This window comes from Lithobates pipiens, unplaced genomic scaffold (assembly GCF_037356315.1).
Source record: "Lithobates pipiens isolate NorthernLeopardFrog02 unplaced genomic scaffold, aLitPip1_a1.2 Scaffold_16, whole genome shotgun sequence".
NCBI lineage: Eukaryota > Metazoa > Chordata > Amphibia > Anura > Ranidae > Lithobates > Lithobates pipiens.
Window position 1 is genome coordinate 241,001,159 of NW_027507748.1, and position 204,293 is coordinate 241,205,451.

The 204,293-nt window shown below is 43.5% G+C and overlaps 1 protein-coding gene across 2 annotated transcripts; it reads right to left on the reverse strand.

Moving 5' to 3' along the window:
* Positions 1-30,730: 30,730 nt before the first annotated feature.
* SLC60A1 (solute carrier family 60 member 1) lies at positions 30,731-202,607 on the reverse strand. Of its 2 annotated transcripts, XM_077481218.1 has the most exons (10): positions 201,987-202,605; positions 110,881-111,079; positions 96,613-96,852; positions 89,402-89,570; positions 80,127-80,233; positions 71,630-71,803; positions 69,668-69,815; positions 50,645-50,715; positions 41,369-41,489; positions 30,731-32,696 (listed from the first exon to the last, which is right to left on the reverse strand). In XM_077481218.1, the coding sequence occupies exons 1-10, from the start codon at positions 202,214-202,216 to the stop codon at positions 32,641-32,643; spliced, it is 1,515 nt and encodes a 504-aa protein (XP_077337344.1). In that variant the 5' UTR covers positions 202,217-202,605; the 3' UTR covers positions 30,731-32,640. The 2 variants fall into 2 exon arrangements, with proteins under 2 accessions (XP_077337344.1, XP_077337345.1); XM_077481219.1 differs by lacking the exons at positions 30,731-32,696; positions 50,645-50,715 and having other exon boundaries at positions 201,987-202,607.
* Positions 202,608-204,293: the final 1,686 nt, after the last annotated feature.

Sequence of the window (204,293 nt, forward strand, 5' to 3'; positions counted from 1 at the left end):
TGCTGACATTGCTGGATTCCAGGACCGGTAAGTGTCCTAATATTAAAAGTCAACAGCTACAATATTTGTAGCTGCTGCCTTTAATTTTTTTGCTGGAGGTGTGGGCTGGGCCTCCTCTTTAAGTCTGCATTCACATTGGTGCGATGTCAGACATCGCATGTGATTCGCACTGCTGTGCAAATCCCCTGCAATGTCTGTGTGACGTGAACTCAGCCATACATATTGTATGGTTGAATTTGCATCGCATTCGGACGAAACTTGTGCAGGACCCTTTCTTTGATGGTCCACACCAGAATAGATATGCAAACCGATCTGGGTGTGTCATTAACTTTTGTATGGACGCTCCCAGCGGTTCGCATGAGGCAGTGGGAACTGCCTGCGAGTCAGGTGCGATGCGGGAACCCAGTGGATTCGCAGGGTTTCCTGCATCGCACCAATGTGAACTGAGCCAGAATACCCTTGTGCATTGTGACTAAATGGATTGCTTAGTACTGTGCATAAACTGGTTACTTTTTGTAAAAATACAGAATGAACTGTAGATCGAGATATTGGCAATTGCATAATCAATACTCGCCCCCAAGTGTGCACTTGGGGCTGCTTTTATAAAAGTACTTTTCACTAGTCTCTCCCCCATTCTTCTATTACCTTATCTCTTTGTTTACAGTTCAAAGTATATTGTGTGAAAATGCCATTTAGAGGTGAAGTTTGCCATATGTATGACAAACATTAATTGTTCATGTAGCATGGACTGCATTTCCTCTTTATTTCACAAATACAGTACTTGTTTTTATCTGGAAGGTATTCTATAGTGAGTATGACCAGTTTGCCTCCCTTGTAACAGAGGTAGCTCATTTCGATATTTGTCATTGCATTTCTTTCTTTTTTTTTTTTTTTTATGTTTTCAGTTTTCTCTTTGGCCATTGTTATAGGAATTGGGTGCAATTGGGTTGCTACTGTATAACCGTATATTGAAAAGTTATTTTTGTGTATGAACCATTGCAGTATATTGGAAGGATCTCTTTTGTTTGTACCATTTAAACAAATGTAAAACTAAAAAAACAAAAATCTTAGCAGGTAAGGTCTTTTAGTATGAGAGAATTTATAAATCTCTTCTGCCACAAACTTTTACTTACCTGCTAGCAGTTGTTTTAACCTGTACACTGCTGCACATGCACAGTATGGTGCAACACCTACTTGATGCCGAGATTGGAGCCAGGTTTCGAGATAATGTAACTTAGCCCAAAAGGTAAAACAAGAAGATGGTGAACCCTCAAGAAGAGGACATGGAACCAGCAGGGATGTAGTGGATGTGGGGAGCTAAAACCTCATAGCGCTAGAGTAGAACACCCCTAGAAGTATGTGTGTCATCATGTGCAAGTATGCTGTGCATACTTGCACGTTATAGCAAATGTTGGCTGCCCCCACCATGCTTTACTTCTGCTTAATCTTTTATATCATTGTATTTTTATAAGAGCATGTTAAAGGGAAACCATAAGCAAGGGGTTCTTAACATTCATGTCACCATACTATCTGAAATTTGATATTTTTCTTATAGCAAACATGTTTTTAATATAATAGATACTCCTATTTTTATATAGCATTTTTATATATATATATTTGTGTAATGTTTGTGTGCAAGAGTAAAATTTCAAGGAAATGGAATTGCAAAATCATTTTATATCTAACTCATGCTTGTAAAGTTACTTTCCAGCATTTTATCCATATGGACTCGGTGACTTTTTCAGTGTTTCTATATGTGAATTACCTTTTGGATTGATCTTGCTAATACATTTTGACTGTCTATACACAGGGTATCACATGGTTGGCCAGTCTGTGACACCCCCGACACCAAGAGGGATCACAGAAAGCATACATACTAAGGTTATTATATTGCTGCCCTGTACATACTTATTTTTTTTTTTACTTGCCATCAGCAATATCTTTAGAAATTTAAGGCTGATTACAAGTGCTAAAGGTCTCTCTCTGACAAATAATTAGGTAACTGCATCCCAGGTTTTGTAACAGAGAAACTGATTGAATTATTGGAATCTTGTGTTTTAAGAGACGTAATGAGGTTTATTTTACTAAAACTGGAGAATGCAAAATCTGGTGCATCTGTGCATGGTAGCCAATCTGCTTTTAACTTCAGCTTGTACAATTAAGCTGTTACAAAAAAATAAACTGGAAGCTGATTGGTTTCTATGCAGAGCTGTGCCAGATTTAGCATTCAACAGTTTTAGTAAATAAACCCCAATACGACTACCATATGTATGGCGAAATTCTTATGGTAATAGGGCCCAGTAACTTCATAAATCCATTAATAAACCACATTATAGAATGAGATTGAGCAAGCTGTGTGTATCGTAGTAGCTGCTTAAGTGTGCGCCAGCTGCAGACCTGCCAGGAGTTACCCACTCCAGAACTTAGCAGTAAGTTTGGGTGAATCACAGAACTGTTGAACAGCAATATCTGCAATAGTTGTCTTAAGTGTAGATCTTTTTAAAGCAATTTTACTTTGTTTGCAAATCACGCATGTATTGTAAACAAACTAATCTTTTCAAACACCTTGTGTTGGTGTTTTTATTTTGTTTAATATTGTAATTTCCTTTTAAAATGGGTGGGTTTGTAGGGTTATATTATAATCAGCTAAAAGCCAAAAAATGACATTTATCTGCTTTGTTGGTAAATGTGCAGTCAGAAATGCTATTTTTTTTTCTAAATAAATGATTTTAAAGTACGTGTCTGTTGTGGTGTTACTATACAGACTTGCAAAAAAGTCTGGAAAAAAAATCAGCGCATCTAATGTCTTTCACGTTTTTATATGTATGATTTTGTTATGTGGCTGACCTGTTTCAGATATTTTGGTTCTCTGGTAATGCACGCCAATGTGTAACTCTGCACACAGTATTAAGTGCGAAATTTCTAAATACCATTGGCCATAAACTAGTGCACTGTGAAAAGCAAATGATTCAAAGTAACAAAGTGAGTCATTGGGCATTCAGTATAGTGAGTTGTAAAAACTCATATACAAAGTAACAACCCTATATAAATAATGACCAAAAAACAAAATAATTAAATAATCCAAACATATAGTGCAGTGTCCATCCCCCATCAATAAAGGTCCATCAGAGTAAAACTTTTTCAATAAAGTCTCTAGAAGTGATGATTCAAAAAGGAAAAAAACACAAATAAAAAGTGATGACCAGTGCCTCTTAGTTAGAAAAGCCCTAGTGCAAATTACAACAAAAAAAATCCATAAAATAACATTCTTGTGCTGACATGTGTATAGCATAAGACAATACCACATGCATAGATTTATGCGACAAAACAAGCGGCTATTTTTCCTACGCGTTTCGAAAAGTATGTATGAATAGTTTCTTCTTCAGGGAAGCCACTTTCTGTGAACACATAACAAACAATAAATATGTAAAAAAATACATTTACAAACAAAATAGACTTGAATCCCAACACTTGAATACTCACATGTTTATTTTTAGTACCTAGAGGACTTTTTCTCTTTTTTTGGCTCCGCCCAAAAATAAAAAAAGAAGAAAGACGAGCCAAAGAGGAAAAAATTGAACCAATGAATGAAGATGGTAATGGTCTGCTACAGTGTCACCACACTACAAAGCCCCGGAGTCAAAAAGACTCAACAATGGATGGGAATAAAGAACTCCTTTGATGATGTGTCCAATGGCTCAGCAAATGAGGAAACATCGCATTGTATGAGCCCCAATCTTATATGAAGGACCTAAGGCAAACAAAAGAGAGAGAACCAAGGAATATTTTAGTCTAACCCCTATCTTTACACTCTTCTGAGAGAGAGAGTGGTTACTGAATCTTAGCTTACCGCCGTATCAAGGTTCCATATTCATAGACCTATGTTCCCTGGTTATCCTGCCAATACAGTCAGATCTTGAGAATCCAAAGGACATGTGGAGAGTTCCCACCTAAAAGGACTTCTGGCGTCTGCCTTAAATAGCCCCTATTGAATTGATTGGCGCCAAAACAACCTCCAATATAAATGACTCCTCCTAGCTATCTATGGACTCTTTTTTTTTTTTGATAGGCGGTTTCTTTAATGAAACTCCTCCTCACCATCAAACATACTCCCTTGATAGGAGGTCTCACTTGGAGACTACTCCAATTGCATGGCCCATTGTTACCCAAACCACGGCGTCATTGCCGCTGTCCGTCGCATTTCCGGTGCGTCATCCTTAACCGGAACCGGAAGTGACGCTTCTCAGGAACTTCCGGAAGTGACGGCATCTCCTTAACAGGAAGTGACTGTATCAAACAACAAATAGTTTAAACATACACCCCCAGAAGAGCCAGTAAGAAGATGTTGGCGTCATTACCAAGGGGACGGCGCCGTCCATCTTTTTTATCCACATGAAAACTATATCCAAAAGGGCAAAAACCAAATAATAAATCCTGGATCGCTAAATATATTGCAAACCTGATGAGTTTGATCAGGTTTGCAATATATTTAGCAATCCAGGATTTATTATTTGGTTTTTGCCCTTTTGGATATAGTTTTCATGTGGATAAAAAAAGAGGGGGGGCACAGTCCCCTTGGTAACGACGCCAACATCTTACTGGCTCTTCTGGGGGTGTATACTTAAACTATTTGTTGTTTGATACAGTCACTTCCTGTTATGGAGATGTTGTCACTTCCGGAAGTTCCTGAGAAGCGTCACTTCCCGTTCCGGGTGAAAATTACATCATTTCCGGTTGAGGATGACGCACCGAAAGTGCGACGGACAGTGGCAATGACGCCGTGGTTTGGGTAACAATGGACCCTGTAATTGGAGTAGTCTCCAAGTGAGACCTCCTATCAAGGGAGTATGTTTGATGGTGAGGAGGAGTTCATTAAAGAAACCTCCTATCAAAAAGAGTCCATAGATAGCTAGGAGGAGTCATTATTTCTATTGGAGGTTGTTTTGGCCCCAATCAATTCAATAGGGGCTATTTAAGGCAGACACCAGACATCCTTTTAGGTGGGAACTCTCCACATGTCCTTTGGATTCTCAAGATCTGACTGTATTGGCAGGATAACCAGGGAACATAGGTCTATGAATATGGAACCTTGATACGGCGGTAAGCTAAGATTCAGTAACCTCTCTCTCTAGGAAGAGTGTAAAGATAGGGGTTAGACTAAAATATTCCTTGGTTCTCTCTTTTGTTTGCCTTAGGTCCTTCAGATAAGATTGGGGCTCATACAATGCGATGTTTCCTCATTTGCTGAGCCATTGGACACATCATCAAAGGAGTTCTTTATTTCCATCCATTGTTGAGTCTTTTTGACTCCGGGGCTTTGTAGTGTGGTGACACTGTTGCAGACCATTACCATCTTCATTCATTGGTTAAATTTTTTCCTCTTTGGCCCGTCTTTCTTTCTTTCTTTTTTATTTTTGGGTGGAGCCAAAAAAAGAGAAATAGTCCTCTAGGTACAAAAAATAAACATGTGAGTATTCAAGTGTTGGGATTCAAGTCTATTTTGTTTGTAAATGTATTTTTTGACATATTTATTGTTATGTGTTCACAGAAAGTGGCTTCCCTGAAGAAGAAACTATTCATACATACGTTTTGAAACGCGTAGGAAAAATAGCTGCTTGTTTTGTCACATAAATCTATGCATGTGGTATTGTCTTATGCTATACACATCAGCACAACAATGTTATTTTATGGATTTTTTTTTTTGTATTTGTAATAAAACTTATACTTTTTTTATATATATTTAGTATAATTTTTCTCTATATTGCCTTAAAAATCCCAATTAAATTTGAGGTTTGATCAATTGTATTTGGAATTTAAAAAGAATGCCCGAACTTTAAATAGATAGTTTCTCTGTAAGGAAAATCTATAGGTGACTTAGACTACTGCTAGTTTGTCCAGGTCTGTGCAGCCCAGCAAAGTCAGCCCAAGAACTAACAGGATATGCATATAACTATTGTAGATGCATGTACTTTGACACCAATCAGAAAATGCACTGATTAAACCTGAAAAAAACTTTTGATGTTCAAAAAGATCACTAAAGTAAGACTAAATTTCACCACAGAGACCAGGCTTTCTGGAAGAAAATAGTATGGACTAATGAAGCAAAGCTAGAGTCATTTGGCCCAAGCCTAAAACCGCATTTCAGAAGAGCCTCATTACAAATGAGCATTGTTCTTGAAATATTATGTTTTGGGAAGTTTTGCCACTTCAGAACTTTGGCAATCATCATGCCAACTATGAATTCTACATTATTTAAAAATGTGGTTGATGAGAATGTGAGACCATCTGTCTGAAAGCTTAATTTTAACTGGAAATTCAACACAATTGTGCATAGCACACTACCAAATCCACCAAGGAATGGCTTGGAGAAGACATTATGGGTTAATGATTCTCCTAATCAAAGCCCTGGGAGTCTTTACCCAGGCTTCTTACTGCACATGCGAGTGCCAATTTTCAGTGTGCATGCAAACCTTGCAGCCTTCCTGCCATCTTCACTGCCTATACATCATCTCCACCATCCTCCTGGATGTTTACCTGGGCTTCCTGCTGCCTTGCAGTGACCTGGTCATCGATAACCTGAACCCTTCCTGCTCAAGCATCGGATTGTGAGTACCCCATGTAGGTGACTCCTCACTGGTAGATCTAAAATGCCGGATCATAAGACCGTTAAAGAAATTAGTTTAACTTTCATAGTCAAAGATAATTGTGAGTTAGATAAAAGACTCCATAGAATATTTCTTGCTAGAAAAAAATTATTTTAAGCAATCAACCACATGGATTCATGAAAGACTGATATCAAACAAATCTGCTTCTTTTTATGCAGAAGTGAGCAAAAACTTAGTGTCTGTGGATATAGTATGTTTAGACAACACTTCCCCACACACGACCAATGTGTAGGTTAGTCTGTAGGCTACAAATTCAGTTTGTAAATGGATAGAAAACTAAAAGATTATCATCAGAGACTAGCACTGTTTGGGCAACTGTGTGGCAAGTGAGGTAGAATGTTGAGGTGTAAAGTTATGCACTTGAGGACTAAAAACATGCATGCATCATACATCCTTGGAGTACAGCTGAGAGAGTCAATTGTCGAGACGTATCTGGGTGTTCTGGTAGATCATAGACTTTATAGCATGCAATTTCAAGATGCAGTTTCTAAAGCAAGCAAAATTCTTTCTTTGGTTAAGAGTGGTATAGACTCCAGAGCGAGAGAAAAAGTGATGCCCTTACACAAATTATTAGTAAGACCTCAACTGGAATATTCAGTTAACTTTTGGGCACTAGTTCCCAAAAAAGGATATTGAGGAACTGTAGAAAGTGCAGAGAATAGGACAACCAAGCTTATAAGAGGCATGGAGGGCTATGAGGAAAGATAAACTGAACTGAATTTATTCTCTTGAGAAAATGCGATAAATGGGGGATATGATCGCCATGTAAAAAAAAATCCATAAGTGATTCAGGTGGTGAACTTAATGCTGCTATTCACTTTAACCACTTCAAGACCGCACTTTTCCACCCCCTTCCTGCCGAGGCCCTTTTTCAGATTTCAGCTCTTAAGCTTTGATAGCTACTCAGTCATGCAACACTGTATCCACATTAACACAGCATAGACATGCTTACAATTACAAATTTACACTTTATCATACATGGGCTATGTTGATGTTGTCCATATCACCCCTAATTATCCATGGGGGATTTATCCCCAGGGACAGTCGTTTCCTGTTGATTTTTCCATGGGGTTAACTACCTCAGCTCCTGGGGCTGATGATCCTCTGGCTGGTCTCCTGCTCTCTACGCTTGCGCCCAGACTCAGTTGGTCTGTAAGTAGAGTGGGTGATATACTTTTCCATCCTTCCTTTCATCCTCCTATAGACACATTGTAATTTTCAATATTTTTATAGACTCCAATCTGCATCTGCTCCTGAAGAGTAGAAGTTAGCCACAAAAAGATTGTTGCTAACATACTGATCATGTTATACTGGATTGTACCAATTCAATCATGGTTTTGTTTTTTATATTGTGGATGCACAAAATGAGCTTGGTGTTATAATGTCAATAATATGAACTAATATGTTGCTATGCCATTATGCTATCATGTTACCATATATTTAGATATGAAACAAATTTTCATTTCAAATGCATTATGCAATGTATACAGTCCTAACTTACAATACACCTGCCAAACACATTCTTGTCGTTGCCTCCCTGGTCGCATGCTTCACATAAAGTCCCAAACTCTTCCCCTATATATTATGTCCTGTGCCTCATACAAAGTCCCAAACCCCTTTTTTTTTTCTTATTTTTTTTTTTTTTTTTTTTAATATAAATTCTTTATTTGTAAAGTAATAGAAACAGCAAACATACATTGGTACAAAGGAAATAACAATTTTGTTTGTACTGTAGATAAATCTCGACTGGTCAGACCATGTTAATCAAACAATAAGGCATGACTGTTTGTAGAAACCTATATAATCATGATCTGGGTAGCCGACCCCTAGATTAAGAAGCTCGCTGCGTCCTGTATAAGAATAGATTCCAATTTGTAAATGAGTAATGTGAGGGAGAGTACAACCTATGGGTCATCAGTCCTATCGAGAAGCTAAGAGAGAATACTAGGTAAAATGAGATTAAGAAGAGAGAAGAAAAGCGGGGGAGGGGGGAGGAAGGGAAAGATTGCAGAGGAAAGGGGGGGGGGGGTACCCTTCCTCCAGTCCCTTCATCGGTTTCTCAGTTTTCATCCCGGATTTCCCAATCACTAAGTAATAATGCCAGCAGCCTTGCATACTCCTCGGAATACAATAATTTAAGCTAATAGAACCACTTGAGGAACCTCTCTCTCTGAGTCCCTTGTTTGTTGCTACAAGGTCCTCCATTTTGTGTATATCCGCTAGCCTCAACCACACTGCCACCCCCGGAGGCTCTGTCCGCTTCCAAAACAGGGGGGATACAACTTTTGGCTGCTGTGACCAGCAGGGGTAGGATTGATTTCCTGTATGCCTTCCTCGGTATTTCATGGTGATGTAATAGAACTCGGGAGTCCTGGGCAGCACCCGGTCTGTGAACTTCTGTGTGATACGGTGGACCTCTGTCCAAAAGAGGGTCAGGAACCTACAAGACCAGACCATATGAAGAAGAGTGCCCACCTCCTCTCCACATCTCCAACATAGGTCTGAACTCTGAGGGAACATCTGATGCAACCTGACTGGAGTGTAGTACCACTGTGACAACACTTTAAACCCTGCCTCCTGTTGGTTGGCACACACCGATGTTTTATACGTGAAGAGAATTATTCTCTCCACCTGTCTCTCGGTTAGCTGTATTCCCAGATTTCGTTCCCACTTGGCTATATAGGGAGGTCTGGACCCCTTGGGGAGGTGTGATAAGGAGTTGGTATGACAACATGATGGTATGACGCACTGGCTCTTGCTCTGAGCAGAGAAGCTCAAAAGATGTCAAGGCTCTTAAAAAAGGCGTCGGAGGGGGCTGTGATCTAATAAAGTGAGCTAATTGGAGCTTTTGCCAGAAGGAGAGGCTCGCTAAAAGAGGATCATGCATGTTTTCCCTGGACATCCACGTTCCATTACTAGTGAAGTGGCAAAGGTGACATCTGTCACTCCCTGTTTAGATCCTTAAATCTGGGATCACTCCGTCCCAGGCTAAAATCAGGATTCCTAGTTACTGGGGTAAGTGTTGAGGGGATGGGCACGATCCAGTGCTCGTGAAAGGTTTTTTTTTTTTTTTTTTTTGGGCCATTTGCCATGTCTCTCCTACCGTAGGATGGTTTATTCCATGGTCTGGTAGGTTCTTCTGGCACCAAGGCAATCCATCTAATTCTGCACAAGGCAGAAGCCGCTCTATTTGGATCCATTGTTTTGGTGTCCCATGGCGACATCAATCAATGATTCTCGTCAAGTGGCAAGCCTCGTGATACAAATTCGCAACCCGGGAGGGCCATTCCTCCTGGCGTTTTTGGTAAGCGTAAAATTGACTGAGCCAACCGCTGGGTTTCCGAGCCCAAATGAACATGACCATGTTTAGTTTTCTGCGCTAAGGAAAGCATTCGGGATCCTAACGGGGAGGGTCTGAAGGTGATATAATAGTCAGGGCTTAGTGTTCATTTTTTTTTTTTTATGCTACACCATCCAAACCAGGAGAACATGCCAATCTGCCACTTTTGTAGGTCTTTTTTGATATCCATTATAAGGGTGGGGGGGGTTGAGGGAAAAGATAACCTCGGTCTTACTAGGCAGGCAGATGCCCAAATATTTGATGTAGGGACCCGCCCATTTAAAGGAGATATCTGCTCACAGAAGGTTGTCCATGGAGACATTTAAAGCCTCAGATTTCTGGAAATCGACCTTGAAGAAGGACAACGTTCCCTATTTCTGCAATTCTGACGTCAGGTTTGGTATAGAAATCAGGAGATTTTAGGTGACAGGGAGTCAGGGATGAATTCTCGATTTGTTAGGGTTGTCTCTCACCGTACGGAGGAAGGGTTCCAGGGACAAAAATAAATATCAGTGGAGACAAGGGGCAGCCCTGGCTCGTCCCATTGGTTATCCCAAAGGGAGAGGAGAGTTCACCATTTACTTTTACTTGGGCTGAGGGCCTGGAATAGATGGCTCATATTCAGTTCATCATCAGCTGACCTAAACCTATGTGACGAAGGGTCTCAACCAGAAAGGGTCAGTGCACCCCGTCAAACACCTTTTCAGCGTCAGTCAAAAGAAGCAACATCGGGATTCCCTGTGTTTTGGCAGCATGGATAAGGTTAATTGCTTTTTTGGTGTTGTCCCTTGTGTCTCTCAAGGGCACAAAACCGACCTGGTCTGAATGGACGAGCAATGGAATCCACTTCAACAGCCGCATTGAAAGGACCTTGGTAAAGATCTTTAGGTCAACGTTGAGGAAGGATATTGGTCTGTAGTTTTGACAGAGTAAGGAGTCCTTGTCCTCCTTGGGTATCACAGAAATAAAGGCTCGTAGTGTGTCCTCTGAGGGAATCACCCCCTCCCCAGCATCGTTATAGGCTGCTAGAAAATGTGACCTCAGAAGATCGCCAAAAGTCTTGTAATATGCTAACGAGTACCCATCAGGGCTCGGGGCTTTGCCATTTTGCATACCGGCTATGGCTAGCGTTGCCTCCTCTCCCAATAGCGGCACCTCAAAAACCGTCAAAGCCTCGTCAGGCAGCCGAGGAAGGCCAGATTTTTGAATATACTCCAGCATGGCTTTCCGTTCTAGGGACTTCTCTCTGATGATTGACACAGCAGATTATACAATGAGGTATAGTTCTTGTGGAACTGGTCCACTATCTCCTCAGTGGTATGCACCTTGGAGTTACCTTTCCCCATAAGCTCAGGAATAAAGGTTGTGCCCGTTGGGCTCTCAAGGCCCACGCTAACAATTTACCACACTTGTTACTATGCTCATAGACGGTATGTTTGCATTTTGCAATAACCGCCTTAGCCCTGACCAAGGCCAGGGATCTCCGTTGATTTCTCAGGGTTGTGAGGTCTAGCAGCGCCCAGATGGCTAGGAATTGATTGTTTATGGGTGAACTGTAGAGCCCTAATTTAAGCGTTTTTTTTTTTAATTAAGAGTCTTCTAATGGTACACTTATGGGCTTCCCAGACCATCAGGGGAGCGCTGTCCGAATCCATATTAGAGCAGAAAATAATCCTCAATTCCTTGGAGACCTCTTCCACCACCTCAGGGGTTTGAATCAGTGTGTCATTAAGCTTTCACTGCCATTTTTTAGGCGCAGGGGGCAATATCTATATATCTATATATGTCCACAAAGACCGGGGCATGGTCTGAAAAAGTGATGGACCCTATAGAGGCTGATCTCGCCCTAGAAAATAGGGATTGGGGCAACATGAGTAGATCAATTCTAGTGTAAGAATCATGAGGGTGTGAATGTATAGTCCCTCTAAGTCGTGTTCAGACCCTCCATACGTCCACCAGATGGAAAGCATAAAGGTTCTTCAGATGTTTGAATGCTGCATAGGAAACCTGGGAGGTTTGCCTGGATGTGTCTAGGGAGGGATCCATGGTGAAGCTGAGAGCACACCCTAGGATCACTGCCCCCTCTACAAAGTCTTGCAATTCTGTCAGAGTAGACTCAAGGAATACAATCTGGCCAGTGTTGGAGAGGTACAGGTTCACCAAAGTCACCAAGGAGCTGCCCAGAGTCCCTTTCTCAAACAGGGCCCACCCCTCATTGTCACGCAGCTTCCACGGTGTCGGGATAGTATCAATATGCTTAACCCCTTTGGACTTGGGCTCGGAGGAACAAGGCAGTCGGGATGCAGCGATCATGGAGTCTGGGTGTTCTATCGGCTCAAAAATTTGTCTCCTGAAGGAAGCATATGTGGGCTTTTGCATGTCTCAAGTTGGATAACACCTTGGAGCGTTTCTTTGGGGTATTAAGTCCCTTCACATTAATAGAGATTAGTCTAAGGGTTTCCGTTGGGCTCATGGTCCAAACCGGGCTGGAGGAAGGGATGAAAATAAAGAAGAAGAAAAAAAGGGGGAGGGAGAGAGGAGTATAGGAGGAAAGTGAAAAGGGGTGCCGAAGGGGGATAGAAGGGGAGTTGGTAGAATAGAGCGGAAAATAAAAGAGCAGGTTACTGATAGGTCAGTAAACCCAGACAGCTAAAACACCTATGGCATTTGAGAGACCTGGTCTCAATACACCCTTAGGACTCTAACTCTGAGCCCCAGAGGGGTGTTATCCTATGTGGGGAAGTAGCCAGACAGGCTCCCTAACCAGATCCAAACCATTGAAAAAAAAAACAAGAAACCAAAATAACTATGAGGCAAATCACTAATTGTAATGTGTGAAATTTGTGGAGGACCTACTTCAGCTGCTGAACACAACTTTCCACGTACTGATGATCACGACCCAGGGTGGTCTCAATCGGAGCCCCCTGTGTCTGTCTGATAGAGTGGATGTGTAGCAGGCAGGAGTTAACTCCCATTTGAGCAATGGTGGAGCACAGCACTACATCACCAAGCATGACTTTGGGTATTTCTGCGCATTAGAGACCAGAAAATTAATTCAGCAACAACATTACCCTCATCACAGAACTCCATTTTCTTATAACATTGTTGGGATGAGCTCCTGTCATCCAGCCCAGCACTGGCTGCCCCTCTTCAGATGCGGTCCACCTCTCTGGATGGGTTCCCATTGGGAAGACCCATCTACAATATCAGTGGAGATGAGGAGACCACCCTGACTATAGGATGGCCTTCTGGGCCCCCTCAGCAGTACTCGCGCTAGAGTGCCGGGCGGTATGGCTACCGTGGAAGAGCACATATTAGTCCCATCTCCCTCACGTGGGCTCTCTCTGTCTGCGTCTGGAAAATCGATGAGGGAGACCAAATCGGAGTTGTCTGGGGAGCTGGACGGAGATCTCTGCTCGGTAGAGGACTCAGCCAGTCCCACGGCGGAAACTGATCCATCCCCAGGAAGGCAAATAGGTCCAGGAGTTGTAAGGTGAAGGAGGCACTCCCTTTCCGGATGGTCAGCTGGATAGGAAATCCCCATCGGCATGTTAGTTCAGCTCGGCAAAGTCTCTCCAGCAAGGGCTTTAGCATCGCTCTCCTCAGGAGGGTTGCTCAGGACACGTCCGGGTATACTGAGATTTGTGCCCCATCGACGTCCACCTGGCATTTGAGCTGTGCCGCATGCATGATCTGTTCCTTGTGGCTGTACCAGTGTACGCGACAGAGAATATTGCAGGGTTGTTCCACATCTGCATGTTTGTGGCCGAGTGCCCTGTGCACCCTATTGAACTCTAGGGAAGCAGGAAGGTTTCGGTCTAGTATTTTATGTATGATTGCCCTCACCATTTCTGTTAGATTCTCCGGGCCAGTCGCTTCGGGTATTCCCCGGAACCACAGATTTTCTCGGCGGCTCCTGTTCTCCAAATCCTCAGCGTGAAGTTGCACCTCTGCCAGCTGGTCCTGATGCGCTCTCTCCAGCTGTGCCACTCGGGTCTCTAGAGCCCCCACCGAGGGCAATGCTACTCCTCTGCTCTGAGTACTAGTGCCTCAATGTCTGCCTTGGTGGGGAGAGCCCTCAGCAGTGCTCGGATGTCTGAGTCCTCTCCCGATAGCTGCATAGTGAGGGGTTTAACAGAGCTGGGATCCCTGTCAGAGGTTGCAAGCTCGAATGCTGCGAGGACACCATACCTCCTGGAGAAGAAGAAGATGGTCGGGCCTCTCTATGTGTTTTCTTGGTGTGGGCCTCCGGGCCTCTCCTGGGCTTTTCATTGAGAAATCGGTCGATCCGGGTAGCCGGGGTAGTCTTAGCAGTTCTCTTGTATTTGCCTCTCTTGCGGTAGCTCATGGCTGGACAGAAAAAGGCTGGATAAATGGCATAACAGCCTCAATCAATGGGTCTGGAGTCGGGAGCTTAAGCACCAAGCGCCTTCACTCTGCCATGTCCAGGCCACGCCCCCCCCCTTTTTTTTTCTTAATTTACTTACAATTACAGCACACAAAAAAATTCAAGGGTCATCTTCAGGCTATCTTGGGGCATAAACTATGTATCCACTTTGCTGACTGCCTATCATATTTTGGAGGCCCTGGAGCACTAAGGCTGAGTTCACACTGGCACTAAGAGCACAATATACAATAAACAGCACTTATTGCTGTTCACACTAAACGTTAGCATCGCGTTGCTTCAAAATTGAAGCCTCGTGTCAAGCCAGGAGGCGTTTGAAGCCTTTCAACACTTCCCATTCAAGTCTATGGTAACACTTTGGAAATGCTTTGGCAGGCAGTTCCGAAGCCGTTGCGGGGCGATAACATTTGTTCATGATCTGTAATGGAATAAGGTATTTGTGGAGCAGTTTTAACGCTCGTCAAGGACTTCAAAACTGCCCATAGGGCAATTGCGAAGCATTTTTTACTCTGCATTAATGCTTGTAAGATGCCTGTCTAATGCCTATACGAAAGCTCATTGATGCCTGTCTGAAGCCCACACTAAAGCCATACAAACGCTTTAGGAGGGTTTGTTGAGCGTTAGGGCTTGTTCACACTTGACAAAATTTCTAAGACCGTGAAAACGCCTGCAAAATTTGGTATTTTCTGCGCAGTATGAATCTTTTGAAAATGTCTTTTTTTTTTGCCACGAGTTTTGTAAAATACAGAAAGAAAATGTATGTATTTTTGTTACATAGTGGTCAATTTAATAAGATATATTTCTAACACAGCACGCAGACATACTTAGAATTAAACTCCAAAACACATTCTGCTACTCCTCCTGAGTATGGGGATACTACATGTGTAAGACCTTTTCAACGTTTGTTATGTACATGACTTTGCATCTTATGTATTACAAAAATCAGCCAACACTGTACTGAATACAATGTACTGTAGTGGTTGCCTCTGTACGAGTGGTTAGGGAATATAGCATAGCTTCATCTACAGCAGTCCCTGTTCCTAAAAGCCAAGCAAACCTAATCTACTGGTATGTGCCTGCCTCCATAGTGCAATGCTATGTTCACTGACCATGGAAGTAGAGGAGGCTGATCAAAGGGTAAACACAAGTAACTGTGGTTCCAGAAGGGCATTTGTCTACAGAGGATGAGTGGAACTGGTGAAACACTCGTAGAAACACCAGGATCAGTTCAGGGGGCAGACAGAGGCATGGTCATTATTCAGGAAAGGGTTGGTCAGCAGACCGAAAAATGGTTGAGAAAACTGGCAAATGGTGCATAGGACATCAGATACAGGCAAAATGCAGGTAGTCAGAAAAAGGAAAAAACACCTTAACTAATGTTGTACTGAGTAATCGCAGAGATTGAAGCAGTCTCTTGTGCAGCGGCCAGGTTGTGTGAGACATTGGGGACAATAGTAACGTGTCGTGCCTTACTCCATCTCTGGTACATACATTTTTTTTGGGGGGGGGGGGGGTTCAGTCTGTTTTGATAGGAGGGATATCTGGGAAGAACAAAGTTTTTCAGGTGCAGGGCGTTTCTGGTAGATAAGGTCTGTTACAAGTTCCTCTTGATAGTTTAGGAAGAAACCAGGTCTTTCTGTGGATTTATAATAGATGACTTTAGCAGTTGTAAATGTCCAACTGAAATAGGTGTGTGTGTGTGTGTGTGTATTTTAAAAATGTGTGTGTGTATATTTATACAGGATTTATATAGCGCCGACAATTTATGCAGCGAGCCCTGCTCGTTAATGCTTACAATCTAGGAGCAGGATCAAGTTATACAAAAGGATAATAGCTGCGGGGGATGAGCTAATGGAGAAAATAGTGCAGTTGTTAGATGGAGGTAGGATAGGCTTCTCTGAAGAGGAAAATTTCAGGTGTCTCCTAAAAGTTGATACATTTGGAGACAGTCTGACAGATAAGGTCATGAGGGAGCTAGAGAGCAGGAGGTCTTGGGAGGAATGAAGAGGCCTATTGGGTTATTTTGAGACTAGGCTAGTGATGTGGCTGGGGGAGAGGTGAGAGGTGGATGGCTTTGTAACTTTGTTAGTATTTTGAATTTAATTTGTTGGGCAAGTGACAGCCAATGGCAGGATTGGCAGAGAGGGGTACCAGATGCTGCGTTTTGTAAGGTGGATGAGTCTGGCAGCAGCATTCATGATAGACTGAAGTGGGAGTAGTCTATTTAAAGGTAAGCCAATGAGGAGGGAGTTACAGTAGTCAACGTGAGAGATAACCAGGGAGTGAATTCGCTTTGTCGTTTCATTGGTTAGAAAGGGACGTAGTTTAGAGATGTTGCAGAGGTTGAGTCAGCAAGCTTTGGAAAGTGATTGGATGTGGGGCCGAAAGGAGAGTTCAGAGTTCAGGATAACACCTTACACGCTGGCATGTGGGTATGTGTGGATGGTTGTGCCATTGCTCTTGACAGATAAGTCAGGGGAAGAGGCATATGGGGGAGGAAATATAAGCGCGTTTTTTTTAAGTTGAGTTTGAGAAAGTGGTGTGACATCCATACAGATATGTCTGTTGGTAAGTTAGTGATGCGTGAGGAGACTGATGGAGTGAGTTGCAGGGTGGAGAGATAGATTTGTGTGTCGTCAGCATAGAAATGATATTGAAAGCCATGAGAGGCTATCGGATGACCCAGGGAAGATGTGTAGATTGAAAATAAGAGGTCCAAGAACAGAACCTTGGGAGACCCTGATAGGGAAGGGAAGAAGAGTGGAGGCAGTAGAATTGTAAGTGACACTGAAGGTGCATTGGGATCAGGGGCGGATCCGGGGGGGGCAACGGGGCAATTGCCCCCTCCGAGAATATGGCCAGTGGGTGCCAGCGCGGCCGGTTCGGTGGGTGACTGCGCTGAGTGGACGGGTGAGGGGGGGCAGCTGGGTGGCTTAGGAGGGCTGCTGGCCAATCGGGAAGCCAGCGAGCAGGGGAGCAGGGAAATTACATCATCTCTCACTGCCCTGCATCCCTCCAGGTCCGCCCTCACTGTGCGGGAAGCTGTGTGCAGCAGAGAGATTACATCATCTCTCTGCTGCCTATCTTCACTCTGGGACTCAACAAAAGAACACCTTAGCAGAAAAGTGACACAGTAGGTGACAATCCGCAATGTGTGGCAAGCTACGTGGCAAGTGGCAATCCGCAATGTGTGGCAGACTACGTGGCAATCTGCAGTGTGTGGCAGACTACGTTGCAAGTGGCAATCCGCAATGTGTGGCAGGTGACGTGGCAAGTGACAATCCGCAATGTGTGGCAGGCTATGTGGCAATCCGCATCTGGTGGTAGGTGACGTGGCAATCCGCAATGTGTGGCAGGTGACGTGGCAAGTGACAATCCGCAATGTGTGGCAGGCTACGTGGCAATCCGCATCTGGTGGCAGGTGACATGGCAAGTGCCAATCCGCAATGTGTGGCAGGTGACGTGGCAAGTGACAATCCGCAATGTTTGGCAGGCTACGTGGCAAGTGGCAATCCGCAATGTGTGGCAGGCGACGTGGCAAGTGACAGTCCGCAATGTGTGGCAGGTGACGTGGCATGTGACAATCCGCAATGTGTGGCAGGCGACGTGGCAAGTGGCAATCCGCATTTGGTGACAAGTGACGTGGCAAGTGACAATCCGCATTTGGTGGCAGGCGACATGGCAAATGACACCCTCAGGGCTCCCACTGATTCTGCATTATGGTGAGTTGAACCATTTAATTTTATATTACAATGTATTAATAGAAATAATGCGCTTCAATCATCCTGACACCATAACAGCCATGGTGCCGTAATGATTGAAGCGCCAATAACAGCCATTTCCCATATAAATTGCCCCCAACAAAACGTATTTTATAGCAGTACCCCTCCCGAGACTAGACTCTGGATCCGCCCCTGATTGGGATAGGTAGACTGAGAGCCACAGAGAACAGTCACAGAAGACCAAGGGAGTAAAGTTTGAGGAGGAGGGGGTGGTCAGCCCTGTCAGGCAGCTGAAAGGTCCAGAAGTAGGAGTACAGAATAGTGTCTGTTGGTTTTTGCAGTTAGTAGGTAATTTGTGAGTTTTAAAAGATCAGTTTCTGTGGAGTGTTGAGGACGAAATCCGGATTGAAGGGGATCAAGAAGGTTATTCTTAATGAGGTGGTCACTCGGTTATGGTGTTCAAGGAGTTTACAGGAAAAGGGGAGCAAGGAGATAGGGCGTAGGTTTTTAAGATTGGTAGGGTCCAAGGATGGCTTTTTAAGTATGGGGGTGACCAGTGCATGTTTTAGAGCATTGGGGAAAATGCCAGAGTTGAGGGAGACATTGAAGATGTGGGTTAGAGAGTGTAGGATAGAGTCAGAGAGCGACCGTAGTATTTGAGAGGGAATAGGGTCCAGGTGGTAAGGTGGGCGTTAGAAAGGAGTTTAGCAACTTTGTCTAATGGCAGATTTGAATAAGGGGAGTGTCAGTTGTACCTGTTGATATGGAGTCTTAACTGGGAGAGATACCTGTAGAGTGGAGATTTCATCACGGATTGTATCAATCTTGTTTTTGAAGTGATTAGCAATCTCCTGGGCAGTGAGTGAGTCAGTGGGTGGAGGAAGAAGTAGAGAGTTGAAGGTAGAGAAAAGTTTACGGGGACTGGATGAGAAGGTGTTAAGAGTTGTAAAATAGGTCTGCTTGGCAGTATGGAGGAAAGAGTTGTATTTTTGAACGGCAGATTTGTAGTGGTTAACACAGACGCTCAAGAGCGTGACTATGTTTTTTGAGAATTGTTGTGTCGTTTCACAGGGTTGTAGGGGTCGAGGCCTGATCCTGCGTGTAGTGAGGGGAGCTAGATTGTCCAGGGTGGAGGACAGGGATTTATTGTAGATGGAAGTGGCTTGGTTGGGGCAGGACAGGGGAGAGATTTTGTCATAGTGGCCAGTAGCAGAATAGAGGAGAGAAGAGTTGAATTTGCGAAAGTTTCTACGGGTGATGTTTAGGCGATTGGGGGGAAAGGTGGTGGAAGAAGGGAGAGAGAGAAACTAATAAGGTGATGGTTGGAGAGAGGAAAAGGATTGTTTGAGAAGTTGCACATGGCATGCATAGGTAGGAGAATACAAGGTCAAGGGTGTTGCCATCAGTGTGAGTAGAAGCCTGTACCTTTTGCTTCAGGTCAAATGAAGAGGTTAGACTAAGAATTTTAGAAGTAGCAGGATGTTTGTGTTGGCAGGGATGTTGAAATCACCAAGAAGGATTGTGGGAATTTCAGAAGAGACAAAGTAGGGTAGCCAGGCAGAAAACTCATCAAGGAAAGTCGATAATGGTTCATGGTATATAGAATTTCTTTATCATACATCACAAGACACAGACCCAAAGTAATTACTATATGGGTTATATGGCACCGTCAGGTGATGGACAGTGGAACACCCTAGACAGGAAGTTTAATTCCCCATATAACCCCTCCCCTTACTTGGAGTACCTCAGTTTTGTAGCAAAGCAACATGTGTAACCAGAACGAGGGGAGGTACCTCTGTGTCCCGTGATGTACTCCAAGAAAAGGATTTTACAGGTAAGCTGTTATAAAAATCATATTTTCTTTAACATACATCACGGGGCACAGAGCCACAATAATTACTGTATGGGATGTCCCAGAACAATATTACCTCAGTTTTTTTACCAGTGTCTTGGGTGTTGGTCACGAGTAACGATGTGCTGGGCTGAGCTCTACTGGAATCTTCCTTTGTGGCAAGCTATGCAACCGGATCCATTCAAAGTTTCTTTTCCAGGCTAAATTGAATAGTACCTGGGCCTCGTGTCGGAAGAAACAAGGTTTTGCCTGTAACGCTTCTTTTTTTAGAGAGCTGGACCCCAGGATCCAGTGCTTGGTTTTTTCAGCCATATTTCCTGCTGGGCTGCTTTACGGGTCCAAGGGTGTGGAACCCCCGATTTAAAAAGGGGCCCGGTCTTTTAAGGTTTTTTAAACAGAGCCCACCGTGAGTGGTGAACTTTGGGTCCGTATGGTTTACCACAGAACCCTGCAGCTGGATAAGGTAAGTGGAGATTCCTACGGAATTTTTCTAATTCTTGTGAGTTTTCTCCTTTAAAGTAAATGTTGTCATGCCTAAAGTCACCACAGGGGCTGTCAAGAGCACATACCTGATTCCATGCTTGTCAGTCTCGCTCAGTGTCAATACAAACTGCACGCTTCCTCCAGCCCAAGCCCAGATAAGACGTGGGAGGGTTTTTTTTTTCTTTTTAAAACGTCCCGCACCTGGACAGCTTCTCTCCAGGAGGCAAAAGGAGTATGGGTCAGTCGGCGGTATGCCGCAGCACTCCCGCTGCCCTAATGGCGGTTCTCCATCCATCAGCTCTCCACCCCGCTCCCCCCTCCACATGGGATCCGGTCAGATCAGAGGCCCGCTCGTGTGGGAAAACCAATCTGTTTTTTGGAAAAAGTGTGGGGGGGGGGGGGGGCATGGTGTGAAGATGAAGAAAGGGGGCTGGACTTAGCGCTTCGTTAACGTGCCTCAAACGTTCACAAATCCGGGGCTGTGTAAGCTATGAAGTGCACCTTTTTTCAGGTGCATTCAGCTGTCGGAAGAACACAGAGCAGATGGGGACATGTGATTGTTGGTGACATTCCCGGGGCACGTTTACTTCATCAGGCTGAGCATTACTAACAGCGGCAGTTGCTGGACTATTTCCTCAGTAGTGGATGCATTTTGCCAGTACCTCTTGCATTTGTGCTTGGCACTAAAAAAACAAGAGCACAGAGAGGTCGCCCTCAAGCTCTAAGGATCCTCCCTCTGCAACATCACCCCCCCCCCCCCCCCGAAAGGCCTAGGGAGGCTGGTCAGAGTGAGCTATCCAGGTCCCCAGGGGTTGCAATTGCTTCTGACAGTTCAGCCCCTGTCTCTATTACTGAGGAGGTTTTTTCCTCAGCCATGATTGGATTGGAGAAAAGATTAGGAGCTTTAATCGCATCTTCACATAGTGGAAGTAAAGGCATTCGGTCCCCTTCTACCACCCAGGATCCTCAAGAAGAGGAACAATGGGACCGTGAAGAGACTGATGACTCTTTTCCTGAGGGATCAAGTGGGGAAGGACCTTATTCAGCTTCACAAGCTGAGAAATTGCTGATGTATTCTCTTACTGAAATGGTTCGCTCCACATTTAATCTACCCTCAGTCAGTTGAAGAGCACTTCTTGTTTGGGTTCATTAAAACCTCCTCAGACTTTGCGTGCCTTTCCTGTCCATTCTTTGCTGAAAAAGCTTATGTAATCTGATGTGGAGTATACCAGCAATTGATGCTGCTGTATCCTCTGTGAAAAAAAAGTTTGACTTGTCTGGTTGACAATGCACAAATGCTTAGGGATCCAACTGATAACATTGGAATTCCTGTTAAAAAAAAATGTTTTCTTGGCAGGTTCAGTGGCACACACTACAGTGGCAGCAATTGGGGTATATCAATCCTTCAGGGCCGGTTCACACTATTGCGATGGCAGACATCGCTTGTAATTTGCAGCGCCACTGCTGTTTACATTACATGTCTGTGCAGTGCGATGTCAGCCATACAGATAGTATGGCTGATATCGCACCGCATTCGGTGCAAACACGCACAGGACCCTTTTTCTGTTCGGACCAGAATTGGATTGCATGTGTGCTCACACATATGCAATCCGATTCATGTCCGAACTGTCAGTTCGCAGTGCGATATGCAAGCTGAAATGGGGGTGTCATTAACATATAAATACACTCCCCAGCCGCTCTCATATGGAAGTATTAACTGCGGTGAGTGTCGGGTGTGATGCGAGATCCCGCAGTTGATTAGCAGGGTTCTCGCATCGCAATAGTGTGAACTGACCCTGAGAGACCGTTTGAAACAGCTGCTCAAGATTTTCCCTGAACAGCAGGCCCAGGATTTAGCCGAGCTGCCAGCGGCCTTGTCTCTCACCTTATGCTTGGGTTGGTGCATATGCGTAGAATCTTAAGGTTGGAAAGTTGGTCAGTTGAAGTGCCATGCAAAAAAGCTCCTGGCTGGTTTTCCTTTTTGCGGTGAAAGGCTGTTTGGGGATGATTTGGATAAATATATCCAAAAGATATCAAGTGAGAAAATAACATTTTTACCAGTTAAGAAAAGGAGTAAACGTCCCTCATTTAAACTGGCTCTTTCTCCAGTGCCAGGGGCATCAGCCTCCAGGCAGTCTCCACGACCTCCACCATCAGGTTCAAGAGGTAAACCTCAGGGTCAACCCCAGGGACAAAAGAAGTCCTGGGGGAGGAAACCTGAAAAACAGACCACTAAAGCTTCTTTATGAAGGGGTGCCCCCGCTCGTTGGAATGGGGGGAAGACTTCTGCAGTTCTCAAGGGTCTGGCAGGAGGAATTTTCGAGACAGATGGGTGGTCTCCACTGTAGTTCTGGGTTACAAACTAGACTTCAGAGAATTCCCGTTTCCTCAGGTCAAATGTTCTAAAAGACCCAGAGAAAAATAAGTCTTTCAAGCGCTAAACTGACTTTTGCCGTAAAAAGTGATCATGGTGGTCCCTGTGGAAGAGCAGGGGTTGGGGTTTTATTCAAACCTATTCACAGTGCCAAAACCAAATGGAGATGTCAGACCCATTCTAGATCGCAAAGATCTAAACTAGTTCCTGATGATCCGCTCTTTTCACATGGAATCAATCCGATCAGTAGTCTCTATCCTACAAGGAGGAGAGCTTCTGGCATCAATCGACATCAAGGATGCATACTTGCATGTGCCTATTTTCCCTGCTCATCAAAAATATCTGCTTTTTGAAGTAGAAAAACATCACTTTCAGTTTTTAGCCGTGCCTTTAGGTCTGGCTACTGTACCTCAGGTGTTTACAAAACTTCTGCCCCTTCCTCTGGCCAGATTAAGGACTCAAGGTATAACAATTATAGCATACCTAGATGACCTGCTATTGATAGACCAGGCGGTAGCCCGCTTAGAACAAAGTATGGTCTCCACAGTCAACTACCTGGAATACCTATGTTGGGTCCTTAACCTAGAGAAATCTTCTTTTAAAGCCAGTAAGAAGCTTAGAGTACTTGGGTCTGGTTATAGATACAGCCCAGAAGAGGGTGTTTTTACCCCAGACAAAGATCAGCGCTATAAAGGAGCTGGTTCAGGTTGTCAGGGCAAAGAAGGGTCCTTCTATTTGCCTTTATATGAGGTTGTTGGGGAAGATGGTGGCTTCTTTCGAAGCGGTTCCCTATGCTCAGTTTCATTCGAGACTGCTGCAAAACAGTATCCTGTCTGCCTGGAACAAGAAGGTTCAAGCACTAGATTTTCCGATGTGTTTTCCTTCTTACCAGTTACCTGGTGGTAACAGATGCCAACCTTATGGGTTGGGGAGCAGTCCTTGAAGCGTCTGTCCAAGGGAAATTGTCCAGAACCGAAAAGACCTTGCCCATTAACATTTTAGAGATTCAATCCGACAATGCCACAGCAGTGGCTTATATCAATCACTAAGGGGGCACCAGAAGTAATGCAGCCCAGGGAGAGGTAAACCATAAACTAACCTGGGCAGAAAAGCATGTGTCGTGCATATCGACAATCTTCATTCCAGGGGTAGAGAACTGGCAGGCGGACTACTTAAATCGCCAGCAGTTGTTCCCGGGTGAATGGTCCCTTCACCCCGACATCTTCCTGGCTATATGCCAAAGATGGGGGATCCCGGACGTAGATCTGTTTGCGTCCCGGTTCAACAGCAAAGTTGACAATTTTGTGTCAAGAACAAGGGATCCACTTGCATGTGGAACAGATGCGTTGGTGACCCCATGGGATCAGTTCTCACTGATTTATGCATTCCCTCCTATTCTGCTGCTACCTCGACTTCTTCGCATGATCAAGCAGGAAAGAAAGTCAGTAGTTCTTGTGGCCCAGAAGATCTTGGTATGCAGAAATGGTAAAGATGGCCATGGGGCCCCTACCGCCATGTCCAAGCCTGCTATCGCAGAGACCAATATTCCATCCTACCTTACAAACGCTAAATTTAATGGTTTGGCTATTGATGGGCTTTCAGGCTCAGTGATATCTACTTTGATTAATGCAAGGAAGCCAGCTTCCAGAGTCATTTATTATAGAGTCTGGAATGCACATGTCTCCTGGTGTGAATCCAGGGGTTGGCATCCTAGAAAGTATGTTATAGGTGGAATCCTTGCCTTTCTGCAAATGGGGTTAGAGATGAAGCTGGCCTTGAGTATCATCAAAGGCCAGGTCTGGGCCTTATCGCTTTCGCATTCTTTGGTCTGAGCCTTATACAGGGGCTAACGTGGCTTAATCCACCTGTTGGAGCACCCCTGAACCCTTGGGACTTGAATTTAGTTCTGTCGGCGTTACAGAAACAGCCTTTTGAGCCGATACAACATATTTCCTTGGTCCTATTGACAAGGAAGATAGTTTTTCTGGTAGCCATATCTTCTGCACAACTGGTATCAGAATTGGCTGCTCTTTCTTGTAAAGAGCCATACTTAATCATTCACAAAGATAGAGTAGTGTTGCGTCCTAATCCTAGCTTTCTGCCAAAGGTGGTTTCAGGTTTTCATCTAAACCAGGATATTGTTCTACCTTCATTTTTTTTCCAGAACCCTGTTCTAAGGAAGAAAAGTCACTACATTCTCTGGATGTAGTGAGGGCAGTCAACATCTATTTGAAGGCAACTGCTCAGATTCGGAAAACAGATTTTTTGTTTGTATTGCCTGAAGGTCCTAGAAAAGGACAGGCAGCGTCAAAATATACTATTACTAAATGGATTTGGCAAGTAATTATTCAAGCTTATGGTTTGAAGAGGAAAATTTCACCTTTTCAAATCAAAGCGCACTCCACTCGGACTATTAGTGCTTCATGGGCAGTGCATCACCAAGCCTCCATGGCTCAAATCTGCAAGTTCGCAACTTGGTCTTCGGGCCATACATTCACCAAATTCTATCAGGTGGATGTAAGAAGACATGAGGATATCGCCTTTGGGCGCAGTGTGCTGCAGGCAGCAGTATAGGTCCTCAGGTCTGATTGCACCCTACTTTTTCCCTCCCCTCAGCATTGCTCTGGTACATCCCATACAGTAATTATTGTGGCTCTGTGTCCCGTGATGTACGATAAAGAAAATAGCATTTCTATAACCGCTTACCTGTAAAATCATGTTCTTGGAGTACATCACGGGACACAGAGGTCCCTCCCCTCTTTCTAGTTACATGTGTATTGCTTTGCTACAAAACTGAGGTACTTCCGGTAAGGGGAGGGGTTATATAGGGAGTTGAACTTCCTGTCTAGGGAGTGCCAGTGTCCATCACCTGAAGGGGCCATATAACCCATACAGTAATTACTGTGGCTTTGTGTCCCGTGATGTACTCCAAGAAAAGGATTTTACGGTCAAGCTGTTATTAAAATCCTATTATATAGTTATATATATTGTGTGTGTGTGTGTGTGTGTGTGTATATACACATATAATTTTACTATTTACATCTATGTGCTTCATTCAAAGTCCCCCCCCCCCCCATTTTCTTCAATTAAATGGGGATTGAGGCACTGGACCTTACCAGCTCATTGCCTCATTCAAAGTCCCAAACCAACCAAGCATTTATTTTTATATCAGCTTGTGCTGAGGCAGCCTAGTGGTGCTTCTTAGCAGATGGATGCTTGTGGGGTGAGTGAGCAGGGGAAATTGCAGCTCTTACCACTGTCAGATATCTGCTCCTTGTCTGTGCCATGCCATTGTGTTGGCATGGGAAAGCAGCCATTCACCTCTGCGCCAACTTGGGTTAAATAATCTGTCAGACGACGTTGTCTCGGCGCCCAGTCATTTTGTAAAGCTGCTTCTATGCAGAGTGATATCAGGGAGGGCACAGGGAATTGTGAATAAAACGTAGAAATCTCATAATGGTTGTATAGCATGTTCTGGACATAATGGAGGAATAGTAAGTGTGGCAAATGGTGAATTGGGTGTTTGGACTAGTAGGATTGCAGTTCAGCCTTTTTTTTTTGTAGGCCTAAGAAAGTTTTTTATTCTTCAACCGTGACAGGCTTCCTCTCAAATTGATGGGTATAAAAGGATTTAGCTGAGCATGCAGATTACATTGAGCCACAATTGGTGTAAAATTTTTAGTTTCTGCCTGATTGGCTGTTTGCACTGTAAATGAGGGGATGATAGGTGCTGCTGAATTAGAGGGAATCCATAATGGATATGAAAGTGCCTCTGGGACACTAGTATAGACCCTAATCTTCTGTGAATGATGTGACACCCTGCTATGACTAAGGCTCTCGCCGCGTTAGATTTTCATTTTAATATTGCTCTAATGTAGTCAATAAACTTGCAATATGGCTCTTTCTGTTTATGTGACACCCTGCTACTTGTAATTTGACCTTTCATCTGGGTGTACCCTGCTGCTGGTGCTTGTCTGTTGCTGTTCAGATCATCTGGTTCTCTTTTCAAGTACCCTTTCCCCATCTTAATCAGTTACTTAACCGCTGCTCTCTATGGGTTCTTTTGAATCTGACATGGAGATTTCCTCCCTGCTACTTTCTTCTGTCCTGCTCAGAATCTTTAAGGTCCTCACTTTTGTACCTTTTTTTGTTCATGGGGTTAAGGTTGCACTAGCTCTTGTGCCACTGTTCTAGTATGACAGTGATCAAAAACACAGTTGCTGGTGTGTAGTGGTCTGACACTGGTACAGATGTTGCTGGCTACATTGGTGACATAGTACTGGTGTGATGTGACACTGGTACAGATGTTGATGGCTGCACTGGTGAAGCTGTACTAGTGTGATGGTGATCAGATACTGGTTTGATGGTGACAGTGGTACAGGTGTTGATGGCTGCACTGGTGATACTGTATTTGTGTGACCGTGACACTGGTACAGGTTTTGCTGGCAGCACTGGTAATCTTGAGATGGTAGTTGCTAGCAATCAGGGACACAATGGATGGCTACACTGGTGTCTGACAGGTACACAGGTATAGATGGCTGCATTGTGTGTGTGGGTGTGTGTGTGTCTGTGTTTTTGTTTTTATTTTTCTTACTTACAGTAAAATATCACTATGGACACAAAGAGAGAGTAGAGTGAGGTATAGGGTGTAGTGGGAGGACCTTAAGGTATATAAGACAGCCAATTACAGATTCTACAAGCTTCTGATGACACCCAGTGGGAGGGGCAAAACGCGTCAAGCTAGAGAGATCTGAAGGCTGTTTGGATGCCAAGGCAGCACTTTCTGCACCTTTTTAAGATGTATGTGTAATGATTTTAAACCTTTTAATAAAATCGTGCAGTATTACACTATATGTCCTTCTTTCTCCATTTTGTTCAAGCTTCGCTGACCGTGTGAAGTGTGTAGGACTCAAAACTCAGTGGAGGAGGATAGGAGAATCTATTCCCTAGAAGTGTTACACACCAACCTATCCGGCGAACGGAAGCCATTCTGACATACAGGCTTTTATATCTACTATGTATGGTGAGTGGGGACCCAGGAGGGGAGCACAAGAAGTCACCTGAGTCACATTTAATGTTATTTACTCCATATTTGATGAACTTTGCTTTTCATCTGCACAATTTCGGCACATGAAATTGCCAGCAATGCATGTTTATGCATCACCGTATTTCCTTCACCCATATTTGATGAACTTTATTGATTGCACAGTATTTGTTTATGAATTTTATTGATTGCACTTTATTTGCATTAGATTGGCACTTAGCACTTTAATTGGTTATCCTTTTTTGTGTAAGGTATCATAGTACATATGTTAATGTATGAATATTAGCGTAGTAGGCTATAGGTGCAGCGCTGAGTTTTAAATCTTTTTTCACCTGTATACACTTGTCCACAGAAGCAATCAATCAGATTCCAATCTCTCTACCATGGCCAAGACCAAAGATCTGTCCAAGGATGTCAGCGATAAGATTGTAGACCTACACAAGGCTGGAATGGGCTACAAGACCATGGTGAGAGGGTGACAACAAATGATGCGAATAATTTGCAAATGGAACAAACACAAAATAACTGTCAATCTCCCTTAATCTGGGGCTCATGGAGTTTCAATGATCATGAAAACCATGAGGAATCAGCCTAGAACTACACAGAAGAATCTTGTCAATGATCTTAAGGCAGCTGGGACCATAGTCACCAAGAAAACAACTGGTAACATGCTATGCCGTGAAGGACTGAAATCCTGCAATGCCCAAAAGGTCCTCCTGCTCATGAAAGCACATGTACAGGCCTGTCTGAAGTTTGCTAATAAACATCTGAATGATTCAGAGGAGAACTGGGTGAAAGTGTTGTGGTCAAATTAGACCAAAATCAAGCTCTTTGGCAACTCAATTCGCTGTGTTTGGAGGCGGAATGCTGCCTATGACCCCAAGAACACCATCCCCATCGTCAAACATGGAGGTGAAATCATTATGCTTTGGGGGTGCTTTTCTGCTAAGGGGACAGGACAACTTCACTGCATCAAAGGGATGATGGACGATCAAATCTTGGGTAAGAACCTCCTTCCCTCAGCCAGGGCCATAACAATGGGTAATGGATGGGTAATCCAGCATGACAGTGACCCAAAATACATGGCCAATGCAACAAAGGAGTGGCTCAAAAAGAAGCACATAAAGGTCCTGAAGTGGCCTAGCCAGTCTCCAGACCCTAATCCCATAGAAAAATCTGTGGAGGGAGCAGAAGATTCGAGTTACCAAAGGTTAGCCTTGAAACCTTAATAACTTGGAGAGGATCTGCAAAGAGGAGTGGGACAAAATACCTCCTGAGATATGTGCAAAACTGGTGGCCGAATACAAGAAATGTCTGACCTCTAATTGCCAACAAAGGTTTTGCCACCAATTACTAAGTCCATATTTTGCAAAGGGGTCCAATACTTATTTAACTTGTTTAAAATGCAAATCAATTTATAACTTTTTTGAAATGCGTTTTCTGGATTTTTTTGTTCTGTATCTCACTGTTAAAATAAAATTATAGACAGATCATATCTGTCAGTGGGCAAACATACAAAATCAGCAGTGGATCAAATACTTTTTTACCTGACTGTAGATTGTTTAAAATAAGTGGATGCATTCCTAAATGCATAAAATATAAGTGGACACTAACATTTACATAATAACAGCAGGGATAGTTGATCCAGGGAATATCTGATTGCCTCCTGCGGGATCAGGGAGGAGTTTTTTTTTTCTTTTCCACTGGAATAAATTGGACCATGCATCATATGCAACCTATCATAGATAGTTTTTTTTTTTTTTTTTTCCCATCCCTTGGATCTCAACTGTGGGCATGTGATTGTGTATATAGTTTTCTTCTTACTTATTTTTTTTCTATTCCTAGAACTAGATGGACTTCTGTGTACAGTGATATTGAAAATGTTAGTGAGATAAGCACATACACACTCAGGTTAAAGTGGATGGACCAATGTCTTTTTTTTTTCAACCTTACCACCTATGACTTTTTTTCAACCTGCTGATTAACAATGTGACTATGTAATTGTTTCTCCTCTACCCCTACCCTTTATGTGTTGTATGGTGCTTCTCGCCTTTCAGGGGCACACTGTGGGGCCCATTTTGGCTTTGGGGTTGGGAGGACTGTTCTTACTGTTTGTCTTCCAGGGGGCTGTGTGTAATTGCTGCTACCTTTTTGGGGGACTGGGGAAGAGTCCTTAGCGATGATCATGTGGGAACACAGCACTAATGGGAATCGCTACTTCTTGCTTATCTGTGCTTGTTCCATCTGAGGGCCCCTTTCTGGATCCCCTCTAATGTTGAGTATTTGCATGCAGCTGTAGTGGTTCTGCTGTAGTTTTCATGGGGAAATCTTAGCCAGTTTTCTATTTACAAACTTTTCTATAGAATTTTCTAAGCCTGTAGACTAAATTATCCATTAGCAGCGTGTGGAGAACTGTCAAATGTTTTTGCAAAGTCTGAGTATGTTATATCCACATCCACACACTTTTTTTTTTTTTTTTTTTGCTTCCCTCCTCATGAAGAGAATCCATGCTGTCTATTGCCAAAAGTATTATTTCCTGGAATGTACCCATATGTTTTGAACAAAGTCATGCTTTGGCTCCTTTATGCAGTCTTTACCGTGTCATAGATTTTTTAATACTTTATTATATATATAGATTTTGCAATACCCAGTGCTTTCTCTTTTATAAATGCAATTTATTAACCATCATTGAACAATCAGAGAAATATGTTAAAAGTGAACATATGACACAAGACTAGGTTGGGCAGTGGACTAGAACTGAAAAGAGTTGTGTGATATTGTTTCAGATCAAAGGGTGTATAAGCACAATCTGCTTTTCTGCGTTTACAGTACAAAGAAAAACCAATGAAACTTGTAAGACTTTATTAAATATTGACTTAAAAACAGAAACAGATTTTAGGTAAATTTGCCCTGCATAAAACCTGCTGCCACTAAAAGCTAGGTACAGCACCCAAATACATGAATAAGCATTAGTAGTATGAAACACATCGACTGTGTTTGCTTGCTCCTATGGTGTCTGCTGTTGCTATATATGGAGTTTTAATGATTATCATTAAATTGGATGCAGTTTTAAAGTGTGCAGCCCTTTGGATTCTTTCAAAATATTTTACTTTATTTCATTTTAATTGTACAATACAGCATCCATTGGAGAGAAGATACAAAATCCAAATGTCAGACATCAAATTAACTTTTACAGTATGGCAGGTGTTCAAGTTTCTACATCAGCTCCTTCATCTCAGTAAAAATGCTCCGGCCTGAGGAGCTTAGTAGTGAGGGACATGGAGAGGTTCCACCAGCACCCCTAGTGGGAACATGCTGTGCCTGGTTGAACCTCTGCAAGCCCCTGTATCTTCACAAAATCAATGGTCTGGCCTGGAGTCTAACAAAAACTTTAGAACTTCGGGAGCCTGATTTGGTTGCCCCAATGGGTTTGCCCTCCGGTTGATAGGACAAATGGCGCTAAAGCCAGAGGGTCTCTCCGCTTGCCTTGGAGGGCCATGTGGGGGGCGGGAGAGGAGGAGGGGAGAGGAAGAATAGATGGGAGAAAAGGGGGGTAGAGAAGAAAGATCCTATCGACAGGAGAGGATTAGGCGGCTCCGATTGGGTCGGTAATATTTATGATTGAACTCCTGGTATGAGGGACATGCCGATATGATGGGCCCAGGGTTCCCAGGTAACTTCAAACTGAGTTGTGGTGTTAAGGAGAATGCTAGTTAGTTTCTCTTGGGACATGATTCACGATATTTTACGCATAGCAGCCTTAACGGAAACCCTGGGTTGTTTCCAGGCTTTGGATATAGTCAGCTTGGCTCCCAGTAAAATGAAGTGGACTAATTTGCTATTGTGTTTCGAAGTCTTGGATAGATTTGCATTGAGCAGGGCGATGGCTGGGGTTCTAGGCAACTGGAGATCCGTTACTTTTTGGGTCAGGAGAAAATCTTGCTCTCCAGAAAGTCCTTTATTCTGGGACACTCCCACCAGATGTGGGCCATGGAGCCTGTATGTTGGCAGCCTCGGAAGCACCAGGGATCTGTTGTTGGATACATTTTGGCCAGTCTGGCTGGGTTAAGGTACCATCTGGTCATAACCTTGAGGCTGTATTCAAATAGGGAAACATTCCTAATAATCTTATAGGTTTCTAGAGTAGGAAGCCCGCCATCTCTCTATGTCCCAATTGATTGAGAAGTCGTTCTCCCAGGTGGTCATATATGGGGTCTTGCTCGACTAATGGGCAAGTGACTGGTATATAACGGAAATTCTACCTCTATGTTCTGTGGACTGCTCACACCATATTTCGTATGGTGTGAATCTAGGTGGAGAGGGTTTCTCCGGACAGATTTTGTGAAGAAAATTATGTATGTGGTGATAGCTAAAGCGTTCTGCGGTCAGAATCTCTAACTGGTGCACACAGAAATCCAGGGAAATAAGTCCCCCAGAGGTGAAGAAGTGTCCAATTCGATACAACCCCTTGTCCAACCACCATTTAAAGGCCTTGATGTCTAGGGATAGCCCTTTGGATTCTATTTCATTAATTCTACAGGCCTGTTTCCCTCTAGTTCTGCCCCAGCACCACAGTCATGGACCCTGAACTGAAAAAGCCAACCAGTGTCTACATGTGATGTTTATTGCACTGTATTGGGTGCTATATTTAGGCTTTAAATGACAGAAGATTTAGCTAAGGGTTGCAACATTTTGACACGCGAGAAATGTTTGTTTTGCAAAGCTGTTGTCTGTGCTTGTAAGCATGCCATATTTCTACCGTTGATATGGTTCTGTATCTCTGCCTTGTTCTGATGGTTTCCATGATGTATCTGTAAAGAAAAATGTAGTGAGGAAGTTGTTGCATAACTAGTATTTAAAGTATGTCAAGGGCCTTGCTCATTACAATGGCAAATGCAATCACTAGTTTAACCACTTACTCACTGGGCACTTACACCCCTCCCTAACCAGACCAATTTTCAGCTTTCGGTGCTGTCACATTTTGAACAACAATTACTCAGTCATGCAACACTGTACCCATATGAAATTTTTGTCCACCTTTTCACACAAATAGAGCTTTCTTTTGGTGGTATTCACCGCTGGGGTTTTTTTTTTATCTGCGATATATAAAGAAAGACAGAAAATTCTGTAAAAAAAAAAAAAAACATCTTTCTTTTGTTTGTTATAAAATTTTGCAAATAAGTAATTTTTCTTCATAAATTTTGGCCAACATTTATACTGCTACATATCTTTCGTAAAAAAAATAACCCAAATTGGTGTATATTATTTGGTCTTTGTGAAAGTTATAGAGTCCACAAGCTATGTTGCCAATCTCTGAAAAGTGATCATACCTGATGTACTGACAGCCATTCATTTCTTGAGACCCTGTAATGGCAGGAAAGTACAAATACCCCCCAAATAACCCCTTTTTGGAAAGTAGACATTCAAAGGTATTTAGTAAGAGGCATGGTGAGTTTTTGAAGTTGTCATTTTTGCAAAATCAAGATTTTCTTTTTCACAACATTTTTTTCATTAGCAGGTTATTTCTCACACACAACATATGCATAGCATAAACTATACCCCAAAACATATTCTACTACTATTCCTAAGTACGCGATACCACATGTGTGAGACTTTTACACAGCGTGGCCACATACAGAGGCCCAACATGCAAGGAGCACCATTAGGCATTCTAGGAGCATAAATTACACATATAATTTCTTGACTACCTATTGCACTTTGAAGGCCCTGGAGCACCAGGACAATAGAAACACCCCAAAAAATGACCCTATTTTGGAAAGAAAACACCCCAACGTATAATATGAGGCATAATGAGTCTTTTGAACATGTCATTTTTTCTACAAGTTTCTGGAAATGTGGAAATAAAATGAAAACACTTCTTTTTTTTTTTTTTTTTTTTTTACACAAAGTTGTCCATTTATACAATATTTCTAACACATAGTATGTACATACCAAAAATGACACCCCAAAATAGATTCTCCTACTCCTCCCGAGCATAATCATATAACATGTGTTAGACTTTTCCACAGCCTGGCCACATAGAGAGGCCCACATGCAGAGAGCACTGTCGGGTGTTCTAGGGGCATAAATTTAAATTATAATTTGACCTATTACACTTTGAGGCAATGTAGTAACATGGATGAGCATGAATGGGGATGGATGAGCCATGGCTGAGTATGGCTGGGTACAGCTGAGAATGCCTGGGGGTGGATGGGATGGCTGAGCATGGATGGATGAGTATTGCTGAGGATGGCTGAGCATGGATGGCTGAATATTGCTGCGTATGGATGGGATGGCTGATTATTGCTGAGTATGGATGGGATGGCTGAGCATGGATGGATGGATGAGGCTGGAATTGTCAGAGTAGCGCTGTGGGCACTACAGATCCAGCCCACAGTGCTACTGCACCCAATCTTCCCTCTCCGCTCACACTGTACTGATCAGTACATAGAGAGCAGAGAGGAACCGGACATGACCCCAGTTTGTTTACATGTGATGAAATGATGGAGCGATCACGTTGTAAACGGCCGTTTACTATGATCCGTGAGAGGACCCGGCCATCAGGGATACTCCCATGTGCACGCCGTTCTGGGAGGATGTCAATGTACGCCCTCCCAGAGTTATCGAGCCGCGCTGTTAGCCATCATTTGGCTATGGTGCAGTCATTAAGTGGTTATGGTGAAATGGCATTTAATGCAAGAATCCCAAAAAGTAGTTTACCAACTTCCTGTCATTGCTCAGAGGTACAGCTCCATACTTTGCACATTCCCATCTTATTTAGGTTGGCTAAGCCTATAGGTTGTTGGGATATTTGCCAGTTCAATTCCAAGATATACAAAGTAGAGTTTTGTGGCACAAGGCAACAAAATATGGGGCTTATGCAAACATGGAAGATGGAGTACACGTGATTATTTATGCACTTGTGTGCTGTACATGCCTTGGTGTCCATAACCATACAATGCAAACATCTTGATACTGATGATGCATGCAGTGGACACTTTATCAGGTACACCTGGTAATACAAACTGATTAAAGTGAACTGCAGTTACAATTTAATACATAAAGCATACTTGGTCAAGGGGTTGTAATATTGATTGAAAAACATAAGAAATGTACTATCTTGCATGTATTCTGGAACTGTCTTAAATTAAAACATTTCTGGACAGAGGTTGGACATATCCTTCAAAATTTTACAAACTATGTTACCAGAGGACCCAGCCTTTTTCCTCCTTCACGAGTCTAATATACCAGAGAAAAGTATATAAAGAGTGTATTATTTGTCATCTTTTAGATGCAGCCAAGGCCTGCATCCCTCTGATGTGGAAATCGCCGCTACCACCGACAGTTGGGATGTGGCTACTCAAAGTAAAACAGAATAATAGATTAGAAAACCTGGTACTCTGCACAAAATCAGCAAGAACGATATTCCAAGACTTGGTTATCTTGGAATGTCTTCTTGTCTTCAGATGAGGGAAGAGCCCTCCTTGATAGTAATTTCACCAGTTAGGGAGACATCCAAGGGTCTCACCCTACTTTTCCCTGCGTTTTGCGAGCTCACACGAGATTACCTCCATGCATGACTCCACCCTTGTTAGCTTAAAAAACCTTTAAAATTGGACAACACTGGGAATAGTGTTGCCAAAACTACAAAGCAAAGGATTGGAGAAACAATTCGTGGTCTGATATATATCAATATTTGATGACACGTGCAGACAGTAGGGTCATAATTTGATGTACACTGTATGGACCCTGTTGAATAGGGTGGAATAGGAGGTTTGCCCCATGAATATTCAATCAAAAAATATACAGTAGCCACCTGAAGCTATAAAGTTACACTGAACTGAAATTGCAAAGGATCAATGCCTACACCTTTTTTAACATATGCAATGAGGAAGGATCTCATGCTCTTCTGGTGACAAAATTGGTCCTACTTAGTAATGGATAGGTGTACATAATATAGTATTCATTAAATGCATAATGTGTGAAGTTTAACTAGGCTCACAATTATTACTACTTCCAAATTGCTGTATTCTTGTGCATCCACGGTGATAAACGACAACAATTTAGTCTTCTTAGGAGGTCACGTGATGACGAAATACATTGAGTGTTACTCCCAGGGCGTCATTTCCGGTCTAGGTGGAATGCACACACAGTATCTGGCAGCTTCCCAATAGGTCAGACACACATTGTATGCTTGTTTTTTAGCATAAGCTTTTTTTTATGTAAGCGATTTTTATATAACAAATTAGCGGTTTTCACACTGAGAGGATCCCTCGTCTCTTTTTAATTTTCCTTGCTATCCGAGCCATTGGAATATTTGTTTATCTATCAGCAAGGAGAGGACACCTATGAAAGGCATCAACTAAGTAGTATGATCCGGTCCTTTGGTGCCCACAAAGCATGGCTGACTTTTTTTTCTTTTTATTCAGATAATTTTTATTGACATTTTTTTTATCTTATACATCTTATACAAAACAATACAAAAATACATCTTACCCCTTGGAGCACATATGTTGTTAATATAAAAAAGTTTTGTAGATTAATATTATTGTTTCACATTGTTCTTACTAACAAATGCTGTCTAGTATTTCTTTCTGTAAAACTGAAAATTTGCCTGGGCAGCAAAAAGGTGAAAGTGCCCGGTATTGAAGTGGTTAAACATGAAAGCTAGAAGCTGATCCGGTGCCATGCCCAGCTGCTCCAGTTTTAGTAAATGCTTCTGTGTATTGTACTCAATAAATATATATGTGTTTTTTTTACATGTAGTCTTAAAAAATGCACTGTTATTGCCTAAAATGATTCTTAGAACTGCATAAGTGTAGTGTTAGGATATTTCATACCTGCATTTTAAATCAACCATGCTAACCCTATATTCCTGAAAGCAAAGATGCTTCTACTGTGCTACAAACCTCCATTTCTATTAACTACGCTTAACTCTAAAAATATTTAATTCCTGTGCTAAATACACATGCTCCCTGGTCAAACTTTCTTAAACTGTGTCTGTCTCAAGCCTTGTATTTTGCCTGCTTGTTGCCTCCAACCTATAGGAATATATGAGTTGCTTATAGTAAAGTGTTCCTGACCAAAGATTATGATTTTGCCTGCGGGTACAGTGGTTCTGCTACATCTTAAGAACTGTACAGTTCTGCCCTTGTTCATCTATAACAAAAAGAATTTACTTCCAAGGGATCAAGGCATTGATTTTTACTGGTTACATTATAGAAATTATTCCCTGTAAACTGGGTCAGTTAAAAGTAGCCACAACAAGGTAATGTAAGAGAATATTGCTATTGTAGCTCAAAAATATTGATGGTTGTGTGTATGATATTTTGATTCAACATTAGCTGTGAAATTTGAAGATTTGGGTAATTTGTGTGATCTTTAGATCAAGCCTTTCCAACGCTGACTGCATCTTTTGATAATTATGATCGGACATAAAAGAAATGTAAGTATCTCATTTATGGTCTCATTTATGGCTATTTTAAAACTGATGTATAAAGATATTTTGCATTTTCTTAGATTTCTCTAGTACAGTTCGTTCAGATTTAACCCCACTAGCATGCAAGAAATTTGTAGATAGTATAATTTTGCTGTATATTTGTGCTACTGTAAAGAGGTTTTTTTTTTGTTTTTTTTTAATTGAATGCTACATGTGCAAGCATTGAGAGAATAACTATGAGACTTTTTTTTCAAGCCAAAAAATGTTATTCCAAATCGGCTTCCTATTCTAAAAGGAAAATTGCGGTCATTACAACTTCAAAGCTGGTGGAAACTGAGATACAATGCACCAGAACTGCTTTAAACACATAAGTATGTTATATATACCTCAGGAGGGTAGGGAGTTTTTTTTTTAAAGGACATTTTAAGAATATATATATATTTTTTTTATTGGGTAAATATGAAATATTTCACAATAATGTTATATTTTTGTGCTAATAGGTAGAACCCTCTGCTTTTTTGTTTTTACATTTTTTATGTTTCAATGGTTTTTTAAAGTTTTTACAAAACAAGTGATAAATCTCAGCATCACATTGAGTATCATCAATGCATTATACATAAAATGCAATATACGTAAGGAATACTCCTTCAGTGTTTGAGGCCAATTATCATATCCCGATATAAACTGTACTTTGTTTGTTCTAGTATTATGGCTTATATACCATATCCTACAAACAATTCCTCAACTGTGAACATTACCTCTTTTACTGTGACATTGTGCATGCTCTATATCATAGGCCTCGGAATACGTCCCACCCATTGGGAAACCCCAGCTCCCCATCTCTCTATTGGGGGAGTCTGGTTTTCCAGTTCGCAGGGGGGGGCGCCATCCCGACCCCAATAGTTCGGTACCTTGCAGAGGGAGGAAAAGAGATCAAAGATCAAAAATAAAAGGGGGGGGGACTCCACTTTAGTAGAGGGTAGAACTTGGAATGGGAGTCGGGGAGGAGAGGGGTGGGGGGCTCCACACTCCTTGGCTTGCCCTTCAAGAAGGTTTCTGGTTTGTGATCATCCTGGGATCATTTGTTAGGTATCTGATCCATGGGTCCCATATTTTGTTAAACAACTTCATCTTATCCTGTACAATTGTTGTCGATCTTTCATTTAACATAAGCCATGACATTTTTTTGACTTGATCAAATGGCAGGGCAGCAGACCTCCAGTTTCTTGCTATCGTGATTTTGGCTGATATGAATATAAATGTAAGAAGCCTTCTATGTTTTTTTGAGGCTTCAGCTACCCTGCCACCCAGGAATGTGTGCTTTGCTGACTTTACCAAATTAATCTGGGTGAGGGTATATATAAAGTTATAGACCCTAATCCAAAATCTTCTGACCTTGGAGAATGTCCATCATATATGATATGCTGTTCCCACTTGGCCGCATCCACGAAAGCCCCCCGTGGTGGCTCCGGGTAACATTTTTTTATTCAATTTCTTTACAACCTCTTGTACAAAGCCTTGTACAAAGCCTCTTGTTCAAAGACCTTAATAGTAATGGCTCAAGGTGATCAACTCATCACAGCAGCATCTGTTTGACAGTTTCAGTCTAGACTAAACTAGACATTTTTCTGCATTAAATATTTTTTTATAAAGAAAAAGTGACACATTTAAAAAAATTCAATTTGAAAACTTATAAACTTAAAACAATAACTGACCATTATAGTTTTCATTTAACAAAGTGTTCTTTCTTGACTCTGTGGTATAAAGAGGCCCTTAATGTTTTCATGAAGGGCCTTCTATTGAGAATATTGGTAGTCCCTATCCTCAGCTCAGTGCATGCATCTGGAAGATGCTTGAATTCTCTAACGCAGGTCCTGTCTTCAACCCAGGCTCATAATTTTTTTTTTTTTTTTAAAAAGCACCGACTTGAAGTTTGGTCAGTAAAATGTTTCTTGTGAGACAGAAGCCAGTGCAGTGGATTTAGATTTTTCTGTTGAAAGTAGACTTTGACATTTTTTCATGTTAAGTGCAAGAATAATGATTATTCTGTAAGTGTAACAATTGCAGGTAGTAATAACCATGCCTTCATGTTTTATATATGGAAGAAATAGGGCCCAGGGCGCTGCCTAAAATTTTGTGAACTATATCAATATTAAAGGGGTCTCCAGAAACAACTATTCCCCAGAATCCTCTCAACCATCAGAGGAAGAAGCCCTCTGGGTGAAGCTGGGTGACAAGATCACCCTGTGTCTCCTCTAGTTTGGAAGATACAAGGAAAACATACAGTAAGTGCCCCCTTTTTTTTTATGTGTACCACAAGAAGCTTTTAAAAAATATATAAAAGATGTGCACAATCAATGTGTGTCAGTTCAGAAAAACTATAAGGTAGATCCAAGATAATAGAGCAGATTAAAGGTGACTTTAGTGCTTGATCAGAATAATCCATCGACTTCTGTGCTCACCCACTCGGGTCCCCACTCACCGAATCCTTGTACCCCAAAGGGGCTAAGTGCATGTAATCCCTCAGTATCCGACTGTTTCCGTTTGGCTCGTCCACCTCCTTTCTCTTGCCTTTATATAATAGTATGTGGCAGTGTGAATGTATAGGACGGTGTGCCTAATCGTAGCCTATTTAGAGTGTATGGTGTGCACTAATACAGGGCAGTACTTTATGTAGGCAGCACAGTGGTGTAGTGGTTAAAACTCTCACCTAGCAGTAAAAAGGGTTGCTGGTTCGAATCTCAACCACGACACTACCTGCCTGGAGTTTGCATGTTCTCCCTGTGCCTGCGTGGGTTTCCTCCGGGTACTCTGGTTTCCTCCCACACTCCAAAGACATGCAGGTAGGTTAATTGGCTTCTGTCCAAAATTGGCCCTAGTATATGAATAGGGACCGTGGATTGTGGGCTCCTTGAGGGTAGAGATTGATGTGAGTGTGCAATGTACAGGGATAGGGAAAATTGTAGACACACACTCAGGTTGAACTGGAGGGACTGGTGTCTTTATTCAACCTTATTAACTATGTAACTATGTAAATGCCTTGATATCTATATTGGACATCATAGCCTAATATATCTAATTTAGCGTAAGGGGGCACTTACTGTATGTTTTCCTTGTATCGTCAACACTAGAGGAGACACAGGGTAATCTTGTCTCCCCTTCACCCAGAGGGCTTCTTCCTCTGATTGTTGAGAGGATTCTGCGGAATAGTTGTTTCTGGAGACCCCTTTAATATTGATATAGCTCACAAAATTTAAGGTAGCGCCCTGGGCCCTATTTCTTCCATAGATAAAATGTGCATATTGGAACTTTGGAAAATTTGACATTTTGAAATGCCAACTAAAATTTTGAGCAATGTGAAATAATGGAAAAAAAGAAAAAATTAGCATTCATTGGTCTGACCTCTTGAAATCGATGGGCGATAGAATAGAGTTTGACAGGCTAGGAGCCTTCAGGCTTATTAATTCAAAGTAAAAAACAAAATAGGATTGATGATATGTACCAGTAAGTGCATCATTTTAAAAAGAAAGTAATATCCTGTCCAACTTGAATGAGGTGTATTTGATATATTTTCTATGGTAAAATAATGCTTTTACATGCACCAATTGTGCAGAGGCCTTCCTTGACTTTCTAAATGGTAGACCAACCACCATCATGCAACATGCATTGTTTATTGCTTACCACTAGACCCCAGTACCATCTTCAATTTTACCATTATAAGAATACTCTTATCTTTATTTTGTTATATTGGCCAAATGTTGCAGCCACCTTCATTGTCAACTCCATTCTCATACAAAAAAAAAAGCATCAGGTAAGTATAAATGAATGGCTGCTTTCTTCAAACAGTGCAAATGCTGTAAATACAGTGAACCCTAGTTCAGTATGTACATGGTTAAAAAAACAACTTTTCTGTCTCCCAGAACATAATAAAAATTATGAAATTTTGAGAATATCAAAGACAGATGCTGCAATGAATCTACTTTGTATGTAAAAACAATTCAAGAAACTGCCATACCTTATCAGTGCACAAACTGGTGTCCTTACCTTTTGATTCCCTTGGATGCATGTTATCAAGCAATAACAGCACAATATATAGAGTAAAGGCCAATGTGGATAGGCTGATCCCACAAACTAGGAAACTGTAACTTCCCTGAGTTTCAATCACCTGTAATACATAATATGCAAACATTATTACATGTTACATAGTAGGTGAGGTTGAAAAAAAACACAAGTCCATCAAGTCCAACCTATATGTGTGATTTTATGTCAGCATTACATTGTATATCCCTGTATGTTGTGGTCGTTCAGGTTCAGGAAGGGAATTCCACATCCTTGCCATTCTTACAGTAAAGAACCCTCTATGCAGTTTACGATTACACCTCATTTCTTCTAATTTCATTGCGTGTCTTATACGCGTCTTATTATACTCCCTTCTGCGAAAATTTTTTATCCCTATTATGGGGTGACCAGTATGGTATGTGTAAATTGAAATCATATCACCTCTCAGGTGTCTCTGCTGCAGAGGAAATAAGTTCAATGTTCATAACCTTTCTTCATAACAAATATCCTCCAGTCCCTTTATTAGTTTTGTTGCCCTTCTCTGTACTCGCTCCATTTCCAGCACATCCTTCCCTAGGACTGGTGCCCAGAACCAGACAGCATATTCCAGGTGCGGCTGGACCAGAGTCTTGTAGAGTGGGAGAATTACCGCTTTATCTCTTGAGTTATACCCTTTTTAATGCATGCCAATATTCTGTTTGCTTTGTTAGCAGCAGCTTGGCATTGCATGCCATTGCTGAGCCTATCATCTACTAGGACCCCCAGGTCCTTTTCCATCTTTGATTCCCCCAGTGGTTCTCTCCCCAGTGAGTAGATTGCATTCATATTTTTGCCACCCAAATGCATTATTTTACATTTTTACACATTAAACCTCATTTGCCATGTAGTTGCCCAACCCATTCATTTGTTCAGATCTACTTGCAAGGTTGTCACATCCTGCGGAGAAGTTATTGCCCTGCTTAGGTTGGTATCATCCGCAAATACAGAAGTTGAGCTGTTCACCACATCCTCGTTTACTGTAAACGTTTATGGGAACTGTGTCAAATGCTTTTGCAAAATCCAGATACACCGCGTCTTTGGGCCTTCCTTTATCTACATGGCAGCTCACCTCCTCATAGAAGGTTAATATATTGGTTTGGCACAAACGATTCTTCATGAATCCATGTTGATTACTGTTAATGATACCGTTTTCATTACTAAAATCTTGTATATATTTCCTTAGCATCCCCTCCAAGAGCTTGCATACTATTGATGTTAGGCTAAATGGTCTGTAATTCCCAGGGATGTATTTTGGTCCTTTTTAAAATATTGATGCTACATTGGCTTTTCTCCAATCAGCTGGTACCATTCCGGTCAGAATGTCAGTAAAAATTGGGAACAGTGGTCTGGCAATTACTTGACTGAGTTCCCTAAGGACCCTCGGGTGCAAGCCATCTGGTCCCGGGGACTCATTAATGTTAAGTTTCCCAAGTCTATTTCTTATCCTGTCCTCTGTTAACCATGAGGGTGCTTCCTGTGATGTGTCATGAGGATAAACACTGCAGTTTTGTTTACTGAAGCCCCCGGATTCCCTTGTGAAGACTGAGGAGAAGAATACATTCAATACCTTTGCCATCTCACCATCCTTTGTAACCAGATTCCCTTCCTCATACTTTATGGGGCCAATGTGGTCTCTTATTATTGTTCTCCTCCGCTATGTGTCTTTCGTTTTCTATCTTAGCCGCTCTAATTGCACCCCTACATTTCTTGCTGCATTCTTTATAAATTCTGAATGCTAATGATCCCTCAGCCTTGTATTTTTTGAAGGTCTCCTCCTTTGCTTGTATGTGCATTTTTACATTAGGAGTTAAGACACCCAGGTCTTCTGTTCGCTCTTTTAAATGTATTTCCCAATGAGATGCACTGGCTATTGCCCTTATTTAATATGCGCCTAAAGCAAACCCATCTCTCCTCTGTGTTATTTGTTCCTAAGATTTTATCCTAATTTATATATTCTAGCAATGTTCGTAGTTTAGGTAAGTTGGCTTTTTTGAAATTCAGTGTCTTTGTATGCCCCTTATTTTTACTATGTGTGTGATTTATACGGAATCTATTTGACCCGTGATCGCTGTTTCCTAAATTGCCCCTTATTTCCACATCCGTGATCGCTGTATTGTTGATAATAAGTAGGTCTAGTAATGTTTGTTTCTCGTACATACGATCAGACTTTCCGACAACAAAACCGTGGAATTTTGTTCGAAGGGTGTTGGCTCAAACTTGTCTTGCATACACACAGTCACACAAACGTTGGCCAAAAATTATGAACGTAGTGACTGCTTTTCAGTTTGTTTCTGAACGGCCGTTCATAAAACCAGACATGTTGCGGAATCGAAGGAGATAACGTGTTATTTATTAGTGGCCTTGGAGTTATTGCTTTGACATTATTTTTTGGCTTGAATAATGATTTGATTTGGTAAATTTTCTATATTTTTGGATGCATAAAATCCACTTTTTGGTTATTTTCTATTGGCAGATAGCATGTCTATTTTTTTTTAATGCACAATAAAAAAAATTGTGGAGAATAATACTTGGCTATGTGTTTTACTTCAAATGACAGTTTGGGAGTAGGCAGTTACATTTAAAAAAAATACTGGTACAATGTAAAATTGACAAGGGACACCAACATAGTTGTATCTTTGTTCTTAAAAACTACGGGATAATGATGTTGTGGTAACTTGCACAAATAAAAAAAGAAAAACATAATAATATGCTTGCTATCACTAGAAAAAAGAAGCCCTTGAAAAATTGTTTGTAAAAACTCCATCAGTATCACCAGCAAAACAACTTCATTATTATCCAATTAAAGAAGAAGAGAATTGTGCGCTGCATTTGGAGTTTAATGTTAATTCTCCATTACAAATGCTAGTTTACAAGACTGACCGCTTCTGCTTCCGAGCATGCGTGTTTGTACTTTGTCCGACGGATTTGTGTACACACGATTGGATAGTCCAACAACACACAATTGTTGACGGAAAATTTGAGAACCTGGTAGCCAACATTTGTTGGTGGAAAGTCCATCAACAAATGTCCGACCGTGTGTATGCTCCATCGGACTTGCCTCCAACAGCTCACATCCAACATTTCCTGTTGGAAAATCTGATCGCGTGTACACGGCATTAGACTAATGCGTGGTTCCTTCCACCCAGTCTATGTCTGGATAATTAAAATCTCCCATCCTTCCCGCTAATACAATTTGTGATGGTAGGTCTGTCTCCCCCCTCCTCCCTCAGTTTAGGGGGCCTATAGCATAGCAACAGTATTACTTTCCCCTTAGTTTCATCCCTTTGGAGCTCTACTCGTAAGGATTCCACCTCCTCCCTAGCCCCCCTAGTGATGTAATCTCTCACATTTACTTGTACATTGTTTATATACAGGCATAACCCTCCCCTTTTTTACCTTCCCTATCCCTGCGATAAAGGGAATACCCTTGAATGGTTGCCAGCCATGAGAGCTGTTAAACCAAGTCTCTGTAATTCCCACAAAATCTAAATCCTCCTTGAGATATAGAATATATTTAACATGAATGTACACCACCAAAAATTGCCCATACAGGGCATAGCTCCACTGGTAGCTTATATTTCCCTTCTCTATTCCCCACCACTGCTTACAGGTTGCACAAATTACAAAGTTCTAAAGACCGTCTCCCTACCCCACCTGTCACTACTGCATGGATAAACTGGGTACTGACCTTTTTTATAGGTAAAGTTGATCCAAGGAAAATCAGATTGCCTCTTGGGGGATCAGGAAGGAATTGTTTCCCTTGCTGTAGAAAATTGTAGCATGCTTTGCTGGGGTTTTTCGCCTTCCTCTGGATCAAATGTGGGTGAAGGATTGTGTGTATGGGATTGTATATTTTTTTTTTTTTTGGTTGAACTAGATGGTCGTGTGTCTTTTTCCAACCTGACTAACTATGTAACTATAAAAATAGCCAAGCACAAATGGTGTCACATCAGAAAAAGGGAGACGTGTCAAGTGCTCCTCCATGCCCGAAATGACCATAAATCTCTCTTTGCTGCCGGTGGCTGAACAAAGTGGCAAGGGATTAAGGTGTAATTATGAGCTTTTGGTGTGGTTGCCATTACAGTTAACTTTTTGTTTTTCCCTGAATAGAAAAAGCACAGGTTCACTTAAAGTCCCACTTTAATTCTCCAGAAATAGCATATCAAACCTTTTATTTTATTTTTATTTGTTTATTTTATATATATATATATAACAGAGTTAAAGTGGACCCTCTCCTATACCCAGTGAAGTGAACAGCCTTAGATGATACACAGAGATTAAACAAATCTCCCTACATAAGTTTTGTATCTCTGCTCTTCAGCTTGCTATATTCTTTAGAAGGTGAAAGTGTTACTAAACCCACAACCGTAAAATCTGTTTATGCAGAATAGCATGCTTGTTATACTCACTGTGAAAATTAATGGGTTAATCCTCTGTATTGTGTAAAAAGGCTATTTTATGCACAGATCTGCCCCCTCCCCTCTGTGGGCAAGGTCAGAATGGTCCCCCTGCACATGCTCAGTTTGGCATCTATTGCTGGAGAGAATATTTTCTTGTTGAGCTGAACTTTTCAGATCACATGATACTGACATCACACATGTAGGCGTGTATACAGATCCTGAATGACAGTCCAGTCCCTCCCTTCCCCTCCATGCCCAGTAACTAAAAAAAAAAGAACACAGTGGGTTGGATGTCACCTCCTTGATGGGTGATCCGCCTCACATAACAGCATGAACACACAGACTGTAGTGGAAATCTCTTACCCGAACACTCAGCACTCAGGCAGACCCTGCAGTTTATCACGTGACCGTGGTATACAGATCAGCCAAAAAGTATATAGTGGCAGTATTTTCATTTAAAAATTATAAGCTGTGGGCACTCTGGGGGGGATGAACTATTTTCATCTTTCATATTACTGGGTTTAGTAACACTTGAACATCGTGTTAGAGATTTTTTTATTCTTGTTCAGCAGTAGGAGTGGATTCTTGGCATACACTGTGTGACAGCTGATTGGAGGAAAGGTACACACCCCCACTCCACATATGCAGGTTGGTTTTATCTCGGTTGTCAGAGAACCTGTCAGAAGTTATCATGCTGATAACAGAAGAACGGAGCAGCAGAAAGACACAGGACTTGGGGTTTTTGAGTGAGATAAGAAAACACTACAGATATGTGCTTAGGTCAAATTTCATGAATCAGGTTTATATCCACTTTAAATATAATTTTCTGAAGAACACCACATATTAGGTTCTTGACCAAAAAATCTAGCAAGTCAACTATGTTCCGACTCTTTCCCTTACCAGGATGTGAAGCAGGTTCAGGATGGAAACTTGGAGATGGAAATTATTGAGTTTTTATGATCGTATGTCTGAGCAGCCTGATGTTAGTGGCCCAGTTTTAATGGAATAAAAGGATTAAATGAAAAGTAATACCTCCACTTTAATAGTAGATGGCAGTAATATGCTACAGTTACTGCCACATTGTGTAGTTTCTCCTATATTACCTTATTAGGAGGCAGGACATCGCAGTGAATGGTTGTTTTTCCTATTCTTTAATAAATGGAACCTTGTGCTTGACTCTTGTCAAAGCAAATTAAATTCCCATTTAAAAAAAAAAAATTGAGCCCTTATGGGTCCCATTGGTAGAAAAAATAAAAAGCAGTGGAAAAAAAAACTCCCATCCTGACAGATCTACCCTGTCCTGGCTTAGACGTATTAACTGCTTCTCTAGCATTACAGCAACAAGCGGTCTCCCTTTTTTGCAAAACTGGTGTAGAAATCTCTACAAAATGATAGTCAGTCCCATCTTAAACAAGATATAACAGAGAGCATAAATCTATCCAGCCTGGGTATACACTGTGACCAGAAGTAAGGGGGAAGCTCTCCAAAACAGATACAAATAACAGTTAAAACCCTTATTTTTTTTATCAGAGTAGGGGGAAGGGTTGAAACATTTGTAAGATTTTAATTGCTGTTAATTTATTATGATGAAGTGATAACCCACACTTCCTCTGTGGTTGCTATGAGAAGATGGGTGATGCAGTCTCTTTAAAAATGTTCCACTTTAAACAAATTCCTCTGTTGTGCACCAAACAAGTGCTCTCCACCACCGTAAGTACTAAATAAACCAGAGACCGATGCTGGTAAAATTATAAACTGGCTATTGTGCATAATTCTCTGGGAGTAATGATTGCAGCTTCACAATTCTCCACTCAAAAGAGACCTCAAGAGGATAGTTTTGTATGCTTCATAACTCAGATGGAGGAGGAAGAAAGTAAGCTCCCATCGTGTAAAACCAACTAAACCTCTGTTTAATAATATCAATCAGTACACTTCCATTTTTATGTGTCTCCACTGACACAATTTCACAGGCAAAATCCGAAAGTTGAGCTGCCTCCAGCCAAAATGCTGAGATTTGAGTGTGAATCCAGCGTGCATGGTGATGTCATGTCCAAGCCCCGCCCTACGCGTTTCATCATCTGACATCCTCTAGGGGCACTATGGAAACTTTTCCTTTTACTCTTTCTTCCTCCTCCATGTGAGTTATGAGGCATATGAAACTATCTTTTGAGGTCCCTTTTGCGTAGAGAGCTGTGAAGCTACAGATTGTTACTCCCAGAGAGTTATGTGCTGTTTTATTATTTTACCAGATTCGTTCTCTGGTGAGTTTATTTAGTGGAGAGCACTTTTTTGTATGGTGAACACCAGAGGTATTTGTGAAGGATTCACGCAAGATTTCTTTATTTTTGCATGGATATCACTTGGGACGCATATGAACTTTGTCACGTTAATTTTTTTGTATGACTTTTTTTCTTGGTAATTTTATATTATGTTTTTTCTGCATGAACTTTGCACATCTAAATAGTTATATTATTGATGTTTTTTGCACATAATCTTGTATCTCACATTGCACATAGCACTTTAGTGTATATATATATTTTTTTTTATTGCGTTAACTGATGCTTTTTGCTTTTTTTGTACATATAGCACCTTGCACTTTCATATATTGTGGCTAGTATGATTCATATATATTTTAAAGTGTTTGAGCACATATCCTAGTTTAATGGTGATAGCGCTGTCCATTTTCATACACTTTTATTGGTTTGATGGTTCACATAAAAATTGCAAAGCGACTGCATATGTATATCTGTATATTCCCTTTAAACAGCAATTAACCTCCCTAGCGGTAATCCTGAGTCTGGCTCGGGTTGGGATTTCAGCACCATAAGCGGTAACCCCGAGCCAGACTCAGGATTGCATCGCTGGATACAGGGAGAAGTTACTTACCTTGTCCCTTGGATCCAGCGATGTCCTCAGCGCTGTGTGATCGAGCTGTCCTCCGCTCGATTCACACAGTGCCCGAATGCCGCCAATTTCCGTTCCCTGCGACGTTACGGCGGACGGAAGCGGAGATCGTCGCCAAATTCAAAAAAGTAAAAACACACAAAACACACAGTACCGTCTTACAGATTACAGTACTGTATAAAAACATTACACACCCCCTTTGTCCCTAGTGGTCTGTGCAGTGCCCTGCATGCACTTTTATATTATAAATACTGTTTTTTCTGCCTGGAAAAAAGTGTCCCTTTATGTCAAAAGTGATTTTAGACCAACTAGAAAACAGCGATAATTAGAATCACTTGCAGAATTGAGCGATAGCGATTTGTGGGGAAATTCATCATCAAACACTAAATCTAATGACAGCGACAATTCTGCAAATGAGCAAATTTCAGTGTTTTTGGATTTGATTACATTATTGAATAATTTTTATTATTATTTATTATATTATAAACTTTATCATGTCTGCTAGACTCTGGTTTGAACAGATTTAAGAGAGTTATTCCTAAGAATTACAGGACTACAATATAAAACACCAAATTTCCATGAAAAATAATTTTACCGCTTTCAGCACCTAAAACCAGAACTAATCATACCGCCAGGGAGGTTAAAACCTAAAAGGGACTCTATACCTTCCCTATGCCATTCAAAACAAAACTAACTGGTCTAGAGCTGGGCTTTTAAAGTCTAATGTCCTGTACACACAAGCGGAATTTCCGCCAGCAAAAGTCTGATGTGAGCTTTTGGTCAAATTCCGACCGTGTGTATGCTCCATCGGACTTTTGCTGTCGGGATTTCCGCCAGCAAAAGATTGAGAGCAGATTCTTTATTTTTCCGATAGAAAAAGTTCAGATCGTAAATTCTGATTGTCTGTAGCAATTCCGACGCGCAAAATTCCTATGTATGCTTGGAAACAATTTGACACATGCTCGGAAGCATTGAACTTATTTTCTGGGCTCGTCGTAGTGTTGTACGTCACCGCGTTCTTGACGGTCGAAAGTTCAGAGAACTTGTATGCAAGCCAGGCTTGAGCGGAATTCCATCAGAAAAACCATTCAAGATTTTTCCAACGGAAATTCCGCTCGTGTACAGGGCATTACTGTTTTTTATGGAATTAAAGGAAATGATAAACGTCTTTTAACATGTACTAGTTTAGAATGAATTAAAAACAGGTAAACTAGGTTTAAAGCGTGTGTTCTAATCAATATTGCTTTCAGTCACAAAATGCTCCCACAGGTGGTACTTTTTTCAGTGCTGTAATACAATGTAATGGAGATGTATTGAAAATATCACAATTCTTATGCCGATAAGATTCAATGGGATTGATTTACTAAAACTTGAGAGTGTAAAATCTGGTGCAGCTGTGCATGCTAGCCAATCGGCTTCTAACTTCAGCTTGTTCATTTAAGCTTTGATAGAAAACATGCAAGCTGATTGGTTTCTATGCAGAGCTGCACCAGATTTCGCAGTTCTCTCCAGTTTTAGTAAATCAACCCCAATGTGTATACTTTAAAAATGCAGATAATTCCTATCCCTTTTGTATTGAACTGTATTGTAATTGTGCTGTCCCCCCTCCACATTGTAAAGCGCTGCGCAAACTGTTGGCGCTATATAAAGCCTGTAGAAGGATAATAATGAAACTCTTATAAAAAATATTTTTTATATGATAGAATTCTTATAGGTTGCAGTCATTATTTATCACAATTGTTTCCTATTCATAACATTTCAGCCATTACTACCAGTTAAATTAGTCCAAAAAGTGATATAGTTACATAGTTATAGTTAGTCAGGTTGAAAAAAGACACAAGTCTATCCAGTTCAACCTTAAATTAATAATAATGTTGGTTGCAACTTGCTATACTGTATATCATTTGTTGTTTCTTACCATTCCTACTAGTATCTGAAGAACCATCTCGCCTATCCCAGCAGCAGTTACAAGAACTGTGGTGGCACAGCCTGCAGGTAAAAATAGAAATCTATATTGGGTTTTGGTTTATGGCAGTAATTATTTACGTAAACAGTGGGCCAAAGGCATATCTAAATGTTTAAAAATTATATTAAAAGTAAAGTTTCCTGCGGGAGACCTCATGATCCATAATAGAGAATTTGTAGGGATACAAAGAACCAGAACAATATAGATATAAAATATATCTTTAATAGGCCAAGTAGTTATAGTATTTTAGAAAGTTCAGATGGCATCTATAGTCTGCTGATCAGGTTTTCTCAAATACTCAAGGACCCAGGGCATCACAGCATGAGAACGGTAATGTGCTGAATTGTGGATGTATCCACCTGCAGCAGAGTAATATCCTCCACACATCAGGCACCAGCAAAATATCCCTGGCTTTGTTTAATTCTTTAGTGATTAGAGGTCATTGATACCTAGATGTCCACTCCAAATTATAAAAAAAAAAAAAAAACTTTTTACATATATTTAAAGCAAAAAGTCTAGCTCAAAATACATTGGCCCCATAAAAGATGATCAGAGGAAGCTGGTCACAAGTGACAGAAGGCAGCTATGTTAAATACATTCTTCTCCCCTGTTTTATACAAATGAAAAGGAGAGGGATAATAAACAAGACAGTGATGTTAACCACTTGCCGCTTGCCCACCCACCGTCGAAGGATGGAGGGGTAGTGCTGCTCTCGTTCTGGGTGGACGTTCTATGACGGTGCACCAGATCGGCCACAATCTGGGCCTCGCCGTGTTGCTAGGACATAACCCTGATCTCTGTTAAGAGCCGCTGACGTGGCTCTTTAACCATGCGATCGGCTGTGTCCAATCACAGCCGGTCACATGTAGATGTGGAAGTGCCGTAAATCGGCTCTCCTCGCCTGACTCTGACAGAGTGTGTGGTGAGGGGAACTGATCAATGGCATCTCTTCACAGTGGAGAAACAGGAAAGGTAATCAGGGCACCGATTACAATAAGGCTGCAGCAGTGCCACCAATCAGTACCCATCAGTGATACAAATCAGTGCCCATTACTGGTGTCAGTCAGTGCCTATCATCAATTTCTATGAGTGCTGCCTATCAGTGCCCATCAGTGTGTCATAATAGTGCCGCCTCATCAGTGCCCATAAGTGCCACCTCATCAGTGCACATCAGTGAAGGAGAAAGACTACCTATGTACAAAATTGACAAACTATAAAAAGAAAAGTATTTTTTATTTATTTATTTATTTATTTTTTCGGTCTTTTTTTGTAAAAGATTAAAAAAAAAAAAACAGCAGTGATTAAATACCACCAAAAGAATACTCTATTTGTGTAAAGAAAATTATTAAAAATGAATTTGGGTACAGTGTTGCATGATTGCACAATTGTCATTCAAATTGCAATAGCTCTGAAAGCTGAAAAATGGCCTGGGCAGGAAGGGGCTGAAACTGCCCTGTGTTGAGATGGTTAAGAACAAGAACTAGAAAAACTTAATGTGAATAAATCATGTTCTAGCCAGTAATGTGTACATTTTTAAAAACAGCTTACTGATTGGAATGCTTCCAGCAGATTGGAGAAAAGCAAACGTAAAAAAATATTCAAAACAGGGCCAAGATATATACCTTGAAAGTACAAATGTCATTCTAACATCAGTAGTATGTAAACTATTGGATAGAATGATAAGGGACCGTATCCAAGCATGTTCTGTATCATTAGTGGTAACCAACATGGATTTATGAAAGGCCGTTCTTGCCAGACCAGATTTTTTTCATTCTATGAGAAGGTAAGCTGTATTTTGTATAAAGGAAGGTCTGTGAACATAATGTATCTATAGTTCACTCAGGCATTTATTACAGTACCCCACAAACACTTAATTGACAAATTTAAGTCTTTTAGCATTGATAATATTGTATATATTGTATATAATTGGATAGAAAACTGGTTGCCGGAGCGTGTCCCAAGAGTAGTGATTATAATGGCATATTTTTTGAATGGTCGAGTTGTGAAAGGGATATCCCAGGGCTTCATCCTGAAACTAACTCTTAACTCCTTAAACTGTTCCTAAACAACATAGAGGTTGATGCAAATTGTTCTATCTTAGTGTTTGCTGACGATACAAAGTTAAGTAGGGCAATAACTCAGTAATGGCATGCAATGCCAAGCTGCAGCAAGCAAGGCTGTTAGCATGCATTAAAATGGTATTTACTTAAGAGATTAAATTATAATTCTATGCCTATACGGAACTCTGGTTCAGCCACGTCTTAAATATGCCATCCAGATCTAGTTAACAATAATGAGGAAGCATGTGCTTGAACTGGAGTGAGTCCAGAGGACAACAAAGTTAATATATGGATGGAGGACCACTTTAATAAACCTATTGCTGGCTGTAAGGGGTTAAAAATTCAACCATAATTATATATCTAACCATTATACTCCACCGCCGAATGTAATTGAATGTAATTATTTTATTCTAGTATTATATGAATTCTCCAGCATTCTACTACTACTACCTTGGTGCTAGATGGGAGGATTCATGCAAACACACCTATTTGCACACTGCGGTTATTTCAATGGGAGCTGTCTAATTTCATAGCTCCAAGAATTCAGAGCGAAGGGAGGAACGTTTTAAACCTCATCTGGAATACGCAGTTCAGTTTTGGACATGAGTTCACAAAAAAGATATTGGGGAACTGGTGAAAGGTGCAGAGAAGGGCAACAAAACGGATAAGAGGCATGGAGGAGCTCAGCTATGAGGATAGATCAGAGGAACTAAATTCATTCTCTTTTGAGAAGAGGAGCTTAAAGCAGTTATAAAAGTTTGTTTTGTTTTAAATTACAAACATGTTATACTTGCCTCTTCTGTGCAAGGGGTCTTTTGGGGTCCCTCAGCTGCGCTCCTGGCTCCTCCCCCTAGGAGACCCACATATAGGCGCACTCCCAAGTCCTGCTGCTGCGTCCATTAACATAGACAACAGGACTGGGCCCCGCTCCCCCGACTCTTGTGTTACTGGATTTGATTGACAACAACGGGAGCCAATGGCTGCAGAAGCTGTGCTCGTCCCCGTCGATGCAACGATCGGATTCAGGGAGGTAAAAGAGGGGTCTGGCGGCTGCTGCACTACAGAGAAAAACCTTGAGGGTTTATAACCTCTTTAAGGAGGGTTATAATCAACATGTGTAAATAAGTGGTCCATATAGTCAGGGCCATCTTTATCGCTGGCCAAAAGGGGCAGCTGCCCTGGGCCCTGTCATTCTCGGGCGGCCTGCGCTGCCCGCAAATTGGGGTCCCGTGATAACACTGCAGAGCGGCGAGCACAGAGAAATACATCCATGTATTTCCCGGCCAGCAGGGCAGGGGTGGGCCCGGGAGCTCCACTGCCGCTCTGACCCTGCCCCATGCAGCCTGTATGCTCGGCAGCTCGGAGCTGAGATTGGAGTAGAAGCACTGAGAGCCCCGCCTCTGGACCTCTGAGAGTCCTGCCCCCAGACTTTTGCAAGCCCTGCCTCTGGACCTCTGAGAGCACCATTCCTGGACCTCCTGAAGGCCCCACACCTGGACTTATGAGAGCGAGTGGTGAGCCCAGCTGGCTAGGTAGGTCCTTCTCCCCATAGAGTGCTTGTGGACTGTTTTATCCTAACCCTGGCCTGTTTATGAACAGTATAGCTGTACACTGCTGATAGGTAAAATTTTAAAATGGTTACTTAGTTGATCACCCCCTATACTAGATCCGCAGTCTCTGGTTATCTCCTGTAATAGATCCGCAGTCTCTGGGTATCACCTTTATTGGAGCCGCAGATTCTGGTTATCACCTGTACTAGATCCGCAGTCTCTGGGATCCGCAGTCTCTGGTTACCTCCTGTATTAGATCTGCAGACTCTGGTCATCTCCTGTACTAGATAACCAGTCTCTGGTTATCACCTGTATTAGACCTGCAGTCTCTGGTTATCTCCTGTATTAGATCCGCAGTCTCTGGTTATCACCTGTATTAGATCCGCAGTCTCTGGTTATCTCCTGTATTAGACCTGCAGTCTCTGGGTATCACCTGTATTAGAGCTGCAGATTCTGGTTATCTCCTGTACTAGATAACCAGTCTCTGGTTATCACCTGTATTAGACCCGCAGTCTCTGGTTATCACCTGTATTAGACCCGCAGTCTCCGGTTATCTCCTGTATTAGATCCGCAGTCTCTGGTTATTACCTGTATTAGATCAGCAGTCTCTGGTTATCTCCTGTACTAGATAACCAGTCTCTGGTTATCACCTGTATTAGATCCGCAGTCTCTGGTCATCTCCTGTACTAGGGACGCAGTCTCTGGTCATCTCCTGTACTAGATTTGCAGTCTCTGGTTATCTCTTGTACTAGATTTGCAGTCTTTGGTTATCTCTTGTACTAGATTTGCAGTTCCTTAGACAACAATGCATTCAATTTCAAATGAGTAAAAAACTTGGAATTTTTTACTCCTGTGAGCAAGAGGCCTTAGGAGTCTGTTTGAGATTTGCTGCATGAATGTCAGAAACATTTGTACAAACTGAATGAATCATCACTGTGGGGTTGATTTACTAAAGGCAAATAGACTTTGCAAGTGCAGTTGCTCCAGAGCTTAGTAAATGAGGTAAAGATTCCCTTTACAAAGAATACCCAATCACAATCATGATTGGATGATGTAAGACAGCAGAGCTTCTGCTCACTTACTAAACTCTGCAGCAAATGCTATTTACCGTTAGTAAATCAGCCCCTTTAGGTTTACTAAGTGATTTAGTATCTATATTATCAGCTTAATCAAGTGACCAAAATGCAGTAAAGTTTTCTCATTGAGGTATTTCAAAAATTATCCAAAGTAAGGTAAACCCTGTAGTGATGTCACCACAGCAACTGTCCTCATTAAAATATTTTCCGGGGCGTGGCTTGGCGCATGAAGGAGACGGCAGCCTGAGAACTCAGTTCCCGCTCCACAGCACAATACGGCGCACAGCACGGCCAGCTATCGCTGCACAGCCTTCCCTCATGAGCAGAAGGGGGACCGGAGACACCCCCGCACATCGGGGAGTCACAAAAACGGGGAAATCGGCAGTTATTTCGCCACGAAGGGACTCGCAAACCGGACCATGCCGGCTTCCAAGATGGCGGCGACCCGTGCGGCAGCAGCACAGGCAGCCCTCACTGCCTCACAGGTACTGGCCACACAGCCTTCACCCTCCCCTCCCTCACCGCAATCCCCTGAGCCGGGAAACCAGAGCCCCCAGAGCCCGGTGCGTCCCAGGAGCCCGTCGCCTCAAACGCACAACCAGCAAGGGACATGGGATATGGAGAGTTATATTAAAGCTCTCCCCACTAAAGGGGACATTGAGGCCTGCATTAGCAGGCTGGAGCATGATCACATGATCCTAGAACATAGATCATAGAACATGATCACATATTGCAAGAGCATACAAATCAGATTCAACAGTTGTTCTATGGTCTCGACGACCAGGAGAATAGAAGTCGCCGCAACAATATTCGCATCTGTGGGGTCCCCGAGTCGGTTGAGAACAAGGACCTAGCTAAGGCAGCCACAGCAATGTTTAATCAGCTGCTGAATAAACCTAAGGAAGATCATCTGGAAATTGACAGAATCCACAGGTCTCTGGGCCCTCGCAACCCAAACCCAGCGTACCCTAGAGATATCATCTGTCGCATACATTTCTTCCACACTAAAACTGAGATCATGCAAGCTGCCCGTACCCAAGACTCCATCTTGTTTAATGGTACACCTATTATGCTTCTGACGGATCTCTCAAGGCAGACTTTACTCATGAGGAAAGCCCTGAAACCGCTCACGGATGCCCTTCACTCCAAGCAAATTAAATACAGGTGGGGCTTTCCCTTCCACTTGTTTGCATCCCACGAGGGTAAGTCGGCTACCTTTCGCACCCTCTGAGACCTGCCTAATTTCCTAGGAGCATTTGAACTGCCCCAGATTAGAATTCCGGATTGGCCATTGGAAGCGGCCACCCCAGGTTTTTCTAAAGCCCCCAGATGGGAAAAGCAGTCCAGAAAGAAGAGATCCTGATCCCAAACATCTAAATCCCCCCCGGGATGCTTTTCTGGTCCTTTTATGGGGGAATCTCCCTGTTTTTTTCTTTAGCTCTTCTTATTTTGCTGCCCCAGTTCACCTTTTGCAGTGGCCGATGATGGGTGTTCCATCCATCTCTTTCCAGAGGGACCGCCTGACTTGACTTTGAGTGCTAGCAATGCATTGACGACCATGGGGCTCTGTCCCCTTTTCAGGACTACCTCTCTACCTACTTGGTCTAACTGTTTTTGACATCTCTCCGGAGTCGCGGGACTCAGCTCAGGCCCATCTGACAGCCACCTTGAACACAGAAACATGCCTGATCTGGACACAAACCTCTGTTTATCGGCCACTCATGTTACTCATTTTGCACTGTTAATTGTTGGTTTAAGATCTCTTTATGCACTGTGCTGTGTGCTTTAGGCAAGCATCTTTTATTAGTTGTCTTACTATGTTAGGACGGAGCCCCTGAGACTCGCCCTACCACGTTCCCCACGTTAGGGTGTGCAGAGTCTTTACTGCCTCGTTTTTTTTATATATTCTTAGAACTGTGTAGTGTTCACCTCCCCCTTTCCCGCTGAACACTAGGGGGTGTAGTCTAACTGTGCCCTGCTTACCTTACTTGAGGGTGTTATAGACTAGCATATTTGCACGGGTCCACCAGGGCCCTCTTGGGGGTGACGGTGCTCCCATGTGTTCTACCTGGACATCAGTATTAAGCCCCTTCATTGGGGCTGGTAACCTTCCATTTCCTCAGCACCCTCCCCTTTCCTGAGTTTTACCCTCCATTTACCGATCCCTCACCCTCAAAGCTGGAAGCTGCCTCCTCCAGCTCCCTAGACAGGAACCCTAATACCCCCCATTTGCCCCCTCCCACTATGTCTTCCCTAGAAATCAAAATTTCCTCTCTTAACTGTAGAGGTTTTAACACACCGGAAAAACGTAGACAGATTCTACAACACTTTCACAAAGCTAAAACACAATTTTATTATTACAAGAAACTCACTTCCGGTCACATAAAACCCCCTCCATCTCCGACAAACGTTTCACGACCTGGTTCCACAGTACCAACCCCGAAGCTAGGAAAAGAGGTGCCTCCGTGGCCTTCCATAGTTCCTTTAACCCTGTAGTACTTGTTCAGGAAATAGACCCCAAAGGTAGATATGTATTTTTGAAACTACAATATCAACAAACTGTTTTAACCATTGCTAATGTTTATTTTCCAAATCAGAATCGGTATTGATTCCTTTCCTCCGTGGCATCCTGCCTACATGCCTTTGGAGCTCACAATCTGATCCTAGGAGGGGACCTGAACATACCACTTGTACCGAGACTGGACTCATCGACTGGTAAGTCAAATATACCACCATCCACGCTGACTAATATACGCATCGCTCTGAAAGACATGTCCCTAGTGGATCCATGGCGGGTACTACACCCATCTGAGAGGGATTATACTTACTACTCTCCTGCACATAACTCCTACAGTAGGCTTGATTACATCCTTATCTCCCAATCAATGTTAGACTGTGACCCTGTCAGCGAGATTGGCCTGAAAATATGGTCTGACCATGCTCCGGTGCATTTGACTCTTGGTAAACCCCCACACCTTCCTAGACGAAACTCCTGGAGACTGAATGACAACCTTTTAAATGACCCTATATGTAGTGCAGCGATAACCGCAGCGATTGTGGAATTTAATTTGACCCATGCTCATGATGATACCTCTAATCTAATCAAATGGGAGACACTGAAATGTGTGTTACGAGGAATTTTCATACAGCATGGTTCCAGATTAAAAAAAGCCCGTACAGCAGATATCAGCTGATTGTTCAAGCTGATATCTACCCTCGAAGATTCCCATAAACGTTCCCTAGATTCTAGGACATTAGCAGAACTTTCTAATGCGCGTAGGGACCTCAAACAGATATTCACAGAGCGATCTGTGAATGCCTGTATTAAAGGCAGACACCTCTTTTATGCCCACGCAAATAAATGTGGGAGACACCTCGCTCGTACTATATATCCCCAACAACGTAGACAAAATATCTCACACATCATGTCCCCCTCCCACGTGAAACATTCCAAAAACTCGGAAATAGTTTCGGATTTCTGGGACTTTTATTCATCTCTGTATAACCTCCCAGCAGCTAGCGACCCCGGCCCCTCCTCGCACTCGGACCTTTTAAAATACATACAAGACACAGCACTGCCAAGGATGGCCCCGGAAGAGGCGGCAGACCTGGAACAACCACTGGCCACCTCTGACATTTTAATCACTATAAACGGTCTTAAAAAGGGCAAAAGCCCTGGCCCAGATGGCTACACCCCTCTATTTTTTAAACAATTTGAGCAAAACTGGCCCCAATAATGGCGAAAGCATTTGAGGAGGTGGATGACCACCATCCACTGTCTCTTGCACTTCTGCAAGCCCAGATAGTGGTGATCCCTAAACCCGGGAAAGACCACACATTGTGTAGTAACTATCGCCCCATATCTTTGCTGAACGTTGATCTGAAGCTTTACTCTAAAAATCTAGCTACACGCTTAGCCCCCCTTCTTCCCTCTTTAATTCACGGTGACCAAGTGGGGTTTGTCCCTGGTCGTGAGGCCAGAGACAACACCATGAAAACGCTCCACCTAATCTCCTACGCTAAGGAACATAACATCCCCACCTGCCTCCTGGCCTGTGACGCTGAAAAAGCATTCGACAGGGTGAGCTGGCCGTTCCTAAAGGCATCCCTACAACAAATAGGCTTAGGCCCTAAACTGCTCTCGAAAATTATGGCCCTGTATTCCCAGCCCACTGCTCAGGTTACAGCCAACGGGGAATTGTCCGCACCGTTCACAATTAGAAACGGTACGAGACAAGGCTGCCCTCTTTCGCCTCTGTTGTTCGCAATAACGGTGGAACACCTAGCACAAGCCATACGCAACAATGCCTCTATACATGGTATTCCCACTCCATCAGCCCCCGCAAGCTGTCACTCTATGCCGATGATTTACTTTTGTACATCACGAGGCCCCGTACTAGCATTCCACTTATTCTAACGGAGCTGGACCGCTTTGGCAGCTATAGTCATTTTAAACTAAACATCACAAAAACAGAAGCCCTAAACATCTCGCTACCCTAGCAGGAGCTGACTGCTATCCAGGAAAAATTTCCTTTTCGGTGGCAGTCACGCTCAGTTAAGTACCTAGGGACTGAAATTCCTAGAGACATACAGGACATTTACTCCTTGAACTTTAGCTCTCTGCTGACCAACATCAGGCGTTTACTCGAGACATGGCACAAACTGAAGCTCACCTGGTGGTGGAGGATGAACGCCATTAAAATGGATATATTACCTAAAGCCTTATATTTATTTCAAACATTACCCATACTCCTCCCCAGGGCTTTCTTCCTCTCCCTCTACTCCATGATAATTAAATTTATCTGGCAAAACCACCCCTCCAGGCTAAAACACAAAGTCCTCTGTGCCCCCAAAAGCAGGGATGGTATCGGCTTACCCGACTTCCAATTATATCACACGGCGTCCTTATTATCCAGACTATTGGAATGGTTTCCGAGACCCTTGTTTAAGCCCTCAGTTACTATTGAACAAAATATGGTCCCAGTTGTCCTCAGAGCCCTTCTATGGGGATATCATGCCAGATATCGCTCGCTCCGACAGATTTCCCCGCTAACGTCGATGGTCCTTGCCAAATGGTACGGAACGTCTTGTAAACTCGGCATGTCTACGGACCCCAGTCCTCTCTCCCCCCCCTAACGCGCACCTGCCCAACTACCTCTCTGGAACACATGTTGGGGCATACCGAAGAGAGAACTGGCCTACGGCTAATCAATTTGTTCACCCTTCCACGGGACAATTGAGAGCGCTGTCAACCCCACTGTCCTCGCCCTGTTTGGACTGGCTTTCTATGCAATCCCTAAACCAATTTTGTAGGTCGTTATACACTTCGGGTCATATCCACAAACGGCTCACCATGTTTGAGGAACTCTGCACCCTCCCGCACACTCCTAAACATACCTTATCTCTTCTCTATAAAGATATTCAAACTTCCACCTACACTTCTCTTCCAACATACACTCACAAATGGTCCAGTGACGTTGGTGTAGAGATTACCCCAACACAATGGCAAACAGCCTTCATACTTACCCACCAATCGTCCAGATCAGTATTCACTCAGGAGAAGAGTTACAAATTGATCTCACGGTGTTAGAGTTCCAGTCTCGGTGCACAAGATGTTCCCCGGATCAACAGATATATGTTGGAGATGCCACGGAGGAAAAGGAACATTTCTCCACATATGGTGGGAATTGTACTAAAGTCCGTCCTTTTTGGGATAAGGTTTTTGAGACGTATAATGCTATGTATCAGACTTCCTTGTCCCCTTCGCCCTTGATTGCTCTCTTGTCCATCATACCAGGCTCCATTAAGTCGCACAAAAATTGCCTCCTCAGATTCCTTCTCTCTGCTGCCCGCCATATCATCACCCTTTACTGGAAAAAGGATAGTACCCCTTCTATAGTAGGATGGGCCGACATCCTTAATGATATGATGGTCATGGAGGAGCTACAGGCTAAGGTTGACGACAGGTATGACAAATTTGTCACATTATGGTCCATATGGCGCCACCACTCTGCCTCGGAAAGCTTCCTGGGCAGTTTGCGCCCTTGAGGCAAAGTGCGATGGGCTATTGAATACGACCTAGAGGGTTAAGCAGGCTAGTTGTCGGGCTTCCTCTGCCCCTACATACCAGAAATCTTATCAGGTTTCCTCCCTGCCCACTGGTTAGCTCCTGTCTGATGTTAGAGCGCTGCTGTGAGATTGACATTGGGGGAAGAAACGAACTGCTGATTACACACCACATGACGTTTAATATATGTTTTGCTTACTGTTAAAGGGTTATGGGCCCTAGGGCCGCTGATAATGTTATCACAAGTAATAACACAAACTACATGGCCACGGGGCCCCTGCCTTGCTCTCAATTATTTGCCTTCCTTGGGGTTTCTGTCTACCTCTACTATTCCCTTTCCCCCTCCCCACCCCCCTCCTCCCCGCCCTCCCAGTCAGCCTACCTCTTCCTACCTCTGGGATAAAAGTTAACATGTAAGGTTATACATAAGGCTTGGACATACTTTTGTATTTTTGTAATTTTGTACTATTGAACTTTAATTGACCTTGCAAATAAAATGTATATTCAACCTTAAAATATTTTCCCTATTATTCCTGTTCTAATTTTCTAATTACTAAAAAACTTAAAATTGTGTATTTTTCCTCACGGACACTAGTAGACTGTTCAATCTCCCTGTGAGGACTGAGGCAGTAATAACCTTTCTCCCCTCTACCCAAAACAAAAAACTAAAAAAAAAAAAAAAAAAAAAAAAAATGGTGGCTTTAGATATGTTGATGCTAACCTCCAGGAATTAAGCTGCTTTTTATAATGTGCAGGCATACTATTAGTTAAAGTTTTTTGTAATTGTATTGTAAAAATGTTATTTTTCTTTACCTTACTGCTTGGTATGCATTAAGGTAAAAAACCCGCAGGTCCCCAGCCCCCCCCCCCCCCCCATGGCCCCCTGTGCACTCTGCAGCAGCTCTTCACCCCTCTCCCGGGTCTTATAAACATGGCTAAGAGCCGCAAGGGCTATTGGCTTGTGCTGCTGTCAGTCAAAACCTGTGAGCAAAGAGTGAGGGGCAGGGTCCAGTTGGCTGTGGGTCTGAACAGAGTGAGCCGGCTTATTATGGGGGCAATCGTGGGGAGGGGAGTCAGGAGAACCAATGTGGAACCTAAAAAGAGGGGGGGGGGGGGGGGGTCGAAGCTGCTCTGTGCAAAACAATTGCACAAAGCAGGTCATTTTAATAAAAAAAAAAAAAAACGTTTGACAAGGAGCATGCCACCTTGTGGGCGTATCTCTTAAATTTACATCTAAAAGTTTTACAGCGCTCCTGGAGTGGCTCTGAGGAGCGACACTGTGTTCTCATACATAGCTGCTGTGCCCGCCCCTCCCCTCTGGTACCCATTTACAGATGTCTTTGTAGTTTGTGAATGAGTTTGCATAATACAAAGCGTTCTGTGATTAGACAGGAGAAGCTTCATAAAATTGTAAATTAAAGAGGGAAATACAACAAGGTGCGTGACACCTTGTGGACTTCACTAATAGTAACACATTTTACAAAGTGGCTGAGTTCCTGGAGTTCAGCTCTAAAGTACAACTAAACTGTGTGGGGCTATCGCCATAATGTACAAGTGTTTCATCATTCTTGCACATTATAGTACACTTATGTCCCAGAGTGTCCTCCTCCAGCAATGCAACATCTGCAATCCTTTTTGAATAGTTATATTAAACATATAGTATGTGGCTGCAACCTCTGGAAAGCGCCTTGTGTGGAGATGCACTGAAGTGGCTGAAAATAGACAGCGGGATCATGTGATTGGCAAAAAGCATTGGCAAAGATGAGGAACCCCTCCTCACAGGAAAAACACCCAGGGGACACCCCATAGACCTCCCTCTCTCCCACCCAACTTTGGTTGCCTCAGAGCAATCCCACTCTGCCCAGAGCCTCCCCCTTGTGACCCACTACAGTAAAAACCTGAGCCTCCCCCCCCCCTCAATAGTTGAATGGTACAATGAGTGTCCAAGATCTATGTGTTAATAATCTTGTGGTGGTTAGTAGAGTGAGAACCTATGATCGCTGTAATGTCTGCCTACTAGTTCACTTTATGAAGCTGCCTGTGGAGTTAAATGTATCAAATTAGTCTGTTATATATATATCAATGTTTGTACTGACAGAAAAGAGCATTGGCAAGGCTACATTGTAGCAGTGGCATGCCCCAGATGTGATATAGACAGGATTATAAACTGTTATATGTTCATGTATTCATATCCCGCTCATCACCTATACTAAAGCAGGTTACAGTCAAAAGGGGGGAAAATGTGTATGTCCCCACATATGTCCTTATATTGCTGAGAAAGCTGTCATTGACATGCAGGTCTTTGGTTTGATAAAAACTGAACTCACATACAGCTCGTGTTGACTCCCATCAGGCCCACATTGCCATGCACTGAAAGCTGGTGTCCACATGACACTTAGCAGCTAATAGACCACTGCTGGGAGATGGTGCTCGTGAGAGGTCTATAATCAACCGACCATCTGCATGTGTGTGTGTCATAAATGTTTCAAAATAGATATCTTGATAATTCATGTAACTGGTGACTAAGATAGTAGATAGATATTTCCTCCCACTGAAAGTGAGTTAACATAGCCAGTTAATCCAAATGAATATATCTATCTCTCTCTCTCTCTCATATATATATCTATATATCTCAACCAGCTTCTAATCCACCCCTTTTTGTCCAGCCTGATATGCAAGTATTGCTTGTGTTGTGAGAAACATTCAGCAGCTGATTAAACTCAGGTAGGGAGGTGGTGCTTGTGAGGGATCAAAATTGGCCAGCTATCTGCATGTGTATGGGTATCCTTAACTCAATCTTGCCTATACAATTGCATCAAACAGAATTAGGCAGGGATGTATTCTATCTTGACCTAGCACCATAAAAACAAATATCCTGACAGATGTTCATGCATAGAGAGAAAGTCCATTGTCTGCTCACCACTCCAAACAAACAATCATAGCTCTGGCTGAGCCTCCATGATAGTAAAGCTGACAGCTCGTAATTATATTCTAAACAGTTCTTCAGAGCCATCTGCTCTCTTGTGCTGCATACTGCTGGTTGTAATACTTGGACATTCTCTGAGGCTTAGACATATGTCTGCATAGATTTCACTAATAACGGCATTTCAGCCAACATAGCCAGTATAGACACAAGCTGTGGACCATGAGGGGGGGGCATGTGTACCCCTACGCATTTCGCCCCTTCCACTAAAGGGAGCTTTGTCTTGGCATATGAGGGTATCCAGTGGGGACTCCTTTATACAATGTTTAACCATTTCTAGTCCTATCCTTCTTCATCATGGATGTTAACCTCTTGTGTAAAGGGCAGGCATTGCTATGAAAATTGGCTTCCCTTTTTCTTTCTTTCTATTCCTGCAAGAATGATTTTGTCATTTTTACAGGAATGGTTTTCTTTCTGTTTATTTTTACAGGAATGATTGTAGAGAGAGTTCATTATTCAAACCCAGAGGTACCATCCTGTTCAGCTGGAAAATCCATCTGGATTCTTTTTGGAGTAGTATTTTATCTATGTGTGTGTATAGCTGCACATTTAATATCTTGTATTGAGGAGTTATGACATTGTTGAAAGTGCAGTGCTAGGGGAGATTCTTCATCTTCTCCTATAATCCTATAATACTACTTAAATGTTCCCCTATCTTTCTAAGTTCCCTCTGGGTTTTGCCAATGTAAATCTTTTTATTTCCCTGGGACCCCTTGGTATCAATTTGGACTCTAAAAATACTATATTTTATTTACGCTTTAGGTACTTTATAGTTAGATTGCCATGTAATCAAAATAGTCTAAAATCTTGCTTTTTACTATCAGAAACCACCTGTTCCCCTCCCGAAAAAAAAATGCTCTCATTTCCTGTTCAATGTCCTCATCTATTTGATATGCCTTATTTTGATCGTTTTATAGAATGTCCACACTGTACTTTCTAGCATGGGAAGAGGAAGTGGAAGATGGAGAAAGAAGAAGGGGAAAAAAGTTGTCGATGGAACCAGGGGGATAAGGTGCATGTGTGCCACAGCAAGAAAGGACGAGAAGACTTCAATCTCCAGAACAGTGTTCCAAGAGGGCTTTACCCTCGTCTGTTCCAGTGTGACCATGTTTTGGTATATTGCTCTCTTCTATTTTGGGCAGTCAACACCAGGTCCCCCAGAGCATTAATATTCCTTACTTTATTAAGCCGCATAGCAATAGAAGGAAGGTTAGCTTCTTTCCAGTGATACAGGCTCTTGTGGCATTAACCAAGTGACGAATAATTGATTTCTTGTGTTTTTTCAAGGGAATTTGTGAGTAGTGGAGCAAAAAGAAGGCAGGATCCCCTGGTATTGAGAAATCAGTAAATTGTTGAGTGATCTTTTTCACATTCGACCAGTACCATTTTAAGTTTTGGACAAGTCCAAAAAATGTGCTCCTCTTTGCACCTCCAACAGCGTTCTGAGGCCTCCATAAAGAATTTCCCACATCCAAGCTGGATTCAAAACTTTTACATTGTAGTGAAAAAAAAAACAAATGTATGAATCCTCGGAATGTTATGAAGTGGTGCTCATACCCTCCCATGAGGGGAGGTGTTTCCAAAATAATACATACAAAAAACAGGGATATACACCTACAAGGGCTACCAATTTCAGTACAAAATATATTTATTGTACATATATGGGGACATACACATTTTCCCCCTTTTGCCTGTAACCTGCTTCGTTATAATATTTTGTAATATTTAATAATTTAATAATAATATTTTATAATATTATAATATATTCATAGTAAAAAGGTTAAGTCTGAGCATGTAGGCCCTTTGCAAAATAATCTGGAGTGGGTGATTGGGGACAAAGAGAAGGCACACTTACTAAATACTTTCTTCAGCTCTGTGTATACAAAGGGGCATGGGGGAGCTTATGTCCATAATGGGAGTGGTAGTGACGCAGCCCCAAATCCACAATGGCTCAAAAGTGATATGGTCCAGAAATATTTGGACAGAATAAAGGACCTGGACCTGATGACATCCACCCACGGATCCTAAAAGAATTGAGCTCTGTAATTTCAAAGCCATTGTATCAAATTTTTAGGGACTCATTAATGACAGGAATAGTACCACTGGATTGGCGCAGGGCCAATGTGGTGCCTATATTTAAAAATGGAACAAAGTCTTTACCAAGTAACTATAGACCTATAACATTAGTTTAACTTCTATAGTTGGGAAGATACTGGAGAGATTAATAAAATACCACATAGACGAGTTCTTGCAGGAAAAAAATATTTTAAGCAACAGACAGCATGGATTCATGAAAGACAGAAGTTGTCAGACAAACCTGATTTTTTTATGAGGTGGTAAGTAAAACCTTGGACAGAGGGGTGGCTGTGGATGTGGTTTACTTGGATTTTGCAAAAGTGTTCGATACAGTTCCGCACACACGGCTCATGTGTAAGATAAAGTCTACAGGTTTGGAAATATCAGTTTGTAAATGGATAGAAAAAACTGTCTAAAAGACAGAATTCAGAGAGTAGTAGTTAATGATTCTTACTCTGAATGGTCTAAGGTTATCAGTGGTGTACCCCAAGGTTCAGTGTTGGGACCCTTACTTTTTAATATCTTTATAAATGATATTGGGTCTGGAATCAAAACTAACATTTCCGTCTTTGCAGATGACACGAAGCTATGCAGTGGAATAACCTCCTTACAGGAAGTCTTCAATTTACAAGCCGACCTCAATGCTCTGTCTAATTGGGCGACTATGTGGCAGATGAGGTTTAATGTTGGGAAATGTAAAGTTATGCAGTTGGGGGCTAAGAACATGCATGCATCATACACGCTAGGGGCAGTACAACTGGGGGAATCCATAGTGGAGAAGGATCTGGGGGGTTTGGTAGATCATAAGCTCAATAATAGCATGCAATGCCAAGCTGCGGTTTCCAAAGTGAGCAAAGTCCTTTCCTGTATTAAGAGAGGTATGTACTCCAGAGAGAGAGATATCATTTTGCCCCTGTACAAATAATCAGTAAGACCTCATCTGGAATATGCCATTCAGTTTTGGGCACCAGTTCTCAAAAAGGCTATCGAGGAACTGGAGAAAGTGCAGAGAAAGGCAACCAAACTGATAAGAGGCATGGAGGAGCTCAGCTATGAGGAAGGATTAGAGGAACTGAATTTATTCACTCTTGATAAGAGGAGATTAAGGGGGATATGATCAACATGTACAAATATATAAGGGGTCCATATAGGGAACTTGGTGTAGAGTTATTCACTTTATAGTCAACAAAGAGGACAAGGAGGCACTCTTTACGTCTAGAGGAAAAGAGATTTCATCTCCAAATACAAAAGGTAAGAGCTGTGAAAATGTGGAATAGACTCCCTGCAGAGGTGGTTCTGGCCAGCTCAGTGGATTGCTTTAAGAACGGCTTGGATTATTTCCTAAGTGTACATAATATAACTGGGTACTGGCATTTATAGGGAAAGTTGATCCGGGGAAAATCTGATTGCCTCTCAGGGGATCAGGAAGGAATGTTTTCCCCTGTTTTAGCAAATTGGATCATGCTCTGCTGTTTTTTTTTGCCTTCCTCTGGATCAACTATGCGTATAGAATTGGGTATATGGGCTGGTATGATATTATTATATAATTATTATTATTTTTTTTTTTTTTGTGGTTGAACTGGATGGACTTGTGTCTTTTTTCAACCTGACTAACTATGTAACTATGTTATATGTTCATGCATTCACATCCCGCTCATCACCTATACTAGTCTATAGTACTGTCTATATCACGCCTGGGGCCTTAACAATGCTCTTTTCTGTCAGTACAAATATTTGATATCTACAACCGAGCAAATTGGATACATTTAACGCCACAGACAGCTTCATAACATGAACTAACAGGCAGACTTTACAATGATCATAGGCTCTCAGTCTACTAACCACCACAAGATTATTAACCCATTAACTATCGGGGGGGGCTTAGGTTTTTACTGTAGTGGGTCACAGGGGTTTTTGGCAGAGTGGGATTGCTCTGAGGCAACCAGAGTAGGGTGGGAGAGGGGGGGAGAGTGTCGAGGTGAGGTCATTAGGGTGTCCCCCGGGTGTTTTTTATTTGTGAGGAGGGGTTCCTCACCCTTGCCAATGCTTTTTGCCTATCATATGTCCAATAAATATATTTTGTTTTGAAATTGGTAGCCCTTGTAGGTGTATATTTCGTTGGTGTTTTTTTTGTACGTATTATTTCGGAGACACCTCCCGTCACTGTATATGGTATGGTAGAGTACATCTTCATAACATTCCCAGGATTCATACATTTGATGTTTTTTTTCACTACAGAAGTGCATTACCAAATTTCACAGCTTAAAAATTGTGTAAAGAAATAAGTGCTTATGTGCATAAAGTGAAATTCATCCATGTATGAATAAATGGATTAAATCTGCAGAGACCTGCTTATGCATTTAATATGTATATGAATTTTTGTAATTTTGATTAATTTCATTTATTAATATATGGATACATTTCTCTTTGAGCTGTGAAAGTATGTAATTCACCTCTGTTTAACATTTTGAATCTTTTTTTCCAGATTCCATATTATCCCGGGTTTGCCTATGGGCAGCCATTGATTATGTGCACACAAACAGGAGCAACATCCGCCCCTGTACTCCGCTACATTCTTGGCATCTTCTAGATGCCAGGATTGAGCTGGGGTGTACATTGCCCTGTTCATGTGCCTCAGGCAGTGTACACTTTAAAAAAACCTGTTAAAAGCAAAAATACCTTTTTTTTTTTTTTTTTTTACAGAAGAGATTTTAAATGTCTCTTCTGCCACATCACTTTCTAACTTCCTTTCTTTCTTTCTTTCTTCCTTTCTTTTTTTTTTTTTTTTTTTACGTTTAGGTCCACTTTAACATACTTTAACCTTTTCATGACCGGAGGACATAGCTATGCATAGAAGTTCAGACCCGATTTAGACCTCATTCACACAGGATGTACATAAGAGGGCCTTGGAGAGCCATGTTTACCCTCATGGGAATGCACAGCTGTTTGTGCACCACTGTGCAGGCAATCCAATTGATGTCAGTTGGGACACAGCAGCTGCATGAACACATCTGTTGCTTCCAATCTGAAATCCATGCGGGGACGGGTACACGGCCTAAATGCAGTTGCGTTCCTGTCAGTGCAGCCACTCTTTCCAAGACTAAAAGTGCAAGAGTAAAACATCTAAAATCTAAAGTTTTTTTTCAATGAACACTGTTCTTACCCTTGTAGTTTAAGATATCCTCTGTGTAGGCCAACATACTGGGGAAAGCACTGCTGATAAAAAGACCAAGAAAAGCTGTTCCAATGAAGAGTCCAGGCGTGCTGTTCTGTGACAAAATCAGGAACAGAAATGCCCCTAAAACGCCAAGCTACAGAGAAAACAGAGACAAATTATATAAGGCACCAGTACATTTATTATTATTATTATTCAGGATTTCTATAGGGCCAACAGTTTGTACGGCACTTTACAATATAAAAGGGAACAGCACAATTACAACACAGTTCAATAAAGAAGGAATAGAAGGGCCCTGCTCATGGAGCTTACAATCTAAAGAGAGGTGGAGGATAATATTTTTATATAAATAATTCATCTTAAATAATTCATTTTAAATAATTCATCTTATAAATAAACATATTTAAATATGTCATATGTTCATTCAAAGGAATATTTGTTAAAACATTAATAACTGAAATGTGCAATGAACATATTTTCAAATGTTTTCCTTTTTTTTCTTTTGGTTTAATAATTCTTAACTTATTTATGGAATATTTAACCCTCCCTACCCAGAGATAACAGATATCTGCTCACTCCCCAATGATACATTAACCAGTTAAGCTCTCCCAGCTGTATACCACTGTGTTAAGCTGGCCATAGATCATTTTATTTAGATTTCTTTTTACTCAACCAACCTAATCAAAAAACAAACAGATTTCTCCATCCACACAATCAAGGTGGTTGGAGGAATCCAGTCCTCAGCGTTACTATATTCTGACAATGGGACTCATACACTGTCAAACTATACCAAACTTCGCTGCAGCCAATTGGCTGCCTGTGCTGACAGAGTGAAAGCTTTCCAACATTCCTGTTCAAAAGAAGCCGATTGTTAGATCGACTTCTTTCAAGTGGGAACAGCCATAGGTGGATCAAAATTTGTCCGGTCTTTGCTGAACTGGCCGAATTTCAAACCATCTATAGCAGGGATATGCAATTAGTGGACCTCCAGCTGTTGCAAAACTACAAGTCCCATCATGCCTCTGCCTCTGGGTGTCATGCTTGTGGCTGTCAGAATCATGGGATTTGTAGTTCTGCAACAGCTGGAGGTCCGCTAATTGCATATCCCTGATCTATGGCATTCTATAGTTTTAAAAATTAGTGTTTCAGTAGATAAAAAGTACATTTTTTTAATTATAATTTGTCCAATTTATAATGACACTTAAATTCTGGTACATAACAGAGAAAGTGGAATGGAAGAAATGGTAGTCAAAGTAGTGGATGCTAATAGGAAGTGAGGATTGGTTCTAAAACGGAGATAAAGGGCTATTTGGGTATATACCCGGTTAGTCTGTTTTCCCTTATGTGTCATGTCTGTGTGTAAATTAATTCTAGTAAGATATTTTTGATTGTAAATGGAAAACCTAATACATATTTCATAATTTAATTATTTTGCAGACTAGCACATTTTGAAATTCACAAACAATATGAATACATTTGTAAAAAAAAAAGTTTAACTGTTAATAGTTAAACATAGATTAAAACAATTAAAAAATAAATAAAATCAGAAAGAAAACAATAACTAAGAAGAGAAAGAAGGGTAAATATGGTTGATTAGGCTCAACAAACAAGTTAATAAGTGGTCAAATAAAAATACATTTTTATATATTTAATTATTTTTTTACATGTAGGGGTTGCTTCAACAGACATAATTTCCCAGATCAAAGGCTACCCCATACTGGAAACCAATAACTCCAAAAGAAAAGATGTGTTGCATATGTTTAGCTTCATATAACTTTCACCGAGGATTCAGAAATTTTTCTGCTTTCATTTAACTTGTGAATCTTGGGTGAAAGTTATGACTAGTGCTATAGCTTGAACAGCGTATTACATTTCTACCATAACATATAACATATGAGCAGCACCAGCCATGAAATATAATGGACCATCACTGGACATTGAACATCTTACCAGATTAATAAGTAGCATTGTACGAGGAGCCATTTTATAAGACGCTGGAATAGAGATAAGCCTTCCTAAAGTGATGCAAGCCCAGAGGAGGCTCGGAAGATATCCTGCTGTTTTGTGAGCTAATGACAGTGGTTCCTTCACAGCATAACTATAGACAAAACCAGAGTATTCTCCCTATAAAATATAAAGTCCTGTTTAGAAATGTGCTTATGACCCTTATGTACAAATTGTTTTCATTCTATTTCATGCTGTCTTGAGACATGTCATTTTATAAATATATGTGTATTGATTTTTTAGAAAAAACAAAAAGAGCCACAGAACCCCCGAATAAGTCACTGGCATCCATGTTTATTGTATGAGACATATTCAATCATGGCAATGGCAATTCCCACCCGCACCCCTAGCGTTTCTCACACATTAGGGCTTGGTCGTAGTCTCTACAACTGAGCCCTATTATGTGAATCACAGAGGTGGTCCTAGGGCAGGGACTGCCATTGCCATGCTAGTGGATGTTTCATACAATAAACATGGATGCCTTTGTTGATTTTAAATCTGGCATGTGGCCCTTTCATTCTGCGTTAAATCTGTGGTCATGGATGGGCTCGGCTTGCCTCCGGCTCCCAGTGTTTGAGTGGCAGTGGGGAAGACCTGCTTTGAAAGCATAACCTTTTTGTTCATAGACTTTATTTTGTTATTGAAAAATTTAAGTTGGTGATAAAACATGTTTCTCAGCAATTTAGACAAAAATAATAATCATGAGTTGTTTCAAAGGGGCAAGAACACCAAAGAAAATCAACATCAAAAACAACAATTTCCTTAACTGCTTAAGGACTGCCTCACGCCGATATACGTCGGCAGATTGGCATGGCTGGGCACAATCACGTACCTGTATGTGATTCTTTAAGTCGGGGGTCGGGGGCCAGCGGCGCACTCCCAACCCGGTCCTGAGCTCCGTGACCACGGGACCAGCGGACCCGATCACCGCTGGTGTCCCACGATCGGGTCACAGAGCTGAAGAACGAGGAGAGGTCTGTGTAAACAAACCTCTCCCCGTGCTTCCTAGTGTGGCTGTCACCGATCGTCCGTTCCCTTTCATAGGGAAGGATGATCAGTGACATCACGTGCCAGGCCACGCCCCCTACAATAAAAAAAACACATAACGTCATACATAACACCTACACTGCCCCCTAGTGGTTAACTCCTTCACTGCCAGTGTCCTTTACACAGGAATCGGTGCATTTAAATAGCACTGATTGCTGTATAAATGACAATGTTCCCAAAAATGTGTCAAAAATGTCCGATGTCGCAGTCACAATATAAATCGCTGATAGCTGCCATTACTAGTAAAAAAAAATATTAATAAAAATGCTATAAAACTATCCCCTATTTTGTAAACGCTATAACTTTTGCGGAAACCAATCAATAATCGCTAATTGTGATTTTTTTTCCCCAAAAATATGTAGAAGAATACGTATCGGCCTAAACTGAGGGAAAAAAAAGTTTTTTTTTATATATTTCTTGGGGATATTTATTATAGCAAAAAGTTAAAAATATAGAATTTTTTTTTTAAATTGTCGCTCTATTTTTGTTTATAGCGCAAAAAATAAAAACCACAGAGGTGATCATATACCACCAAAAGAAATCTCTATTTGTGGAAAAAAAAGTACGCCAATTTTGTTTGGGAGCCACGTTGCACGTCCGCGCAATTGTGAGTTAAATTGACGCAGTGCCGAATCAAAAAAAGGGGCCTGGTCCTTTGGCTGCAAATTGGTCCGGGGCTTAAGTGGTTAAACAAACTACTCATATAATCAATTGTCTTGTTCATTAGTATTAAAAATAAGGAAATGCAAAGTAGTATCAACAAAACATTTGAAGACACAGGTCTATAAAGTGCATTTCATAGTTTCATACTAGGTAAGATTGAATAAAGACAATAGTCCATCCAGTTCAACCTGTGTAGATGTATGTGTGTCAGTGTTGATGATAATTTCCCATATCCCTTTATGTTGTGTTCACTAAGATGCATGTCCAAGAGTCTTAAAATTATCAATACTCCCCGCTCCCCCCACCAATTGTGGAAGAGAGTTCCACATCCTTATCATCCTGACAGTGAAAAACACCCTACGCAGCTTAAGGTTAAAACGCTTCTCCTTCAATCTCATTGAGTGGCCCTGTGTTCTCTTACATTCCCTCAGACAGAAAAGTTTTCGATCCAGCGATATGCACGAATGCCTCGGCCATCCAGGACTCTCCCTCCTGATTGCCTGAGACAATTGGCAGTGCCATTGGCTCCTGCTGCTGTCAATCAAAGTCAGTGAGCAAACACACAGAGCTGCGGATCGGGTGCCCCCATAGCAAGCTGCTTGTAATGGGGGCACTCAACAGAAGGGGAGCACTGAAGAAGGACTCAAGAGGAGGAGAATCCAGGCTGTTCTGTGCAAAATCACTGCCCAGAGCAGGTAAAAATAACATGTTTGTTATTTTTGAAGAAAAAAAAAACGAGACTTTTGTATCACTGCCTAATAGTTCTGGTTTAAATTGTGCTTAGTTATTGTTATAATACTATACATTATGTGTACCAAAGAGAAATATCCTGCGCTTATCCCACTTTTATTGCAAATGAATCAACTGTGTGAAAAAATGAAACGTGAAAAAAATATAAATAACGACTAAGAGAGCTGCAACTTGTTGACTTCGAAAACTCAGCTTAAAAAAACTAAAACAAAATGAAACTAGTGCACTTCTTTCATTATTACCATCATATGTGTAAATGAAAAATATATATAAAAAATAAAACCAGCGAAAATGAAACAATACTACAGCACAGCAGCAGTCAGCTCCAGCCTGCTCGTGTGGGAAAATGTGTCAGAAATGGCTCCACCCGATGTGTTTCCCCCGTAATAGGTGTCAACTGGGAGAGGAGCCTCTCCCAGTTAAAGCCTATTACGGAAAAACGTATCGGGTGGAGACATTTCTGAGATGTTATCTTGCACAAGCAGGCTGGAGTTTACCGCTGCTGTGCTGTATTATTTAACCACTTGCCGACCGCCTCACGCCGATGTACGTCATCAGAATGGCACGGGCAGGCATAAGCACGTACATGTACGTGCTTTGCCTCCCGCGGGTCGGGGGCCCGATCGGGCCCCCGCCCGGTGCCTGCGGCGGTCGGTTTTCGTTCGGGAGCGATCCCGGACGAGGGGACGGCCATTCATTCATGGCCACCCCCTCGCGATCGCTCCCGACGAATGGAAATCCCCGGTGACATCACTTCCTCTCCTGTAATGTAAACACAGGAGAGGAAGTGATGTATTCTCTCCTCCGTGTCGGTATTTTTCGTTCCGACACGGAGGAGAGCGGATCAGTGAGTTGCACCAACACATCCCACACACAGTAGAACATGCCAGGCACACTCACACCCCCCCTTTACCCCCCGATCACCCCCCCAATTACCCCTGCCCCCCAGTCACAGTGACACCAATGTCATTTTTTTTTTTTTTTTTTTTTTTTTGCATTGGTGTCATTTGTGACTGTAATAACTGTTAGGGCAGTTAGGGTTAGCCCCCTTTAGTTCTAATGTACCCCCCTAACCCCCCCAATAAAGGTTTAACCCCGTGATCACCCCCCGTCGCCAGTGTCACTAAGGCTGGGTTCACATTGCAGCGGTTTATGAGAACGAATGTGATTCGCACCGCACTGCAGTGCAAATCACATCCGATCTCTGTGCGATTCGAGTTCAGCCATTCGCCGCACCCGCCGCACCCGCCACACCCGCCGCAAATTCGCACGGGACCCTTTTTTTGGCCCGCAGCAGAATCGGATCGCATGGGTGTTCACACCATGCGATCCGAGTTTGCAGATCGCACTGCGATATGCGAACTGATCTGGGGGTGTCAGTAACATTTCACTGACACTCCCAGCAGTTCGCATAGGGCAGTGTGAACTGCCGCCGGGAGGCATGCGATGCGGGAACCCGCCGCGGATTCGCGGCGTTTCCGCATCGCTCCAGTGTGAACCCAGCCTAATAAGCGATCATTTTTCTGATCGCCGTATTAGTGTCACAGGTGACGCTAGTTAGGCAGGTAGGTATTTAGGTTCGCCGCAGCTTTTTATAGCGCTAGGGACCCCCATATACTACCGCATAAAGCCCCCTGATTGCCCCCTAGTTAACCCTTTCACCAGTGATCACCATATAACTGTTACAGGTGACGCTGGTTGGTTAGTTATTTTTTTATAGTTTCAGGGCACCCGCCATTTATTACCTAATAAAGGTTTAACCCCCTGATCACCCGGCAGGTGTCATTTGTGACTAATAACTGTTAGGGCAGTTAGGGTTAGCCCCCTTTAGTTCTAAGGTACCCCCCTAACCCCCCCAATAAAGGTTTAACCCCGTGATCACCCCCCGTCGCCAGTGTCACTAAGGCTGGGTTCACATTGCAGCGGTTTATGAGAACGGATGTGATTCGCACCGCACTGCAGTGCAAATCACATCCGATCTCTGTGCGATTCGAGTTCAGCTATACAGATAGTATGGCTGAATTCGTGTCGCACCCGCCGCACCCGCCGCAAACTCGCACGGGACCCTTTTTTTGGTCCGCAGCAGAATCGGATCGCATGGGTGTTCACACCATGCGATCCAAGTTTGCAGATCGCACTGCGATATGCGAACTGATCTGGGGGTGTCATTAACATTTCACTGACACTCCCAGCAGTTCGCATAGGGCAGTGTGAACTGCCGCCGGGAGGCATGCGATGCGGGAACCCGCCGCGCATTCGTGGCGTTCCCGCATCGCTCCAGTGTGAACCCAGCCTAATAAGCGATCGTTTTTCTGATCGCTGTATTAGTGTCACAGGTGACGCTAGTTAGGCAGGTAGGTATTTAGGTTCGCCGCAGCTTTTTATAGCGCCAGGGACCCCCATATACTACCGCATAAAGCCCCCTGATTGCCCCCTAGTTAACCCTTTCACCAGTGATCACCATATAACTGTTACAGGTGACGCTGGTTGGTTAGTTATTTTTTTATAGTTTCAGGGCACCCGCCATTTATTACCTAGTCTCACTAGTGTACCCCTAAATTTAGGGGTGTCTACTTTCTAAAATGGGGTCATTTGGGGGGGGGGGTTTGTGCCATCTTGGCATTTTATGGCCTTCAAAACTGTAACGCCCTTAGAAAGCCTGAAGGCGGTGCTTGGTTTTTGGGGCCCCGTACGCGGCTAGGCTCCCAAAAAGTCCCACATATGTGGTATCCCCGTACTCAGGAGAAGCAGCAGAATTTATTTTGGGGTGTCATTTCACATATGCCCATGGCATGCGTGAGCAATATATCATTTAGTGACAACTTTGTGAAAAAAAAAAAAAGTTTGTAATTTTCCCGCAACTTGTGGCAAAATATAAAATATTCCATGGACTCAACATGCCTCTCAGCAAATAGCTTGGGGTGTCTACTTTCTAAAATGGGGTCATTTGTGGGGGTTTTGTGCCATCTTGGCATTTTATGGCCTTCAAAACTGTAATAGGTAGTGAGAAGTGAACTCAAAAAATTACGCCCTTAGAAAGCCTGAAGGCGGTGCTTGGTTTTCGGGGCCCCGTACGCGGCTAGGCTCCCAAAAAGTCCCACATATGTGGTATCCCCGTACTCAGGAGAAGCAGCAGAATTTATTTTGGGGTGTCATTTCACATATGCCCATGGCATGCATGAGCAATATATCATTTAGTGACAACTTTGTGAAAAAAAAAAAAAAAAAAAAAAAGTTTGTAATTTTCCCGCAACTTGTGGCAAAATATAAAATATTCCATGGACTCAACATGCCTCTCAGCAAATAGCTTGGGGTGTCTACTTTCTAAAATGGGGTCATTTGTGGGGGTTTTGTGCCATCTTGGCATTTTATGGCCTTCAAAACTGTAATAGGTAGTGAGGCGTGAAATCAAAAATTTACGCCCTTAGAAAGCCTGAAGGCGGTGCTTGGTTTTCGGGGCCCTGTACGCGGCTAGGCTCCCAAAAAGTCCCACATATGTGGTATCCCCGTACTCAGGAGAAGCAGCAGAATTTATTTTGGGGTGTCATTTCACATACGCCCATAGCATGTGTGAGCAATATATCATTTAGTGACAACTTTGTGTAAAAAAAAAAAAAAAATTTTTTTTTTGTCATTATTCAATCGCTTGAGGCAAAAAAATAAAATATTCAATGGGCTCAACATGCCTCTTATCAATTTCCTTAGGGGGTCTACTTTCCAAAATGGGGTCATTTGGGGGGGTTTTGTACTGCCCTGTCATTTTAGCACCTCAAGAAATGAGATAGACAGTCGTAAACTAAAAGCTGCGTAAATTCCAGAAAACGTACCTTAGTTTGTAGATGTGACAACTTTTGCGCAAACCAATAAATATACAATTATTGACTTTTTTTTTACCAAAGACATGTGGCTGAATACATTTTGGCCTAAATGTATGACTAAAATTGAGTTTATTGGATTTTTCTAATAACAAAAAGTAGAAAATATCATTTTTTTTCAAAATTTGCGGTCTTTTTACGTTTATATCGCAAAAAATAAAAATCGCAGAGGCAATCAAATACCATCAAAAGAAAGCTCTATTTGTGGGAAGAAAAGGACGCAAATTTTGTTTGGGTACAACATTGCATGACCGCGCAATTACCAGTTAAAGCAGCGCAGTGCCAAAGTGTAAAAAGACCTCTGGTCATTTACCAGCAAAATGGTCCGGTCTGAAAGTGGTTAAAGAGGAAGTAAACCCTGATGAGTTTACTTCCTCTTTTCCCTGCAAAGGTAAAGCATAATGGACTACTATGCATCGCATAGTAGCCCATTATGTGTCACTTACCTGACACAGGAGCCAGCGAAGTCGCCGCTGTCCCCTGTAGTCCGCCGCATCCATCTTGCTGGTGGCATCTCGCAGCTCCGCCGCTGTCATTCGGCGAAGCTGCGATGACGTCACTCCCGCGCATGCGCACGGGAGTCGACAAATGCGGCAGCTCCATTCTTGGAACTGCCGCGCTCAGTGCGCCTGCGCGCCGCTGTCTACGGCGCATGCGCCGCAGACAGCGGTGCCCGTTTTCGGGCAAATATCTCCTAAACCATATAGGTTTAGGAGATATTGCTTGGACCTACAGGTAAGCCTTAATCTAGGCTTACCTGTAGGTCAAAGTGGTTTGTAAGGGTTTACAACCACTTTAATTTTCACTGGTTTTAAACATCCTAATTTTAAGTGCAACTTAGTTTTAATAAATGTTTTAATTGGTTACCATTTAGCAAATTATATATATATATATATATATATATATATATATATATATATATATATATATATATATATATATAAAGAGAGAGAGAGAGGAAGACTTCATAGTGTAACTTGCTGGTCTGATAGCCTTGGATTACTACGCACACCCTGTGTACAGTAGAACAGGTCTCTCTCATTACAGCTGCAATTTTCATCTGCTTCAGCTGCATCTTCAGCATGTATGATCTCTATAATGTGAGATCTCGGAATCTAGTAAGTGGCGTGATGTGTGTGATGGAGGTTTCATCTGAGCACAGTCACTAATGTCTTTGTTTTCGGACACAGACAGACACGAGCTATCCATTAAGATCCAGTGTGTTTTTACTTTGTTTGCAGTCTGGGAAATGATACCAAGGACTATGTTTATATTATATTATAGTCCCTTTTTGTGCCCTACCTTCTGGTCACATGGTTTAAATTTATGTGTTTTTGAGCAATGCTTAAATTGGCACTGTGTATATATATATGTATGTATGTATGTATGTATGTGTGTATGTATGTATGTATGTATGTATGTATGTATGTATGTATGTATGTATGTATGTATGTATGTATGTGTGTGTGTGTGTGTGTGTGTGTGTGTATGTATGTATGTGTGTGTGTATGTATGTATGTATGTATGTATGTGTGTGTGTGTGTGTGTGTGTGTGTGTATGTATGTATGTGTGTGTGTGTATGTATGTATGTATGTATGTATGTATGTATGTATACACGTATACACACACACACACACACACACACACACACACACACACACACACACACACACACACACGTATGATGGTAATAATGAGAGAAGCGTACTAGTTTCACTTTGTTTTATATATTCTGTATCTTTGTTACACATAATATATAACTATATACACTATATTTATTTTTTTGGGGGTTAAATTATACATTTAGATTAGCACTTCTGACTACATTTTAAGTTTGGTGCTTGTATGTAACTTTGTGCTTCACTTACCATAAAAAAAACGGACAACTTTAATCTTGACCATACGTTACACAAACTGATATTGATTACCAGTTGATCTAATCTAGCATCAAAGCGGTTTTGTAGCACATGATTATCTTTGCTGTTCTTGAGCTAGTCATATCTTCAATGTCAATCTCACATTAAGCTGTGTATGCAATGTTCTTTTTTTGAATGACATGTCCAATATCCAACTTTATTAAAGAAACATGTTATGTTTTATGTCTTACCACTATCCCATCGGTCATGAATAGGATCACTGCTGAACATATATGAATTGCTAAAAATGTGTATGGAGCATCCCGAAAGGTCTTACTCTGACAACAATGAAAATGACCTGAACAAAATAATAAAAAATATATAATTGAAAACAATTATACTGAAAAGTAAACACCATAGATTTGTATAGTTTCATCAGTAGACAACGATGAGAGGAAGCTCGAATCATTGAGCTTACAACACAGTGGAGGGTTTTATTCATACAAATGCTTCTGAAAATGATTAACATTGATCACAGCTATATTTAATATTGGTGACCCAGGGGCAGTAGGGTTAGAAGGGAGGAAAAAAATAAATACTCAATACTTTTGCTTGTTTCCCTCTTCCATCCTATATTTGTGAAATCTAGGAGCAGAACCTTACGGTTAAGGGAGTGCACAGAATGTTGTGAAGTTTTAAAAAGCCTTTAAGGCCCAATTCGCATTATGATGCACAACATCGAGCTTCATTCATATGCACACATTTTTGTGTTGTCATTCTACTACACACATTGAAGTGAATGGGTTGCCCTGTGCAGATAGTGTCCTGTAAAAATGTGACAAATACAGTAGCTAATGCACCATTTTCAGCTTCAGGCTTATTTTTTAACCACACATTTTGCCTTATTTTTTGACGTTTTTACATTCACAAAGCTTAGTCATGCTTACATTGCCATTCACTGTAATTGCAAAAGTGCGGTTTGCTATACAAATTTTATTACAAGAAATGCATGTCAATCTAGACAACACAAAAAAACATGAAGCTCAAATCTCTGCCTCATTTGTTGCACATAGGGCAGCCCATTAAAATTAAAGGGCTGCCCTAGTCATGTAGCATGACAACATGCAAACAAAATGCATATAGCATGCATCATAGTGTTACATGCCCTCTCCTTTCCCTTGGTTCCCTGTCTGCACAGGGCAAATGTACCCACGCATGTAAAGCAGACAACATTCTACTTTAAATAAATAAAAACCTGTGCACTGTGCTGTGTGAAATAAGTGAAAAAACAAATGAAATTTAATGCCAGAGACCGCTTCAAGCCTCATATCCGAATACTGAACTTGTATAAAAAAAACTTCCATAATATCCTTCTGGGGATACACTCACCAAAATGCCAGAAAAAATGAGCCTTCAGTAAAACATCATTCACATGTGAACTTCTCCTTAGCCACTAGATGTCTCTGTTATTGGGATAGGCCTGCCAGTGTCCTTTTATACTTCACTCAGGATCTGTTACTGTCCTGACTACACAGCAAACTTCTGTGGCAATTTGTGTTCTGTTGTGCCCCAGTCACTGAGTAACAGAGTAACAGATCCTGAGTGAAGTATAAAAGGACACTGGCAGCCCTATCCCAATAACAGAGACATCTAGTGGCTAAGAAGAGGTTCACATGTGAATGATGTTTTGCTGAAGGCTCATTTTTTCTGGCGTTTTGGTGAGTGTATCCCCAAAGGGGGGACTCCTGAACCACGAGTGGTGAATTGTTTGGTGGAAGCTGTCTCTCTATCAACCACAATAAGAACTGTTTAATTATTATTAAGCACCACTTCTAAAAACTCAGAAAGAAAATGACAGTTTCACTTGGAGGAAAGTGATAAAGCGCTGCTATATATGAAAAGTGGACTCTTTTTATTAAGACCTATTTTTTGGATTTCTCCTTTACAGATACTTTTATATTTAAAAGCAGCAGCTATTTATAGATACATTTTTAATGGATTGATTTAATTATTGATTTCTTAAAGTGAACAGATCGATTTATTTATATATTGCACTCATATGCGCAGAGAAGTGTGCGAATAGGGTGGGTTATAATTTATCGATTTTCAGCATACTTATTGAAAGGTCTAATGAAAAACACCTATAAATGAAACACGGCTAAACATGGGATACCACGCTTAGCCGCGTTTAGTTGCATTTGGCATCTGAAACTTGGAAATCTTTGGCGTCTGAACCCATTTTTTTGCTTTTGAAGAAACGCAAACTCAACTGCCTAAAAACGGCAGTAAACGAGACTGTGTACATGGTCACATAGGATAACACTGAATCAGTTCAGGGGCAGTTGAAAAAAAGCGTCCAACTGCCTCTGAACGTATGTTTAGCAGCGTCCCGTGTACATGGGGCCTAAGAGATTACTTGTGCACCTATTTTGGAAGTTTTTTTTTTTTAAATCCTACTTTAAATTGTGAATTCTAGCACTAGTTGTTTCAAATTTAATCACATGACAACAGGGGCAAAGGGGCAGTATTATGTCTACATGCAGGCCTCACTATAATTACCAATAATCCCCCCTATCCCACACAGACATGCATTTTTTTTTTACTGCAGAATAGTGATGGACGAACTTCCGACGGGACGTTTCGCGAACGCGAAATGCGAACGGACCCAAACGTTCGCGAAACCGACCGTTCGCCGCGGGCCCCATTGACTTCAATGGGAGGCGAACTTTGCAAACCTTCATGTCGAATTTGCGGCCACGTGGTAATTATTAGGGGGTAAAACGTAGTCCCACCATCTGGACAATGACATAATACATGTATGAGGTGAATTTGGGATCGATAACTACAAGCATTTTTATTTTATTTGGGAAATTGTTCTAACAATTCAGGACTATGGAGCTAATGAAGGCAATGGAGGAGAGGGAAGGTCAGGGACCAGGGTAGGCAAAGAAGAGGGTGCAGGAGATGATCACCAGCAGCGTGACATACCGGAATGACACATGCACCGTGATAGAGGCATCTGACAGCAGCACCGTAATACAGAGCACTGACAGCAGCACCGTGACATACAGCGCTGACAGCAGCACCGTGACATACAGCGCTGACAGCAGCACCGTGACATACAGCGCTGACAGCAGCACCGTGACATACAGCGCTGACAGCAGCACCGTGACATACAGCGCTGACAGCAGCACCGTGACATACAGCGCTGACAGCAGCACCGTGACATACAGCGCTGACAGCAGCACCGTGACATACAGCGCTGACAGCAGCACCGTGACATACAGCGCTGACAGCAGCACCGTGACATACAGCGCTGACAGCAGCACCGTGACATACAGCGCTGACAGCAGCACCGTGACATACAGCGCTGACAGCAGCACCGTGACATACAGCACTGACAGCAGCACCGTAAGCAGCCCCAGGAGGAAGTCAGCACAGCACAGGGATGGTGTGATCCCCTCATAATAAGAACCCCCAGGAGGAAGTCAGCACAGCACAGGGATAGTGTGATCCCTTCATAATAAGAACCCCCAGGAGGAAGTCAGCACAGCACAGGGATATCATAAGCAGCCCCAGTAGAAATATGACACCGCTCAACCTCTTCAAAGAGGAGGGTAGGGGCATATAGTACGGTGTGCTTTTTTGGGTCAAGGAAGTGAGCCAAATGAATTAAGAAGGTCTGTGTGCTTGATTAAAAAAATAGTTTATAGACATATACATGGTCTACTGGTCACATGTGTTGAATTCCTCCGAGATCCATGCCTCATTCATTTTTAGAAATGTGAGGTAGTTAACACTGTGGTGAGCTAGGCGAGTACGCTTATCGGTCACAATCCCCCCTGCTGCGCTGAACGTCCTTTCGGACAGGACACTGGATGAGGGGCAAGCCAACAGTTCGATTGCAAATTGGGCAAGCTCTGGCCAGAGGTCAAGCCTGCCCACCCAGTAGTCTAGGGGTTCATCACTCCTCAGAGCGTCCACATCGGCCGTTAACCCAATGTAGTCGGACACCTGACGGTCTAGGCGTTCCCTGATGCTGGATCCGGATGACACCTGTCGATGGGTCGGCTGAAAGAATGACCTCATATCCGAAGTCACCAACACATCTTCAAACCGGCCTCTTCTTGCAGGCGCTGTTGGATTGGTACCCGCAAATCCTTCTCTGGGAGTGGGAATTGCTCCTCTGCCAGCGCACGCAAAAGCAGAATGCAGCATTTCTCGAAGCAAGGCCTGGAAGTGCTGCATTCTGACAGCCCTCTGCGACGGCGGTAACATTTCCGCCATTTTGTGTTTGTACCGGGGGTCTAAGTACGTTGCCACCCAGTACTGGTCCTTGACCCTCATGCTTTTTATACGGGGGTCCCTATTAAAACACTGGAGCATGAAGGCCCCCATTTGCACTAAAGTGGAAGCGGTGTGGTGGCCTGGCTCCTGCTCATCATCCAGGATAATGTCGTCCTCTTCATTCTCCTCTCCCCATCCTCGCACAACAGGGATCCCAGAAAGGTTTAAAGCATGCTCTTCTTGCTCCTGCTCATCCGCCCCGGCACCATCCTCCTCTGACTCCTCATCAGACTCCTGTTGTTGACTTGTCTCAGATAGAGTAGCCCCCCCTGGGAATTCATCCAGCATTGCGACTTCCTCATCTTCCCGCTCCTGCTCCTCCACAGCCTGATCAATGACACGACGCAATGCACGCTCCAGAAAGAAGGCATAAGGTACCATGTCACTGATGGCGCCATGGCTGCGACTGACCAGTTTGGTGATCTCCTCAAATGGCCGCAGAAGTCTGCATGTGTCGCGCATGAGCAGCCACTGGCGCGGTGAAAAAAAACCCAGCTCCCCAGAACCGTTTCTTTCGCAGAGTTCATACAGGTAGACGTTAACTGCACGTTTCTGCTGGAGCAGCCTATCAAGCATATAGAAGGTTGAGTTCCATCGCGTCGGGCAATCGCAAATAAGACGTCTGACCGGCAGATGGTGTCGCCGCTGAATGTCAGCAAGGCGAGCCATGGCCGTGTAAGATCTTCTGAAATGGGCCGAGATTTTCCTTGCCTGCCGCAAGATGTCCTGGACCCCAGGGTATTTGACAAGGAATCGCTGCACGACCAAGTTTAAGACGTGTGCCATGCACGGCACGTGCGTGATTTTGCCCTGTTTCAATGCGCTAAGCAGATTGGCACCGTTGTCACACACCACTTTACCAACTGTCAAATTGAGCGGTGTTAGCCACTCATCTGCCTGTGAACGCAAAGCTGAAAGGAGTGCCGGGCCAGTGTGGCTCTTTGCTTCCAGGCACAACAGACGCAGCACGGCATGGCAACGTCTCACCTGGCATGTGGAATAGGTTCTGGGGAGCTTGGGCGGTGCAGTGGAAGAGACGCTAGCAGCGGAAAAGGAGGAGGCAGCTGAGGAGGAGAGGGAGGAGGATGGAGTAGGAGGAGGAGAAGAAGAGTCAGGCCTGCATGCAATCCGTGGCGGTAAAACCAAATCTACACGGGTGCCACGGGTTACATGCTTGACGGCCGTCAGAAGGTTCACCCAGTGGGCAGTAAAACTGATATACCTTCCCTGCCCGTGTTTGCTAGACCACGTGTCTGTGGTCAGATGTATCTTGGCACCGACACTGTGTGCCAGAGATACATTCACTTGCCGCTGAACATGGCCATATAGCTCTGGGATGCCCTTCTCTGAGAAATACTTCCTTCCTGGGACCTTCCATTGTGGTGTTCCAATGGCCACAAATTTGCGAAAGGCCTCCGAGTCCACCAGTTTATATGGCAGTAGTTGGCGGGCTATGAGTTCTGACAAGCCAGCCGCCAACCGTTGGGCAAGAGGGTTATCCGGCATCATCATTTTTTTACGCTCAAACATTAGGCCCACGGAAGCCTGCCTTTTTGCAGAAAAATGTGAGCTTGGCGTGATGGAAGGTGGAGTGGAGGACAATTGTGAGGAGAGAGGAGAAGGAGAAGTAGAAGACGAGGCTGGACGGTGAGAGCCTGCAGTGTGGCTTTGTGTGTTCCGTTGCTCCCACTGGGCTCGGTGATGGCTGCTCATGTGCCTTCTTAAGGCGGTCGTCCCTAGGTGAGTATTGGGCTTACCGCGACTAACGCGTTGACTGCAAAGATTGCAGATGGCAACGCTATTGTCAGCAGCGGACACGTTAAAAAAAGCCCACACTGCGGAGCCATGTGCCGGTGTCCTGGGAGCGCCAGATGTGACCGTACATGGTCGATGACTCGCTCCTGATACATTTGCAGTCTGCTTTGTCCCTGCTGTGCAATGTAAGTCATTGCTGCTTCTCCTCCCTATCTGCTGGTCCATATCTCCCTCTGAACTCCCCTCCTCTTCCTCTCTTGTGGGCACCCACGTGACATCACTAGACACGTCATCATCAACGTCACCTTCCCCACCGCTATAAGTAGAGATCTCGGAGTAGGCAGCAACACCGGGGACCAACCTCCTCCTTGGGCTGATCTGGGTACTGGCGTCAGACTGCTGAGTAGCGCTTGTTGCTACCTCCTCTTCCTGATCCAATACCAAGAGTGGCTGCGCATCAGAAATGTCCTCTTGATATGGATCGGAAAATAATTCCAGTGACTCAAGCGGAAGGTATGTGGTGGTGGTGGTGGTGGTCGTGTTGTTGGTGGTAGTGTCTTTGGGGGTGCACATAGCAGAGAGTGAAGAAGAGGGTGCAGATCGAGAGGATGAGGAGGGTGCAGAAGAGTAAGGCTGAGCGAGCCACTCAACCAAGTCTGGTGCATCCTTTAAAGTAATTGAACGCACCTTCTGCAACTTCCCACTTTGGCTCAAGCCTGTTGCTCCTGCCCTACCCCTACCACCCCTGCGGAAGGGCCTGCCTCTTCCTCTGCATGTCATTTTTTAAATGACCCTGTGACAAAACTCTTAGTCCCTATACCGCTGAAGGACTGCTGCAGTATAGGTGAGCGGTCAGCAGTGGTGCACGTCAACCCTATCTATTGTGGACCGATAGCGGTCCTTACAGAACAGCAGACTGTACCGCACTCAAGCCTATGTACCGTAGCACCCTATACCAAGTTACCAGTCCTTATAAGAACTTTTGTGGAACAAGCAGGTTGTGTATTAGTGTTTAGCAGACTGTACGTCAGTCCCTATACCGCTGAAGGACTGCTGCAGTATAGGTGAGCGGTCAGCAGTGGTGCACGTCAACCCTATCTATTGTGGACCGATAGCGGTCCTTACAGAACAGCAGACTGTACCGCACTCAAGCCTATGTACCGTAGCACCCTATACCAAGTTACCAGTCCTTATAAGAACTTTTGTGGAACAAGCAGGTTGTGTGTTAGTGATTAGCAGACTGTACGTCAGTCCCTATACCGCTGAAGGACTGCTGCAGTATAGGTGAGCGGTCAGCAGTGGTGCACGTCAACCCTATCTATTGTGGACCGATAGCGGTCCTTACAGAACAGCAGACTGTACCGCACTCAAGCCTATGTACCGTAGCACCCTATACCAAGTTACCAGTCCTTATAAGAACTTTTGTGGAACAAGCAGGTTGTGTATTAGTGTTTAGCAGACTGTACGTCAGTCCCTATACCGCTGAAGGACTGCTGCAGTATAGGTGAGCGGTCAGCAGTGGTGCACGTCAACCCTATCTATTGTGGACCGATAGCGGTCCTTACAGAACAGCAGACTGTACCGCACTCAAGCCTATGTACCGTAGCACCCTATACCAAGTTACCAGTCCTTATAAGAACTTTTGTGGACCAAGCAGGTTGTGTATTAGTTTTTAGCAGACTGTACGTCAGTCCCTATACCGCTGAAGGACTGCTGCAGTATAGGTGAGCGGTCAGCAGTGGTGCACGTCAACCCTATCTATTGTGGACCGATAGCGGTCCTTACAGAACAGCAGACTGTACCGCACTCAAGCCTATGTACCGTAGCACCCTATACCAAGTTACCAGTCCTTATAAGAACTTTTGTGGAACAAGCAGGTTGTGTATTAGTGTTTAGCAGACTGTACGTCAGTCCCTATACCGCTGAAGGACTGCTGCAGTATAGGTGAGCGGTCAGCAGTGGTGCACGTCAACCCTATCTATTGTGGACCGATAGCGGTCCTTACAGAACAGCAGACTGTACCGCACTCAAGCCTATGTACCGTAGCACCCTATACCAAGTTACCAGTCCTTATAAGAACTTTTGTGGACCAAGCAGGTTGTGTATTAGTTTTTAGCAGACTGTACGTCAGTCCCTATACCGCTGAAGGACTGCTGCAGTATAGGGCAGCGGTCAGCAGTGGTGCACGTCAACCCTATCTATTGTGGACCGATAGCGGTCCTTACAGAACAGCAGACTGTACCGCACTCAAGCCTATGTACCGTAGCACCCTATACCAAGTTACCAGTCCTTATAAGAACTTTTGTGGAACAAGCAGGTTGTGTGTTAGTGATTAGCAGACTGTACGTCAGTCCCTATACCGCTGAAGGACTGCTGCAGTATAGGGCAGCGGTCAGCAGTGGTGCACGTCAACCCTATCTATTGTGGACCGATAGCGGTCCTTACAGAACAGCAGACTGTACCGCACTCAAGCCTATGTACCGTAGCACCCTATACCAAGTTACCAGTCCTTATAAGAACTTTTGTGGAACAAGTGAGTTGTGAATGTTTAGCAGACTGCAGCAGAAGGGCAGCAGTCAAGTATAATATCCTTTCTATATTTGGAAGAAAGAATATTATACATGTACAAGCCTATTACTGTACCACTGATACCAGTCCTGAAAAGAACCTTTGTGGAACTAATAATAACAGCAAGTCTTTAAAATTACCCTCACTGCCTGACAACACTGCTTCCTTCCTGTCCCTATACAAATTGGCAAAAAAAGAGAACGATTAGTGGTTACTGGAACAGCTCTTTTGTGGACCTTGATAGTAACAGCTAATGATGATGATGATGATGATGATGATGAAAGACTAATCTGGCTGTCCCTGTAGCATACACCGTCCTTTCCCTTTCTCTAAACTAACAAAAGACACTCAGGCTGCTGCAAGAATCAGCAGCACAGCAAACCTATCAACACCTAACACCTATACCAGTCCTGAAAAGAACTTTTGTGTACCAAATAGCTAGTGGTTTATCTCTCCCTACTCCACACAGGAACCTGTCCCTATCTTAACAGAAGAAAGAATGTAAAATGGCCACCGGATCGGGTGTATTTATAGGTTAGGGGGAATGTACAAGTGTCCATGTGCTGTCATGTCTCAATTGGCTGTCCTGTATCACATGATAAACGTGTCACCAAAGGTTAAAGTTCTTGTATACATTAAACACGTAAGTCCGCCGCGGCGAACGACGGAAAAAGGCGTTCGAACGTGCGGACCGCGAATGTCGGAAATTCGCCGCGAAACGACCGCCGGGCGAACCGTTCGGCCATCACTACTGCAGAATTATTTTACGTGAAGACTAATTACAAGGCCATATAAGATGGCAGTGTTATAAGCATAGGCACACTGGCTGTGCTGAATGTTAGTTTTTTACCCTTACCACTTTGGACTTCCTGTGTTCCTGTTATTTGGCCATCACTCATCTCATTCCCCTTCTTAGTTTCCATTGCTAGCTCATCTGCAGACAGTAAAGAACCTTTCCTGTGTTCACAGCCAGGCACCATGCCTTTGCTGTACATCAGAAGGAAAACTGCAAATGGTACTGGAAGCTGGAGAAAAACACAACAATATCCAGTTTGTCAGAAAAGTGGAGTTATATATTAAAATAATCAATAAGGAAACGCTTACAAACTAGTCTCACATTGGTATATGACTCCTGACCACATATCTAAATTCGTCCCTAATGTGCCCCCAACATACAATCAGGGCCGTAGAGAGCAGGGCACTCTTTTCCATATGTTGGAAATATCCTATTTCGGATACGTGTATATAGCATGATTATATCAGTCATAAATGTTAATTTTACTCGTAACCCATGGGAAGCCCTATTACACAGGCCCATCTGAGTCCTAGGTAGAAATTAAAGAAAGTTGGTGGGGTTCGTCGACTTGGAGGCCAAAGCTTGGAGACAACCATCAATCAATTTTGCTGACGTTAAACAGTAGCTCATGGGGACTATGATACATGAGAACCTTGACACCGATGCCAAATTCTTAAGGTTTGGGATTCATGACTGAACTATAATGATCACTTAAATCTGGACCGCTCCCTACTGGCCTGATGGAACACATTGATCCATGCAGATGTTGCTGTTTGGTTGGGCCTCATGGGAACGCTTTGTACCCTTGCCCTCCTTTTCCTCCCCTCTTCCCATGTGTCCCAACTTCTTTTGTGCCTGTTCTTTTCTCCTTTCCCTTCTTCTTTTCCATCTCTCTTTCTCTTTTTTTTTTTTTTTTTTTATAAAAGAACAAGTTTATTGGGAAATGGTACAGTTTACAGGGAAGAAATGAACTACAGTCAGTGGTACATTCAACAGCCAACGGCAAGAACGCCTAGATGCCGTACTATCACCACAAGATATCCAGAGCATAGCTATGTAAACAAAGTCAGATATACATGCGTCAATATTGGAGTTGCAAAATTCAGTGAATTAAATAGCAGGAGGTGGAACATAACAGCACGTAAAATCTTATCGTTTGTATATCTCCCCAAGGGGAGTCTCAACCCAGCCGTGAACTCAACTCCCACAAGTATCCGGGTCATTAAGACAGCGATCCCAAATCTTATTAAATTTGCCAGGGCACCCCCTATGTGTGTAAATAACTTTTTTCAGCGGTAAGTTAGAGTTAACCTCAGCTACCCAAGCCCCGAATGTCGGAGTCTCGGGCCGCATCCACAACCTGGCAATTAGTTTCCTCGCACTGAACAACGTTTCCTGGGTAAAAGTCGCATCGGAGGGTGCCTCCGGGGCGCCCAGCTCCAGGCCCAACAAACAAACCTTAGGGTCCATCAGAAGGGCGAGCCCATTTGGTCGTGTAGAAAACGTACCACCTGTAGCCAGAAGGCCTGGATATCGGGGCAGGACCATATTAAATGGTAGAAGGAGCAAGGGAGACACCCACAGCGTGGACACCCCGGCCCCAGGGAGGGCCTGTATCTACAGATCCTGGCAGGCGTAAGGTAGGACTTGTGGAGGATATATAATTGGGTCAACCTATCTGTCACCCTAGGGGAAACTTGCTTAACCTTATTCAAGATCTCCTCCCCCGAGATCGGGCCCACATCCTCCTCCCATCGGTATCTCGTGCTCTCCGTAATTGTAGCCACCGACCGTCTTCTAAGGAAGTTGTATAGGGTCGAAATTAATTTTGTGGGCTCCTCTCCCACTATAACACCTACTACTGATAATTCCTGTGGATCCGGGAATCCCTCCCCGAATTGAGCCCGAAGGGCATGGGATAACTGTGCATAACGAAATAGCATATGGGCGGGGAGTTCAAACTCTCTCTGCAGTGCCTGGAAACCCCCCCCCCCCCCCGTGGGGAGACGACCTGGTATAGGTATATCACCCCCCGGGAGGCCCAGAGGTCTGCACCCGGCAGCCCCCGAAGCTCCCTCAATTGGGAGTTGTACCACAGGGGTGTATGTGAATGCACCCAGTCCGCTCCCAGCATCTTTTGTGCGATACCCCAGATCCGCCTGTGCTGTAGCAGTAGCGGAGCATATTTCCTCCCCCTCCTATTAGACTCCCTCCCCCTAAACAAGACCTGTAGGGGGGAATGGGCGCAGCCAGGAGACCCCCCACAAAGCAGCGACTGGTACCTGGAAGCGCCCATCCTGTGAAGGTGAAAAAAGTGAGAGAGCTGAGCAGCTACGTAGTAGGCACGAAAGTCGGGGAGCGCAGCTCCTCCCATATCCGTAGGGTTTTTAAGAGTGTTCCAGGCTAATTTATGCCTGCCAGAGCCCCAGATAAATGAATTTAAAATTGTGTCTATAGTTTTAAAATATTTAAGGGGGATAAGGGTGGGAGCCTGCCAGAATTTGTAGAGGAATTTGGGGAGGAGAATCATCTTGATTAAATGTATCCGTCCCATGACACCTAGGGGGAGTCTAGCCCAAGACTGGGTTTTGGATTTTAAATATAAGATCAGTGGTTCTATATTAAGGGTTATATAATCGGATGGATCCCTGGTGATCTGAACCCCCAAATACTGGATAGTGGCCACTCTACATAACGGAAGGGACGACGTGTCCCTCTCCGGCGGAGAGAGGTCAATGGGGAGAATCAGCGATTTTGCCCAATTAATGGTGAGGCCCGAGTGTCTACCAAACTCTTCAATAATACCCAGGGCCGCTCTCAGGGAGGGCCCCTCATCTTCAAGGTACAGAAGCATATCATCTGCGTACATGCTTACCGTTTCCGTTATGGGCCCCGCCTTGAGACCCCCAACATGTACGCTGGACCTAAGGGAAATAGCTAGTGGTTCTACCGCTAAGGCGTACAGGAGCGGTGACAGGGGGCACCCCTGCCTGGTCCCACGTCCCAAAGGGAAAGGCTCGGACAGGCAACCATTCACCGCCACGCGCGCCTCCGGGGAAAAATACAATATCTGGACCCATTGCAGAAACTTGGCCCCAAACCCGAAACGTCGAAGGCACTCCCACAGATATCCCCACTCCACCGAGTCAAATGCCTTGGCCGCGTCCAACGCCACCACGGCCCTAGTACCTCCATTGTCATGAGTGGCTTGTAAGTTCATGTGGAGTCTGCGAATATTCATGGCCGTATTTTTACCAGGCATGAAACCGGTTTGATCCGGGTGGATAAGGGACAGAATGTGGGAGCACAATCGGGACGCGAGGATCTTGGCCAAAATCTTTATGTCCACCTGCAGCAGGGAAATCGGGCGAAACGAGTCTAGGCGGTGTAGGTCTTTACCCGGCTTTGGAATGACTATAATCGTCGCTTGGCGTAGCGTATCTGGAAGGGAAGCGGACTCAAATAAATAATTATATAAATTCAATAGCTCAGGGGCCAGAACTTCGGAGTATGTTGCGTAAAAATCCAATGGTAGACCGTCGTGTCCCGGAGCCTTGGCCGCTGCCAGGGAAGACAACGCCAACACGACCTCGTCCAGCGAGATCGGAGCCTCCAGATCAGCGATCTGGGCCACCGATAACTGAGGGAAGGGAACATCTCGTAAAAAAGTTTGGGTCTCCTGAGTCGTGACCTCCACACGAGAGGCGTAGAGGTCAGCAAAGTAAGACCGGAACATCTCGGTTACCGCTCCCGCTTCAGAGACAAGAGCGCCGCTCTCATCCATCAGCGATACCACTACAGGTGGCCTCGCATCCTGATGGGCGAGGTAAGCCAAAAGCCTACCCGCTCTCTCTCCCTGTTCAAAAATCCGCTGCCGCGTAAAAAAGTGCTTGCGTTTGGCCTGCTCAAAGTGTAGTTGGTCAAGAACACGGGTCTGGAGCCTGAGGGCCGAGGCACTCGCCTCATTGGGATGTAACGTAAACTCCCGGGTGACAACCTCCAACTGCTCCTCCGCCTGACGAAGTATCAGTTTAGAGGAACGTTTTAATCTATTTATCCGTCTTATCAACGAGGACATCTCTCTTTCTCTTTATTCTCCCCACTTCCTTTAGCCTGTAAGAAGTGTTTATGTCATGAGCAAATACATCCATCCTTTTCTTTCTTAGGCTGGATTCAACCTATGCATTTTTGTGCTTTTTGCATTTTGCAGATTTAAACTACAGAATGTGTTCCATAGGAAACCATGTCAAATGGACTGCAGTGCAAATCTGCAAAATGCAAAAAGCACTAAAACTGCATAGGTGTGAATCCAGCCTTACAGTGCATTTTAGGATTTTGCCATCAAGGAATCCCCACAGAATTTTTATCTTTACTGCTTATCTTATTTTTTCAGGACTGTTTAGACTTTGGAGATTAGATTTAATTTGCATCTGTATTTGTGTACTAGTAGGATGTTGGGTACTCTTTATGCCATACTGTTTGGTGTACTTGTGTACCCATGTCTTTTGCTACTGATTTTTCATTATTTCAAAAACTTAAAGTGGTTCTAAAGCCAAAATGTTTTTTACCTTAATGCGTTCCCTGCATTAAGGTAAAACACGTTTTACAGATTTCTGCTTTCCACCCCCTCTCTAAATACTTACTGTACCTCAATTGATCCAGCACTATGCACAGCTGCATATCTTCACTCCCTTCTCTTCCTTTTCGTGCAGGAATTTGGGCAGCAGCATTTGAGGAGGAAGTGGGGGTGGGTCCAGGCTACGCTGTGTGTCTCTATGGAGCATGGCTCCATAGACATACACTGCTTGGGAGTGAGCATGCAGACTATAAACTGGGAATCAATCATCCCGTCCCTGAGTACCCTCCATTGGCTAGCTGTGAAGGACTGAGTTACATTTAAGACCCTCTGCCTCATTCACAAATGTACACAAGGAAAAGCCCTGCAATACCTCTGCGACAAAATAAAGCACTACACCCCAGGTCACCCTCTCCGGTCAACTAACCAGAACCTCTTCCACATCCCCAAGACCTCTTATTAATTAAAAGACGAATGAAGGTTCACAGTCCAAAGACCACAGCCATGGAATGCTTTACCCGCGGACATCTGCTCGGAAGAAAACCATCTGGCCTACAGGAAGAAGCTCAAGATCCATCTCTTCTGAAGGCCCAGACAGACACCGGCGGCAAAAGCGCCCTGAGGCGATTTAGTTGGCATGTGTAGCGCTATACAAGTTATTGATTCATTCATTCAGGAAGTGACCTGCTATGGGGGCACACAGAGAAGAGGAGGAGCCAACATTGCTGGCTGGGGACCCCAGAAAAGGAAGTTCGGGGCTACTGTGTAAAACCATTGCATGGAGCAGGTGAGTCCAATGCCGCGTACACACGAGCAGAATGTCCGACAGAAAAAGTCAGACGAGAGCTTTTCATCGTATATTCCGATCGTGTGTATACCTCATCTGACTTTTTACAGTGCAAATTCTGATGGACCTAGAAATAGAACATGTTTTAAATATTTCCGATGGAACCAATTCCTATCCGGAAAACCACATGTCTGTATGCTGTTCTGATGGTCCAAAAACGACACATGCTCTGAAGCAAGTACGAGACTAAAGCTATTGGCTACTGGCTATCGAACTTCATTTTTCTAGTCCCGTTGTAAGTGTTGTATGTCACCGCGTTCTTGATGGTCGGACTTTGGTATGATCATGTGTACGCAAGACAGTTTCAGCGTAATTCGGTTGGAAAAACCTTCAGAGTGTACAGGGCATTACATGTTTATTATTTTAATTAAACATTTTTTTGTCTTTAGTAACATTTTAACCACTTCAGCCCTGTAAGGATCTGCCCCCTTAACCACTTCAGCCCCAGAAGGGTTTACCCTCTTAATGACCATGCTATTTTTTTGTGATACGGCAATGCGTCACTTTAACTGACAATTGCGTGGTCATGCGACATTGTACCCAAACAAAATTGATGTCCTTTTTTTCCCACAAATAGAGCTCTCTTTTTGTGGTATTTGATCACCCCTGCATTTTTTTGCGCTATAAACAAAGAGCAACAATTTAGAAAAAAATATTATATTTTTTTTACTTTTTGCTATAATACATATATAAAAAAAATATATTTATCAGTTTAGGCCAATATATATTCTTCTACATATTTTTGGTAAAAAGAAAATGACATTAGGCGTATATTGATTGGTTTGCGCAAAAGTTATCGCGTCTATAAAAAATGGGATAGATTTAGAGACTTTTATTTTTTTAACATTGTGGAAGACAAATCTGACCCCAAATGACCCTTTTTGGGGACCAGTCACATTATTACATTGATCAGTGCTATAAAAATGCACTGATAAATGTAAAAAATGTCACTGGCAGGGAAGGGATTAACTGCGTTCCCTCAGTATGTTCTAACTGTAGGGTGGATGGGCTACCAGGGACATGACAGAGATCATTGTTTTTTCGATGACAGGGAGCAGTAGATCTCTGACATGTCCCCGGGCAGAACGGGGAATTGCCTTGTGTACAAAGGCAGTTCCCGTTCTGCCTCTGTAATAGGCATTGCATTCTAGCTCATTATGAAATATTTACCTTAGAACAATGCCCTGCAGTGCCACCTGCACTCCGTTCCCACGGTCCACATCTTTCACCAAAGTTACTTCCGGGTTATCATGCTCCAGCGCTGTGATTATGCAGAGCCACAATGACTTCACTCTGGGGCATGCGCATGGGAGCCCCTGTTCACGGCACAAGCCATGAAAAACAACACCAGTAGGCTATTTCTTCAGTGCGCATGTGCCAATGAGGTCGGCAGCAGCATATATAGTGAATATCTCTTAAACTGTGCCAGTTTTTATTAGATATTTACAGTACCTACAGGTACTGTACAATTGGTACAAGTGGTGTAACAGAGTTTACAACCACTTGAAGGCAAGTAACTCAGAATAAGCTGCAACCAAATGGCAAGAAAACAAAGCATGCACTTTTTTTTAAAATTGTAACTAAATGCATCACAACACACAACATGTGCTTTGTGGTCTCCTGTAGTGCAGGCTTATCAGCACCTAATGTATTGTGCATTGGAGTGCCACTTTACATGAATGTTACCATATCACACTACAGAGTGCAGTATGTTACCACACATTTTACAACATTACCACAATGAATGAGTATGATTGAAGGGGACCTAAGGGAATTTGAGGGTGAGCATGCTTCTGGTTATATTATGTGGTGTATTATGCCTACATGAAGAGAGAATTATTTACTCACATTGATGACAGCCATAATCCAAAATGCATAGGCCACATTAGTTAGTGCTGGCCCATCCTGTGGAAGAACATAATGTGACACATTTCCTGGATGATGAGGTACAAATGAGTTCCTAATATGTTCCAGATTGCTACTCCCATTCAGGGTCGAGTTGGACTGAATGCAGTTGGTGTCTGAAAGGAATGGATCTGCTATCAAAGGACTCAGAAGTGCTCCAAAACCAACAAAGAAATGAAGCACCTAAAAAAAAAAACGAACAAAAAACATATGTTTACTAAGGAATGCTGATTCAACTTTTTAAGCATGATATGTTTCTACTGTTGAAGTTTAAATAGGAACGGAAATGGCAAGGAAAAAAAAGTCCTTATTATTGTACTCAATATAACTGGTTTGCTCTTTGTGTTTCTGTGGGTTGCAATTTAACAAAATGGGGGTTTTACTCGCCACTCTTCAGAGAATAAACACTTGTTTTCATTAGCCAGCATATAAGCAGGAAGCAAAATGTATGTATTTTTAAAACTGTAGTTCAAATGGTCCATTAATGTAATAGGGTCAAAGGATCAGTGTTCACTTACCATTTTTCATAAGAGACATAATTCATGAGGTTACATGTAACTAAACCCAGGACCCTGCATTCACTATATCTGGTCTCTCACAGTACACAGAACATGGAAATGCAATTATTTTAGTAAACATAAACTGCTAAATACCTTTTTTTCATCAGCAGTATAAAGCAGTCTTGTGACTTCAATAAGTGTCTGGTTAAAGCTTGTAGGAGGTGTTTTCGTTCTCCCACAATTGTGATAGATGAGAATGCAGGACCCCTGACCCTCTGTCTGGACAGTGCTGATTGGCCCTGTGCTGATCACATGCACCCTCCCAAGAAAAATAAAAAAATTCTAGCAATTCAGACCAAACTGAGCATGTGCAGCATGTCCCCTGACTCTGTAAATATCAGGAAATATATTGGGAGTCAGTGGAAGAAGGAGATCATCAGAGGAGGCAGGATCAAAAAGCCTTTTGACACAATGCAGAGGATTAACTTATAAGGTCCCACGGTGAGCATAACAAGCATGCTTTACTGCATGTACAAACCGATTTTACTGTTGTGGGTTTAGTAACACTAAACTAAGGCCTGGTTATCACTTATGCAGGTTGGAGTTTGCATATTGCAGGCGCATTTGGCATTTTTCAATACACGCTTTTCATCCATTGAAGTCTATGGAACCAAAAACCAGAAAAAAGTCCCTGGCCCTTTCCATTAAATGCACAGTTGTGAACTACATCCATGTTAAATGGACTGTAGTGTGTTTCTGCGAAAATGAAAACATGCTAAAAAATGCATAGGTATGAACCAGGCATTAGTAATGAGATATTGCTACCAAAATCATCATCGTTTCCAATTGTCTGAGGTATTACAAAGCCAAATCACAGTGCCATACTCTACCCAAGGGATTCTCTATTATGAGTTTGATGTCTATAACTGTCATAAGTAATAAAAAAAATTTTTGTTTTATGGCAGTATAAGAAGGTGAATATAGTAACAGACAATATGCAAGCTCACAAAGAAAGCTTTAGGCCCCTTTCACACTATCGGACCGTTCAGGTCTGCCTGTCAGTTTTGACGGCGGACCTGAACGGGCGCTCTATGCTAGTCTATGGATTGTCAGGCTAGGTGCAGATAACAAGTAACAGTTCAGGTGTGCTGATTATACAAAGAGTTCAAAGCACATACCATGAGCTGGTCTAAGCAGAGCAGGTCAGCTGGGACTAGTAGTACACCGCTGCAGACGAAGGTAGATGATTGCTGGACCTTGTAGTTCACTGCTGTAGGTGAGGATAGATGATTGCTGGACCTTGTAGTTCACTGCTGTAGGTGAGGATAGATGATTGCTGGACCTTGTAGTTCACTGCTGTAGATGAGGATAGATGATTGCTGGACCTTGTGGTTCACTGCTGCAGATGAGGGTACTAGTAGAATCAGGCAAAGCGTAGTCTAGGCAAGCTGGGTCATACACAGGTAGATCAGAATCCAAACGGTACAGAATCAGAAGCAAGTAAGGAGGGTCAAACAAGCCGGGTCAAACACGAAAGTCACAGAGCAAATATCAGCTGGATCAAACACGAGTGAACTCTAACACGAGCGCTGACTGAATGCTGATACAGGTGATTTAAACGTGAGCAGGCCAATCACTGTTGTTTCCCAGACACAGGCTGTGTCAGGTGAGTTGTGCTGGGTCCTAAAGGGATTCTAGTACTGACAGTACCCCCCCTTTCTCGAGGGGTTGCTCCTGCACCCCCAGGCTTACTTGGATAACGGAGATGGAACTTCTTCTTAAGTCGGTCAGCATGAAGATCACGAGCTGGTACCCAAGATCGATCCTCCTGGGGAGATGAGAGTAGACCTAAGGTGACCTCCCCGCAATCACCTAGGTCCTGGCGTTTCCCGGACGTGTAGGGCACGAACGGAGCATATGACCCTTGAGGCCACAGTATAAGCAGAGTCCCATATTACGCCTGCGTTTGTGTTCCTGGGCAGATAACCGGGTGGAGCCTAACTGCATAGGTTCTTCCTCAGATTTGGCACTGGAGATGGAATAATCAGGTGGTAAGGAAGGTATACAGTTTGCCACAGCCATTGTTTGTTCTCGCCTCCTCTCTCGCTGGCGGCGGTCAATTCTAATAGCTAGACACATAGCCTCCTCCAGTGAGGCTGGGTAGGAGAAGTTGACCAGAGCGTCTTTAATCGCATCTGAAAGGCCAATTCTAAACTGGCTGCGGAGAGCTGCATCATTCCAGCCAGATTCCGGGGCCCACCTGCGAAACTCTGAGCAATACATTTCAGCTGTGGTAGTTCCTTGTTTTAAGTTACGCAGGGTCGATTCTGCAGTAGCAGCACGATCTGGATCATCATATAGCAACCCAAGGGCTTCAAAGAAGGCATCTACTGTTAGTAAGGCTGGATGGTTAGGTTCCAGGTTAAAGGCCCAAGCCTGGGGGTCACCCTGTAGCAGAGAGATAATGATTTGAACCCTCTGAGTTTCATGGCCAGACGAGGATGGCCTCAACTTGAAATATAATTTGCAGCTGTTTTTAAAGTTGCAAAACGCTTTACGGTCACCAGAAAACCGGTCGGGCAAAGGAATTTTAGGTTCAGATGGAGTTTTAGTAATGGTGGTAGTAGAAGGAGATTGCACCTTGGTGAGCTCTGTGGCCATTTCCTGAACTTGATGTGATAAACAGCAAAGTTCTTGTGCAAACAACTGAGCCTGTTCAGGATTCATGATAGGTTTCCCTTTATGTATTGGCTCGTGTTAATGTCAGGCTAGGTGCAGATAACAAGTAACAGTTCAGGTGTGCTGATTATACAAAGAGTTCAAAGCACATACCATGAGCTGGTCTAAGCAGAGCAGGTCAGCTGGGACTAGTAGTACACCGCTGCAGACGAAGGTAGATGATTGCTGGACCTTGTAGTTCACTGCTGTAGGTGAGGATAGATGATTGCTGGACCTTGTAGTTCACTGCTGTAGGTGAGGATAGATGATTGCTGGACCTTGTAGTTCACTGCTGTAGATGAGGATAGATGATTGCTGGACCTTGTGGTTCACTGCTGCAGATGAGGGTACTAGTAGAATCAGGCAAAGCGTAGTCTAGGCAAGCTGGGTCATACACAGGTAGATCAGAATCCAAACGGTACAGAATCAGAAGCAAGTAAGGAGGGTCAAACAAGCCGGGTCAAACACGAAAGTCACAGAGCAAATATCAGCTGGATCAAACACGAGTGAACTCTAACACGAGCGCTGACTGAATGCTGATACAGGTGATTTAAACGTGAGCAGGCCAATCACTGTTGTTTCCCAGACACAGGCTGTGTCAGGTGAGTTGTGCTGGGTCCTAAAGGGATTCTAGTACTGACATGGATGACATCCGATCTGGTCCGATCCGCTAAAAGTAGATGGATGGCGCTACATTCGGATCATGCTGTCCGTTTTCATCCGATCTTTCCATAGAAACCAGCAGCACTCGACAAGCCCCTCCCCGCTCAGTGAGCAGAGAGGGACCTGTCATCTGCCAGCTCAGCAGAGACCAAAGGAAAGATCTCCCACTGAGCTGACGGACAGAGGCGGACTCTGTGGAAGCGGATCCGCCTCGTGAGAATGAGACCTTATTCTCTACTCCAGGCTTAAGCTGGTTATAAACTAGAATTCGTTTGAAATGTTTAATTTCAAGACTGTTCAATCAATTTTCTAAACATTAGTGAGGACAAATTGATATTTGTTTTTAACTGTAGTGATGAGAAAATTTGAAAGGAGTAGGATGAAAAGTTTTTCTGGAACAAACTAATTTCTAACAGTGTATGTGGTTTTGGTTCAGAAAAGTACTTTGGAATGACATTCGCCAAAATGTACTGAAATGCCAAATTGGTTATATTTTAATGAATAGCAAGTGCATTTATATTCAAAACAGCATGAAACTCACTTTTGCTTGCTTTGTTTTATTAAAATATTGTTTGTATGGCCTTTATTATTGGAGGTGTGGAGGTCCTTCTACTGAATATTTCCACCCTGCAGTAGATGGTCCATTCACACTGCTTTACAAACCCTTGTCTTGTCGTACACTGGTCGACGGTCTCTTAAAGCCCGAACATGCAGAGGCTTGATTTAGGCCTCATTCCCAAGTGGTGATTAGTTGTGTGCCTCGTGCAGGGCCATGTGTTATCGGCACAGGGATGCACAGATGATCCCTGTGTTGGCAGTCCCATAGATATGTATTGGGGCACGTAGTTGCATGGACACAGCCAATGAATGATGCATCCATGTCGGTGCAGGTGCATGACTGCACGTATTGGGACACAGCGACAGTGTCCATGCAACATTGTGTCCCAATACATATTTATGGGACTGCCAACACCGTGATGGATGCAGCACCTGTATGTACCTGGGCCGGTAACATACAGCCCTGCATGGAGCACATAGCTAATCGCCCCATGTAAAAGTGGTTCTAGTAATTTTTCCTGCTCCTAAACTGTCTCTGGCCCAAAGATGACTGCGGATCTAACTGTACATATTGTTTATCATTTTCTCTATCCTTGTGGCCTCTGTAGGAGGTGCAGAACCTTGAAAAAATCTTGTAGGTGTTGGACTAACTGCAGTATTTATAATGTTCTCATGCTTGTGGATTAGCTAAAGATAAAAACATATAGTAACAAGCAAGTTGTGAACATGTCATACAGGCAAAACCAATATGTCAAAAGCCAAGAATGATGCATCCAGTTTGCACTTTAACCACTTTCAGACCGGACCATTTTGCTGGTCATTTTGCTGGTCAATGACCAGAGGTCTTTTTACAATTTGGCACTGCGCTGCTTTAACTGGTAATTGCGCGGTCATGCAATGTTGTACCCAAACAAAATTTGCGTCCTTTTTTTCCCACAAATAGAGCTTTCTTTTAAAGGTATTTGACTGACTCTGCGATTTTTATTTTTTGCAATATAAACATAAAAAGACCGAAAATGTTGAAAAAAAATGATATTTCCTGACAGACTCCATGGCAGCCTACGTATGGGTTAATCCCGCCTCTCATACCTCATAGGACCCCACTCCCATAAATCTTTGCTTCTAGCTAGAGACTGTGTTCCTTTTTTGTCCTCCTCCTAGGACCAAGGTGTTTTCTTACCTTTCGGAAGCTTTAATCCTATCCTGGTGGTTTGCACGTTGATGATGATGGCGGTTATTCTTGGAGTTCATATTTCCCAGCTATTAGCAGGGAGGACACAGGCACTGAAGAGCGATGCTGTGAAGATCTCAAAGTCATCCATTGGTTGACAGATTGCATCATGGCCATTCGTCCTAGCTATTAGCGGGAGGCCCTTTATTATTGTGCCGATCGGGCAGAGAGTGTATCGACCCTCCCAGTCCCAGGATGGATTGTGCTGGCTTCAGTGTGGTGATGTATAACATTTTCATGGCAGCCTGTTTTTGTGTGTTTGTTTGTCCTTACCTGCTCCGGTGTAGCCATGGCGGCTGGAACGCTTTGCGTTTCAAGTCCGCCGCTATTCGCTCTCACTGCGTGGCTTCGACTGAGATTGAGGCTTGGTTAGCACGTGCGCAGTTGGGACAAGATGGTTGGGTTTCTGGAGCAAGTTAACTATTTATCCTCTTTTCTCAGCCCCTCTAGGTCTGAATCTCAAGTCTTGACACACAGTGATAGTGACAAATCTAGGTCACAATGCCATCATTCATCTTCAAGCACTAGACATACCGGATCGTCCTCCAGACATAGGAAGGAAGGCTCAAAGTCTGGTTGTGGAAAGGACTTGCTGGGGATGTAAAACTCAGGTTCCAGAGGGTAAATCTCTCTGTGAGTTATGTTACTCTCGGGCTATGAGGGAAAGAGGATCTGAGGACCAGCATGTGGAGGCTCTGGTCAGGAAGGTGATCCAAGAATCCATGAACAAGTCAGATTCCAGCCATACTTTCAATCCTCCTTCGCTTTTAGCCCTAGTTACTGATGTGGTTGATCCTGAGGCTCCAGGTCCCTCTCATCACAGTCTTTCTATTAGTGGATCCTCCGATAGCGAGGTGGAGACGGATGAACCTGGCGCAGGTTTTGATTTTTCTCAGGTTCCATTCTTGGTTAGAGCAGTCAAAGATGCTTTAAAATGGGATGAACCGGTGGAAGCTCCCTCTAAGCAGAAGAAATACTTCAAGCATCTCAAGAAAGACCGCCAAAATTTTCCTTTTTTGGAAGAACTTGGTGAAATTATTTCTGATGAGTGGAACAAGGTTGAGAGGAAAAATTCCTTGATCTCTAAGGTAGCAAAAATGTATCCTTTCAAGAGCGATGAGGTCAAACATCTTGAATCGACCCCTCTTATCGATGCCGCTTTGATGAGGTTGGTGAGGCATGTTACCCTCCCTCTGGAAGATTCCGTTTCCTTCAAAGATGGTCTGGAGAGGAAGATAGATACGGACCTCAAACGCATCTACATTACTGCAGGCATGGCTTGTAAATCAGCCCTAGCCCTCGCTGCGTTATCTAAGGCCATGGAATCATGGACTGATGATATAGGTACCACCTTAGGAAGCATTTCTGAAGAGCTGGTCAAGACCTCACCAGTGCATGAACTGAAGATGGCCTCGGCGTTCCTGGAGGAGGCAACCCTGGACATAATTCGTCTGGTAGCTCGCGTAATGCTCTCTTCGGTCACGGCTAAACATGCCCTGTGGTTGCGCCCATGGGTTGCGGATCCTGCCTCTAAGCAGGCATGGTGTAAAATTCCTTTCGAGGGATCTTCCCTCTTTGGGAACAAACTTGACTCAGCTATTACCCGTGCTACCGGGGGTAAATCGGGTTTTCTGCCCCAGGATCGCCGTCTCATGGGTCAGAGAAGAGTTCTTCCCAGACAAGAACTGGAACGTGCTAGGGATGCACGTCGTTACAGACCTGGACGCGAGTTTAGGAAAAACTGGAAAAGAAGCCAGCCTTCAGGTCAAAAGCTTCTTCCTCTGGTGGTTGGGAGGCTTCAAAGTCCTTTTGATATGGGGTCTGTCCAGACAGAGCAAGTCGGGGCTCGTTTACTCCGTTTTCAGCACGTCTGGGCAGCCTCGATTCAGGAATACTGGACCGTCAAAACGGTCTCCTCAGGACATTCTTGGGTCTTCAACAATCCACCCATTCACCAGTTTATGCCAACGGTTCTTCCCTATTCAGAAGAAAAAAGACAGATTCTCGTATCATACACAGAATCACTGATGGCTCAAGGGGCCGTTATTCCGGTTCCAGCCGAGGAAAGATTTCAAGGAGTTTACTCCCCTCTTTTCATGGTCCTCAAAAAGAATGGCTCCTGGAGACCGGTCATCGATCTGACACATCTAAACTCCTTCATAAAAAAGGAAAAATTCAAAATGGAGTCTCTGCTGACAATACGCCAGGCTATTCACCAGGCGACTGGCTTATCTCAATAGACCTCAAGGATGCCTATTTCCACGTTCCGATTGCAGAAGATTACCAGAAGTACCTCAGGTTTGCAGTAGATCAGGTGCATCTCCAGTTTACATGTCTCCCGTTCGGGCTTTCCACTTCGCCTCGATTATTTTCAAAACTCTTACTGGCGGTCGTGGCTTTAATCAGAGTCAGACGCATCCGGTTACATCACTACCTGGACGATCTGCTCCTACTTTCTCAAGACAAAGAGCAACTGTTGTCTCATCGGGAACAGGTTATTTCTACCCTAACAGAGTTTGGCTGGCTCCTGAACAAGGAGAAGAGCCATCTAGAGCCAACACAGTCTCTAATCTTCCTCGGAGCCCAGTTCAACACGGTAATGAGCACCATCTCCTTACCCCTGGAGAAAATTCCGGTGATTCAAAGCAGGATTCGGCTTGCAATGTCATCTTCTCTCCTCAGAGTCTCTCAATGTCAAAAGATTATCGGCACTATGGTAGCCACAGCCCCTATGGTGAAGTGGGCACAATGGAAGATGCGTCCCTTTCAGAAAGGGTTTCTCCAACAGTGGGATCCAAGGACTCGAGATCATCTCGTCCGGATAACCCCTTCCATGCGGGAGAGCCTCCCTTGGTGGCTACAGCGGAAAAATCTTCTTCATTGTCATTCCATAGCACCTGTTTCCTGGGTCACAGTGACAACGGATGCCAGCAGCAGAGGTTTGGGTGCTCTCTGTCTCTCGGAAGTAGCCCAAGGCAGTTGGGATTTCCCTGTCCAGAGCGTGGTATTGAACGTGCTGGAACTATGAGCCGCCTTTCAGGCGCTGCAAGCCTTTCTTCACCTGACGTCAGGAGCTTCAGTTCTTCTTCGAATGGACAATACAACAGCTGTATCCTACGTCACAAGACAGGGGGGGCACACGCAGTCTCTCTTTACTGAGGGAAGTAAGCCCGATTATGTCCTGGGCCCAGTCAAATCTGAGGGATCTGACGGCGGTTTATCTCCCAGGAGTTTAAAATGTTCAGGCAGATTTTCTTTCAAGATTCTCCCTGGACAACAACGAATGGTCTCTCCACAGCGAGGTATTCGATTGGATTCTGTCTCTGGGGATCCTACCGGAAGTGGACCTGTTTTCCTCCCCGTGCAATTTCAAACTGGAGAAATATTACACAAGGTGTCGTTGCCCTCAGGCCTTCGGAGTGGATGCCCTGATGGACCAGTGGAGATTCCACAAGGCTTATGCCTTTCCCCCGACTCCGATCATTCTCCGATTTCTGGCGAAGTTCAGGTGGGAAGAGGTCGAAGTAATAGCGGTTCTTCCGTATTGGCCCAACAGGCCGTGGTTCCCACTCTTGTTGCAGCTCAGTTTCCAGGATCCAGTTCCTCTGCCCTCCAGACCGGATCTCTTGTCACAGGGAACGACTCTTCACCCATGTCCATCCCAGCTCCATCTGATGGCATGGTTTTTGAGAGGGAAAAACTGGAGGCGTTAGGTTGTCCCGACACGGCAATCGCTACTTTACTGAATGCTAGAAGTCCAGGTACCAACAGGGTCTATCAGAGAATTTGGTCAAAATTTGCAGACTATGTGTCCACAACCAACGGTTCGTGTAAAGACCCGAAGATAAGGGATGTTATTGGCTTTCTTCAGACAGGCCTGGACTTGTCCTTATCGGTGAGCTCCTTGCGGGTCCAGGTTTCCGCAATATCTGCATTTTCAGGTGTCTCCTGGGCCAAGCACCCTCTCACAAAACAGTTCTTCAAGGGAGCGAGGTTTTCTAAGTGGGATCTTCCCCTTGTCCTGGATTACTTTTCAGAGAAAGATTTACATCATGGGAATCAAGTATCTATTAAAGAACTTTCTTGTAAAACTGCCTTCCTAGTAGCCATTACGTCAGCCAAGAGGGTTTCGGAGATCAGTTCTCTGGGCTGCAAAGAGCCGTTTCTCACTTTCTTCCCTGATCGTGCAGTTTTGATCCCTATGTTAGAAGGTGTCATCCGTTTTCCATGAAAATCAGGAGATTGTGCTTCCAATCTTTCAGGCCTCTGAAGATTCTGGTATTCATCCTTTGGACGTTGGAGACGTTTTGAAACAATATTTGAAAGCCACAGCTCCTTTCCGGAAATCTGATCATCTGTTCATCCTTTTCTACGGAAAGAATAAGGGTTTACGTGCTTCTTCCCGAACTATTGCAGCCTGGATCATCCAAGCCATCCAAGGGGCTTATAAGGCTAGGGGTTTGGCTCCTCCGGAAGCGGTGACAGCTCAATCTACTAGGAGCGTTTTCTACATCTTGGGCGGCTGCCCGTCACGTTTCTCCGGAAGTGATTTGTAAGGCGGCTTCATGGTCGTTAATCAATACATTTATGATGCACTATTGTGTAGAACCAGCGTCCTTGTGTTCGGTTAATTTTGGTTTGAATGTCTTATCTGTTGACGGTGCCAATATAACCTTTTTTCTTTATCCAGCACTACTTTTTGTTATTAGAAAAATCCAATAAACTCAATTTTAGTCATACATTTAGGCAAAAATGTATTCAGCCACATGTCTTTGGTAAAAAAAAAAGTCAATAAGTGTATATTTATTGGTTTGCGCAAAAGTTGTCACGTCTACAAACTAAGATACATTTTCTGGAATTTACGCAGCTTTTAGTTTATGACTGCCTATCTCATTTCTTGAGGTGCTAAAATGGCAGGGCAGTACATTTTGCAAAGTAGACACCCTAAGGAAATTGATAAGAGGCATGTTGAGCCCATTGAATATTTAATTTTTTTGCCTCAAGCGATTGAATAATGACAAAAAAACAAAACATTTTTTTTTTTTTACACAAAGTTGTCACTAAATGATATATTGCTCACACATGCCATGGTTATATGTGGAATTGTACCCCAAAATACATTCTGCTGCTTCTCCTGAGTACGGGGATACCACATGTGTGGGACTTTTTGGAAGCCTAGCCACGTACGGGGCCCGAAAGCCAAGCACCGCCTTCAGGATTTCTAAGGGCATACATTTGTAATTTCACTCCTCACTACCTATCACAGTTTTGAAGGCCATAAAATGCCAAGATGGCACAAAACCCCCACAAATGACCCCATTTTAGAAAGTAGACACCCCAAGCTATTTGCTGAGAGGCATGTTGAGTCCATGGAATATTTTATATTTTGCCACAAGTTGCGGGAAAATTACAAACTTTATTTGTTTTTATTTATTTTTCACAAAGTTGTCACTAAATGATATATTGCTCACACATGCTATGGGCATATGTGAAATTACACCACAAAATAAATTCTGCTGCTTCTCCTGAGTACGGGGATACCACATGTGTGGGATTTTTTGGGAGCCTAGCTGCGTACGGGGCCCCGAAAGCCAAGCAACGCCTTCAGGCTTTCTAAGGTCGTATGCACGGTCTCCACGAGGACGACAGAGTTCATTGTCGCTGAAGTGCATGAACCGCAAAATCTGCTCGTATCGTGCCCTGGACATGGAAGCAGAGAACACGTGCATATGGTGAATTGGGTCAGTGGACCAATATGACCGCAACTCACTCTTTTTGGTTATGCCCATGTTGAGGGAGAGGCCCAGAAAGATCTTAAATTCGGAAACCGTAATTGGTTTCCAATGTCTGGCAAGGGCGGACCGGGGAATAGTGGCGATGTGTTGACCAGCGTACAAATTGCTTTGGTCCACAATAGATCTATAGAGATCTTCGAGTAAAAATCAAGTAGCGTAAAATCAACTGTTTCCACGTTAATGCCAGGTTGGCCAGTGAATGGGGGAAGTACGGGTTCTGCAGAAGTGGTGGGCACCCAATCAGCATTGGCGAATTCTACAGGAAGGGCACTATGGGTACGACAGTCCTGCCTTTGTCTTCGTCTTGGTGGCAGCGGGACACTACTTGTGCTTGCCACCTCGCCAGCTTGAACTGCACTTATGGGACTCGCCACGTCACCACGTGATACTGCAGTGCTGGATGTACGTCCAGGGTGTACTAGGCCGCTGGTGCTTGCCAGTTCACCAGAAGGATGAGCGGCTCTAGTACGTCTCTGCTCCATACGAGGGACCTGCGATTCTTGCACCTCAACAACAGAAGAAGTTCGGGATCGGGTACGCCTGCCCTTAACAGGGACCTCATCTCCGTCGTCAGAGCATTCTGTCATTGAGCCGCTGTCCTCTACAGGATCGTATTCTGAGCCTGAATCTGACAGATGAGTGACTTCCTCTTCACTATCTGTCATGTTCAGAAATGTGTAGGCCTCTTCACTAGTGTACCTTCGCTTTGCCATTTTGGGCTCTAAATTTAGGGGTACACTAGTGAGACTCACAGGTAAAAAAGCACCTAGGCTGTCAGCGACTGTATCAAAACGCTACAAAAAAAACTGTTAGCGATTGCAGGGATCAAGCCTGACACTGTGAATGCTGCAGTTATGTGTGTTGTGTTTTGTAAGTGACAGTGATCGATCGATACTGCACTTGGGTGGGCTGGGCTTGGCGGAGGGGCTAAACGCAGGTGCTAGCAGGTATCTGGGCTGATCCCGCTAACAATGCGTTTTTGGGAAACCTAAACTGCTGGCGATGCTAATATAGATCTGATCAGATCAGATATTGATCTGTTCAGATACTATATTACTAAGGGAGGCATATGCGTTGCGCGTGGGTGTTAGCGGTACTGGCACTAACCTGACGCTGCCTGGGGCGACGCAGACCCTATCTGACCCTCAAACTTATATCACCAGCCGGGTGATCAGGGGGTTAAACCTTTATTAGGTAATCAATGGCGGGTGCCCTGAAACTATAAAAAAATAACTAACCAACCAGCGTCACCTGTAACAGTTATATGCTGATCACTGGTGAAAGGGTTAACTAGGGGGCAATCAGGGGGCTTTATGCGGTAGTATATGGGGGTCCCTGACGCTATAAAAAGCTGCGGTGAACCTAAATACCTACCTGCCTAACTAGCGTCACCTGTGACACCAATACAGCGATCAGAAAAGCGATCGCTTATTAGGGACACTGGCGACGGGGGGTGATCACGGGGTTAAACCTTTATTGGGGGGTTAGGGGGGTACCCTAGACCTAAAGGGGGCTAACTCTAACTGCCCTAACAGTTATTGCAGTCACAAATGACACCAATGCAATAAGAATAAAATAAAAAATGCAATTGGTGTCACTGTGACTGGGGGTGCAGGGGTGATTGGGGGGGGGGGTGAAAAAGACTGACACAAGGAGAGATTACATCACTTCCTCTGCCTGTGGTTACAATACAGGAGAGGAAGTGATGTAGTGCTAGCATTTCATTCATCAGGAGCGATCGCGAGGGGGTGGCCATGAATGAATGGCCGCCCCCTCATCCCGGATCGCTCCTGCACGGAATCCGACCGCCGCTGGCACCGGGGGGGGGCCCGATTGGGCTCCCCACCCGCAGGAAGGCATGGACGTACCTGTACGCCAATATGCCTGCCCGTGCCATTCTGTCTACGTACATCGGCGTGCGGCGGTCGGCAACTGTTTAACATAATACTATAAGTGAATACTATTCCCAGCTTTTGTTTGTTTATTTGACCACTTGCCGACTGCAATATATATATATATATATATATATATATATATATATATATATATATATATATATAAAATATGGGGTTATGGCTGAAGCTATCCGCTATAACCCCGGTATTTTTTTCAGCTGCTGGATCGCTTTCAGAAACTCATCTGTGTTTCTTGGGCTTACAGTTTTACCGTGAAATGATCCGATGGTGCGGACTAGTTTGTCTTTTATTGCTTCTATGGCCTTGGAGGACCAGAGCGATGTCATGACATATTTACGGCCCAGGTTGGAAGTAAACCAATTTTTTTATTTATTTTTTTTAAAGCAAAAGATTAAAAAAAAATGTTTTTTGTTTTTTTTGATCTTTTGGTTTTAAAGGTAAAGGAGAGATTTGGGGTCTTTTTGACCCCAGATCTCTCCATAAAGAGGACCTGTTATCCTTATTTCTATTAAAAGGGATGTTTATATTCCTTGTAATAGAAATAAAAGTGATAAAAAAAATTAAAGGGAGAGTGTAAAAATAGAAACGTGTTGGAGTTATAAAGGTGATGATACAACAGATGCTTAAGAGATCTGTTGGCATTATGTTTCCTAATTATGTAATCATTTTCATTATATATTTTATATGTGGCTGTGAACTAAAGTGATTAAAACATTTTTTTTCTTTCTAAAACATAAGTGCTAACTGCATCAAAAAGCATAGAAAAAAAACATTAATAATAATCATAAAATTATATTTTACTGTTTACAGATAGACTACACAACTCTTACCTGTAGGAAAACAGCTGCGTCCTGCTTGTATATTTTTACCAGTTGGATATTGGAGATTGTGTCAATGCACCCCATGGAAAGACCAGCCACTGCCATTACCACTGCAAGCACACCAACATGTCGGCAAAATGGAATTATAACAAACACCATGGAGATGATCAGAGAAGATGTGAAAAGGACAGACAAACACAGCTTCAACCTGTAGATAGTAGAAGGGGTAAAAGTATTCAGAAGAAAAACAGGAGTAACTACAGATGTATGTTTAGTTTATAAAGGTATCCATGGGTTAGCGCTACACCTATCCTTAAAGAATACCTTCCATATATTTGAACATTTTGAATTGACCTTGTAACTTTAAAAAAAAAAACTCATACAAAAATGTTGCCTTCTGTGAAAACCAAATGTTAAAATTATCAGTAAGTTCATGCAAATTTGGACAATGTAGGGTTTGAAAATGTATGCAAACCTCTTCCCATCTTTTTTTGTTGTTAATTGGGTTGCTCATTATTATTAAAGTATGTAAAGTGGTTTGTACAAATGTTTTTTTTGTCCTAGTCAGGACAAAAAAAATATTCTTAGTCATGGAATATTGAAAAATTGCAAGTCTGGAGCTGAAAGTAAAAAGTGAGTAAAAAAAAAGAAATTGTTGACTTTTTAACATACTTCAACAGGCAAACATTAGATCTTGAGCCAAATAGTGCCTACAGATAAAAGTGATATTCTAGAACAAATGGCATTAAACATTTACATAGTGTATTCATTTTCCTGATTTATATTAAAACTGTTGTAAAGGCATTAGGATTTTTACCTTCATGCATTATCTTCCCCAATACTTACCTGGGCTCCCTTTCAATCTAGCGATGTCCACAAGAGCCTTGCCTCTCCGGGAACTCACGCACCTGATTGGCTCACTGGCTGTGATGGCTCCCGCTGCTGGAAAAAGCCAATGAGGAGACGGTAGGGGCGGGGGCCCAGTCATGGCTCTGTGTATGAATGGACACACAAATCTGGGGTCAGAGCTCGCCTGCTTGGGTACTCCTAGGGCAAGTTGCTTGATGTGTGGGCGCTCAGCAAAAGGGAGAAGCCAGGAGTGCCAGCGAGGGACCCGAGAAGAGGAGGATCGGGGCTGCTTTGTGAAAAAACTCTGCACAGAGCAGGTAAGTATGACATGTTAGTTATTTTTTAAATAACAATTACTTTAACCACTTGCTGCCCTTCCTATAGTAAAATGACGTCCCGTTCTGGGACAAAGTCATAATATTGCCCCCAGGAATTTCCAGCAGCATGGCAACAGCCGCCACTCCGCGTGCCCAGGACACGGCATGCCCCTGATCTCAGTAAACAGCCGATAATGTGGCTCTTTACCTATGTGATCGGTTGTATCCAATCACGGCTGGTCACATGTAAACAAGAAAGTGATGTTTATTTGTTTGGCTTTTCTACACTGTAGTCATGGTGTTCGCGTGTTTGAACAAATTTTTTGCTGAACCGGGGGATGTTTGGCTCATCACTAATTGTAAGTTGATGTTATGCCACTACATAGCTTGGTATCATCTACAAACAATGAAATGGTACTTTTAATCCAAATCTTTTATCGTTTATAAATGAAAAGCAAAGGGTCCCAACATTGAACTTTGGGGTGCACGACTAATAACCTTAGACCATTTAGAGTATGAATCACTAATCACTACTCTATGGTCTTTTAGCCAGTTTTCTACCCATTTATAAAAGGTATCAAATAGACGGACTGATGGGGCAATGCCGCATTTCGCCCTCCCACAGGGCTTCATCAGAGGACCCGCATATGCACTTTTTATGCGCAATAAATATCTGTTCTTAGCATCCTTCACTATCAGTCTCTTCTTTTCCTTTTGGGTACCTGGTTTTTATGGCTGAGAAATCATTTTGAAGGATTATTTATCATCAAGTCACACCACTGAATCTGCCATCCTGTTGACGTCCTTTGGATATCGCTATAAGTCTGTATTGACCCCCAGACTGAAAAGCTGTGTGTCGTTGTGATCTGGTGAGTGGGGACACATGTGGGGGTGTCTTGATATGCCTCAAAAAGTTTTTTCTGCAACAGTTTCTCTGTGCTTTTTGCACACCAGATGTGAAGCATTCTCTGTTTTTTATGGACTTCTTTTTTTGTTGTTTTCACTCATGATTGGTCTATGTGTGTGAGTGCTGTATTTATGTATCTTTATTTGCATGGTGACCTCATATTTTACAGGTTTCGAAAGATTCGTTTACAGCTACAGCATTAAACTTGCTCAGGTCATGGCGTGTTTTTCCTGTGGCGGTAAGATAGTTAACCTCTATTGACTGGGGCTACGCCAGTCTGTAAATTACTTACTACTCATAGTAAATTAACTTGTTATCATAAATGCCTTCAGCATTAAGCACAAGGTGACCTCTTATATAAACAGGCAGGTAGAGAAAAACAAAACCTGTCAGAAATGACTACAATGTCAGAAAACTGAAAGCAAAAGCCACGTTTATTATTATCTTAAAACATTCATTTTGAAGTTGTTTTAAAATGGCATCACGATATATCAGACAAATGTAACTCTCTTTTTGGGAAAGTGTACCTGTTATGGCGTCTTTGTGTTTTATGTATATTTTCACATATTAGACTTTACTCTGTCATGCTTAGTCAAAGTTTGCACAGAGAATATGCTATACAATGAACATTTTGTAAACTATTATCGTTAATGGTCTGAATTTTTGCATAGAGAGACATGAGATCTGACATGCAGGAAAATCCTGAGTCGTTTTTTTTTTTTTTTTTTTTACATTTCATTCTAGTTGTAGGCAAATTACAAATGGGAAAAACATAGAAAAAAATGTATATCCGTCATACGTAAGCCTAAATAAATATTATCTAAATACAATAACTCTGTGTATACATACTTGGATTGTAGCATCCTATGTGTATTTCTTTTTGAAAGTAATCCAGCATGCAGTAATCCAGCATGAAACCTACCCCCTGTAGTATCCCGCAGGACCTGCTAGGCCCCCCTCTATGAGCAGCATAGTAATGATGACACTGCTACTTTTACAAGGGTGTTTGGTGCACATCAATTGTTTTTTGTTTTCCTTGGTAGCTATTGTGAAAGGTTTATGTGCCTGGAATTCAACTTTAAAGTGTTACTAAACCCACAACAGTAACACCAATCTGTATATACTGTAAAGCATACTTGTTATACTCACTGTGGAACCTAAGGGGTTAATCTTGTGTATTGTGTAAAAAGGTTGTTTAATCCTGTTTTCACTGATCATCCCCTTCTGTTACTGTCCCCAATCCATCTCCTGCTAGTACTGAGCCTTAGGGGCATTTTGCACATGCTCAGTTTCATGTAATAGCTAGAGAGTTTTTTATTTTCTTGAGAGAGTGCATGTGATCAGCACAGGGCCAATCAGCACTGTCCAGACAGAGGGTCAGGTGTACTGCAGCCTTATAGGAAATTCAGAAGCGAATGAAAACTCCTCCTACAAGCTTGAACCAGACACAAACACAAGTCACACGACTGCTACATACTGCTGATGAGAAGGTATTTAGCAGTTTATATTAACTAATATAATTGCATTTCCACACTCTGTGTAGTGTGGGAGACCAGATTTAGTGAATGCAGGGTCCTGGGTGTAGTAACACTTTCAGTTCTGTGGAAACATCAAAAACTTTTGCACTTTAAATTGAGCATGATATTAACCACTTGCCGACTAGCTGTCGCAGTTTAACTGCGGCTGAATGGCACGGCTGGGCAGAAACAACATTATATAACGTCGCTTCAACCTGTGGCCACTAGGGGCACTGCGAGTGTCCAGCAGGCACGATGACCGCCAGGCACCCACGACACACCGAGAACTAGGATCCCGATTCTCTGAGGGGAGAAGAGAGTGGTGTGTTCATACAAAGTATGAACAGCAATCTGTCATCTCCCACAAACACAGTCCCATCCCCCCTTCAGTTAGAACACAGAGCGGGAACACAGTTCACCCCTTGATCGCCTCCTAGTGTTTAACCACTTCCCTGTCAGTGACATTTTTACAGTAATAAGTGCATTTTTATAGAACGATGCAGGCAGCTTACACTGACAGAGAAAATATATATTTTTTTGTTTTTTCTTTTCTTTTCTTCTTTTGTTTTTGGTATATGTGTATCTCAGAGAAAAGATATACCTGTGCTCAAATCCCAACAACTTGTCAATGTATTTACCCCTTTAAAATGCTCAAGGCACCCCATTCTAAAATGTAAAAAAGTAAACAAATAGTTTTACATAATGCAGCAACACGTAGGACACCCAACGGAGGTCATCCAATGTTAGAGACGATTCATTCTTCCACAGAAAACACGTTTGCACACCAGTAATGACTACAATTCCAATGTTTCTCTTCTTCCTAAGTTTCTTTACCTCACTCAACTAATGTGACCCCCGAGCTGATGGAGAGGGACAGGAGAGGGTCAAACAAGAATGCTGTGCAGTTGTCCATTGTCCTTATCAACCGATGATGTCTGTTAAGGTTGCAATGACGCACAATGAAAACTTGTTCCTTTTATGTAACTAAATGCAAGCTTTATCCACCTTGTTGGCTTTTATAAAGAAACCTGAAGGTACCTTGGTTGAAAAAGGCTGATTTAACCACTCATCGACCAGACGCCACAGTTTTACTGCGGTAGAATGGCACGGCTGGGCGAAATGACGTTCTGTAATGTTGCTTCTCCCTGTGGCCACTAGGGACGCGCACCCGCTGCTCGCCCCCGGAGTCGATGCGAGCGCCTGGCAGTCGCAATCACTGACACCCCGAGAACTGGGATCTGTGTGTGTAAACACAGTTTCCAGTTCTCTGAGGGGAGAAGTGACTGATCGTCTGTTCATACACAATATGAACAGCGATCTGTCATCTCTCCTAGACAGTCCCCTCCCCCTTCAGATAGAACACAGAGAGGGAACACAATTAACCTCTTGATCGCCCCCTAGTGGTTAACCCCTTCCCTGCCAGTGAAATTTTTACAGTAATCAGTGCATTTTTATAACACTAATTGCTGTATAAATGCCAATGGTCCCAAAAATGTGTCCGATGTGTCCGCCATAATGTCGCAGTCCCGATAAAATCGCAGATTGCCGCCATTACTAGTAAAAAATAATAATAAAAAAAAATGCTTTACATCTATCCCCTATTTTGTAAAACAATCAAATATACGCTTATTGAGATTTTTATTACCAAAAATATGTAGAAGAATACATATCGGCCTAAACTGAGAAAAAATTGCTTTTAAAAAAAAATGGGGATATTTATTATACCAAAAAGTACAAAATATTGTGTTTTTTTTCAAAATTGTCGCTCTTTTTTTGTTTATAGCGCAAAAAATAAAAACCGCAGAGATGATCAAATGCCCCCAAAAGAAAGCTCTATTTGAGGGAAATAAAGGACATAAATTTTCTTTGGGTGCAGTACCACACGCCCGCACACTTGTCAGTTAATGTGACGCAGTGCCAGATTGCAAAAAAATGGCCTGGTCATTCAGCAGCCAAATCTTCCGGGGCTGAATCGGTTAAAGCAGAACTGAACTGTATCTGATCACCACAAACTGAAAATCCTATTTAATTCATTTTTAATATTCAAAGCAAATTCTTCCATTCATTCATGGCTCTATAGTTTATTTTGTTGAAAAATCACTTCAGTACGGCGGGTTTGTGAACCTTTTCTGTATGCTTCTTTGATTCTATTACCTCAGCTACATTGTCCTTAATTATAAGGGTTGTTCTTATATAGTAGGTGAGGTTGAAAAAAGACACAAGTCCATCAAGTCCATCCAACCTATGTGTGTGATTATGTCAGTATTACATTGTATATCCCTGTATGTTGTGGTCGTTCATGTGCTTAGCTAATAGTTTTGCTATTTTTCATTTATTCACACTTTTTTATATTTCAAATTTTCATCACACCATTTTATTACTTTTATTTTGTTTTCATCTTCCGGGGCTGAAGTGGTTAAGCTGGGCAAGACAAGTCCCTCTCAGGCTCTCATGTTTCATACAACTTGTGATGTGTGACAGTGTACTTAAAGTACTCGGATTCGGACAATGCTACTATGGGGAACTCACTGATGGCAGAATAGAAAGGGTAAGGGTCAAGGCCGAGCCTCCAGAACATGGACACAACAGCAGGTAGATTGCAACACCTCAGGCAGTGGCAGGTGCTGTGCAGGTTGACTGTGGGCAGCTGATCAGCTCACACTCAGGCACAGGCAGCTCTCTTCAGACATGCTCCCTTCCCTCAGGCTCTGAGCCACGCTGAAGAGGTGGGTGGGTGGAGGCGGAGCTAATTGACTAGGCACGGAGGCTGAGCGCTGTGAATGCTGGGGTGGCTACGGCCTCTGACATCACTGGTTGATAGACGCCAGGCACAGGTGATCCTAGCAACCAGTGCAGCAGACAGCCAATCAGGATCAGCCCTGCTCCTGCTGACTGATCCGACCTCCTCCTGACAGGTAGGGTAAGGCCGGTCGGCTTGTAAGGTACGGGCATAGGCGTGCGCACCCCAAAGCTTAACCACTAGCCTACCACCCACCGTCATATGACGGCGGGACGATAAGGCTCTTGTTCTGGGCAGACGTCATATGAGGCGAGCCCATTAAAACAGGGCATGCGCGCAATCGTGTGCACGCAGCCCTGTACTGTCATGGTGGAGTGTCACCTAGACCCCGCTCGTCACCGACAGGGGTGAACAGCCACTGGGCGTGGCTGTTTACCATGTGACCGGCCATGTGACCGGCCATGATGAAGTCACAGAGGCGATTCAGTTCGTATGTGCGCTATACAAGTATTTCATTCATTCATTCATTCATAGGTGGTACCGCCCCACTTTGCACAGCGCATGGGCGTGATCGGGAGCTCGCTGCGCATGCACGTCGGCGGCGTGTTCCTGGAAACACTGCTAGTCACCGACAGTGGTAAACAGCCATTGGCTGGAGGCTGTTTACCACATGATCAGCTGTGATCCTTTCACAGCCAATCACTAAATGTAAACCGCGGTAAAGAGATGTTACCGGGTTCTCCTCCTCACACACCGATCGTGTGTGAGAAGGAGATTGCAGTAACATCTTGTTACCGCCTACAGTGTACACCAACACACACTGATTGCCCCCCCAATAAAGAGGATCTGTCACCACCCATCAAAGTATCTGTCACCACCTATCAAAGTACCTGTCACAGTTCATCTGAGTACCTGTCACAGTCCATCTGAGTACACGAGTACCTGTCATACCCCTCAGAGCACCCGAGTACCTGTTACAATCCATCAGAATACCCGAATACCTGTCACAGTCCATCAGAGTACTCAAGTACCTGTCACAGTCCATCAGAGTACCCGAATACCTGTCACAGTCCATCAGAGTACCCGAGTACCTGTCACAGTCCATCTGCTTACTCGAGTACCTGTCAGTCCATCTGAGTACCCGAGTACCTGTCACTGTGCATCTGAGTACCCGAATAGCTGGCAGTCCATCTGAGTACCTGTCACGGTCCATCAGATTACCCGAGTACCTGTCAAAGCCCATCAGAGTACCTGAGTACCTGTCACAGTCCATATGAGTACCTGAGTATCTGTCACAGTCCATATGAGTACCTGTCACCACCCTTCATAGTACCTGAATACCAGTCACCAGCCGATTAGAGTACCCGAGTACCTATCTGTAGCCCATCAGAGTACCCGAGTACCTGTCACCAGGCCATCAGAGTACCCGAGTACCTGTCACCAGGCCATCAGAGTACCCGAGTACCTGTCACCAGGCCATCAGATTACCCGAGTACCTGTCACCAGGCCATCAGAGTACCCGAGTACCTGTCACCAGCCCATCAGAGTAACCGAGTACCTGTCACCAGCCCGTCAGAGTACCCGAGTACCTGTCTGCAGCTCATCAAGTTACCTGAGTACCTGTCTCCAGCCCATCAGAGTATTCAAGTACCTATCTGCAGCCCATGCCTCATAGAATATGCATTGGGGTGTTTGCTTTCCAAAATGGGGTCATTTTGTGGGTAATTCCACTGGGCTGGTGCTCAAGGACCTTCAAAAGTGTGATGGGTAGGAATGAAATGAGATGTGCTCCTAGAACGCCTGAAGGTACTACTTCAATGTTGGTCCTCTGTATGTGGCCAGGCTGTGTAAAAGTCTCACACATGTGGTATTGCCATACTCAGGAAGAGTAGCAGAATGTGTTTTGGGGTGTGATTTTTGCTATATACATGCTATGTGTTGGAAATATCTTATAAACAGACAACTTTGTGTAAAAAAAAATGTGTTTTCATTTTTTTCCACGTTTTCCAAAAACTTCTGGAAAAAAATGAACCGTTCAAAAGACTTATTATGCCTCAAAGATTATACGTCGGGGTGTTTTCTTTCCAAAATGGGGTAATTTTGTGGGCAATTCAATTGTCCTGGTGCTCCAGAGCCTTCAACATTGTAATAGGTGGTTGAGAAATGAGATGTGTCATTTATGCCTGTAGAACGCCTGAAGGTGCCACTTCAATGTTGGGCCTTTGTATGTGGCCAAGCTGTGTAAAAGTCTCACACATGTGGTATCGCCATACTCGGGAAGAGTAGCCAAATCTATTTTAGGGTGTAATTTGTTGTATGCATATGTTATGTGTGAGAAATAACCTGATAATATGACAATTTTGTAAAAAAAAAAAAAAAAATCTTCAAATTGCAAAGGATTGTGGGAAAAAATTACAACTTAAAAAAACTCACCATGCTACTTACTTAGTCTACTTTCTAAAAAGGGGTCATTTGGGGGGTATTTGTATTTTTCTGACTTGTTAGTGTCTCTAGAAATGAGATGCACCTGATGTACTGAAGGCCTGATCATATGTGATCTATTTTCAGTGATTGGCACCATAGTTTGTAGACTCTATAACTTTCACAAAGACCAAATAATATATACTAATGTGGGTTATTTTTACCAAAGATATGTAGCAGTATAAATTTTGACCCAAATTTATGAAGAAAAAATACTAATTAGAAGAATTTTATGACAGAAACAAAGAAAAATGCATTGTTTTCACAAAATTTACGGCCTTTTTTTAATTTATAGCACAAAAAATAAAAAACCCACTAGTGATTAAATACAACCAAAAAAAACTCTATTTGTGTGAAAAAAGACACAAGTAATTGTCATTCAAACTGTAAGAGCGCTGAAAGCTGAAAATTTGTCTGGGCAGTGCACTGTATTGAGGTGGTTAAACACACATGCTTGTCTGTGTATATATGTGTATATATATATATATATATATATATATATATATATATATATATATATATATATATATGTATATATATACTATGATGTCAAAAGTATTGGGCCACCTGCCTTTACATGCACACTAACTTTTTAATGACATCCCAGTCTTAGTCCGTAGGGATCAATATTGAGTTGGCCTACCCTTTGCAGCTATAACAGCTTGAACTCTTCTAGGCTGTCAACACTAGGAGTGTGTCTATGGAAATGTTTGACCATTCTTTCAGAAGTGCATTTGTGAGGTCAGGAACTGATGTTAGACGAGAAGGCTTGGCTCGCAGTCTGCACTGTAATTCCCCCCAAAGATGTTCTATCAGGTTCAGGTCAGGACTGTGCAGGTCAGTTAAGTTCCTCCACCCCAAACTCTTTCAAACTCTTTCATACATGTCTTTATGGACCTTGCTTTGTGCACTGGTCCAAATCATTTGGTGGAAGGGGGATTATGGTGTGGGGTTGTTTTTCAGTGGTTGAGCTTGTCCCTTTAGTTTCAGTGAAGGGAACACTAAAGGCATCAGGATACCAAGACATTTTGGACAATTTCATGCTCCAACTTAGTTGGAAGTTTGGGGATGGCCCCTTCCTGTTCCAACATGACTGCACACCAGTGCACAAACAACGTCCATAAAGACAAGGACTTAGCAAGGGTGGTGAAAAATGTAATTATAGTGCAAAAATTCACATTATAATAGCAACAAAAACATATAAAATTAAGTGTAACAATCTAAAAAAATAAGTGCTATAATGGTGTGAACCTCCCAACTAAAAAGTTGTTGCACTTAAGGTTAATCTGTATAGCCAATATCTATAGAAGGGGTTTCCACCATCCCTGCTAAGTTTCATTTTATACAGTATGTCTTATTTTCAGTTTGTGTATTATATGTGAATGGCTATCAGAGACCGGTATTGTCGTAATATTGAAGCCTATTGAAATTCCCATACATTAGAGAATTCCACCATAAATGTTAAGTTACTGATCAGTAAGTTAGTGCTGCACTTTTATTTTTTTTGTGGTGTGGGAACACATAACAGTGCTTAGCAGCAAGCTTTATACCTCTAGTAGTTTATTGTAAATAGTAGTGTGGTGATTACCTATTATTCTAAAGATCGGCATTTGGAATTATTAAAGATCAACAGATTTCAGTTGTGCCCCACCAGGCCGGCCCCCCATGGACAATGTGCTGGCTGCTGAGTTCATCATCCCATCCCTGCACTCAGTGCACTGATTGGCAGCACTGATAGGCAGCTATGATTGGCACTAATAGGCAGCACTGATTGACACTAATAGAAAGTACTGATTGGCATTGATGGGCCCTGATAGGTGGCACTTATTGGCAGCAGTAATGGCACTGATAGTCAGCACTGATAGGCAGCATTTAGTGGCACTGATTGGCAGCACTGGGCACTAATTGGCAGCACTGATGGACACTGATAGGTGGCACTCATGGGCATTGATTGCCAGCACTGATGGGCACTGATTGGAAACACTGGCACTGAATGGCACTGGTAGGTGGCACTGATTGGAAAAACGGATTGGCACTGATAACTGTTGCATAGGTTGGCACTGATATTAGGCGGCCCTGATTGGCACTGATTGGAAGCACTGACAAGTGGCACTGATTGGAAGCACTGATTGGCACTGACAGATGCCACTTAGAGAGACCTTGTACTCCTCCACCTTCCATATGAAGATGCCCCACAGATGCTCAATAGGGTTTAGGTCTGTAGACATGCTTAGCCAGTCCATCACCTTTACCCTCAGCTTCTTTACCAAGGCAGTGGTTGTTTCAGAGGTGCGTTTGGGGTCGTTATGTTGGAATACTGCCCCGCGGCCCAGTCTCTGAAGGGAGGGGGTCATGCTTTGCTTCAGTATATCACAGTACATGTTGACATTCATGGTTCCCTCAATGAACTGTATCTCCACAGTGCCGGCAGCACTCATGCAGCCCCAGACCATGACACTCCCACCACCATGCGTGACTGAAGACAAGACAAACTTGTCTTTGTACTCCTCACCTGGTTGCTGCCACACACGCTTCACACCATCTGATCCAAATACGTTTATCTCGTCTTGTCTAATCTGACCACAGGACATGGTTCCATTAATCCATGTTCTTAGTCTGCATGTCTTCAGCAAACTGTTTGCAGGCTTTCTTGTGCATCATCTTTAGAAGAGGCTTCCTTCTGGGATGACAGCCATGTAGACCAATTTGATGCAGTGTGCAGTCTGAGCATTGACAGGCTGACCCCCACCCCTTCAACCTTTGCAGCAATGCTGGCAGTATTTATATGTCCATTTCCCAAAGACAACCTCTGGATATGACGCTGAGCATGTGCACTCAACTTCTTTGGTCGATCATGGTAAGGCCTTCTGAGTGGAACCTGTCCTGTTAAACCGTTGTATGGTTTTGGCCACCGTGCTGCAGCTCAGTTTCAGGGCATTGGCAATCTTCTTATAGCCTAGGCCATCTGTATGTAGAGCAACAATTCTTTTTTGTTCAGATCCTCAGAGTTCTTTGCCATGAGGTGCCATGTTGAACTTGCAGTGATATATACAGTTGTGCTCATAAGTTTACATACCCTGGCAGAATTTATGTTTTCATGGCCATTTTTCAGAGAATATGAATGATAACACAAAAACTTTCCTTTCACTCATGGTTAGGGTTTGGCTGAAGCCATTTATTAGCAATCAACTGTGTTTACTCTTTTTAAATCATAATCACAACAAAATCTATCCAAATGACCCTGATCAAAAGTTTACATACCCTAGTTCTTAATACCGTGTATTGCCCCCTTTTACATCAATGAAGCATTTTGTGGTATTTGTGGATGGGGCTCTTTATCTTCTCAGATGGTAAAGCTGCCCATTCCTCTTGCCAAAAAGATCTCCCACAGTGGCTGAGTGATATTGAGGTCAGGAGACTGAGATGGCCACTCCAGAACCTTTACTTTATTCTGCTATAGCCAATGGCAGGTTGACTTGGCCTTGTGTTCTGGATCATTGTCATGTTGGAATGTCCAAGTACGTCCTATGCGCAGTTTCCTGGCTGATGAATGAAAATGTTCCTTCAGTATTTTTTGATAACATACTGCATTCATCTTGCCATCAATTTTGAAAACATTTCCTGCTCCTTTGTAGCTCACACATTCCTAAAACATCAGCAATCCACCTCCGTGTTTCACAGTAGGAATGGTGTACCTTTCATCATAGGCCTTGTTGGCTCCTCTCCAAATGAAGCGTTTATGGTTGTGGCCAAAAAGCTCAACTTTGGTCTTATCACTCCAAATTACTTTGTATCAGAACGTTTGAGGCTTGTCTCTGTGCTGTTTGGCGTATTGTAAACGGGATACTTTGTGGCATTTGCATAGTAATGGCTTTCTTTTGGCGACTCAATAATGCAGCCCATCTTTCTTCAAGTGCCTCCTTATTGTGCATCTTGAAACAGCCACACCACGTTTTCAGAGAGTCCTGTATTTCACTTGACGTTATTAGTGGGTTTTTCTTTGCATCCTGAACAATTTTCCTGGCATTTGTGGCTGAAATTTTAGTTCTACCTGATCTTGGTTTGGTTTCAACAGAACCCCTCATCTTTCACTTTTTGATTAAAGTTTGAACACTGCTGATTGGCATTCTCAATTCCTTGAATATCTTTTTATATCACTTTCCTGTTTTATACAGTTCAACTACATAGTTACATAATTAGTAAGGTTGAATAAAGACACCAGTCCATCCAGTTCAACCTGAGTGAGTGTCTACAAATGTCCCTATCCCTGTACATTGCACAATCACATCGGTCCCTACCCTCAAGGAGCCCACAATCCAAGGTCCCCCATTCATATACTAGGGCCAATTTTGGACAGAAGCCAATTAACCTACCTGCATGTCTTTGGAAAACGACCTTTTCCCACAGATCCTTTGACAGTCATTTGGGTCGTTTTTGTTGTGATTATGATTTAAAAAGAGGAACACAGTTGATTGATAATAAATGGCTTCAGCCAAAGACCACACGTGAATGATAACGCAAAAACTTTTCTTTCATAGTCTCTGAAAATTGGCCAAGAAATCATAAATTCTGCCAGGGTATGTAAACTTATGAGCACAACTGTATATAGCAGCTACTGACAATTCATTGCCTCTGACTTACAATCATGTGCAAAAGGATGTATGCCCCACGAAAATTGTAGATTTTGCAACATATTTGAACAGACAAACATTGCCTACAGATAAAGGCGATATACTTAAATAAAACACATGAAGTTTGCATAAAAAGAAAGAATCACGACACCCCCAACCAGCGCAGGTAAATAAACAATAAGGAGCGGTCTCAGCCTATACCACCACACCATACACCCTGCATCCACCTCCACCACACACCCTGATGCATTTTGTCCACTGAGACTTAGTTGTAGGGTCTTTTTTTTTAGGCCGCGTACACACGGGCGGACTGTTCGCCCAACTTTGTCAGCTGAACAGTGTTTGGGCGGACAGTCCGCTCGTGTGTGGGCTTTCAGCGGACAGTTTCAGCGGACAGTTTGACGAACAAGGTTTTTCGGAAATTCCGTAAAACTGTCCGCTGAAACCTTGTTTGAGCGAACAGTCCGCCCGTGTGTAGGCTTGTTCGTCAAACTAAGTTCCGCGCATGCTCAGAAAGGATTTACACGCCGAAAGTTATAATGCAGTGTATAGGACGTCGTATTTTTCGTCCCGTCGTACGTGCCGTTCACGTCATCGCGCACGGTTTCAGCAAACTGTTCGTTCGTCGTGTGTGGGCATGTCCGTCCATGCTAATTTTGAGCGGACTGTTTGCCGAAACTGTTTGACGGACAAAGTTGGGCGAACAGTCCCCGCGTGTGTACGCGGCCTCACACTTACTAGCTCTCTGGATTGATATATATAGAAGCCTGCCCCCCTTGTTCTGGGACACAGGGATATGCTTTTACCTCTACTTTGAGAGGCACCAAAAGGAATATAACAGGCCACAAGAAGTCTGTGTTTTCTATAATTTATTCAACAAAAATATAAACATAATGTGTCAAAAGTGATGGTGTTCTGTAAAAAGCACATCATTGCCATCAGAAGCTGAATTGCAATTTTCTTTTCATAAATTACTTCCAGTAGGCATTTTTGTAAAATTGCTTACCACGTCTCCATGCAAAATTATTTTAGCTGCAAGCTGTTTTTTGGTTTTATAGTTAGGTTGAAAAAAAGACAAAGGTTTGTGATAGGGGCCCGCTCGCCCTGCATATGGGGGTACAGATTCTCTTGTGTATACGATCATAAATGCCCAGGACAGGGGGGTGTTCATGTGCAAGTCAACATTATGGTGGCTTGGAGATGAGCCATATACTGTATGCAGTAAGTACATATACAGATTCCCTCTGTAAAATGTGTTGCCCCATGTTACTACAAACCTTCCTTGATGCACAGTATGTTGCATTTAGGAGGGATATTGTTGAGCCCATGCACTCCAGCCCCGAGTACTTCTGCCACCTCACTCCCAATGACAGAATGCAGCTGACCTCTAGACCTCATGCGTGCTCAAAATGAACTCCTCGCTCCTGTACCATGTGCATAGGTACACATGGTCTCCATATCATGTGTTCAGCCCCAGTTACTTTGGGAAAATGACCGCTAGGGAGGCAGACAGATCACGACGACCTTGCTACCAGAGATAGCCCACACTTCCTGACTGGCTGCTATACACTTCCCACCAGTTCTTGGTTACCCGTGGCAACTACTCTCCATCTCCACAACTCATGCCGTGTTAACCCTTTGTTAGTGTCCTTGTTTCATACTCCATGTGTGGTTTACAAGCCCTTTTCTTCTGATACGTCATATTTTACCATTTACCCCTTGAATAACTTCAGACCAGTCTTAGAACATTTTGGAAACTTTACTGAGAACTCTTGTGGCAATGTCCATACAAGTGTAATACAGTTCCAACCCTAAGGCCCCTTTCACACGGGACGGATCAGTAATGATCTGCCCCGTGATGATCCGCTTGCTCAGCGGGGATAGCTCTGTTGTCCCCGCTGAGCCGGCGGCAGACAGGGCGGTCTCTGCACACTGTGCAGGGACCGCCCTGTCAGCTCCCCATTCTCCTATATGGGGGATCGGATGAGCACGGACCGTCTGTCCTTGTTCATCCGATCCGCTCTGCAGACGGATAGAAAAATAGGATTTTCCTCCATCTGCAGAATCGGACAATAGCGGAGGCGGACGATAGCGGGTGTCTGTGGATGGTTATCCGCAGGCACCCGCTATCCCATAGGAATGCATGTATGTCCGTATTTCATCCGCAAACGGATGGATGAAATACGGACATAATGTCCGCATGTGTGAAAGGGGCCTTACTAAGTTGATGCTGCCCAGGCATACTTAAAAAGGTGTAGTCCATGACTGATGTCCTCCAAAGTTGTCAGATTTCTCGGAATCTCTGATATTTTTCTCAGACCCAACCCTCCCCCTATTTATGTATGCATTCAGCTTTATAAAAGAATCTACTGAGCTGGCCAGAATTTTAAGGAAAAAACTTTTAGGAGGGAAGTTTAAGGAAAGAAACTTTTATTTAAATGCCCATCAATGCAGCTTTATCAGTGTCCATCTGCAGCCTTGTCAATGTAATTTGCAGCCTTGTCATTCAGCTTTGTCAGTGTCATTTGTAGCCTTGTCAGTGTTATTTTCAACTTTGCCATTTAAAAATGGCGCCGCTGAGATACAGAGCTAGATGTCCTGCTCCTCCCGCCATTCTCGGTGGCTTTTGGCTGCCTCTGGCCGTTCTCGGCAGCTTTTGGACACCTTCAGCTGTTCTCGGCAGCTTTCGGCCGCACGCGGGTGCCGAGAACGGCTAGCCCCGCCCTCGCTCCTACCCCATAGGACCCCCACCCATAAATTTTCAGACTGAGCCAAAGGCCTGCATTCCTTTTTTGTCCTCCTCACTCATGAGGACCATTTCGTATGATGTTTCCTACTTTTTGGAAGACGTGGCGACCAGGGTCTCACGTGGAACAGCCATGCAGATATTGGGAGCATCCTGTGGTGTCCAGAAGTTTCCAGAGTGGCTCCAGCAGTCACCAAGTCCCTAGCTAACAGCGGGGTGGTGAATGGCATACATGCACAGAATTCTGACACCTGTAATAATGGAAGCTCTGCCAATGGCAAGCAGTTGTGCCCGGTTGGATGCCCTGCAAACAGCAGGTGTCCTCTGAAGTGTGCCCAGCATGATGGTGTTGGTATTCCTTTAGCAGTGGTTAACCCCTTTAGGGGGTTTCTCTCACCTAGCAAACAAACAACTGTTAGGCCGCGTACACACGCGCGGACTGTTCGCCCAACTTTGTCCGTCCAACAGTTTCAGCAAACAGTCCGCTCAAAATTAGCATGGACGGACATGCCCACACACGACGAACGAACAGTTTGCTGAAACCGTGCGCGATGACGTGAACAGCACGTACGACGGGACGAAAAATACGACGTCCTATACACTGCATTATAGCTTTCGGCGTGAAAATCCTTTCTGAGCATGCGCGCAACTTTGTTTGACGAACAAGCCTACACACGAGCGGGCTGAAATTCGGGCTGAAATTCCGAAAAACCTTGTCCGTCCAACTGTCCGCTGAAACTGTCCGCTGAAAGCCCACACACGAGCGGACTGTCCGCCCAAACACTGTTCAGCGGACAAAGTTGGGCGAACAGTCCGCCCGTGTGTACGCGGCCTTACTTTTTCTTTCTGGACAGCTTAAAGCGGAAGTAAACCCATCCATAAAACAGTTTCATTTTCGGCATATGCCAGAAATGTAACACTCTCATTGGTTGTGCTCTCAACCAAATTGTCAAACCATCCAATGGCTGGAGTCATAAGTGATCACATGCTCGGCATCATGGCAGTTGTAGATTAAACAGAGGCAAAGATGGCAGTTTCCTTGGCTGGAAATGATAGGAGGGTTTACTTACACTTTAAGAAACTCCAGCTGCAGTTTGAATTGGGAAGGTTATTTAATAAACTCCTGCATGGCTTGAATAGCAAATGTACATGTTATAATATTTATTTTATAAAAAAATGGACCCTCGCGCTACTGAGTGCTAAACGTGAAAATATAGCTAGGTATGTGTAAGAAATGGAAAAATAGAAAATGTACCAATATACAATAAACAGTGGAGTGATACAAAAGTGCAAGTGTTACTAAATATAAAATGCAGCGGGACAAAATAGTTAACACAAACTATCGCATCAAAATAAATAGAGTAAAGAGTCCTGCGCAAATCGTGCCACTGAAAAAATATTATGAGTTAAATATGAAAAAATGAAAATAAAAGTCAATAAAAAATCAATCAAAAATTCAGAAATAACACACCGTTGAGTGAAAATATAAAGTGAAGAGCAGGAGAAAAAACGGGACCAAGTGTTCCAAAATAGATAAATCCAGGCTCTCAGAACTCTCACCTCAAGATGAAATAATCAGACAAAATGAAAATAACCCCAAAAACTTCTCCTTTGCTTCTCCGTATACAATGACCAAGGAATTGTAGATAAAGCATGTAGTATACACTTCTGCCACTAGAGGGCCATTTCCAGCTCTTGAATATAACACTGCAGCTTATGGACTTGTAATTCCGTGGTATAGAACTTAAAAAGAACACAGAGGAGAGTGGGAAAGGGAGAGAGAGAGAGAGGGGACTCCAATCGTGTAGTGGTTTCGATGAATGGACAAATTTATTAAGCAATAAAAATAGACTCTCACATTTGCAAGAAAAAATTCAAACAGATAGAGTAAAATGGAGATCTGGCGTTTTCTGTCAGTCTTACGCTGCTTCCGGTTTGTCCTACGGCCACTCCCTACGCGTTACGTCACGTCATGTGACTTCTTCATGGAGATCCCCATGAAGAAGTCACATGACGTGACGTAACGCGTAGGGAGTGGCCGTAGGACAAACCGGAAGCAGCGTAAGACTGGCAGAAAACGCCAGATCTCCATTTTACTCTATCTGTTTGAATTTTTTCTTGCAAATGTGAGAGTCTATTTTTATTGCTTAATAAATTTGTCCATTCATCGAAACCGCTACACGATTGGAGTCCCCTCTCTCTCTCCCTTTCCCCCTCTCCTCTGTGTTCTTTTTAAGTTCTATACCACGGAATTACAAGTCCATAAGCTGCAGTGTTATATTCAAGAGCTGGAAATGGCCCTCTAGTGGCAGAAGTGTATACTACATGCTTTATCTACAATTCCTTGGTCATTGTATACGGAGAAGCAAAGGAGAAGTTTTTGGGGTTATTTTCATTTTGTCTGATTATTTCATCTTGAGGTGAGAGTTCTGAGAGCCTGGATTTATCTATTTTGGAACACTTGGTCCCGTTTTTTCTCCTGCTCTTCACTTTATATTTTCACTCAACGGTGTGTTATTTCTGAATTTTTGATTGATTTTTTATTGACTTTTATTTTCATTTTTTCATATTTAACTCATAATATTTTTTCAGTGGCACGATTTGCGCAGGACTCTTTACTCTATTTATAATATTTATTTTGTTAACAATGTGGAGTCCTCTCTTAAACTTACTGAGATTTGTTTATTTCTGCAACAAGTCCTTGTGCCACTGCAGCCTAATACCCCTATGTGTTTTCTGCTCCATGCAGATTATAGCTGAATGGGGGCAGTGTCTTCCTTACTGATACTGTTCCTGGATTGTCAGCCCTTCTGCAGGCCTCTTAAAGCTGGTGTATGGAAAGCTGACAAATGGACACTTGCTATTATCTCCAGATCTACATGTACAATGCACACCGTAAACTAGGCTTTTGCTGCTCATGCCTTGGCTGATAAAACCCTGTATGAATTTCCTGCCTTGTTCAGACATCCAGGGAGCAAGATGACAACAACCAACAGGTTGCCATGGGTATTCAAGACACTCTAAAGGAGTCTGTTACAACTCTCCCTGTACAGACTGCCCCCCCATATCCAGACTGGCCCCTGACATCCAGACTGCCCCCCCTGACATCCACAGACTGGCCCCTCGATATGCAGACTGCCCCCCGACATCCATATTAGCCACCCCACATCCAGACTGGCCCCCGACATACACAGACTGGCCCTGACATCCAGACTGGCCCCCGACATCCTCCTGACGTGGCACGCCATAGTTGCTGCGCGGAAAGACTTTGAACTGCGGCGTCGCCCACTGCATTTCACAGACACTGGCAGCGGGGGTGGGCGGCGTGGCAGCATCTCTATTGAAGTTTCTGATCTTCTTTAAAATGGAAGCCGGCGGAGACATTTTTCTCCACCGGCCGCAGACCCCTAGCGGCCGGCGGCAAAAACGGGAGACAAACCGAATTTCTCGGGACATTTCCCCAGACAAAATTAAATCCTAACCCCGGGAATGTCCCGGGAAATTCGGGACAGTTGGCAACTATGCAGGCCCAGTCAACGGGCCAATTTAACCCTCTTCAAACCATTCCTAAAAGCAATATACAGATGAGGAAGATCTTTGAGCAGGTTTTTGTACCTTCTTTTGTAAGGCTGCTAGGATGTCTAAAATGCCAGAGGTACCTGCAATGTAAGTATCCAGTATTGTATTCCAGGTTTCTCCAAATACAGTTTTTTTTGGGGGGGGGGGTCTGTTGCTCTATTATCGGGTGTAGCTAACTTCCTTATGCTGTTAATATCTATCCATAGGGTTTCTGTTGGCTATGATTGAAACCCTACTTGCACCCGGAGGATGCAGGGACTGTGACATCGTAAGGGGGCGGGGTCACCATGTGACATCGACCGGTGACCCCGTCCCTTGTCCTTATATAAGTCGCCGCACGCCACGTCCCTGGCATTGCAGCTGGAGAGAGCGTCGAGTCAACATCTCCAGAAGAAGAAGAAGAATGGAAGGCGGTGGCAGCGGCGGCGGCGGTGACAGAAGACCGGGCCACCGCTAGTAAAAGAACTGGAAGAAGAAGCGGTGGCCCGGCAAGAACAACCGAAGAGGGGGACAAGACCCCCCGAAGTAGTAAGAAGAGGGCGGCGACAAAGAAGAAAGCCGGGCTCCTCCGCTAGTAAAAGAGCTAGCAGAAGATAGCGGAGGAGTCTGGCGAGAAGACCCCCAACGATGGAAGAAGACCCCCGGAGCTGTGCAATAAACTATTTTAACCCTTGTGTGTTGTGTTTTTTTTTCATTTTTTTCACAGGTGAATGGGTAGGGGTACATTGTACCCCATACTCATTCACATAGGGTGGGGGGGCCGCTATCCGGGGGCCCCTTTATTAAAGGGGGCTCCCGGATTCCCCGGGAGCCCCCACCCGCAGACCCCGACAACCAACGGCCAGGGTTGTCGGGAAGAGGCCCTTGTCCTCATCAACATGAGGACAAGGTGCTTTGGGGGTGGGGGGGCCACGCAGCCCCCCTTCCCCAAGGCACCCCCCATGTTGGGGGCACACCGCCTGGTATAGCTCGGGGGGGGGGGGGCGCTCGCTCGTCCCCACCCCCTTTCCTGACCGGCCGGGCTGCGTGCTCGGATGGGGTCTGGTATGGATTTTGGGGGGACCCCATGCCTTTTTTTAGGCGTAGGGGATTCCCCTTAAAATCCCTACCGGACCTAAGGGCCTGGTATGCCCCCGAGAAGGCATGCAGGCTTCATGAGTGAGGCGACATTATCGCCGCTCTCGCTACTATAGGAAAATGACATTTTCCTATTGCAGCCAGCGCGAGAACCAGCGCAACGGGATCGCGCTGTTAGAGAAGCCTGTCTCCGGGAACATGCAAAAAACTCTTGGTACAATAACAAACACAATATCGGCGGCACCTACTGTAGGTGGCCACACCCCATCTATTCTATCATTCTCCTCTCCCAAAATAAACAACCAGGCCTAAAAAGTGTAAGGCTCTGGCCAAATTTACCTATCACTACCTATGAAACCCTATCTAGCACCCCCCTAAAGGGGGGGGGGGGTGAGCACTACAACAGTATAATTTTTTTTCATATTTTTTTTAACAAACATTAATATTGATATTAAAATCATATTGGGGCCCCCTTGTAAATCTTTAATTTTCAACTTTCCTTTTCAAGAGCATTTTTTACTAACTTATTATCTGCAGTGTCGGGACCACGCTACATGGAATCCTTTTTTACAAAAACACATTTTGAAATAGCTGGAGAAATACCAGGAGTCTAGTTCAATGTGTGTATTCTTTATAATGCAGCACATTGCAGCATTCAAAATAAAAAAGCATTATGCATATAACTGTAAAGGTATAATCTGAAAAAAAATGTGTTTAGCACACCTTGGAATTTTGCTACAAAAATTTAAATTAAAAAATTGTGTAAACTAATATTTTAAAAGCTGTGTTTACAAAGAATGTGCTTTCTGAATGACTACAAGGAAATTTCTTAAACACATGATTTCTTTCATATCTTTAACCTTGAGCTGTACACTCAAGTCACATTAGCATTGTTATCTTGTGTTCCACCTCACTGGGTGCGATCTTTTAACAAACTGTAGCAGAAAATAAAAAAACAGCTAAAATGAACTGCTTGGTACATGTATCAGTTATTGTTATTTACTAAGGGTACCTACAAATATTCGGTGGTGTTGGACATGTAGCAGACGGCTGACCTCAGGCAACTCTGCTGCTTAAGTAACAAACAATAGGATTTTAATAACAGCTTGCCTGTAAAATCCCTTTCTTTGAAGTACATCACAGGACACAGAGCCATAGCAGTTACTACAGGCATACCCCACTTTTAAGTACACAATGGGGTTTATTTACTAAAGCTGGAAAGTGCAAAATCAGGCTCACTTCTGCATAGAAAGAAACCAGTGAGCTTCCAGGTTTTATTACCAAAGCTTAATTGAACAAGCTGGGGTTAGAAGCTCATTGGTTTCTATGCAGAAGTGAGCCTGATTTTACACTTTCCAGCTTTAGTAAATAAACCCCATTGTGTACTTAAAAGTGGGGTAAGCCTGCATGTGGGTTATAGGCCACCTTCAGGCAATGGACACTGGCAGGCCCTAAATTAAAAAGTGCACTCCCTATATAACCCCTCCCACTGGTGGGAGTACCTCAGTTTTGTAGCAAAGCAATACACGTGTATACCAAGAAGGGAGGGACCGCCGTGTCCCGTGATGTATTTCAAAGAAAAGGATTTTACAGGTAAGCTGTTATAAAAATCGTATTTTCTTATCGTACATCACGGGACACACAGCCATAGTAGTTACTATGTGGGATGTCCCATAGCAATGCCAACTGAAAGGAGGGAGACACAACAAAAGTAGGGCACCAAGAGACTAGAGGACTCATAATGCAGCCTGCAGTACACTGCGCCCAAAGGCGATATCCTCATGCCTGTTACATCTACTTGATAGAATCTGGTAAAAGAATGGACTGAAGACCAAGTTGCAGCCTTGCAGATTTAAGCCATGGAGGCTTGGTGATGCACTGCCCAAGAAGCACTAACAGCCCTGGTGGAGTGTGTTTTAATATGAAAAGGAGGAATTTTCCTCTTTATACCATAAGCTTGAACAATCACTTGACAAATCCATTTAGAAATGGCAGATGTCGATGCTGCCTGTCCTCTTTTAGGACCGTCTGGCAACACAAACAAAACAATATTCTGGTTTAAGTGAAAACCCGATACTACCTTTGGTAGGAATTCAGGATGAGGCCGCAATACAACCTCATCCTTATGAACAAACCAAAATGGCTCTTTACAAGAAAGAGCAGCCAACTCTGATACTCTTACATAGTTACATAGTTAGTAAGGTTGAATAAAGACACCAGTCCATCCAGTTCAACCTGAGTGAGTGTCCACAATTGTCCCTATCCCTGTACATTGCACACTCACATCAGTCCCTACCCTCAAAGAGCCCATGATCCAGGGTCCCCATTCATATACCAGGGCCAATTTTGGACAGAAGCTAATTAACCTACCTGCATGTCTTTGGAATGTAGGAGGAAACTGGAGTACCCAGAGGAAGCCCACGCAGGAACAGGGAGAACATGCAAGCTCCATGCAGGTAGTGTAGTGGTTGGGATTCGAACCAGTGACTCTTTTTACTGCTAGGCGAGAGTGCAAACCACTACACCACTGTGCCGTCCCTTCTTGCAGAAGATATGGCAACCAAGAAAATAATTTTTCCCCCCATCAAGGGGACCAAAGGAATATCTCGTATTGGCTCAAAAGGCTGCTTCTGAAAGCTGACAGGACTAAAATTAAGTCCCAAGGGTGACCAAACTGGAGGATTAATCCACGTTACTCCCTGAAAAAAGTTACAAACCAGAGAGTGTGAAGCAAGTGGTTATGAAAAAAAGAATGATAAGGCCGAAATCTGGCCTTTGATAGTACTCAAGGCCAGCTTAATTTCCAATCCTATCTCTAGGAATTCAAGGATCCTACCTATGACATATTTCCTGGAGTGCGAACCCCTGGATTCACACAAGGAGACATATGCCTTCCAGATTCTATAGTATATGACACTGTAGGCTGGCTTCCTAGCATTAGCCAAAGTAGAAAGTACTGAAGCTAACAGCCCATGAGCTTTCAGAATGTGGGTCTCAATAGCCAAACCACTAAATTTAGCATTTGTAAGGTAGGATGGAATACCGGACCTTGCGAGAGAAGGTCTGGCCATAGTGATAGGGTCCAAGGGTCCCTACCACCATCTTTACAATCTCGGCAAACCAAGATCTCCTAAGCCACACTGGGGCCACGAGAATCACCTCTTTCCCTCCTGCGAGAAGGCGCGGAAGCAGCAGAACAGGAGGGAACGCATAGATCAGTGAAAAACTGATCCTAATGAAAAACCAAGGCATCTGTTCCATATGCCATCGGATCCCTTGTCCTTGACTCAAAGTTGTTGATCTTGTTGTTGAACCAGGAAGCAAACAAATCCACATCTGGAACTCCCCATCTTTTGCATATTGACAGAAAGATGTTGGGGTGAAGGGACCATTCTCCCGGGAACAATTGTTGGTGACTCAAGTAGTCCACCTGCCAATTCTCTATCCCTGGAATGAAAATTACAGATAGGAATGTTGTTTTCTGCCCAACATAGAATATGATTCACCTTTTTTTGGGCTGCACGGCTTCTTGTGCCCCCTTGGTGATTGATATAGGCCACAGCTGTGGCATTGTTGGATTGGATCCTGACAGGACAATTCCGTAGTTTGAGCGTCCAGGCCTCGAGGGCCAAGTGTACTGCCCGAATCTTTAGAATATTGATGTGCAAGGTCATCTCTGATTTGGACCATTTCCTTTGGACAGATGCTTCTTCCAGGACTGCCTCAGCCCAGAAAGCTGGCATCTGTTGTTACCACCTTCCAGGTAACTGGTAGAAAGGATTTCCCTTTTTGAAGATTCTTGGATATCAACCACCAATTGAGGCTCTGATGCACATTGGAGGATAAACGCATTGCGAAGTCCAGAGCTTGGACCTTCTTGTTCCAAGTTGACAGGATACTGTTTTGCAGCAATTTTGCATTCCTCTTTGTTTCGACCAACTGAATCAGTTCCCTTATGGAACTGATCCTTTCCTGGGGAAAAAAATACACTCTTCTGAGCTGTATCTATGATAAGCTACAAGTACTGCAATCTCCTTGATGGTTTTAAGGAGGATTCCCCTAAGTTGAGAAACCAACCTAGGTATTCCAGGTAGCTGACTGTGGTGACCAAAGTTTGGATTAAGCGGACTACCGATTGATTTGTCAAAAGAAGACCGTCTAAGTAGGCTAGTATTATTATACCTTGAGCCCTTAACCTGGCTAAAGGAGGAGCCAGGACCTTTGTAAACACTTGAGGTGCAGTAGGTAGACCAAAAGGCAGAGCTACAAACTGGAAATTAAGATTTTCTACCTCAAAGCGTATACATTTCTGGTGAGCGGGGAAAAACGGCACATGGAGATAAGCATCCTTGATGTCGACTCACGCCTGCTGTTCGCTGCTGATTGAATTGACTCCATGCAAAAAGAACGGATATTCAAAAAAAATGGTTTAGATCTTTGAGATCCAAAATGGGTTTGACATCCCTGTTTGGTTTTGGAACCGTGACATGAATAGGTTTCACTCTTTGGGACAAGAGATGATCCAAAGCTAGAAAGAGAGACTTATTTTTCACTGGATCTCTGGGAACGTTTCATCTGAGAAAATAAGGAGATAGGAACTCTCAGAACTCTAGTTTGTAACCTGGAGAATTGAGGAAACCACACATCTGTCTGGACATTGTTCCTTCCAGACCCTTGAAAACTGTAGAAGCCTTCCCCCCAATCGAGCAAGCGGGGGTGTCCCTTCATAAGGAGGCTTTAGTATTCTGTTTGGTGGGTTTACTCCCCCAGGTCCTCTTTTGGCCCTGGGACTGAACCTGAGGTTTACCTCTTGAACCTGACGATGGAGGCCGTCATGACTGCCTGGAGGCTAATGCCCCTGGCACTAGGGAAGAAGCTTGTTTAAAAGAAAAGTGCTTAAATTTCTTTTTAACTGGTAAAAAGGGAACTTTACCCATTAGAAATTCTTTGGATATACTTATCCAGATCATCTGAAACTGGCCAAGAGCTTTTTGCATGTCACTTCGGCTGACCAATTTTTCAACCATAGGATTCTACGCACATGCACCAGCCCTAGCATGAGCCGTGAGGCCTGGAGAATAGAGTCTTTCATAGCGTCTACTGTAAAACACAACGCGATCAGGAATACCGTATATACTCGAGTATAAGCCGAGATTTTCAGCCTCTTTTTTGAGGCTGAAAGTGCCCCCCTCGGCTTATACTCGAGTCATCGCTGTCTGCCCGCTCGATCAGCGTGTCGAGCAGACAGACAGCGGCCATTCTATTCAAAAGCCGCGCCTCCGGCTCCGCCTTCGCCTGTGATAGGCGGAACACTGAATTTCCCAGCAGCCTGTGTTCCGCCTATCACGGACATCGTATCATCCTCGTACTACGGACGAGGATGATACGACGTCTGTGATAGGCGGAACACAGGCTGCTGGGAAATTCAGTGTTCCGCCTATCACAGGCGAAGGCGGCGGCGCAGCTTTTGAACTTTACAATGGCCGCCGACGAAGAGGGCACGGGACGGAGGCAAGGGAAGGCACGGCACGGGACGGGACGGGACGGCGGCGGCAAGGCACGGCACGACACGGGACGGATGCAAGGAGGCAAGTCACGGCACGGGACGGAGGCAAGGAGGCAAGGCACGGGACGGAGGCTCGGGACAAAGGTAGGCTGGACACACACACACACACACACACACACACACACACACACACACACACACACACACGGATGGAGACACACACAGGGATGGATGGATGGATGGATGGAGACACACACACACACAGGGATGGATGGATGGATGGATGGAGACACACACACACAGGGATGGATGGATGGATGGATGGAGACACACACACACAGGGATGGATGGATGGATGGACACACACACACACAGGGATGGATGGACGGACACACAGGGATGGACGGACACACAGGGATGGACGGACACACACACAGGGATGGACAGGCATGTCTCACCCTCGGCTTATACACGAGTCAATAAGTTTGCCAGTTTTTTTGGGGGTAAATTGGGGGCCTCGGCTTATATTCGGGTCGGCCTATACTCGAGTATATACGGTAACCTTCAGTACCTCTATAAATTGGTCCTTTAAGGACTGAGATACTGCCAGCGCAGGCTTAACAACTGAACCTGGAAGTGAACAAAAGGAATTCCAAGTTCTTATCCATTGGATCTTTTCGCATATGAGCATTGTCTACTGGACAAGTCAGGCTTTTGTTTACAGAGGACATAGTGTCAATTGATGGAATTCCCCATTTCTTTTAGGACTCTTCCTCCATAAGATAACGTATTGGAGGGAAAAACTATTTATCTGGGTGCTCCCACTCAGAATACATAAGCTTCCTTAGCCATGAATGGATAGGAAAAGCATGAACAGATTGTGGAGGCTTTAGTGAACCCAAACCAGAAGTCACTGATTGGCTGCATTAATGGCAGTAAAAATGTGGAACGGACCAATTCAGTGAGAGATTGTACCAACAACCTTTCCTGCAAACTAGATACTTCCGTATCAGGTTCTTCGGAAGAGGACACATCAGCCTCTTTTTGGTCCTCTCTCGCTCCTTGTTCCTCAGCAAGAGGGTCCTGAGCAACGGACGGGGACCTGCTACTCTTAGCCCCACTCTGGGATGCAATTAAAGCATCAATCTTTACTTCAAGATTATAATGGTTGAAGAAAAAGACCTCCTTAGTAACATACACAGGGGCTGCAGTGTTAAGAGCAGCTGCAACACTTACCCCTCCTGATGGCTCACTCTGACCAGCCATATTACTCTCAGGGGAGGATGCCATCTTTACTGGGCTGGATCTAGGCTTCCGTGGGACTGTAAAAGTCTTTCTAGAGTCCTTTCTGAGGTGTTTTTTACCCCCCTTCTGACCATAGCCCGATGCACAAAGCAGAGGTACTACCAGAAGGAATGCATCCACTGCTTGAGCAATAGTTCAATTATGCACTGCTATTAATGCTCAGCCTGATGCAGTAGTAAATGTGCCAAAGGAATGCCTGTTTCACTCTTATATGCAAACAAAATGTCTGTTTTACCTTGCTCCTGTGCCCCTCGGCAACTTGCAACAGCACAGCCCTTTAAAAAACACTTTCTTGCGCTGGATATTGGAGAACGCCAATGCACCACTAAGCCCCACCCCCGGCATCACCTAAAAAAAATAGTATTTTCCCGTGCAAGCGCGGGCTCCTGATCCTATGGGTACCAAGGGAGGGAAGCAGAAATGGCGAGGGAGGTCTAGAAGTCGACGAGCGGCTTGCCGTTCACGCTTTTTTTTTTTTCAAATCTTGCAGCGCTCTTTCTCCAATGAAGAGGGGAAGAAAACTGGCACAGGGGGGTGTCTGGTGGGGAGAGGGGACCCCTCAGACTAACTGAAGGTCTGCTGTTTGGCCAGAGGTAGAAGCATCTGCAGCTTTCAAGACACAGCATGGGCTCTCTGACAAGCATGAGATGGCGCTACAGAGAGAGTGTAGCTGGGAAGAGGAAAGTGGTACTAGGTGCTGTTGCTGTCACTGCTTATAACAGAAAGGAAGGGGAGGGATAGATAGGAGCAATTAGCCAACTGTCATCTTATGAGGTCTACTTGGTCTACTTGGGGAAGGGTCTACTTTGCAAGCACAGCTTGTTATTTCAGACCAGATATTATTTAGTTGAAAGCGTTTTATAACGTTTATATATTTAACATGGCTTTCTTTGAGAGAAAGGTCTCAACTACAGCAATCTGTGATTTTTAGCGGGACTTTGACATTGCGGCTGACAAATCTGACCCCAAATAACACTTTTGGGCACCAGTGACATTATTACATTGATCAGTGCTATAAAAATGCATTGATCAATGTAAAAATGACACTGTCAGGGAAGGGGTTAACACTAGGGGGCGATCAAGGGGTTAAGTGTGTTCCCTGGGTGTGTTCTAACTGTAGGGGGATGGGCTTACTGGGACATGACAGAAATCACTGTTCCCGATCACTGGGAACAGAAGATCTCTGACATGTCATTAGGCAGAATGGGGAATCGTCTTTTTTACATAGGCAGTTTCCCGTTCTGCCTCTGTACACAGGACCTGCGGGCATGCTCCCACGTTGGGAAACGCGTGTGCGCTCACTATCCTCCTTGTACGGATCGGCGGACCAACAGACCTGCCGCAGTATATCAAGTGGTTAATGTCACGTTAAGTCTCTAAGTCCTTTTTTCCTATAACCCCTTTATTTGTCCTATTACCAATAGGGATTTCGTTTGATACCAGATTTGATAACTAAGAAGGCTGGCCGAAGCCTAGCCTGCATTTGTGGAAGGAGTTTGAGGGGTACATATCCCTCCTCTTCTGCCTGTTCCTGGGTCAGCTAGCATTCGGGATCACAGCTGATGCACGTCACTTCCAGGTTTCTTGCAGAACGGCAGTCGGCTGCAGCTGTTATGGTGGTTCCTCTCCTGGCGCTCACGCGGGGCACCACCGGGGAGACCGCCCGACCACCCACTTATCCGGCATCGTCGAGGAGGCCACCCGCTTCTCCCGATGTTTTCATGCGGGGGAGGGAGGAAATCGTCCACCACTCACTTCTCCAGGGCAATCCGGCTTCCGAGGGGGTCGCCTGCATGCTTCTCCCGGTGCTCACGCTGGGGGGGGGGGGGGATTGGCCATCCACCAATCACTTCTCCAGGACAATCCGGCTTCCAAGGGGGCCGCCTGCCTGCTTCTCTCGGTGCTCGGGGGTGGGTCAGCTGTCCGCCCACTCACTTCTCCAGTGCAGTATCCGGCATCCACCAGGGCCGCCCGCCAGCCTGGTTCTCACACTGGCTTATGAGGGGGGTGGGGCGTCCTCCTCTTTTTCTCCCAGTTCACGTCGGCTTTATGGGGGGGGGGGGGGTTTGCAGGCATCACATGGTAAGTTACATGGAGGTGTGCTAATTACCATAACCATCAGGTAAGCAGGATATTAGCATGGGCAGGATTGCAGATGGTCATTTACACATTCACTAACATGTCAAAGTACTTCAGAACGCTGTCTCAAGCTGATCAATGAGAGTTAGGATGCGCGAGTCATCTGTTGCCATTAGGGTATGGACATGCAATGTGGAAGCGACACCGACAGCCATAAGTTCTGCAGTTATCACTGGAGAGGTGTCATTTTTTGGAAATGTAACACACTCAGGCTTGGTTATTTAACCCTTTCATGACTAAGCCTATTTTTGGAATTTGGTGTTTACAAGTTAAAATCCATATTTTTTGCTAGAAAATTACTTGGAACCCCCAAACATTATATATATTTTTTTAGCAGAGACTCTAGAGAATAAAACGGCGATTGTTGCAATATTTTATGTCACACGGTATTTGCGCAGTGGTGTTTTAAACGCAACTTTTTGGGAAAAGGGACACTTTCATGAATAAAAAAAAAAAAAAAAAAAGTAAAATTAGCCCAATTTTTTTGCGTAATGTGAAAGATAATGTTACGCCGAGTAAATAGATACCAAACATGTCACACTTTATAATTGCGCGCACTTGTAGATTGACGACAAAGTACGGTACCTAAAAATCTCAATAGGCGACGCTTTAAAATTTTTTTACGGTTACCAGGTTAGCGTTACAGAGGAGGTCTAGTGCTAGAATTATTGCTCTCGCTCTGACGATCGTGGCGATACCTCACATGTGTGATTTGAACACCGTTTACATACGCAGGCGCATCTTCCGTATGCGTTTTCTTTGCTTTGCGAGCTCGCGGGGACGGCGGGCGCTTTAAAAAATTTTTTTTTCTTTTTTTATTTATTTTATTTATTTTAAAATGACTAAATTGTTTTAAAAAAAACAAAACAAAAATTGATCACTTTTATTGCTGTCACAAGGAATGTAAACATCCCTTGTGACAGTAATAGGTGGTGACAGGTCCTCTTTATGGAGGGATCGGGGGTCTAAAAGACCCCCCCACCCCTCCTTTACACTTCAATGTATTCAGATCGCCGAAAACGACGATTCTGAATACCGGATATTTTTTTAAAACCGGCGCCATTGGCAGCCGAGTAAACGGGAAGTGACGTCATGACGTCGCTTCCGTGTTTACGATGAGGAGACTGGAACGAAGCCGATTACGGCTTCGTTCCAGTTCCTCCGCAGCAGCCGGAGGCGTCGGATTGCGAATCGGTGCTCCCTATCGAGCGGGAGCACCGGTAACAGCGGCGAGAGGCGGCGGGAGGGGGGACGTCCCCTCCCGCTCCTCCGGCATAACAGCCGAGCGGCTTTTAGCCGCATCGGTTGTTATGCCTGGATAGCCAATCGCCTGCTGCAAAAAACGGTACCGGGATGATGCCTGCAGGTGCGGGCATCATCCCGGTATAACCCCCGGAAGCCGAGTACGCATATCTGCGTACGCTCGGCGGGAAAGGGTTAAATATCCAGCTCATCGAAGGATCCAAAGGGGTAGTTCTGTCAAGAATGTTTTTTAGATATTAATTCGAGTAATGATGTGTGCTGTCATAGCGGGTTTTGTCATAGCTGGTGATGGCTTAAGGAATGCGGCCTTAGCTTGTTTCAGTCATAGCAGGTGCTGTCAGAACGTGTTCAGTCATAGCGGCCCTCTAATAGCGGGTACAGTCATAGCAGGTGCTGTCAGAACGTGTTCAGTCATAGCGGTCTTGCAATAGTGGGTACAGTCATAGTGGGTGCTGTCATAGCAGGTGCTGTCACAACGTGTACAGTCATAGCGTGTTCAGTCATAGTGTTCCAGTTACAGTGTGTTCAGTCATAGTGTTCCAGTCACTGCGGGTTCAGTCATAGCGGGTGCTGTCATAACGGGTGCGGCCACAGCGCTTTCAGTCATAGTGGGTGCTGTTATAACGGGTGCGGCCATATCGTGTTCAGTCATAGTGTGTTCAGTCAGCCGGTTCAGTCATAGTATTCCTGTCATAGCGGGTGTGGTTACAATGTGTTCAGTCACAGCGTTCTAGTCACAGTGTGTTCAGTCACAGCAGGTGCTGTTCTAGTGTGATCGGTCTAGCGTGTTCAGCCATAGCATGTTGGTCACAACATGTTCAGTCATAGCGTTCCTTTCACAGCGTGTTCAGTGATAGTGGGTGCTGCCATAGTAGGTGCTGTCAAGATGGTCAGGCATAGTATCCCGGTCATAGCGTGTTCAGTCATAGCTGGTTCCGTCATAGCATGTTCAGTCATAGTGTGTTCGGTCACAGCATGTTCAGTAGCAACGGGTTCCAGTTGCAGCGGGTTCCAGGCATAGCCGGTTTCAGTCATAGCGGATTTCAGTCACAGTGGGTTCCAGTCGCAGTGGGTTCCAGTCAGAGCGTGTTTTGTCACAGAAGAATGGTCACAGCAGTTCTTGTCTTAGCATGTTTTGTGGTTCTATCATAGCGGTTTTGTCACAGTGTGTTCGTCATAGCATTTCTGTCGTAGCATTTCTGTCATAGCGGTCATGTTAAAGCATGTTCTATTGTAGCACATTGGTGCCATACAGTTACGACATACACCAATAGCCGTTTCTTCTTCGTCTGTTTCCATGTCTCATCGTACCTTTCATTCAGTGTTCTTCGTACACCTGGGTTTAGATAGCAGTGCTCACATCTCAGGATCTGTCACATCTACAGATCCATACAGGCTGAGGTTTCATTTTTTAAATGATTGTTGACCACAATCTTCTCGCACGTATATCATACGTCATACAATGCATGTTTCATTTCACTACACCTTTACGACTACCCACCGTGGTCTGTGGGTACACTAGCCCTGAGTGTTCAGTTTTATTACCTGTCTCTGTGCTGCAGGTTACTCAGGCTCACTTACTACATACACTGGGGGGGGGGGGATTGCCATCGGCTTCATTCACGCACTGTGGTCTTGTCATTTCTGGTCACATCCTCATACTTAGGTAGGCACAGAGGGGTGGTGTTCTCATGTCTGGTTGTCTGTTGTCTCTTCTCTAGTTTCTGTTTCCTTGGGTTGGGCATGCTGCACATTTCAGAAGCAACCAGTTCACGTTCATCCCTTCAACCTCACGGGGGGGGGGGTGCATGGTAGCACTCCATCATCAAAGAGTTGGTCCACACTTCAAGTGGTTGTAAACCCTCCAATACAACTTTATCTCTCTGTAACCTAGATAGCACAGGCAGTTGATTGCTGCCTGTGAAAGTGTACTCACTGTGTTTGTTTCCATAGAAATTGTCCTGCAAGTTTGAGTGATGTCAGGTGCAATTACGCACTAGGTATTTTCATTAATGGCACACATAGTGTGCCATTTCTATCTCTCCTGCATACGGGGACATTAGTATTGACGAGCTTCCTCCTAATTTATTTGCCGACCTCGTTTTATGCCCATTTAAATTTATTAACATTTGTAATTAGCTATAGTATTTTTATGTTGAAAAAATAAGAAAAATCGCCCGGGGTTTACTTCCTCTTTAACCACTTCCCACCCGGCCAATGTACATATACGGCCGGGTGGGAGCTCTCTACTTCTGAGTGGACATTCCTGAACGTCCTTCAGAAGGAGGGGAATCGCGCCGCTGCCGTATATGTACATTGGCCGTGTCACCCGGACACGGCGCATCTCGGATCGGCAGGAGGGCTCTGTGATTGGCCCTCCTGATCACATGACGGCCGTGTCCAATCACGGCCGTCATGTGATGTAAACAAACAGCTGGTTGCTAGGCAATCGGCTCCTCCTCTCCTCACGAAGTCATCACTGAGGAGAGCAGATGCTGCAGCCGGCTGATGATCAGTGAGTATGAGCTGTTTTTTACAGCTTTTTACTCACTGATCACCAGTCTAGTGTAAACACACAACACACCACACAGTATAAACACAATGTCCCCACATATGTCCCCAAAACACACAAGTCCCCAAAACATACATGTCCCCAAATAATAAAAACACATGTCCCTAATAATAAAAACATGTCCCCCACATATGTCCCACTAAAATCACATGTCCCAATGATTATCTGTACAAATATGTCCGTGATCACCTGCACACATATGTACATGATCATTTGCGTAGATATGTCTGTGATCACACAAACCAATTATTATACACTTAACCACATTTTTTTTTTACCAAAGACATGTAGCAGAATACATTTTGGCTTAAATTTATGACAAAATTAGATTTTATTGGATTTCTTTTAAAATAGAAAGAAGAAAATATTGTTTTTTTTCCAAATTTCGGCTCTTTTTTCGCTTGTATCACAAAAAATTAAAAACGGAGTCGTTAATAAATAACACCAAAATAAAGCTGTATTTGTGCAAACAAAATGATTGAAATTGTGAGAACGATGAAAGCTGAAAATTGGGCTGGGAAGGAAGGGGGCGAAAGTGCCCTGTATTGTAGTGGTTAAGCACGCAGCGGAGCTTTGTCACAGGGGTTTCCCTTTTCTGGCCACAACCGGGAAGGTGGTACACTTCAGATTGGTTCCAATTCCGTCCCAGCTACTCCCATCCACCAGCATGGAACAGGTTCTGGGCAGTATTCTTTAATGCAGATTCTGGTGGGTAGATGTGCTCTCCGCGGTCTGTTACGGTTCCAAGACAAGATGAAGGGGATCAAAGCTCGCTTGGTCAGATGGGGTGTCAGCTGACCCCCAGCTCCTGCTCTTCTTACATCCCCTCAGTTCACCGGTCTGGTCAAGCCTTCTGGTTTATATGCCTGAGCCAAGTATGTTCCTTGTCGGGGTGGTGTTGGAAATCTCTCATTCCTGGTCTTCAGACAGCCCTGCTGGCAGCATTTTTCAGGCCTGCACGTGGGCCTCATGTCTATCTCGTCAGATTCTTTTGTTTGTAATATCTTGGCTTCAGTCAACAATCATGCTTTCGTTGCCATTCAAGTTTCTGGGGGTACTTGGTCTAGTTCTTCACCTCTGTTCTGAAGGTAGGGGGCTGGGCCACAAGGATGCCCAGTGGCAAGTTTCCAATATCGTTTGTTACATTTTGGCTGCTCTCTTGGATTTAACGATTCAATACATGCTACAGTTGGGGGGGGGGGGGTGTATTGGCATCCAAACTGATATCATCAATGCTGAGACCTTCTTCCATCAGACCTGCCCATTAGTAGGGCAAGATAATGGTGAAGATGTCATTTCAGCACTGGGCTCACCCTTGGGTCGAAAGCAGTCCTTGATTTGAAACCTTGCCAAGCACTGCATTGGGTCTTAGGTACCTGCAGGGGGGTCAGGGGTTAATTCATTCAGTTATGTCCTGTCATATGGAGACCGTGGTTACTGCCCAGGGATCTATAGTCTCTCTCAGGGTGTGTGCTGGGCTGATGTCCCTTTGACGGGCCAAAAATTGGTGGGTTCGGGTCATCACTATTCTGGGTTCCACTCTCGGCACAATCTCTTGATGACGATGTTGCCTGGAGAACTGCTCAGGTACATTAGACCAGTCATCTTTTGTCCGATCTCCAGCCTGTTTCAAAAAAGGGAGGCTTGCAGTCACTTTGGGTATGCTGAATCATGCCATGAGACTTATTTCTCAGGAAGCAGTCTCGCCCTCCTTCCTCTGGTCAGGACTCAAACTCGGTTGTCAGGTCACAATCAGAAGCACGATTAGAGGGGGGTAGATTGCGCTATGGACCACTCAATTTAAAAGGTAATGGATATATAATATAAAGATAAAAGATAATCTAAAAAATAAAATATGAAAAATTAGGTAAGAGCAGCCTCTATTTATTTCCACCCTGACGGGTGGAAAGATGCTAAAAAGGGGAAGAAGAAATAGACCTGGCGCTATACCATTTACTACTAGAAATCTGTACGTGAGAACTCTGTTACATATAATTTTCAGCGTGCTGGCAATTAAATGAAAATCATGAAATAAAAACCATGAAATAGAAAATGCTCATCCATATACCATAGGTAGCTTAAACAGTATGCTACTATTAGTAATAATAAAGTGCAAGTGCCAGTGAATTTACATGTGCCAATATCTGTATGCTGTCATACATAAAATTAAAAAAGACTATTAAAATTAAAAATATAGAAATAAAATAAAACAAAACAAAAAGTGATGTCTTTGAACTGCCAGTGGATATAGTGACTGTACTTAGTCTATTAGGTGTTTTACAAAAAATATCGTGCAGAGTATAATCAAGGTTAATATCGTGGTGACTAGCACACTGCAAATAAATAAAAGTGGAAATGTGTGCAGTGAGAATTGAAAAAAACAAGATTAAAATAAACAATGGACCATATACATTTAAATTGTGAATAGTCTCTAGTAAGTGACGGAATCTTCCGTGCGTGAAGGAGGGGGGGGGGGGGGGTGATGATTTCCAATATTATTCCCCGTGTTCAGTGGTCACTTCTATATTATGCTCTCACCGGAAAAAGGACCCCATCCGGGGTGTATCAACCTTCACAATATCAGCTATTGTGTCGCTCTCTGGCTTGCTTCAGATGCAATGCTGAGGATCCAAAAGCAGAGTTTTCAATTGCGGTTGTGTTACAGCTTTAAAACGGATTTAAAAGTCCCGCTCAGCTTCCTGGTGTATGCTAGAGGTGTACGTTGCCTGTCCACGCCCTACGCGTTTCGTCATTCAGACGTCATCTGGAGCTGCCATTATTTCGCAAGGGATTCTCGGGTCAGCCCTTGCTCCCTTTCCCCTCACGTTTCCTATCGCACAAGCAGTTTGTTCCAATGTCTGGGTTTTCTCGGAAACCAAGCTTAATCCAAATCGGTTATGGGATATGATTTGGGTTCTGGGCAGTTGCAGGTTCCAAGTAGGGGGGAGGGCCCTTCTTATCACCAATTTGTGGGACGTTGGTGTTTATCCTGTTGTAGCTAATACACCAGGATCCGTATACTGAAGCCATCTTGGCGTGCGCTACCCTATCAGACGTTTTGTACCTACCTTTCATCTAGCTTTTTTTCACACCTACTTTTGTGTTTTTTTTGCCCTCTTTTTCAGGCGTACTGACCAGCTCGGCCAAGGCATGCCTCAGGCCTTGGTAGTTAAGGCATCGCATTCCAAATGAAGACTTTGACTACAAGTAAGAAGGCTGGCCGAAGGCTAGCCTGCATTTGTGGGAGGAGTCTGAGGAGTACATATCCCTTCTCTTCTGCCTTTTCCTGGGTCGGCTCGCATTCGGGGTTCCCACCCACCCTTTTCCCCCAAATCTTCATTTATTTATGCATCACACATTTTTCATATTCATACATTCAGGGTATGGCCTCTTTTTCAGGCGTACTGACCAGCTAGGCCAAGGAACACCTCAGGCCTTGGTAGTTAGGGTATTATATTTCCAATTGAAGACTCTGACTGCAAGTATATTTATATTTCCTAGATTTTAATTAAGACGGTACTGTATAGTAAGTACATTAAACAAAAATTAAGCTTCTTGTAATTTTTCCCCATGCAACATACAATGTAATTTGGGCAGCCTTAGATATTTACCTGGGAATTTAAACAAAGTCTTTTGGTTAAAAGGATATCTCGTGATTTTCATTTTGCATTTTTTCTGATTTCATGCTAATCTTTTTCTCTCTCTCTCTGTTTCTCTTTTTTTTTCTTTCTCTCTCTCTCTATATACATCTATAGATATATATATCTATAGATATATATATGCAGTATATTGCCAATATACAGTATATATATATATATATATATATATATATATATATATATATATATATATATATATATATATATATATGGATACATAGATAGATAGATATATATATACAGTATATTGCCAATATACAGTGGATGCTTTTTGTTCTAAACAATAGTTCATGTTTTGTAGAGCCAGTAAAATACCTAGTGATCCTTGCAACATTCCTTTTGTTCTGAGCCATCCATTATAGTGGAAAATGGACTCCACTGGATGCTCTTCTCCATACTTCTACTGGGCCAACATTAGAGGCATCTGTTTGTAGAAGAAATTCTCAACTGAAGGTGGAGTTGGCTAAAACTGTTTTCTTGCACTATACTGCTTTCAGCTGTCACAATACTGCTTTAAAGTGGTTGCAAACCTCTGAAATTAAAAATGAATAAAGCTTATCCCTCCAAAGCATCTAGTGTGATTTCTGTCACCTCTGTCATTCCTTTGATATCTGCATGACTCACTTCTGACAGGTCATGCCAATACCAGAAAATCTTAGGGGGACAGAACTACGATAACCCCCTCAGCACACAGAATGTGATTGACAGCCTCAGGCATGTTTCCCTATGAGACTGTGTAGAGGGATGAGTGTCCTTTTCCTCCATTCAGGGCTCAGATTACACTCAGCTCTCCTCACTATGATGTGTTGTGTGTAATGTTAGATCCCTGTCCCCTGCCTTCTGGAGCTGAGAAATTGTTCCGACCTGTGTGTTTTAGAATGCTGTAGAGAAGAGATGGCTGCCTATTAAACAGGTACAACTTATGTAGGAGGATTTGTTTCATCTCTGTGTATCATCTGTGGCTAGTCACTTCAGTATGTACTGTATATGTAAGAGTTTACAACCATTTTAAGCTCTTGGCAAGCAAAGTTAGGCACAACGCTTCAGTGATATCCCACAATTTCTAGAAAGGTCCTAACCTGTTTTCTTTTTTTTTTTTTTTTTTTTACACTGGCTGGAGTCACCTTTACTTGCATCCATTAGAGGCCATATGACCTCCCTGCCCAATGCTGTAGCCCAAAAAACATGATTTTTCCACGCCTATTGCACATTTTTTTTGGAATGGCTATTAACTCTGCTTTAGTAAAAATGGCTGAACCTTCTGTAAGTGGCAATCCCAGTCAAGGCTGAAAATGTCAACACATCTAGATATAATCTGTGGAGTTTAAACATTCAGTCCACCATTGTTTTTCGAATGTGGCCTGGGCCCCTTGTAAGCCACAAGGAGTGACAACATACTGGTATAGCCCATCTAGGGTCACAAAAGCTGTCCTTTCCTTTGCTCTACTGACTAGGAAAAAGAAGAGGAATCTGTCAATACACCCTTGTAAGATCAAAGGTATTGTCACAGATCAGCTGCGGAGCTGATCTGTGTCTCACTTTTACTGCAGTGGGTCGACTGGCATCTGTTGTCCACTGTCTGGTGTTCAGCTCTGTGCACTCTCCAGCTATGTGTGTCAACCTCCCTTCACCTGTTGCCTATATGCTTCCTTCCTGCTACTTCCTGTCCAGCCCCTCATGTGCTTCTCTATTTAAATCCCTTCCTAACTGCTACCATTGCTTGAGCAACATTTTTTTCTGAAGCTCCCCTGTGTAACCTGTTTTACCTGACTTCTTGTGGACTGATCTTCTGTGTACCGACCCGGCTTGTTCTGATTACATTGTCTGCAGCCCACCCTGACCTTGGCTCACTACCTGGCTTTCCTTGCTTCATCCATCCATCTTGTCTACAGTGTCTTCTGGTACTTCCCTAGCGAGCAGGGTGAACCCAGGGGTTGTGACCTGGGGTCAGCACGCAGCTAAGTCCAAACCTTCGTGAGAGGGTCCCTGGCGGAACACCGGCTGACTCTTAGATTCCACGCCCTGGGGGATCCCGTGTCACCTGCTCGCCTGTGAGTTCGCTGTAAGTAGTACCGTGACAGGTATCATGACCCAAGCTCAGGTCAACCACCCAAAGCATGGGATACGCATCAAATTTTAATGTTGCATTTACTTTTGTGAAGTCATTGCAGAACTTCAGGCTGACAGCTTTGGAATGAGGACTATGGGGCATGGTCACTGGCTGTGAGATTCCTTCATAAACCCCAGGGGCTAACATTTTCTGTACTTCTTTTAAAATAGCTTTTGTTTGAGCTTCAGCTACTCTGTAAGATTTTAACTTTACTTTGACAAGAGACTTCATCAACACATCATGATAAATTACCTTATTTTAGCCAAGTAATTCTGGAAACACCTTTCAATGTTTCTGTAAGTACCCTCTCACCTTCTGAATACATACAAGATAGTACGTGGTAGTTTACATGACTGATTTCCTCTCTAACTTTATAGGAGCCGTGCCACTTTTCAACAGGATAAAAAAACTAAAACACTGTTCCTCGGTTAAAGGTTCTAGCAGGTTTTAGCAGTGGTTAGAAACTTCTTCATGTGCCTCTTGGGCTTGCTTCATGTGGTCCTGAACCATTTAATTCAGACACACTTTCAGGTATGGCTACCTGTTTTTCCCCCAGAGTTCCCAAAATCACAGTCCAGCATTACACTGATAATCAAGTTATTATCCACATCAGTGACATGCTTTACAGCTCCATTGAGGCTTCCTATTTGGTCAAAGGCAAGCTTAGACTGGCATGGACCAAGGTAAAAAGGCTTCCAAAGTGCCTCTTCTAGGCTTTCTTCAATGGTAATAGGACATATTTGCCTTCCAGTCTCAGTTATTTATATTATTATACAGGATTTACATAGCACCAACAGTTTTTGCAGCACTTTACAATACAAAAGGAGACAGTTACAATGTAATAAAATACAAGAGGGTTAAGATGGCCCTGCAGAATTTCAGCCAGCAAAAGATTGAGAGCATGTTCTCTAATTTTACGGTCGGAAAAAGTTCCTATTCTAAAATCTGTTGCTGTGTATGCAATTCTGATGCGCAAAAACTCACGCATGCTCAGATTCAAGTATGAAACAGAAGCGCTCGGTCTGGTAAAACTACCATTCGTAATGAAGATGGCACATTTGTCACGCTGAAATTTCTTAAATAGTTTAATGCAGTGCATTCTCTTCTTCTCTAGAATGCTAGAAGAATGAAATTGTTTTGTTGCTCATATTCTCACAAACGTCTTTCTTTATTATTTCTTGAGATCTCATGAATAATAATAATTTTGTTTCTCGTCACATCTCCGTAATAATGTTTTTTGTTTTTTTTTATTTGTTTTTTTTAGCAAGATCTGCATTATTATTTTTTTTTCTAGTGATCTACATAATATTATTTCTCGTTTTGTGTGTCAAGTTACCACAACACCATTATCTTATATTTGATTAACTCAAGGAGGTTGGTGTTGATGTTCCTTGTTAATTTGTCCTTGTATTTTTGAAATGTACCTGCCTACTCACAAATTGTCCTTTCTGAAGAAAAACACACAGGAAAGTATTTTCAGATAAAAAAATCTCCATTTATTCTAGCTCATAACAAAATTGGGTGGCACAGTGGTGTAATGGTTAGCACTCTCACCTAGCAGTAAAAAGGATCGCTGGTTTGAATCCCAACCACGACACTACCTGCCTGGAGTTTGCATGTTCTCCCTGTGCCTGCGTGGGTTTCCTCTGGGTACTCCGGTTTCCTCCCACACTCCAAAGACATGCAGGTAGGTTAATTGGCTGCTGTCCAAAATTGGCCCTAGTATATGAATGGGAACCTTAGATTTTGGGCTCCTTGAGGGTAGGGACTGATGTGAGTTTGCAATGTACAGATATAGGGACAATTGTAGACACTCACACTCAGGTTGAACTGGATGGACTGGTGTCTTTATTCAACCTTACTAACTATGTAACTATGTAAAATAAAGAGGATGGCAACGCTGGAGAAACTGCGGGAAGTTGCAAAGCTTTTCTACCCTAGGGCACACATCAACTATTTGGAAAAAAAAATTTTTTAGCTTGAGAAGTCCATATAATCAGGAGCATAATCTGGTCCAGGACTCCCAGAGATCAGGAACAGCAGCAGATGACATATATGTCCCCAGGCTGTGGTACTACAACAGCCTGCGTCTTCTGTCAGACCAGACTGAACCCAGGCCATCGCTTTCTTGTCTTCCCTGCAGCCTTCCTTGGAGGCTGTAGCTCTGGAGGTGGACTTGTGGCAGGAGGCGGAGGATGGGCAGGCACACATAAGTGCATGTTATCACTTATTTGGCCACTCAACCCCTTCTGAATGGCCTCAAAAATAAATTTCTCACACCTGAGGTGTTGGCCCTCCTCCATTTGCTGCAATTTAGTAGCTACATAGCAACCATAGGCCTCTTCAGCATCGGGGGGTGGGGGGGGGGGCTTTCAGGGCGGCATTAGCGTCCTTAATGAGGCCCTGTGCTGCCTCTTCCACGTTACTCCCCTTCCTGGACCTTTTTGTTGTATGGCGGAGGGGAGGCACCTGGGATTGGGTGAGGCTACAGGGCCCTGCCACCTCTTGGCCAACACTTACCTCCTCCTCCTCCTGTATGCCACATTCCAGAGACTCGTCCTGGCTGAGGTCTTTCTGTGTATGAAAAAGGGACATTGTTTTATTCATCAATCACAAACAATTTTCAGCTCTTTACTATTGCAAATTGAATTTTAAAAAATAGAAAAGACTATCATTGTGACCCCAGCATTATTCATTCTTGTCACACTCATTTTTTGGCACCTGCTGTCTATTGATATGTCAAACACTTTTTGTTAAAACGTTCCTTTGTTATCAATAATAACATAATAATCAATAATAACATCTAGTTAACAACAATCATTTTCGGACAAGAAATATGTTAAAAAATATTATACCTGGTTCCAGCTGGGCTCCTCAACTTCTTTGAAGATAGAAGGCCCAGGTTGGTCCTCGGAAGCCTCAGCTGGTGTTGAGGGAAGGATTGAGGGAAGGGTGGATGGAAGTGTCGAAAGTGATTCCTTGGCTTCAATCTGGTCTTCCAGAAACTGCATCCTGTTGTAGTACCACTGGGTACATACACATCCTCTGCTGCTGCTCCTGATCTCATGGAAGCCTGGAACTTTTTAAGTTCCTTCCTATACATGCTTCTCAAGCTACCAATTGTCCTCGCTACAAAGTCGATGTCTGCATCAGGGACCTGTGTCTTCACAAATTGCAGCAGACTCCAGCGATGCCTTCCTAGCTGGTCTATTGCAATATAAGGGGTTTTTAACCTCACACAAATTTAGTATATTCCTGTATTTGTCGATGAACTGGCCCATGAATTCAGGTTCTTTGAATTGTTTCATATTTGCTGCAAGACAAAAACACTAAATATCAGGCTAAACTCTCCCAATCTTATCCCAAAATAGGCTTCAATCTCGAATCAGTATAGGTCACTTATGTACCAAAGTTAAAATGTTACCTTCGTTAGAATGTTCGTCCTCCTTCTTCAGCGCACCAAACGTACGTACGACACATGCGTGTTAACTCTATATACACTGCGCATGCGTGAAAAACTCCGCCCGCATCGCCCACCGCTGACGTTTTTTCTATAATATTCCCCACCCCATCTCTTTTGTCGCAGTGGGAGAGGAACATGGTGGAGAGACAACAGGTGGTTACTGCTAGTAGTAACGATGAGGAGGAAAGGCCAGAGGCCAAAATGTCCTGATTCAGGAGGAGGTTTAAGGCCTCCAATATGTCCTTTGGTGAGATGGTCGACATATTGAAGAGGGGCAGCTATGATGGCAAGCATGGACCGTACCTAAACCCAAATGTAAGAATGGTCAAAATCATGACTAAAGTTGTGAAGAGTCTGCAGCAGAATTTTGGGGGTGCGACGATCCAAGGAGCAATTGAGGAAACGCTGGTCAGACCTCAAATTAAGGGTGCAGGATCAGTACAGAAGGATCAAGAAAGTTCTTCTAAAAAGTAAGTACTTGTCGTGTGTTCCTATTATGATTATTACTTGCATGCTGCTCCATGTGCTTTTCTTTACTGTTGTACAGTTTAAAATGGCTACTTTCCTGTTTGTGGGCACAGTAATCGTTTGTAGGAAACATCGTTCATTTGCCAACTAAGTACGATGTTTTTGGCAGATACCAGGTTAACTACATTTGGTCATGCTAATTTGTATTAAAAGAAGTTTAGGACATTGTTGTCTTTGAAACTAGAATGAATTGCAAACTTGATTCAGTGTAATGTAACACCAGAGCACATTTTTTAGGGTGTCCCACACAGGTACTCCAGTGGATACTTGGGGTGTCTCCATGTGTGAAACTTGTCCAAAAAAGGTAAGTATTCCAGCTTGGTTAAGGAAATGAATCATGTCTTCAACTTGGACTCTGCCCAAACAGACAATTGTACACCACTTCCAAGCAATGTTTCACATTCATATTTCTGGCCACAAATATCTTTGTACTAAGTATACCTTTTGTTTCATTCTCATAGGGGAGAAAAGATTAGGGACGTCAGAGAAAAACAAGAACCCCTCCACCCCCGAAAGAAGGGGAGCAGAGGTCACAACCACCTGAGGATGTGGAGGAAGGAGAGGTCAAAGAAGTGGTTGAGATTGTACAGGTGAGTGACTGACACCACAGATTCAGGTAATAGATGTATGCATGCATATTTATAATACATGGTGTGTATTTTTATTTTAGGTCATGTGCAGGTTGTGGGAGAACAATCTACTAATTTCACCAGTGACAGTGAACAACGGCTTATCCAGAACATAATGTGTTGCAGTCGGGATTTAGACCTTATCAAAGAAAAAAAACAAGGAGATTGAACAAAGACTGAAGAACATGATTGATGTACTAGGGAGCATCTAAATCCAAACAAATGAAATTTTTTTAATATATATATTGTTTAAATTCTAACGTTTTAATACAGTTTAAAAGCCAAATTTGGAAGATGCATACAGTGTGTCAACATGTGCTATCTGCCATCAGGGTATTTCAACGTACGCGTTTTGTGGGTACAACCCCTTCCTCCCAACTCTAGTAGGTGAGAGGAAGTGGTTGCACCCCCAAAACACGTCCATTGATCCCCCATGGTGGGAGATAGCACATGTTGACATGAGGTATAGGATCAGAAAGGAAATCCCCATTTTGACTCACAATTTGTGTGCATCTTCTAAATTTGGGTTTTACAGGGATGACTTCACCCCATCTGATGAAGGCAAGATCAAGACACGTTTGACACTATAATGTCTGATATTGCCTTCATTTTAGAAAATGTTGAACTTTGTAAGTTCCAAAGTTGTGTATGTTGATTTTTGGAAACATGCCTGTTTATGTACTTTTTCTAAAGTTTCAAAGTAAAACTTTTACAAAAAAATGAGTTTTTTTTTTTTTTTACCACTTAATGTTTTAGAACACACATGTGAATGTGCACAGAGTAAAAGGCTTTCTAATCAACAATGTGTGTCTTCTTCTTTCAATACTCAATATCACTTTTTGTATTAACAGTGACAATGGATGTTATTTAAATAATGTAAAACCACATGGCACTACAAGTACGCTAGGAGAACCTAGGAGACAGAGAAAATAAACACAAGCAGTAAATCAATATCAAGATTTTATCATTTTATCATCATTTTATTATTTTTAAAATATTTAAACATTTTCTGGCATAGCAAAGGCCCCCCTGCCCATAAAATATTCAACATATTTGTGCTGCACTTCACGTGCGCTTTGGGGGGGCAAGCCAGGACGGCCAACATCCAGGGCCATTGTATTTTCTGGAAGTCCAGCCCCAGGTCCAAATGAGGCTACATAAGTTGGTGCATTTTGTTTTAAAAAGTTGTGCAGTATGCAGCAGCATAATACACTGTGGTTCAGTTTGTACTCTGCAAGATTTATTGGTGTCAGAAAGAGGTGGAACCAGCTGCCCATTATCCCAAAGGTATTCTTCACGACTCTTCGGGCTCTGACCAGCCAGTAATTAATAACCCTCTTCTCTGGGGTGAGAGTCCTCTGGGGGAATGGACTCATCATATGATCACCCAGACCAAATGCTTAATCAGCAATAAAAACAAACGGGCGTCCTTCAACATTCTCTTCCGCAGGTGGCAATCCCAAGCCACCATTCTTGAGACGTCGGTAGAACTCCTTCTGGGCAAAGACTCCACCATCAGGCCATTCTTCCCCACGTCCACATAGAGAAACTCATATGTCGTCGGCAACACCGCCATCACCATGATACTATGAAGCCCCTTATAGTTAAAATAGTATGACCCTGAATGGGGTGGTGGGCCTATGTGGACGTGTTTCCCATCAATTGCCCCTCCACAGTTGGTAAAGTCCCAACGGTTGGCAAAGTGGGATGCCACAGTCTGCCATTCCTGTGGCATTGAAAGAAACTGTCAAAAAACAGAAAAAAAAATATTTAGTAATTTTGCAAATAACATTTCAAGCAGATTAGACACAAACATTCTTGCCCAACATCAGCATTAACATTTTATTTGAAGTACTCTTTAAAGACAAAAATATAAGGTACACTTATCAGATTCCTTCCCCCTCTGATGGCCCATTGTAAAAAATTTAGGGGGGGGAGTGTTTTGGACAGGTAACCCTCTCCACTTCATTGAGAGCTGAATGCATAATATGTGTTACTTTGGGCAGCCCCTCCTTACGTACACTATTGGCAGCCCACTGGATAGGTAAGAAGTGTCATAACACAAAAAATTAAAAATACACACTGTACAAATGGAAGCACATTTTTAGCATTTGGGGAATTCATCAATAAATCTGACCACAAAAGAGGTAGGTATAGTGTGTATAAGTTTGGCAAAGTCGGCTGATTGGTATCGATTAACTTAGCGGTTAGGGGGCGGGAGGGTTCCAAATGATTTTGGGACCCCAAAAAAAGCCCCTGGCATTCTGCATGAATTAAAGGACACACATAACATTTGTACACATTTTAGGGAGTGTTTAGGGTAAAGCGGTACAATGGAGCTGGCAAAATACATTGTTAAGTGACTAGGCTATAGGTGTGTATGGGCTCAGGATAGTGAAGACAAATATGCATGTAGGCCAAAAAAGGAGCATTAAAAAATCCAGCATGCATGAGGATAAAGGGGACATTCACAGCATATTCCAATCATGGTAATTAGGGAATGATGAAATAAATACAATACATTAGCAAACATTTAATACATAGAATGTGATGTTAATAAAGGATAAAACTTACCCTAATATAGTCCTTCTGCAGGATCTGAATAATGGCAGAACAGGTCTCTGGAATAATGATCCCCAGAGCCTGGGGGTAGATGCCTGTCGAGAACTTCAGGTCCTGCAGACTTCACCCAGTCGGCAAGTACTGCAAGGTGGCGACTAGCCTCTGCTCGGGAGTGATTGCTTGCCACATGCAAGTGTCCTGCCTGCTAATATAAGGGGAAAGCAAAGCCAACAGATGGTGAAAAATGGGGTCCATCATCTGATGATAATTCCTGAAATCATCAGGGTTATTCTCCTGGAACTCACGCAACAAAGGCATGTGCGAGAATTTGTCACGCTGGAGTAACCCATTCTTGGTCCATGAACTCCTCCTCACCCTGTTCATGGACTGGGCTTGGGTCAAAGTAAGAACCCCAATACCAAGCCCCCACACAGCACAAACTCTATGATGAGTATGTAACCGCAACATGGCTTCAAAACGATCAGCTGGTCAGAACGAACAAAACAGAACGCACTGAAGAACAGCAAGGCCTGTGAAGAGTGAACTGAAAATCAGTAACGAGCGGACAAGAATGCACTGAAAAACGGGTATGAACTGACTACACGCAAAGAAAACCTGATACAAACCCACAAGCACAAACTGAACAGCAGTAAAACTACCTGAAAAGCAAGAGTCTGAAAAGCGTGAATCGTCTATCACCAAACTTCTACTAACATGAGATTAGCAGAAGGAGCCCAAAGGGTGGCTATTGAACTTCCTTTTTCTAGTCCTTTCATACGTGTTGTACGTCACCGCATTCTCGGCGGTCAGAATTTGGTGTTACCTTGTGTATGCAAGACAAGATTGAGCGGAATTCCGTCGGAAAATCCATCATAGCTTTTTTTGACCAAAATTCCTATTATATGTACGTATGGTATGGGGTAATTGCCAGCTACATGTTCCAGTCTTTTTGTACTAGGAGGCCATTCATACATGTCAATGCCAGGTGACCCTCCACCCTCCTTAGGAACCTTGGAAAAATAGGGACAGTCTTATCAGAGGCTAACGTTTTCCTGTTTCCCAAGGGTTACCAGCTTAGAGGGCAAATCCTGGACATAGTCCTCAGTAGTAATATGTCACTTCACAAAGAACACCACCTCATCCATAAATTAAAATAGCACTGGACGCTGGCTATCACTGACAGCTGGCGGTTATAGCACTATTGCTGGCAATGACCTCCAATACGAGCTTTTGCGTTTCAATACCATTTGAAAACATTACTGGGGCAAATATCTCTGTCCTTCTGCATGCTGGAACAGGCTGCTGTGCCATCTGTGCATTGCAACTTATGTTTACAATAGAGATAAATAAAGGCTACATTCTTGTACTAAGAATTGCTAAACCAATTAGGAATGTGGTTATAATGAAGTAGTTATAAGGTATCATTCACCCAATTGCCATTTTCAAGTTTTATGTCTTTAAAACAAAATGTACCACATACCAGTGCAAGAAGACAAGGTCCTGGTCAGGTTGCCTAAAAGGAATACAAAAAGCTCTCCACCAGGGCAAATCCAGGCGAAACCAGCATCTGCATGTCTCAATAAAAGTGATCAAATTTTTTATTTATTTTTTTAAAACAATTTATTCATTATAAAATAAATAAAAACTTTTTTTTTTAAAGCGCCCGCCATCCCCATGGGCTCGCAAAACAAAGAAAACGCATACGGAAGTCGCGCCCGCATATGTAAACGGTGTTCAAATCACACATGTGAGGTATCGCCGATATCGTCAGGGCGAGAGCAATAATTCTAGCACTAGACCTCCTCTGTAACGCTAACCTGGTAACCGTAATTTTTTTAAAGCGTCGCCTATTGAGATTTTTAGGTTACCGTACTTTGTCGTCATTCCAGTGCGTACAATTATAAAGTGTGACACGTTTGGTATCTATTTACTCGGCGCAACATTATCTTTCACATTATGCAAAAATTGGGCTAATTTTACTGTTTTTTTTTTATTATTCATGAAAGTGTCCCTTTTCCCAAAAAGTTGCGTTTAAAACACCACTGCGCAAATACCGTGTGACATAAAATATTGCAACAATCGCCGTTTTATTCTCTAGAGTCTCTGCTAAAAAAATATATATAATGTTTGGGGGTTCCAAGTAATTTTCTAGCAAACTTGTAAACACCAAATGCCAAAAATAGGCTTACTCATGAAAGGGTTAAACTGGGCTGAAAATGTTTTTTCCAAAAGATGTCAAATAGCAAACATTAGCTGGCAGCACAAGGTGAGTGCTTCAGTAATGTTTCTTTTGTACCACTTATTCTCAGAATAAGATGAAATTAAATTTCAGCTCTAATGCCTTCCTGATTATACCATAAACAGAAGCCAAAGCTAAAGTCTTAAAGTTCCAGCCAAATTCTGACACAAAGGTAATGTTGCAGAACAGGATATTGCATAGCATAATGAAGCTTAAGATCTACCTATCTCCAAAGCATTATTTGCTCACAGGGAGGCTCCAGGATGTCATTTCCAAAGACAACTGGAAGCACTTCAAAATATGATAATTACTGAAAGGATTGTAAACTCTAATAAAAATATATAACAACGTTCTGTACTTAATGTCAGAACAGAACATTCTAAACATCAATTATAGCTTATTTAAAATATATTAAGACAGAGGGGGTTATTTACGAAAGGCAAATCCACTTTGCACTACAAGTGCAAACTACAAGTGCAAAGTGAACTTGCAATTACACTGCAAGTGCACATGGAAGTGCAGTCTCTGTAAATATGAGAGGTAGATCTAAAATGAGGGGAAGCTCTGCTGATTTTATCATCCAATCGTCCAATCATGTGCAAGCTAAAATGCTGTTTTTTTATTTTCCTTGCATGTCCCCCTTGGATCTACAGCGACTGCACTTCCAAGTGCACTCTCAGTGCAATTTCAAGTACACTTTGCACTTGTAGTGCAAAATGAATTTGCCTTTCGTAAATAACCCCCAGAGTCTGTTACAAAATATGGGAGCTGCCATTCCTGATATTTTTAATGCAATAAATGAAAAAATAAAAGAAGACATTAAGTAGCATATTGACAAAAAAACTAAATGAAAATCTGCATAAGCAGTACAGATTCAAGCTTTTTGGTAACAGATTTCCACGTGCATATAGAAGTCACTAAAGATAAAGACAGGTCAACTAGGTTAGGCTTGCTGATTTTAAAGATGCAAGCTCTGTGGCTGTCATCTTGTATCTCTACTTTTTAAGCCGCTGACCCAGGACAAGTGCAGGGATCAATAGTCCTGAAATTACTGGCTGAGTATGTGTTAAAAGTAGACATAAATCTTGAGAAATTAAGTGAATTAAATCTGGTTTACTAGAAAACTTTGTATCATAAATAAGTGACATTTCAAAAATATAATACTTGTTTTCACATTTTTAAACTGCTGTTGGATTTTTAATGCTGTTGATCTCTTGCATCCTTTTTGCAGCCACTTTCTGTCTATATGTATGCATCTCTCAGATGCAGTTTTTCAGATAGTGACAACAGCACACAATGCATGTGTAAGGTGTATTGAAATGAGAAAGTGTAGTCTTCATCAGAAGCCTTTGTGATAGAGTAGGGTAGGGAGCACAATTGTGAGATACCAACAGAGTGTTGTTGTCCTATAACAGGAAGCATCTGTACATGAAAGGTTCATGGCAGGATCACCAGGAATTATTTTTATGAAAGCTGCAGATTTAAATACCTCTACATCTCATTCAGTAAATGGCTTAAATGGCTTAATGTATTTACAGCACAACACACCCCATAGCTACTTGCTTCTGATGGGTGCTCTTACTAGCATCTCTATTATTAACCAGAGTGGCTTCCACACCATGGATAGTCTTTTCCTTCACATACCATAGTATTTTTTTAAAGTTGTAATTTTTTTGTTACAATGTTTTGGATAATGAAGGTATTAAAAAAAGAGTTTTTTTCACTTTTTTTTTTTTTACATACTGTCACCAATGCAGTTCAGTTTCATATCAATGGTGCGGGGATGATCAGGAACACTGACTGATGACAGCATAAAAAATAAATAAATAAATAAATATATATATATATATATATATATATATATGGTCGTGGCCTATGACTGAGAGAGATGTAGATCACATAAACATGCGACAAGACTGACAGCATAAATAGACCAGAAGTGTGCCTTGGTGGTCTGGTCGGTATGCCAAGAAAAGGAGGCAAGAGACTCAGATAGGGAAATAACTCTTTATTGATTTCTTTTGGTTATTGGGCTAGCCTAGTGAAGGCTTGTGCCATTTCTTCCTGAGGATTTGGGATGTATGTGGCAAAACAAGTGGACTTCCATTGACCTGGTTTCTTGTTTTAATGGTCTGGTACTCCATATTGAGAGGCAGCTGAGGCTGCTTCATTCCAGAAGGAATGTCCATAGAACTGACTGGGGTTGAAGCCCAAGTTGTTTCGGAGGATCCTGACATGCTTGATAAACTGGCTGGCACTGCGGGGGCTGGTTAGAAAGGGTAGTAATGGGCTACCATCAATCGGGACAGTAGTCGGGCACCAGGCATTGTTAATCTGAAACAGGTTGATGTCAACCCCTGGGACGGTTTGTTGCATTTTGCAGACTATGAGATGAAGGGTGTAATGGTTCGGAAATTGAGTCAGGTGGCGTCGGACTGCCCTTGAAGAACAATCCTCACTGCAAAGTTCAGCATCCCTAGTAAGGATTGCAACTGCCTCCTAGTGCACCCTTGCGACTGGGTGGAGTCATGGATAGTTGCCCTGATACGGATTAAGTTGTCAGGAGGCAGGCTAGCATGCATAGCTTGCGTGTCCAGAGTGACACCTAAAAAGGTAATGGAATGTGTTGGTCCTCCTACTTTGTGCTCAGCTATGGGCACGTCGAGGTTGTTGAAAACAATTCTTAACTTGCCTAAATCTCCTGGGGGTGTGCTTGGTTGCTTGATAAGCTAGTGAATACTCAGACAATGATAGATTAAAATTTATTCATTCCAATCATAGTAATGTTATGCAGCAATGTGAGTTTCGGGTGTCGTATGTTCAGAGAAGAGCCTATGCAGGGAGAACAGCGCTCAAGTGCTTTGTTGTAAAAAGGGGGGTCACATTGCTAGGTATTGTTTGGTGGCTAATAGACATGGCGCCGTCAAAAAATTTGTTTTGTTTCGTTCCATTTCGTACAAAAAAAAGTTTGTATTTTAGTGTACGAAATTCAATTCGGATTCGCATGAAATACGAATTTTTGTTAGATTCGTAAACTTTTAGTTAAAAAAACAAATGTTTGTTATGATGAATTTATCATTATGAGGGGCTCCAACCATCCCTGTGCTGTGCTGACTTCCTGGGTTTTTAACCTTTAGTTTTGTTAACTTTTCATAAAAATAACGAAAGTTCGTTATGATGAATTTATCGAAATTTCGTATCAAATTTGTAAGCATAGTAATCATAGAAATACCCATAGGGTTCCCACCATCCCTGTGCTGAGTTCCCAGGTTTGTACACCTGCTGTGTGTCCTTTATGAGGGGTTCCCACCATCCCTGTGCTGTGCTGACCTCCTCTGATTGGTGAACAAAACACCAGTCACAATTCTGTTAATATGGATCCGAAAATTTCCGAAATTCATTAATGAAATTTCGTATAAAATTCGTAAGCATAGAAATTCCCATAGGGTCCCCACCATCCCTGTGCTTATCTGTACACCTGCTGTGCCCATTATGAGGGGTTCCCACCATCCCTGTGCTGTGCTGACTTCCTCTGATTGGTGAACAAAACACATAGTAAGCATAGAAATACCCATAGGGTTCCCACCATCCCTGTGCTGAGTTCCCAGGTCTGTACACCTGCTGTGTGTCCATTATGAGGGGTTCCCACCATCCCTGTGCTGTGCTGACCTCCTCTGATTGGTGAACAAAACACCAGTCACAATTCTGTTAATATGGATCCAAAATTCCAAAATTCATTAACTGTGATTGGCCACTTAGCACTATCTGTGATTGCCCGTGTCCAAGGGACACGGCCAACACAGATTTCCCCCGATGCATGCCCGCAGCGGTGTGCAGGGAGGAAGTAAACAGGAGGACTTCCAGGGACGCCCTCCCGGCAATTGAGCGCTGTGCTGTAGCCATCTTTCGGCTACGGCGCAGATGCCTAGTGGTTAATGTGTGACATGTATTGACATAACTGAATTAATATGGTGCAGGTACTCAGGAGGCTGGCACTTATGCATAATGTGTCTGTTGGCCAGACTAGAAAGTGCCAGGTGACACATCAATGGGGTGAACATTTCCATGCAGGGTTGGCGTCTACATTTTAGCAATCCTACAGAGAGGTTCTCGGTTTCTGGACAAGTAGAACACCAGAGCTGGATATGGGGGAGATATGCCTGGTTGATGTCTCCCCTGAGAGATTGGAGCCTTGCACAGGTAATGCCAGTGAATACAAACAGAAGCACGCTCCATTAGATAAAGGGAACAAACTCTGGCTACCAGGGTACAGTATGCCTTCACCATATGGCACTTCAACGTCTCACTGTGGTTGATCAAATCCTATTACCCTGTATGTGCTGAATACACACTGAATAAAGTGCGGTCATTATAGCAGTGGCTTACTCTCAGAGATGTGCGGACACAGAATCAGGTTCATGCAGGATGCTTATTTCTAAGAAGTAACCAAAAGAGGAGGAATGTATTCAGCACTATATTGGGGGGAATAGGAGCGGGTATGGGTGTTGTTAATGGAGTGGATATCAATCTCCCCAGGAGCAAACTCTCAGCCATAGCTTCAGACAGTATGAAGGGCTTTCAGGGCTTTTGTTATTTAGAGAGAGATTAACCGATTCCCGACCGGTGCATGCCGGTGTACGTCGGCAGAATGGCATGGGCAGGCAAATGGGCGTAACTGTATGTCCCTTTTAATTTGCCGCCCTGCCATCGGTCCGGACCACCATCAGTCCGGTCGCGGGTTCCGCGGACTCGATCTCCGTGGGCATACCCGCGATCGTCTCATGGGGCGGCTGAACGGAGAAATGCCGTTGTAAACAGCATTTTCCTGTTCTGCCTAGCAACTAGTGACGCTGATCTCTGCTCCATGTGATTGGAGCTGAGATCAGTGTTCACTAAATGAAAGCCCAGCCCCCCACAGTTAGTAACACACACCTAGGAACACTTAACCCCTACACTGCCACCCACTGGTTAACCCCTTCACTGCCAGTGTCATTTACACAGGAATCACTGCATTTATATAGCAGTGATTGCTGTATAAATGACAATGGTCCCAAAAATGTGTCAAAAATGTCCGATGTGTCCGCCATAATGTCGCAGTCACAATAAAAATCGCTGATCGCCGCCATTACTAGTAAAAAAAAAATTATTAAGAAAAATGCCATAAAACTATCCCCTATTTTGTAAACGCTATAACTTTTGTGCAAACCAATCAATAATCGATCATTGCGATTTTTTTACCAAAAATATGTAGAATACATATCGGCCTAAACTCAGGGAACATTTTTTTTATATATTTTTGGGGGATATTTATTATAACAAAAAGTAAAAAATTATGCGTTTTTTTCAAAATTGTCGCTCTATTTTGGTTTATAGCGCAAAAAATAAAAACCGCAGGGGTGATCAAATACCACCAAAAGAAATCTCTATTTGTGGGAAAAAAAGGACATCAATTTTGTTTGGGAGCCACATCGCATGACCACGCAATTGTCAGTTAAATCGACCCAGTGCCGAATTGCAAAAAGTGGTCTGGTCTTTGACCAGCAAAATGGTCCGGGGCTGAAGTGGTTAATGGCATTCTTGATACCATTCAAAAAAGTCACATAAATACCCAGGTTAAAGTGGCTCCGGATTTTGTCAACCATGTTGAGAGGTTGGTAGAGAGTGTGATGGTACAAGACAGAAATCTGTCATGGGCTCTGGCGTGCACGCAGGGGTAGGTGGAGGTAACAACCAACTTCAAGCTGATTGTACAGTCTCTGTATGAGGGGCAGTGGCCTTATGGGTTAGCATTACAGCTCAGTAAGATTTTGTCAAAACACATCGCTTACACTAATCTAAGGTGGTGGTTGAATGCCTGGATGGGCTGGGCTAGTTTGGATTATGAGAGATGTTATGCTTCCTCATTGATTCCATATACAGAAACGCAGACTCAGGCTGTGTATTCGGTGGTATCAGTGGGCTTGCTGACTGGGGATGCTACTTTGTTGTTGAATCTGAAGCTAAATTACCCACATGTGATCAGAGAGGATGGAAGCTGGAGGCAGGCTGATATTTCCTTCTGTCGGAATCATAACCATGATGTCCTTGTATGCCAGGTCAATACATGGTGGTGAACGAGAAATGTTGGGAAAACATTTAACTCTGGGTTCTGGATGGAGAGATCATTGCTGGGAAGGAAGCACCTGGGTATTATTTGGGACATAGACAAGTTTTTTTCTTTGGCCTAAAGGATACCGATGTAACATTAGTCATTGAACTAGGGCAGTGATGGCGAACCTTGGCACCCCAGATGTTTTGGAACTACATTTCCCATGATGCTCATGCACTCTTCAGTGTAGTGGAGCATCATGGGAAATGTAGTTTCAAAACATCTGGGGTGCCAAGGTTCGCCATCACTGAACTAGGGTGTTCCTGGAATCTAACAATAGGTAGAGGTGCATAGTATACCCTGGGCATGGTCCCTGAAATCCAGGCACAGGGATGCAATTTTGTGGTTTGTCATTGTTTCAGGTTTATATGCGTTAGACTCAAAATTTATATAGGAAACTCTCACATTTATCTATGCAAGTTGAGGGACGAATTGACGGTAAGATCTCTTCATACAAGTTAGAGGCTTTGCTGTTAATTCAGAGCCCTAAAATACCGCTGACATGCCAAAATTGCAGTAGAAAAGGCCATTGTGAGCAAGCCTACCTAATCCCGACCCGTATTTGCAGTCAAGGGTTGTAGGAGGTTGAGATGCTCTGTGCTGACTGACGTCAGTTCCAGTTGCTGACATCATTTACGATATTGGCACCAGCAGCGCCATTTGCATTCCATGCTGGTTCCGACAGCTTCTCCTCCGGTCCCTCCGGTCCCTCCGGTCCAGGCTACATATGAAAAAATTGTGGTAATCCAGGATGGAGATCGCGCGGGGGGGGGGGGGGGGGGGGGGGGGGGTTAATCGAGATTGCGATTTTATATACGATTAATCATGCAGCTCTAGTGTGACGTGTGTATTTTAGGTTAGTAATATGGACGAGTAAGGCCCTCCTCGAGACTCTGTATCTGAAAGCTGGTTAATATGTTGCTCTGAGTGTGTGCTGTTGAATGGTGAGTGAATGGACACCCTCTTGCCTGTATTGCACGCGTCATGAAGATGCCAGAAAGGAGAAGACACAGAATGGTGACATGGAAGCTGTCACTGAAGAATGATGGTGGTGTGTCACTCAGTAGAAAAGTGGCACATGTTGGGAAGCACAACACATTAAGACCGTTATGGACGGTTCCATAGGAGCTGTGTCTGAAGAAGGGTGAGATGCTCCCTTTAGGCGCAAAGCGGGTTTGTTGGAAGGCAACATTATTTAATATCATATTTCTGGAGTTTCTTTCTGGGTTATATGACCAAGCCTTCGCTTTCTTGAAGACTGTCTGGAATGTAACAATTTGCACATCAAAGCTTGGTAGCATATCAGATTATTCATCTGAAAGATGCAAAGGCTGAACAAAAGCTTGGCTCCTATCTGTCTGGTGCGATAATGCTATGCATCGAGCTTGAAAGAGGGCCATGACTGGCAGGATGATTGATGAAGGTGGGTTACAGAGCTCAAAGGCATTGAAGATTGACCAGGATACATAGACATGATAAATGGATAATGTTGCCCCTAGAGGCCAATACAGCAGGACAGATAGTCATATAATATATTGAGGAGAACTGTCCCATAAATACTGTGATTTGTCAAAAGTCTAGATGGAATGGCAATGGAGTTGGGTCTGGATGGTGTATGATTGAAGTATAAAAGGGCTGTCAGAGACGAGTCAGAGAGCTCTCTCTGTACCATTTTGAGCCTCATGGCTCTCTCTCTCTATCATCTTGAGTCCAGCTGAGGAGACCGTACGATTAGAATATTTCATGTTCTTGTGTTATATGCTCTATTATTATTATATGCTTTGTAATATCTTCCTTTAGTATCTTCATGTTAGCATTTTCCTATTTTCTTGGGAAATAAATAAGACGTTGTTTTACTAAGCAGTGTGTTTGTTTTCATAGCTAACCTTATATCATTGTAATATCAACAGTAACATGTGATCAGAGTTTTAATAGACTAGCTAACTATAGGCATAGACAAGTTAATACATATATGGAATAAATAGAGGGAATCCATAATCACTCTTTAATATTTTTTAGTTTAGAATTTATTTCAGGGGTAAAGTGATGAGGCCGGTGTGAAACCCTTTTGTGAAGCCATACACCAGGAATATAGCCAGTGAGGGAGTGGGGTGTATAGAGAGGTAGAACCCCAACCAGCTGACATCTATGCGGCCTATAGTCAGGACTTTCCCTCCTGTTTAGCTTGAAAGGGATGCTCGGGTGAGCTTTATGGCATGCTGTGCAAATATGGAGTATCCTGCACTGGCTATGGAACCATTGGCTATGATTCAAATAGTTGCAAATGGGGGCTCCTCCTAGAGAAAGGATAGACCATCCTAGTCTATCCACCTGTCGTGGCTGATCGGGGGCCAGGAGATCCTGACTGGTACTGGAGGAGGAAGGAGGGTAGAAGGGGTGCCTTGTGGCCACTTCAGAGCACCAATTCGCCATGTGTTTATGGGACTGGCAAATGGTGCACTGCGGTTAGTGGAGGCCTGCAAAATGGCGGCAGAATAACTCAGTGTCAGAAACGCTCTATTCTGTCTTGACCTGGAACTGGCTGAGCTTGACGGCTGCCTTGGCCGAAAATCTGTGACTGTATTTAGATATGGGTCCAGCTCTTACCTCCTGCTGGGGGCAGCTGAGCAGACAATATCCCTGAACATCCCGAAAGCCACAACAAATTTAGTGACTGTAAGTTTGCGGCGGAGCCTGGGGTCTTTTGACTTGATGACCACTGAGAGTTCCCCGCAGGCGTATGCTCTGTTGTCAGCCATATTGTACACCGGAATCAGGAGAGATGCTAATGCCCTCCAAGATGTTCTTCCTGAGCCTGGCAGGGACAAGGTGAACAGGGAGGACGGTAGAAGAGGACTCTGGTATACCAGCAGAAGGGGATGCCAGCGCTGGGACCATGACTGGATCAGGGAGGGTCGTGGGAGGATGAACCTCCAGGGCTGCGACTCTGGTCTGCACGTCAGTAACAGACCATTTGAGTGCAGCTGGGAGATGGCCCCAGGTATGAACTGCAATTACCCCTGATGTGTGCTTTGTCCTGTAGTAGCTATCAGCGGGAAGTGTAGCCTGAAGAGCTCTGCTTTCCTGGCCATAGCAGGGTAGGGGATGCCCTTGCATCTAATCTCAGCTATGATCTTGGGAATTGTCCATGTGCAGAGGGACTGCAGGCTACCACTCTCTGAGACCGTAGAGGGTAACAGAGGGGCGGGTATGAGGTCATCACTGCTGGCTTGGGACATGACTTCGACTGGAAGAAAATAAGGGGGTGCAAGTGTTATGAAGAGATGTAGTATTGGACAAATGGGGCACAGCTACTGGGTTTTTGGAGAAAGATCCGTGAACTACACACCTGAGTGATGTCCTAGTAGTGAGGTCTTGGCAAGGATTTGGACTAGGTCAACCGGAAACCTGCGATGAGGGTGACATAAGAGTAACATGTATGTTCCTTTAGCTGAGAAGCAAAGTGACCTACCCTTGCCATGAGATTGGCCCTGGTGGGATGCAAACTGTATGTTCTTCCATATATATATATATATATATATATATATATATATATATATATATATAGAAAGGCCAGTATGGTGGCCTGGAATTATGGGTGGAGCCCGGGGGAGTATATAACCAGCCCGTTCGCCTATCTTCCTCGTCGGTTCCGGTGCGCGATATCTGATACGTCAGAAATCAAGGGCCGACTATCCTCGAGACCAAAACGTAGTGAGCCGTGTTCGTGAGTTCCCGCGTTGTCCGTTCGCCTTCGCATTGACAAATCGTCTTGTCATTCGTCAGCGTCCGTGTGTTTGCCGTCCGAGTGTCGCCATACTCAACAAAATTTTCGGTTGTCGTACAACACGTCTGGGCCGGCTGTCGCAGGTAGGGCTTCGGCACCCTTTTCATTTTCATGCGTTACAATGTCACATAAACTAGATTCTCTGAACTCACGAACCTCTCACTCTTATTGCACGAACGTTTTAACTGTGGCACTCGTACTCGTTACTTTATGTCACTACCCCTTCTTCGAAAGAAGTCGTTATGCCCTTTTCGGGACATGTCGATCGTGCCACATCAGGCACTTCGTTTCGTAGGCACGTCATTTCTAAGCCGAACGACTCCCCGATCATTTCTCTATATTCGAATCGATCGAATCGTTCGAAATCACAGCCGACTGTTCGTCACGTTAAATCGAGCAGTCCGGACAAATGTCAAATTTCACATTGTTTTAAGCCGCAAAACCGGTCGAAACCGTTCCAAATCCGAATAATTTCAATCATTTCATGCCGTTTGAATTATATCCATCATTTCATCTCATTTCAAATCACTTCAGTCTGTTATGTCAGATCATTTCATTTCTACCATTTCTAAATCATTTCATCATTTCTGTCACTTACCGCGCTCCGGTGCGAATCCCGTCGCATCTCCAATGCACCGATTCGCTTCGAAGTGCCCCAGGGTTCGGCCTCATTTCTGTACATGCTCCAGAGACTGAGTCACTCGTAGGTTCAGGCACGGTCCTTGATTCTAGTCTCTGTCATGGCATACCATTTCTGTCACTTATTACGCTCCAATTCGAATCCTATCGCATTCTTTTATGCACCGATTCGTTCTGGTGTGCCCAGCTGCTACGCCTCATTTCAGTACATGCTCCAGAGACGGATTCTTTGTTGTAACCATCAGTCCAGTCGTTGAGTCTTGTCTCTGTCATGGCATATCATTTCTGTCACTTATTACGCTCCAATTCGAATCCTGTCGCATTCTTTATGTACCGATTCGTTCTGGTGTGCCCAGCTGCTACGCCTCATTTCAGTACATGCTCCAGAGACGGATTCTTTGTTGTAAACCATCAGTCCAGTCGTTGAATCTTGTCTCTGTCATGGCATATCATTTCTGTCACTTATTACGCTCCAATTCGAATCCTGTCTCATTTTTTATGCACCGATTCGTTCTGGTGTGCCCAGCTGCTACGCCTCATTTCAGTACATGCTCCAGAGACGGATTCTTTGTTGTAACCATCAGTCCAATCGGTGAATCTTGTCCCTGTCATGGCATATCATTTCTGTCACTTATTACGCTCCGATTCGAATCCTGTTGCATTTATTTATGCACCGATTCGTTCCGGTGCGCCCAGCTATTACGCCTCATTTCAGTACATGCTCCAAAGACAGGATTCATCTGTTGGGTTCATGGGCTCGTCCTCCGATTCTTGTCTTTGTCATGGGTTTCATTTCATTTCACCTATCACGTTCCGGTACGAATAGTCACATTTTGTGTACCAAATTCGTCTCGGCGTGCCCCAGGAATGGCCTCATTTCAGTACATGCTCCAGAAACCGTTTCGTGCTCGGTCGCAAGTTTGTGGCATGGCGATTCGGATCTCTGTCATGGCAGATTCACTCATTTCACGGTCACATACCGCTCCCCGGTTTTAGTCCAGTTGATTCTTCAATGTTGGATTCCTATCGGGGGGCCTTGCTCATCAGCCTCATTTCATTGTTAAAATCAAGATATGCACGTTATTCTAAAAGCAACATTTCGTTTGTTTGTTCATTTCATTTATGTCATTTCATCTCATTTCTGATCTCACCTCCACTGCTTAGCTAGCCATCTCTGTTCAGGTATAGAAATCTCAAACAAACTTCACCTTCATCTCCTCAGGTCAGTCGAGTTTTCAGTAGGTCCAACCTGCACCTGGTAGGACGGTGCCTCCTTAGGTAAGGAAAAAAAAAAATCATCTGGGAGGGATACGCTCACGAGCGGAAGCATCCTTCTCTTTAAAATATGTATTTTCCTCAGGAGTCTCCAACGAATCTTGTAATCCATGTCACCCTCATAGGTTCCATATAGGAGAAAACCCGGACACGAGGACTTATAGGCTCGCCAGGCCTGGATTTTGCCACCATGTCCCGGGCTGGCAGCGAGGACCTCACGGCTCCGTTATCTCCATCTCCTCTCTCAGAGAGTGACAGTCAAAGGTCCTTCAGAGCATGGACCATTCCCAGGCTGACAGCCGAGTTAAGGCGCAGGGGTATACCCTTTCCAGCAACAGCCAGAAAGGCCGAGCTTTTCGGGCTCCTCTTTCCTCCCCCAGCCGCGGTTGAGGCTAGTACCCAGCAGGCCTCCCTGGGCTCTATCGCTTCTTCCATCTCGCAGCTTCACACCCTGGTATCGTCTCTGACGACCTCAATGTCAGAGGTTCAGAATCGGGTGGCCCTCCTCGAGACCCGCCCATCTGTTTCTCCTCTAGTACCAGCATCCCAGGCAGTGGATAACGCGCTCGCAGGTATCTCTGGGGGTACACCAGTAGTGTACCCTTCTCATCTGGTATCAGCTAACATCAGGAAGGACATCCTAGAGGGCAAGGACGTCAATCTGGCTTCTCTCCTCATCTCCATTCATGAGCTGGCGGAGAACAAGGCTTATACTTGGGGGGACGTGTCAGTGGTCCTCAAAGCCAAAGACCCCAGGCTGGACAGGAAGCTTTCTGTCACCGAGTTTACCTTGGCCTTCGGCATGTTGAGGGACATCATCTGCTCAGCCTCCCCCGGCAGGAGGGAGGAGCTGGATCGTTACCTCCATGTGGTAGTTGACCTGGGTTATAAATACGGCGGTTTTTCATTTTATGATTACCACCGCTCCTTCTCCGCTAAGGCGGCCGCCAGGCTCTCCCAATTCCAGACGCCTACTGACTGGAGCGTCATGGATACCGAGCTATTCTGCCGACACTTCGCGGGGCTACGGTCTCCTCTCTGTGCGATTTGCCAGTCGGCTACTCATACCGTGACTTGGTGCGCTAGCTCAGTGGCAGCCCCGCCCTTAGACGGTCCATCGACCTCAGGTTCTGCTCAGGGCCCACTGGCGCCAGCACGCCTGCCGCAGACAGATAAACTGGGGCGCCCGGTCAAAACCATGGGAGGTGCAGCAATCTGCAACAATTATAACAGCGGGTCATGCAATTTCAGTCAGTGCAGGCTGCTCCACGTGTGCACCCAGTGTCATAGAGCTCATCCCAGGCTTATGTGCGAGGTCAGACAGATTAAAAAATCTTGACTAAGCCGGGTCAACGTTTCGTGGCTCAGTATCTACCTTATCAATCATCCTACCCCCTCACTATCTGCCTACCTAGTTCAGGGCTTCACTCAAGGCTTTCATACTGGACTTATCTCTCTCCCTCACCTCACGCACGAATGCCAGAACCTGCGGTCAGCAGCCACGGATGAACAAGCCATTGACCAACTGTTACAGTCAGAGCTAGACCAGGACTTCATCATAGGCCCTTTCACACAGCCCCCATTTAACACCTGGCGAGTCAGCCCTATTGGGCTTGTCAAGGGCAAGTTCTCTAATAAACTCAGATTGGTGTACGATTTGTCAGCGCCTCATTCCTCTTCTATCCCCAGTCTTAATTCCCTTATCCCCTCTGAGGAGTTCTCCCTTAAGTACGCATCTGTAGACACGGCCATCCAGGCCATTCTCAAGTCAGGCACAGGAACCTGGCTCTCCAAGGCCGACATCTCGGACGCCTTCAAGCTTCTTCCTATCCATCCATCTCTCTGGTGCTGGCATGGCATCAAGTGGAGGGAACTGTACTATTTTGCCACTAAACTAACGTTCGGGTCCAAGAGTAGCCCTTGGCTCTTCGACACATTCGCGCAGACTCTCGCATGGATCTTGCTGCACGTAGCCCAGTGTCAGGGAGTCATACACTATTTGGATGACTTCCTGCTGATCGAGCCACCCAGCTTTCCTCCAGGAGATCTGGATAAGCTAAGGGTGGTCTTCAATAACCTTAACGTCCCCATTGCCGAGCACAAGGTGGAGGGTCCATCGCAGGCCATCACCTTTCTCGGGATCAGCCTAGACACCAGCACTATGCAGGCCAGCCTCCCTCCGGATAAACTGACCCGCATCGGGACGGTCTTGAGGGACTTTACCCGCGCCAGAACTTGCACGAAGAGAAAGTTACAGTCCCTGCTCGGCATGCTAAATTTTGCCATGCGCATCATCCCACAGGGTCGTGCATTCGTATCACGCCTATTAGTCTTACTGTCCCACGCACAGGACCCGGAGCAAGTCCTTAGCCTGGATCCTGCGGCTATAGCAGACCTTGCCATGTGGGAGGAATTCCTAACGTCTTGGAATGGCGTGTCCCTGTTCATTCCCTCCGTGTCCTCCCTTTCACCCCAGGTGGTGACCGACGCAGCGGCCTCCACGGGCTTTGCGGCAATTTTTGGCCACCTCTGGCTCGCAGCCCCCTGGCCTCCTCAGCTACTGGCAATTCCCGGCTTCACCGAGACGTCCTCCCTGTTCGAATTATACCCCATCGTAGCCGCTGCACACACATGGGGCCACAGTTGGTCGGGTCAAACGGTGACCTTTTCAACAGATAATCTGGCCACTGCAGAGATCGTTAATAAAGGCAGGTCCAAGTCTCTAGTGATTATGTCCTTCCTGCGGCGACTGGTCCAGCTCTCGTTATTATTTCAGTTCAACGTTCATTGTTCCTTTGTCCCCGGTAAATTCAATCAGGCAGCGGATGCCCTCTCCCGCTTTAACGTAGTTTCATTTTTTGATCAGGTGCCCGGAGCCGGACCAACATCAGCAGCTATCCCGGACTGGTCTCAACTGACCCTGGATTAGCCCCACACCTATTAGCAGCAACTCAACTCATCGATCACTCCCTCTCATGCAATACCCGCAAGGCCTATCAATCGGCCTGGAGGGCCTTTAACCGCTTTATGACGTGTCACAGCACAGAGACCTCCCGGGTCAAACAAGTCCTGGCCTTCATTTCTTACTGCCACTCGGAGTTGGCGTTATCCTTTAACACGATCCGGTTATAACTGGCCGGGGTACAACATTTCACATCCCTCCAGGACCCTACCGAACCCTCCTTGTTCACTTTCCACGCCGTTCGGGCTGTCATGCGCGGCATTCAGAAGCACCAGCCTATGGCCTGCACCAAACGGCTGCCCATCACAGGAGACATTTTCAGAGACATGTCAGATGTTCTGGCCACTTCACCTTTCGGTCTCCGCACTAGTGTCATCTTACAGGCAGCCATACACCTGGCCTTCTACGGGTTCCTACGGCCAGGTGAGTTTACCTCTAGTAGCCCCTCAGCACGCATGCTGTGCAAGCACCACCTGGTCAGGTATGAAGACCATTTTATCCTACACATAGCAGTCTCCAAGACACAGCAGCTTGGCTCAGGTACGGACATACACTTCTATAAGACCAACAACCGCTGGTGCCCGGTCGCCATTCTCACCCGCTTGATGACCCTTCTGGCCGATCAACCAGGAACTGGCCCGCTTCTGCCATTTCACACTAAGCCGCTGAACGCAGCCCAGTTCATGAAACATGTCAGGATACTCCTGGGCATCCTTCACCTCAATCCTGCTCACTACTCCGGACATTCATTTCGTATCGGAGCAGCTTCGACTGCCTCCCGCCAAGGGGTCCCGGACCATGTTATCAAGAAGTTAGGTAGATGGAAGTCCACCTGTTTTGCCCGTTACATACCCAATCCGCAAGTAGAGATGGCCCAGGCCTTTGTCAAGCTCACCCAGTAACAAACTTGTACCAATAAAATGCATCCCCTACCTGAATGTTTTGCCCCCTTATTTTGGTATACCGTACGTTAGACCAGGGCACACTTTCAGGTCCATTTCAAGTAAGCGAGTTTATGTTAACCTTGTTTGTCATCCTTATCCGTATCGGTCAGAGGGCTCTGGACCATAAATAGAAAGGCCAGTATGGTGGCCTGGAATTATGGGTGGAGCCCGGGGGAGTATATAACCAGCCCGTTCGCCTATCTTCCTCGTCGGTTCCGGTGCGCGATATCCGCCCACCCATCCCCTTTTCAGGGCATTTCTCAAGCATCATACTCCTCATGAGAGTACTCATTTCACTCCATTTCATATTCATTTCATTTATCACCCACTTCTCTATCTAAGGTATGCCCCCTTATTTTGGTATACCGTACGTTAGACCAGGGCACACTTTCAGGTCCATTTCAAGTAAGCGAGTTTATGTTAACCTTGTTTGTCATCCTTATCCGTATCGGTCAGAGGGCTCTGGACCATAAATATATATATATATATATATATATATATATGTATATATATATATATATATAATTCTTTTTTCTTTTCTTTTTTTTACACCTGGGGAGAAATGACCGACCTGATGTACAATGAAAAAACTGAACTCGACTGACCTGAGGGAAAGACAGAGAGGATGATGAGTAGCCGGTACACCACTGTAGATAAATGTATAACTGGATGTTGCTACGTGTATACAAGGCTGATAGAGTGCCCTCATGGTGTGTTTGTAAGTTGGTTTGTGCCCCAAACGTTTAACGCTACTGGAGATGAGATGACGTTGCGCAGTTGCGAAGGTCACTATGAGTGCTTAGGCTGTTCAGACAATATTGCGTGACTGCAATGGTCTCAGTCTGGTTTACTGAGACGATATTGCATGGTCGCAAGGGTCTAGATGTGTGTGATGTTATTTTTTGAGGCGATATTGCGTGGTTGCAAGGATCTCAGTTTGGTCTGCTGAGACGATATTGCATGGTCGCAAGGGTCTCGATGTGTGTGATGTTAGTTTTTGAGGCGATATTGCGTGGTTGCAAGGGTCTCAGTCTGGTCTGCTGAGATGATATTGCATGGTCGCAAGGGCCTCAGTCTGGTTTGCTGAGACGATATTGTGTGGTAGCAAGGGTCTCGGTGAGTGTCTGGCTGCTGAGATGATATTGCATGATTGCAAGGATCTCAATGAGTCTGAGGTTTGTTTTGAGACAATATTGCATGTTTGCAAGGGTCTCTGTGAGTGGCAGGCTGCTGAGACGGTATTGCGTTTGCAAGGGTCTCAAATGAGTGTCAGGTTGCTGGGCTGAGACTGCATGATGGCAATATGGGGTTTTATATTTATTTATTTTATTTTTTTGATCAGTAAGGGGTAGCTGAGACAATATTGAATTTTTGCAAGAGTCTCAATAAGAGTGACAGGCTGCTGATACGGCTTTGCGTGGGTGCAGGGTCTCAATGAATGGGTTGGTGAGAAAAGGATAGAAATACCTGGCTTGTTTGATGGTACACAAAACCCATAATCAGGCAGTATAAGGGATAAGGACAACATCCGTTCGATTTGTAGGTTCTGTAGGGGGAACTAACGAACGACTTAGGGGACAATGAATGTAACGAATTTATATGACATAAAGAAAGTGGTGATGAATCTTACCTGTGACAGTGAGCCATGCGAGTGGTTCACGGCAGACTGTGGCGGAAGTGTAACGTATCGGGAAGGTGTGGCGTGGTGCTGTGGGCAACAACAAATTTGGTGTAGAAAGTAAAATGATAGAAGTGCATATGGATGATTTGTGAGTTGGACTGCGGGTTCCGAACACATGGTATGGGTGACACTGCGAGTTGCTACGAATTGACATGAGAAAAACGTAGTAACGAATCCTACCTGTGTCATTGGCCGTGTGAGTGGGTCCGTATCGTTCTGTAGTGGGTATGCAACATATTCAAAGAGTGTAGTGTGGCGCCGTGCATGACGCTCCCAATATGACTCGATTTTGGCAAGTAAAGGGGGCAAGAACCATGTGCAAACAATTCACAAGTTCCACAGCAGGAACTGGACACGTGATATGGAGGATACAACGAATGACAACGATTTAGGACAAGATGCGGATGCAAAGTAATGACTCCTACTTGCGACAGCGAGCTAGACTTGATCGACAAACCATGAATAAGCAATCACAAGGCACTACTTGGGAACAACAGACTCGCAAACACACAGTGACCTGAAGAGTCAGCCTGGTAACATAACAAATCGCGCACTGGAACTGACAAAGGGCATGGGCGAGTGGGCTGCTTAAATACCCTCCAGGCTCCTCTAATAAATTCAGGCCACCATGGCCTTCTTATATATACAGTATTTCACAAAAGTGAGTACACCCCTCACATTTTTGTAAATATTGTATTAGATCTTTTCATGTGACAACACTGAAGAAATTACACTTTGTTACAATGTAAAGTAGTGAGTATACAGCTTGTATAACAGTGTAAAAATACTGTCCCCTTTAAAATAACTCAACAAACACCATTAATGTCTAAACTGTTGGTAACAAAAGTGAGCACCCCCCTAAGGGAAAATATCCAAATTGGGTCCAATTAGCCATTTTCACTCCCCGGTGTCAGGTGACCCGTTTCAGGTGTGAATGGGGTTCAGGTGTGTTAAATTTGGTATTATTGCTCTCACTCTCTCATACTGGTCTCTGGAAGTTCAACATGGCACCTCATGGCAAAGAACTCTCTGAGGATCTGAAAAGAAAAATTGTTGCGCTACATAAAGATGGCCTAGGCTTTAAGAAGATTGCCAAAACTCTGAAACTGAGCTGCAGCACGGTTACCAAGACCAAACATCATTTTAACAGGACAGGTTCCACTCAGAACAGGCCTCACCATGGTCTACCAAAGAGGTTAAGTGCACACGCTCAGCTTCATATCCAAAGGTTATCTTTGGGAAATATACGTGTAAGTGCTGCCAGCATTGCTGCAGAAGTTGGAGTGGTGGGGGGTCAGCCTGTCAGTGCTCAGACCATATACACTGTATCAAATTGGTCTGCATGGTTGTTGTCCCAGAAGAAAGCCTTTTCTTAAAGTGGAGGTCCACCCTAAAATGGACCTTCCGCTCATCGGATTCCTCCCCCCCTCCGGCGCCACAATTGGCACCTTTCAGGGGAGAGGGGGGTGCAGTTACCTGGATAATCCAGGTAACTGCACCCACTTCCGGGCTAGCTCTCTGCGGAAAGGGGCGTACATTACGCCCCTTTCCGCAAGTGCCCGCCCCCTTCCGCAAGTGCCCCGCTGCCTGCTGGGAAACACACAGATCCCAGAGGCAGCGGGGACCGTCCTCATTGCGCAGCGCGGCTCGCGCATGCGCAGTAGGGAACCGGGAAATGAAGCCGAAAGGCTCCATTTCCTGATTCCCATACCCAAGATGGCGGCGGCAGCACTCAAGTGTCGATCTAGAGATCGGCTTCGGGTGCCGACATCGCGGGCGCGCTGGACAGGTAAGTGTCACTATTTTAAAAGTCAGCAGCTGCAGTATTTGTAGCTGCTGACTTTAAAAAAAACAAAAAAAAACGCTTTAAGATGATGCACAAGAAAGCCCTCAAACAGTTTGCTGAAGACAAGCAGACTTAGGACTTGGATTACAGGGAACATGTCCTGTGGTCTGATGAGACCAAGATAAACTTATTTGGTTCAGATGGTGTCAAGCGTGTGTGGTGGCAACCAGGTAAGGAGTACAAAGACAAGTGTGTCTTGCCTAAAGTTAAGCATGGTGGTGGGAGTGTCATGGTCTGGGGCTGCATGAGTGCTGCCGGCACTGGGGAGCTACAGTTTACTGGAACAGGAACCATGAATGCCAAAATGTACTGTGACATACTGAAGCAAAGCATGATCCCTTCCCTTCGGAGACTGGGCCGTAGGGCAGTATTCCCACATGATAACGACCCCAAATACACCTCCAAGATGACCACAGCCTTGTTAAGAAGCTGAGGGTAAAGATGATGGACTGGCCAAGCATGTCTCCAGATCTAAACCCTATTGAGCATTTGTGGGGTTTTCTCAAACAGAAGGTGGACATACGTAAGGTCTCTAACATCCACCAGCTCTGTGATGTTGTCATGGAGGAGTGGAAGAGGACTCCAGTGGCAACCTGTGAAGCTCTGGTGAACTCCATGCCCAAAAGGGTTAAGGCAGCGCTGGAAAATAATGGTGTAATCGTGTGAATAAATGTACACTAGGAATGGCATGAATGGAAGCCATCCATTGTGTACAATTGTCATGTGATTGGCTGTGATTGGTTACAGTGATCACATGGTACCAGTACACTGATCTGTCTTCTGCTGTGTCCAGTGGACACATCGACTGACAGATCGCGCCACAGCGAGAGGAGTGTTCTGAGGAGGACGTCATATGACATCCACCCAGAAAGAGAGAGAGCTCCCAACAGGCAGAAAGCATTGGAGTGGTATTAAACCCAAAAAACGAAAATATAGTAAATTGCATTTTATCAAACCTAAGATGTGGTTGCGGTGGCGGCATTCATTTTCTCTTGTTTTTAGCCTTTTTCCCTCTGTTTTCACCTAATGAAACAGTGCCTTCATTATGAAGGAGCAACAGAGACACCTTGGGTCAGCGGCATTGTTGTCTGGGGAGAGGACAGTTTTAAATGCACTAGCATATTTAAATACATTAACAAATTGAAGCCAAACTCAAGCTAACACTTTTAGGCTGTTATATTACTTTTGGGATGAACAGTTTGTCTTTACACTGTAACTGCTACATTTACAGGAAAAACAAAATAAATTATACCTAAACACTGTGTACTGCAAATAATAGGAAATAATTTAAGTAGAGCTAAACATCATTAATAAGTGATCTTAAAAATATATAAATCAACATTAAACATATAAGCCCTTGTACACAAGATCGCACATTCCGACGGAAAATGTCCGATCGGACCGCCTTGTCGGATAATCTGACTGTGTGTGGGCTCCATGTGACTTTTTTCGTCGGAATGTCCGACCAACAAAGTTTGAGAGCTGGATATAAAAATTTTCTGACAACATGATCCGATAGGACTTTGTCCGATTGTTTGTAGAGAATTCCGATTGGACAAAGTGCCATGCATGCTCAAATCAAATTCCTAGACCAAAACTATTGGTTACTAGCCTGAACGTAGTCCCGTCCTAACAAAATAACGTCATCATGTTACGAATGATTGGATTTTCCGACAACTTTGTCCGACCGTGTGTATGCAACACCAGTTTCGGACAAAATCCAATGGACAAAATCCGATGGATTTTGTTGTCGGAATGTCTGACCGTGTGTACAAGAGCTAACACCCCGTGATGACTTGCTATATAAATAAAGTCCATTGATAAAGTGCAGAAAAACAATAGAAGTGAATATTCATCCAATCCTTCAATCTTCCACCACACCGATGTGTCTGTGATTCCTCTCCCAATGAAGACGCACTCACCAGCTGATGTTGCCTCCCACTTTCTTGTTTGGCAAAAAGAGCAAGTACACCCCACCTGGGTAAGTACCACAATTACTTCCAGCCAAGCATATCCATATGTGAAAAATAAACAAAAAAAGTGTTCTACATAGCGTGATACTGTAAACTGATTTATTTAAAAAATTCCACAATCACACTTCAATGTTTCCACTCACATGTTTTAAAACTTGGTGCCAGCAAAATAAAATCAACAACTTGTGATGGTGCACTACGGTCGCAGCGGATCCGAAGTGTGCCTCAATTCTCACCCACTCCGTGATCACTGTTCGTTGGGCAGGTATACGAGTACCAAGCAGTCAAACCTCCACTCCAACCAGTTATGACCTGCTCCGACCGTTTCCGAACCACTCCGATCGGTACCGTACGATATCAATGAAATCTATGTCCGTGTGGTCACGCCCCGATATGTTTCGTCATACAACTTCTTCCCAGGGAAGAAGGTGCGGGCATCATCCCGGTATACCCCCTGAAAGCCGAGTACGCACATCTGCGTACGCTTGGCGGGAAGGGGATATACTGCTTGGAAAGGCTGTTGGTGAAACCTTTAACGGAGTGGTTATCCTAAATGAACCAAAGGCGCATAAACAGACTCAATCTGGTGAGTGGCCATTTTGGCAGGTGGTGGTGAAGTCACTTGATTGGTGAGTAGAAGAAGCACTTTATAGAATAAGCACTTTAAATAGGAGGAATTTCACTCACTTAGGACATGTGGCACTGAAATTGTTTTTCTATCTTTATATATTGGATACATATTTTTTATGTTTGGATTTTTTATCCACATTGTCTATATTAATTGCACTTTATATAGGGGGATGAGAGCAAAGTGAGGAACTTAATTAAGGCACGGCACTTTATGTGGTTTTGTACAAAATATTGTGGAAGTAATATATGACACTAAATAGTTGTGGTGGTAGTTAGCACAATCCATATTATATGCACATTTTACATTAAATTTGCCTACTTATATAGTGACATTTATACTTGACTGCATAATTCATTGGTTTTTTATAGGATCTGGAGCCAGAAGGAATGTCAACCAAGCAAGTCTTTAACAGGAGCACAGGAGAAAAGCACTGTGATGTTGACCAAGGCGAAGGCAGAGATCATCTGGGCTAGACGGCTTAAGTAAGCAGGACTGATGAGCAGGATATCATCAACAGGTGAGTCACTGGAGATAGGATCTGGCAATTAGCCAACAGCTGAGAGGCCAGCTCAGAGAAGGAAGGGCTGAGCCCCATGCAACCTCATCCGTGTGCGAGGTCACGGAGGGCACTGTGAACTGTCTGTGAGAAAGATGTGATTCGGGAACTAGTGCTGGAATTGCGCTGGTTCCTGCATCGCATATACTGTATGTGAACCTAAGCTAAAACTATTATTGTACACAAACACTAATATATTGTATATCAGGCAGCATGAAAAGCAAAGAATATACTTTTTGTTTTATTTTGCATTATAGGTCAACTGTAGCAAAATTGTCACAGAAGTTTGTTAATAACAATATGTTAATAACACATAAAGCAGCCTCTATTGTGCTGTTTGTTCAACCTTTTTTAATCCAGCCAGGAAATAACACACCCTAGGTATAATCTGCACTTGGTAACATTAACTTGGTATACATGTAGCATTTTAGGCGCAGATGCAATATGAAAAGTCTGATTTATACCTGCAGAGAAGCTATAATTAAAGGAATTAAACAGGTTTCAGTAAGGCAAAAAGCTGTATAGGGAAAAATACCTATATATATAAAATGGGACTTTAGCGGCATTGGTATTAGGTGTACGTTTATAAAACTGAGAATTTTTTTCTCAGTTCAGTTCTCAGCAGTTCTCAGAGGAAAATGATCTCCTCTGCAGCCGGTTTATGAAGCTGAGAACTTCAGTTCTTGGAGAACAGAGGAGAAGTGTTTCCTCTGAACACGGCCAAGATCAGTGTAAAACTGGGTGGGCTACCTGTAATCTCCTGAGATATTGTGAGATTACGGTGCAGCCGAGTTCAAAAAGTAAAACTAAAGTTTAAAAGAACATGTAATTACATATTTTCAGATGTGTGATAACTAAGTAAATATATACATATATGTGTATATATACACACATGTGTTTGTGTGTGTATACATATATATAGTTACATCCCTGTCCCTATCCCTGTAAATTGTGTCTTGTTAAGATGCTCATCTATTATATTACCATTTATTTAAGGTACCCATATAGCACAGTCAATTTTTATGCAGCACTCCACACATACATCGCACACTCACATCGGTCCCTACCCTCAAGGAGCCCACAATCCGAGGTCTCCAACTCACATTCATATACTAGGGACAATTTTGTAAAGAAGCCAATTAACCTACCAGGTACAGGGAGAACATGCAAACTCCAGGCAGGCTGCTGATTGGCCAAAACATGCACCTGACCTGCATGCTGACACTGTTTTTTTTACATTTTGGCACGGGTTATCCCACCAGACCAGGAAAGGATGCACTACCTTACAGGCAAACTAAGGAGACCCCCCAGGCACGATATTTAATTTTTATTGTTTCATGTTAAGCATTATTAAAATCACTGCTTCTGAAAAAAATGTTTTTAAACCTTTTTTTTGCATTGCATTGATACATGTCCCCTGGGACAGGACCTGGGTCCTCAAACACTTTTTATGGCAATAACTTGCATATAAACCTTTAAAATTAGCACTTTTGATTTTTCACATTCGTGTCCCATAGACTTTAACAGTGTTCACGTGTTCGCACAAATTTTTTGCCTGTTCGCATGTTCTGCTTGCAAACTGAACCAGGGGGTGTTCACCTCATCCCTACTTTTAACATGACAAAATGTAGAAAATGTCAAGGGATAAGAATACATTTTCAAGGCACTGTATTTTCTTTCCCTCTCTCTTGTGTCTTTCTTGCATGCTACACTGATTAAAAAGTTCCATTGATATTCCGTTGCTTGATTTGTGAGCAGTTCATTTGGACAGATCACAAATCAAAAAAAATCAGGGACAAACACTCAGCCTGTCTCTATATGCCAACTTACAGTTGGTTTTAATAGCCTTCAGTTTTGTTACTCTACGAACTGGAGGTAATTATGTTTGAATGTAGTAAAAGTGTTGCTATTGGTAACTACCTGAATCTCGTAAAATTACTGAAATGGGCGACAAGGATTTTTGAAAAGCCATAGTGCTACAGGTACAGACAACAAATAATTATACACGTGTGGTAACTTCAGGAGTGGCAGAATATATTTTTGGCTTTTTTTGGTGATGGGAAATGGAAATGGCAAGTATTATGAAGCGAAAAATTTTCAAATTTTTTTTTATTATTATTTTGGGTATGTTTTTTTTTGATTATAAAAAAAAACAGCCGATGTCTAATTATATTTACCACCAAATAAAGACCCATTTTATCCTAAAAAAAACAAGATACAGTTCACCTGTAGTTGTAATATGTACACATTTACTAACACTTAACAAGGTTTTTTTTCTTACCTTCTGTCATGAAGAAGTTAAAATGCTCTTTATTAAATATAAATTGCAAACACATACTTTCTGGTATTTAAAAAAGGATTGCCCTCAGAGGAGAATCCATGTCAATTTCAGCATCCAAGGTAATCCCCGCCAATCACAGTGTGCTATCGGTCGCCGAACTGTACACGTCACCGGTAAATGAAAACCCTAAAAATGATTTATGAACTATGGATAAATCATGCTAATTTCTACTGACAGGAAAATGTTTGCATGCATGCTGACATTTATGTGTGAAAAATCACATTACACTTGTGATTTCTGTCACACTGCAAGATAAATAAATAATAAAGAATCACTGTTCTAGGATGACAGCACAATACATTTAAAGCATCCCTTTTATTTGTATCACTTCTAACATCGCTTTTATTTTTATCAGTTTATATCTATTATAAACAAGTAACAAAATACTAAAAAAAATATATACTGGGGCTTCAACCAGTATTAGTGGAGCTCTACAAAATAGTTCCAGACTCTAAATATATAATTTAGTATACCACCGCATAATAACCTATCCTGGGATCTATATCGAATGGCTAGAGAACAGAAAGTGTTAACTGCTGCAAAAACTTCAAAAAGGCATTTTAGAATAAAGCACACAGCATAAAAAAACTGATTCATGCACATTAGATTGGCCAGTAGGTATTGTAAATGCATGTGTATGATGTTTACAGCCAGGAAAAACAGATATAACTTGCTACAGACATCACCATATTTTTATTAATGTCTTTGCTTTTCTGTTGACAACCACTTGTTTCTTCTCTTCGTGTCACAGGGAGAGTAAGGATGGGTTTCCACTAGTGTGAATTGGATGTGGATTTCTTTGTATCCAATTCGCATGTCTAGATATTGTGACCGGCTCTCTTGGATGCGAATTGTACAGGAGCCCTGTGTGTTTTCTGGTCCTTTTCAGTACCGAATTCGGCCAAAAATTCAGACTGAAATCGGATGTCAAATCCATTATGCTAAGCGGTTAAAAATTGCATGTATATTGGGGCGCATGCGAGCAAGCGATGGAGATGGCCGCTTGTAAGGAATGAAATAACGGCAGCCTCCCGCAAACTCTCCTCTGACTTTATATGGGGCCTTAAAGAGATAGGCCACCACACTAATCAATTAGAGCACTGCATGGACTTGGCTACCACTGTGTTAAAGGGCCACGAGGAGGAGGTAGATAAGATGTCCGCTGAGTTGGAGGCCAAGAGGGATAAATTAGAGGACGCAGAAACGAGGGCCCGGAGGGTTAACTTCCACATACGTGGTATCCCTGAGGTGATTACTGACCTGCAGGGAACAGCCACTGAATTTTCCCAAGAACTGGCCCCTGAGATCCCGGTGGAAAGGCTGGAGTTTGACCGCATTCACAGGTCTCTGGCTCCCAAACTCTCCGAGGGCCCCCCGAGGGAATATTATCATTAAATGTCATTATTACCGTACCAAGGAGAAGCTTCTACAGTCAGCAAGAGAACAGCAGAACTTCTCCTTCCAAGGTAATTTCCACCAGCTGTTTGCCGACCTTTCACCGGCCCCCATTGCCAGACGCTGAGGCCTTAACCACTTACAGACCGGACCATTTTGCTGGTCAAAGACCAGACCACTTTTTGTGATTCGGCACTGCATCACTTTAACTGACAATTGTGCGGTCGTGCGACGTGGCTCCCAAACAAAATTTACGTCATTTTTCCCCCACAAATAGAGATTTCTTTTGGTGGTATTTGATCACCCCTGCGGTTTTCATTTTTGCGCTATAAACAAAAATACAGCGACAATTTTGAAAAAAACACATTATTTTTTACTTTTAGTTATAATAAATATCCCGCAAAAATATATAAAAAAACATTTTTTTCCCTCAGTTTAGGCCGATACGTATTCTTCTACATATTTTTGGTAAAAAAAATTGCAATAAGCGATTATTGATTGGTTTGCGCAAAAGTTATAGCGTTTACAAAATAGGGATAGTTTTATGGCATTTTTATAAATATTTTTTTTTTACTAGTAATGGCGGTGATCAGCGATTTTTATTGTGACTGCGACATTATGGTGGACACATCGGACATTTTTGACACATTTTTGGGACCATTGTCATTTATATAAATGCAGTGATTCCTGTGTAAATGACACTGGCAGTGAAGTGGTTAACCAGTGGGTGGCAGTGTAGGGGTTAAGTTAGGGGTGTGTTACTAACTGTAGGAAGCTGGGCTTTCATTTAGTGAACACTGATCTCTGCTCCAATCACATGGAGCAGAGATCAGCATCACTAGTTGCTAGGCAGAATGGGGAAATGCTGTTTACAACAGCATTTCTCCATTCAGCCGCCCCGTGAGGCGATCGCGGGTATGCCCGCGGCGATCGAGTCCGCAGGACCCGCGACCGGACTCACGGGGGTCCCGACCGGCACGCGAGCACGATGGCATTGAAGACTGGACGTACCTGTACGCCAATATGCCTGCCCGTGCCATTCTGCCGACGTTCATCGGCGTGCGCTGGTCGGGAACCGGTTAATGACACTCTCTGGAGTCGTAGAAAAGCCATGGCCTTCGCCAAGACCTTGGTAAATATGCGGGGCGTGGAGAATAGCCAGGAAGGCAGTGCTTGAAATTGTAGATGCACTGTTACTAAGTCTACTGCTAGTCAGAGAAAAATCGGAGAGGTTTCTGCGATAGGGACGTGTAGATATTGTCCCTGAGGTCCAGTGAAACCATGAAGCAATTGTGGGGTAACAGGGCTCTGACCGTAAAAATTGAGCAGAATCTTTTGTAGGCAATCGACCTGTTCAGGGATTTTAAATTCTGAATCAATCTAAATTTTTCACCACAAATATGTGTGAATAGAATCCCTCTCCTTCCTCCCCCCTTGGTATTCTGCGAATTACATTTGATTTTCTAGATCCCTTAGTGCTTCTAATGCCGCATACACACGATCAGACTTTCCGAACAAGTGGACCTGCCCACACACAACCAGACTTTTCCGGCGGACTATGGCGTGAGTCCGCCGTACTTTTGAACTGAACGGACTTGCGAACACACGGAGGAAAGTCTGTTCATTTTGAGCGTGGCTCCAGGTAACCGGGACTAATGAAGGAAGTCAATGTCGCCTCCTATGGCGGCGAGATTGACATGTCGCTGGCCCCGTCACCTGGTATGGACTTAAAGGGGAAGCCCTACGCCGCACAAATGGCGTGGGGTCCCCCCAAAGTCCATATAAGACCCTTATCCGAGCATGCAGCCCGGCCGGTCAGTAAAGGGGGTGGGGACGAGCAAACCCCCCCCCCCGAGCCGTACCAGGCCGCGTGCCCTTGACATGGGGGGTGCTTTGGGGAAGGGGGGCCGCGTGGCCCCCCCACCCCAAAGCACCTTGTCCCCATGTTGATGAGGACAAGGGCTTCTTCCCGACAACCCTGGCCGTTGGTTGTCAGGGTCTGCGGGCGGGGGCTTATCGGAATCCGGGAGCCCCCTTTAATAACGACCGGACTCACGGGGGTCCCGACCAGCCGGGGGCGCGCTCGCGATGGCAGGGCGGCAAATTTAAAGGGACGTACAGGTACGCCCATTTGCCTGCCCGTGCCATTCTGCCAACGTACATCGGCGTGCACTGGTCGGGAACCTGTTAAACCCTATCTTCAAGTTCTGCAATCCCACGGGATCAGATACAGATGTGGGTTCCCATTTAAGCTTCCTTTCTCCCACCTTAGCCGTCAATTTCATGCCACTTCCCCATCTGACATGAAGAGCCACCTCCTTGACATACAGCTAGATCTTCCTCCATCTCAGCCTGAGGCTCCGTCCTCGACCTACAGACCCGGTCCCTCCAAGCCCGGACCCTCCAGGCCAACCCGCCAGCCATCTCAAACATCCCAAAGATCTCAATCTGGATCTCAAGCGCTGCAGGACCTGCAGGCCCAATGTTTTCAACACTCCAACAATGGATGAGGATGCCAATCTCAATCTTTTGTCAACCTCGGTTTTTCCTGGCTACCTGACCCCGTGTCGCACTGGTGGTTCTTTGTTTAATTACTAACTTGGCACGTGGATGAAGGTGGCGTGTTTTGGAAGTTACACCCTGCCACATTTTACCCAACTCTGGGCTTTGCTGCTGGCCTGGGGAGGGTCGCCCTACTATAGGCCACCCCACTTGTGAGATGGCGGTCTGGGGCGTTGTTTATGCTACCATGCTACCATATGCTACCAAACGGGACTCTGATACTATTCCGCCTCCTCTGCACTGCTGCTCCCACGACTGCCCAAGTGGGTTGGGCTGCTTTTTTTTTTTGGTGTATCCAATTTAGCAGGCTCTGGGACTGCTGCGGGTGGGGGGGGGGGTCATTTTTGGGTAAGTGGTGCACTTCTATTGTTGGAATTGGCAGGACGGGGGGTGCAGCCAGATCACACTGATCCGCTCGACCTTCCGGAGTCTATAGCCTTATGGCTGTTCTCTCTGGGAGTTTGGCCCTTGTTTGGCCCATTCCCTTCGACTATGGGATGCAGTCAAATACTCAGCAGGCTTAATGCCCCCCCCCACCTACCATTACTTTGTCTCCTTCATTGCCCATTATTCCCACTGGGTTGTTACAACCCCTTACAATTTGCATGGTGGACTGATCATGGTTTGGTAGATGTTCATTCTATGCTCACCCCGACCAAAATGATCCCATTCACAGCCCTATGTTCTTCTCATGACATCCCCCTTAGGGAACACTACAGTTACCTACAACTCCAACATTTTCTTCAACAACTAATAAGGAGTCAGCCTACCCCCTACATCATTACCCCGTTTAAAAATGTATGTAGATCGTGCCCCCAATCCTCGGGTCTGATATCCCTCATATATACAGCCATAATTAGCTCTAAGAAGCCACCACTGAGACCCTATCATCTCCAATGGGAGGCCGGGCTAGGGAAACAACTGGACCCGGAGGACTGGCAAATTATGACCACTGCACTATCCAAATGTTCTAAGAATGTCCTCTTCTTGGAAAATGCATAGTGTTCTACAGGTGCTACTACACCCCGGCTAGATTAGCGAGCTTTATCCCGTCCTATTCCCCCTTATGCTTCCGTGGACGCTCTCAGGAATGTACAATGGCGCACATCTGGTGGACCTGCCCCAGGATACGCAGACTATGGGTCACAATATATGCGCTACTCCACAATCTTTTCAATACTACTATAAAGAGGGACCCTTTTGAGGCCCTCTTATGGAAACCGAATACAGAACTTCTCCGTCCTGAACGCCATCTGGCAGCACATACTTTTACTGCAACTAAACTGACCATAGCACAGGCTTGGAAGACCAGGCCCTCAGCTTTGAAGCAGTTAAAAATTGCGTGAATGACATTATGGTAAATGAGAAACTCACTGCCATATTATCGGGCACTCATGCTAAGTTTCTCTGGGTATGGCAATCCTGGGTGGCTCATATCCGCCCCTCACGATTCGACCCAGCACTCCTCTCCCTTTAATAATTCTCTGCTCCTCCCACCCCGGCCCCTCCCCCCCTTTTTCCCCACCCCTCTCCTTCCTTCTTATCTTCTCCTTTTCCTTTCCTTCCTTTTCCTAAGCATAAAATGCTTACACCACTCTTTCTTCTAGTTCCTCGTTCTCCTCACTGACTTTCCATTCCTTCTTTCTTCTCTTTTTATGTCACTCTAGCCCACAGGCCTGATCCTGCTGGGACTGGATACTTGTTAGGACGCAATTTATTTTCTATAATGGGGAATGTTACCCTTCCTCATGTAATTAGTTTAGGTTGTTCTTTTTCTTTCATAATAGTTTTTGTTATAAGGTCATCCTGCTAGGTGATTTACACCTGACCTAGAGCGACAATCAGTATATAATTCTGGTTTAACATAATGTAATTTTACCAAGACCCATGAGGTGTAGACATCCTTTTGCAGGTCACCTAAGTCTCCTGTTGGTCTCATATGGACTCTCTCAAATTTTTCGAACCTCTGACTAATCTCCTTGAATCCTACAGTTGAACACCTGTTTGCATATGATATGTCCGCCACTGTTTTTGTACTTTTCCATTGATGTGAATTCTCAATAAAACTCTTTGTATATATAAAAAAAATTTGCATGTATATTATACAGGAAAATGCATGTGCAAAATGTTTTTTTAGGGGACCGTAGTCTTGTTTGAGCCATGGAATCACAGTATTGAAAAGCTCCCATGAAATTTCACACATCTGTTCAAAAATGTTTTCCTGAACAGGCTAGTTTTCTTAACTACTTGTTAAATCACAGTGTCAAGCATAGAACAAATTATGCAGAAGATGCAGAATAAGCAGCTAGATGTGATTTACTAACGTGAGAAGTAAGATGAAATGAAGAGAAACTGTGATTTATTGTCGATAACCATTGTGTTCATATATAAACATACATATTATTTATACATACACAGTATATACATACACTGTATATTGAACAAATATATTGGGTTAGGAAGAATGGAGATGACAGAGTTGGAGGCAAAAATACAAACTATGCATATATAAAACTCAATATTTACATTTTATTACATTGCTATAAGCTGCTAGGCCTTATCCTTGTTGGTCTACTCAGAGCCCAGGGTTGGGTCTGCTACCTGTTGAGCACCAGTGCTCTATGGTCTTTTTCTTTGGCCAGTGCTCAAGCTGTAGTGGTCACTACCATCACTCTGCCACAATTTGCATTCCAAAACCCTGCACTGAAAGAACACCTGTAGTACTGTTAGGGGGAGTGACCTCTGCCCGGGATAGAAGTAAAGTCCTGGCCTGATGACCACGTAAGGAAGCAATGACCACAAATGCAAGAGGGGGTTAACTGCACTGCCACTGTCTACCAATGCAGGGGGAAGGGGTAACAGTACTACCACTGACCACCAATGCATGGGGAGGGGGGTAACCAGCACTACCACTGGCCAGAAATGCATGGGGAGGAGGCGGGATAACAGCACTGCTACTGACTACCAATACAAAGGGGATGGGGTTAACAGCACTGCAACTGACCAGCAACGCAGGAGAGTAGGGTTAACAACACTGCCAATGATCAGCAATCTAAGATGGAAGGGGTGAAGTTAATTGCACAACCACTGACCAGCAATGCAAAGGGGAGGGGCTTAACAGCACTTCCATAAAATAGCATAGTAATAGAGATTCTGCTGAGAGGTCTAGTGACTGGTCATGGTGGGGGTTAATAGCCCTGATGCTGACCACCAGTGAAGGGGGGGAGTAATAGTACATCTACTAACACCAATGCTGGGAGTTGTTATTGCAGTTACTAACACCAATACTGGAGCTAGTATTGCACTCACTGACATCAATGTTGGGTGTTATTATTGCATCCCCTAACACCAGTGCTGGGGGTTATTATTATGACCTTTGACACCAATGCTGCAGGTTATTATTGCAGCCACCTGGGCCCCTTTCAAACGGGCTTTCAGATCAGGTCCGCCTGTCAGTTTTTCAGGCGGACCTGATGGTGGTCCTTATTCACCTCCTATGGTGTAGCATGGAATCAGATGAAAACAGACAGGCGGTCTGTTTTTATCCGATCTCCCCATAGAGAAGAGGTCTGTCTGAAAACATTGAGCGGAGATGGACCTGTCATCTTCCTGCTCATAGCAGATCGATCCCCCGCTGAGCCAAGCAGAGTCTGTTGGATGAACCGCCCATGTAGAAGACCCCTTACATCGATGCTGGAAATTACTATTACTGCCTTTTACACCAACTGTAGGTTTTAATTTACCCCTACTTTCAATTCAGTGTACAAATGCAGCAGGACCATAAATTTGAGCCCATTTACTTTGAATAAGCTGCCTAACTGGACATAATGAGCTGTAGGAAGGGAGTGAAGGAACGAGATTGTAGCGTGGATCCATTTAGGAGATATCCTGATCTCAACTGTGATTGCACCTGGTTTTCACATCGGGATTGTTGTAAACTGTAGCTGCATTGCTACAATACAAGTTTATTATTGCACCTGACTGTGTGAATTATTGCTGCCGCACCTCGCTGCACCCCACCTACATGCCATAAATAAAAGGCGGCAATTGTTCTCAGAAGGTCATTTGTAAAGTGAGCAGCACTGCTTTCAAAATGCATCCTAGACTACTAAAAGTACTGTAAGTAATGAATAAACTATGACTTTCTGCTACCGATTGCTGAATCCACAGTAGAGTAGAAAGTACAGTAGAGTAGAAAAGTCAGCACCATTATCATTGTCACTTACGGTAATAAAAACATCCAATAGCTTTTGAGAAAGAGGCTATCATTCATGGCTGCCACCATGACTTTCTGTAGCTGCTCTGTTACCTAGTCATCACTGCCATATTAAAAAGTACTCCCCCTATGCAATTTTAATACATTTCATTCTTTTTTATGTACATTGCAAAGTGCATCAAAGGTGCACAATATTGGTAAATTGAAAAGAAAATCTTTACAAAAAGACCATAAGATTCCACAATAACTTGATTTTACCAGCAAAGCTAGTTTTGGGTTGGATTTACATATATTGTAAATCAGTTTTACAATGTAATATTAACCTATTGCTTACTGATGTAAGCTAACAATAAATATGCCTCAAATAAATCCCTGTGTAGCCTTTTGAATTTCATGCCCAGGCTGTTTATAGGGGTCTTGACATGCTCATGTAAACACTAACATTTAAATGCCAAAACCTCCGCTAGCCTGAAAGATTGGTTGTGATGTGGGTGGGAGTGGGGGTCTGTAGAGGCTTGACCTAGATTACAATGCAGGGACTTAAAGGCACATGCCATTCAACATATTTTGAGCATGACTGGAGCCCTGAAACTTAGAATTCTCCAACATTTTATTAGAAATATTGCAAGATTTCCACTATTATTTACTTGCAAAAGAGCAATCTGTGCACTGCATCGGTTTAAAATGTAATATTTTTGATATCCAAGTGAATTTTGGCATGATTTTTAAACCTTATATTTATGTATCTTTTTGATGGTCTATGTTAAAAAATAAGGAAGAAGAATTAGAGATACACTATCAGACACACCTGTTATTATTTACATCTCTAGAGTTTGTTATCTCCAAAGAATGTAGCAGGATGCTGGAGACAACATGTCATTTACCCACATTACCTAGGATTCCTCTGGTCCATTCAATCTAAGGGCATTTTGACTTACTGTAAAAAGTGGTCAGACACCTTTGGTGAGTTGCCATCTACCTCATGAGCACTCGGGGTGAAGCTTTTTGAAGAAACATCAAACCAGAAGATTCACACTTTTTTATTTATGGTGTTAGGATTGTCACATTTGGACTTTATATACTTATTTGCTTTTTCAATCATTACTTGCTTTGTCTTAATACTGTTCCCACCCAATTTGTATTATTCACCTTAACATTTGATTTGTTTATTCAGTTACCCAGATGCTTGGGCACTTTGGGACCTTTTGATCTCAGATGTTTTAACCTCTGTGCAATACTGAAAACATGGCAGTAATTTTAAACTAGCGATAAGAAAATATTAAAACATATTAGCTTCTTTTATCCCCCCACCAACTATATTATGTGATTATTTGTATTGATTACTTTAGGGATAAGTCAATTTGCTAGTGTTCAATTCCCATGGGTTTGCTGAATCCTGAAGGTCTGTGACAGCTCTGTGAGTAAGGATGATTTTACACACAAAGCTGTCAGACCCCCCTCACACACGGTACACCAAGCACCACTGTCCCCATACACATGTGTCACAGTGCCCCATAACCATCCGTACTAGTGCACAAAACATCTGTCAGTGTCCCATCACATCTGTACCAGTGCACAAAACATCTGCAATAGTGTACCATTGTGACATCAACATCTGTCTGTGTCTGCTGATGGCCAATCAACATCTGTCAGTGTACCAGTGTCCCACCAACAAAAAAATTAAAGATTCAAAGCACCGCGTCCCCCATGTTCGCGTGTAAAGGCTAACGCACATTTTGGTTCCGTACACATACGTAAACAGTGATAGCCCCTCACATGGGAGGTATCGCCGCGAGCAAGAACAATAATTCTACCACCAGACCTCCTGTGTAACTCTAAACTGGCAACCAATAAAGGCTTATAAAGTGTCAGCTATGGAGATTTTCAATGAAGTTTGACACCGTTTCACAAGCGTGCGCCATTTTAAAGCATGATATGTTTGGTATCTATTTACCCGGTGCAACACCATATTTTATATTTTACCAAAAATTTTGGTATTACAGTGGGGACGGAAAGTATTCTTTTTTTTCCTCATTAATGTACACACAGCACCCCATATTGACAGAAAAACACAGAATTGTTGGCATTTTTGCAGATTTATTAAAGGGAAAAACTGAAATATCACATGGTCCTAAGTATTCAGACCCTTTGCTTCGTATTTAGTAGAAGCACACCCTTTTGATCTAATACAGCCATGAGTGTTTTGGGAAAGATGCAAGTTTTTCACACCAGGATTTGGGGATCCTCTGCCATTCCTCCTTGCAGATCCTCTCCAGTTCTCTCAGGTTGGATGGTAAACGTTGGTGGACAGCCATTTTTAGGTCTCTTCGGAGATGCTCAATTGGGTTTAAGTCAGGGCTCTGGCTGGGCCATTCAAGAACAGTCAGAGAGTTGTTGTGAAGCCACTCCTTCGTTATTTTAGCTGTATGCTTAGGGTCATTGTCTTGTTGGAAGGTAAACCTTCGGCCCAGTCTGAGGTCCTGAGTACTCTGGAGAAGGCTTTCGTCCAGGATATCCCTGTACTTGGCTGCATTCATCTTTCCCTCGATTGCAACCAGTCGTCCTGTCCCTGCAGCTGAAAAACACACCCACAGCATGATGCTGCCACCACCATGCTTCACTGTTGGGACTGTATTGGACAGGTGATGAGCAGTGCCTGGTTTTCTTCACACATACCACTTAGAATTAAGGCCAAAAAGTTCTATCTTGGTTTCACCAGACCAGAGAATCTTATTTCTCACGCTCTTGGAGTCCTTCGTTTTTTTTTTTTTTTTAGCAAACTCCATGTGGGCTTTCATGTGTCTTGCACTGAGGAGAGACTTCTGTCGGGTTACTCTGCCATAAAGCCCTGACTGGTGAAGGGCTGCAGTGATGGTTGACTTTCTGCAACTTTCTCCCATCTCCCGACTGCATCTCTGGAGCTCAGCCACAGTGATCTTTGGGTTCTTCTTTACCTCTCTCACCAAGGCTCTTCACCCCCGATAGCTCAGTTTGGCCAGATGGCCAGCTCTAGGAAGGGTTCTTCCATTTAAGGATTATGGAGGCCACTGTGCTATTAGGAACCTTAAGTGCAGCAGACATTTTTTTGTAACCTTGGCCAGATCAGTGCCTTGCCTCAATACTGTCTCCGAGTTCTTCAGGCAGTTCCTTTGAAATCATGATTCTCGATTGCTCCGACATGCACCGTGAGCTGTAAGGTCTTATATAAACAAGTGTGTGGCTTTCCTAATCAAGTCCAATCAGTATAGCAAAACACAGCTGGACTCAAATGAAGTTGTAGAACCATCTCAAGGATGATCAGAAGAAATAGACAGCACCTGTCTATTTTCACACATATATGAGTATCACAGCAAAGGGTCTGAATACTTAGGACCATGTGATATTTCAGTTTTTTTTTATTTTTTATAAATATGCAAAAATGTCAACAATTCTGTGTTTTTCTGCCAATATGGGGTGCTGTGTGTACATTAATGAGGAAAAAAATGAACTTAAATGATTTTAGCTAATGGCTGCAATATAACAAAGAGTGAAAAATTTAAGGGGGTCTGAATACTTTCCGCCCCCACTGTATATTGTCTCTGTTTGCATTGAAATTCATTAAAATGTATATATGTGCTAATGTGTGAAATTGTGTTTGAAAAACTGCTTCGCAATTACCGTGTGACATAAAAATTAGCAAAACTCACCATTTTATTCTATAGGGCCTCTGCTACAAAAATATATAAAGTTTGGGGGTTCTAAGTAATTTTCTAGAAAAAATACAGATTTTTACTTTTAATCAAAACGTCTCATAAGTGCCAGTTCACACTGGTGCGACAAACGCTCCAACTTCGAGAGCACAAGTCGCATGACGTGTCAAAATCAATGGTTCTTTATGACAGCCCTCTTAACTGGTCCGACTTGTGTTGATCCGACTTTTGAAAAGGTTCCTGCACTACTTTGGTACGACTTGGGTGCGATTTCAGCCCATAGAATTGAATGGAAGTTGCATCCAAGTCGGATCTGCTTCTGACTTGTGACATGCGACTTGTGCTCAGAGGCAAGGCTCATTTAGCGATGCTAAATGTATTGGGATAAAAAACAGTGTGCCCCCCCCCCCCCCTCAAATCCATACCAGACCCAAGTCTGGTATGGATTTTAACTGCTTTCCAACCAGCCGCTGTACCACGGCTGCTCGTACAGGCATGATAGGGGGTGTGTGGGTGCGTGCTCGTGCCAGCTGCACGCTGTAGGAGCATGCCCGTGAGTCGGGAGGACTCAATGTCTTCCGGCAACCTGCGATCGCCTAGCACAGGGTCAGAACAGGGCTCTACCTGTGTAAATAAGCGAATCCCCATTCTGACAGGGGGAATATAAGAGATCTACTGTTCCCAGTGTTCAGGAACAGTGATCCCTGTCATGTTCCTGCCAGCCCATCCCCCCTACAGTTAGAACACGCTGAGAAAACACACTTAACCCCTTGATTGCCCCTAGTGTTAACCCCTTTACTGCCAGTGTCTCATTTTTATATTGATCAGTGCATTTTTATAGCACTGATCAATGTAATAGTGTCACTGGTCCCCAAAAAGGGTAATTTGGGGTCAGATTTGTCTGCCACGATGTCATAGTCCCTATAAAAATCGCAGATCACCGCCATTACTAGTAAAAACAACAAAAAATAAATAAAAGTTCATAAATCTATACCATAGCTTGTAGACGCAATAAGTTTTGTGTAAACCAATCAATATACGCCTATTGGGATTTTTTTTTACACCAAAAATATGTAGAAGACTATATATTGGCCTAAACTTATGAAGAAACTTGTTTATATATATATATATATATATATACATCTATATATATATATATATATATATATATATATATATATATATATATATATATATATAATTTTTTTGGGGATATGTATTATAGCAAAAAGTAAAAAAAAATTTTTTTTTCTTTTCAACTGTTGCTCTTTGTTTGTTTATAGCATAAAAAATAAAAACCGCAGAGGTAATCAAATTCCACGAAAAGAAAGCTCTTTGTGAGGGAAAAAAAAGCATGAACATTTTGTTTGGATACAACGTCATTCGACCATGCAATTGTCAGTTAAAGGGGCGCAGTGCTGTATAGCAAAAAATGGCCTGGTCATTAGGGTGCAAATCCTTCCGGGGCTGAAGTGGCTGAGGGCAACCCCATACCAAAATAAAAATAAAAAGCAGCATGGGGTCCCCCTCAAGGTCACTACCAGGCCCTTATCCGAGCATGCAGCCTGGCAGACCAGGACCAGGAAAGGGAGGGACAAGCAAGCGCCCCCCCCCTTAACCATATCAGGCCACCTGCCCTCAACATGGGAGGAGCACTGCCTCCCCCACACCCAAAGCACCCTGTCCCCATGCTGATGGGCACTCTAATCTCTTCCTCACAACCTTGTGGGGGTCTGCGGGCAGGGGACTTAATAGAATCTGGAAGCTCCCTTTAAGAAAGAGGACCCCCAGATCCTGGTCCCCCCTATGTACCCCCTACCCATTCACCCAAAAAAAAAAAAACTGTGTAGTATAACAAAAACATGAGGCAGTTTTTGACAAGTCCTTTATTAAAAATAATAATGTCCCCCAGTGTAAATCCAACGTCAATCACAATGTCTTACTCCGCCACCACCAAAACAAAAACAAAACAAAAAATACTCCTCTCCTGATGAATGCTCTTGCCAATTCTGGCAGCTTCCATATCTAACAGTTCTTATATAGCTATGGGGCATGGCCATGCGGTGACGTAACCAGGAGACCCCGTCCCCTTGTGACATCACTAACCCAGGCATGATGGGTCTGTGACGTCACACGGGGTGGGAGCTGACAGAATGGTGGGAGCCAGTGTGGGAGGAGATTTTTATCAGCGGGGAGGCGGCCACAGAGGAAAAACATTGTGATTGAGATGGGAGCTATCACAGGGGACATTAGTAATTTTTAATAAAGGACTTGTCAAAAATCGTCTCATATTTTTATTACACTACAAACTTTTTTTGGGTGAATGGGTAGGGGTGCTTTGTACCCCATACTCATTTACATGGGGGGGAAGGATCTTTAATAACAACCCAGTGTTGTGGTGAAGAGGCACTTTGTCCAACATGGGGACAAGGTGCTTTGGGGTTCCCCCTGCCCCAAAGCACCCACCCCCCATGTTGAGTGCCTGTGGCCTGGTATGGTACAGAAGGGGGGGAGGGGGTGCTTGCTCACCCACTTTCCTGACCTGCTAGGCTGCATGCTTGGATAAGGGCCTGGTATGGTTTTTGAGGGGGACTCCATGCCATTTTTTGGGGGTTTTTTGTGTGGGTTTTCCCCTCAAAATCCATACCAGACTGAAGGGTCTTAGGGCAGACCACACACATTTTTTTTTTAATTTTGGCATTGGGCATGGTATGGATTGGGAGGGGGACCCCATGCCTTTTTTTTCTGATAAATTTGTCATGAGGTTTCATCCATTCCAGAACCAAAGGAATTGTTTTGATTGGTCAAAGGACAAGTCTCACTCATCTCTAAGTCAGATTAAGATCGGATCCTGTTCATTAAAGTCACATGGAAATCAGATCCGAAGTCACAGGGCAAAGTCAGATCGGAAAGTCGTGCGACTTTCGTGTCAGATCAGTGTGAACATGGCCTGAGGCAGCTACCACCACCACTGCTCCTCCTTTTATGAGTCAGAGGAACTTTGGTCAAGAGGGGATCCCGCCACCATCAGGAAATGCAGAAAAGTGCAAAGACCTCCTCAAAGTGCTGCATTTTGGGCTTCAGCTGGGATGGTGACAGTAGATTGCCCATGTTACACAAGTATCTGTGTCCAATAGGATGGTGACCCAATAGCGGACCTTCTTTTTCATGCCTGTAATCAGGCAGTCCATACCCAGGCATTTGAGCATTACAGAACCAATTTGTGAAAAGTCCCTGCAGCTGAGGACTTCCAAGTCCTTGATATCGCCAAGAACAAAATTGTCTTTAACAATCTCACTCCACCAAAATACAACTTCTCGGGTTAACCACCTCCTATATATTGCTTGAAAAATAAGTTTCAATAAGTGTGTAGAATAGGTAATTAGACACCAGAACCAGTTAAATTAAGCAAGCAAAATTAATAAATGATAGGCCGATAAGATCTTTATGTGTATGGGCACCATTAAATTTAACAACAAATACATATTACAAGGTCTTAGCTTTTAGGATATAAACTGATTGGGTAACTTTGGTATGCCTTCACACTAAATAGTTGTTAAAACATACATAAAACATGAATAAATGTATGAGGAATGTACAATCAGATTGTGCTCTGTTGTGGCCACCTTGATGATAAATCAATTAAGTTATCTGCAGTTGTGAATTATTTTTTCTAAATTGATCTTTTCTACATAATTTTCTTAACTTATTTATGCGGTCATTTTCTTTTTTTTTGCTTTACAGAAGTTATCTGCAACTAAAGCTATGAATGCTTTATTTCCTGAAATCCTTCTTTTAAGGCCTCATGCACACGGACGTTTTTACAGCCACTTTTTTGAGCTTTTTTTGCAGCTTAAAAACGGCTGTCCATGTTAGTCTATGGCTTCATGCCCACCTAGGCGTTTTTGAGCTGCAAATGGCATAGGCGTTTTTAAGCTGTAAAAAAAACCCAGGACCAGTGCGTTCCGTGGCGTGGAGCTAGAGCTGTAAAAACGCGAATCGCGGGAAAACGCGCGAAAACGCGCATAAACGCGCAACATATTTTCTTTGTTTTCTGAGTGCTATAGCCAAGAGATGTGTTTCTTAAAAAACGCTACTTAACGCTAACGCTAAAAAACGCGCAAAAACGCCAATGCAAAACGCGGTAAAAATCGCGTTTTTTTAACAACAATTTTTCCAGGCATCGGAGCTAGCTTTGCAGCCAGTTTTTTAAAACGTCCGTGTGCATGAGCACTAAGGCTCGTTCGGGGTAAAATGTGTGCATGCTGGTGTGTGGTGCAAGAGTGCAGGGAGTGAGGAGTTTTGATAAATTGCTACAACGCATCATACTGTCTGCTGTTTTTTAACTTTAGGTGCCAGAAAAGCACACTCCATTTAAAGTTGCATTGGGGGATATTTACTAAAGGCAAATCCACTTTGCACTACAAGTGCACTTGAAAGTGTAGTCACTGTAGATTCGAGGGGGACATGCAAGGAAAATAAAAAACAGCATTTTAGCTTGCACATGATTGGATGATAAAATCAGCAGAGATTCCCCTCATTTCAGATATAACCCTCAGATTTACAGCGACTACACTTCCAAGTGCACTTTCAAGTGCACGTATAGTGCACTTGTAGTATAAAGTAGAATTGCCTTTCGTAAATAACCCCCAGTATTTCACAATGTGGTGCCATGCATTGTGCTGCATAAAAATATGCTGAACCTCAACACAGCATTGTGGCATTAACAGGGCTTATACAAAATACTTATATCATTAATTATAATAGATCATTTAAAAACTTATATCATTTTATTGAAAGTGTAGTTGATGATTTATATAGACTTCCAGCAGAGGTAATGAGTCAACAGTAAGTGGATTCAAATATGCTTGGGACAAAGATCAATCTATGCTAAGACAGAAAAAAATGAAAACAGAAAAAAAACAAAAAAAACATACACATATATATTTACATATATAAACACACATGCATATACGTGTGCATACACACACACACACACACACACACGTAATTAAAAACAAAACAAAAAAAAGACACACACACACATATATATATATATATATATATATATATATATATATACATATATATTTTTTTTAACATACATATTTACATATATAAACACACATGTATATATGTGTGCATACACACACACACACATGTAGAAAATGAGGCATACTCAATGGACCATTCGGTCTTTTTTCTGCCATCACTCTTCTACATTTGTAATTGTTTTTTATGAGCACCTTATTTACAAAAGGCAAATCTACTTTGCACTGAAAGTGTACTCGGAAGTGCAGTCGCTCTAAATCTGAGGGGTAGTACTGAAATGAGTGGAAACTCTGCTGATTTTATCATCCAATCATGTGCAAACTAAAGTGCTGTTTTGATTTTCCTTATATGTCCCCCTCGGACCTACAGCGACTTTACTTCCAAGTGCACTTTCAGTGCAAAATGGATTTTCTTTTAGTAAATAAACCCCCTTGTGTCGAGCCTAAGTTGATCTATGCATATCAATGGGTATGGTGTGAACAAACGCTTATCATGAATGTCACCAGTATTGTTGTTGCACAAGACAAACGGTAGTTGCTGCATCAATTTTAAACGTAGCATGATTAAATTTGGTACATTGGTAGAAATGAAGTACTCACGACTTTTTAAAGGCGCCCCCCAAAGTGCTTCCCACCAGGATGCAGAACTGCTGGGCGAAAAAGACCCAGGTGATCTCCTGCAGACTGCTATGTGTCAGACATCTTAGGTCAAGTATAGTTGGTCCCAGAAATGCAATGCATAATCCAAAACTGAAGAAGACACTCCAATAGGTTATGGTAGTCCACAAGTGCCTCCTAAAGAGAGCAAGGAGGTTTTCATCCCACCACATGTTCCCTTGTCCACAAACAGGGGTACTGGTGGAGGCACCAGACAACAGGCACACAGCACTTGTGTCTTGGCAGTGAAAAGCTCAGTGAGTGAGGAGAGCAACTACTGAGATCATATATTGCTCCATGTTCTCTCCCAGTAAGTAAATGTTACCAAACAATCCTGCCGCCTACTGAACTCTTCACACTTCTTGTTTGTACTTCCCATGCAGTCTCTCTGCGTTCTCTCTTCCTTTATCCATGTATTTTCTTTGGCTGACAGTGAGAGTGACTATTACTTCCACCTCACGTTACTCACTGCAGCCTTTATATCGTTTTCCTCCTTTGAGTGGAGTTTTCATCAGGAAGTGTGAGAAAGAAAAGAGCCACCCAGAGACTGCTAGGGAAGGGACACGGGCTGTAGGGCACAAAGACAGGGTACAGGATGTCTACAACAATCACATATATACCCCTCCCTTCTAAGCCTATTCAGACTTGTGCTTCTAGAGGGCATAGAGATTCCTATCTGAACCATGCAGTTTAATACTAGTCGAAGCCTAGGTTCACACTAGTGCGACTGCATAGTCATGCGTTTTTCAGTGCATTTTTGTAGTGCGTTTGTGCATGTTTTTATACGTGTGTTTTTCATGCTTCATGTGTTTTTTTGAAGGATGAGGAGACTGTATTTTAAACACTAAACTGTACCAAAAATGCACTTTACATGCATTTTATATCAACTTTCTATGAGCTCCCATATTAAACAAACAAAAAAGTCAAACTTGGCTCTGGCAGCAGGTAGGATACAATCAGATAATAACTATACTTCGAGCCTAGCTTCACATATGTCACGTCATGCGTACAATCTCCGTAAAATCTCTTTAGATTTACCAAATTGTATGAGTGCAAACCGTAAACAGCGCTACCAATTTGTATCCTAGTATAAGGTGACCAGATTTTAAAAATGAAATCCGGGGACATATTTTTTTTTATACTAGTAATGGCAGCAATTAGTGACTCATAGCAGGACTGCGATATTGCGGTGGACAAATTGGACACTAATGCCACGTACACACGACCGGTTTTCCCATCGGAATAAACTTCGAAGATTTTTCCAACTGAGTTCCAATGGAGTTCCGCTGCAACTGTCTTGCCTACACACAATCACACCAAAGTCCAACCGTCTAGAACGCGGTGACGTACAACACGTACGACGGGACTAGAAAAAGGAAGTTCAATAGCCAGTAGCCAATAGCTTCCGTCTTGTACTTGCTTCAGAGCATGTGTCCTTTTTGGTCCATCGAACAGCATACAGACAAGCGGTTTTCCCGATAGGAATTGGTTCCGCCAAAAATATTTAGAACATGTTCTATTTCTAGGTGCTTCAGAATTAAAAAAAAAAGAAAAAAAAAGTCAGATGAGGCACACACATGATTGGAATATCCGATGAAAAAATTCCGTCTGATCTTTTCTGTCGGACATTCTGCTCGTGTGTTTATTAGTGACCCAAAGTGTCTATGTGGCCACCATTATTTTCCAGCACTGCTTTAACCCTTTTGGGCATGGAGTTCACCAGAGCTTCACAGATTGCCACTCCTCCGTGACAACATCACAGAGCTGGTGGATGTTAGAGACCTTGCGTTCCTCCACCTTCTGTTTGAAAAAATCCCACAGATGCTCAATAGGATTTAGGTCTGGAGCAGGGCTGGTACAAGGGGTGGGAGGAAGGGGGCGTATGCCCTGGGTGGAGCAATTTATTGTAGGAAGGGGGCACAGTGCTGGCAGTGTGCTGTTAAGCCAGTGTTGCCAACCGCCTGTAAAAACAAGGCACTTTCTCCCTGTCAGTAAATGCCTGTGATAGGCCCGTAAAAAATAGAGGTAACCGGGTCAGCTTTGAAGTGCGCATGCGCATTTCCGGCGAGCTGCCTGACTCCCGAGCTGAGCCGTAGAGCCAATCTGATCCTGTATTCCGCCGGGCCCAGAGGGGCGGATTTGACAGAAGCTATGTGGCGCACTACTGGCGGTGATGCGAGTGATGTCATGGTGCATCCTACCAGGTGCGCCAGCCTTTAAAAATACAGTAGCCGAGCAGGCAAAATGGAG

Coding starts and splice junctions, on each gene's coding strand:
- SLC60A1 (XM_077481218.1), bottom strand. CDS start 202,216: ATGTGGTGGGATGAAAACCTCCTTGCTCTCTTTAGGAGGCACTTGTGG. Junction 69,816..71,629: donor CAATGCTACTTATTAATCTG/GTAAGATGTTCA, acceptor TTTTCTCTGTAG/CTTGGCGTTTTAGGGGCATT. Junction 50,716..69,667: donor GGATATCTTAAACTACAAGG/GTAAGAACAGTG, acceptor TTTTACCTGCAG/GCTGTGCCACCACAGTTCTT.